General features: G+C 31.9%; 9 protein-coding genes and 2 pseudogenes across 16 annotated transcripts; 6 read left to right on the top strand and 5 right to left on the bottom strand.

Moving 5' to 3' along the window:
• Positions 1–1,034: 1,034 nt before the first annotated feature.
• LOC148173836 (brachyurin-like) lies at positions 1,035–2,082 on the top strand. Its single transcript, XM_088035661.1, has 6 exons — positions 1,035–1,113; positions 1,164–1,311; positions 1,360–1,526; positions 1,581–1,667; positions 1,718–1,857; positions 1,909–2,082. The coding sequence occupies exons 1-6, from the start codon at positions 1,035–1,037 to the stop codon at positions 2,080–2,082; spliced, it is 795 nt and encodes a 264-aa protein (XP_087891787.1).
• A 9,360-nt stretch (positions 2,083–11,442) lies between these two features.
• On the bottom strand, positions 11,443–12,365 carry LOC148173835 (purine nucleoside phosphorylase pseudogene; annotated as a pseudogene). The gene is made up of 2 exons (XR_015770102.1): positions 12,260–12,365; positions 11,443–12,209 (listed from the first exon to the last, which is right to left on the bottom strand). The product of XR_015770102.1 is annotated as a purine nucleoside phosphorylase pseudogene (transcript).
• A 5,302-nt stretch (positions 12,366–17,667) lies between these two features.
• LOC148173834 (uncharacterized) lies at positions 17,668–25,443 on the top strand. The gene is made up of 4 exons (XM_088036047.1): positions 17,668–17,781; positions 23,074–23,148; positions 23,207–23,281; positions 23,369–25,443. The coding sequence occupies exons 2-4, from the start codon at positions 23,083–23,085 to the stop codon at positions 25,298–25,300; spliced, it is 2,073 nt and encodes a 690-aa protein (XP_087892173.1). The 5' UTR covers positions 17,668–17,781; positions 23,074–23,082; the 3' UTR covers positions 25,301–25,443.
• A 21,825-nt stretch (positions 25,444–47,268) lies between these two features.
• On the bottom strand, positions 47,269–133,403 carry LOC148173833 (dipeptidyl peptidase 4). 5 transcript variants are annotated; one of them, XM_088036048.1, is made up of 17 exons: positions 133,150–133,403; positions 103,164–103,267; positions 85,823–86,027; positions 80,670–80,840; positions 76,930–77,070; positions 76,809–76,883; positions 68,971–69,023; positions 67,906–68,120; positions 67,437–67,630; positions 67,278–67,381; positions 64,334–64,463; positions 63,573–63,802; positions 60,248–60,422; positions 59,909–60,192; positions 56,479–56,828; positions 54,158–54,363; positions 47,269–54,105 (listed from the first exon to the last, which is right to left on the bottom strand). In XM_088036048.1, exons 3-17 carry the CDS (start codon positions 85,928–85,930, stop codon positions 53,980–53,982), a joined length of 2,562 nt encoding a protein of 853 aa, XP_087892174.1. In that variant the 5' UTR covers positions 85,931–86,027; positions 103,164–103,267; positions 133,150–133,403; the 3' UTR covers positions 47,269–53,979. The 5 variants fall into 5 exon arrangements, with proteins under 5 accessions (XP_087892174.1, XP_087892178.1, XP_087892176.1 ...); XM_088036052.1 differs by having other exon boundaries at positions 85,838–86,027; positions 133,150–133,402; XM_088036050.1 differs by lacking the exons at positions 103,164–103,267; positions 133,150–133,403 and adding an exon at positions 96,347–96,475.
• Positions 133,404–140,311: 6,908 nt separating this feature from the next.
• On the top strand, positions 140,312–156,437 carry LOC148173832 (venom dipeptidyl peptidase 4-like). The gene is made up of 14 exons (XM_088035659.1): positions 140,312–140,326; positions 140,389–140,530; positions 143,335–143,429; positions 145,419–145,490; positions 145,540–145,592; positions 145,641–145,837; positions 145,885–146,039; positions 150,034–150,485; positions 152,157–152,373; positions 155,378–155,562; positions 155,613–155,807; positions 155,855–156,015; positions 156,067–156,278; positions 156,330–156,437. The coding sequence occupies exons 1-14, from the start codon at positions 140,312–140,314 to the stop codon at positions 156,435–156,437; spliced, it is 2,259 nt and encodes a 752-aa protein (XP_087891785.1).
• Positions 156,438–159,088: 2,651 nt separating this feature from the next.
• LOC148173831 (uncharacterized) lies at positions 159,089–164,840 on the top strand. 2 transcript variants are annotated; one of them, XM_088035764.1, is made up of 7 exons: positions 159,089–159,353; positions 159,412–159,570; positions 159,621–159,780; positions 163,830–163,897; positions 163,945–164,097; positions 164,210–164,351; positions 164,403–164,840. In XM_088035764.1, exons 1-7 carry the CDS (start codon positions 159,284–159,286, stop codon positions 164,794–164,796), a joined length of 1,146 nt encoding a protein of 381 aa, XP_087891890.1. In that variant the 5' UTR covers positions 159,089–159,283; the 3' UTR covers positions 164,797–164,840. The 2 variants fall into 2 exon arrangements, with proteins under 2 accessions (XP_087891890.1, XP_087891889.1); XM_088035763.1 differs by having other exon boundaries at positions 164,397–164,840.
• Positions 164,841–165,381: 541 nt separating this feature from the next.
• On the bottom strand, positions 165,382–175,190 carry LOC148173830 (uncharacterized). The gene is made up of 4 exons (XM_088035762.1): positions 174,936–175,190; positions 170,290–171,190; positions 167,321–167,524; positions 165,382–167,177 (listed from the first exon to the last, which is right to left on the bottom strand). Exons 1-4 carry the CDS (start codon positions 175,044–175,046, stop codon positions 166,855–166,857), a joined length of 1,539 nt encoding a protein of 512 aa, XP_087891888.1. The 5' UTR covers positions 175,047–175,190; the 3' UTR covers positions 165,382–166,854.
• Positions 175,191–175,634: 444 nt separating this feature from the next.
• LOC148173829 (guanine nucleotide-exchange factor SEC12) lies at positions 175,635–179,030 on the top strand. The gene is made up of 5 exons (XM_088037366.1): positions 175,635–175,896; positions 175,946–176,339; positions 178,141–178,375; positions 178,427–178,664; positions 178,715–179,030. The coding sequence occupies exons 1-5, from the start codon at positions 175,756–175,758 to the stop codon at positions 178,955–178,957; spliced, it is 1,251 nt and encodes a 416-aa protein (XP_087893492.1). The 5' UTR covers positions 175,635–175,755; the 3' UTR covers positions 178,958–179,030.
• Positions 179,031–186,463: 7,433 nt separating this feature from the next.
• Positions 186,464–208,317, top strand: stai (stathmin). Of its 2 annotated transcripts, XM_088036661.1 has the most exons (7): positions 186,464–186,730; positions 192,623–192,700; positions 195,887–196,053; positions 196,153–196,338; positions 196,459–196,605; positions 196,701–196,841; positions 206,537–208,317. In XM_088036661.1, exons 1-7 carry the CDS (start codon positions 186,655–186,657, stop codon positions 206,606–206,608), a joined length of 867 nt encoding a protein of 288 aa, XP_087892787.1. In that variant the 5' UTR covers positions 186,464–186,654; the 3' UTR covers positions 206,609–208,317. The 2 variants fall into 2 exon arrangements, with proteins under 2 accessions (XP_087892787.1, XP_087892788.1); XM_088036662.1 differs by lacking the exon at positions 196,701–196,841 and having other exon boundaries at positions 186,465–186,730.
• A 4,112-nt stretch (positions 208,318–212,429) lies between these two features.
• On the bottom strand, positions 212,430–225,449 carry LOC148173827 (putative G protein-coupled receptor Mth-like 3). Its single transcript, XM_088037378.1, has 6 exons — positions 224,673–225,449; positions 218,109–218,573; positions 217,982–218,060; positions 217,437–217,624; positions 213,010–213,196; positions 212,430–212,959 (listed from the first exon to the last, which is right to left on the bottom strand). The coding sequence occupies exons 1-6, from the start codon at positions 225,340–225,342 to the stop codon at positions 212,668–212,670; spliced, it is 1,881 nt and encodes a 626-aa protein (XP_087893504.1). The 5' UTR covers positions 225,343–225,449; the 3' UTR covers positions 212,430–212,667.
• Positions 225,450–242,464: 17,015 nt separating this feature from the next.
• On the bottom strand, positions 242,465–243,043 carry LOC148173826 (large ribosomal subunit protein eL13 pseudogene; annotated as a pseudogene).
• Positions 243,044–245,388: the final 2,345 nt, after the last annotated feature.

Genomic DNA, 245,388 nt, shown 5'->3' with positions numbered 1-245,388 from the left:
CAGTTTTGAATCGATCATAGTTTACTTATTTTGGAAACAAAATTTCTCTTTTTTGCTCACATACAGGTGTCCGGAAAGTCGCGCACCACCTTGAAACTGTATCATCGCACAATGTCATAGATCACCGAAAAAATGTTAAAAAAATCCATGTCTTCAATTTTTCGAGGAATGATGGATTGAAGAGGCAAAGTTTGATGCGAAAATTAACGATTTCTGTGCAATAATTTTAGGTTCAACTGAATTTGTTACCTAAAGAACATTTTGCAAAGAAAATCGGAAAAATCTTGTTAAAAATGCCTGAAAACTGTTAACAAGATTTTTGAATCAACAATCTCGATCAGTGTGGCATCGTTCACATGAAACCATTGTTACATTACTCGTTCATGAGCCGACCTGACTAACAACAACAATACAACAGCAACGTTATTATAGCTTTGAATACTGGAAATTTAATTTATGGGGGGTACAGTTCTGCAATGTTGCGATTTTCCTAATTTTCTTCTGATCCTCCTGCGAAAACAGAGTCTGGAATTTATTTTTAACATTTTTTTTGGTACTCTGGGGGACCACCCAATTACCCCTTTCAAGGTGGTGCGCCACTTTCCGGACATTCTGTATTTACAAAAATAATAATAAAGCTTGTTGTGCAAATCTATTTTTTTTCAAGCTGTCTCTGAAAATTAACAAAGTGACAAAATTAATTTGGATGTAAAATACGAAAATGCAATAACATATAGGATGAAGAAAGTCGAATAAGCTCATCAAAGACCACTCTGTATATTAAAAAAGTTAAGTTATGTTTATCAGATCAGGACAGGCGTCATTTCAGAATTTCAACACTTGAATCGATCATAAATTGTAGTGATGATCGTAGCCAACATTTAACAATGAATTACTGTGACATTACTTATAAAAACTTTTTATTATCAAACAACAATAACTAACTTATTAAAAGATTATCTCTTCAGAGATTATCTGATTTCCGACAGAAATATCAAAATTTCTTTGTTAAATATACCGTCGTAAACTTGAGAATGCGTGTCGTTTTGTTATTTTTATTAGCAACATCAGTGCTAAGTGCCCCCGAGATAAAAAATGTTCCTTCGAAAAATGGTATTCTATAATTTATTTTTACATTACAAATCTATGAAAACATATTTTAGCTCGGATAATTGGCGGTACTACTGCTGACGCAAGTCAGTTCCCGTTTTCTGCAGCTCTTTACATTACAACAGCGGATGGACGCTACTTCTGCTCTGGTTCATTGCTTGATCAACAATGGATTTTAACGGCCGCCCAGTGCATTTATGAGTGAGTGATATTTTTAAAAGTTCGGTTATTAAATTTACAAAAAAATAGAGCAATTTCAGTTACGATTCATTTGGGTTCAAACTTGCTGGAAGGCGAAGACAAAAACAGAGTTATTGTTGCATCCTCAGAGCATGTCGTTCATCCAGACTTTAACCCATTGACTTTGGAAAATGACGTTGGATTAATTAAACTCAGAATGCCGGTTACTTACACGGGTAAAATTTATTTAAATTGAACGAATTATTGATTTTGATTGGACTTGTTTTTAGAACATATTCAAAGAATTTACACAGCTTATGGCAACTTAAGCGACTATACAAATCTTGTTGCAATTGGATGGGGTCAAACTAGTGATGGTAAATAAGTCAGCTTATTTTTTAAATTCGTATTCATTTGGTGATTGCAGCTGAGTCTGCTCTATCTAACCAACTTCAATACGTGTCTTTAGCCGCGGTTCCAAACGACGACTGCAGGAAGGTGTATGGTGATCAAATATCAGACCATATGGTTTGTGTAGCTGGAAATTCTAATGAAGGTACCTGTACGGTTAGTGTTTCATTTGAACAATTCTTTGAATAATTGCAATATAAACTTTAGGGTGATAGTGGTAGTGCTCTTGTACATTATGAGCGGACAACTAATATAATTCGTCATGTTGGAGTTTCCAGTTTCATTAGCGGAAATGGGTGTGAAAGTTTCGACCCATCTGGATACACGAGGACGTACAGTTTCAAACCCTGGATCACTGACGTCACTGGTATAATATCTTAGTTTGTACTTTCAGCTATGATTGCAATAAAACAACGAAGCAAATTTTATGTTCTTGTTTTGTGTTATGTTCGTGAAATAATATAGAGAATTTATTCAAAAAAAACGTCGGTTCATTGCTTATTTTCCACATATTGACAAAATCAACAAAATATTACATAAAGAAAAACATAGCGACATAATTAGTATGTAATTTACATACATTTCTTTAAAAATGGATCTACACTTCGTTTCCTGTCATTTTTTCACACTGACGCGATCAAATTTCATTTGTGTATTTCATATTTTATACAAATTTTCCCAAATATAATTTAAAATCTTCTCCGGCACTGATATTTTAAACTGTCTCTAAGGTCCATGTAAACTCGACTGAAAATTTGATTATAAAATCCGTTCTTTTATATTTTTTTTGTGAAAATTGTGTTTACTCGTTGCTTTCAAATACGCAACATTCTTTTCACAGACAACTTAAAAAATTAATTTGAAAATGACCAAAAGACTTCTTATAACGCATTTTCTGCACAGTGTCAGAATAGATATTTATGTATTAAGGGCATAATGTGGATGTTGCAAGTTGCCCGAGATACATAAACATCAAGTTATGCCCGTGGTACATACAACGTTTTATGTCTTACCAATAAATTTTGATTTTTCAAAAATAATGATTTCTCCACAAATACAAATTTCTTTTCTAGAATCTACATAAAGACTTTATAAAAAATACTTCACATGTCGTTTTGTGTTAGTTTAAAGACTTAATCATTTTAATTACTAATTTCTAAATTAATTACTAACCTCAAAAAACACGCGCACAAAAGGAAGAATTAAGAACAAAAAAACATTACAACCAGTTTATTTATTCAGTTACCTTTTGAATTTGACTGTTTGGTGATAATTAAGTTTAAATGCAATTTGAATATAGCGTGCAAAGAAAGCAAGTCGATTCGTAGCCAATCGCTGTTTGTTGTGAGGTTGCTATGACACCTTAATGCCCTAGGGCGTAATTGTACCTCTAACGTACCGCAAATCCAAGCCATAAAAAGCCAATAATTAAACGGTAAGACATAAATAACTATTTGAATACCGCATTTCAAGGTCATAATTTGTGAAAATTGTGGAGCTCTACGTCAAACTTGAGAGGATTTATGTATTAAATTGAATCACAAACGGATGTTTGAGTGTTCAAGTACTCGTTTATGTTCAATCCTATGCATAAATCGTCGCAAATTTGCCGTAGAGCTCCACAATTTTCAAAATTATGACCTTGAAATGCGGTTATCAAAATAAATAGGGAGTACTTAACTTTAACAAGTAAACGCGCGCTCATAAATTTGCTAGTTTCACTACCAAATACGAAACTCAAATCGTTCCAAAAGCAAATTATGTACAATTCCAGTAAATTTTAAATAACAATAGTTTTTTCTTTCCATCATATCAATTATTGTGATTTAAGAATCTATTTGTCACGGCTGTAAAAAAAGGTAGAAAAAAGCCCTTATTCGTGCAAGATGAACTTTTTGTTGTTATACAAACCAGAAAACCGATAAAAGATTTAGTTTTGTACCCAAAACAAAACCACCAATAGTGTCGCTGCCTGGAATTCTTTTAAAAGTTCCTTTTTGGGATTTCGGAAATGAATTTAGTTTTTTATAATATCTTTGAAATTACTAACCCCAGTGTTGAGTTCTATATTTCGTTGGAAAGCTTATTTAATAAAAAATATTTTTTTAATAATATCTCTAAGTCCGGACCTGATGGATCAAAACAGACTTCAGAATCAAAATTAGAAGGCAATGTTACGTTGAAAATGACTTCCCACTTCTCCAATTAACTAGTGTAATCACAAATTAAAGCAAAAAATAAGCCTATTATCAAGTTTCATGTCTTTTACTTAAGTAACACCACAGAAACGTTTACAGGAGAGATCTTCCATTTAAAATACTCCACGAACAATGTGAAATTTTTTATGCAAAGTGTACAACAAAAATCTTGCAGGACACTGCAATTTTAGGCCCCGAAAGTAACGCGACAACGCGGAAAACGCTTTGTTTTACTTCAATATATGTAATATATGTAAAAACAAAAATTTTTATTCTGTTATGTCATAAAGAATTTAAATTACCGAGTGTTTTCTCAAAAACTCCAAAATTGATAAATATTTTAATTCTTAGGTGTCACCACGCCAAACTAACACTGATAAAAAACTAACTTTTGCATCCGATTTTGGAACTTGATCAACCGAAGAGCGCATGCAAATTTGCAAATTTTTATCTTTTAAATTAAACACGATTTTGGGGGTGTTTATCAGTGTTGCAGAACCCAGTATAAAAATTTGCCAAACAGCGGCAATCGGTAACAGTCAAAGTAAGGTCATTAGGTTAGGTTAAACACAGGTAATAATTTCCACTAAACGGATCAACTGTAATCCTTCCTAAGAATTTCAGAATAATTTGCAGCTATTTGGAATTTTTGAAAGGACGTTTGACAAAAAATTTCAAATATACTTATTCGATCTTGACTTTTTAATAATTTCTTATTAACACTTATAAACACCCCCAAGTTCGTGTTTAATTTAGAAGATAAAAATTTGCAAATTTGCATACGTTACGGATGATCAAGCTCCAGAATCGGATGCAAAAATTTGTTTTTTACTAGTGTTAGTTTGGCGACACCTAAGAATTAGAATATTTATCGATTTTTGAGTTTTTAAGAAAACACTCGCTAATTAAAATTCTGTATGACATCTCTATTTTTATTTTAAACCTTAAATGCAAATCATGTTTAAAATTTGAGAAGAAAAAACGCTGTTTTATCAAAGTAGTTTTCAAAATCATGTTGGTACAGTAAATTTTTTATACATTTCTGAACATTATCACATTATCGTAAATGCAATTTATTCTCAAACACCAAATTTTCGATAGCAATGCTATGATTAAACTGAGTTAATTGCTTTAATGATGGTAGCATTGCTATCGAAACGCGCGTCAGCATTTTTGACGAAACTGAGTATTTGGGAATAAATTGTATTTTTGATAATTTTTGCCAACACCAAGATTTGATCCAATAATTTTGTTCTCAACATATTTAATCATATTGATCTCATGCAGTTCCAAGCGTTTTCAAATTTACCGTAAATTATTTACTTACTATAAAATTCCTTAATTCATTAATTAAGTGAAGAATACTGTTTTTTCATCTTTACAGCTCAGTTTCAATTTAAAGTCGTTTGCGACATCGCTAAGGTTGCCGTGATATGATTGGCATTGCTAAGTCGCAAACACCTTTAGCGACGTCGCTAAATAACTTGAAATTGACTTCACATTAATTTTACCCAAATTTTGGAGTTAAATCTTACTTAATTGGTTATTTGGGGTTTTCGGCGGATGCAGACGGCAAGAGTTGGTGAACATAGTAATTAAAGATGTCGATATAGGGGAATAGGGGTTCTGTTATTGTCATACAAATACCTGAAACCAAAACTGACAAAAAGCGCCTTCACTATCATAGATAAACCTGAAATAGATTGTTTTAATCTAATTAGATATCGTTATGGTCGTTGTACCGCTCAAACGATTGGAAAAAACACCTTTGGCAAGATCCCTAGTACCATTGCAAAGTATCTAGGGTTCAAAGATGCTGATAAGTATACAGGGCTTGCTTTGTTGGCGGATGCTGGTGCAAGTATGGCAACCCTAAAAACGTCATGGAGGGTGGAAAAGCACAGCCGTTGTAGAGGCATACTTGGAGGATCGTATAGGGGCTATTCTGTATCGAGTCTGTTAAATTTAAAGGGTACGTTAAAATAGTCAGATTTAACGGCGCGGGGTTTAAATAGCTATTCTGTATCATAAAATAAACGTAGTATACATTTCCAAGTTGAGACTCGTTATTATGGCCCTGCAATAACGATTACCGCAAACATTAGCAGTGGTTTCGAGGGTGTAAATAAGAACCCTGTCATAAATTAGATCTTAGGTAGTCCGAGAGGTCTCAAACCAAGACCGGGCCGCAATTTTTTTTTGCTTTTCTCCTTTCATTTAATAGTATAATTTGTATATTAAAAAAAAAAACAAAAAAAAACAAACAATTGAAACAATTATCATAATCACTCACAGTCTCATCGCTATCTTCTTCTAAATTAATTACAAAAGGTCTAAAATTTGGCGACACAAAAGTATTCTCTACATCGACAATATGCCTGATACAATTTTTCCAAGTTTCTTAAATCTTACAACTTTTGAGCTTAGCGTCAGGAAAGTATTTTTTCTTCTTCCAACAATCTTTGGTAAATATTTTTGATGATTTCTTTAGCATCTGATGAAAGATGACGGCATCTGCTTCGGTTGACGTTCGAATCATCTTCACTCTCCTATCTTGGTTCAGTTCCGTATTTTCCCAAGGGCGGAACATTTTCAAAATTAATATAAACTTTGAAATCTGTTAAAACAAAATTTTTGAGTAACGAATATATATTAGAACATAATTACTTACTCAACCAAACTTAAAAGGGTGTTAAAAAAGTCTTGAAAAAGACTGTTTTAGTAAAATCACAACCGGAAAAGAAAACAAACAAACAAAACGCAACCGAACACCAAAAAAAAGCTCCTTACTGCACTGAGTACGAACGAGAAATAAACTTCTACGTGAAAATAGAAAGTTTGCTCAAGACTACCTGATTAACCCTTAAAACCTGCCCTTATTAGGATTTACCAACGGGTTGAGGGTATCATCAAATTATCTCTTAATTTTCCAACAAGACGAGTGGAGAAAGTTTTTCTAAGACTAATTGAATATGGTTTAAGCTAACTTTTGTTACCTGGCAGACGTCATTAAATTATAATCTGTACAAAATCTTTTTTTCCAAATTTTTCACCAAATGTTGCCCTTGTGTTTGGCTACCGAAATTGAGATAAACTAACTCTTGTGATAGTACAGTTTCAGATACAGAAAATTGTTGGATCAAATCTTGGTGTTGACAAAAATTTTTAAAAAATCAAAAATACAATTTACATATTTCCAAACACCAAATTTCGTCAAAAAATGTTGACGCGTGTTTTGATAGCAATCCTACCATTATCAGAGCGATGATTAAACAGTTTAATCTAATTTAAAACTAATTTTATCCTTATCCAATGTACAGCATCATTACGCTAATTAGCAAACTTTTGTCAAATTATCATTGGACACATCAACAGCATTTAAATCATGACAAAACTATTACGAACAGAGTTGTTGAGTTGAGTTGGCACCAAAAGCACTGTTGTGTCCGGTGCGGTCCTGGTCGAACCCTGGTGATGAGTTGCAACCACAATTTATGGTCTGCATTGTAGAGCCATTTAACTTTTACGCAAAAACGTACCCTCATAAAAACGAGTCTCAACTTGGAAAAGTATATAGTAAACCCAGTTGACATATACCTAGTAAATTTTATGGCCACATTATGAGAGGGCCGGACAGTACTAATCCTTGCGATTGGACACACTAAATGAGCGGCCTATTCAACCATCGGTCAACTCTCTACCTAGAACTTTGTCGGCTGCAGTTTACAACACCCAGTTTTATTTCTATGGGTGGTTTGACTTAAGCCACAAAATGTTTACTAGGTATATGTCAACTGAGGTTACTATACGTTAAAATGGAGAATTTTAACGTACGTCTGTTAATTCGATTGTGAACGAGCCCTAGTGGTATGTTTGCGCGTGCGCATTTTGTGATTTTCACTGTCATCCAAGCCCGGATTAAGAAAATTTGAGGCCCGGGGCTAAATTCCAAAAGAGGACCCATAGATAAAATTATGCAAAGAAAGCCTTACGTAGATGTGTATTTTTTTCAATTTTTATAGCAATTTTTACGTGGCAAGGGACCCCTGGGAAAGTGGGGCCCGGTGCTACAGCACCCTTAGCCCCCCCCTTAGTCCGGACTTGCTGTCATCGAGAGAAACGAAACTAATGAAAATTACAAATCGTAAATAATATTAAAAAAAATATTTGAACAATGTATAAACGTAACTGCAAACTTGAAACACATTTTTTGGTCATTTTGGTCCAACATCAATATTTAGGAATCTAGAAAATTCTGGCATACTAAAAGTTTAGGTCAAAGATAATAAAATGCAAATTTATTTATTACCAAAAAGTGCAGTTTTTTTACTTAGTTTTATTTATTACAAGTAGGTAAATTATTTGCGAACATTACTTTGTCGATATCTTTTTAAAATATTTTAATGAGTGTCTAGAATGCATTTCTGTAATTTTTAGAACATGACCAAATCGCTATCCATCGTGTAGAGCTCTTAAATAAAAATCTAATGTGAAAATGCATTTTACAATACTAATTACAACATAATATTATTATTTTAAATTGTTTATTAGAATCAAAGGGTTTTATTTGAATAATCGGAACAATTTGAATCATAAATTATTTATTTGACGAAGAAAATGGCTCGCTTGAATTGCTAATTGAAATTAAATTTCATGTTTTATCTGCATATAAAAATGTATTCAATAATAATTAAAGTAACTTCAAATTTCATCTCATACATGTGATTTCTTTGTTTCAAAGATTTATCAAATGCATCAAATTTGATGTATTGCATTTGAAGAATTCAACAAAATTCATCTTATTTCGTAACATTTATAACCTCCAAACCTACTGTCAAAGTGAATCTAAAAGCACCCTGTTAAATTTAAAGGATGGCCTCGGCTTGCCTTTAAAATAAGCAGCTTTTTAACGTACTTCGGTTAAAATTTTAACGGACTTCGGTGATACAGAATAGGAATTTCACTTGAAGGGACCTTTATAATTTTAACATACCTTTAAAAAAGATTTTCAATGTTGCAACATTTCGGCTGAAATCCAAGCAAAGTGGGCTATTAATGAATGATGTGTTTATTCTAGGCAACCAATTACACACGCAATTCTCAGGTTCATTTCGTGTGAAACGGCTGAAAACTGAATGAAAAGATTTTCTACTGTACAAAATGGTAGTTTCTTCATAAAGATCACGTTTTAAAATTATTTCACTGTATAAAAACAAAAAAAAAACAGTTTAATCATCGCTCTGATGATGTAGCATTGATGTCGAAACGCACGTCAGCATTTTTTGACGAAATTTGTAACAACTTTGTAACAAATAATTTTGTAATTAAGAAATTTGAGGAATAAACAGTAGGTGTTATTAACATTAACATTATGTTATTAACAGATCGTGGTCTTACGCAATACCAATTTTGGATAAACAGGAATGGAATTTTGGACTTTGAATAAGGTAAACAAAGTTAGAAATATGGGGACAATATTTTAAATAAATGCTAAATAATGAAAAAAAAAGACAGAAAGAACTGCAAAAGGAAGACAAAAATTCCAAGAAGATAAGAAATAGACGAAATGAGGAATCTCAAACAATGATAAAACAAATTAACAGTGGAATAACTAAAGAAAACTTGAAATATGTACAGGATAAACTAAAAATAGACATCTTCTCGACATTTTTTGTGTTAAGCTGAAATTGATGGGAACCACGAATTAAATTTATTACCGATGAAAAACAGTCTCGTTGAGTGGGAAATTATTTCTTATTGTTAGATTCCAATAACCTTTTTACTTGAAAAATTATTAAGGACATTGAAATCAATATCAGATATCATTTATGCGTGTATCGAAATTCCAATTATTAAAGAATTCATATCGTCTTAATTGTTGGTCATGGAAAGATATTTGGCCAGAAAGACAACGCACTTGTTTAACAATGGAGTACAACTGTAAAACAACAATGAAAGGTAAATTCTTTTAAGTTTACACAATAATTTAATTAAAATTAATTTGACGATTGCTGACATTTGATTAACAGTAAAACAATCACATGTCTCTTTAACATAATGTTTAGTATTTAATCGAAGTTAAAGATTTACGCTTCTGTCAGTCGCCCCTATATGTATGTATTAAATAATTTTTATTTTCAGATGATTATTTGAAAATTGTCAAATTCTTCGTTTCGGATTTATTCAAATTTAAAGTAACTATTATTTCGATGTTGTTCACATTACTGGTGCATAGTGCATCAAGTTTTATTACAGCTTATTATATGATCTATGAATTGAGCAGTGATGAAATTTTGAGATACAGTCCCGTTTTTTTCGGCACTTTTCAAGTACGTCTTCAATTCCACTAATAAAATTACTTAATTTATGGTTTATTTGTAGCCGCTGATGGTACTTCTAGTTAAACTGGTAAAAGGTTCTTATATTGACACTATGGAAAGTGAATATCCAATTTGGACAATTGACAGTGCTGGTAAAAAAATACAATCGAAAATTCAGAATGACATTATATGGATTACGACATACGTCTTGGGTACCATTTTAATAGTATCAATAGGAAGTTATTTTTTTGTTATGAACTATAGTCAAGAACATCGAATATTTTTTATAATGTTGTTTTGTAAAAAACATTTTCCTACATTCGCAGTTGTGTACAAGATGACTCTTCCGGTGCTCGGTTACTTACTAGTCGTTTTAATCTTTGAACTCATTTACTACACTCAACATTTGAAGTTTCAGTTGATGATGTTTCGCGAGTATATAAGAAACATTGCAAAACCGACCGAGCCAATAGATGAAAAGAAAATGTTTTATAACAAAATGTATCAAAATGAAGTTCAAAGAAGATTATTTTTCTGTATCATTAGACACAACGAGTTTATAGAGTAACTATTTTTGCTCGACATTTTTGAATCTTTATAAAAAAAATTTTAGGATGTATTCAGCAAAACTAAAAACAATACAAAATTTAATTAGTGTCTTTGTACTTACTAGTTGGCCAGTGGCAATCGGTATTGGATTTTACCTAGTTCATTTCGTAAGTAATTTCAAAAAAATTCAAATTCAAGTCACTTTTACTTGTAGGATAATATAATTACTCCTGAGTATTATCCCCGTATGTTCTGCATAACACTTGGAACTTGCGTAATATTTTGTGGTACCATTTGGGCCGGTCAGTCAATGGAGATACAGTCCACAGTTCGGATATAATTATAGTTTTCGATTCTTAAAAACTGTTAATTAATTTTCCAGGGTGCAGAAATGCTCGTAGTTGTCATTGATATCGCATGGTACAACTTCGACAAACAGAACCGAGAGATATTTTTTATGTTTTCAGAAAGTTTGCTGAAAGATCGTAAAATTGGGTTTATGGTAAAATATGCAGTCAACTACGAAACTGGACTTGCAGTAAGTAGATTAATAAGCGAAATTGATAATAATGTCGTTTTGTAGTTTTTGAAAGGAATTTATTCGATTATTTCTGTCTTGGCAAAAGTAAATGGAAACATTTTCTAATGGCCACGATTACTTATCTATAAAGCACTTCGATGTAAATTAAGTTTTATTGACGTTACATAACGGTACAATATCACGTACACGTGTGACTCAAATTTTGGAATAGCTTCTCCACAAACCTCACAACATCCAACTCTTTCTCTTTTCCAACGGTCAAAATTTCTTCATGATCAGGAATAGTCTTATCTTCAAGCTCCAATGGACATCGGTTGGTAATCAAACTAAAAGCCAAACACTTAATTCCGCAATGCCTCGCTGAAATCACCTCATGAACAGTCGACATCCCCACCGCATCAGATCCTAAGATATTTAAAAATTTCAATTCGGTCACTGTTTCGAAACTTGGCCCTCCAACACAAGCGTAAACTCCTTCATGCACTCCGCTCATCTCCAGTTGTTTAGCCGTAGCTTTGGCGATTTTTAACAGTTCTTTATCGTAAGCATCGTTGATGGCAACAAATCGTGGCCCGAATTTCTCTTCATTGGTACCACGAAAATGATCTTTGATTAACATTATATCGCCGATTTTGTACGATCGGTTGATTCCTCCAGCGGCATTGGAAAGAATCAGGGTGGACACTCCTAGGAGTTTCATGATACGAACTGGAAGGACGCATTTCCACAGAGGATAACCTTCGAAGTAGTGGAAACGACCTTGCATACAGACAACGGGGATGGAGCCGATGTAGCCGAAGTGGAGTTTTCCATCATGGCCTTGAACTGTGCTGACGGGAAAGCCTGGAATTTCGGAGTACGGGATGGAGACGCTGTTGCGAAGAAGTGTTGTGATAGTCCCTTTGAATGTGTGAAGAAGAATTACTTGACTGACAATGTTTAAAAGTTACCTAGTCCTGTTCCGCAGAAGACGCCGATTTGCGGTTTGAGCTCCACTTTCGATTGCAAATAACTTGCAATTTCATTTACCTTGTCGTAAGAGTAACTGTAAGTCAAGAATTATAATTTGGTAAACATTGTTGATATAAAATTAAACTCTTTAACTGAAATATCGTTTCTAGTTTAATGTAAATTATCTAATCTTAGTCATTGTAAATATAACAGCTAAAAGAAATACCTTGTTATCAAGGCAATTGAAGTGTTTGAGTATAGGTAAAAAAGGCTGAGATTTTCTCCAAAACTTCACTAAAGTGGTTGCGCAACTGACCGTGATTGAGATTTTGCTTATCTGTTTTATTTTTTTGGTTTGAAACAAATTACATTTATTTTGCCTGACATTGATCTGTAGTCTGCGGGGTGTAAAAAAATCTAAACAAACCCTGAATTATCAATATATCATAGTTTTAGTCCTCGGCAAAACAAAAATTTCTTATCTAACTCATATTACAATTATGATGTTTTTCAGATTGTTTACATATTTGCATTGTCGTGCGTCACAACTAGGTACTACACTAATCAACAAATTTTGAACGAAATTGTAGTGGAGCAGTGGAAAGTTATTTCTAAAATAGAATTGCTTCCCGATTCTCTATAATTACATCACAGAAAATTCATAATTAAATAAGATTCCTAACGACCTATAGATGGGGCCATCAGAAAAACTGATGAAAATCCGAAACTCCTAAATTGGTACTTTGATTTTTTATTGAAATAAGTCATTATAAGTATGAGATCTTTGCTTTCTAATTACACAATAGAAGTTACATGACAAGGAATAACAAGTGATTTTTAGAAAAAAAATGTTTTCTTACCTCTCGAAGGTTTTATAAAAATTTTGATTTAAATACTTACCTTTGCGAGTTTTATAGGTCATTGGAAAGCTTATTGAATTGGCGATCTAAAACACTGTCGAGCAATAACATAATTTTGAGACCGTTTAAGAAAAACTGAAGTAAATAAATTTTGGTACAGTAGAACCCAAAAAAAACATTTTTTAAGAATATCTCTGAATCCGGACCTGCTGGAGCAAAACGGTCCTCACATCCAGAATCAGCAGGTTATTAGGTTATTCCGGTACAATTTTTTCTCTTTGTTAATTACAGTGTTTTTCTTTTGGTTTTCTTCTTTTGTCAAATGCTTTTCACCATTTCTCAAAACTATTTCCCCCTTTTGTCACATTGACATTACATGGCAAATAGATTCACTTTTTGTCAAAACCATTTCACCTTGTTTGAAATGCTTTTCCATCAATCTTACAAAACAAAAGTACAATTTTTTTAACTATTTTTATTGAAAAAAAAACAAGAGGAAGAACAGCACAAGAGCAAGAAACACACACTTAGTTAAAAATTTCATTCCAGTAGACTATAAAATGTTACTTCTGGACCAGGGCATTTGGCGTGTTAAAAAACAGGACAGAATCCTACAAATTTAGCTGTTTGCTCAAAAGTCAACAACCAAAAAAGGCAAAAAACCTCTCAAACAGCATTAATTTTTATCCACTCCAAAAGTACCCAAATATCTGTAGACCACCAAAAATTGGGCTCACGAAAAAACGGGGTAGAATTCTACAAATTTAGTGTTTTTCCAAAAGTAAACAACCGAAAAAGATCTAAAAAACTTAGAAAATGCCTTGTTTTTAAACACCCCAAAATGGTTTTCTATTTTTGGACCAGGGCATTTGGCGTCTTAAAAAACAAGGCAGAATCCTACAAATTTAGCTGTTTTCTCAAAAGTCAACAACCAAAAAAAGGCAAAAAAAACCTCTCAAAAAGCATTAATTTTTATCCACCCCAAAAGTACCCAAATATCAGTAGACCACTAAAAATTGGGCACACGAAAAAACCGTTAAAATCTCCCAAAATCATGCAAAATTATCTCAAGAGCACTCTGAAAAACTTTCCAAATCCGTTGTTTTTAAACATTCCAAATGGCTTTGTATTTCTGGACCAGACCAATTGGCGCATGCAAAAAAAAGTAAAAACATTACCAAATCAAAGAGGTATATTTGGCGCCTTACAAAACAAGGCAGGATCCTAAAAATTTATGTTTTCCCAAAAGTTAACAACCGAAAAAGACATAAAATCCTTCAAAAATTAATGTGAGCAAAAAATACTCTAAAGTTTCTTTTCTTGTAAATCAATAGTCCATCAGAAATTGGACATATGAGAAAACTGTTGTAAATCATCCAAAATCAAACCTAATTATGTTAAAAGCACCCAAAAAAAACCTTACCAGAATTCCTTGTTTTGAGTCACCCCAAAATGTATTTACTTCTAGACCAATACATTGGCGCATGCGAAAAATTCACCGGTCGGAATGGCGACTGGTAAAAATATTAGACAAATAAGAGCTCTTGTTGTTTTTAAATACCTCAAAATAGATTTTATTTTCTGAACCAAGTATTACGCTTCCCATCTACGATTATGCACATTGTTAATATTAGTTAATAAAAATCTGCCATCTAGCAGAGAAAAAGAGAATAAAGTCTTCCTGTCTGCGACTCACAGATCGTTAAACCTAGCTTAATTGTCTATGTTGTGACTAAACATAAGGCCCTTTAAAATTTTTTGGAATTTTTTGATTCGTTTTGAAATTCAGGCGAAGCCCTCATGAGCGTCCACACAGTGGACTAGTGCGTAGCATGCGGAGCGAATTTTTTATTTTACAACTAGAAATTTTTATTTTAGAATATATTCTATCGCTATGAAAAAGATTTTGCGCTTTATCAAGATTTGAACACGCAACAAATGAGCGCACATGTTTAAAGTGCGACGCTTAAACTTCTGGGCTAACACGGTTCTGTTTTATCAGCACGCCTATAATGGATTTTATACAAACGGTTTCGGATTGAATGTATTACGTTTATGCTAATTTTCTTATTAATTAAAAAAATTAAATTTGCTTCGCATGCTACGCACTAGTCCATTGTGTGGACGCTCATGAGGTCTTTGTCCAAATTTAATTATAGCAAATTATAACAATTGTATCTAAATTTATTTATTACGCTCGATCGTCCAGCGTTTAAATTTAATAACGAATAACGCATTTTGACTTTTGAGCGTTTTCATTAAACAGAAGACGGCCGATGCTCGAGCGTTGGTATGGTCTATAAACATCCCTCAAAAATACGCTAAAACTCGTTTTTCCCGTTATAGAAATTGTTTGTTGTATTCAACGGTAGGCAACCAATAATGTCATTATTGTTTCGTAGTAACGGTGTGAACGTTATAAGTATAATTGGTTTTTGTTACACAACTTACTAAATTTGAGGTTTTTTTATTTTGTGATTACACATTTTTATAATAAAAACGATAATATGGTTAGCGCCATCTAGACCAGGATGGCGCGCGACGCTCTTTCGGTCGATAATTCAGTTTTGTCCGTTCCGCTGCGTTCTCTGCGTTGACAGATGATTGACAGTTTCAGTCGTTTCAGTGTTGGTTTGGTGTAAATTGTTAAAGCTGCTGGTAAGTAATAAAATGTCTTGTTATTTATTAATAGTATTATAAGTTTATAAGTTAAATATAAGTCGTCTGCTTTTCGGTAATTTTTAACGGTTGTGTCGAAAATTAAAATAAATGAAACATCTGAACAGCCACGTGGTATAGTGTATCGTTTTCCAATGTCGTAAAAGAAGAAACGTTGTTTTCACGCCCAAAACATGATAGCAATTAATAGAATAATTAAACGTTTATTATTTGACTTCGCACTTGTCATCCAGTAATTTCTCACAAGATTTTCCCAAAAAGAACGTACGTACCTACCTACAGCAACTTACATCCAAGAATTTTCAGAATTTACATTAGGGAATGTTTGGATAGAAATGACACTGGCTAGGTAGGTTTAGGTTATAATTATCACAGCCACGCAAAACATACTCACAACATACACTTTCTACTTGCCATTTCTGAATATATTTTCAGTTTGACAGAGACCCGCGACCAATCACGAGGGGTCAACCAACAATCATATGCTATTTCAAAATCTAGACTTGATGGAGAAAAACTGAGCACAGATTTGAATTCAGCGTGTCAAAATACATTAAAAATGATCCTTACATCTGCAGTCCAAAAATTTTTGTAAATTTTTGTAAACCTGTGTTATCAAAAGATGAGTTATCTGTTTACGTTGTCATCATCGATTAAATTATCATGAAAACATGTCTTTCCCACACTTAGATTTATGCGGACTAAAAAACATGACAATCTCTCTTAATTTCAGATTATCGTTTCAATTTGCTTTATCTGATTCTCTTTATGGAGTGATTTTTCTATATTCAAATAAAAGTCTTTAGTGTATTCCAAATATGAATAAAATATTTCTTCCAAAGTAATATTATAGTATTCTCTAATTACTTGAGCTGTTTTTGTATTTGTATTTAATAATTTTTATATAATTAGGGATTTACGAACACCCAATAAAATCCTTATTGTTTTTTTTAAATTATTTGGTGAAACCTATACATATAATATCTTTTGTTATTATTTTTTTTATAATATGATAATTCATTTTTAATATTATCATAATTTATTATTTGGTATTGTATTTTATAATTTCCTAAAATTTTCTTTAAATCTTAATATCGTGTAAATTCAGTGGGAGATAGCTATCCTCCACTGAAATTCCATATTGTATAAAGCATAAAAGATCATTTGTTATTATTATATTTTTCTTTTGAATAACGGAAACCATAGATCGGTAAACCACGTACTCAAATTAATTTTATAGGACTAGTTATTTGTATTTATAAACTCAAACTGGTTTAATATTTTATATTGCTTTAAAAGATTATATTCGTTACCGTAATTTTCCTATTTATCTACCAACTCTTTTAATTAAAATAATATTTCATAACTTTTTTTGCCTTATTGTTATGCAACATCATTATTAATTCTTTAAAATTTTTAATCATTTTGTATACAGGGTGTTCAAAAAATGGCGGACCAACTATTCACTACGTGAATCTTCAGATAATAACTAGTAGCTAAATTAAGTTTTTTCAATTATTAAGTGCTTCGTTGGAAATCTACAGCCACTTAAAGGGGCGCTAATTATGGCACAAATTTTTCCGTATAATGAACTCAAGGTTTACAAAATTCTACTAGAGTTCATGTTTTGGGTGATATTTACATACCTAAATGCCTTAAATGCCTTAAATGTTGATGCAAAACGTTATTTTGCACTTTTAAAATTAAGCTCAAAAGCGCAAAATGAATCTGGCAACATTTCACTTCAAGAATTCAGTAATTAATTGTTGCCTAGTGCCCGACAATGACCTTTTTTTAGAAAAGTCAAACATTTTTTAGGTGTCACAAACTAGAGGAGTTTATTTCTCTAATGATGTATAATTTTGCTGAATATACCGACACGTGATGGAAACAGTCGAGAAGCAGTAAGGGGCAGTAAGGCTTGTGAATTTCCTAACTGGCAAATTCCCTCCAAGAATACTTTTCAACGAGTTTATCAACAGGTACGTGAGACGGGCCGATTGGAACCAAATTTATCAGGATCATGGAGGACCCAGGACTATTCGCACACCAAGAAGAGAACAAATGGTTCTTGATCTGCTTTGTGACTTTTACTGGTCAAGTGTTATCAAAATTAATTGCAAACCATAGTAACCAATTACATGATTTATTAATAATTGTAACTACCAAAGTGTTGCTCTGGTCTCAAAATTATACTCCTAATAATTACCGAAAGAATTGAACACTGTTGCCGTTTTTCGCAATATTTAAAGTTATTTTGCTCCCTTACAAAGCTTCAAATAAAAATTTTAAACAGCATTTCCAATTCACAGCGTCTTAGAGTTTGACGTTCTTATCAGTTGGTCCGCTATTTTTTGAACACCCTGTATATTCATTCATTCCATCTACTCTATTTCTTCACATGTAATTTCGTTATCTTTTGAAAAATTCTTAAAATCGCGTCCTTTATCTCTCTCGTGTAACCCAATATTACAACAAATAATAGTATTATTAATGACAATCATTTAATTTATTTTAAATTACTGACAGTGTTGTCAACCGTGGGAATTTTTTATTGAAAATCATCTTTAAACGAATATATTTTGTATGAAATTCAGCTAAATAAGCCAAAAAAATTCCCACGGTTGGCAACACTGTCAGTTACTGAGTAATTATATTTAAAGTAACCCAAAAGCTATAAGGCTATATTGCACTAATAAAAATTTTGACCGTCAATTATCATTTCTTTTGTACCCTTATCGGCAAGCGCGTGTCCCAACAATAAATCATGGTTTGCCTGAACTTACCAGAACCGGCTTAAAATATTTTAGTAATCATAAAATTAGGATTTATCTGCGGTGCTAAATTTACCATTTATTACATTCTTTAAGAAAAACAATAGAAATGTGGGTAATCTGCGATTAATAATAATCTCTTTGTCCAAGTTTGATGTAATTCATGCACATGTTTCTGTAATTTTTAAATATTATTAAGCCGGGACTGGTCGAAGTGACCAAAGTAAGCGCTGCGGTACAACCAGATGGTTTACAACTCTGGGATGTTTTCTATTGTAGACAAGTTAACTTTTACACAATGGGATAATTTTACTGCTGCTATATAGCCTTATACCTTTTGGGTTACTTTATCTTCCTGTGTTATAGCTGTTTCAAAATAATTACTACGCTTCATATACCAATCCCATGTATAATAAATCTCTCAGTTTTAAATTATGGTTTTTCAAATGCTCCAATTCAAATTTTTATGTTTGCCATGCTTTCTTATTATATATCTTTATTATCTTATAATAAAATTAATGTTACCGTGTTTAGTTACGAAGAACAAATATTTTATCCTTTGTATCATAATAATAAGCAAATATATGAAATGAATATCGACTTACTATACTTTGGAAATAAAGACAAAAATCATTATTGTTGGATCAAGAATTTGAGTCGATTGTTGAATGATCAGTTGGAAGTAAATAGAAACAAAAAACATTTCTGTAGAAGATGTTTAAACTACTCCGCTAGAACTGAAGATGCTTTAAAGAAACATCAAAATGTGTGCTTTAGTAATGAACCATGTGTTCCGAACATGCCTGAAGATAATATATTAAAATTTAAAAATATTCAAAGAATGTTAAGACATCCGTATGTAATTTATTCTGATTTTGAATCTATTCTGAAACCTATTCATACATGCGAACCAAATCCTGAATCATCATATACTCATAAAACACAATTTCATATTCCCTGTGGTTATGGATTATACATTAAGAGTGCTTATAATAATATTGGTAACCCATTGGAAATTTACAGAGGAGAGGAAAGTGATAAATGTTTTATAAAAAGAATAACTGAATATGCCAGAACAATATACAAGTTATTAAAAGAAAATAAACCCATAAAAGATATCGAACTAGAAGAATATAAAAAAACAAAAATTTGTTATCTTTTTTCTATAGAAAACCCAAAAGTAAGAGATCATGATCACTACACTGGAAAATATAGAGGAGCTGCTTGTAGAAAATGCAATTTGAAATATAGACAACCATTGTTTATTCCAATTTTGTTTCATAATTTAAGCGCTTACGATTGTCATTTGTTTATAAAAAATCTAGGAGAAGATAAAAGTCAATTCTAGGAGAATTGTAATCTAGGAGAAGATAAAAGTCAATTGAAATTAATACCTAATAACGAAGAGAAATATATTTCTTTCAGTAAAATTTTAAGAATGGATGATAATGGATATATCGAACTGAGATTTATCGATTCATTTAGATTTTTAGCAAGTAGCCTAGACAATTTGTCATCTAATCTGGAATCAAGTCAGTTGAGAGAAATAATTAAATACTTTTCAAATCATGAATTAGATGTGTTATTTAGGAAAGAAAAAAGCAATATAATTAGAAAAGGAATACATGGATTCTTTTGAGAAATTTTCTGAAACAAAACTTCCATCAATAGATAAATTTTATTCTTCGCTCAAAAAAGAAGGAATTTCTCAAGAAGAATTCAAACATGCAGTGAAAGTATGGAAATATTTTAAAATTGAAAACTTGGGTGAATGGCATGATTTATACTTAAAACTAGATGTTTTGCTATTAACTGATGTATTTGAAAATTTTAGAGATTTATGTTTAGAAAAGAGTTATGGACTGGATCCTGTTTGGTATTATACAACTCCGGGGTTAGCTTGGGACTGTATGCTCAAATATACTTCAGTGAAGTTGGAATTATTAACTGATTATGAAATGTATTTGTTTTTTGAAAACGGAATTAGAGGAGGTATTTCACAGTGTAGTAACAGGTATTCGCAGGCAGATGAAAATACTCAGATTATCTATATAGATGCTAATAATCTATATGGATGGGCTTTATCTCAGAGATTACCAGAAAAAAACTTTAAATGGTTGACTTGTGATGAAATTAAAAATGTTGATGGTATACTGTTATCAGATAGTGATACCGGTTATGTTTTAGAAGTTGATTTAGTATTCCTGTAGACTTGGCTATTCATAACAAATTCAATGACTTGCTTTTGGCTCCGGAAAATAGAATTCCCCCGGACGGAAAAGTAGAAAAACTACTTTGTCATTTCTATGATAAGAAAAATTATATAATTCATTACAAAACATTAAAACTTTACAAAAGTTTAGGTATTAGAATAACAAAGGTTCACAGAGGTATAAAATTTACTCAGTCAAATTTCATAGCACCATATGTAAAATTTAATACTGAACAAAGACAGAAGGCGAAAAATGATTTTGAAAAAGATTTCTGGAAACTAATGGTTAATGCACCATATGGTAAGTCTATGCAATCTGTTAGAAACCAACAAAATATTAAATTATATTGTGATAAAGAAAAATTACAAAAAGCGATAAACAAACCTAATTTTAAACACAGAACTATATTTAGCAAACACTTGGCAGCAGTTCACAATTATAAAACCAAAGTATTGTTTAATAAACCAATTTACATTGGGCAAGCCGTATTAGATTTATCGAAATTATTAATGTATAACTTCCATTACAATGTAATTAAAAAAGAATTTAATGAAAAAATAAAACTTTATGGAGATACCGACAGTTTCATATATGAGATTAAAATGGCTGATTTCTATGAATTTATGAAAAACAAACCCGACTATTTTGATACATCTGATTATCCAAAGGACCATCCATTATATTCTAATAAAAATAAGAAAGTAATAGGGAAATTCAAAGATGAATTGAATGGTATTAAGATATTAGAATACATAGGTTTAAGGTCAAAAATGTACAGTTACAGAACTGAAACGTGTGTTTCAAAAAAATTAAAAGGTATCACGAAAGCAGTATTGAAGAAAGAAATAAGTTTTGAAGATTACAAAAATTGCTTATTCAATCAAACTGAATACTTCCATAGACAGAGAGTGATTAGGAGTCATAAACATGATATTTTTACTGAAGAAGTAAAGAAAAAGTCTCTAAGTTGGAAAGATGATAAAAGATATCTTTTACCTAATTCTACAGATACATTAGCTTATGGACACGTATTAGTATCATCATAGGTACGTTCATGGACACTGTTGAACTATTTTTTATTAGCGTTGAAGTAATAAATTAAGAAAACAATAATAACAATTACGATAATAAACGCAAGAATAAAAATAATAATTTTTAATTTATTAACTTGTTGAATAAGACTTTTTTCTGAATTCTGGATATTCTTCATTGAATATATTTAAATTCTTGTACTTTCCATTTAATTTACAATTTTTGAGTTTTTTCATTTATTGCTCTCATATTTTTAGTATGTCTTTCAAATATTTTGAGAGTTCTTTTCTTTACATCATCGATGTTTGATGGTATTACTACTGTTTTGTTTCTTAATTCTGCTAATTTCTTAGGATCATAATTATTGTAGTTGTCTAATTTATATTCCAATTCATCGATTTTATTATTAGCGGATTCTAGTTCACAGTCTGTCATAATTAATTGTTCAAGGAATAAATTAGCTGTTTTTCTTGCAATATATTTATCTACTACTTCTTGTTTGAAACCGACTATTTTTGCTCCATCTTCTAATCTGTCTATTTCAGTAATAATAGGTTTTAAATCTTTTTTCCATTTTTCTTTCTCATCGTTGGGAATGTATGAAACTAGTTTGTCCATTTATGATTGAAAAGTTTCTAAAGATTTACTAATTAATTTATGTGCTTCTTCATCTAAACTTATATTTTTACGACTACCTGCTTTATGTTCTACATTATCGAATATTTTTTTATTTTTTATTTTATTTTTTCTCTCTTTTGTTCCCAATTGTTCCGATTTGTTCTCTTTTGTCCCGGATTGTTCCCGTTTGTTCTCATTTGTTCTCGTTTTACATGCAATCTTAATTCCAACTGAATTTAGTCCCATATTTAGGGAATTTCTAGAAATATTTTTAGATTTGCAAAATTCTGTCTTTGTTAGTTTTTTATTTACAGTCGAATTGAGATATTCAATGGCAAAATTACGATTTCTCATTTGAGTTACTTCATTGATATTTTTTGGTATATTTATTTTTTTATCTTGGGTAAAAGATTTGTAACTGTTTTTAAATTGTTGGAGTTCAGATGGTTGTCTTGTTTTTAATGGTGTATAATATTCTGCTACAATTTTGTTCTCTTTAGTATTGGTCATTTTTTTATTTATTGTAAAAAATTTATTTTGAATCTTTTTAAATCATTTTGAACGGAACTTTGTTAATATTTTTTTACTCATACAGATTACAGATAAAAAAATTCGTTGAATATAAAATTTTTTTCAGGTAGATCTGATGGAGGGCTCCTCATCCTCATCAAAGCGCAAAAATGTCGAAAGTAAACCTGTCTATTCAGACCAAGTAAGACCAGACATATTATTGTATCACACGGTAACATGGTATTACACTTTTGTTATAGGAATTACTTGGATTAAATTTACTGGATGATGTAACATCTTTGGACACTTGCGGAGGCTCAAATGAAAGTGAATACGTAAGTAACTTGCTTCGAACAAATGTACAATTTGTTTTATGTTCAAATAGGAATTCATGGAAATTACAATTTGTTATGTCTTTTCAGGATCCTGACTTGGTTTTTGAAGTTCTTCGTTGGACATCGACTTTTGTGGACAAGTCTATGTTTATTAAATGCGTTATGAAGGATGCACATAGAATACTTCTCACTGCGCCGCCCAGATTTGGCAAGACTATGGCTTGCAAAATGCTGGAGAAGTTTTTTGAAATTGTCAGCAGTAAACAACAAAAGTTGGAGAAATATAAACTTTTCCAGGATCTCAGAATTTACAAATGCACTGAAGAATGCATAGAGAATCATGATTGTGAAAGTAAAAGATTTTTTCGCAATCATTGCGGACAGCATCCAGTAATTTTTCTTGATTTTGCACAATTAACAGTAACGTCATATAGCGAATTTTTGGAGAGTCTTAGAGATATGATAATGAAGCAGTTTAGAAAATATAAAACATGTTTAATTCACGAAGATGGTGAAAAATTCAGCTGGTCAAGTAACAATATGGGAAGACTGGATATTGAACGTTTCTTGCGCTATTTGAAATATGCCGATGATGATGATCATTGGAACAAGGCAATAGATCGTAACACAGCAGAACTATACATAATGGTGGCTTTTAAATATTTGATCGAGGTTTTGTCGGTCCACTATCAAACAAAACAAACCCATAAGAACATTATTATATTGATTGACGAGTTCGACGCACCTTTTATGAATATGTTATTTAGTGAAAACTCAGACCAACAGATCATAGGTTTAATACAACAACTAATGCGTCTTTTATGTAAAGATGAGATATCAGCACAATTTGTTCAACGAGTAATAATTTTTTCTGTCACTGCATCAGGCGGTATGATTTCATTAGGAGCTAACAATGTGAAACGTAGAACATTCTTGGACAATGATTATGGTTATTATAAATACTTTGGATTTACTAGGGAAGAAGTAAACGCTTTAGTTAACAACTGTGTCACAGAAAGTCAACGACAAAAAGCTCTTGATGAAATTGCTATGTGGTACAACAATTACACTGTAGTGGGAGACAAAGATACAACTATTTCTAATCCTGTGTCTATTACCAATTATTTACCGAATCTCGTACGAAAAAGTTATTGGATTGAATCGGTTGGAACCAAATATATCTGCCAACTATTTAAATTCGAAAAAATGCGGGAGAAGGTGTTTCCTGCCGTTAGAGACAATGAGAAAATTTCCATCGAGACAAAAACTATACAGTTGAACGATATTTATAATCTGAAATCATTATGTGAATCAATTGTGAATTGTATCGAACTGGAGCAGGTAGACTTAGCTCTTCAGTTCCTCACAGAATGTGGGTACTTTAACGTTATTGACAAGAATGATGGGAATTGGACATTACAAATTCCGAATCTAGAATTGAAACAAGTATTTACAGACAAACTTCAGGATGCTTTGGTAGAATTTAAAACTAACCTGTTTACTGTAGAACAACAAGAGTCATTTGTGAATGCATTAATGTCTTTAGGAAGTGGAGAGAAGCATGAACCTATGAAATATGTTGCGTTTAAAAAATCTGTGGAAAATTTGTATACCGACCGAGAATTACCAAAAGCTCATTTTCACTTTCACTGTGACCTTTGGATGTTAATTTCTAGTTGTGGGAAGTTGGATTGCTTTTCAGAATTTGCAATCAAAAAGGGATGCTCACCCAAGCTTGATTTAATTATTATTTCAAAATGTGCAGTAATTATAATTGAACTAAAGCGGCATAAACAAGATTCTGCAAAGAAGGCCCTAAAACAGTGTCTACGGAAAAAATACTATGAAGCATTTGAATTTGAAGGAAATGAAAGAAAGGGTTTAAAGAAAACTTTAATTGGTCTTCATCTCTCTGATGATCGTAAAGTTAGCATCAGGTATTTAGAAAATTTTGAGAAAAAAACACTGCAAGATGAACCAAACATAGAAACAATTGTAGAGGATAGCTATGAATGTTAAAATCATTCTCTCTGTTAGTTATGTACCCTGTTTTATTTTATGTGCATTTCGCTGATTTTAAGGTAGTTTGAGAATCTGTAAATTGTAATGGAAAATAATCTCATTTTTTTGCCCTTAATCTTTGATTAAATTATACATTTCTACTTGAGTATTTTTTAATATTTCATTAAACCGGACGACTTTATGTTAGTTGGTACATAATATTTGATATGGTAAGAAAACCGCATATTTCGATGCAAAACGACGATTTCTCGCCGATTTTCGTTGTTTTCTGGCTTGAATTCGCAAAGAAGAGCACGAAATCTACAAAATCATGACTTTTTACCAAGATTCAACGGCTGAATTGCAAGAAAACAGCAGAATTCTGCAGGAAATCATCAAAATTCTTAGAGAAAACTGCATATTTCGATGCAAAACAACGATTTCTCGCCGATTTTCGTTGTTTTCTATATTGAATTCGCCAAGAAGAGCACGAAATCTACAAAATCATGACTTTTTACCAAGATTCAACGGCTGAATTGCAAGAAAACAGCAGAATTCTGCACGAAATCGTCAAAATTCTTAGAGAAAACCGCATATTTCGATGCAAAACGACGATTACGATTTCTCGCCGATTTTCGTTGTTTTCTGGCTTGAATTCGCAAAGAAGAGCACGAAATCAACAAAATCATCACTTTTTACCAAGATTCAACGGCTGAATTGCAAGAAGACAGCAGAATTCTGCACGAAATCATCAAAATTCTTAGAGAAAACCGCATATTTCGATGCAAAACGACGATTTCTCGCCGATTTTCGATGTTTTCTGGCTTGAATTCGCAAAGAAGAGCACGAAATCTACAAAATCATCACTTTTTACCAAGATTCTACGGCAGAATTGCAAGAAAACAGCAAAATTCTGCACGAAATCATCAAAATTCTTACAGAAAACCGCATATTTCGATGCAAAACAACGATTTCTCGCCGATTTTCGTTGTTTTCTGGCTTGAATTCGCAAAGAAGAGCACGAAATCTACAAAATCATCACTTTTTACCAAGATTCTACGGCTGAATTGCAAGAAAACAGCAGAATTCTGCACGAAATCATCAAAATTCTTACAGAAAACCGCATATTTCGATGCAAAACGACGATTTCTCGCCGATTTTCGTTGTTTTCTGGCTTGAATTCGCAAAGAAGAGCACGAAATCTACAAAATCATGACTTTTTACCAAGATTCAACGGCTGAATTGCAAGAAAACAGCAGAATTCTGCACGAAATCATCAAAATTCTTAGAGAAAACTGCATATTTCGATGCAAAACAACGATTTCTCGCCGATTTTCGTTGTTTTCTATCTTGAATTCGCCAAGAAGAGCACGAAATCTACAAAATCATGACTTTTTACTAAGATTCAACGGCTGAATTGCAAGAAAACAGCAGAATTCTGCACGAAATCGTCAAAATTCTTAGAGAAAACCGCATATTTCGATGCAAAACGACGATTTCTCGCCGATTTTCGTTGTTTTCTGGCTTGAATTTGCAAAGAAGAGCACGAAATCTACAAAATCATCACTTTTTACCAAGATTCAACGGCTGAATTGCAAGAAAACAGCAGAATTCTGCACGAAATCATCAAAATCCTTAGAGAAAACCGCATATTTCGATGCAAAACGACGATTTCTCGCCGATTTTCGTGGTTTTCTGGCTTGAATTCGCAAAGAAGAGCACGAAATCTACAAAATCATGACTTTTTACCAAGATTCAACGGCTGAATTGCAAGAAAACAGCAGAATTCTGCACGAAATCATCAAAATCCTTAGAGAAAACCGCATATTTCGATGCAAAACGACGATTTCTCGCCGATTTTCGTGGTTTTCTGGCTTGAATTCGCAAAGAAGAGCACGAAATCTACAAAATCATGACTTTTTACCAAGATTCAACGGCTGAATTGCAAGAAAACAGCAGAATTCTGCACGAAATCGTCAAAATTCTTAGAGAAAACCGCATATTTCGATGCAAAACGACGATTTCTCGCCGATTTTCGTTGTTTTCTGGCTTGAATTTGCAAAGAAGAGCACGAAATCTACAAAATCATCACTTTTTACCAAGATTCAACGGCTGAATTGCAAGAAAACAGCAGAATTCTGCACGAAATCAAAAAACAAACTGAAAAAAAAACAAACTATTATTATTTATATGTTCAATGAAAATTATAACTAAATATAAACAATTCTCTTAATTACAACAAAGTAAGATAAGAAAATCTGTACCTTTTTAATATCACAAAATAAGAAAATCAATTTTAGTTAGTAGTTGTGTTACAAAAACAAATTATATAATTATAAAGCAAACAAACTAATTTTACGTTCGTGTCGTTACTTTGGTGTAATAATAATTTATTTTTTCTACTCCCATAGTAGTAAGTAACTAGGCAAGAACCCTGTCGTTTGTTGATTAGTAACTATGACACTATGAAACATGCATGTAATATGTAGATATATGTATGTATTTTCATTATACGGGACTAAGGGTGGGATTTTGGTTCTACTACGATACGAAGACGATACGATGTTTCTATGGCAACACCAAAAATATCGTAATCGGTATTTTGGTTCTCGATTTTATCGTGGCTCAACGATACGAGCCACGATGTGAGCTACGAGTTTTTATCGTGTGCATTGCAGATGTCGAATTTCGCGGGCGCGCGAAATGTTTGGGGTTTTTAACCCCCATCTTGACAGAGCGCGGTCTTTTTAGCGTCGTTTGTGCATTGTGGGAGTTTCATCAACCAGTTTTGCCGCCACTTCGCCCACACAAAGACCCATCAAGGTAATTGTAATTAAAAACAAATATAGGTAAAAATCGTATAAAATTACAACATATCAACAATTCTACAATGTTTGTAATGTTAATTTAGATGGAAAAAGGTAAAGGAAAACAACGTGCCGGAAAGCCACTGCCTCAGCAAAAGAGCCTGATGGTAGATTTCATGCTTAAACATCTAGCTTTCGCTCGCCATCAGGACTCTGACCCCGTCAGAGTGTTCAACCTTTGGGAAGAACTCACCCAAAGCCTGAATGCGTCTGGCGGGGTCCGGAAGGACAAAAAGCAGTGGCAACGGGTTAGTATGGTCACCTCTTAAATCCATAATAATTTTGTATGAATTTTAGTGCTGGGGGGACTGGAAATCTTCAACAAAAGCAAAAGCCATGGCGTTGAGGAAAAAGCAGGGGCAAACAGGAGGTGCTGGCCCCAGTGAAGATCCAGATTTAGTCTTGCTAAATCAACTTGATCTGAAGATTTTGCAAATCCTGGGGCCAGACTATGCTGGCGATGAGACGGTAGAGCTTGGTTCTCAGGTAAGTCTTCACATGAAAGTTCCATTCTTGCAAACTCTACAAATGGACCAATTAACTATTATTCTATTTCAGTTTAAATAACATTTTAGGTTACTTAAATAGATTCATGTAATAATTAAGATGAGTTTAATTTTTGTTCACATTTACCTATGTATTATAGAACATCCTTGTTGAACCTGCCTCTGAACACTGTGCCCCCGCCCTTCCAAGTTGTGCCATCGAACATCCTACTGTAATAATTGTTTTATAGGAAATATTCCTTCCATCAATAACATTCGTGTCTTGTAGATTCCTCCAGAGCCGCTTCCAAACCCTCTCCCTCAATTACCTTCCACTAGTAGGGCAAGTCCTGAGGCCAGGAGAGCCCCCAAACGAAGACGGTCCCAAAAGTCCGAAGACACCGTGGGTGAAAAGCTGCTAAAAGCAGAAGATGAGGCGAACCGTCTTCGCAGCCTCCTGGTCAAAATAGGGGAGCGCCAAGCCGAAGCACTTGAAAGATTAGCGAATACTAGTGAAAAGTTTTTAGATATATTTACAAAATTTGTTGAAAAATAAAAACTTACCAACAATTTCGTTTTATTTCAACAAGCAACCTCACACGTGATGGATGGAATAATGATTTTTTATTGCGCTTGTGCAAGTTGCGAGAAATTGTATTAGTCTGAAGAAAGCAACCAACAATTCTTTTTTTGTACTGTATTTTTTAATGTTTTAATGTCATTTAAACTTAAATTCTGTTCAAAGAAATGCTTGCTTTTATAAGCAAAAAAAAGCAATTGAAAGTGATCTGATAAACCTTGAATTATTCAACATAATTCTATGTTCATCTGCAACACAAAAGACACACGAATGTTACGTGACGTCTGTGCTCTTTTTAAAAATCTGCATTTGCGCACAAAGTAAACGACATAATGAAAAATGGTAGAAATTGGTTGTGTGCATATGGTGATTGACGAAGGGGAAATCAGTAGTAGTGTTGCAGAAGTGAAATACAGTAGAGAAAATACGAACAGGTAAATAAGGAAGCGATATTAATTAAAATAATTGTTTATTATTCTGGCACGGGTTTGAAGTGCCAAATCGAGGTTCTCCACGCCGTCGTCGTTCAATTCTTCTTCATTTTCATCAGGATCTATCAATTGTTGAATTTGATCTTCATGTGGCAAGGGCAAATTGTGGCGGATCATAACATTATGCAATATGGCACAGGCATTGATAATCGTCCCAGCCTTTTCTGGGGAATACATCAGAATCCGTTCCCGTTGCAGACAACGAAAACGAGCCTTCAGGATTCCAATGCACCGCTCCACGGTGCATCTGGCTCTGCGATGCGCTACGTTGAACCTGCTCTCCGGAGAATTATCCGCTGGATTCCTTACCGGAGTTATTAAATACGGCATGAGCGGATATCCAGAATCACCTGTGAAAAATGGTTACAAGTGATATTTTTGGTAATGTCTACTTATTTTATACCCAGAAGCCAAGAAGTCGTGTCTCCTTCTTGAAATCGCTCTCTCAGGATTTCGCCGACATTGCTTGCGCGCCACACGAAAGCATCGTGACTGGCTCCACCAAATGCAGCATTGAGGGACAAAATGCGATAATCGCTATCACAAATCTATAGGATAATGTAAGTTACAAAAGAAGATATGTAATCTCATAATGGGTCTTACTATTTGTATATTCTTCGAAAAGAACCCTTTTCTGTTATAAAACTGATGGGCCCTTTCAGTTCCAGGGTTGTGAACTGCAATATGTGTTCCATCTACAAACCCAACCACCCCAGGAATGCGGAACAACTGCATGTGTCTACAAAATAAAAGTCAAAATTAAAAAAAAAAACGTAATGAGAACTCCTTAACAACTGTACCGATGTTTTAAGTCAAGATACTCCTCAGGCTCGGGAAAACTAACATAATGTCCAAGGTGTCTCACAATGCAGGTTGACACCTCGCTAATTGCCTCTGACATTTTTGCCTGTGAGAGATTAACAAAAACATCTTGTCCTACACATCTCTGGTAACTGCCACATGCAAAAAATCGGATAACTGCTAGGATTCGCAGCTTTGGGCTCACACCGTGACGTCGACTGGGTGCGGGCATATGAGGCTCAAGAACATTTATAATGTGTGCCATCACGTCCTTATTCAGGCGAAACATCTCAACAAAACTACAAAAAGTATTTATGAATTCATAAATTCAACTTTGTAAAATATTTTTAGGATTTATAATTACCGGATATCAGGCAACAAAAACGGATCATTTTCTTCTCTTTGCCATCTTTTTATTTCTCTCAGGTATTGACCATCACCTGCTTGTAAATATGGGAAAAAACGAGCCATTTTTCAACACTACAAATTTTCCAACGGTATTTTTTTAAATTCTTCTGTCAATCGTACGTCAAACATTAGAATTAAGTTAGCCACTTTCGGAGAAAAATAGGTGGCAACAGCGCATAATTTATCGTGGCTGGATGTAGTGTCATTCGTCACATCGTATCTGTTACGGCAGAGAAACAAAATACCGAATACGATAACGAACTACGAAATTATATCGTGCCACGATATATTTCGTAGGTAGAAACAAAATCCCACCCTAACTCACGTGACTTTAGTAACGTCGTTGAAGTTAGCGTCATTTTATCGGATTCATTTTCATAAATTAAACGCCGCAGTACTTCGCCTTAAATGACGCATGCATGCCGGTCGCACTTTTCACATGCGAATTTCCACCGATCGTCGTCTTTTTTTCACACAATTTTTGACCAAATGACACCGTAATGACCTTCTGCCCCATCTTCAATCAAAATTCTCCTTCTACATGAGAACAAAGTGGTAAAACTCAACCCTTAACCTAACTAGAAAATTATTATTCATTTCAACCTTCAATAGTAATGTAGCTTCATAAATACGACATCGAAAAATTACAAATAAATCATTTAGTAATCCCCCATATCACAAATACGCCCACCACCCGTCAGAGGGTGGCAATCTCAACCCCTCAAACACCACCTCCGATTATTTTGAAAAATCCGCAATGTAGCCCTATGAATTTGACATGGAAAAATTACAAATAAATCACTTAGTAATCCCCCATATCGCAAATACGCCCACCACCCGTCAGAGGGTGGCAATCTCAACCCCTCAAACACCACCTCCGACTATTTTGAAAAATCCGCAATGTAGCCCTATGAATTTGACATGGAAAAATTACAAATAAATCACTTAGTAATCCCCCATATCGCAAATACGCCCACCACCCGTCAGAGGGTGGCAATCTCAACCCCTCAAACACCACCTCCGATTATTTTGAAAAATCCGCAATGTAGCCCTATGAATTTGACATGGAAAAATTGCAAATAAATCATTTAGTAATCCCCCATATCGCAAATACGCCCACCACCCGTCAGAGGGTGGCAATCTCAACCCCTCAAACACCACCTCCGATTATTTTGAAAAATCCGCAATGTAGCCCTATGAATTTGACATGGAAAAATTACAAATAAATCACTTAGTAATCCCCCATATCGCAAATACGCCCACCACCCGTCAGAGGGTGGCAATCTCAACCCCTCAAACACCACCTCCGATTATTTTGAAAAATCCGCAATGTAGCCCTATGAATTTGACATGGAAAAATTGCAAATAAATCATTTAGTAATCCCCCATATCGCAAATACGCCCACCACCCGTCAGAGGGTGGCAATCTCAACCCCTCAAACACCACCTCCGATTATTTTGAAAAATCCGCAATGTAGCCCTATGAATTTGACATGGAAAAATTACAAATAAATCACTTAGTAATCCCCCATATCGCAAATACGCCCACCACCCGTCAGAGGGTGGCAATCTCAACCCCTCAAACACCACCTCCGATTATTTTGAAAAATCCGCAATGTAGCCCTATGAATTTGACATGGAAAAATTACAAATAAATCATTTAGTAATCCCCCATATCGCATATACGCCCACCACCCGTCAGAGGGTGGCAATCTCAACCCCTCAAACACCACCGCCGATTATTTTGAAAAATCCGCAATGTAGCCCTATGAATTTGACATGGAAAAATTACAAATAAATCACTTAGTAATCCCCCATATCGCAAATACGCCCACCACCCGTCAGAGGGTGGCAATCTCAACCCCTCAAACACCACCTCCGATTATTTTGAAAAATCCGCAATGTAGCCCTATGAATTTGACATGGAAAAATTACAAATAAATCATTTAGTAATCCCCCATATCGCAAATACGCCCACCACCCGTCAGAGGGTGGCAATCTCAACCCCTCAAACACCACCTCCGATTATTTTGAAAAATCCGCAATGTAGCCCTATGAATTTGACATGGAAAAATTGCAAATAAATCATTTAGTAATCCCCCATATCGCAAATACGCCCACCACCCGTCAGAGGGTGGCAATCTCAACCCCTCAAACACCACCTCCGATTATTTTGAAAAATCCGCAATGTAGCCCTATGAATTTGACATGGAAAAATTACAAATAAATCACTTAGTAATCCCCCATATCGCAAATACGCCCACCACCCGTCAGAGGGTGGCAATCTCAACCCCTCAAACACCACCTCCGACTATTTTGAAAAATCCGCAATGTAGCCCTATGAATTTGACATGGAAAAATTACAAATAAATCACTTAGTAATCCCCCATATCGCAAATACGCCCACCACCCGTCAGAGGGTGGCAATCTCAACCCCTCAAACACCACCTCCGATTATTTTGAAAAATCCGCAATGTAGCCCTATGAATTTGACATGGAAAAATTGCAAATAAATCATTTAGTAATCCCCCATATCGCAAATACGCCCACCACCCGTCAGAGGGTGGCAATCTCAACCCCTCAAACACCACCTCCGATTATTTTGAAAAATCCGCAATGTAGCCCTATGAATTTGACATGGAAAAATTACAAATAAATCACTTAGTAATCCCCCATATCGCAAATACGCCCACCACCCGTCAGAGGGTGGCAATCTCAACCCCTCAAACACCACCTCCGATTATTTTGAAAAATCCGCAATGTAGCCCTATGAATTTGACATGGAAAAATTGCAAATAAATCATTTAGTAATCCCCCATATCGCAAATACGCCCACCACCCGTCAGAGGGTGGCAATCTCAACCCCTCAAACACCACCTCCGATTATTTTGAAAAATCCGCAATGTAGCCCTATGAATTTGACATGGAAAAATTACAAATAAATCACTTAGTAATCCCCCATATCGCAAATACGCCCACCACCCGTCAGAGGGTGGCAATCTCAACCCCTCAAACACCACCTCCGATTATTTTGAAAAATCCGCAATGTAGCCCTATGAATTTGACATGGAAAAATTACAAATAAATCATTTAGTAATCCCCCATATCGCATATACGCCCACCACCCGTCAGAGGGTGGCAATCTCAACCCCTCAAACACCACCGCCGATTATTTTGAAAAATCCGCAATGTAGCCCTATGAATTTGACATGGAAAAATTACAAATAAATCACTTAGTAATCCCCCATATCGCAAATACGCCCACCACCCGTCAGAGGGTGGCAATCTCAACCCCTCAAACACCACCTCCGATTATTTTGAAAAATCCGCAATGTAGCCCTATGAATTTGACATGGAAAAATTACAAATAAATCATTTAGTAATCCCCCATATCGCAAATACGCCCACCACTCGTCAGAGGGTGGCAATCTCAACCCCTCAAACACCACCTCCGATTATTTTGAAAAATCCGCAATGTAGCCCTATGAATTTGACATGGAAAAATTACAAATAAATCACTTAGTAATCCCCCATATCGCAAATACGCCCACCACCCGTCAGAGGGTGGCAATCTCAACCCCTCAAACACCACCTCCGATTATTTTGAAAAATCCGCAATGTAGCCCTATGAATTTGACATGGAAAAATTACAAATAAATCATTTAGTAATCCCCCATATCGCAAATACGCCCACCACCCGTCAGAGGGTGGCAATCTCAACCCCTCAAACACCACCTCCGATTATTTTGAAAAATCCGCAATGTAGCCCTATGAATTTGACATGGAAAAATTGCAAATAAATCATTTAGTAATCCCCCATATCGCAAATACGCCCACCACCCGTCAGAGGGTGGCAATCTCAACCCCTCAAACACCACCTCCGATTATTTTGAAAAATCCGCAATGTAGCCCTATGAATTTGACATGGAAAAATTACAAATAAATCACTTAGTAATCCCCCATATCGCAAATACGCCCACCACCCGTCAGAGGGTGGCAATCTCAACCCCTCAAACACCACCTCCGATTATTTTGAAAAATCCGCAATGTAGCCCTATGAATTTGACATGGAAAAATTACAAATAAATCATTTAGTAATCCCCCATATCGCATATACGCCCACCACCCGTCAGAGGGTGGCAATCTCAACCCCTCAAACACCACCGCCGATTATTTTGAAAAATCCGCAATGTAGCCCTATGAATTTGACATGGAAAAATTACAAATAAATCACTTAGTAATCCCCCATATCGCAAATACGCCCACCACCCGTCAGAGGGTGGCAATCTCAACCCCTCAAACACCACCTCCGATTATTTTGAAAAATCCGCAATGTAGCCCTATGAATTTGACATGGAAAAATTACAAATAAATCATTTAGTAATCCCCCATATCGCAAATACGCCCACCACTCGTCAGAGGGTGGCAATCTCAACCCCTCAAACACCACCTCCGATTATTTTGAAAAATCCGCAATGTAGCCCTATGAATTTGACATGGAAAAATTACAAATAAATCACTTAGTAATCCCCCATATCGCAAATACGCCCACCACCCGTCAGAGGGTGGCAATCTCAACCCCTCAAACACCACCTCCGATTATTTTGAAAAATCCGCAATGTAGCCCTATGAATTTGACATGGAAAAATTACAAATAAATCATTTAGTAATCCCCCATATCGCAAATACGCCCACCACCCGTCAGAGGGTGGCAATCTCAACCCCTCAAACACCACCTCCGATTATTTTGAAAAATCCGCAATGTAGCCCTATGAATTTGACATGGAAAAATTGCAAATAAATCATTTAGTAATCCCCCATATCGCAAATACGCCCACCACCCGTCAGAGGGTGGCAATCTCAACCCCTCAAACACCACCTCCGATTATTTTGAAAAATCCGCAATGTAGCCCTATGAATTTGACATGGAAAAATTACAAATAAATCACTTAGTAATCCCCCATATCGCAAATACGCCCACCACCCGTCAGAGGGTGGCAATCTCAACCCCTCAAACACCACCTCCGATTATTTTGAAAAATCCGCAATGTAGCCCTATGAATTTGACATGGAAAAATTACAAATAAATCATTTAGTAATCCCCCATATCGCAAATACGCCCACCACCCGTCAGAGGGTGGCAATCTCAACCCCTCAAACACCACCTCCGATTATTTTGAAAAATCCGCAATGTAGCCCTATGAATTTGACATGGAAAAATTACAAATAAATCACTTAGTAATCCCCCATATCGCAAATACGCCCACCACCCGTCAGAGGGTGGCAATCTCAACCCCTCAAACACCACCTCCGATTATTTTGAAAAATCCGCAATGTAGCCCTATGAATTTGACATGGAAAAATTACAAATAAATCATTTAGTAATCCCCCATATCGCAAATACGCCCACCACCCGTCAGAGGGTGGCAATCTCAACCCCTCAAACACCACCTCCGATTATTTTGAAAAATCCGCAATGTAGCCCTATGAATTTGACATGGAAAAATTACAAATAAATCATTTAGTAATCCCCCATATCGCATATACGCCCACCACCCGTCAGAGGGTGGCAATCTCAACCCCTCAAACACCACCGCCGATTATTTTGAAAAATCCGCAATGTAGCCCTATGAATTTGACATGGAAAAATTACAAATAAATCACTTAGTAATCCCCCATATCGCAAATACGCCCACCACCCGTCAGAGGGTGGCAATCTCAACCCCTCAAACACCACCTCCGATTATTTTGAAAAATCCGCAATGTAGCCCTATGAATTTGACATGGAAAAATTACAAATAAATCATTTAGTAATCCCCCATATCGCAAATACGCCCACCACTCGTCAGAGGGTGGCAATCTCAACCCCTCAAACACCACCTCCGATTATTTTGAAAAATCCGCAATGTAGCCCTATGAATTTGACATGGAAAAATTACAAATAAATCACTTAGTAATCCCCCATATCGCAAATACGCCCACCACCCGTCAGAGGGTGGCAATCTCAACCCCTCAAACACCACCTCCGATTATTTTGAAAAATCCGCAATGTAGCCCTATGAATTTGACATGGAAAAATTACAAATAAATCATTTAGTAATCCCCCATATCGCAAATACGCCCACCACCCGTCAGAGGGTGGCAATCTCAACCCCTCAAACACCACCTCCGATTATTTTGAAAAATCCGCAATGTAGCCCTATGAATTTGACATGGAAAAATTGCAAATAAATCATTTAGTAATCCTCCATATCGCAAATACGCCCACCACCCGTCAGAGGGTGGCAATCTCAACCCCTCAAACACCACCTCCGATTATTTTGAAAAATCCGCAATGTAGCCCTATGAATTTGACATGGAAAAATTACAAATAAATCACTTAGTAATCCCCCATATCGCAAATACGCCCACCACCCGTCAGAGGGTGGCAATCTCAACCCCTCAAACACCACCTCCGATTATTTTGAAAAATCCGCAATGTAGCCCTATGAATTTGACATGGAAAAATTACAAATAAATCACTTAGTAATCCCCCATATCGCAAATACGCCCACCACCCGTCAGAGGGTGGCAATCTCAACCCCTCAAACACCACCTCCGATTATTTTGAAAAATCCGCAATGTAGCCCTATGAATTTGACATGGAAAAATTACAAATAAATCATTTAGTAATCCCCCATATCGCATATACGCCCACCACCCGTCAGAGGGTGGCAATCTCAACCCCTCAAACACCACCGCCGATTATTTTGAAAAATCCGCAATGTAGCCCTATGAATTTGACATGGAAAAATTACAAATAAATCACTTAGTAATCCCCCATATCGCAAATACGCCCACCACCCGTCAGAGGGTGGCAATCTCAACCCCTCAAACACCACCTCCGATTATTTTGAAAAATCCGCAATGTAGCCCTATGAATTTGACATGGAAAAATTACAAATAAATCATTTAGTAATCCCCCATATCGCAAATACGCCCACCACTCGTCAGAGGGTGGCAATCTCAACCCCTCAAACACCACCTCCGATTATTTTGAAAAATCCGCAATGTAGCCCTATGAATTTGACATGGAAAAATTACAAATAAATCACTTAGTAATCCCCCATATCGCAAATACGCCCACCACCCGTCAGAGGGTGGCAATCTCAACCCCTCAAACACCACCTCCGATTATTTTGAAAAATCCGCAATGTAGCCCTATGAATTTGACATGGAAAAATTACAAATAAATCACTTAGTAATCCCCCATATCGCATATACGCCCACCACCCGTCAGAGGGTGGCAATCTCAACCCCTCAAACACCACCTCCGACTATTTTGAAAAATCCGCAATGTAGCCCTATGAATTTGACATGGAAAAATTACAAATAAATCACTTAGTAATCCCCCATATCGCAAATACGCCCACCACCCGTCAGAGGGTGGCAATCTCAACCCCTCAAACACCACCTCCGATTATTTTGAAAAATCCGCAATGTAGCCCTATGAATTTGACATGGAAAAATTACAAATAAATCACTTAGTAATCCCCCATATCGCAAATACGCCCACCACCCGTCAGAGGGTGGCAATCTCAACCCCTCAAACACCACCTCCGATTATTTTGAAAAATCCGCAATGTAGCCCTATGAATTTGACATGGAAAAATTACAAATAAATCACTTAGGAATCTCCCATATCGCAAATACGCCCACCACCCGTCAGAGGGTGGCAATCTCAACCCCTCAAACACCACCTCCGATTATTTTGAAAAATCCGCAATGTAGCCCTATGAATTTGACATGGAAAAATTACAAATAAATCACTTAGTAATCCCCCATATCGCAAATACGCCCACCACCCGTCAGAGGGTGGCAATCTCAACCCCTCAAACACCACCTCCGATTATTTTGAAAAATCCGCAATGTAGCCCTATGAATTTGACATGGAAAAATTACAAATAAATCACTTAGTAATCCCCCATATCGCAAATACGCCCACCACCCGTCAGAGGGTGGCAATCTCAACCCCTCAAACACCACCTCCGATTATTTTGAAAAATCCGCAATGTAGCCCTATGAATTTGACATGGAAAAATTACAAATAAATCACTTAGTAATCCCTTATATCGCATATACGCCCACCACCCGTCAGAGGGTGGCAATCTCAACCCCTCAAACACCACCTCCGACTATTTTGAAAAATCCGCAATGTAGCCCTATGAATTTGACATGGAAAAATTACAAATAAATCACTTAGTAATCCCCCATATCGCAAATACGCCCACCACCCGTCAGAGGGTGGCAATCTCAACCCCTCAAACACCACCTCCGATTATTTTGAAAAATCCGCAATGTAGCCCTATGAATTTGACATGGAAAAATTACAAATAAATCACTTAGTACTCCCCCATATCGCAAATACGCCCACCACCCGTCAGAGGGTGGCAATCTCAACCCCTCAAACACCACCTCCGATTATTTTGAAAAATCCGCAATGTAGCCCTATGAATTTGACATGGAAAAATTACAAATAAATCACTTAGGAATCTCCCATATCGCAAATACGCCCACCACCCGTCAGAGGGTGGCAATCTCAACCCATCAAACACCACCTCCGATTATTTTGAAAAATCCGCAATGTAGCCCTATGAATTTGACATGGAAAAATTACAAATAAATCACTTAGTAATCCCCCATATCGCATATACGCCCACCACCCGTCAGAGGGTGGCAATCTCAACCCCTCAAACACCACCTCCGACTATTTTGAAAAATCCGCAATGTAGCCCTATGAATTTGGCATGGAAAAATTACAAATAAATCACTTAGTAATCCCCCATATCGCAAATACGCCCACCACCCGTCAGAGGGTGGCAATCTCAACCCCTCAAACACCACCTCCGATTATTTTGAAAAATCCGCAATGTAGCCCTATGAATTTGACATGGAAAAATTACAAATAAATCACTTAGTAATCCCCCATATCGCAAATACGCCCACCACCCGTCAGAGGGTGGCAATCTCAACCCCTCAAACACCACCTCCGATTATTTTGAAAAATCCGCAATGTAGCCCTATGAATTTGACATGGAAAAATTACAAATAAATCACTTAGGAATCTCCCATATCGCAAATACGCCCACCACCCGTCAGAGGGTGGCAATCTCAACCCCTCAAACACCACCTCCGATTATTTTGAAAAATCCGCAATGTAGCCCTATGAATTTGACATGGAAAAATTACAAATAAATCACTTAGTAATCCCCCATATCGCAAATACGCCCACCACCCGTCAGAGGGTGGCAATCTCAACCCCTCAAACACCACCTCCGATTATTTTGAAAAATCCGCAATGTAGCCCTATGAATTTGACATGGAAAAATTACAAATAAATCACTTAGGAATCTCCCATATCACAAATACGCCCACCACCCGTCAGAGGGTGGCAATCTCAACCCCTCAAACACCACCTCCGATTATTTTGAAAAATCCGCAATGTAGCCCTATGAATTTGACATGGAAAAATTACAAATAAATCACTTAGGAATCCCCCATATCGCAAATACGCCCACCACCCGTCAGAGGGTGGCAATCTCAACCCCTCAAACACCACCTCCGATTATTTTGAAAAATCCGCAATGTAGCCCTATGAATTTGACATGGAAAAATTACAAATAAATCATTTAGTAATACCCCATATCGCAAATACGCCCACCACTCGTCAGAGGGTGGCAATCTTAACCCCTCAAACACCACCTCCGACTATTTTGAAAAATCCGCAATGTAGCCCTATGAATTTGACATGGAAAAATTACAAATAAATCACTTAGGAATCCCCCATATCGCAAATACGCCCACCACCCGTCAGAGGGTGGCAATCTCAACCCCTCAAACACCACCTCCGATTATTTTGAAAAATCCGCAATGTAGCCCTATGAATTTGACATGGAAAAATTACAAATAAATCACTTAGGAATCTCCCATATCGCAAATACGCCCACCACCCGTCAGAGGGTGGCAATCTCAACCCCTCAAACACCACCTCCGATTATTTTGAAAAATCCGCAATGTAGCCCTATGAATTTGACATGGAAAAATTACAAATAAATCACTTAGGAATCCCCCATATCGCAAATACGCCCACCACCCGTCAGAGGGTGGCAATCTCAACCCCTCAAACACCACCTCCGACTATTTTGAAAAATCCGCAATGTAGCCTTATGAATTTGAACTCGAAAAATTACAAATAAATCACTTAGTAATCCCCCTTATCGCAAATACGCCCACCACCCGTTAGAGGGTGGCAATCTCAACCCCTTTCCACAACTTTCAACTTTTTTCAAAAAACTTTTATTTAGTCCGATGACATTGCTAATTTCTTATATCCGGTTTACACCCTCCAACTGTTAGAGGGTAAAGGTGTAATTGTTTAAACAAAATATAACCTTTTTGTCTGGCAACTCAGAATGCACCTTGTAAAATTGTAGGTTGCATTCTAATTTTTTTTATTGAATTTACGGCCATTGTGTTTTTGACTATGCACCAGAATTTTTTTGAAGTAATTACTGAACATGGAATTTTTTACGAGAATACGTTAAAATCGATATTTTATCTGAAAATTAAAACTGCCCGTTTTTGCCGTTTAATCTTACGCAAAATGTCTCGAGGTTTTCATTAAATTTTCCTTTTAGTTTCTTTAAACTTTAGATACAAAAATAGAGGTTTTATAGATTATAGATTACCAAGCAGGTTTGCTTGACTTTTTTGTTATTTAATGGAAATAGCTATCTGTTATGTCCTCTTCCGCTGTCTCTTTAAAAAATAGCTGCAACAGGTTTTCGTAACACATTTGAAATTTCAATTTTGCATGGACTTTGGATTTTTATTTTAACTAAATTTACTTTTTATTTATAAGGTAAATAAATACAAATAATTTTGAGAAAATCAATGCATATACTATGTAGGTGTCTCAGAATTTCTGAACGACTCGATAACCTCAGGTTCTGCCTAATTATTGCAAATGAAATTGAAATAGCTCCTTAAAAACAACAAAGTAAAAAAGGCCCAAAAACTCATGTGTCAGGTAAGAGGTTTGGTTAAAAAAAATTAAATGCGTTTTTCTCAAATAAAAATAATAAAATAATAAGTAATTTTAAACTTTCCCCGGCGACCAGTGAGGAAAAATTTCGGACCACATTTACGAAAATTACATTTTTCAATTAAAAAACATTCTGCCCTTACGTACTATGGAAACTGGAAATTTGCGGATTTTATACATACATTTTCCATTAATTGAAAAAAAAAAATTACGCCCGTAAAATTTTTACCTACTAGAACCAGAAATTTCACGGGCTCAAAACGCAGAGAAACTCAAATCCTGATATTTAAACTCATCTTTGGTCCATCACGAATTTATTGTTCCAACCGCTGGGTTTCTTAGGAAATGTGCAGGTCAAGCGACCGTTTCCATAAAGTTTATGATTCCCTCATTACCAAATCCTCGGTAATCCCTTTTGGCAGCTGTCAATCAAAGGTGTTGTTAAAGTTGCATACTTTTCAAACAGAAATTTTCGGGCAGGCTCGTAGACCCTTAAGCCTCATTTCCACGGTCCGTTCTAGAGAGAACAGAAATTTACGATGGAATTTGAGTTATTGCACCATATTTTGCGGTCCGAAAATTTGCAAATCCTATTGCACCCTTGGTTTACAAGCCTCTGTTCCGATTCGGGCGGACAAGCTGGTTGAAACGCCGAACCAACACACGGACTGCTACGTTTGGTGACAACTAAACAGTTTTAATTACTCCAATTCTTTTAATTTGAACACTAATTTTTTATCATATGTTAATATAAGGTAAATAACACGTATAAATGTGGATTAATTTTAATAAAGATGGCGATAAATGCAGATATTTATTTTCTGCATTGTAATTTACAGAATCATTGCATGAAAAAAGGTGGATAAATACAGGTAGGTTTCTTATCTATGTAAGTGGATTAACCCTTTTGAAATAATTGACAGGCCTCTGTATTCTTATGGATTTAGTTAGGTTTATTACCTGGAGAGTTAAATTTTTTATATGATCCTGTAAATTAAATCTGCTAAATAAATTTTAGGAGAATTTACTTACACAACGTATCTGCGAAATAAGAAACTTGAAGGATCAATGAAGTTAAATAAATTCTGTACTGGTTCAACTCAACGAATCATCTTGTCTGTTCGACATCGGTTCGACGGACATTTCAACACAAAACCAAGACAGAACGGACAGAACCAACTTGTTCGTCCGAGTGTTATAATTTTTAGGAGAAATAAATAGCTACTTATCAAATAAGCTAAGTTCGATATTTGAGAATGACCTTAAATCTTATGATTTGAACTTTTTTTTGGCCATTTCATAAGTAATAATCTGAAAACTGCAGCTACTATTTGATGTTAAATAACTTTCATTTTTACCAATCAATTGTCAGCAATCATGAAGTGCAATTAAAAAAAAATTAATTAGGTTCTCTACGTTTCGTCTCGGTTCTCTGCCGAACTGTCCGGTGCGTTCTGTCTTGGTTGTGTGTTGAAATGTCCGCCGAATCGATGTCGAACAGACAAGATGGTTCGTTCGTTCAGTTGAACTAGTACAGAATGTTCTTAAATTTGTTTCATTTTATTTATACTTCAAGTTACTTATTACGTGGATATGTCAGCTATGGTAATTTTGACTAATATTCAGAAAATTTAATTCATAGAACAAAATTAAAAATTTAAATCTTCAGGTAATATCTCTGACCAAAATCCAAAAGATTCAATTCATAGAACGCAGACCAAGCATACAAAAATCCCTGTTTTTCGAACGTACAAAATAAAGTACACTTTGTATTGTAGGTAAATTCTCATATAAACCGTCGTAAGTCAGAAAGATTCAATTTATAGAACGAAATTAAAAATTCAAATCTTTAGGTAATAAGTCGGACCAAATCCACAAAAATACTACCTGTCGGTTTCTTCAAAAGGGTAAATCCACTCACAGAGATAAGAAACCTACATACCTGTATCCATTCACGCCTGTTTTCATACAATAATTTTGTATATTTCATTGCAATATTTAGCTTGATGTTAAAATAACTTCTCCACCAGTAAAATAATGTCAGGAATAATCAATTGAAATACAGTAACATTTTTTTATTCCTATTTAACGAGATTAATTATACAAAAAGTCTGAAATGCATTGTTTATTGAAAGTTTTCTCCAAAGGAGCGGCTAATTTCAATTATTCTGTGCGTTCTGTGTTGAACTGTCCGGTGCGTTCTGTCTTGGTTCTGCGTTGAAATGTCCGTCGAACAGACAAGATGGTTCGTGCATTTGAACCAGTACAGAATGTTCATAAATTTATTTTATTTTATTTATATTTCAAGTTACTTAGTTCGTGGATATGTCTGGAATGTTAACTTTCACTAATATTCAGAAAATTTAATTCATAGAACAAAATTAAAAATTCAAATCCTCAGGTAATAACTGACCAAATCCACAAAAATACAGACCTGTCGGTTATTTCAAAAGGGTAAATCCACTCACAGAGATAAGAAACGTACCTACCTGCATTCATTCGCGCCTGTTTTCATACAATGATTCTGTACATTTCAATGCAGGAAATAAGTATGTTCATCTACATTTATCAGCATATTTATTAAAATTAGTCCACATTTATATGTGTTATTTACCTTATTAACATTATGATAAAAAATTAGTGTTCAAATTAAAAGAATTGGAGTAATTAAAACTGTTTGGTTACGATCAAATGTAGCAGTCCGTGTATTGGTTCGGCGTTTCAACCAGCTTGTCCGCCCGAATCGGAACAGAGGATTGTAAACCAAGGGTGCAATAGGATTTGCAACTTTTCGGACCGCAAAATATGGTGCAATAACTCAAATTCCATCGTAAATCAAATTCTGTTCTCTCTAGAACGGACCGTGGAAACGAGGCTTTAAGGTGAAACGATCTTTCTGAGGATGCTATCTAAATTGGATGCCCAGTTCACAGAGAAAAATTACCAAGAGATGGATGGCATAGAGCGCTTATTATGCCATCACAAGAGAGAGAATTATGCGCGCGAGTTTAATAAAGAAGAAAAAATTGTAAAAGGGAAATGTATCACATTTAACATCAACCACATTTCATGTGTTTTTCATAGCAATTTGGGCTCTAGAAATCTTAAGGCTGTTCTACCCCTCAACTAAAATTCGTGTTTTGAAAAATATGCAACCCAACATACTATCCATTTGACACATGCCAATCATCCATAAGGGTGAAAATCGTCTGTAAAATTAGCATATTTTCTACAACAGTTCAGCAATAAACCAGGCAGATGAATTTGCCTTGCTTTGGAGTTTGTTTCGAACGTTTTCCCGATTTCGAAATATTATGTCTCTCGAAAATAATAAATGAAAAATAAAGAGAAATAATAAATGATGGCATGATCTAATAAACTTTATATTTCAAGTAAAAAATGTTTCGTTAAAAATGTGTACCATCACAATTTTATTTTCAAAATTACACTGTGCGACAAATTCAAATTAATTTTGAATGTGTTATGTAATCTAAACAAAGTACATACCCAAAGGACATCCTTACCTCAAAACCTTCACATTCTTTTTGTTACGACAATTTTTAACATAAGTAGTTAAAAAAAAACATAGAAAAGAGATTCTTTTTCTATTTTACTTATGATTTTAATGTGTGGAATGGTTATCAATATTTAAATACATATAAAAGACTAAAATTAAAAAAAAATTATTTGCAAATCATAACTTGTTTAGCCGCCAACTTTGATACGATTTTTTTACTCTTTATTACAAAATTCGATTTTATTACAGTACGTAATTTGAAATTGATTCTATTTGACAATGTAAACGCTTTTATTTTGGTAACAAAAATGTTTAAAACTTACAAAGTCATAAAATTTTATTTTTAAAATGAAATATAAAATTAGGTGGTGACTTGCGGTTAACGGCATATGTTTTATCAAAAGGTGGGCTACCTTTAGAACATAACAGTTTTTTGGCTATTAAATAAATTAGATTTAGATGTTAGTGCATCTTGTCATTTCTTGTGTTTCAACGAATCCGCGGGTATTTAATAAAATCAATTCTACCAAATTTTAGAACGGGTATTTGGATACTTCCCAATAACACAAAATATTACAGGTAGGTAAAGAATATGTTCTAGAGCTACAATTTTTTTTTATAAAATTGAAAAAACACTCGATCACGATTTTTTTTCCATAAATCGCTTATGCCATAAGTATATTTTTTCCATAGCAACATAGGCGGTGGTGTGCGGTTGGGTCTTAATAATCTAAAAATTAGATGTAGACGTTGTTTTTAATCGCAGAAAATGCAAGATTGTAGAAAAAATATTGTGTGTATTTTGAGCGTAAATTCAAATTGCCGTTTTCGAGAGGTTGCTGCGCAACTTTAGACTTTTTGTCTCTTTCAATCGGCAATGTAAATTTGTACGCTCTTAAGGGGATATCTAACAAACTGTAACGGTAAATTCTGCTTCAAAATTCTGCGTAAAGAAAAAATTATATGAAACATTTTAAGCATCCAAACCATTTAACAGACTCGATACAGAATAGCCCCTTATGTGCTCAAAAAATAAAATATTAAAACTTTCTGAAGTCGGAGAGTGTTCTACATCCATAAGACCGAAGAACTTTGATGTTTGCGTTACTAATTCCAATGTAATAACGAATGCAAACATTGGAAGAACTTTAACATCGGCAAGTATAACTTTCACACGAACATTCAATAACTGCACATTTGTTACCAATGAAAGACAATAAATGTTTCTCCTATATTGTAATTTTTGACGAAAGAGTAAAAACACAATAAAATTATATTTAACAGTGTATGTTTCTTTATTTTTGCAACAAACATTTGTTAGAAGAAAAGACTTAATAAAACCAAAAGGTCAAACTTCAAAATAAGCTTTAATGCCTCGCTGGTACACTCTTATGTTAATTAACAGATATCGTTCGATGGTACAGACGAAGTGCTAAGATTTAAGGGAAACTCGCCCTAAACTCGTGAGAAACTTCAAATTAGTCTCGTGATTGGCCAAAGTGTCTTTATTTTATTGCACTTTATATTATGTCATTGCAAAGAACATTGAAGAAAAATCTAAAGCAGGTCGAAATACAATGGTGAGTTTTTACCAAGATCCAAAGGTTAATTATCGAGAAATCGACACAAATGTGCCTAAATGCCTAAATAAACAGGATCTCCGAAACATGTTGGGAACATTTCGAGACTTTCTTTAAACAGATTTGTAAGATACTTCTTGAAGATTAAAGGTTCATTAACAAATAATACTAATGTTACTTATAACGATTTATTGTAAACATGTTGAATTATTTTTTAAATATAGTAATACAAAAACGAAACATTTAACATTCCATTATCTACACTGCTGTCTAATAAAATTTAAATTTATTGGTGTTCTCCACATTATTTTTTCATTTACAACACTGATGTGTACATCAATTTATTAGGCAACATTTTGCAACAAACAATTAGTATTGCTACAAAAAGAAACACATCGAGAATCAGTGTCTAAAAAGCCATAATAGAATAAAAGAAAAATTTGTAACAAACTCGAAATCATACAAGAAACAATATTTGTAAGATTTTATTAAACATTCTGACATTTAAAGAACAAAATCGTGGTAACAAAAAAACTGTCCGTATATAAAGATTGTCCTCGCTGTGACACAGACACAGCTCTACCAATAAATCTAAGAGGAATTTACACTACATAGTATATTTTGTTAAATCGAAAGTTATTTTTTATGTTTCACAACCATTTTATTGATTAATTGTAAATATCGAAGCTCCAGTTTTAAGTCGTTTATTTTAATTTATATTTATATTTCAATATTTAAAATCATTTTCTATAGTAATTGACACTGTCACTGAACATGCGCTTGCGTACACAGCTGTCCCGATAAAAATGGCGGCTTTACAAACGACTTTTTCTAGAGATTCTATATCGCGATGATAAAAGGGATAAAAGAGTTGTCATTCAAGCTAATTTCAAATTTCTAGATTCGCTATAAGAAAGTTATAGATTGCAACATACAGTCTTTTTGGAATATTTATGGAACGAGTTTAAATACCAAATATGTATTTACTAGTTTTGAAGAAGAAACGTGCTTAAATTTATTGCGAACTTTTGGGAGTCAGAAGAAAACACGCTAGAGCAGAGAAATTGTTAAAATTCTGTCAGTATATCGAGTGATCAAATAAAAACAGCTATCAATTATCTTTTCGAATCTCATAGCGGTTCTTAATTGTTTTATAGCAACTGACAATTTTGAGCTTATTAGTCTTATTAAATAGGAACCGTCTTCAAAAATAAAAAATTAAAAGTAACACAAAATCACAAAATTCTCAGTTTGACAACGTCAAATTACTTGACAGAAACAAAAGGCTGCTTTTTTCAATATCACAGACATGACTTCAAAGCCAACTGGAAATGAGTTTTTTTCATCTCAGGAATGTAAAATTTGTTATTTTGTGTTTTTATTTTGGTAACACTTGAAATGGTGTTTCGTTAAACATCAATACAAGCACATTTCTTCGTTAATTAAAAGGAAGAATTCTGAATTCTATTAGAGCGATAGAATTCTTTAAATAACGAATGATCAAAAAGTTTTCAGATTAAAGTAGGCTATGGAACAATTTCTCCCGTCTGTAATTAAGTCATACTAATAATGTTTAACTCAATGACAATGTCTAAACTTTCAAAAATGTAATGGAATTTGGCAGTTTTACAATTAAATCTAATACAGGCAAAAAAAATTATCCCATTATCCCACCCTAATCATAAAAAAAATTTTGCAAATCTTAAGTTATTAAAAAAAAATGCTTGCAATTAAACTTTAGACCGTATCAAATAAAAAATTAGATTTGTAGTTTTCGGTTCTTACAAAAATAAAAATTTACAAAATCAGTCGCTTTTGCTCTATAATTTTGAAATTAGGCACAGTTAGTAACTAAGTCCAAATTAGTAACCTCGCGAAATTTCATTGCTGTGGCATTAAATTAACTAAAGTTACAAGCTATCAAACTTTTTTTGTAAATTCTTCAGAATAAAAAATTTCAAAAAATTTTCTGCTTTACCAACAATTTTGCAATTTGATGCAAGTTATAAGTACTATAACTGAGTCTAAATTAGTAACCTTCCCAAATTTCATAGCTATAGCATTGAAGTAACTAAAGTTACAGGCCATCAAACTTTTTTTGGAAATTTACAGTCAATTTTCAGAATAAAATTTTTAAAAAAATTTCTGTTTGACTTACACTTTTGTAATTTGGAACAAATAATAAGCAACTTTATATTACTAACCTCTCTAAATTTAGTAGCTTTGGTGTTAGAATTACTAAAGTTACAACCCTTAGTTAATTTTTTCCGTAATTTTTGGTTCCTACTAAAAATAAAAATAAAAATCAGGCGCTTTTGTTTTATACTTTTAACATTTAGTACAGTTAGTAACTAAGTCCAAGTTAGTAACATCGCCAAATTTCATTGCTGTAGCATTAAATTAACTACAGTTACAAGCTATCAAACTTTTTTGTAAATTATCTTAAGTACAATTGCTGACAAAAGTTTTTGAACATCAATATTCACTTGTCATAAAGTCTAAGTCCACTTTTAGGTTCTCAGAACCTCACTTCTTGTGTGACAATCATCAAAAATTTTCGCTTTGATAATAATAATTCATAAGTTAATTTAAAACGTCATTCAAAATGACAATCGTATGACCATAAAGCTAGATTGCCTGATTATAATTAACAGAAATTTAGTAACCAAGAAAATTTGTCAGCTTTCAAAATTTCAAGTCATTGAATACTACTAATACTACTAATGTAGTTGCATCTTGAGATAAAGTTAAGATCTTACATTTGACAGTTAATAAACTGATAAAACTTTTTTTCTTTAAAGACATGCCAACATTAATGTATTTACCCGCGTTGTTTTTACAAATTCTTTCTTTAGAAATTATACGTTTTTCTATTTGCTTATTGTGAGTCGACACCAATTTCTCCAACACGTCAAATTTTTGAGAAAATGATTTGGAAAAATCTTTCTTAAAATAAACGATAACGCAATAAGTGTTTTTTCTTTAAGTTTTTCTTGCATTTAGTTATGAGACTTTCAAGTAACCAAAACAAATACTATTCAGCAAGAATTTTGCAATGGAAATTGTTTTTTTCTGATTCGGTGCTTTAAGAGTTAAACTATAAAGCACTGTTTTTCGATTTTTTGCGATGCTTTAAAAAACTCCATCTATTTAGCTAAATATGAATTTTGCTCTATCTTCATCATTAATAGCACCAAATTTGAAGAAACTATAATAAGAAGTATAAAAAATCGTGTAGGAATTGGCCTAACAATAAGAGTGTTTAAGAATAGAAAACATTTTGAATATTTTGGGCTTGTTTTTTCTTCATGATTTCTTAAAAATCATTCGTGATGGAAACACTATAAAATTATTTTTAGATATAATATCTAAAAGTGTAAAAAAAAACTAATAATTTCTTTATTTTTATTAATTCTTTCTTACAACCAATTCAGAAACTTGAAACCTTTTTTTAAAACGATAGTTTTTTTACGGAATTAAAAGATTGTTTTTAAAAATTCTCTAGCTTCGCCATTTAAATTAGGACATCTGCGCACAAAATAAAACAGTGGAACAACAGTTAAAATAATAATATAAAAAATACGAATATCAAATGACAAATAAATTTATTTTGTAAACAGTAATTAATGTCATCTTTTGACAAACATAACAGGTAATTCGATTTACAAAAGACCACTTGGATTTTTGCAAAATTCAAAATTGAATTAATAAATGAATCGGATTGGCCGATTTTAACCCTTGTATCTTTTATAATAAAACGAAAAAAAATAATGACGGATTCTAAATAGACACTAAATCCGTGCAAGATGAGCTAAAGAAAAAATTGTTGCAAATTTGCAACACCTTTAGTTTAGGCAACAAACATAATTCGCATTTGCAGCCACCTAAGTATTTCTTTCTTGAAAAATCGACTATAATATCAATTTTTTTATTACTTTTAGTATTAGGTAGGTGCAAAATATGTCATGATGTTTTCTGCTTTCGAACTGTGAAATTAAATTTCTCTGATACAAGTATCAATAATAACGTTATAGGGTCAGGCGTAAAACTTGCACTAGCGCCCTCACACGGCGGCTCTGACATTTTTAGTGAGGAACCATCTCATCAATTTACCATCACAATGCGTTTTAGCCTCTTTTGAAGATAAAACAGCAAAGTTTGAATGAATAAACAATATTGAGAAGATACTCACCTGATTCCAAGAGCAATAAAAGCAAGCAAATGCTTAACTTTAATAATAATAAACGCGCCCTCATAAATTCGCTAACATAAATTCGGATAACAAATTTTGTAAAATTTGTACAGTTTGCAAAAACAATTTGTTCCCAGCATATCAATTTATTGTGGTATAGAAATATACAGGGTGATTTTGAAATAGGAGCGAAAAAAAATCACAGCTGTACGGAAATACGTAGAAAATATTTTCGGTGATTTTTATTAATTTTAAGATAAAGGTAAAAATTCCTAAATCTAGATCTTACTCGTCGCCACTGATATGCACAAAATAACATTAACAACAACGTAGAGGTATATTTTGTTCGTTAATAAGTAAGACATTTTACTGACATTTCCGGAAATTGTAAAAATTTATGTTTGTTTCATGACGATTTTCAAAATAGCAAAATTTTCATAATTAAAATCATTAAAGAATTATAATACTATTGAAATATTATTCATGTAGCATTCAACATTATGCGCGTTTAACCGATTCATATGCAAAATACAGAACGCAATTTCCTCATACAGTTTTTGTGTAATCCTGTTTACAAGAATATATTGAATTTGCTCTTAATATGCATAACAATTTTATTTATTTTAAGAATAAGAATTTGAATCTTTTCATATAAAGTGCAGCTCATTGCTATCAGTCCACTCTCCTGTGCAAATTTTCGAAAATTTTCGGGTGTAAATCAGGCTTTCAATTCTTTAGGGAGAAAATTAGGAGAAAATTGAATGTGGCGATTTTTGAGGTTAACACGTTGTCAAAGTTGAATGTATTAATCAAAAATTTGTTGCAAAAGAATGATTTTAATAGCGATTTAACAAGTTTTGTGAAAGACAATTAACTTCCAGCATGCCACAGTTGCGTCAAGGTCAAACACTTTCGCTGCCAATTGTTACCGATTAAAATCACTAAGGGCTGCTGCCAACTTAACTTTTTAATGAGTGGACTGATAGCAATGAGCTCTGGTATACCAACCTGATTGTAAGTTGCAAAGTCAGCTAACTGCGATTTTTTTAATTGAGCCATTTCCCCATATTTTCGTTCGCATTGGAAATAGTTTTTCAAAACAGTTGCATAAAATCCAATTTTAGACCTTTGTACCGAAATATTCACTTCAAAATTCACATTTCGATTTTTTAAATCTTCAAAATTTCAAATATGATCAAAAGTTTATGGTTATTATTTTGTTTATTTTTGATTGAAATAACTCTTGGCATTGTTATTAATTAGTTGTTAATAATTATGACATTCCAAATGTTCTTTCTGTCATTGTTTTGCATTAATGAGTGTTGCATTTTTAGTAAAAAAAATTTCAAAAAATGTTTCCAAAAAAATGTCAAAATATTTGTAGGTACAAAAAGCCGTTTTTACCTCGAGCATAGTAGCGTACTTGAAACAGTACCGTGAGAATTTTTGAGTGACAATCCTTTAGATAATAATGAAAAAAATTTAACCAATTTGTGATCGATCCAACTTACACAATAAAATTACAAATTTTGAAAGTGGTTAAAGTTACATGATGTACCAACTTTCTGTAGTCGCCATGATACGAATGGTATATTTTTTAAAGAACTACAAGTTGTTTATAAATGTTTCTAGCATCAACGGTGGCTCTGGAATTCCTGCCATGCACTATTTTGCCGCTTTGTTTTCATAGTGAATATAACTATCTTGAAACTTATTTGTCACTTACGTCAACGACGTTTCAGTTGCAGATTTGTGTCCAAATTTATCATTTTCAGGTTTCAAATCACAACTAGAACAGTTTTTTTTCTTCAAAACTTACTTTGCTACATGATTCAGGTTAACTACAAATGTCAGTTATAAAATCTAAACCCACATTTGTAATGAGCGGCAAATTTCTTTGACATTTCACAGCCACCCTTGATGCTTGAGACATTTATAAACACTTTGTATAACAATACTGTGAACGGTATTGTCTTATTTTTATAACAATCTAATGTCACATATGATTTGCTATTTTGACGTGGCGAGATATGTATAAATTGACATTGATGTTTATCTACCACCTGAAAAATCAATTTTGACGTACCATAATTTGACTTTACATTTAATATCCGTTCACGAAACATAAAAATCAAGTTATCTTAGATACCTCTCAATGCAAAAATTATGAACTTTTGCTTTTGTTTGGCAGATAGTAAAATTCGCAATTTGTCAACATTTCATTTAGTTACCAAGTTTATGTAAATAGATATTACATTTTTTAATTATCATTATTTAATGACATTGAAAACAAATGAAAGTTTTTAAATAAACGGGATCCAAGGGTCGGAACTAAAGCGTTCACGTTTTCAATATAGAATGACATTAATTCCTTTTCACAATAACACTCTATTAGCGCGCGTTGCAAAATAAAATTCTATATTCTTTCATAAAATGTGATATTAGACCAATTGTTTAACAAGAAATCGCAGAAAATCCCACCAACTTATCTGATCTACACCAAAAGTTCACTAAATTTAGCTACGATATAATCAATTTGATGATTGATTGAATTGACCTGTTGCGACTAGCATTTCTTGTAGGTATCCTTGTTCTAATTTATAGCACGTGTAATATCTGTCGATGGTTCTACCAGAGTGCAGCAAATCGAAGGCTGTTACGTGGTAGTAACAAAGAAAATGAGAACCCAACCTTTAGGTATCATCATCATTCTTTCTATCGTCTAAGTCTAGGCTAAGGCACTCTTCGAAAAAGCTTTGCATCGAGCTGTAAACATGTTCCAGTACATTTTGAAGTTCGTGACCTTCGTCGGCGTAACTCTGCAATGCATTCACGGGTTAAAAAAGTGTTGAAAAAAACTCATTTATTTACCTGATAACGAAATAAAACATTGGCTTCTGTCATTGCACGTGCTAAGGCAATCCCGTGTTGATAAGGTGCCGTCAGATCTGCTAAACCGTGCAAGAGAAAGAAGGATTTCGGGGGAATATTGCGCGCTCGCTGAGTCGCGTCTGCTTTTACATAACCCTTGTAGTTTTCAGTCGGAAGACCAAGAATTTTCTCCGTAAACGCTGAATCTGTAAACAGAAATTCAACTTGGTTAAGTAAAACTGCACGTACATCATATTTTTAATTTATTTTTGTCTATATTCTCTGTAAATTGCGCTTTTAATTGCTTTCTAGATATTTTTGTCTGCTGTAATTTTGTTTTAATTTTTATAGAATTCTACCAAAATTTTCCTCGATTCTCTTTGGATCCTATAGATTTTTGCCAGATGGTCTACAATACGTATCCCGTGTGATGAATACAAGCCACAGAGTTGTTTATGCTTTTCTTGATGAGTGTTTTCAGCCCATAAGAGACACGAATGTAATACAAAATTCTATCCACAAGCTCGCTGCAGCTTAAAAAAACACCAATTTTTATCAAGATTCAACGGTTGAATTTCAAGAAAACAGCAGAAATCTGCACGAAATCATCAAAACTCTTAGAGAAATCCGCTTATTTTGATGTTAAACCACGATTTATCGCTGATTCTCGCCGTTTTCTGGCTTGGATTTGCAAAAAGCTCGAAATCTACAAAACCACTAATTTTTATCAAGATTCAACGGCTGAATTGTTAGAAAACAGCTGAAATCTGCACAAAATCATCAAAAATCTTAGAGAAATTCGCTTATATTGATGCTAAACAACGATTTTTCGTTGAGAAAGCCGTTTTCTGGCTTGAATTTGCAAAGAAGAGCTCGAAATCTACAAAACCACCAATTTTTATCAAGATTCAACAGCTGAATAGCGAGAAAACAGCAGAAATCTGCACAAAATTATCAAAATCCTTAGAGCAATCCGCTTATTTCGATGCTAAACGACATTTCTCGCTGATTCTCGCCGTTTTCTGGCTTGGATTCGCAAAGAAGAGCTCGAAATCTACAAAACCGTCAATTTTTATCAAGATTCAACGGCTGAATCGCGAGAAAACAGATGAAATCTGCACGAAATCATCAAAATTCTTAGAGAAATCCGCTTATTTCAATGCTAAACAACGATTTGTCGCTGATTCTCGCCGTTTTCTGGCTTGGATTCGCAAATAAGAGCTTGAAATCAACAAAACCACCAATTTTTATCAAGATTCAACCGCTGAATCGCGAGAAAACAGCAGAAATCTGCACGAAATCATCAGAATTCTTGGAGAAATCCGCTTATTTTGATGCTAAACGACGATTTCTCGCTGATTCTCACCGTTTTCTGGCTTGGATTCGCAAAGAAGAGCTCGAAATCTACAAAACCACCAATTTTTATCAAGATTCAACCGCTGAATCGCGAGAAAACAGCAGAAATCTGCACGAAATCATCAAAATTCTTGGAGAAATCCGCTTATTTTGATGCTAAACGACGATTTCTCGCTGATTCTCACCGTTTTCTGGCTTGGATTCGCAAAGAAGAGCTCGAAATCTACAAAACCGTCAATTTTTATCAAGATTCAACGGCTGAATCGCGAGAAAACAGATGAAATCTGCACGAAATCATCAAAATTCTTAGAGAAATCCGCTTATTTCAATGCTAAACAACGATTTGTCGCTGATTCTCGCCGTTTTCTGGCTTGGATTCGCAAAGAAGAGCTCGAAATCAACAAAACCACCAATTTTTATCAAGATTCAACCGCTGAATCGCGAGAAAACAGCAGAAATCTGCACGAAATCATCAAAATTCTTGGAGAAATCCGCTTATTTTGATGCTAAACGACGATTTCTCGCTGATTCTCGCCGTTTTCTGGCTTGGATTCGCAAAGAAGAGCTTGAAATCAACAAAACCACCAATTTTTATCAAGATTCAACCGCTGAATCGCGAGAAAACAGATGAAATCTGGACGAAATCATCAAAATTCTTAGAGAAATCCGCTTATTTTGATGCTAAACGACGATTTCTCGCTGATTCTTGTCGTTTTCTGGCTTGGATTTGCAAAGAAGAGCTCGAAATCTACAAAACCATCAATTTTTATCAAGACTTAAAAATGACTCTATTAATGAGTTGAAAACAGTGTTAATTTTTAACTCTTATTGAGTTGACAAGCTGCAGTTGTTGCAGGAAATAATTAGTTTGTGGCTTAACATGTTAAGATCGTCAAATTAAAACCCCCTCGTTGAGGTCTTATGTTTAATTAAAGACAAATCATAATAACATATTAACTACTTACTATAGTATAACCAGTCAGCGATTGGACTAACGGCGATGCCACATTTATACACTTTTTGTTGATTACCCAATCCGAGTACCATCGAAGTAACATAACCACCGTATCCCCAACCCCATATTCCTATTCGAGTTTTATCCAAATATTTCAACGTCGTGAGAAGATATTCCAAAACTCTCACTTGATCTTGTACTTCAATACCACCCAACTGGCGATATAAAGCTCGATCAGAGAGTCCTCGGGCTCCTCTAACATCGAGTTTCACATATACGACGTCGCAGTGACTTGACATGTATGTACCCCAATCCACTCGAAATTCTTCGGAGACTGTTTTACTGCCAGGCCTGCCATTACTAGAAAAAAAATAGAAATAGTTATTTACAATACAAGTGGGTTACAGCAATCATAACTACGAGTTTAGAATATTTGTCACAACTATGTAGTACATGTGGTAATTTCACGAGTACTGGGCTATAACCTGCGTACATTATTTTATCAAAGACATAAAATAACTACAACTGCTAAAATCGCAAAATTTTTACAACCTGACAGGTTCAACACATGCTTACAAACGTGTCATCATTGGTTTTGACGAAATGTCGTTATATTAAGAGAAAAAAAAAATTTCAAAAATTTCTGTTTTCGCGGTTTTCCTCACAGCGACTTAAAAAAAGGGCACAAGATGACAAAGTAAATGATCTACGAATCTATTTTTCTACGTAGGGGAGTGTTATATAACAATTAAATAAGTGAAACTCAAAATAATTTTAGCGACGAAATTTTGGCAAGCCTATAATATCTATTTCGGCATTAAAATCTCCAAATCGGCTAGGTCAAGAGTTTAATTTTTTTTATAGAAATTGCCCTTCGAGTCTAAAAGGATGGTATCTGTGAGTCTTTGAAGTCAATTTTTTGAAAAAAAACTAAGAGATTTGAACAATTATAAAAGGGAAAATGTAGAAAATAGGAGAGAGAATTTAAAGAAGCTGATGAATTCAGGAAAGCATTTGATGATATCTGAAGGAGTTTATCCATTAGAAGGAAGATCTACTGAATTTAAGAGATAATTTGAAGAATATCAGAAACAATATGAAGAATTTGTGGATTTTGAGTCAAAAAACATTTGAAGCAAAAAATCTGATGAAAAAGCTAGAGAATTCAAGAAACAACTAGGGAAAGAAGCTGAAGAATTCTGGACAGAATCTGCAAAATAGAAAAAATTGGAAAAATATTTGAAGCAATCTGAAGAATTTGGAGGCAGAAATCTGACAAAGCGGAATGAAAAAAAAAAGAAACTGAAAAATTTCAGCAATTATAAAGAAAAATATAATAATTAGAAAGAGAATTTATAGAAGCTGATGAATTCGGGAAAGCATTTAAAGAATTCTGAAAGAGTATATTAGAAGGAAGATCTAAAGAAATCGAGAAATAATTTGAAGAAGATCACAAATAATATATTCTATAGAACCTGTAGATTTTGGGTAAAGAAGAATTCGAAAAGAAGAATGTGATGAAAAAGCTATAGAATCCAAGAAAGAACGGGAAAAAAGTTAAAGAATTCAGGACAGAATCTGAAGAATTGAGAAAATTGGAAAAAGATTTGAATACGAGACACAATATACAAAATCGTTAGAATTTGGGTGAAGAATTTGTACAAAAATGTGATTTACCAATAAAGAATCTGCAAAGTTCAGGTAAGAATTTAATGAATTTGAAGAAAAAAAAATTAATGAAAAAGCTAAACAATTCAAGAGAGAACCCCGGAAGGAAGATGAAGAAGGCGAAGGCAGAAATCGGACAAATTAAAACGAAAAAAAGGAAACTAAAAGATTTCAACAATTATAAAGGAAAATGGTAGAAAATTAGACAGAGAATTTAAAGAAACTGGAGAATTGGGGAAAACATTTGAAAAATTTTGAAAGAGTATATTATTTAGAAGAATGGTCTACATAATTCGAGAAATAATTTGAAGAAGATTAGAAACAATAAGAAGAACTGTAGATTTTTGGTAAAGAAAAATTTGAAGAAAAGAATCTGATGAAAAGTTAGAGAATCCAAAAAAGAATTGGACAAATAAGCTAAAGAATTCAGGACAGAATCTGCAGAATAGAAATAATTAGAAAAAGATCTAAATATGAAAAGCAATATACAAAATCTTTAGAATTTGGTTAAAGAATTTGTACAAAAATGGAAAAAAACGATGAAGAATCTGAGAACTTTAAGTAAATATTCAACCAATTTAGATAAGAAAGAAATAAAGAAAAATTTGATCAAAAAGCTAAATAAGTTAAAGAAAGCGAAGGCAGAAATCTGACAAGTTGGAATGAAAAAAACTAAGAGATTTGAACAATTATAAAAGGGAGAATGTAGAAAATAAGAGAGAGAATTTAAAGAAGCTGATGAATTTAGCAAAGCATTTTATGATATCTGAAAGAGTTTATCAATTAGAAGGAAGATCTACTGAATTTGGGAAATAATTTGAAGAATATCAAAAACAATATGAAGAGTTTGTAGATTTTGAGTAAAAAAGCATTTAAATAAAAGAATCTGATGAAAAAGCTAGAGAATTCAAGAAACAACTAGGGAAAGAAGCTGAAAAATTTAGGACAGAATCTGCAAAATAGAGAAAATTGGAAAAATATTTGAAACAATCTGAAGAATTTGGAGGCAGAAATCTGACAAATTGGATGAAAAAAAAAAGTTGAATGCGAGCATGAACATGTCTAGCAGTGCTGCTGCAACAACATCAAAAAGCACATCAAACTTAGATAATATGCACAACTTGTGAAGATACACATGTCGAAATTGCAAATGTAAATTAAAAAAAATATAAATTTTTCTGTAGGATCGAAAGTTAACAAAATATGATTTTTTTTCTAAAAAGAACTCCATATTCTTTGTCATGTAACTTCTGAATGGCAAGAGATAATAAGTTGTCTAACACCTCTTTAGAGATCTCAATCTTAACAATGACGTATTACAATAAAAAATCAAAGTACCATTTTAGGAGTTCTATGCATAAAAGTGTCAACATGTTTTTAAAAAGTTCGTTTATTAAAATTTACATTAGTTTTTCTCAAATATCTTTGCAAAAATTAACTCACTCGGCGACTTTTATAGTTTATTTATTTACCTTTGCGATGATAATACCTATATTATAGAGTTTCATAATTTTGCAAGTTGTTAATCGACCGAATCAGGAAGAGATTCTATGTCAGAATTGATTTTACATTGTTCCAGTATAAATTTCGTCCAAAATTTGTTGACTAGCGTAATTTTTATTATACTGGATGTTATAAGCTTTTAAAGAAACCCCAAATAATGAAATTGAGTGACGTAAGGTAGCTAGTTCAGTCACATTACGAGTTAAGTAATGAGTGCATTACAGACCGCATTTTTCATTACACGAATCAAAAACGAATATTCTACTTACACTTCAACGAGAACAGGGTAGGCAGCATCTCGCAGCTCCTCCCTCCAACTAGGAGGTAGAAGAAGTTGAACTTCAGCCCTAACACCGTGGGTCAAAGGCACCTCGAAAGACTTTTGCTTAGGCAACGCCAATTTCTCAAGCATTCGCATTTTCTGCGGCCTTGTATCATAGAGAATTTTTAAAAGTTTGTGCGTTGTTGCATTATGCATGCCTGCTAATGGAAGACCAGGTCCTTCACACTGGAGGACGTAATATGAATTGGAAAACTCTGCTTCGGGACTTATCTACAACATGCCGTGGTTTCAATTAAAACTCTGGAATTGCTAAAAGTCGTCTTACCAAAGCATTAAAATGTGTACAATTTCCATAAAGATAACGGCTACTCCAGAGAAACTTTCCAATTTCGCATGTTATACAGCTAGATTCCAAACGACGCGGGTCATCGGTGGTTGGATCGCGGACTACATATAGATGTCTTTGACCGGGTTTGTGTTCCGCAGTGGCCAAATAATATCTGATGGAAAACGTGAAAACAAATTAGAAAAAAAGGTACACAATATACACTTATACCATACGATTCAAAAAGATTTAGATCTGAAAAAACAAATTAAACCAAATTAATGAAAACGTAGAGCTTAGTTAGAATTAGCCAGTTTGACAGTTTTTGTCAGTTGGATAAAACATAACTCACTTACAGCGATGAAAGATGGGTTTGTATTTATAGATGCATTCAAATGCAGTTTCCTACAAAAGATACCTTCACGTATTTTGAATAATTTGTAAAGACGCAATGATAATGGTGATACGTGGCCATTAGCTTTTGCGAGCTTTGACGAGTTTCGACGGCCTATTTTCATTGCTTTTGTTTTTTAGAGATAACTAAATCTGAAATTTTTTGAATCATATGAAACATACAAACTGATTCACGAAGACCATTCGATTTGGAGGTTAACACAATTTTCTGACCGGCCGAAATATCGCTCAAATAATTACACCGTTTAGAGTATTACAAAAAAATGGAAATAATTTTCAAAATTGAATGCAGAAGACGAAAGAACAAAGTTTTATTTCAAATTATTGACATTTCTTTGATTCTTTAGATTGTTACAATTATTTATCCTAACTATAGAAGTTAGTCAGTTCCTATAAATTGTTCAGAATCATTTCAATTTCTTAGATCCACAGATTATGTCTTTAATTTTTCAGATTTTTTCCGAATGTTGGATTCTTTAGATTTGTAACCAAATTGTTTTGATTTTTTCTTAAATTTTTCAGATTCTACAGCGGTTTTTTTTACATTTTTGTCCAAACTATTTACCCACATTCTAAAGATTTTGCATATTTATTGTTTCTCGTATACATATTTGTTTTGCAATTTTCTCCATTCTACAGATTCTGCCCTGAATTCTTTAGCTTGTTTCCCCAATTCTTTCATAGATAATATAGTTTTTTTCATCAGACTATTTTCTTCAAACTCTTCTTCACCCAAAATCTGTAGATTTCCCATCTTCAAATTATTTCTCGGATTCTGCAGATCTTTCTTCTAATTAATATGTATATTCCCTTTCAGAATTCTTCGGCTTCTTTAAATTCTCTCTCCAATTTTCAAGATTTCTCTTTCGCTTTAAACTTTTTATTTTCATTTCAATTTGTCAGATTTCTGCCTCCAAATTCTTCAGATTGCTTCAAATATTTTTCCAATTTTCACTATTTTGCAGATTCTGTCCTTCAACTTCTTTCCCCAGTTGTTTCTTGAATTCTCTAGATTTTTCATCAGATTCTTTTCTTCAAATGTTTTTTGACTCAAAATCTACAAATTCTTCATATTGTTTCTGATATTCTTCATATTATCTCTCAAATTCTCAAGATCTACTATCTTCCTTCTAATTGATAAATTCTTTCAGATATCATCAAATGCTTTCCTAAATTCATCAGCTTCTTTAAATTCTCGCTCTAATTTTCTTCAATCTCCTTTTTATAATTGTTCAAATCTCTTAGTTTTTTTTCATTCCAACTTGTCAGATTTCTGCCTTCGCATTCTTTAGCTTGTTTAGCTTTTTGATCAAAATTTTTTTTCCTTCTTATTTAACTTTTTTGAATTTTTACTTACATTTTTTAGGTTCTTCATCGCTTTTTTACATTTTTGTACAAATTCTTTAACCAAATTCTAAAGATTTTGTATATTGTTGTTCATATTTAGATATTTTTCCAATTATTTCAATTCTTCAGATTCTGTCCTGAATTCTTCAGCTTATTTGTCCAGTTCTTTCTTGGATTCTCTAGTTTTTTCATTAGATTCTTTTCTTCAAATATTTCTTTACCAAAAATCTACAGTTTTTCTTATTGTTTCTGAACTTCTTCAAATTATTTCTCGAATTATGTTAGATCATTATTCTAAATAATATACTCTTTCAAAATTTTTCAAATGCTTTGACGAATTCTTCAGCTCCTTTAAATTCTCTGTCTAATTTTCTACTATTTTTCTTTATAATTGTTAAAATCGCTTAGTTTCCTTTTTTTCGTTTTAATTTGTCCGATTTCTGCCTTCCCATTCTTTATCTTCCTTCCGGGGTTCCCTCTTGAATTGTTTAGCTTTTTCATCAAATTTTTCTTTTTTTCGTCAAATTCTTTAAATTCTCACCTGAATTTTTCAGATTCTTCATCGGTGTTTTCACATTTTTGTACAAATTCTTCACCCAAATTCTAACGATTTTGTATATTGTGCCTCGTATTCAAATCTTTTTCCAATTTTCTCAATTCTTCAGATTCTGTCCTGAATTCTTTAATTGTTGAAATCTTTCAGGTTATTTTTTTTTCATTTCAATTTGTCAGATTTCTGCCTCCAAATTCTTCAGATTGCTTCAAATATTTTTCCTATTTTCTCTATTTTGCAGATTCTGTCTTGAGCTCTTCAGCTTCTTTCCCCAGTTGTTTCTTGAATTCTCTAAATTTTTCATCATATTCTTTCCTTCAAATGCTTTTTGACTAAAAATCTACAATTTCTTCATATTGTTTCTGATATTCTTCATATTATTTCTCAAATTCAGTAGATCTTCCTTCTAATTGATAAACTCTTTCAGATATCATCAAATGTTGTCCTGAATTCATCAGCTTCTTTAAATTCTCTCTTTAATTTTCTACATTCTCCCTTTTATAATTGTTCAAATCTCTTAGTTTTTTTCCATTCCAACTTGTCAGCCTTCGCTTTGTTTAGCATGTTTAGTTTTTTGGCCAGATTTGTCTTTCTTTTTTATTTAATTAATTATTTCTCGATTTTTTTAGATCTTCCTTCTAATATACTCTTTCAGAATTCTTTAAATGCTTTACAGAATTCATCAGCTTCTTTGGCTTCTTTAATTTTTTTCATTCCAATTTATCAGATTTCTGCTTCCGGGTTTTTCTAATTGCTTCCCGATTTCTTCCTTGAATTGTTTAGCTTTTTTATGAGATTATTCTTACTTTAATTTTGTGCTTGATATAGCGTTACCAATATTGAACCATTGAACCTTATTACAAAAAATTATCTAGATATAGAAATATCGAACCTATGAATGCGCAATTGGATTGCAGCCAATATGCCCTAAATTTCAATCAAATTCGTGAATCACTCTGTATATTTGAAACAATTTATATAATAAATTTCACATCGCACGAATCTACTTACACAAGATGCCGAATGTTGTCCCAACTTAAGATCCGGTCAACTTCATGCCGACCGTGACTAAGAACGGCGATGTGCTGTTGAGTGACACTGACGTGTTTAATATGAGTGAAAGTCTCTTTATTTCCCTCTTGGACGGCAGCGAGCATTAGAAAGCTATCTCCATCCGACGAGAACACCGGATGCTCGTGAAATTCCAGCCAGGATTCTTCAGCGGCACGTTCAGCGTGAGTCTAAAGAAAAAGAAAAGAAAACAGAGTAAGTATAGCCCGACCAAGTCTGATTTACAACGGGTACTTTAACTCTCGAAGAATTGTATACCAGAGCTCATTACTATCAGTCTACTCATTAAAAAGTTAAGTTGGCAACAGCCCCTAGCGATTTTTATCAATAATAGTTGGCAGCAATAGCGTTTGACCTTGATCCAACTGTGGCATGCGTGGAAGCTAATCGTCTTGCGCAAGATTGCCAGATCTCTATTGAAATCTTTCTTTTGTAGCAAATTGTTAATTAAACATTGATTAATGCAATCAACTTTGACAACGTGTTAACCTCAAAAATCGCTACATTCAACTTTCCCATAAGTTTCTCCCTAAAGAATTGAAAGCCTGATTTACACCCAAGAATTTTTGAAAATTTACACAGGAGAGTGAGACTGATAGCAATGAGCCGCACTTTAGTTAGTTACGACCGGATAATTTTTACTGCAATGCCATTAAAACCAATTGATGTGAAAAAGTATACATGTTTGAACTTATACGAACCTCTATACAGGTCCAATTGGGGGCTAAACAGGCCGAAATGATGCTGAGGTTTTGCGCTCGATTCATCCAAACCACGGATATTTGCGTGTTGTTTTGTCCTATCCAACCAGCCGAAGTTAAATAATAATCTCTGAAAACCACCAGATTAAACTACTTACATGTGCGGTTTTGACATAAGCCAAACAGACTAATTTTTCATACTCGTGTAGTCTGTTTGTAAATTAAAAGAAGGATGCATTGATGAGAAAAATATTGTGTTTAAATGAGTATGAGCTACACTGTATTGGGCAGAGATACAGGGTGATTTTTTTAAAACGGCAGGCGTTGTAGAATTTTTATTTATGATCCGATTTCAAAAATTTAAAAAACTAATTAAATGGTTTTTAATTTACTATAAACTGATGATTTTAAAAATTTTCTAAATGTCTTAGTATCTTTTGGGCGATACTCAACTTTCTTATTTTAAATTGGAACCCATATTTTTTTTTTCATAATTTGGAATATTAATTTTCTTAATTCAGAAATGTGCAATATGTTCTACTTCTACCAATATTATTTTTAAAAAAATTATCAAAATTGAAAAAAAAGTAAGCAAAAAAAGTTAATAAAATGTATTGCATGGTGTCAAATAAAAGAATGCCGTTATTGTAATGTCAAAAAGCAGCAAATAACAGAAAGGATCGGCATTTTTTTTGAAATTATTAATAACAAAAGACAATAATAATTACAAATCAGAAAAAACAACTACCTAATTTAATTAAAATACTGTTAAAACGCCATCACGTTTTTTTCATTGCACAATTAACACCACGAGAAATGCATTGTGCATTGTGCATTGGTGTAGCCCCATTTTGTTGAAAGAAAACTTGTTTTTTCTGTTATTTGCTGCTTTTTGACATTACAATAACGATATTGTGTTATTTGACAGCACGCACCTAGATTTTATTAACTTTTATTGCCTAAATTTTTTCATTTTTGATATTTTTTTTTAAATATTTTTTGTAAAAGTAGAACATATTACACATTTCTGAATCAAGAAAATTAATATCTTCTAAATTATGAAAAAAAATATGGGTGTCAATTTAAAATCAGAAAGTTGAGTATCGCCCAAAAGATACTAAGACATTTAGAAAAATTTTAAAATCATCAGTTTATAGTAAATTAAAAACCATTTAATTTGCTTTTTTAAATTTTTGAAATCGGTTCATAAATAAAAATTCTACAACGCCTGCCGTTTTAAAAAAATCACCGTGTATAAAAATTAGCCGAACTTATCCAAAGTTAGCAAAGAAAATTGGCTGAATACAGAAAATACAGGAAATTAAAGTATAATTCGGTACCTCAGAAGCATAAGGGTTTGTCACCATAATTATAGTTTCGAGAAAATTAACAAAACAGGTATTCTAAAAAATCACGGTGGTGTTATTAATCTCTTTTCAAATATGCAATTTAAGAGCGAATTGCAAGTTATTGATGACTATTTATTTTAAATCGTGCGTAATAGTCGTAACCTTTCATCCAAAAATAATTTTTTGGGCATATTTTTACACTTGCTTCCTTAAGCTTCTAAGAAAAATTAGAATATCTGGACATAGAAGAAACTTTCAAAAAAATTACCAATGTTTTTACAAAAAAAAGGTAATAAGTTATTAGAAATAATTGCTAACAAAGATATATTAAAATTAATCCAAATTCAGCCACTTCTATAGACTATTTAACCTTAAAAAACTCCCACAAATTTCGTTCTTGTGACACCAAAAATGTCGAAATTAAAGCGCATTCAATTTTTCTTGTTTTGTTTTTTAGCTGCTAGAAATAAAAATGTCAACAAATTCTCCTTTTCGCTCTAAATTTTTGTAAATCGGCACTGTAAATAAGACAGTCAAGAGTGATAATCTCCAGAAATTTTGTTAAAATCACATAAAAAAAAGGAAATTACAGAATCTTCAAAAAATTGGTGGCATTTTTTGGTCTTAAAACGAAAATTTCTAAAAATTCGACTTTTTGATCTAAATTTTTGCAAATTAGTGATATTTCTAAAACAAACAAAAGAAACAACATGCATAAATTTCGTTCCCGTCGCACTAAAATTAAGGAAATTACAGTGTTGAAAAAAGTGAAATTTTCACAGTTGTCCAAATAAAAATTTCTAAATATTCTTCTTTTCGCCCTAAATTTTTCTAAATCGGTACTCTGAATAAGACAGTCAAGACTTACAAACTCAACAAATTTCGTTATAGTGGCATTAAAAATAAAGAATTTACAGGTTGTTAAATATTTTTGGTTACATTTTTTTTTGGTCAAAAAACAAAAAATTTTCTTTGCTCCTCGAAATCAAAATTTCTAAAAATTCTCTTTTTCGGTCTAAATTTTGCTACATCGACACTCTTAATAAGGCAGTCGAGAGTGATAATCTCGTTAAAATCACATAAAAAATAAAGAAATAACAGGATCTTAAAAAAAAATGGTGGCATTTTTTTGATCTTGACACGAAAATTTCTAAAAATTCGACTTTTTGATCTAAATTTTTGCAAATTAGTGATGATGAATAAAATTACAGTGTTAAAAAAATGTACATTTTCACAGTTGTCCAAATAAATTTTTTTAAACATTCTCCATTTTGGTCTAAATTTTTCTAAATCGGTACTCTTAATAAGACAGTCAAGTTTTATAAACTCAACAAATTTGGTAATAGTGGCCTTAAAAATGAATAACAGGTCGTTAAAAATTTTTGATCAAAAAACAAAAATTTTTCTTTGCTCCTCAAGATCAAAATTTCTAAAAATTCTCTTTTTTGGTCTAAATTTTTCTAAATTGACACTCTTAATAAGGCAGTCGAGAGTGATAATCTTCACAAATGTGGTTTAAATCGCATAAAAAATTAAAAAATTTCAGGATCTTAAAAATACCCTTATGCTTCTGAGGTACCGAATTAAACACTTACTGCCCTAACAAAGCTTTTGGAGGCTTGACCAAATGACTCTGTAAATCGGTAAGATTTGATATATCCAACACCCACAATTGGACTGTAGGATTACTTGAACCAGGCTGAAAACCATTACAATGTTTCAACAATTTTTAATGGGTGCTTATCTCACCATACCGTGGGATATCGAACGGTTCTGGAGGAAGGAAAGGAGGGCGTCCTGTTCGCCGCTTTATTGGCAGCTAATCCGGACTCCATTTTAAACCAGGGAAAATTTAAAATTCCTACTTCAGTGTCATTGAATGTTGCGTACAAAAGGTGAGTGCCGTCGTAGGAGCTCCATAGGGCGTCTGGGTTTTTTAAGACGTCCTCTAAGAAAGATTGTAATAATAAAGATAAAAATTATGATTACAATAATATCTTCTACGATTCTACATTTTTGCGGCCATAACGTACTACTTTATAATACTAGTTCAATAAAGTTAACTTTATTGTATATAGTTCATGTAATTTGTCCACAATCGTTCGTTTCTCGCTTATCCATTAACTAGGGTAGTTCAATAAAGCCCATGATTATGGACTTATTACATAAATGGTTGTTATTATTAAAGAATTTTTTTTTAACACTCAGAACATTTCAATTTACCTTGATAAAGCCAATCTGGAATTCCATTGTAAATCACTTCAGGTCGCCCTGAAAATGTAAGTCGCGTATCTGTTTCGTCCGTTGGAGCCTGGCGTAGATATATGTCGTTCTTATATACCATTAGAAGAGAATTTGTGTCTCCCATCCACCTCGCGTACTGTAGTGTATCACGTCCTATTTTTAAGGATGATTCTAACCGTACAGGTATGTGGTGACTGAAAAAGAAATACTCCTATTTATTAATTATAAAATTTAGAGAAATCAATTAATAAAAAAAAATTGGAACGTGTGTCTGAACTTGACATTTAAAAGTCAAACAATTGACAAATTATGTTGGGTTAAGGAATTTTAATCAGAATTTTACAAAATGTCAATTTTCATGTGTCGTGTAATTCGTCGGACAGCACAGGTGGCGCTGTAATGGCGGATGAGTTAAGGTCACTAGATCAAAATTTTATAAAACAGAAATTTTGATCTAGTGACCTTAGGATGAGTGATAGACAATCGCAAAATATGCTAGATTTCAAAATTTTGTTGTTTAAAAAAGGACAAAATACCGTAAGATAGCTCGTTTATAATTCATTTAATGCATACCGGAGAAATGCTTATTAGACTTGCATCATAATATACTATTCTGTTGCTGCGGCAAATGCTTTAAGTTTATGAGAGAATAAGAACAAGAAACAAGAGAATGTAAATGTATTCAGAACCTAAATCCAGTTCAGTACTGCAAAGACACTACCCTATTTAATCAAAATCAAGGCGTTCCAATTTTAATTTATACATAATTAAGCATTCTGCGCAAGTTGTCAGCAACCCTATGCTGTTTTACTGCATTATATTTAGAATGCACGCGATTTCTTGTTTCCATTAATTTACAGAGATACCTGAAATACCTACATGTTACTCGATGAAATAAAACCGGTAAAACCGGTTTGTTAAGACGTTAATTTTAACAAACACTAATCAGTTTAAAAAACAAGTCAAAAGATTTGCCATTAATTGAATGATCTTGTTTGTTTAACTTTATGTAAAATGCTACATAAATCGGAAGGACATACTTACTCTTTACTGACGTCGTAGATCGTGTACTGCGCCGTAAAGGATTGTCTGAATACCTGAAACACGAAATAGCGCTGTTAAATTCATAATAAGCTGATAACGGAATATGTGGGCTTGCAATTTATAGCTTCTCGATTTATTAAAACTTAAATTATTAGAAATTGTTTCCACCCGTTCAACTAAAGATGATAAATATTATCCGAGAGTGTTTTATACGTTTTAGGTTTTATAGACCGTTTTACAGAATTATTTAGTTAAGTAAATAAAAAAAACTTAAAAATATAAATTTACAAAACTAATCAGTCTTATTTAATTTCTTATTATTGTACTAACCAAGAATATTAGTATGTATATTAAAACACCGAGTTTCATAAGGCAAATTTTAAGGCACGAATCCAAGTTTATAAAACGAGCGGCAAAACCGCGAGTTTTATAATGGATGAGTGCCTTAATGGCCTTATGAACGAGGTTTTTATACTATTTTTCCTAATTTGTTTTTGTAACAAAGCTATTTTTACTATTTTTGTACAAAGTGTTTATAAATGTTTCTAGCATCAAAGGTGGCTATGAAATGTCAAAGAAATTTGCCGCTCCTTATAAATGTGGGTTTAGATTTTTCAACTGACATTAGAAGTTAACCTCAATCATAGAGCAAAGTGAGTTTTGAGAAGAAAACTGTTCTAGTTGTGTTTTGAAACCTAAAAATCAAAAATTTTGACACAAAACCAAAACAGAAACGTCGTTGACGTAAGTAACATTATAAATAATTTTCAAAATAGTTATATTCACAATGAAAACAAAGCGGCAAAGTAGTGCCCGACAGGAATTCCAGAGCCACCCTTGATGCTAGAAACATTTATAAACACCTTGTATTTGTTTTCAGTGCTTGATATCCATTTATTCCATTTCGATACGGAATGTTAGAATAGCTTTGTTTCGATAGCAACTTAGGAATGTTTAAAAAACAAATTAGGAAAAATATTTTTTCTACTTTGCGTTAACAATACTTTCATTGTGAAACGCAAACGCAATTGTTTTTATTACAGCACGTAAAACAGTATTTTTTTTTGGTTATGTTGGCTATGTTATTATGCCGACACTTAAACGTTGAATCATAACCTCAATGATGATCATCATCATGATCACGAAAATGTGAATTTAGGAATAATGAATCAGAAGAAAAGCAAACGTTGTAATACCTAATTTTGCAAAATTAAACAGAAAACGTCAGTAATTTTTTGAATTGAAATTTTGTTAGACAAATGTCATTACCTCTTTTGTCACCAACCTAACTTGTCAAAAATCCCTAATCGAAAATAATTTCTTTCAAATGTGATTTTTAAATTTATTAATAATGCAAAGTAGAAAAAATAGTATATTACACTCATTTCATAAGACGACTTGTAGCACTTCGCACCTCGCTGCGCTCGTCGTGGTCAAAACTCATTCGTGCTACAATACTCGCCTTATGAAATACGTGTAAACATGTACTATTTTTTCGGATTGGCCGCTTTAATAGGTCCATTAGAGTACTCAATTTGGAGACGTTTATAGGTATCTATAAAAGAACTGAAAGTAGGAAATTTTGTTTTTTATGGATTGGCAGAACTAATTAGTCTGGCTGTCACCTGTTTCCTGTCAAGTTCTTGGTCAATTTAGATTTTACGATTCGTGTTTAATAAATTGCTGCGTGAATAAAAAATGTATCAATATAATTGAATTGTTCTTTGCGGCCAATAATAATTGTACCTAAATATAATAGATGTGAATACTGGCTGTGAAGTTAGGTTACGTTAAGTCAAAATTCAGTGATAGTGAAACTCAATAAATGTCAAATTTTAAATTGAATTTGGAAATCAAGTGGCAAGTCGTGGTTACAAAACCATTACCAATCGTGTAACACGAAAACTTTTAGAATTGGAAAATTTAAGTTTTTTATTAAAAAAGGTGTGCAAATTCGAAAAAATAGTATAAAGGACTTGTTTTATAATGGCATTGGTGCAATCGTCCCATACAAACTCGGCTCGTTTTGTACACCGGGTACTCGTGCACCAAATTGGCCATTATAAAACACGTTCTTTAATATACTATTAAAGTTTGCAGTTTGTGAAGTTCCAGAAGATAGTACATATTATTATATATTATAACTTTGGGTTTAATAGCCTCTTAAGACAAGTGTCATACAAAAAGCAATGTCAGGTCTTTATAACACGGCAGAAAAAAGGAGCGTTAAATTAGTATATTAAAACACCGAGTTTCATAAGGCAAATTTTACGGCGAAGCCGCGAGTTTTTTAATAAATGAGTGCTTTAATGGCCTTATGAACGAGGTTTTTATGCTATTTTTTCTAATTTGTTCTTGTAACCGAGTTATTTTTGCCATTTCCTCATTCGTTTTCAGTGCTATAATATCGTATTTTGATACGCGATGCTATAATAGCTCTGTTTCCATAGGAACTTGGGAATCTTTAAAATACATTTTAGGAAGTAGCTATTTGTGTACCAAGGCCAAAAAGTGTTTCTTTTTTGGTCGTTTTGGTCGAGCCTTTTTTTAATGAAAGAAAGAAGGCGAAGACAAAATGGCGCTTTTTGGCCGTGATGCACACAAGATTTTTTAGGCAACATCTTTAAATTTACGAGTTAATTAATTTTTATTGATGATTTATTGATTTAATCGTTCATAACAACTGAATAATTGTAAATATTTATGAATCCTTCAGAAAAGTTTATTTTTTTCTTTATTTACATTTGCAGTTTCGGCATGTGTAGCTTCACAATTTGTATGAATTAGGTTTGATGTGATTTTTGATGTTTTTGCAGCAGCACTGCTAGACATGTTCATTTTCATTAATTCAACAGGTCTTTGTTGCATTTTACAGCAGTTTGTCGATTTGATTTTACCCAAATAATTATAAAATTGAGGGTAATATCGGTATCTTGATGTAATATGCAAAACTATAGATAGATGGCGCCACCATAGATCGGCCGAAAATGTTTGCGGCCAGAAAAGAGTTACTTTAGGGCCGTTCTTGAGACCTAAAAATTCCATTTTCAGTTTAAGTCGCCTAAAAAAATAATTATTATAACTTATTTAACTTTTATCGACCTGACTTTTATCGATGACATATGGAAATAAATCAACAAATTTTGGTAAAAAAATGTACTGAAGCAGTCGTTTTTAAAGCGCAATGGCTTTCTGATTTCGAATCTAAATTCCGTTTTGCTCCATAAGGTCCGGATTCAGAAATATTGTTGAAAAAATTTGTTTAGATTCTACTTATCAAAAATACAGTTTATTCCCAAACGCGAAATTTCGACAAAAAATGCTGACGCGCGTTTCGATAGCAATGTACCATCATCAGAGCGATGATTAAACTTGTTTAGATTCTGCTGCACAAAAATCTGTTTTTTACTGTTTCTTGAAAACTTGAAAACAGCTCGACAATGTTTTGGAACGTTAATTTAATCAGCTAAGCTAATCCCTGATTTCATGTTAAAAAACTGCTGTTTTAGCGCAATTTTGCAAAAACTTAACTCAAAAATTATTATTTCGATTCTTTTATTGTAATTTAATTCCAAATCACCAGAGATAATGACTTGTTTAAAGCCGCGTTAGAAAGCACAGGTCTCCCAAATTTTATAATAAATTATAAAAAAATACAATAAAAAATAAAGTAATAATTTAGGAGTTCTATGCAAAAAGTTTTTTAAAACCGTTTGTTTTTAGAAATTTTCATCAGTTTTTCTCAAACATTTTGACAAAAAACTAACTCTTTCTCTCTATTATCAAAACTAAAAAAAACAGAAGTGAATGCGAGATACTTAAAAAAACCTCATTTTACAAATATCAGTCCTGAACTGATTCGGATTTAGAACCAGAAGGCAATTTTACTTTAGAAATAACTTTCCACTGCACCAATACAAAATTCGTCCAAACTTTGTTCACTATTGTGTTTATTTAAAAATCAATTTTTTAAGATTCATTGTAGCTTCTTTAAAATTGACGTAAGACTATTTTAAGTTTAATGATAGATAAGAAATAACCGGATGTTAAATTTCAAGGTGAAACAGTGACAAATCTGCGTGCTTTCTCAAAGTTCGATCCGGTTTGTGAAGCAGTTTTTGGGTCATCAAGGCAGGATAAGAAAACAAGAATAGGATCGGTCTACATGCGTGACTGCAAGTTGTTTATTTGAGGTGTTTTAACAGATCGAACGCACGAAAACTCTTCAAACCAGATTTAAATTTTACGATAATATACCCTTCCTTGCCGCTATCTTAACAACATCATGTAGTTTGCTCGCTAGGTTCTGCTTTTTTACGTAAATTTACTTATGCACAAAGTTACAAACTTACTTAATTTACATAATTACATAATGTATGTATTTATTATACATCTAGTTCTATAAAGTAAGTTGTACAGTGCCGGACATAAAATCTTAATAATGTGTTTAAAACCTAAATGATTCCAAACAGGCAGGCGTCCCAGACCGCTGGCACTTTTTTAATGGGAAATTCTACATTAAAATCTTAAATTTATAGTACTGAAGTTACAAGCCTTTTTTTGACCAACCACAGCGTATCTGCATGCAATATAAACAAAGTATATCATCAATTTTGACTGACAGTTGGTTTGATGTGAATTTGGGATTATTTTGGGTGAATCTAACAAGGTGTATATTTAATTAGTGAAAAACCTCTAGCTTAAACATTGTGTTGCTTCTTATGCCAAAATCGTTGAAGTAAATTTGAAGAAAATTGAACAAATTATCGTTTTTTCTTAACGCTTAAATTTATGAAATGGATTTATTGAGTTTTGAAAAATAATTCCTCACTTATGGTCGGTCACCCCCAAAATCGTATTTAAGTTCAAAGATAAAAATTTGTAATTTTGCATAGCTTATGGTTGATCAAGCTCTACAATCTGAGAAACGTAAATTTTAGCGAGTTTTGAATTTTTGCGAATATACAGAGTGATTCTGATTAATATTGATCACAGACGGCTTTGCATATTTTGATGTATGGCGTAGTGCAATTTGCTACTAGTTGAACGTGTTACACATAAGCGTAGAATAGACTGGGGTTAGAGTGCATGTATTAATTAATTATTTTTCGGCAATATTGAACAATGAACTACTGCTACTTGTTATGCACCATTAATGCACTGAAATGATGCAAATCTAGTGTAGTCAAAGCACATTTTAGACAATTAAAATTAGGTGGCCCTCGGAATTCTATAGATCTCGTTTTTTTTGTGGACCTCGCCTTTACATGACGTTGCCTGCACGAATAATCAAAAACACGGATAATCGAGTTGCTAAATAAACATACGATTTAAGGCAACATAATTATTTGAAACTTTTTTTTTAATTCAAAATATATAAAAACTAACAAAATGTATCAACATCTTGACAACAACAATTTTAAATTCTGAAAGAAATTAGAATCTGGTACTTTCATTTATTTCTTCTCTGCTCCCAAAATTTTCTCTCCTACTTGAATTTTCAGTTTCCATCATTATGAAGGTTTTCATTGCAAAAGAATTTATTTTAAGCATTTTTCTTAATGTTTGCAAACACTACTATTCTAAGACAAAAGTTTTCACTCATAATTTTGTTTTTAGCTCTTTACACTGACATAATCTCATTAAAATACACCAACTGTAACTCGTGAAATTCCAAATTTTAAGTTTTCTAACGTTGGAAGTAAAAGTTCGAAGTTGTTGGTCTTCGATTTATGTGTTTTTAGTAATGCACGGATAATCGAGGCACGGATAATCGAACGAACACCCTTGCACGGATAATCCGCATCCGAATAATCGATGTTCTACTGTACTGTTAAATGAAGAACGCCTCGGAAAAGCTAAGTCTACAAAAAAGCAAGTTCTACAGAATATTAAGAGCCATCTAGTTAATTGTATTTTGTCATTTAACATTTAACGAAGAAAGTTTTGAGATAACTTCACATTTTGTGTTTTTTTGATTTTTGAAACTCGGATACAAATAATTACACATGGCAAAAAGTAGATTTTCCTGAAAAATTTAGAATAAAAAAAAGAATTAAAAGTTTAAAAGAGTCAGCAAGAAAACAAGATATAACAGAATCATGCGAATTTATAAAAATTGGTGAGTTTCTAGGAATAAATTCGTTAATTCGCAAATAAACATTGCATTTCAATATCCTCGATTATTAAAATTATTATACATACAGGGTGTTTGGGAATTTTGCTGTCATATTTAAAATGGCCGAGTCAAAAAACTTATAACATTTTGAGATTTGAGCAATACTTATAAATGAGCTACAATAATTGTTTTGTAGTAAAAATCAATTAAAATTAATAATCTGGCATAATGAATACCGAATGTTTCTCTCCGATACAAAGTACGCTAAATCCCTAATATTGGATATTTTGGTGCCTTCAATATTCCATATCCAATATTAAGTAACCATGTAATTGAATGTTGAAAGGTGTTTATAAATGTTTCTAGCATCGAGGGTGGCTATAAAATGTCAAAGAAAATTTGCCGCTCATTATAAATGTGGGTTTAGATTTTTCAACTGACTATTGTAGTTAACCTCAATTATAAAGCAAAGTAAGTTTTGAGAAGAAAACTGTTCTAGTTGTGGTTTGAAACTTAGAGATTTGCCCCATTCGCTAAGATCTGCACGAAATCATCAAAATTCTTAGAGAAATCCGCTTATTTTGATGCTAAACGACGATTTCTTGCTGATTTTCGTCGTTTTCTGGCTTGCAAAGAAAAGCTCGAAATTTACAAAATCACCAATTTTAATCAAGATTCAACGGCTAAATTCCAAGAAAAGAGCAAAAATCTGCACAAAATCATCAAAATTATTGGAGAAATCCGCTTATTTCGATGCTAAACGACGATTTCTCGCTAATTCTTGCCGTTTTCTAGCTTGAATTCGCAAAGAAAAGCTCGAAATCTACAAAACCAACAAATTTTTATCAAGATTCAACGGCTGAATTGCAAGAAAGCAGCTGAAATCTGCACAAAATCATCAAAATTCTTAGAGAAATTCGCTTATTTCGATGCTAAACGACGATTTCTCGCAGATTTTTTCCGTTTTCTGGCTTGAATTCGCAAAGAAGAGCTCAAAATCTACAAAATTACCAATTTTTATCAAGATTCAACGGCTGAATGGGAAGAAAACAGCAAAAATCTGCACGAAATCATCAAAATTCTTAGAGGAATCTGCTTAGTTCGATGCTAAACGACAATTTCTTGCTGATTCTCGCCGTTTTCTGGTTTGGATTCGCAAAGTAGAGCTCGAAATCTACAAAATTACCAATTTTTATCAAGATTCAACGGCTAAATTACAAGAAAACAGTTGAAATATACACGAAATCATCAAAATTCTAAAAATCTACAGCTATGTCTGATATTGTGGTTAAAATGTTTGCACTTTATTCGGATTCACCCCGTATTTTATAAAAATCTAGGCCACTTTTTGCACGTAAGTGTTTTGGTCAATTTTTGGTTATTTTAATTTTAACCTATACAAAAATTTACATTTTACGTTTTTGATACATACATACATATTTTGGGCCTTTTCTGTGGATTACTCGAAAAAAAAGTGTGTTATTTATGTAGAATGTCTAATGAACTGCTAATTTGCTAATTTTTCGTGAGTAATTTTTTCATTATTTATTCTAATGAAAATTACAGTTAGATACACGAATGGTTTGTAATGCCAGATGATTGTTTTCTTATTTTATAATTACATAGCCTCTAACTTTAGCTACTAAAACAACTTGAACGAATTTCTGGTCGAAGAAATAACTGGAATCCCAAAAACAATTAACACTTAAAGTGAACTTACTTGTTTAAGGTCGTGTTGGAAGAGCACATAACGAAGGTCCTTTGAGCATTGATACCCCTTGACGTTCAGTTGCCTCTGCAACGGACGATTCAGATTATACTTTTAATTTTCAAAAACTTACCAAAGTGTGATTAGTAACTAGAACAGTAACGGTGAAATTATGACTAGTGTCGAGTATAGCAAGACTTCCGTCGTCAGTTTGATAAACAAAGTGTGAATGTGAAATCCAGGAAGAAGGTAATCGTCTCGGAGTCAGCTCACCCTGAAATTGGGACAAATGTATTCCAAATCAACAGGTAACAAAAGATATGGCGGAACATAGCTAGCTGAAGGGCAATCAGAAAGAACTATTTGTACTATTATCTAATTGAACCTACTCTAGTATTTGCCTAATAAAAATATCTAAGAAATAAGTAACACGTTCTCCATTATTCTGTAGCTACAGTCTAATTACCACTATTACGTAAAAAAATACTATTTCGATTTGTTGTTCACCTCTTAAGAAGAGGTGTGCTGTCTTGTAAGATATTTCTTTTACGCTTGCTATTCCTAATCAACAATTTAGACTAACTCTTAGACTGTTTTCTAACTTATAAATATTTTACATTTCTACTCTAAACTCATGATCAATCTCTAACAATAAGTATCGTCTAATGACTTATCCTAGTTCTTATCTGTTCTCACATTCTTTCGTCATATTTTCTTGCGTTGTTGTCATACTATGTTTTGTGCTCTTGGTGAAGAACTTGAGATCTTTCTTCTGTTTATTAAAACTTGAAAGTAAAATCTTGGAAACTACATTTGTAGCACTTATTAAATTAAAAAGGTACAATAGCTGTGTTACCTATCGTTCTTTGTCGGTGCAATATAAGTAATTTTTAGATTTTTGGTGTTAGCAAGAAGATTTTTATTCAAAATTTGAGGGCACATAATCATCCCCCGTTTTCAGTGCTCATAGGTCAACGGACATATTCCCTAAAAAAATATTTCTGTTTTATTTTTTCCGCCAGAAAATGCTAATTTAATGAACTATTAAGGAAAAAGAAATAATTAAAACTCAAATTTCACTGGTGAATACTACGCGGTAATTTTCCTGCAGAGAATTTACCAATTTACAAAAGAGTAATATTAGATATCAAAGATAAATACATGTCAATTTTTTTGATTAATCGATGACTCCACATCCAAATCACAAGTCCAGTCAAGTTTATTAATAATATTCACAAAATATAATGATAAAAAACATAAAGTTATAATAAAATACCTGCTAATCTGGCACTGAAAATAAAAACAATAAAAACAACAAGACGAAACAAAACAAAACAAGAAATGTGACAGATCTTGTTTGCCATTCTGCAGGAATTCAATTCAAGATTTAAACTAAACTATAGAACACATCGTACAAATTTACATGCAGGGTGTTAGGTAACATTACGGCCACAGCAAAAGGGGTGATGGAGGCAGCCCTGAAAAGTAATGTTTCAAAGTTTTGTTAGGGTGTAATTTTAGAGCCAGAAACTAAAATTTTAGGAATTTTCATTTTCAGGCGAACCAAAATTTTGAACTGTTTTGGTTAAAAAATTTCATAACTTTGACAGTTTTTGCTCTCAGACAGTAAAATTTAGAAGTTTTACTACTTTTGACTTGCCTATCAATTGTGCCAAGCTTCAAAATTTTAGAGCAAGAAACTAAATTTTTAGGAAATTTTGATTTTTTGGTGAAGCAAAAGTTTCTACCGTTTTAGATAAAATTATGTAACTTTAGCAATTTAAGGCTTTAGATAGAAAAATTTGGAAGCTTTACTACCTTTGACTTATCTATCAATTGTGCCAAATTACTAAATTTTAGAGCCAGAAACTAAAATTTTAGGAATTTTAATTTTTAAGCGAACCAAAATTTTCAACTGTTTTGGAGAAAAATTTCTTAACTTTAGCAGTTTTAGCTCTTAGACAGTAAAATTTGGAAGTTTTACTACTTTTGACTGTCAATTGCGTCAGATTACAAAATTTTGGAGCCAGAAACTAAAATTTTAGGAATTTTCATTTTCAGGCGAACCAAAATTTTGAATTGTTTGGGATAAAAAGTTTCATAACTTTGACAGTTTTAGCTCTCAGGCAGTAAAATTTGGAAGTTTTACTACTTTTGACTTGCCTATCAATTGTACCAAGCTACAAAAATTTAGAGCAAAAAACTAAATTTTTAGAAAATTTTATTTTTCGGTGAAGCAAAAGTTTCCACCGTTTTAGACAAACTTTTGTAACTTTGGCAATTTAAGGCTTTAGATAGTAAAATTTGGAAGCTTTACTACCTTCAACTTATTTGTCAATTGTGCCAAATTACTAAATTTTAGAGGCAGAAACTAAAATTTTAGGAATTTTAATTTTTAAGCGAGCCAAAATTTTCAACTGTTTTCGATAATATTTCGCAACTTCAGCAGTTTTAGCCGTCAGACAGTAAAATTTGAAACTTTAACTGTTTTTGACTTGGTAATTAACTGTGCCATGTTACAAAAATTTAGAGCAAAAAACTGAATTTTTACAAATTTTTGTTTTCAAACGAACCAAAATTTTCTGTTTTTGATAAAATTTAATTTTGGCAGATTTACTCGTAGGATAGTAAAATTACGAACCTTAACTGATTTTAACTTGCTGATCAATTGTATCAAAATCCAATATTTTTGAGCATAAAACAGAAAAGTTAGAAAGTTTCACTTTTAGACGAAAAAATTTCTAAAGTCGTTTTAGATAAAAGTCCGTAACTTTGGCAGTTTTAGTATTCAGACAGTGAAATTTGGAGACTTCACTACTTTTGACTATATTATTACTGTGTTAAATTTCACGACTATTTTTCAATTCCTCGGAATGTTTTAATTGAAATCTTTCGAATTATTTAATATATGTATTTTTTAAGATTATGAAGCATATTAATTATTTTGATTAAGATTCTTCAGAATTATGAATTCGTTTTAGGAATTATTTATAAATCTTCGATTCTTTAGAACTTCTTCGGACTTTTCAAAGTTTATCAGGATTCTACAGAACTAGTTAGTTCGTTCTCTTAGAACCTCTGCGATTCTTCAGAATTTCTTAATTAGATTCATTGAGGTTCTTTAGCAATCTTTTAAAAACATTAATCCTGTTTAATAATTGTCAAAATATATCAAATGTTACAATTAACGTCATTCAGTCAAAATAGTTCTGTTAATTTTTGTACCATAATAAATATATTTCAGTTTCAATAATTATTATGGTAGCAATTTAAGGTCGTAGAAAAAGTATAGTATGTAACACGTTTATAAACTACTCTAGACACTCGTTACTTTAAACACTCGCTCCGCTCGCCTCGTTTATAAACTCGTGTCTAAAGAGACGTTTATTAAACTTGTTGCATAATATACCATTAAGCTCTTCCAAAATGATCAACTTGATTTCATTGAAGTGGACGCTTGTTTTCAGTTTTTGAAACAACTGTTTTAATGTTCTTATCAAATTATTTGGAATTAAATGCTACTGCAACAAAGTGCAATGATTTACTAATACTTAAAGATTTTCCTATGTAATTTATTTATTCGTTTAACCTATGTATCAGATGTGACTTCAAAATGTGAGTCTTAATGGCCGAAAAAAAAATACACAGATTAGTGTTAATTTATAAATGTATACCTTCACCGTCGCTGTTTAGATTAAGAAAATGTATTAATAGAGCAACAAAAATAAAGAACTCTGCTAAACGCTTGAACAGTCATAATTTGGTCCATTGAAATGACAGATTTGTAAATTTGTGTTTTTTAAAAAAACCGCAGTATTATCTTAATTCATTTTATTTTAAAGAAGAATAAGCATAAAAATATAAAAACCATACCTGTAGATATTCATCAAGTTGCATCCTCGTTCCATGCCAATAAAGAAGTTCATCAACATAACCCACGAAGAAAATAGCGGCCACTATGCCGGAGATGACGAGACCAATAACGAGCAAAGAAAATATAATCGACCACCAGTTATGTCCCTCGTCTTCTTGCAACGCTAGCTCCTAAACATCAAATTTTAATTAGAGAGTAATTTCAAACACATTGTTTGAGTTACTACTGCATTCATAGAAATGAGAGATAATTAAAAAGTGTATACAGAAAACAGTCAAAAAATGTTGGTCGATTGACGTTGACGACCAACATTTTTTGCCCGCGACTGTATGAACTGTCCGGGTTCGACAAACGTGTGAATTTCTGTAAACTGCAACTAAAATAGTATTTATAGAAGGAACAGGAATATTCCGCGGTTACTTTAATAGTTTTATGTAGTAAGAGACAAGTACTTCACAAATTCCTTCATGAGACGCACGACAGTGTTTATAACTAAATTTTTTGATTGCACTAGATCTTGATAAACTTGTTCTTTTAGTAACATTTCCAACAGTCTCAATGCCGGCATTCAATAATTCCAACATTTCACTATCACTGTCTCTTGTGCTGTTTTTCTCCGTAGGCTCATGTTTGGCGTCCATACTGATGCGAAAACGCGTCAGGAACTATCCAACTAACATGTGTGGCTATTCATATTTCGGGCTTGTTTGAATCACTGATTTGTATAAACAAAGAAAATTTGCTATTTTCGTAACTAATGCGTTAGTGCAGGATTTTTCTAATTAGTGGATTCATTGTTAAATTCATTGTTTAAGGTGTGCGAATCACCAGACATGAATGACTGTTTTTCTCTATTGGAAACTCTACAACCTATATTTCATGTAATAAGATAAATTGACATTTATATACTTATAAATACCTTAGCTTTATTAGGTCACGAGTCATTCATTTCATTATAATAACTATAAAAATATATAATAAATATAAAACAAATATACTTAATACCAATTCAGGTGTGAAAAGGTGTGCAGCAACGACTACTAAAAAGACAACTTTTTAGACCTTAACCTAGGTCAGTTCAGGCAAACAAACAGAAATAATAAGGTTTTAAAAACAATCTAGAAAAAATACAGACAGAATCAATCAGAACCAAAGAAAATAAAAAAGAATGTAAAAAACCGAATGTTAGAAGAACCTATAAAGTAAATCTGAGACTTACATGTATTTTTATTTTCGATGTAAATATCATTAAAAAATCGATAATTGCGGTTTCGATGTATGTATTTTATTTTACACTCTTGATTTTGGTGATATTTATAAAAAAGACTGGAATTTAATTTAAGGGAGTTATATTTTAAAATTTTGTTTATTCTTATTAATCTCGAATTTGTTATTTTTTTATAATTTATTTACTTATTATGTATTTTGTTTATTAATTAAGGATTTTATTTATTTTTGTTTTTCTCGTAATTGTTTATTATTTTATTGCTTTATTAAGAATTTTATTTATTTTTGTTTTTCACAATAAACTATGCTATATTGACTTTTTATTTACTATTTTTCAAAATCGATGTTTTCTCCGATGTATTGGAGATCGATGTAAATTTTTTACTCGATGTTCCCAGATTTACTATAAAGTTACTGAAAATGTAAAAACTTGATCTAAGAGAAAACTAAAAAAAGCTTTAAAAAGGCAATTTAAAAAGTATTTAGAGGGAATTTGGGCGATTCAAGAAACAATCTAAAGAGGATAAAAATCAAAGAAATTAATAACATCAAAAGAAAACCTAGAAAATTTTTAGAGAATAGATACTTTTAGAGTAATTCAAAGATAATTTGAAAATAAATTCAAAACAAACTAGAGATTCTAACAAAAATCTATCGAGAAAGCACTTAGAAAACCCATAAAGTCTAAGGAAAATAAGCAATAAGAAATTTACAAATTTGCTCTTAACATAAAAAAATTCAAAGAAAATAAATGCACAATCAAGAGAGAATAAACAAAATTCTAAAATATACGTTGACAACCAACCAAACGAAATATCATCAAAATCAAGAGTGTAAAATAAATTACATACATCGAAACCGCAATCATCGATTTTTAATGATACATCGAAAATAAAAAAAATGTTTTTAAAATCGATGTTTTTTGGCAAAATCGATATTAATAAAAAATCTATGTAAAAGCCCCAGATTTAGTTGTTAGGACTTTTACACGACTTGAAGGAAACACTGGGTAAAGAACTGAAAATTTTTGTAATCTGTCTTGAAAAGCAGTGGCATTACAATGTAGTTCTTCTCTCCATTGCTTGCACAAAATCTACATATAAAATTGTTCAAGATTGTTGGTTTTTACCAGACTTTTTACAAGGGAAAGGCTTGACATGGAAAACTCAAATTCGCGTGATTATTTTTTTGCAATCTTCTTTGAATTTTATTATAATAGACACCGTGTCGCGTGTCTACGATTAAAAAAGATGAGGAATCATGTCATCAAATTTTAAAATTTGTGCAATGAACATAGTTCACTAAATGGTTACTTTTTAAACCAAAATCATTCTATTCTTTGCACAATCGTAGATAATAGCTATTTTTGCGACAAACTGTAGTACCATTTTACGTATCAGACGTAGTTTGGACAATACGTCGTGTGCGTAAACGTCCATTTTGCACGAGTAGCAAACAAGATTTTTTCTACGATTGCAAAATTTCAAGATAAGTTGTTCAAATCACAGTTTTAACAATTATTTTAAGATACAACCACGTCAATTACGTTATCAAATCTCTTTTCGGATTTTTTATCACTGCTATTAGATGAACAATGCGAAACATTGGATAAAACGTTACATGGAAGTAGTGGATTATTTAATATTGTCCACTTGAGAAATTATAACTTGTCAAGCCCTGTAGATTAACTATACCTCGCATAAGCAAGTAATATCTGATATTATCTACTTGTATGTACCATAAATAAATATTAACTGTACCTAGTGGCATAAAAAAATTAAAATTTAGTAATTCGTTGCCACTTGAGACTTGGAAAATCGTACTTAATAGTGCTAATTAAAATTGCCATTTTTCAAAATTTTTTCTTAAAAATAGAAATCCCACCAGAAAAAAAACGCGTATAAAATTCAAAGCAGACTGCATAAAAAATAATAAATAATCACGCAATTTTGAGTTTTCCATGCAATTCCAACTTATTTCAAAATTATTCCAAAAATAAAACTAACGTCGGAATTTTGTAATTTTGTTTTAACTCCACCTACCTTTTGGGCTAATAGCGTTTTAGTTGAAAGCCTGATACACTTTGCAACAATGACAAGTGATGATTTTTCTATTGTGTTTATATTAATTTGTCAGAAATGAGACTAAAAATGTGCACAGATTAGAAAACGAGTCAGTAAATTTGAGAGGATTAATGTATTGAACTAAATCACGAATGGGGCCTTTGGATGTTAAAGTACTCGTTTATGTTCAATCCAATGCATAAATCCTTTTAAATTTGCCGTAAATTTCATTTAAATTTTCACACATTATGACTTTGAAATGTGGTATTCAAAATAAATGAGTAGTACTGGGGGGCTGAGCATTTAAAATTTTTTGTACAACCACGTACTAGGAACGTTCCTGGAATTTTCTGAAATTGTTGGAATTTTTGGCGGCATTGTTGGATTTATTTTGTGATTTAATAGAATTTGATGGAATTAGTTTTACTTTTTACTTAAATTTTGACAGATGTAGTTGTCGCTTCAATCATTTACTTTGTGTCCACTTGATGATAAATTCAGTTGATACTTTCTACTTTGTAGGAATTTATTCCTATGTAATTGAAAGAATAACTCTCATAAATTTTAAATTAAAGCCAAAATTATTTTGACGTATTATGTTCAAAATTGAAATTTAAAATAAATTGCAAGTGCAGTTGCAATTAAACAAACGACTCCAAGATCTCACCAAATATCACAGCCAGATTTACGACAAACAATTTTTTCACCATTTTAGTTTTATTTTTTCCCTTCTTTATTTGTCAAAGATGGAAAAGATTGTTTTACGCATGTGCAATGTGGTGAAATTATTTGTACTTCTTGTAAATTTTTAGGAAATAGAAGTTTTTGTACACAAGATCCTGAAGTACACAACCTCTCAGTTAACAATCATTCATTAAAAAGTACCCACTTTTAAGTTATGTTTGACAAATTTTGAAAAAACTTAAAATTATTCAACTGAAAATGTAAACCCTATTCGTCCAATAACATGTACATACCTAAATTATAATAATAAATTAAGTTACTGAGTAGAAAATTGCCTAACGTTGGAAAAGTTTCGTTGATTTTTTGCCCAAAAAGTTTTAACCAGACACACTCTGCATAAATATTAATTTTATTCTAGTAATATTCTAAAGAATTAGAACAAACTACAGTTGACAAAAAAGTTTGATCTTGATATTGACATACTATAGATATACAGGGTCCGCCAACACTAGTGTCCCGGCCCAAAATCGCTATTAATTATGAAGCTATAAAAATAATTTTTTTTGTACATGAAGAGGAAACGGAGCGTTACAAACTGATGTGATCAGTTTTACTCTTGTGTTAACCATATGTGAAACAAACGCAAAAAACTACGTTTTTCAAAAATCAAAATGAAGAAAACGGTGAAGCACCCGTTTGGTTTGTCTTGTTCCATTTTTCACTACAAGGATGAAAATGATGTTAAAATGTGAATTAAAATGTGTGGTACCGAGATATTAAATGATACAACCGACTGATCAAACGACAATCAAATCGAAATTCTTTGTTCCCGACTATATACAATTTCTTTGCAGTTTACAGAATTTAAAGAACCCACATGCAAGTAAAATTTTCAAGGTGCATTTATAGTTTTATATAGAAAGGATTTTCATCAGCCAGTCAAACAAGAAGAACATCAAATTAATTTACTACAAAACTATATCTAAATATGAAGAAACTTTTTCAAAAGGACATAATAGACGAACCAAGAAACGCTCTTCCCGAGCTCCAAGCAATTTTTTAATTCTAGATCTAAAGCATTCTCAGTGAATCAAAAATCTATAGATTTGAAATTTTCTACACCTTAAGAAGAATGCTGATAATTTAAAAATTTTGACGGTTCTTCTTGAACTACTAACCTCTTCATCACCTACCTCGGCCTTTTTGGCCTTTGGATCGGCGACTTGTAAAGTCTCATCAGGAGGCAGTCGCCACTCGTTTCGATCTGCGTGCACATTAGCGTGCATACCGTTATCCACCCCGTGTTCTCACTTTCCTGTGGCGCCACTGTCCCTATTGTTGCGTCACCTCCGGGCCAGAAATTGTAGGTTCAACAGCTTGGATCTGAAAAGCAAAATAAATTTTTTAATGAAGTGGAGTTTTAAAACTGATTTCTTTTGCTCTCACTTTCACATATTTACTATGAATGCGAATGTGAATTTAAGTGCAGAATTAAGGTTCCATCAAGATTTAATTGTAATTGAAATGTTGCCAAGAATATTAAGACATATGTTAGGAAACTATTGTTGGAGGAGGAAAAAAGAAACTAATGGAAATGCAGAAAGGCTACAAGACAAACCACTTTTGCTTTCCGTTTATTAAACAATGATCACATTTTATACTGCACAGAATTTGTTTCTGCTACAGCTGTTGAAATTCTACTATAGGTATTTATTTTATAATGTAAAACTTTGGAGAAATCTTTTAGTAAACAAACTAGGTGGCCCACGGAATTCTGTAGATCTCGCTTTTTTTGTAGACCTCGCTTTTCATGGTGTTGGAAATTAATTTGGGATTGTTTATTTGTTATATTATGAAACAAAAAAAACAAGTTTAATTGTATTTTGTCATTTAACATTTAGCAAAGAAAGTTTTAAGATAACTTCATATTTTGTATTTTTCGATTTTTAAAACTTTGAATGAAAAACAGACTTAAAGGTTTAAAAGAAAATAAATTCGCGACGTGAGAATTATAAGGTTCCAAGTAATTATTTGTAAAAATTTAAATTGTCTGTTTTGCGATTTTATTTAACATTTTCTATCATGTATAAAAAAGAAGTGAGTTAATATTTTAACAAGCTAAAATTTAAAAAAGCTGCCATTTAAAAAAAAATGCTTAATAAATTAAAGAGATATCACTGATAACGTGAACACTGATCAATTTAATGCAAATGTTAGTTAAAACCTATAGTTCAGGTCGCGAATTAGAGATCCAACGGGCTTCGCTATTAAAAATTTAACAGTACTGCGCAGAAAATTCATAAATCAGCCAGGCTGCGCCTTTCATGGTTTCTGAGCCTATTGCAAATTCTATTACAATGAAAGAAGAAATATAAGTCATAGCAAGAAAAATAGTATATTACGCAACGTGTGGGGTAAGAAGCCAATTACGCACGAGGGGAAAAATTGTGCGCGAGGCGAAGCCGAGCGCTATAATTCCACGAGAGCGTAATTGGCCTTACCCCCGAGTTGCGTACTATACTTTTTCTACGACTTGCTTTCCCACAGCCGTGAAATTTTTTTCGATTATTTTTGATAAATTACAACTAAAGTTGAATTTTACATGATTTTTATTAAGACATTGTTAATTCAAACATTATTATAACGAACAACTCAACAAGAACAAAGAACCATTTTCACAAATTATGAACAATTTCACAATGTTTTTCAACTCCTGTTATAGTAAACTATGAATTACTTGAATCCATCCGATTGTCTCATCAAGTATCCCCGTAATTTCTCGTAATTTGCAGTAGTAACGACGTGTTTGAAAGTTAACGTAGTCTCAACATTGAATAAAAAGCCCATAGGGACGAAGCAGGTTTGAAATCTTATTTTAACTTGCCAAAATACGCTAGTAAAACACTCTTGGAGAAGGACTGCACTCCGCCGCCCGCACGTCAGGTCATGAACTTGCTATACACCGACTCAAACCGCTCTTTTGACATTTTCGACATAAGATTATCAGTTGCACTAACTGCTTGTGCCGCAATTTTGAGGGTGTAGCTTGTAGTTCACACTCGGAGTCACTGATCATGATGAAACACACCAATACAAATTGCAAATGTCAATTTTGACAAATTTTTATGACATCCACAGCAACTGCTATTCCTCTGTACTATTATGTAATTATATATATTACCCACTGGTCATTACATTGCAGTGTGTGTAACCATGGATTTACTTTGAAGGACAACCGTTTGTAATTTGTAGATTACTATAACAGGAGTAGAAAAAATATGTAACAGAATCTCGCGAATTTATCTAAATTGGTGAGTTTTTAGGAATAAATTCGTTTACTTGCAAATAAACATTGCATTTCCGTATCCTCGACAATTAGAATTATTATACATACCGGGTGTTTGGGATTTTCGCTGCCATATTTAAAACGAACATACAGAAAAATGGTTGAGTCAAAAAACTTATAACATTTTGAGATTTGAGCTATGATTATAAATGAGTTACAATAATTTAAATTTTGGGGCCTATGTTTGGGAAAATTGGTATTAAGCAGGTGTTAATGCTTCTCAAAAATGGTACACACTTAACTTCCTTTTATTTTCTCGCTAATTTTCCCTGATTTTCTTTTGATTTCGTCTAACTTTCCCTGGTTTCCTATTGATTGCCCCTGATGCCTTAATGATTTTCCAGTGATTTCGTCCAAGTTTCTTTGATTTTTTTTATTTTGTATAAGTTTCCCTGATTTCCTAACCTAACCCTGATTCATAGTGATTTCCTAAAACTGATACACTGATTTTACAGGAAAGTTAATCGAAAAAGTTTTTTTTTTTTCAAAAATGGCATACACCAAACTTCCCTTGATTTGATTTGCTTGTATTTTCGCCTAACTTCATCGGATTTTCTTGTGGTTTCTTCCAAATTCCCCTGATTTTCTATTGATTAGCCACTGATGTTCTAATGATTTCCCCTTATAAGTCTATAACGTCGCGTCTTTCTGTGCAAACTTGTACTTGTAAATAGGAGGGCACGTAGCACAAACCGCTATCTGGGTCTAAACAGACAGGACAAAAGTCAGCGAAAATGTCTCTTTTTCGGGGTGCCGCTCGACAAATAGTGAGCTCTACCACTTTAATTTATTTTCAATTTTCAACAAAATACCAATACTTGTTAGATTAAGAATCATATAATTTGAGATACAGGGTGTTTACACGACCACACAAAACACGGTAACTGGTGAAGACAAGTAGAATCAATTAACAGAAAATATTGTAGATAAAAGTCTTTTCGTTTTCGAGATAAAATTAATCGAATATTTGGTCAAAATTTCCAGTTCGCCACTTGATTAAAGAATGCTTAGCAACAATCCAAGGTTTTAAATCGAGGCGAGGAAGGCGACTTTCAAATTTTTAAACCTACTTCAAGTTGGTTTTGTCCTATAAATGTCATTATTGTCATCATGTTTGCTTATTAATAGAATTTTGCTGAACATTTTTGCTGCTTTTTTTGAGTTCTTGTTGTTTTTGTTGTTGAGTTAAGTTATTAGGTGTTGTTTTCTCGTTTTTGTTCTGCTTGTTTCTACGTTACTTTTGATCACTAAGTTTTAGATTTTCACTTTTAAAATGATTAGAAAGTGTTTCATTTGTGGACATCTATAGAAGCCACTTTTTGAGTTACCGGCTAACGAAATTGTTCGAAGCAAATGGTTTGAAATGCTCGCAGATTTTTGGTAGTTTTGTACCTTTCTTATTTTTCTTATTTTAAATAATGTCTAAATTATTTTAGATTTATCTAAAATTTCCGACCGTTCCGTTATAATGCTCCAAACACTTCTGCGAGGAATGTTTGATATAGTATATCTGGTGAGGCGGTGAGAGATTGGAAGATTTTGACAGTTGACATATACGTTGGCAGCAAATTATGTTACAAAATACACTAAAAACACTAAGTTCCTACACGATTGGATTGACAGGATTGACAGTGGGCTTATTTTGTTATTTTAAATTTCGCGCGTATTGTAACTTTTTATCGCGTAGATTTAGTGACTTTTCTGTCATTCAATCTCTCACTGTACGAACTATAGCAACGTCGAAGAAAACATGCCAGTAAAAATGCTGTTCCATACGTAGGTAAAACACATTTTTTTCGAACAAATCTTAACTTCTTTTCTTCCTCTAGGATCCTTCTCCTACTTCTACTGTTGATGTAAATTCTGAAGAAGATAATTCTACCTGTTCCACCCCAATCATCAGCACTGAATCGCCGAAAGATACAGAAATTAAGGATCTTCAGAGTAAAGTTTTGAAACAACAGTTAAAAGAAAGAACCAAATGCAAGTATTCTTAGTGCTCATCAAAAATGAAAGATTTAAGAGAAAAATTACGCCACTTCGAAACATTCAAATTAAACAAAATTATAGAAGATGCAAACAATTCTGACGAAAGATTAATATTTCTTCTAGATCTAATTAGAAATCATTATAAAAAAATAACGATTCGATGGTCAGAAATTTCAATCCGATTGTGTACTGTATGGAGTTTCTGTTCTCCAAAAAACTAAATTTTTGTCATCAGAATTTGCTAAAATTACCGTCAAAAACGACAATTTGTAGATATCTGGGTGAATTTCAAGGTCGCAAAAAATTAACAAAGCATCGTTTATCTATGAAAATATCTCAGTTAAAGAAACCGATCGACAGAATTTGCTCAGTAATAGGGTAGGTCGTATACAGGGTCCGGCAACATTTGTGTCCACCCCCAAAAACGTCTTTACTTTTAAAGTTAAAGCAATTTTGAAAATTTGCATACGTTCATAGTTGACAATGCTCTAGAAGCTGACGCAAAAATTTGTTTTTTATCACTGATAGTTTTGGCGTCGCGACGCCTTAAAAATGTAATTTTTGGTTAATTGTGAGGGTTTGTGATATCAACCCCTAATTTAATGTTTTTTTCAATATAAATGTGTTAAAAATTTCTCAGATGTCATTTTAGATTCAGTGCAAATTGTCTTCAAAATATGAGAAAAAAATGCTGTTTTATCAAATTGGAAACTACGTTTACACCCATCTGTCAACATCTTGTGTCACAAATGACATCTATCCTTTGGTTCGCTTTAGATTGTAACAAAAGTCTTACTTGGTGAAATTGTCGCTTTGTCGATGTTAATTAACGATTTCTGGTGTCCATAAAGTGCAACATGCCCGAGTTAATCAAAATTGACCTTCATACGGGGGAATGAAGTGACTTGTGAAATTTTGGTGTAAACGTAGTTTGCCACTGCGCCGTCATAATTTTGAAAACTAACTTGATAAAACAGGTTTTTTTTTCGCAAATTTTAAACACAATTTGCATTAGATTTAAAATAAAAACTCAGATATTTGTATCACAAACTTGTAACTTTTTAAAAAATTTGTTCCCAGACAGGGTGACTATATCGAATGTTCACTGTATTATTTTATTTAAGTATGTTCCACTTTTCAATGCACATGTTTGAGATTAATCAATAGTCAAAATGTCAATTGGGAAAAACCATTTTTTTGAGCTTTTTTTGCCTTCCGGTTTATAGAGACCTCCAAATTATTGGGACAAAATACATGTGCCCGATGTGTCCCAATTAGGCAGAGTCGACTCTATCATTTTTAGATTTTTTTATTCAGAATTCAAATAGGACATAACCATGGCCTGCATCATTGGTACATACTGGCCTGTGCATTCGGCATTTGCAACTGATTCGAGAGAAAAAACTAACTTCAAATAGTTTGTCCTTGTCAGTTTCTCAGATTTTTCGTGTGTGTAAAATCACACATAAGTTAAAATTTGCACTTATACAATGTGTTCAGATTAAAAATGTCAAAAGTGACAGCACAAGTGACAGCATCAACTGACGTTACCATAGCAACCCCTCGACTTGAGCGCCCAAGTGGCAGAGATCAGCGTTTCTCAACAATTTGGTCACATGACCATGTTTAAAAGTCGAATACCTAAAAGTATGAGCAAAATTTATAAAAAAAATTACACCTTGTCAGTGCCAATGAACATGGCTAAACATTTATAGACCATGTAAACTGAATCTACTATTTTCGTACCTCATAAAACTTTATGGACTTATTTCACAAGAGAGTCAGTACTGCTACTTAACCGCAAACTTCCCTAAATATAATTTATGATGGGAATAGAAATGAATTTCTTTAGGAATTCAATTCTAGGATCACTTAATCTCGTTAAGTTGCACAGTTTCCCTCACCAAATAGTGATTTTATGACTTAATTTACTTTACACAAGAGAACTAACCACCACAGTACTTGATTCTTAAATTTTGTTATTTATGACAGGATACGGATTCTGACTCTGATCCTAAAAGGTAATAAACTTTTTAGCTCAATTAAAACTAAACTGTGAATAAACCGCTTGATTTTTATTTCAACTCACACAAATAATTTTTCCAGTTTTCTGGTGTCATTTGTGCCAAAGATTAGCCCACATGGATAAATCGCCTCTTTATTATACTCATTCGTCCTAGTACGTTTATCAAAATGGTGTTTTGTCTGACTCCATACCATTTCGATGGAATTAAACTGACAATGATAAGGAGTCAGACGAAGAAACATTGTTCCCTTTTTTTCAGCCATTTCATCTATAAAATATTTTTGTTTTTTTTTTTTTGTTTCTGGCAATGGCTAATAATTCCTCTTTGGTTCCTTCAAAGATAGAAGCATTTCTTCAAATCATTTTTTAAAGTCAGATAATCAAAATAGGGGAAAACCGGGTAAGTGGAACCACTTTATTTTAAAATTTTGTATTTCGGACAATTTTGGGAATAGAGACTTAATTTTTTTTTTTTAATTGAAAGTTATAGTTTTATAAACACAAAAAATTTTTTTTTAATATAAATATGTTTTAAATATCTCAGTTGTTATTTCAGATTCAATGCAAATTGTCTTCAAAATTTGAGGAAAAAATGCTGTTTTATCAAGTTAGTTTCCAATTTCCTTATGTCAAAATTGGGAACTACGTTTACACCCATCTGTCAACATCTTGTGTCACAAATGACATCTATTCTTTGGCTCGCTTTAGATTGTAACAAAAGTCTTACTTGCTGAAATTGTCGCTTTGTCGATGTTAATTAACGATTTGTGGTGTCCATAAAGTGCAACATGCCCGTGTTAATCCAAATTAGCCTTTATAAAAGTGAATGAAGTGACTTGTGAAATTTTGGTGTAAACGTAGTTTGCCACTACGCCGCCATAATTTTGAAAACTAACTTGATAAAGCAGCGTTTTTTACGCAAATTTTAAACACAATTTGTATTTGATTTACAACAAAAATTCAAATATTTTTGTTACAGTTATGTCGAAAAAAATTTGAATTCGCGAATATTTCCGCAAAAACTCAAAAATCGCTAAAAATTAGACTTCTTGGGCGTCGCGACGCTAAACAAACCGTGATAAAAAACAATTTTTTTGTCAGCGTCTAGAGCTTCGTCAACTGTGAGCGTATGCAAATTTTCAAAATTTTGTCTTTAAAATTAAAGAAGATTTTGGGAGTGGACACAAGTGTTGCCGGACCCTGTATATAAAAGTTTAAAGTACACAAAAAATAATTTTTTTTGGGGGCTTAGTTCCAGACGTATGTATAGATGATTCGTCCACATTATAGATATTGTCTAGTCGGATTTTGTACTTTTCCATGACTGTTTTTAATTTTTTTAAAAATAGCTTAACTTGAGGACGATTGAACCCAGCAACTCGAGCAATACTTGTTGGTTCTGGTTCTAGTAAACTTAGTTCGTTTTTATGTTTTTTCAAAAAAAGTCTCCCGCTTTTCCGTTTTGAAACGGATGTGTTAAATTATTATTCTCGGCAAATTGGAAAGCTAACTCACATAAATCTTCTTTTGTTAGTCTATAAAATGGTTGATCAAGTTATATAGTTAACAAGTTCTCGACCAATATCTGCCGAAAAAACTGGTCTAAAGCGCCCTAATATTTTTGAAGACAAACCTTTTTGATAATGTTTTCTAAGAGTGAGATATGGAATATAAAATGTTTCTGCTGCTTTTCTAATACTCAGTTTTCCTTGAGATATTAATTGTTTAGCACGAGCCATTGCCTCTTCTGACCAACCAGTAGCCCGATTTGTTTTTCTTTTATAATTAAAAACCATTTATAACAAATTATAGAATGAAACAAAAGTTTTATAAAATTTTGGACAAAAGAATCCATGGTTCCTTTTGCCCGAAGATAACAGATTATTTTACGTAAAAGATTTATTTTGAAACCAAACTGTTTGGCGCGATGAGTGTTTAAGGTTATAATAGCAATTGAATCATAAAACAGACACAAGCATTGCCAACTTTGTAGAATCACAGTTGTTTTGATAATCAGCTTATAAACTAACGAATACCTAGTATTCCAACACGCTGTTCAGAAATTTTACGTAATTAATTTGAATTTTTTCGACATACCTTGGAACTTCAGGTTTCAAACGATGTTCCATCATTAGTTTAATAACTGATACTCACGCCATCTCCCCACGATATGTGGTTTTAATAAAAAAGTCGTGGTTACTTGCCCAGGTGGTTCCACTTACCCGGTCTTCCCCTAATCGCTGCTTTTGACTGATGATTGGAAAATTCGGTTTGTCGGTGTACCTTTTCGCAGGGGATGTTTGTCCTGTATCTGGAATGCTTTTGATTGAACGGCAACACCACAATACTTTTAAAGGTGCCTTAATTTTTAATTTTGAAATGTTTCCCCAGGAACTTCGTTTGTAGGTTTACTATGGTAGATTTGTCACATAACACTCCCCAAGAACTTCGTTTGTAGGTTTACTATGTGAGATTTGTCACATAACACCGTACGATTGGAAATCTTTTTAAACTTAAATCCAATTTTGAGTCGATATAAACTACTACGACTAATTTCAAAAATTTGTCTGGTTTTAATTTCGGCCAGTAAAGTATCCAAACATACGAATTCTCGGTTCGAACACATAATAGTTATTTGTGTACCAAGACCAAAAAGTGTTCCTTTTTTGGCCGAGCCTGTTTTTAAAACAGGAAAAAAGCAAGGGCAAAATGGCACTTTTTGGCCGTGATACACACAAGATTTTTTAGACGACATCATTAAATTTAGTTAATTAATTTTATTTTTGATTTAATCATTTATAGCAACTCAATAATTGTAAACATTTATAAATCCTTCAGAAAAGTTCATATTTTGATTATTTACATTTGCAGATTCGGCATGTGTAGCTTCTCAATTTGTATGAATTAGGTTTGATGTGCTTTTTGATGTTGTTGCAACAGCACTGATAGACATGTTCATTTTCAATAATTCAACACGTCTTTTTTGCACTTTACAGCACTTTGTCGATTTGATTTTACCCAAATAATTATAAAATTAAGAGTATTATCGGTATCTTGATGTAATATGCAAAACTATGGATAGATGGCGCCACCATAAATCGGCCAAAAATGTTTGCGGCCAGAAAAGAGTTACTTTAGGGCCGTTCTTGAGGCCCAAAAATTCCATTTTCAGTTTAAGTCGCCTAAAAAATGTATTGGGTCTCGAATTTAAAACTTCATGTTTTTGGCGCGTTCTTTTCCTCGGTGATGATTGATGATCAGAGTTGAAATTTGAACATCTTCACTTGCGCTAGCATTATTTGGATCTTTGTGACGTTTTAATATTCGCCTGATGGTTCTTTCGTGAAACCCTGCTGCCATTGCTGTTCTTTTTTGAACAGCCAATAATGATTCAAAAACTCTCTTGTTCTCTTTTTCTTGTTGAAAGTAATTAAAAACTTTGTCTACTGTGTTTTCAAGTCGTTTCTTGCTGTTAGAACTCTTCTTCAAGCAAACTGAATAACCACTGTGGGAGTTTTATCAACACAAGCAATAAGTCAAGTGGCAAAAATTTGAGAATGTTTCTTTTCATAATAGCTGGATAATTGGATATAACTAGAGCCAATCTTTATGTTGATTGGTTTGGAAGGTGACTTTTCCCGATTCGCTTTGTGAATCAAACTGCAATTTTAATCAGAAATGAAATAATGAAAAAGTCACCTGAAGTACTTACGAAACATGCCCTCCATTGGACCATCCAATTCAGTTTCATCCATAATTTTTCAAAATAAAAGTAATTCAACCTAAGATGATTTTAAATTTGACTTTTTTTTAAAAAGAGGATGCCCTAGAACACATTGTTGGTTTTAGTATTCATGAGCAATTTTTTTCGAGTAAAATTCTCTTCCGCCGAACTGTGGACACTAAGCAAGTATCTTTACTGTAAACAAATTTTCTGCTGCATTTTAAATTTGATCAGTTAGATCAGTTTGGATGAAAAGTTACAAAAAATGAGCACTACATGTTCTAAAATAAAACAGTAAACTAATGATAATAACTGAACATTACTAACTTCTGTTAATATTTTTAGTAATTTAATCGCAAAACATTACCTGTGTTCTAAAAGCAGTTTTCTTACACAACACTTAATCATACCACTCTAAGTATTTTACTTATTGGTTTTAGAGATAATGAAACTGTTTCGAATCCCAGGAACAATTAATTCTATATTAAAATCAGTAACATCAGTTGGCACGCGTAAATATGTCGTGATAACCTTTACTGCATTAAGTATGAATAGAAATATTTTTAACTTTCCACATTTTATATTTAGATTAGAACCGCAAGTGTCACGAAACTCACATTATACCGCATTAGAAACAATTTTGAAAGATCTTCTATCTGTAGGGTATCTAAAAACTTTTTCACTTGAGAAATCTTTGTAATAAACATAAAATGAAACCGAAAACATATGGCGACACTTACTCAAGTGAGTATAACCACGCAAAGTCCAAAAATAGGATACCCATAACAACAGAAAAGGAACACTTTTATTAGGTTTTGCGGTTAGTCATAGTGTTAATTAACAATGAACTTATGTGTATGTATATATATATACAGGGTGTCTTAAAACAACAAACTATGTTTCATGCAGTAGAGGAAAGCATCCTAAATCACAGAAAAATGTTGAAAAAATTCGATTTTAAATATTTTTGAGTTATGAGTGTTTGAAAATGTCACTTAAGTCAATTGAATAAATATCTGACCTAACTTGTAGATATTATTGCTAAAAACAAGATTCCATAATAAAAAGTCTGGTTTTTAGAAATTAACAAACTTACTGGGGTGCGAATCTCGAAATGTGCTGATTTGATTTAGTGCTCTAAATATCCATATTTAGTGTGAAAATTGAAAAACAGTATTTTCGACGTTCTGTGAACACCTAGTGTACTGAAGTTTCAGTATGAAATTATTAGTGTGGTCGATAGTAGACTAAATTGCATGCTAATTTATTTAGATTGGCAAAATTTTTGATAAAGCAATGAAATTAGAAGAAGATCTTAACTTAGATGTAATAGCAGCAAATTTACATAAAACCAAAATATATAGAAAATTCCTTAAAAATATGGGATATAAAAAACTCGGTAAAACTTTTCGATTTACTGAAGACACATTTAATTTCAAGACCCTGCAAATCCGACTCCAAAAATTGCAGTGGTTTTATAGTGTTTTTGCACGACAAAACAATTTTGCTTAGTTACCGCGCCTGCTGTTGGAACAGTAAGTTGAGTTTACTGGTTACCAAGATAAACAAAACGGTAAGTACAAAATTTAAAAATAGTCATTAAAAAAGAAGGATTTATATTCTTTCTCAGACCGAAATTTTGACTTTTCAGGAATTATTGACGAACAATTAATGTCAATTATTTGTAACATTTTTAGTTTTATAAAAATAATCGAAATTTGTCTATCGTGCAAAAAATATTATAAGCACCACGAACGTTAAGGACTATACCGATCTCAGACAATCATTGGAGTCGTCGCTGCGCTCCTCCTCCAAACAATTGTCTTCGATCGGTAAAGTGTCCTTACCGTTCTTAATACTTAATATACTATATCATGATATTCTTCTTCTGCAACACCCCTGATTGGAAAAATACTATTTCTTTAAAATCTAACGCATTCTGTTTGACTGGATCATTTTGTTCTGTTGTCTGTTGGTGTTTAATTATACCATATTTTAAATTTTGAGCTAAGTTTTGCCACGCCTGATGTCTTTTTATGTTTTTTTCCTTTTTGCAAAGTTATTGGGCATTTTTTCATAAAAAGATAGACATAAACTTGTCTTGTACAAAAACCAAAAGTTGTTCAGAAAGTTTAGATAATTTGTTTTGCTTCTCAATAAGACGCAAGTTATACTTTTTACCCTGCGCTAAAGATTTGGATCCACGATATTCTCATGAGATTATGGTTTCACGAGTCAAAAATCGTATCAAAAAGTAGCAAAAACTATAAAATTCTTTCATTTTGTTATGATTTCTTGTGGGAGACCTTAATGCTGCATTTATTTTTGTTAAACATTTGACTGGAAAATAAATAGTGTTATGCAACAAAGATCCAGGCAGTGTCGTCTACAAACGGAGATCATGGCCATTCAAACTTTAATTTGATCGATTTTGTAGCACTGATATAGCCACTCAGTTGAGCAATTAGCTTGAGAATTTTAGGTCAGTAAGAGGCTTAATAGTCGGTGAAAAGTTTTGAGGGTTAAAATATTAGTAGTTGAACAAATAATTCATGGTCTTTAGAACTTACTTTAGAAACCTAGCAACGTAAAATGTACATAAAGCCGCGTGCAGTTGAGCTTCTGGGATTTTTGGGATTTGATACACATTACACCAAAAAAAAAATGCATTTTTGATTTCTTGTTTGCTGTCGGCACCTTGCTCTAGTAGACGTAGCATACAAAATAGTGACAAGAATCATCAGAAGCAAACTGAGAAGATATGAAGCACAAATAATTTGAGAATAGCAAAGAGGCTTCAGAGCAGGAAGATAACAACAGACCAAATATTAACACTCAAGACCATCTATAATAATAGTTCAACAAAATCTGAGTTTGCAGATGCTTTTCGTCGTCTTAAAACAAGCATATGATTCGATCATCTGCGAAAAATCCTAAAAAATCTCAAAAAAATTACTTCGGTTCGTAGAAATGACACGAATGAACACAGAAAGCAAAGTAATAACAGAAGGAAGATTTTCAGAAGAATTCACTGTTAAAAAAGAGTAAGGCAAGGTGACCCACTGTCAGCAGACCTCTTTAACTTGTTGTTGGAAGCAATCGTACGAGAAAGTAAAATACAAACAACTGGATTATTTTATCATCACAAACAACAATGTATAGCGTACGCAGATGACTTGGTAATTTTAACAAGATCAAGGAAAGAACTGGAAAACAGCTTCAAGAAATTCGAACAAGCAACATCAAAATATGGACTAAGGATGAATGAGCAAAAGACGAAATACATGGAGATGGGGACAAGCACTTCAGAGACCGAGAAGTACATCAAACTAAAAACGAAGAAGAAAGAATATAATACTAAAAAAGTAGAGAAATTTAATTTTGGAGCAAAATTAACAAGTAAAGCAGAAGAAGGAAAGGGAATTGAAAACAGCATACTAAAGGGAACTGAACGTCAAAATTATCTCAAAAATAGCTCAAAATTTTTTTTTGCGTCTAAATGTTTCTTGGAAGCATGTTACATTGTAATGTGTCTTCTACTTGCCGGTGCTTCCCCAGATTCTTTGCTAGTAAAATAATTTTAGTGTTTTTTACTGTCTTTTCCACTGCCTGGTCGGTAATTTCCCTTTTTCTGTCTAAGAATTGGGGGTTTTACATTTATATATTTCGTTGAGTTCTTGGTCATTCGTTTAGTAATAATGGTTGCAACAAGTTCAATTCGCCTAGGTGATAAAGGTGCGGAAAACATTTTATTGCAATGGCTTCAAGAATGCGACAGTGACGATGAGTTTGACAAAGAAGGTATTGCTAAATCAGATGATAGCAATGAAGAAGTAGTGCCGGAACACAACTCTGAAAGTGAATCTAATGAGGAAGCACAATTTTTATATGTAAGATTTTATTTCATATTCAAAAATTTGTTATAAAATACATATATAAAACTGCAGATCAAAAAGTAAACTTGAAGAATGGTAGCACGTCCCACAGACAACAAGAACAGGTCGGCAATCATCACGAAATATCTTACATCAAGACGGAGGACCAACAAGATGTGCAAAAAAACGTTGACACAATTGCCAGTAGTTTTTGGTTATTTTTTAGAAATGAAATAGTAAATCAAGTCGTTCGATGGACCAACGCGGAAGGTCAACTAAAATATGGGAATTCATGGACAACTTGGATGCCGGCGAGTTTTTACGTTTTGTTGGATTGTTGATATTAGCAGGAGTTTACAAATCTCATAATGAAGGAATTACAAATTTATGGAATGTAGAAGACGGACGTGCAATTTTCAACAAGACAATGAGCAGAAACAGGTTTTCCACAATCGTTCAATGTCTGCAGTTTGACAATGCGGAAGCAAGAAGAAGAAATCGAACTGCGGATAAACTATCTCCAATTAGAGCTCTTGTTGAATTATGGCTACCTACACTACAAGATGCAGACATTCCCTACGAAAATCTAACTGTTGACGAATAACTGTTTACTTTCCGTGGTAGATGTCCTTTCAAACAATACATACCTTTCAAACCAGGAAAATATGGGATTAAAATCTGGGCGGCATGTGACAGTAAAATTTCATACGTTTACAATTGCCAAATCTACAGTGGTAAAACGGGAGATCAACGCGAACGCAACCAGAGTAAGAGAGTAGTCTTAGAGATGATAAAAGGATTGGAAAAATCAGGGAGAAATGTAACCACAGACAATTTTTTTACAAGTCTTGATCTTGCAAGAGAATTGGAAAAAAAATTAACTCTTCTTGGTACAATTAGAAAAAATAAACCAGAAGTTCCTAAGGAATTGGTTACTACTAATGGGAGGAGCCTACATAGTCAGATCATAAGTTTTGTCCGAAGATTAAAGCAACACCAGATAAAGCAAAAGGAATTAAGAGTCAAAATTTTATTTAAATATGATGTCTGATAGAACTATAAATACGTTAGATTATATCTTATTCAAAATGTGCACCACGTGCCCGAACCCAAGCCTATAACCTCCGCGGCCAGTCATCTATAGCAGAACGCACCATATTCATGTCAATATTGGCTACATCGTTTACCAAACTCGCTTTAAGCTGCTCTAAATTCCTATGACTTTTAGAGCAGACTTTTTCCTCTATATGTGACCATATTTTGTAATCCAGTGGGTTCAGGTCCGGACTTGATAAAGGCCAATCTTCATGCCTAATAAAGTCAATGTTCTGGCTGCTCAACCATTCTTTCGAAGATTTCGCTTTGTGGGCTGGTGCAGAATCTTGTTGGAACACCCAATGCTGATTTTTGAACATGGTAGAGCTCAGGGGCTTTACAATGCCTTCCAAAATATCTTCTTGATACACTTTAGCCCCTGTTTTGACGCCTTTTTTACAAAAATGAATTTTTGTTACCCCCAGATAGGAAACGCCCAACCAAACCATCACAATGATGACCTCGTTGAACAACAGAAACCTTTTTGGCAGCTTACGAACTGCTGTGGGCATACACTCTATCATTTTGCTTGTTAAAATGTTCTTCAATTGTAAAAATTTTTTCATCCGAAAAATGAATTTCTCGATGCTTGTTATCTGCGTACCGACGTAAAAGTGGTTTTGCTCTTTCTTGCCTAATTCTTTTTAAACGTGCTGTAAAAAGATGCCCCTTTTTTCTAGTATAAGCATGAAGCTAAGGTCTTCATTGATAATTCATTGATAATTCGCTTCAACGATACCCTTGACAAATTCATCTGCATAGCCATCAACTTCTGCTTTCGTTTTGGATTTCGGTGAATACGAGCCTCAACGGCTTTTATGACTGCTGGTATTGAATAGTTCGAGGTCGACCCGAGCGTGACTTGTCAGCAATAGAAGAGACTTCATTGTAACGCTTGATGGTGCGATAAACAAATTTCTGAGTGATTTTCAAATTTTTCAGTAATTTGAAAATCGTTGGTGCAGGGTGCCCACACCTGTGTAATGCAATGACGGCAACACAATCTTCTTTTTTATCCCAATTCATCTTTATTCAACAATCAATCAGAAAACTATTGACACTTTCCTATTCAACAATGACAGGAAATTAAATGACATAACTTCATTTGTTTTCAACGCTTACTTAAATGTTAAAAAAAATAAATAGAATGTTGGGACAAAACTTATGACCAGACTAGGTATATTCGACAAAATTTGGTTACCAAGAAAGAATCATGTTAGCATCCTACTGTCCAAAGAAAGGCAGAAATGTTACCTTGCTTTCAACTTATGCATGACAGTGGAGAAATTTGCGAAGAAGGAAAAAAGAAGCCGGAAATTATTAACGATTACAATAAAACAAAGTCAGGTGTAGATACTATGGACAAGCTTGTTAGAACGTACACCGTCAAAAGGCAAACAAGAAGATGGCCTATGGCAATTTTTTATGACATGATTGACATTAGTGCAATGAATGCTTATATTATATGGTGTCAACTGAACAAAGATTGGCAAAGTAAAAAAAGATACAAGCGAAGACAATTTCTCATGCAACTAGCAAAAGAATGAGTTGATAATGAAAGAAATGCTTCAATTTTACTAAGAAATCCGCAACAAGTTGAACGATTAAAACGCGGTAGATCCTTTTGGACAAAAAATACACCAAAAGGTGAAGAAGTTGCAATCTATTCGTTTGTAATGACCACCACACGATTATTTGTGTTCAGTGTAAATCAAATGACTCATAAAATTGTGGTTATTAAATATTTTTCATAAAAAAATATTATTTTGTAAAATATTTCATGTTTATAATATAATCAAAATAGTTATTTACAGTCGCGTGTGGTAACTTACATTTACAGCGCGAAATCAGTTTGAAGCACGACGGCGTAGCCGGAGTGCTTTAATGATTGAGCGCTGTAAAATGGTTAACGCACAAGAGTTGTATTAAACTTTTTGGCCGAAAAATTTCAATTTAAATAATTGAATTTTTCAAAATTTATGAGAACTGTCACATCTGACATTTGTAAATTTCATCATCTGTCAATTCTGTCAATTTTGTAGTTGGTGCACAAAAAGTACACAAGATGGCGCTGTATAAAAACGTTTTAATATTACTTTAAAAATAGAAATATTGTCTTAATTGAGATAATAATTTAGGTAGATTCCACTTTGGGTGATCAATCTTCATTATGGTAAAGTGATTTTAATTTATAAACGCATGTGAAGAGCAGACGATTTGGGCAATTTTTACAGCACGGCGTGTGTAAACGTCCAGGGCGCTTGTAAATCTAGTGTTTCCGAAGATGTCAACTCAATGTTAATTTATTATTTATCTATTATTTCGTTATTTAATGAAAAGCATTGGGGTCACTATAGACCCCACTGGTAGAAAGTGTAACAAAAAAAATTTGGTATTATAAGGGTTAATATTGCCATTAAGCGGTCACCGAAAAACAAGATTAACATAGAGTAAAAAATATTACCTGTAAATAGTTCCATCTTAGAACTGCTAGGCCTCTAATGATGATTCTTTTTCTCACGTTTCATTACTCCAATAGGATTGTCAAGATTTTCAGGAAACTGTACCCTGCAAAAATAAAACAAAACATGGCATCACGACTCGCTTGATGGAAATTGAACGAAAAAATGTGCTCGTAAAATAAAACGCATTGTATTTTCTTTGGCTAATAAACGGTGTTATTAAAGGTAACTTCAATTTAATTCTTTTTTCCTTACAGATTGCGTTCTAGAACGCCAATTAGTTTCTGGATTTCATGAATCGTACTCCTAACTGAAAAATTCTGAAAAAACTGCACTAAGTCCAGGAAATCGTAGAAGAAGATCCCGAATTTTCCACTTCTTCTAAAGAAAATCCGCTCTATCCTGCAGGAACTCAAACCTAGAAAGCACCAGGACCCGGCAACATCGCCAACACGATGTTAAAACTCCTATCATATAACATAGTTGTAGCTCTATGGAACATTTGCAATGCCGCTTTGCAAAGTTGAAAGTGTGCAACAGTGATCATCATTTTGAAGCCGTCGCAACAAAATGGTAAGAAAGTTTCTTTTGCCTTGCGTCCCTGACAATATTTCTCACTCGTATTCTGTGTCTTTCATTCCTAATCGGTTTATCATACATCAAATTCAGTCAGAGGTTACGACCTACATTGTTTACATGAATAATTATGTACCTCTCCGCGCACCAATCAGATTCTGAAACTTTGCATAGAAAAATCGCTTTCCTTAGAAGTTTTTCCAAATAAAAACGCTATTAGAAACATGAATGAAATAACCATTAATCAGAAAACTCTTGGTTTTATCAGAATAATGACTTCTACTTTTACATCTGTGGGGTCTGTCAGTTTTAGATCAACATTAGGAAAATCTATTTCAAATTATTTTGTTGTTCTGCAGGTAACATATTAGCTGAATCATCGAATATTATTATCGAGCAAGGATTAGCCACGAATCAGTTGAATAACTGACTTTTTTATTGTTTTTAATGTAGGTACTTAATGGTTTCATCGACCTAATGACAATTTTTGGTTATTGACTCATCCACAATATTGCAGAAAAAGTTATTTATGTACCAAGGCCAAAAAGTGTTTCTTTTTTGGCCGTGATATACACATGATTTTTTTAGGCGTCATCATTAAATTTACAAGTTAATTAATTTTTATTTATGATTTATTCATTTAATCATTTATAACAACTGAATAATTGTAAATATTTATGAATCCTTCAAAAAACTTCATATTTTCTTTATTTACATTTGCCGTTTTGGCATGTGTAGCTTCACAATTTGTATGATTAGGTTTGATCTGCTTTTTGATGTTGTTGCAGCAGCACTGCTAGACATGTTCATCTTCAATAATTCAGCACGTCTTTGTTGCACTTTACAGCAGTTTGTCGATTTGATTTTACCCAAATATTTATAAAATTGGGGGTAAAGTCGGTATCTTGATGTAATATGTAATACTATGGATAGATGCCGCCAGCATAAATCGGCCAAAAATGTTTGCGGTCAGAAAAAGGCCGCTTTTGAGGCCTAAAAATTCCATTTTCAGTTTAAGTCGCCTGAAGAGTAAATTTTGAATCTTATGCAAACTGTGGTTGAGAAAAAAACGCTGTTTTATTAAGGAGGGAAATAGGATTAGACGGTTAAAAAAAACCTTTTTTTTTGTTTCATAAATTCTTAGAGAAACTATTGAAAAATATGTTCTCAAAATTTCAAACAAAAATTCCGACTCGTTCTGTTGTTATACTCGTAAATCAGTACTCCTCCTTCAGGTCCCCGAGCGCGCAATATGGATTTTTACTATAAACACCTTAGATAAAAATTTCTAGACGCGGCGAACTCAAAATGAAAGTTTTCAAGAAGGATTACTCTATGGTATTGGAATAACAAATTAACAAAAAAAAAGACTTGACTTTGTTTTTATGGTACTTTTTTTTAAACGCGTTTTTCTAAAATCGATTTTTTTTTAACTTGCGTACACTCTAGCTTGAAAAGTTTTTGACCAATCGTTTTGAAAATTAGCAGGTACTTTATTTATAGTATTAGAATATTATCATTGTTAATTTTTTTTTTACGAAAAAATGTTAAAAAAAATGGTAAAATCATGCATTTTTGTATTAACCTCTGTAAAAAATTAAACTTTCAATTTTTTTGATAGAATTTAGGTTCATGTAGAAGAGAGACATACAATAAAAATAAATTCTAATGCAGTTTGATTTCAATGAATATTGCGCCCTCCAGGATGTACGCAAATTGCCGAATCTGATAGGAACTGCAATATGGTGTAGCCTAATATCTTCGGTGTTTTTCAAGGAAATACTTCGAAAATTTTACAGTATATACTTGAATATATGTATAAAATATTGTCAAACTTTCAATAAATTATATTGTACTGTTATACTGTAAAAAAATCATGAAAATCAATGAGAAAACGCTGTCCTAACCCTATTTCCCCCCTTAAGTTAATTTTCAAAATCATGAATGTTGCAAACTAGGTTTACAACAAATTTTCACAAATCACTTTATTTGTAAAGTTCGTCTATATTAGATTACATTCGAGGTTGAAAATGTTTCATTATTGCGGAGGGATCATGTTGAAGGACCGAGACGCGCAGCGTCAAGATTAGTCAGATCTATTTAACTAATCTTTTAACTACTTTTTTGTCAGAAAGTTAATCAGTAATTCGTTAAAATTGTCAAATTCCATTTCCCAATAAATTTGTTCTTTATTCGTAAGAAATGAACTTTATACACCAATTTACACAGGGTGAACCCGAATAAAGTGCAAAGATTTTAACCACAATATGAATTACTGCTGTAGATATTGACTACCAAAAAAATTGAAAATTTGAATGGGGCCAAACCCTCCCATATTACTGTTTCCTAAGCAAAAACGTCCAAGACGTGTGTTTAATTGGCAGCTGCAAGTTTCGTGGTTAAAAGATGGAAACTGTTTTAAAATGAATGAGCATCATGAGTTGTGACCAACTTCCCATTAAAAGACGAGCCTTAGTTCTGAAATTTTTTTATTAAAATTCCCAGTTTGATAACAACCAATCTAAAACATTACTTGAAATTTCAGAAGCTGTTTTCAAAAGTATTCATTGTGAATCAATTCATCAGTCATCGTCCAGTTTTTCTTTTGCACGAGACGAAGATGTGCTCTCGTAGAAAAAGTATTGTGTAAAACTCGCATGGAATGTCCATGACAACCATTGTTGGTTGTATAATTTTATGTACTCTTTCTATGTTGTTTTCTTATCTGTAATAATTCTTATGATGTGATCTCTTGTCACTTGTCTATAAAGACAAGGTTAAACATATAAAGAAAAAAATATAAATTTAAATAGGCCTAAAGTTAAGTTGTATCAATGGTCACATCAGCCAACGACAAAACACACTCAAGACTCAAAGACAGAATATTAAATAGGTATGAAAATTTAATTATTGTAGATCGATAAACAGTAGGAAACGGCAAGTATGATAAAAGGCCAAATTCCAGACAAAGTGTGGAAAAGCAGGGAGAGTAAATCACATGTTAAAAACACCTTTCTTCAATAAAAGAACTCCCCAAGGTGATAAAACCGGAAGTATGTAGTAAAAAAGAGTGGTAAACCGAAAGACGTTACTACACAAAAACGAAAAATGAACACTATCAAACATAAAAGTAGGATAAATGCAACTGAAATGAGATTCTAAAGGATAATCGAAGGGGAAAAAAACACAACTTCGTTTAAAAAGTGCCATTGTCAGAAAAAAAAACTTTGTATGCAACCAATAATGGGTTATTCGTATGTATTTTCACTAAAAAATGGAAATTTTTGTGTAGATTTGCACATTCCACATTAAACTTAAATAACCACAATAAAAAATTTCATCGATTTCAGCTACAAAATAGAGACAGATAGACAATAATCCTTAATTCAACGAAAATGCAATAAATGAAGTACTTTATTTTATCATTGATTATTGTCTATTGGGTCAAAACGTTATTTGTTTAATTTATTTCATTTATTTTTGAAATTCAGTTACAAAACAAGTTTGTCTATAAGAAAAAAACTGAATAAGCCATTTTCTAGACAATTTATTTATTCAGAAAATGGCAAATCGTTTGTTAATTTATTATTAAATGTTCGAACATTCAGGGGGAATTTTTTGGTATTCAAAATTCAAAAACTAGTGGGTTCATTTTAGTGAATTTGTTGTGTAGCAAATCTGAGTTGAAATCAACAAGAAATGCTGCACTACAACGACGTTAATTCCTTGCAAACTCCTTAATTGTTACACTAGTCAATAAAAATTTGTACTGGAAAAAATAAAAAACAAATTGGCCTTTCTCATTTCGATGCAGAAAATTTTCAAAAATATCTATTTTGCACGAGTTGTTTACAAGATTTTTTCTGCAATCACAGAAAACGCAAAATTTTACGATAAATACTTCAAGTGACCGTTATGACAATTATTTTAAAAATTTTTGACAGAATTTCCGCATTGTTTTAGGGTGGGAATTTAATAAGCAAAACCTTTTTTCCTCAGATTCAACTGTTGGAATTTGACCAATTGGCGCAGATCTGCGTGAACTCTAAATGTCTAATCTAAATAAATGTGGATAAATCGTTATTAAATTCTTGTCAAAACAACATACTTTTACACTCTCGTTTTATCACTTTTACGCACTTGAGGTTAAAATAATTTCGAAATAATGACAAAAAAATTCGAAATAAAAAGTAAGAAAAAATTGTTTCCATTGGCTCTAAATCGTTTTAGATTGGCAAAATTCATGTCGCATGAGAAAAAAAGTGAAGTCAGTTTGTAGAAAATTGTTCAACGAATACAGGGCCGTCTCTGCTTTGATCGTACAATTTTTACTTTTCGAGATATTGACGTTCAAAATTGAGTTTTCGTCGACTTCTAAAATGTAAGCTTCGAAATTTCAGTGTTTAGAAAAAGTCTAATATTTTTTAAAATGGTCAAAGGAATTAAGGAGTTTGACATAATGGCCAAATTTTGCGTTCCGAAACGTCATCGTTTCCAAGAAAAAAATGATTAAAGTTTTCGGCAGAATTGGTGGCGCGCCACTGATGTCTTATTTTGTTATTAGGGTAGGCCAGTTCAGTGTCCAGGCTATCGAAAAGTTGGAAATAAAAACGCTAATAAACAAGTCGCAAAAATGTCTGTATTGGAGTTCCAGTCAGTTTAACATTATTTGTGGAGAGAAATGTGAAATGTGAAATGTAAAATTTTTCAAATTTGGATTATTTTGAGTTAGATTTTTCTTATTCTTTGTCAGTGGTTTTTCAGAAGTGTTTAACCTAAAGTTTCAAAAAGTGTTCTTTATAGATAAAACTGAATTGGATCATCCAATGGGGCATTTGAGCATATTTCGTAATTACTTCAGGTAACTTTTTCACTATTGCTTTTCTAATAAAAATTTCAGTTTGATCGACAAAGCGAATCGAAAAAACTCACCTTCTAAACCAATCAAAATAAAAATTGGCCCTTTTGAGGGCTGAATTTATTTCAAACAAATTGATTTTTTGCAATAGGCACTTTTGAAAATAATGTTTTTTAAACCAGTAATTAAGTAAAAGTTAAAAAAGTATAATAATAAGAGCGACTGGAAACATTTTTGGTTCGAACGGTTTTTGCAGTCTTTGGGGAACAGTTGCTGAATTTGGTGCCATAAGCGTCGAATAACGGATAATCCGAGGGGATTTTGCCCCATTCGAATTTCTATTTTTGTTTTGCATTATCTACAGCGGTGTCTGATATTGAGGATAAAATCTTTGCACTTTATTTGAGGACATCCTGTATGTAAGCCCTTGGGTTCGATCTTCTTGATGATCTGTTTCTAATTCTTTCGATCCATTGCGACTTCTCTCCAATGCTTGTACTGATTCCTAAACTTATGCTAACATAAGTTTCTCTTTGCCTCGTTCAGCTATCTTTTCCTTGAATGACCTCTTCTTCTCTTCCCACCAGTTTCTTCTTCCAGACATTTTTTTATAATATAGCCTAACCAGCTCATATTTTGTGCTCATATTTTCTGGATGATTTTTTTAAAAGACCCATGACTTCTCGATTGGTTCTTTCTCCAAATATTTTTAATAGTATTTAAAATCATAGGCGTACTTCTAATTATTACGGTAATTAATTAAAAATGCCTAGACATTTAACTGTAGGTGAAGCAAGAACCATTGCAAAAATAGAAGAAAACCGGTCGCTAAGAGCAGTTGCTGCTGATCACTAAATGTTGTATAGCTAAAAAAGATGTTAAGAGAAAAATAAAAAAGAACTCCACTGATCAAAGCCTGATTTACATTTTATAATTTAAATAAATAATAATGATTTTTTTTATGTTATCCTGCATAAATTTAGTTCTTTTTAAAGATAGAATGCAATTAAATAATTTTTTTGACGAATTTTGCGGATTTCAAACGCATTTTAAACGATTTCTTCAGAATTAACCGTTGAATCTTGATAAAACTCACTTTTTTATGCATTTCGATCTTTACTTTGCAGATACAGCCACAAAAACTACATCTTTATAAAAAAAATTAATATTTAATAAAGTAATAAATTAATAAATAAGATAGGTTCATGAAAAACTGTATTATTAACTGTATTTTGTCACTTGAATTAATTATAAATATTTAACAAAAAAAGTTCTAAGATAAATTCGTTATGGAGTTCTCAGTCATTATAATAAAAAAATAATTTGATGAGATTGAAATAATGAATGATTCTTGAAAATACAAATTACGAACTATGAAAATTAACCGGCAGATTCAAGCATCGAGTTATTATAGTTGTTCAAATACCACCTATAAACTGTTTGCACAACATCGATCGCTATCCCATCCGCACGATATTTAATCTGAAATCAATCTAATGCTTGATTTGTAAACCAACTGCAGGAACGAAATTATTTATCTCTTCGATAGAAGAAATGCGAGTATCCAATAACTCAATTATATTTATGTATTGTTCAGTTAGCGGAATCAATAGCCGAAATAATTCATCATATTTACTACACATCGAGTAATTTACTTTCATAACAGAGTCGGACCACTTTGGCCGGAAACGCATTTCACAAAAAAAGAAAAAAAAACAAGAAGTCGCATAACTTTCTAACTTCGAAGTTCGCATCCTGAAATTGCTCCATATCACCTACTTTTTCTATTTCAAATTATTTTTTTTCTTGTTCTACTGAAGCTCCAAACAAAATTCGGTTAAGAGGTTATAATGTTTTAAGAGACTCCGACTGGTATTTTTATGAATCATGTTATTCGTATTTCGGCATTATTCAATTATTCGAATAAAAAGAGATGAAATTTCAAATTTCCCGCTTGAAATTTCGAAGTTGGGGTTTTTGGGAATTGGAGAGCTGCCAATGTTTCAAGACGACAACGATTATACATGGCTGCATGTGGAATTTTTGAGACAAATAGAAGAATAAAAATCGAAAAAAAAATGTTTGTGACCTTTTAAACGCTTTGAATTGATGCACACACCAATTTCAATTTTTAATAAATTATTTAGGTTACACACAATTTCACAAATGGTCAATAGATGCAACGAATATTTTTATTTAGTTTTATTAATTTTATTTTTCATTCATCATTGCAATTTTTTTAACACACTTTCTTCTTTGATATACATAATTGCTTAATTTTAGTAATTCTCCAATGGTAGGAACTAGAAGATATTAGACAGCAGCAGTGTTCGACAACATCTTTTTGATACACATCAACACCATCTTCGTCAGTGAGTCGACTGTTTTGCGGAGTCTTGTGCATTCCGAGATGAGGACTTATCGATCCAGACGCGTAGCCTGGCAATTCTACCCGCATCTTGGGCTTTTGAACGCCAGGTATTCATGCGACCTTCGGCAGTGACTCTACAGGTTATGTTATTCGCTTGGCTTAAAAATTAGTAATTGAAAAGTTTGAGCACTGGCTGAAAAAAAAAAAATTTTTCCTGAAAAATAAGTCTGATTTGATTTAACTTTCAATGCAACCAGTAATACGTTGTTTGTCTACTTACTTTTCAGATTCCTCATCAAACCTAAATAACCTTTATAAAAGACGGTGACAAATAGACCATAATTTATAATTCCTTAAAATACCAAATTAACGCTTTCATCCATAGATTACAACTCAACGCAAAATAGCTGTTTTTGCAACTAGACGCAGAAATACTTCATTTATCACTAGACGCTGTTCAGCGAGGATAAACCTAATTTATTTAATTACTTTCAAATTATTTTTGCATATTCAGTTACAAAATAGCGTTTACTTTGTCACAAGTCATAAAAATAAGTTGGTCTAGAAAATGGTATTATTTTAATGCATTTAATTTCCTGAATAAAAAACAATTTAGTACAAAATTCGAGTCTTCGAGTCAATAGCTCGTCTAATAATAAAATGAATCACTTCTGGTGCTAATTTTATAAATACTTAGCTATTAGGAATACTCAAGAACTCGACGAAAAATAATTGTGACACAATTAAGTCAAATTATAAATAAAACACAATTAAAAGTTTCAACTTGTTATAGAAAATTGTACAAGGTGTTTATAAATGATTCTAGCATCAAGAGTGGCTATGAAATGTCAAAGAAATTTGCCGCTCATTACAAATGTGGGTTTCGATTTTTCAACTGACATTTGCAGTTTAACCTCAAACATGGAGCAATGTAAGTTTTGAGAAATAAACTGTTATAGTTGTGGTTTGAAATCTGAAAATCAAAAACTTGGACATAAAACTGTATCTGAAACGTTATTGACGTAAATAACATTATAAATAATTTTCATGATAGTTCACTATGAAAACAAAGCGGCAAAATAGTGTACGACAGGAATTCCAAAGCCACCCTTGATGCTAAAAACATTTATAAACACCTTGTATATTGAATTGCACTAGGGTCGTCAAATTTCATAAAGAGTTCTGTATAGACTAAATGATTTTCTAGACAATTATTATTTATTCAGAAAATGGGAAATCTTTTGTTAATTTATTATTATTATTAATGTTCGTTCATTCAATCAAAATTTGTTGGCGTGTCAAAATTTAAACCATTGTGCTGATTTCGAGTGAATTTGTGTTGAAAATCTAAGTTGAAATCGACAAAGTTCTTCACCGAAATTAGTTGATTTGATGAGGAATGTCCAAACTACACAAAATAGGGTATTATAATCCAAGTTGCATAATGGACTATATTCGAGCTTGTGCTGGAATTGACCTCTGCAGCGAGTTTTAGATATTATTTTCTATACAGATGTCCGGAAACTCGCGAACTACCTTGAAGTAACTAGGAACTCCACAAGAGTTCAAAAAAATGTTTAAAAAAATTACAAGTTTTGTAGAACCAAAACAAAATGAGGAGAATAGACAATATTACTCAACTGTACATCCAATAACGTTGTTGTATTGTTGCTGCACTTTTAAGAAATTTTGTACTTTTTCGATTTTTTTCCACCACGTCTTTTCCCCTAATGTCTTTTGTATCATAATTGCATTAAAATCTGAAAATATTGCACCAAAATTCTTAATTTTGTAATACGTTTTCAACTCTTTAATCCATCAAATCTTAAAAAAATAAAAGGCATAGAATTTTTTTAACATTTTTTCCTGTAACATTGACCGAGTATACAGTGTCACGATGGTGCGCGACTTTATGGACACCTGTATCCATAAGACCAGGAGTAGACAGGAGCGTAACTCGCGTGAGTTCTTGCTTTTGTGATTAGACTGTTTGCAATAAATTCTGCAAGTTTCTGTTGGGAGAGTCTGGTGAGTTCTGGCGTTTGCAATTTCTCAGAAACCAGTTTACTGGCAAAAAGAGATTTCAGTTTTACTATTTTTGAGTCGTGGATCAACTCTATCAAACTGCAAAATTGTAGAGCGAAAAACTTAAATTTTAGAAATGTTTATTTTGCAGTGCAAGCAAAAATTTCCGACATCATCCAGTAAAATTTGTAATTTTGATAATTTCAGAGCTAAATACAGCTACGAAATTTGGGAAAAGTACTGTTTTTAAGTCGCGAATTAACTCTATCAAATTTTAAAATCATAAATCTAAAGACACAAATTTTCGAAATTTTGAATAAAAATTTGCATGATTTAATTAGCTAAGAAATAGATTGATAAACAAATTTTGGACATCCAGCCAATGAATGATAAGTAGGGTGAAGTTACTTTCGAAATGGTTGCTCATTTGCGTTTTTTATAATAAAACTTCTTTGATAAAGAGAATGCCAGCCAATCGTGCAATTTTTTTTTGGTTTTAATTCGATTTCATATACTTCATTTTGTTATTAAAAAGTGTCTCTTTTGCTATATTATTAGTATTATTACATATTAAAAGTAGTAACCGTGGCAATATTATTAAAAGGAACAAATTTTACAATTTTTTTGATTTTCAAGATTTACAATAATAAAAGACACAAAAAACACAAAATGTATTCCAATAGCATGCATGCATAATCGGTGCTCTTCTACCTTACGGTGTACTTATGGTCCAATAATAAATAAAAAATAAGAAAGAATTTATAGTACCAAACAACTAATCAATAGCCAACAAAAAACCCAAAAAAAGTGTCGAAATGAGTCTATACAGCACATACTCCCTTGTCTATTCTACTAAAAAGTTTTTTGTATCAGAATTAATATATATTTTGTTTTTTTTTGTGTAACGTTCTTTAATTCGTTCCTTTCAGATTGAATTTAGATAAATGAGTACATAAAATTACTAGTAACTTAAGTAATCTTAAGTAACCCATCAAAGTTATGACTCCTTTCAATTTACTTAAAATTTTCTGTTTATTAATTGAGGCTTAGAATTTTAAACTAGTCCAAATTACGTTCGATGATCCTGACTGAGATTGCAGTTGTCATAGATCACAGAAACAATGAAAAATACTTTTATTACACTTATTTTTTACTTTTCTCTTGGACATTTTTTCGGAAAATCTCACAGTGATGAGATGAGCATGATGACAAAACTTTTGTTGTTATTTTAGCATACCAAATTAAAATAAAAACAATGTTTTTTTTCGAAATAAGATAAGTTGGGGTAATTTTTTTTTATTCATATTTTAGTGTTACCTAATAAATTGTTAACAATTTTCACATAATTATGGACAACAAAAAAAAATTAGTCAACTGTTTTTGAGACAACTAAACAAGAAAAACGTAGGTTTTTTTTCTTTTTGATATTTGTCTTCATCTGAAAGACCTTTTGAATAGAAATAAGTGATTATCTTGAGTTTTTATATATCTCAAAAACTGTGAGTTCTAGAGAATTTTCAAAGTTGCCATCGTGTCCAAGGAATCAACTTAACATACTTAAGAATATCAACTTTTTACGCCGACGACAAAAATTGTGTTGACCAGTGTCATTATTAAAAGAAGGGCCCAATTCTAATTCAATTTTGCGTTAACGCAAATCGTGGTCACCACGGATACTCCGGCATCTGTCAGACCTCTTTACTTTACCCAAATTGGACTTTCATTAAAGTTTTCACAATTCTCAGTTTGACAATATCAAATTACGCTCGTGTACTTTATAATATTTTTTGCGCGACGACCTTGCTGATCATAAAAAACTGAGCCAAGCAAAATTTTGTTAATGTAAATCAGGCTACAGAACTGTCATTAAGATGACAATGTGAAAATTTGAAAAAGTGCCAAAAGACACAATCCACGTTCTGAAAGTCAAAATGACTTCGTTAACACTAATTCAGAAAGAAATTATTGCTCAACTATTAAGAGAAGAAGTAACTATCCGAGTTATTGCTCAAGAATTAGGTGTTGCCACAAATACTAGGATTACATACAATTAGAAAATACATAACATAACCTTATTTAGCAAACGTCACCAAACGCCAATTTACGCAGCATAAATTACTAGATTTCAGATGTATGCGCGGTTTAAATTTATCTCCGGTTTTTTTGAGCAGCGATGGTACATATTTTTGTCGTTGTCAAATAAATTATCATAAAAGAAGCACGTTTGGTGTCCCAACAATCTTGGGCCTGTTACGAAATTGAACGAGATTGATTTTTACATTGATTTTGTGGTGACAGAATTAGTCCCCTAAAATGAAATTGAATCGGTAGAATCGAATACAAATAAACATTTTGCTAAGGAGTCGTGGGAAAATATCTATTTTCGTGAATGCTGCGTTCACGAAACTGACATTTATGACAAGTTTAATAAAACCTTAAGCTAATTAGAATTTAGGTAGTTTTAACTTGGTGTAGTAGCTATTTTAACAAAAAGCTCATTTAATACAAGGTGTTTATAAATATTTCTAGCATCAAGGGTGGCTATGACATGTAAAAGAAATTTGCCGCTCATTACAAATGTGGGTTTAGATTTTTCAACTGACAGTTGTAGCTAACCTCAAACATGGAGCAAAGTAAGTTTTGAGAAATAAACTGTTCTAGTTGTGGTTTAAAACCTTAAAATCAAAAACTTGGACACAAAACCGTAACTAAAACGTCATTGAAATAAGTAACATTATAAATAATTTTCAAGATAGTTATAATCACAATGAAAACAAAGCGGCAAAATACTGTACGACACGACTTCCAGAGCCACTTTTGATGCTAGAAACATTTATAAACACCTTGTACATCTGACATATTGAATTTATTGAATTGCGTGTGTAATTGGTTGCCTATAATAAACACATTAAATCATTCATTAATAGTCCACTTTAATGCATAATTTCAGTTGACACATCATGCATTAATAGTACCTAAAAACGAACGATCGCCAGAAAAGGCTATTTTTTGTTCGAGCTATGGTAAAAGTAGGCTTAGCAACTAAAAGTATTACATTTTGGCACAAGACTTAAAAAGTCACTAACATTTAGTACTAGAGTTAAAAAAAGCCAGATCTGGTTGCTTTTTAATTTGTAATAAAAACTAATAAAAAGGTTAAATCACTTAAAATTACTCTTATTTTATAAAACGGCAATAATAATTACAATAGATGTTTGCTGCAAATCAAGAAAACGAGCAAAAACGAAGCCAACATTTCCAAAAGCTGCAAAATCATCTGCGGCTATAAAATCAAGGTCCATTTTTGACATCCTTGACATCTTGCAATATGTTGTTTTTGGCATTTCTCCATTGAGGCTATTGTCTGATTACAATGTGCAACAAAGTTTTACAAAAGTCATATTTATCTCATTTTTTTGTTAATATACTTGTAATTTGGCTTTCTTTTAAAGAATGTAAATATGATTTGTGTGAGTTGTCCTCAAGAAAAATAATACATTCATTAGTTTCTCGCTTTTGAAAATTAACAATTATATTCATAAAATAGAACAAACGTGTGAAAAAAAACAATTAACTATGAAAATAAAATGCGGTTTTAGGTTAAAACTTTAAAATACAATTTTTGTTCTTTTCCTTTTTGTTAGCAGATGAAAAATAACAGCAACCAAAAATTGCAGTTAATGAATGATCTTGAAGTTCTCCAGATACTGAGATTTGTAAATGATTTCAAAGATTCACGGATACCATGCCTTTAGACTCGAGGGTCAATTTCCACAAAAAAATTTAAACCCTTGACATAGCCGATTTGGAGATTTTAATGCCGAAATAGACCTTTTCTATTTCGCGTTCATAATGAAGATATTTCGATACGCATTTGAGCGTATTTCGGTATCGTAATGGACCAATCCCGTGCCAATATTTCCAGGAACTTATATTTTTCTTAGGTTTGCAGCAGACAAACCGTCAACCTGCCGTCAACGTTGACAATTTAGATTTTGGTTTTGATAAACCATGATAAATCGATCAATTCACTATTATTTCTTGTTGTACTTGGGTTAAAAATTCAAAAGAGAAAAACTCTTTGGATGCAAGAGAATTATCATGATCATGATCAACATCTTCGCTCTCTTGGCTCCCTTGCGCTCCCTTAACCTCAAAACGTCACACGTGTCAAACTGACTGAAATTGGATTTGGCTACTTCCATTTTTCTTCCGAAAATTGTGCAAATGCCAACTACACAAAAATTCCCTAGATTTCGAAATCAAGTTTTTTCGTTTAAAATAAGGCGAAATAGAAAAAATAGCGTATGATACTTGTTCATAATGCCTTTTGCCGCACTTACTACTTTATGACGTTTTCAGAACGTGCGTGCGGCAAAATGTTCATTATGAAACGCGTTTCATAATATACTATTATACGCTTTCCAAAATTTCGTCGCCGAAAATATTTTGAGTTTCACTTATTTAATTGTTACATAACACCTCCCTAAGTACATAAATAGATCTGCTAATAATTTACCTTGCCATCTTGTGTTCATTTTTTATTTTAATTCTCAGTGAGGAAAGCAGCGAAAACAGAAATTTTTAAAAATATTTTTTTTCTCTTAATATAACGACATTTTGACAAAACCCATAACAACTTTATCAACTTTATCGACTTTATAATTTAAATACTGTCATAATAATTTGTAATTATTGACAAGTTGGTCGAGGCTTTTATGTTTTAAACGTCTCTAATGACAATGACAATTATGCACAAACTACATCCAAATTTTTGAAACGTCAGAAAAATGACGCCTAAGATATTGTGTCCGCGGTTAGACATCTACAACTGGTCTCTAACTTATTCCTTTCAAATCTTACGGGTTTTTAAATCTCAAAATAATCAAACGGTAAACCCACTTCAGGAAAAATTACGTATAGCTTAGTCATTTTAAGGACCCATTTATCCCAACTATGAATTGTGAATTACACAATTGACATTTCAGACACGTCTATTATTCTACATACTCGATAAATCTCCATGGAACAAAGCACACATTATATTATCCAGGATTAACCCATCAAAGTCGTAATGCCCATTAGGCCTAGCATAGAAAAGTTAAAATGGAGTGATGATTTCTTTTATGCAATTATCTATTGATTGATACGAAAACGTCTTCTTTAGTTCAATTATAAAAAACTAAACAACTTTTAACAGTTGCTGCATAATCAGTAAAGCACCCAAATTGAGTGCTTTTACGAATCAAACAGGTTGCATAATAGAATTCATAAAATTTTTGATACAAGGTTGGTTGTTTGGTTACATCACTCGAGAATTGAAATGTCAGTAATGTCAAACAACGTCAAAAAAAAAAAATCCAAAATCAGAAAAACGAAATAAACAGTTTCATGGAATGTGCAGTTATTATACACATTATGATAACATTGGATGTGTCTTCAGCACTTCGTTCGATTGATGCCATGTCATATTTTGTCGAATATAATTTATCGAGGGAGTCGTCTAACTGAACTGAAGTTAAAGGTTTGTACTGGTTTTTTGTTAAAAATAAGCCAATAAATTATTTTCTGAAATACCTTGCACATTACTTTCTTTGCAACTGAATTCGATTTTTTCGAATTGCTTTTTTTACGCTTTGCGAGATTTAGGTTGCAAAGTGTCTGGTAATACACGTTCTGCAATTTGCCGTATTTTAAAGAAAGTGAGATTTTCTTCATTATCTGAATCAGTTATTGTTGTAATGAAGCTTTGTTTATTAGTCACGATGCCTTAATCAAAATTGTGAAAATTCGCAAAACTTTAAATGTCACGTACAAACAACGCCACAGATTGTCATCGCAATTGGGAAAATATTTACTAGATTGTTTAAAAATGGATAACAATTGACCGAAGTAGAAATTTTATCGATTTTAAATCAATAGCGCACAAGCAGATTTATTATAATTTTTGTATCATTTTATCTCCAAAACAAAAAAACTTTAACTAAAACTTTTTTCTCTTAATAAGCTCAACTTGTAATAAGGAATTACCATACTGATTAGGTACATGCAGTTCAAAAACATCCTGTATACTTATTCGCAGTTGTTACTCAACTAGTGTTTCTGTCCAAAAATAGTAAATAAATTGGAGGTAGTCGTCTGCACAAATATGCCATGGAGTTAAATTGCCGAGAATTTATCCAGGGGATTTGAACGAATTATCACATGTTATTTGACACCATCAAGCCTTCCTACGACAGACAACCGCTTTTAAACGTTTTGAAGTGGCAAAAATAGATATCAGTCTAGAATTCTATTAACTACCTACCTAAATATAAATCAAACTAATCCAATTGTAATTTAAGTTTAATATTAACTCATTAGTAATCTCGGCGGTTAAAAAAGTCAATCAAGTAAGACTAATTTTTGACAACCTAACAAATTGTATGTATTATATCACCACTTTGATTGAACTGTTTGCGAACAGAGAAATGATACTTCCTGTGTGTAAAATAATCACTTCTTTGCCAGTTGGGATTTCTGCGGCAATAAACTCATTTCCCCAGATTTTATCGCATACACAAAATACACACCCTCTTCAGGAAGAAACATTTCCACCAATAAATATAATTGTATTGATATCATACCGAAACTGATGTGTCCTCTGACTGTTTTCAGAAGAAATAAATTTTATAACTAATATTGTGAAATAAGCATTTCAGTCACAATGTCTGTAAACATTAAGCGTTTGGTTATTTTTTTGTATCTTTCGATTTATATTAGCTAATAAAAAAAATACCAAAAGATCACACAGGAGCTCATGAAGAAAATCGTGAACGAATTTGTTTATTACTTTTTAAATAAACAAACATAATGATATTGGCTGAAAACTTCAAGATAAGGCAACAAACGTTTCCAAAATTTCCCCGTTAAAAACACTACAAAATTCAACTCAAGTGCCACCTTGCCAGGACGCCAAAAGTTGAAAATTTTGCACAAAATGGCATTTTTTCACCTTGAAATTTTCGCATCTAAAGTAAAATGATCTCCAAATTTCGAATCTAAAGTACAATTTTATCTCCATTAAAATTAAGTTTCTTTATAAAATCTTTTTCTAAAAATCACGCCACATTTTTTGTCCTGTAACTTCTTCACAGCAAGAGATAATAACTTGTTTAGCACCGCGTTAGAAAGATCTCAACCTTTATATGTATTGTGTTACGATAAAAAAAAAATTTTTTAGACGACTTAAACTGAAAATGGAATTTTTAGGCTTCAAAAGTGGCCTAAAAGTAAGTCTTTACTGGCCGCAAACATTTTTGGCGGGTTTATGGTGGCGCCATCTATCCATAGTTTTGCGTATTACATCAAAATACCGATATTACCCACAATTTTATAATTGTTTGAGTAAAATCAAATCGACAAACTGCTGTAAAGTGCAACAAAGACGCGTTGAATTATTTAAAATGAACATGTCTAGCAGTGCTACTGCACTAACAACAAAAGACACATCACCTAATTAATACAAATTGTGAAGCTACACATGCCGAAACTGCAAATGTAGATAAAGAAAATATGAACTTTTCTGAAGGTTTTATAAATAATTTTAATTATTTAGTTGTTATAAATGATTAAATGTCGCCTAAAAAATCTTGTGTGCATAACGGCCAAAAAGTGCCATTTTGCCCTAGGCTATTGCCTCGGCCATTAAAAAAAGGCTCGGCCCAAAAAGAAACACTTTTTAGCTTTGGTACACAAATAACTATTTTTTAAAACAGTTTGTTTTTCGAAACATTTCTCAGTTTTTCCTAAATATCTTGACAAAAACTAACTCATCCGACAACTTCTATAGCTCCTTAGGAAGTTTATTTAATTACCTGTTCAATGATCTAATTATGAAATTTCATAAAGTTGCAAGTTGACGTTCGAAAAATTGAAAAAATAGTAAAAAAAATTTTATTAACTTTTCACAGCTTTCGTCAAAAATTCATTCTTTAGTGTTATTATTGTAAGTACAAAAAAAGTAAACCATCTATATTTACTTTTAAGTCAGATAATACAGCAATAAAGAAAAAATATCACCACCAACTGCAGGAACATTTCCACAATTTGCACATTTACATGCAAATAGCAATGTGTTCTAAAGAAAACTGGTTAACACATTCACATTATGCCATAATTTACAACTTGGAGCTGTTGCACGACCAAAAGCACTTTTGTGACATTAAACAATTTGCTCGTGATAATGCCAGTAATGTCACTTTGAATAGCTGCTGCAAACTGCGTCCGATGGTTTTACATTTTTGTTTTTGAAAAGATTACATCATAAACCTCAATACTGGTTAGAATTAATGTTAATGTGCTTCTCGTAGAATAATTTATTATTGCAGCTCCCTACCTAAATTCGCTGTCTCTCATTTTCAACTAAACTTCAATTCTAGTTCATTCATTCAGCACTTGGCTTTGAGAGAAATGTCGAAATTAACACCATCACTTTTGAGGTACATATAAAAACCTTGAAAACTATTTGACTCAATTGTGTTTATGCAAGACGCCAACGTACGTTCAAAATTCATAGCCTGTCTAAAATGTAAATTTAATGGATCTCATTTGTTAGATCAATAGATTACACTAGTCTACAATTTTGGACGAAATTTGTATTGGGGCAATAAAAAGTAGTTTCCAAAGTAGAATTACTTATGATTTTAAATCCAAAACCTGTATTGCTTCATCAAGTCAGGACTTAAAAAACAAATTTCAATTTTGGTTTTTTCAACTTTGCTTAACGACTTTTAAATTCATGAAACTCTATAATATATTATCAGAAAGGCAATTAAATAAGCTTCCCAACGAACTAGTTAGTTAGTTTGTTAAGATATTTGACAAAAACTAATTAAATTTTCGAAAAACGAACGGATTTTAAACACTTTTTGACACTTTTTTGCATAGAACTTTTAAACTTTTATTGTAACACGTCATAAAGGTTGACATCTCTGTTTTCTAACGAGGTGTTAAACAAGTTATTATCTAGCTAATATTTTCGTTCCAAATAAAATTGATATCTTCATCGGTTACTGCGACGAGATTGTCCCGAAAAAAAAAATAAAAAAAAAAATTTTCAGTGACATTCACAAATTCAAGCCAGAAAACGACGATAATCAGCGTCGTTTAGCATCAATTTAAGCGGATTTCTCTAAGAATCTTGATGATTTCGTGCAGATTTCTGCTGTTTTCTTGCAATTCAGCCGTTGAATTTTGATAAAAATTGGTGGTTTTGTAGATTTAGAGCCCTTCTTTGCAAATACAAGCCAGAAAACGGCGAGAATCAGTGAGAAATCGTCGTTTAGCATCAAAATAAGCGGATTTCTCTAAGAATTTTGATGATTTTGTGCAGATTTCTGCTGTTGCCTTGCAGCTTAGGCATTTAATCTTAATAAAAATTGGTGGTTTTGTATATTTCGAGCTCTTCTTTGCAAATCCAAGCCAGAAAACGGCGAGAATAAGCAAGAAATCCTCGATTAGCATCAAAATAAGCGGATTTCTCGAAGAATCCACCTCCCCATTTTGTGCCACCTTTCCAACAGAGTATTTGTGTTCAATTCATTGTATTTTAAAAAAAAGATTTCCTCCCTTTATTTTTTTGGTCTGTAAGCAAACTAAGAACTCTTCATCAAGAAGATCTCTAAAATGTATTATTCTGCGCTACGTTAGCATTAAAGTCACTTTAAACTCAATATGTTATGGGTTTGGAATAACAAGATTCTAACTATTCAATTTCATGCGGATCTTTTATAAACAAATTTAGTGGCCTAACAGAAATAAAAAATTCTCAAAAATGTTTGTGGAAATATATTTTTTTGTAATGCAAATTTAATTTTTTTTTTTGAAAACTCGAGATATTTCGAAAATGATACAATTTAGGTATAGCACGGTATATAAAAAGTGATCCTTAATTTGCATATAGAATTCAAAAATGCAATAAATTATAGGGTGTTCTGTTTAAAATAAGCAAGTTGACTGCCACTTCCGGCATAACCGGAAGTGTCACGTAAATGTGAATCTATTTATTCGATTCGTCTTATTCGCTTACTTTTGTCTATAAAATTTCAAATTATTATCATTTGCATTTTATAAAACCAATAGTTCATCGCTAGTGAGGATAATTTGCTTACAGTTATTTACGAAACAATGACAAAAGTCCACTTTACATGCCAAAATTGAAAAAAATTACGTTTGCTGACGTATGTTTTACGTCTACTTTAATCTCGTTCACATCTTGTAATTGATTTCGGAACCGTGGTAACATAATTTCATTTGCATGTCACTGAAACTCATTCGTTTTGACAGTTACCAAAATCAATAATTTGTAGTTTAGAAAATTTCGTTTATGAAAGTAATAGTCCCAGAAATGAGTCAATTTCACGAACTCGATTTTCATTCTCGATTTCCGATTTTGTCTTGTGCATGCCAGTTAAAATGAGAAATTGAGTTCGTGGTGGAAGACAAATGTTAATAGTGTTTGTCGGGATAAAATACTACATTATATTACTAGTACTAGAAATTAAGCTTTTTGTATTGAATCCAGACAATCTGGATAAAATACAAAAACCGATTCTGCTGCGAATAATGCATACGATTTTTTCTTCAAGCATTTTCAATTTGAATTGGCGCCGCAAATCTTGTCGCCTCTATTTAATAAATTCTATTTGAAATACCCCTTGAAAGAGCTGTTAACACTTTTATCAATATTTATGCTTAAATTAAAACCACACTGAGTGTGGCCACATAACCTCGGCTTATTAAAAAAATATTCACCTTGGGTGGAAATTTGCAACCTTAACCAAGGGGCTTATTCTAATTCATTTCAACCAAAACGGGTTGAAATGAGATGACGTCAAAGCGACATCCTTCATAGCGATTCTAAAGTTTTCAACTACGACCACTACCAACCTAGAATCTAGGGACTTTTACTTTAACTGTGGTATTTGTTAAATTTGGAATGTTTTACAGAAGTTATGTACGTAATTTTCTTCTTTATAATGTTGCTAAAACAACTTATGGATGGATACAAACTTTGACAAAACAATGCATTTTGTGCTGATTTTGAATATTTATTTAGTTTACCCAATTCTTATTCCAAAGAAAATATGAACTAAAAACATCTTATCGAGCTGAACAATAAATGTTTTTAAAACAAATTAATAGATTTAGCTAGTAAACCTAGTTTAAAAATTATAAGAACAAAGAAAAAATGACGAATTATATTACAAAGATAAAAAAATACTGATGAATACTACCTATCTTGCCATTTCCTCATAAAATGCAAAAAGAGTTCTCGATTTAATATTGAATTATTTATTTCTTTTTAAGTAGACACTAAAACACTGATTTATGTGTATTAATGTTATTATTTTTTATATATTTTTATTATTATGTTATTAGGTGTGTTTAATCCGAATCTCTAACTATCTGAAAATAGTTAAAAAAACGCACTTTTACGCATTGACGCACTTATTCAATTTTGCCTAGTATCTTTAAAAACGTATTTGAAGTTCAAATGAAACCTCAAAATGCTTCCTGTCAAATTATTTCAAGTTGAAATCTTCATTTCGACTAGTTTGCCAGTGTCGAAATATTATTTTCGACTGTTGAAATGTTATGACGTCATATAGCAGGTTCCGCTGTTTCAGCTAGGTGGCGTCGTGTCGCATTTCAACCAAACATTTCAACATTGAAATGATTTAGATGTTGAAATGTAAATTAGAAAAGGCCCCCAAGTGCAACAATATTGTATTAGTAATATATTGTGAATATTGTTTAACTGTGAAAGAAAACCTCACAGTCTATACAAGATCTTGTACAAGGTGTTTATAAATGTTTCTAGCATCAAGAGTGGCTATAAAATATTTTAAAAATTTGCCGCTCATTACAAATGTGGGTTTAGATTTTTCAACTGACATTTGTAGTTAACCTCAATTATGGAGCAAAGTACGTTTAGAGAAAAAACTATTCTAATGGCGGTGTGAAACCTGAAAATCATAAACTTTGACACAAAACCGTAACTGAGACGTCGTTGACGTAAGTGACATTATAGATAATTTTCAAGATAGTTATATTCACTATGAAAACAAAGCGGCAAAATAGTGCATGACAGGAATTCCAGAGCCACCCTTGATGCTAGAAACATTTATAAACACCTTGTACATCATAATATGAACACTTTGTTGCACTTGAAGAAATACACAATTTATTAGTTTGAAAAAAACACTAGGCAACTCTGTTTATTAAAACAACAGTTAAACGTTAGTTAGTGAAATTGCGCCTAATTATTCATCGTGATTCTCAAAATTGCCTGTTGGAATTTTAAAGTGTCAGTTGTATCAATTTCTAATTATTCTTTTATATTTATATATATATGCGTCAGTCCAATCAATGTCAGTGTGCGAGAACAAATTTAAATTTCTTTTATGCTTGAAATAAAATACTGCAAGGGTAGTGAAACTGAGTGAAGAAGTCAAACTATCTTAACGATAAGCGAGGACAAAATATTTTATCTACCCTTGATCTCAAAATATCTTCTAATCTAGAGAAGCTTTGAGGCAAAAGCGCAACTTGGCTTTGCATTTTGAGACAAATAGAGCACACTTAAAAATAAACCTCATAAGTTAACAGAGGATTCGCCTGTATCGCCACCACCAGCAATACAAAAGTGTAAAACAATAACTTTCTTACATTTCCGAAATCAATTTCATCTATCCTGAAGATATTATTGATTTTAATTTGTTAAATGGGCAGCACCCTCTAATAATACAAATTATGATTCCGAAAATAAATATGGGGCAACTTTAACTAGCATGTGAGAAACCAGGGTGTGTTCAAATTGTATCAGATTATTATCAATGCTGCATGTATGGTATTTTAAAGAATGTTACAATTAATTAATTCGAGAAATCAAGAAAATTTCAGTCTTGGTTGACCCTAAAAAATATATAGATAGAATAATCTCTTTTTGGTTATAATTGGTTAAAAATGGTTAAAAATGGTTAAAAGACAGTTCTAGAGATCCATACCAAATTAAATTAAATTAAATTAGTTCCCATTGCGTGTTCAGTAAGTGATTTTTTCCCGTAATTGTTTTGTGGATTTTCTGCGGACGAAGCGCTAAGTAGAATGTCCGCATCCCCAGTCATATCATCAATTGTCGGGTTTCCCTTGAACGGGCACGTTTCAATCGTCCGGAAAGACATCTTCGTGCTCTTATTGCATAAATAGCCGTGGTCATACAAGGTGTTTATAAATGTTTCTAGCATCATAGCTTTGGAATTCCTGTCATGCGCTATTTTGCCGTTTTTTTTTCGTAGTGAATATAACTATGTTCACAATTATTTCAAATGTCACTTACGTCTACTACTTTTCAGTTACAGTTTTGTGTCAAAATTTTAGATTTTCAGGCTTCAAATCACAACTTGAACAGTTTGTTTTTAAAACTAACTTTGTTCAATGATTGAGTCAGTTGAAAAATCTAAGCCCACATTTGTAACGAGCGGCTAATTTATTTGACATTTCATAGTTACCCTTGATGCTAGAAACATTTATAATCACCTTGTATAAATTACTACTTCATATATTATTTAATAAAATGTATTAACAATGATGATGTAACTGGGAGTCAATAATTGAGCTATGTCTATTAAGTTAATATGTAATTAGCCTGTGCAAGTGAAGGTGCCAAATAAATGCGGTGCCTGATTGGCTCACTTCCTGTGCCCGTTCTGGATAGTTTACTTTTAGAATGTATGAGGCTGTAGAAGTATAGAAGAAAAAGACCGATTAATTAACGCGATGGACCTAATATTTCAAGATTTTATTAAATGAAGACAAACAAGAACAAGAAATGAAAAAGTGGAGACAAACTTGGACAATGAACAAGAAGACACCGAAGAACCAATAGGACAAGAAATAAGGCAATCGCAAGTGATGAAAGAGACCTGCAGAAATTCTTTACAAAGCGAAGAATTTATGCTACAACAGATTCAGCATCTTAATACTTAAAATGTGGATCACCCGTTACATGAAGATTGATCACCAAAGTGATATCTACCTAAATTATTATTTCAATTAAGACAATATTTCTATTTTTAAAGTCATATTAAAACGTTTTTAAACAGCGCCAGCTTGTGTACTTTTTGTGCACCAACTACAGAATTGACAGATGGCGAAATTTATAAATGCCAAAAACCCAATTAATTATATAAAAGTTTTTCCGCCAAAACGTTTAATACAACTCTTGTGCAATAACCATTTTACAGCGATTGTAAATAATTATAAACCCATTCCTTTTTACAATATGAAATTTTTTCAAAGGAAAAACTTGGCAATGCTGTTCAACCCTTTCTAATAAAATTTTACATTCGGCAGTCTCCGTAACCAAGCAACTAACACTAAAAACTTCACAATGTTGCAACATTGAAAAATTTTCTACAAAGCCAAGAAACTTTTTGTCTTTTTTTGATACAGAGGATTATTAACTGTTAAAAATGTGATGTCTAACAATAAAATTATTATCCAAACAAAGTTTGATCGTTTATAAAAAAAGCTTCTTTCTTAGATAAAAAAGCACAAATTTCGTTTTGGTTTTCACTTTTGGGTTTAGTAAAGAATTAGCAGCAACATAATAGGTAAAGTCCGTTTTTTTATTAAAAAACCACCAACACCGCACTCTCCCACCACTTTACAACCGGCAACGTCGTCCATGGTAACTTTTTGGTTAGTTGCCTAATTGACAATTTGATTATACAAATCGGCCTTTCAGGCTGTGCCGAGTCTTTTCACTATTAAATCCTTTGATTTGCAATCCAACAGGCTGTAAAAGAAACGTTTTTAACGGAAACACTGCCAAATTTTCAGAATTGTCAAAAATTTTGACAATTATTTTCTCACCAAAAATCTCCCTAGGCAACGTTGCCGGATGTAATGAAGGGGAAGATTGCGGTGTTGGTGGTTTTTTAAAAAAAAAACGGACTTTAGCATAGGCGTCTTTTTTCATCACTCTGTATATTAATTACAAGGTGTTTATAACTGTTTCTAGCATCAAGGGTGGCTATGAAATGTTATAGAAATTTGCCGCTCATTACAAATGTGAGTTTCAATTTTTCAACTGACATTTGCAGTTAACCTCAAACATGGAGTAAAGTAAGTTTTGAGAAATAAACTGTTCTACTTGTGGTTTAAAACCTGAAAATGAAAAACTTGGACACAAAATCGTAACTGAAACGTCATTGACGTACCTAAGTAACATTATAAAAAAATTTCAAGATAGTTATATTCACTATGAACACAAAGCGGCAAAATAGTGCATGACAGGAATTCCAGAGCCACCTTTGATGCTAGAAACATTTATAAACACCTTGTAGTTGATATTAACCCACTCTTCTCTACATTATGAGGAAAAAAGTAAAAAAATTAAAACATACATAAACTTCGAAACAGATTCTCAACAATCGAACGACAAAATTAATTCACATGTCGATGATTTTGATGAACGTTGTTTATCCTTTATTAATTTTTTATGAGGGTGCGTCGTAAAATACGTATAAACTCTACAATCTACATCATCTTTTACATAACTGAATAAATATGTCAGTCGCCTAAATGCAAGACCCGATATCTTCATCAAGCCGAAATTTGACACATCGATATAAATTCGGTAATTCTGACTAATTGGTTCTACACAAATTTTGAAAAGGTTCGTTTTTGTAATTTATAAGCTTTTTACTACAAACTGACAAAATTTGTTCCAAGATTTAAAAGTAAAAGCGCTAGTGAAGCTTTTTCTATTGCTCGAAAAATTAAGGTTGAACGCAGATCTCCGGTTTTACATTTAAATTTAAGCGACTCTACTAAACATTCAATTTATTAAAGAGGCCCTAGACGATTATTTGTACTGTCAATTCGATTCAACTAATCAGCTGCCAATTTTACAATCAATCAAGATTTTTTAAACCTCTATTTTTCCTTTTTTTTTTAATTATCCTTGACTCTTATTTAACTTTTCTTCTCTCTTTAATTTAATTTAATTTAATTTAATTAGAAAAACGTGTCTTCTATTTATTTTGTTTCTCCATATTTTAACACTCTCAAAATGGTCTCGAAATTTATTTCAGCAAAATAATTTGCTACATTTGACTACACGTGGTATACAGTCGACTCTCGATAAGTCGGACTAAAAGCTCGGTATCTTAGATAATTCGAAGAAAACTTGTTAGTTCAAACTCGTGGAGACAAAAACGTTCGATAATTCGTACAAACGTTTCACGGCTCTATAATTCGAGTAGTAAAACATTCTTGTTGTTGAATTTTATTTTTCTTGAGTCCAAACTTGTTTGAAAAATATGGTTTTAAAAGGAAACTTATACTAGTATGTAACAAGCCGTATAAAAACTACCCAAATTTAAAAAAAAAACAGACTAAGCCACATTTCATTAAAAATAAGTATACCGAAATAGTTCACTAATTTACTTTGCATTGCTGATTCCTTTTTCCACTTCTCGACGTTTCATAAGCCGAAGCTAATGGGCTAATGCAGAAGATTTATTTTGAACACTCCCTAAAGTTGCAGCAGCAGCCACAATCGAACAAGTTTTTTGAGTTATTACAAACGAGAGTTGGTAGGATCGTAGTTGGCACAATAGGAGCAGACATCTTATTGTCGAAAGCTTTTAGAAATCCTCCAATTAGCTTCACGGACAGAAATAAAATATTTGACAATTTTTTTATTAAAATGGCCCGTTTTGTTAATAGTGTATGGTCAATGAGTATCGGATTCAACTTTCCGTTTCTATTTTTTTAAATTTTTATTTGGTTTTTATTAAAAGAAAAAATACAAAAAATTTTAGACGTACTTAATGTAATGTATGTAATTTAATGGTGGTGCATTTTCGAAATAAATTATTATTTTATTTTTGTTTCTTGCAATATTTTACCTATGCAAAGGCTTTCAGGATTGACTCTCAGGTTTTCGTCCTTGTTCGAATACTATTAAACTTAGACAATTTTGGTTCTGGGCCACTCTGTATATATTTTTTTAAATCACTTTATATTCTTTGTCAAGTAACTTCTAAATGACAAGAGATGATAACTAGTTTAACACCACGTTAGAAGGCAGAAATCACAATCTTAATAATCACGTATTACAATAAAAAAATCAGAGGACCCATTTAGGAGTTCTATGCAATTATAGACGCTAATCGCACTCGATAAGCATCAGCTACCCCTTGAATACCTCACAGACATCCGTGATCTTTTGCGCTTTTTATGGAATAATCTAGATCAATAGGTCCTAGATCAGCTTATCCATGGTATAGAGCGTCGTAGTGAAACAACCCATTATTAAATATTTATAATTTTGTTTGCACTTATTGTGGCAGGATATTTGATTTTAATTTTTGTTGTTGTAATATATTTTTGAGACTTTTTTTATAATTGTTTTCAGAATAGAACTGTATATTATTTATGCCAAAGGTGAGTACAGTATGTATTGTCTTATATGAATTCTTTCAATATCACTAACTTTTTTATGTTGACTAATGTAATCTGAAGAAAACATACAGAGAGTCTAAGAAAAATCTGAAGACAATAAAAAAACGAATTAAAAAAACTGGGGATTTGAAAAAAAATATACGAAAACACAAAGAACTTCACAAAGTCCAAAGAAAATATAGGCACAAATCAAAGAAGACAGAAAATGCAAAGAAAATGTAAAAAGAATTGAGAGAATCGGAAAAATTTAGATAGACGTAAAAGGATCTAAAAATAATTACCTAAATAAATACATACAGGGTCCAGCAATACTTATGTCCACCCCCAAAATCGTCTTCAACTTTAAAGATAAAATTTTGAAAATTTGCATATGCTTAATAGTTGACAAAGCTCTAGAATCTGACGCAAAAATTTGTTTTTTATTACATTTCGTTTGGCGTCGCTACGCCTAAGAAGTATAATTTTTAGCAATTTTTGAGATTTTGCGGAAATACTCGCGAATTAATTTCTTTTAATATAACTCTAACTCAAATATCTGAGTTTTTATTTTAAATCTAATGCAAATTGTGTTTAAATTTTCCGAATAAAACTCTGTTTTATCAAGTTAGTTTTCAAAATTATGACGGCACAGTAGCAAACTACGTTTACAACAAATTTTCACAAGTCACTTCATTCTCTCGTGTTTGAGTGAAACCCTAGACGTCCAGGGTTCAAATCTCTGCCCATCCAGATTTTTTTTCAGCCAGTAATAATTTATATCCATGAATAATAATCCGTATCGATGCAGTAATGACTGGTAACATAACTGTGAGACAAATATTTGAGTTTTTATTTAAATCTAATGGAAATTGTGTTTAAAATTTGCGAAAAAAACGCTGTTTTATAAAGTTAGTTTTCAAAATTATGACGACGTAGTGGAAAACTACGTTTACACCAAAATTTCACAAGTCACTTCATTCCGTCTTATGAAGGTCAATTTTAATTAACTCGGGCATGTTGCACTTTATGGACACCAGAAATCGTTAATTAACATTGACAAAACGACAATTTCACCAAGTAAGACTTTTGTTACAATCGAAAGCGAGCCAAAGGATAGATGTCATTTGTGACACAAGATGTTGACAGACCGGTGTAAACGAACTTCCCAATTTTGACGTAATAAAATTGGAAACTAACTTGATAAAACAGCAATTTTTCCTCAAATTTTAAATAGAATTTGCATTAAATCTGAAATGATAACTGATTAATTTTTAACACATTTATATTAAAAAAAAAATAATTAGGAGTTGATTTCACAAACCCTCACAATTAGCTAAAAAATACATTTTTAAGGCGTCGCGACGCCAAAACTATAGGTGATAAAAAATAAATTTTTATTAGTGCATTTTGCATCGTTTAAATTTAAAATAAAACGAATAAAATTCACCTGTTGAAGAAAAGGGTGCCATCTGCAACGCGAAATCAATCTTTAGCTCTTCAGTTATCTTGGTTTTAAATTTTATTAAAATCTGTTCACAAATAACAAAGATATTAGGATCGAAAATTTTAGGTGAGCCACCCCTGAATAACATTTAAACTGAACCAAAAATTAAAAAAATATATGAAATTTTAAATTCGTTTAGGAAACACTAGAGACTTTAAAACGTATCTGTCTAATAAAAAACAAGAAAAAAAAATAAATTCAAGAAAAATAGTTCCATTGAGAATCTAGCAAATCCAAAAAAAAAACGTAATCCAATAATAATCTGAGAGAAATCTAAAGAAAATGGCCCAATATTTTCTCATGCGCCCCACACCTCTACTCAGACATTACATTAACGAATTACTCACTCAAATGTTTTAGTTTGTTCCTCAAACTTCATCTTTTAATTTTTCCCTGACCTGCAACAAGAAGAGATTTCTCCAAATCGAACGCCACGGTAAATTTACCGCAGGATTGCGTTCAAACACTCAATTCCCTCGTCGCGATTAAGCATTAAAAATTGAGAGCTTAGAAGTTGATGATTTGAGACGACCCCAGATCACAGGCATGATAAAAAATGGTAAATCAATATCAGTATCTCGATAAGTCCTACAATGCGACATCCTTCGAGGTAATCGTCCTCTATAATCATCCTGAAGGAAGGGTTGAGGAAAAAGTTTCCAGCGAAGCGATGTGCAAATATGCGTGTTTTAGATTACATCTTTCAACTCCAACAATTGAAGATGCCAATATGTAGAAGCACGGTTAAGGACGAATAAAAATATAAAATCGATGAATGAAATAAAAGTAAATAATAATTTGAATAGTTTGAATTTTATTTTATAAACGAAGTTTCGTTTTTATTTGATTATATTCCACTTTTTTAAACTTCTTCAAGATAATACTCCTATATTTTAATTATCTGTCAGATTGCTGTCGTTGGAAGAAGTCATAAAACTTTACGATTTTAAGGCTAGTTTCAAGATTGTGATCCTGTAGAGTATGAGATTTTATTATTTATTTTATTAAATCATCTAAATTTCAAACTCAATTGAAAACGAGATGTGCAGGACTTCTTTGAATATTGACTATACAAACATAACATGCTTTGATTTAGCAATTCCAGGAATTTATACGATTATATGACATCAATTTTAACAAAAAAAAAGAAAAAATTACCTTTCCTAAAATCCAATTAACGTTTTATAGGTGAAAAACAATCCGGTCCGGAAGCGTCAACGAAGAAAGTTCTTTCGGTAGAGATGAATGAAGAAGGACTTTAGAACTTTCAAACAATCACTACCAGGCATAACGGCGTATCGAAACAACAGCCACTAAAAGAATAGTGATGTCAACATTCACCATTGTAACACTACGCATCGCGTGCGAAATCCAGCCGAATACTGCATCAGGATCAGGGTTTGCCGGGACGCCAGAACGGCAGCGCTCCCTGCGGATATTTCAGCAAACTCCCTTATTTGTGGAAGCGAAGAAGATACTGTTAAAATAGTGGCAAATAATTTTTGCGTAATTAGTAATTATGTAGTTCTTCGGGCTTTTTTAGAGCACCATAAAATTACAAAATGGGTCATCAAAAGTATTTAAATATTTTGAGGAGGAGATAACTATTTTGTTTAACTTTAGCGAGAACTGATATGTGCGAAAGTTTTAATTAATGCCTATAAATGATATCTCGTTCAGGCTTTGTCGACACTCCGAAACCGGAAAAAGTGAATAGATATTGTTTTCGAATGTTCGGATTTAAGTTGAAAACGAAATATCTGCCAGATAACACATTTACATGTCTGCGAATAAATCAGGAACTTTTACATCGATTTTAGCGAAAAAAACATCGATTTTTAATACATATATTTTTATTTTCGATGTATGTAAAAATCGATAATTGCGGTTTCGATGTATGTATTTTATTTTACACTCTTCATTTTGGTGATATTTATAAAGAATTTAAGGGAGTTATATTTTAGAATTTTGTTTATTCTTATTAATCTCGAATTTGTTTATTTCTATAATTTTTTACTTATTAATTTGTTTAATGCTTAAGGTTTCTCTTAATTTTTGTTTTTCTCGTGTTTGCTGATTATTTTCTTGCTTTATTAAAAATTTTATTTATTTTCGTTTTTCACAATAAACTATGCTATATTGAGTTTTTTATTTACTATTTTTCAAAATCGATGTTTTCTCCGATGGAGATCGATGTAATTATGCTGTTGTTAAAATTAAGTTCAACATCGATTATTTTTACTCGATGTTCCCAGATTTATCTGCGAACGCATTTTCTATAACTTATCGGAGAGTATATAATGAGCAAATTCACGAACAACACGTTTTGAAAATATTTATTTTGATTATGAATTACATATGCAACAAATATCCAACCTCTTCGCGTTATTAAGCAGATTAAAAGTGTCACCATCTGAGCTATAATTCTTCCAGTCAATAGTTTAACTGAGGTGCTTCAACAGTATTACTGTAATTCTGCCCTATAAAATCGATAAAACTGAGGTTTGAATGGTCATTATCTCCGTGTAGCGTAACACTATTTCATTATGAGATTATAAAAAATTGAAATCGCTGGCTTAAGTCGTTAAGTTGCCAAATCCATTTTGAATTTTTTGTCGGCGATAAATAAATCTTAATTATTTTCATATTTAACGTCAAATTTAAATTTCTTATCGCCGAAATGGGAACAATAAACTTAGTTACTTAACAACTTCACCGGATGTAAATCTGGGAACATCGAGTAAAAAAAATCGATGTTGAACTGAATTTCAACAAGAGCACAATTACATCAATCTCCAATACATGGAAAAAACATCGATTTTGAAAAATAGTTAATAAAAAACTCAATATAGCATAGTTTATTGTGAAAAACAAAAATAAATAAAAACCTAGTAATAAACAAAATAATAAGCAAATAAATTATAAACAAAAACAAATTCGAGATTAATAAAAATAAACAAAATTCAAAAATATAACTCCCTTAAATTAAATTCCAGTTTTCTTTATTTAGACCGTAAAATAAAATACATAAATCGAAACCGCAATCATCGATTTTTAATTATAAATACTTTGAAAATAAAATATATGGCTTAAAAATCGATGATTTTTTGGCGAAATTGATATAAATAAAAAATCGATGTAAAAGTCCCAGATTTAACCGGATGGAATATGAACCGACAATGAGTGAACGCAACTATAAACATGAACAAAAAGTACTTTTTCTGCCTAGTCTGAAAAAATGTTACTATGTCAACGAGCGCTTTTCATTACTTGTCTTATAACAAAATTGCCTACTTTACGGTCTAAAAACGAATAAAAAAATAGTGACTTTTTGTGACGTTTAAAGAAAAAAATTGTCATTAGTAGGTATTTTTTTTCCTTTACAACTACAATTTTGTAATTTGGTGTTAATAATGTAGAAACTGAGACTAGTGAATTTAAAAAATGCATCTTTTTAACGGCGATGTTCCATCAGCATCTGCCCCTGATCTTAAATAATTAAAATAAATAATTAATTATATTCATTAACCTCAAAGCTATAAACAGCGTATGAAGGATAACAATTGGTTTACATGAAAATAAAACGTTTTAATGTATTTAAGAATATACAGAGCGCGTTTTAAAAATGGCGAATTCACTCTTCACTACGTTTTTCAGTACCTAATTTATTTAATTTATCACATTTTGGTGACATAATTGACCAAAAAAATTTTTTTTTGCTTTATTTAACAACAATATGAAAAGTTCTTTTTCGAAATACTTTGGCTAGTTTTATAATCATCGCTTAAAGGCGGCTTTAACTAAAGGTCTTTTAAAGTATTGTTATAAAATCATCATCATGGGTAAAACTCACTTTAAATATTAAAGGAACTTTAAAAAGATTATGAATCTGGCCCTCCTAGTAAAAAGTGTAGTTAATTTTTAGTTTTATTCACCTATTGATAATTATTTTTTACTGTGTTTTTACTATGACTGGGTCGAAACCTTTTAATATGCATTAGCTATACTGTCATTGAGTAGTAATTGTTTGGCGTAATTAGTGTAAAAAAAATAATAAAAATGCTTAAAAAGTATTAAACCCAGAAGGAAATGCATTTAATGAATTGCGAATAACAAAAAAAAACAAAAACTAAGAGAAATCTGTTTTCTGCAAAACTTTTAGTAAAGCCGATTTACATCCTTCAATCTAGTTGTGTGCTAACAATTTTGTTAGTTTATGTGTGTGGGATTGATTTTCTATTATTTAAGTTCAATAGTCAATAAATTTTCAAAATTGCGTTTTGATTGGGTCTAGTGTTATAAATTGTCAAACAAAAATTATTCGCAAATGCGAGCGACTGTGTTTGACCCACCAAGTGCCCAGCTTGTTGCATTTTGCAGCTAGCACAGTGTAAACGACACGAATAATCGAGTTGTTCTATAAACATACGTTTTAAGAATTATTTGAAACGAAAATATAAAAACTCGAACAAAATTTTTTAACATCTTAACAATAACAATTTTTAATATTGAAAGAAATTAACAATCAACTCTCATCAGACATATTACACAAAAGTAACTATTTTGTAGTAAAAATTTTCAGTTTTCTTACATAATTTTAAAGAATTTCATTGCAAAAAAAATTATTTCAAGCATTTTTCTTAATTTTTGCGAACACAATAAATTCCAATTTATAAACAAATTAAGATTTGAATTAAGAAGAATTTTCAAAGTTTTCAATTTTGTTATTAAAAATTCTCGAAAAAAATTAAAAAATCATTAAACCGACGTAAAATTAAATTTAGCGAAGATTTCACGTTTTCCAAAACTTCTTAGAAAATTTGGCTTTAGCACGAAAGATTTTTCAAATATTTTTTTCATGAGATGAAAGCCCACATCAAAAGCTGTCCAACGGTGTAATGTTGTTTGTATGTGCTAACTGATAAGCAAAAAACAAGCGGCGAAATTACCCGCAATTTTGTGCATCAATTGCGAGTATAAATTCATGCAATTTTAGTGAATTTAACGGTCTATAATTTTTAAACGGCTTTGTGAATAATTCTGAAATGAGGACAATATCTGGTTACCCATCTAGAACTTGCATTTTTGGCATCTGGCGATTTTTGGATTTTCGTTCAACCAGAATATTGAATTGCCCACTATACAAATTTCATGCTAAATAAAGTTTACGAAAGATATTCATATTCATATTCATATTCATATTCATATTATTCATTCATTCATATTCATTCAAAGTTATTCATGAAAATTGTATTTTTGGTTGCATTCGATAGTCGCCAGAGTCAATTAATTGAATACAAGTTTATTATTTTGATCAATTTTTTTTACAATGGAAATCAACGGAATGATGAAAATACAGTTGGAGGAGTATTGAACCGCATGAAAATAAAAAAATTAGCAACAACAAAAATAAGCAAAATAATAATCAACTTGCTGATCGAATTTGAAATAAAAAAATAAAAAACGCTAAATCTAAATTTTGAAATGAAATTTGGTCCTAAAATTAAAAATTTGATTGTTGAAAAACATTTGTTTTCCATCATTTGAAATTGTCCTCTGCCTAGCTTCACTCTGTATATAAATTAACATTCGTACTCTCTAATTTTTTGCTTTTACCGCCTGTAATTATACGGTATGATGTAAATATTCTGCTTTATTAAGCCATTAAAAAATAGGGCAAGGATAAAATCGACAAAGCGATGACGTCAACGTGTTCTAACATGAAGTTGTCTTCTAAAGAAGTTGATTGGAAGTTTTTAGTGTCAAAAGACCTAATTTAGTAGTCAGTAGTTGTCAACACCTTGAAGTTTTAAACGTGAGCAAGAACAATGACAATAATGCATAGATTTTACTAAAGTTTCTGAAGTGTCAAAGAAATAGATTTTATGTCCGATTGTATATTAATCGATGTTTTATGAGATCGTTTAGCGGCCATAAAATGACTTTTTATGGACGAGGACCGTGAAACGGCTGCTTGTCAGTGTCAAATAATTATAAATAAATTAATGTCAAAATGTAATTTCACCTCTCAAATACGTTGCCAAAAATAATTTTTGTTTACAGAATTAAAAATTAAAACATTACATAGTGACAGATCTTCATTTTGCAGTCACAAAACTTTCAAAATTTTAGTCGGGAAGTTTAAAATTTTTCATTTTTTACTTCCAATTTTTTTCTAACGCCGTAATAACATAGAACTAGTATTTTTGAATAAAGCTTTTTTCTCATATTTTGCTGTGTTAGAGATATTGAGAGAAATTATAAAAAAGTTGCTCACAAACGAATTCTAAAACTTTTTAGTAAAAGTGTTTTCCGACGACCACTATAAAATATGCCACATTTCATACAGTTTTCTCGTAGTGAAAATCAAAAATTGCAAACAATTTCAGTGCGAAGACGAACGAAGCGCATACCCGTGTGCAATGAAAAATTTGAGATCTCTGATTTTTTTTTTTTATATTGTGTGTTTTTATATTGCACACGGGTTGACGCAGATCGGGAATTATTGGTATCTAACTTTCGGCGCAACGGTATAATTATTTTGTCCGCGGCTAGGTGCTCTGCCGAAGGACATTTTAAGTTTTAACTTGCCCGTGACTCAATTCTGCAAAACTCGTGTGAAATCTTCCATTTTCAACACTTGTTATACAATATACTATATTACTACTTTTTCTCAAATGTTTTTTTTGCGAAAATCTTACTGGTGGGATTATCTTTTGTATTATTGACTAAGTCTACTAATCTTAAGCTAAAATTTGATACCAAATAATAATTGAGAAAAATTACTTACACTTGCAAAAATACAGTTTTTGTAAAAATTGGGATTGCGCATTAGCCGCTTAGATGACGAAATATTCACGGTTACATTTATTAAAGCTTTACTACAAAGAACGACGTTATTTTTGGCTGAACTTTTTTTTATTTATAATAGTTAAAACAGTCTTTTCGTGCATAAACAGTAGGCTTAAAATATGGTTCACTTCTATTTGATTTTGTTGGGCCCATTTCATTGCAATATTTAAATTTTCCTCATGTTCACGTAAGCGAGTGCTTCCACTGTTCACACTATACGGCGTTCAATATAAAAATTGTCATGTTCACACTATCGCACCGTTCATATGACAGCAAGTTCATGTTATCGAGCTTCTACTGTAATATCATGAATTAGTAAATTTCCTTTTCAAATAAATAATATTCTAGCTATTTTTGCCACTTGTTAGCGTTTTTATTCCCAACTTAATTAATGGTCTGGACTGACATTGGTATTCGAACTGGCCTATCCCAACAATTCAGTGGCGCACGGAGATTTCTGCAGAAAACTTTAATCTTTTTTTTGCAAATTTAAATGCTTCTAAGTTCAATACTATAAATGCCTGAACATAACTTGGCAGTCAACTCAGATTTTTGATAGAGAATTTCCCATTAAAAGGAAGTTTTAGTTGATTATTATCAAGTCAACTCATGTATAGTGCTATTTTACAACCTTTCTACTCTTTTTTTCTTTTACTTCAATCTCACGTAGTGTAAAAATGCTTAAAACAAGCTAGATCGGCCGACAAAAGTCAAGAGAGCGCGCAGTGTCGGGAAAAAAATGATCGCTAGTTTTTTTATGAATTCGGTTTTATTAGTTCTGTTCCACTTGAGGGTCAAAAGACAGTTAATGCTAAATAGTATGTCACCATTTGTCTCCCTCAAGTGTTCAGAACTCTTGACTTTTTAAGTAGCACCCCAGTGCAACTAGTGGGACATCCACCCTACAGTCCAGACTTGGCCCCATGTAACTTTTTTTTATTTCCAAAAATTAAAAATAAGTTAAAAGGCCGGTCGTTTCAGTGTCCTGATGATGCGCTGCAAGCATTCCAAGACGAAGTTAGCTCGCTACCCCAAAAAGCCAAGGGCTAGATGCTTTAAGGATTGGTTCAAGCGCATGCACTCTTGTATAGAAGCGCGAGGGGCCTATTTCGAAAAGCTGTAATAAACAGTTTTGATCTAACTTGTTTTGTTTTTTCTATTCTCAAAATTTTTGGAATTACCCTCGTAATTGGTTAGCAGCATTGTCGACTTGGAAAGTGTCAAAACTATCTAAATTGTCTTATAAAGTGTGAACCTAATTAGGACCTTCTAAGCGGGTATCACAGATACCATTTTTATTGAACAAAATAATACATAATCTCGTAAATGAATTTACAACACATTGATTGAATTGTACATCTTAAGCTAGGTGATAAATTTTTGTCGCTTTAAAACCTATTCTGATAAGATAAGCTTTAGTGTTTCTCACAGTGTGTGTTATATCTTGTTAGTGCACATTTCATCCACCATGGTTCTTTTTCCAGTAAGTTTTCTTCCCTCTCGCAAAATGGGAACCACAAATCTATTATAGGGGTGCATTTGTAGGTGGTGTTTCAAGTACTTCTGCTATTTTCTACAATAGAAGGGCATTATGTGCCGAAAAGTACTGAAGGTGAACCCTTTCAACTGAGTGAATTTTTCTCCGGGACATTTTCTACTAGATCACTAAATGCGTCTTGGCTTACTGGTAAAATTAAATCTATGCAGGTGTCTGGAAAGTCGCCCACTACTTTAAAAGAGAGTATAATTGGAGCTTCTTCTAGAATGAAGAATTTTGAACAAAATTTTACTACCATTGTTTTTTGGCATTACTTTTTTACTCAAAGACATATTTAGATTTTGTATTGTCTATGACATGATATAACAATACAGAATGAAGGAAGTGCGCAACTTTCCGGACAGTCTGTTTCTAGGTGTAATAAGTTGCTGATAAACTTTTTGTACAAAGGCGGCCAAAAGTAACTAATAGTGTTTGTTGTAAAATGGGGTAAAAACGATTGCTATTTATTACGGAGCTCATCCCAAAAATTGCCTATAATCATCGCATGATGGCGACTTTAAATTTATAATTGTACATACATAATATACAGAGTGTCCCAAAACGTATGATCCATAGAGTAAGAGTAGAGTTTCAAAACAAAAATTGATTAAGTTTAATAGTATTTGAGAAAGGGTAAAAAATTAACCGAATCTCAATTCCAATTCTAGAGGTGAAGTAAAAGAGTCGATTTTGAGGGGTGGATCCAAGTGTTGTCGGACCCTATATATAGTATGTCCCCGGATTGAGTTCACAAGAGAGAAAAAAACTTTATTTTTCATTTTACACAAAAATGTATCAAGCTGTGTTGTTAAAATCGAAAAAACCAAAAAATAACGAAGAACTTTTTTATTTTTAATTTTGCAAAATATGTCAAAGAAATGAAATTTATTTCTTAACTCAAATCAATTTCCACTATTTGATTGACCCATTACCTGTTTCAGCACATAGTTTAATTCTAACTCGTAATACTTTAACACTGTTTCAAATTTCCTCAATTATTGTTACGGATGCAACTGCATTTCTTATGCAATTTTTTAATACCTTCACATTATTGGGTAAATTTTTCTTTAATTTTTAACGCACTATTTGATATTGTGCATCCACAGCCTGCTATAATTTAAATACGATTACAAAATTTAATAAATAAAAATATGAAAAAATTAATTTTAAGAGTACAAACTAATATTTTTGGAATTTTAATTGCAGATTTATCCCTTTTAAAATAAGCAAAACATGTTATTTCTTTGTAATTTTTTTGTAACATAGAAAATAAACTTTTTTTCCCTCTTGTGAACCTAATCCGGGGACATACTGATTCATTCAGTTTATACTTTTTTTGTTATTGTTTATGCTCTTACCTTGTCCCACATTTCTTAATTGTTTATTATTGATTTTTCGTTTTAAAAAAAATTTTTTGTTTCGCGGATGAAACAAAAATTTCCAATTTGTGAAAATAAAAATTTGTAACTTTCGGACTTTTTACGCTGTGACAATGAAATTTACGGATGTTACTAGTTTAGACCTACTTATCAACTCCTTAAAATTAGAATGTTGTAGAGCAAGAGACACCGTTTTTAGAATTTTTTATTCCGCAAATGAACGAAAAACCTTAAATTTTTCGAAAATAAAAATTTGTAACTCTGTAAGTTTTTACGCCACGGCAATGAAATTTAAGGAGGTTACTAGTCTGGATCTGGTTAACAACTCCTCCAAATTAGAACTTTATCGAGCAAAAAACACAGTTATAAAAAAATTTATTTTTGAGATGAACTATAAATTTCCAATTTTTGAAAATAAAAAGTTTGTAACTCTGAGAGTTTTTACGCCACGACAATGAAATTCAGGGAAGTTACTAGTTTGGACCTACTTGTCAACTCCGCTAAAATTGAACATTGTAGAGCAAGAGACGCAGTTTTTAGAATTTTTTATTTCACAGATGAACTTAAAATTTCCAATTTTTGAAATGAAAAATTTGTAATTCTAGAAGTTTTTACGCCACGGCAATGAAATTTAAGGAGGTTATTAGTTTGAATCTGGTTAACAACTCCTCCAAATTACAATTTAGTAGAGCAAAAATCACAGTTATAAGAATTTTTTATTTCGCAGATGAACTTAAAATTTCCAATTTTTGAAATGAAAAATTTGTAATTCTGAAAGTTTTTACGCCACCACAATGAAATTTAGGGAGGGTAAAAGGCCATCCCAGTTTCCTAGGTAACAAGAGTGTAATGTTAACCTGACCAATAAATAGTATTTGTCCATAGTTACCGAATTTCAAATTCTGTTCAGCTTCCGGATTGGGTATCGTTTTAACTCGATTATTTTTCGAGCTTGAAAATTTATTATTTCGAAAATTCGTTTAGAATTGTTGCCTCCATAAATCTTTTTTCTCTGGGCTACGAGTTTTGGAACACCTGTATATTATTATTAATCTTTAATTTTTACCGAGATTGTAGAAAAAATCTTGTTCTCTACTCGTGTTAAATGGGTCATGAGTATTTTATTACTATCGGTCCACTTGTTAAAAAGTTAATTTGGCAGCACAAGAGTTTGTCCTGCGCAAGATTGCCAAAACTTGTAAAATCTCTATTGAAATCTCTCTTTTGCAACAATTTGTTAATTAATTATTCATTAATACACTCAACTTTAACAAACAAAACTCCCTTTACAATCAAATTTCCTCTCATTTTCTCCCTAAAGAATTAATAACCTGATTTACACCCAAGAATTTTTGAAAATTTACACAGGAGCGTGGACTGATAGCAATGAGCTGCACTTTACTTTATTATGTTGAATAATTATTACATCGCATCCGAACTATAAAAAATAAGAGTTTGTCACCCCACCCTTTGTAATTTAGAAATACAGTCGATAGCAAAAAAATTGGTCGGTAAATGGACATTTATAGACTGTTTGCATTTTTGCACGCGACTGTACTAAAATTTTTGTAGGTGATTCTTTACTTTTTATAAACCCTTCACTTGAAATCGTACTCTTCAATGCGGTGACGAAGGAATCATCCATATTTTTGGAAAGTGACGTTCTTGTAAGTGAATTTATTTTTTTTTAATAAAAATGATACAGTTTGCACATACGTGACTCACAGAGCTCTTTTGAGGGCCTCAATTATTTCAATCAAATTCGCTTCATATTTGTGAATTCTTTGAAGTTCGACTGTCTTCTGATCACAGTTCGGCGAAAAAGAATTTTATTCGAAAAAAATTGCTCATGAAAACGAAAACCAACAATCTGTTCAAAGACAACCCTTCTTCAAAAAAAGTCAAATTTAAAATTATCTTAGGTTCAATTACTTCAATTTTAAAAAAATATAAAAATTTACGTATCCCGTTTAAAATTCTAACTATAATCGACAAGAGTATGTTTGCTGTGAAAAGCATTTATGTCATGCAATTTTAAAACCAAGCCATATGGGAAAGAAATTGCAGTAACATGTCGTGACTAGTTTTATAATAATTTTGCTAATTTTAGTGCTACGGCTATAAAATTTAGGGCACATTTAGCTTTTGAGCATCAAGTAACTCTACCAAATTGCAAAACTATAGAGCAAAAGACCCAATTTTAATAAATTACAAAAAGTCTGGAACGGAAATTAGAAATTTTATGTTAAAAACGAAGCAAAAATTTCCGACATCTACCATTGATTTCGGTAATTTTATTACTTCAGCATGAACTTTGAGAAAACTACTACTTTTGAGCCGTGTAATTATACCAAATTGCAAAATTGTAGAGCAAAGAACACAATATTTGGAAATTTTTATTTTCAAAATGTTCTGACATCCACCACTAAAATTCGTAATTTTAGTAATTTTTGTGTTACAGCTATGAAAATTGAGGAATTTTCTTCGTTTTACTCAAAAATAGAAAATTATTGAGAAAAAGGCGCACATTCTAGAGATTTTAACTATACCACTCAAAATTATCGCAAAATCCGCCTATTAATTTTAAAAATGGCTTTAAAAAATTATTGGCGATTCACACCAACTTATCTTTAATTTAATAGAACATTTATAGGACAAAGAACTAAACAGTTTCAATAACTGCTTTAACCCAAATGCTTTTCTCAGCAAATATTATAGAATTTTGACCACATAACCCATGAACAATTTTAAAAATAAAAAAATGCAATTAATGAATCATAAATTTTCTAAATGTTTCAATTTAAAATTTGACTTCTTTTGAAAGAGGGGGTGTTCTAGAACACATTGTTGGTTTTCGTTTTCATGAGCAATTTTCTTCAAATCAAATTCTCTTCCGGCGAACTGTGTGACCTGCTAGTCATTATTTGGATTATTTTCTTCAAATAAAATTTCAGTACAATTTCTTGGGCACCACTAATTTAAAAGTGAACAAAAAATCGAGATGCTGGTTGCTTAAGAAAGTCATTTAGGTGCTCTTTTTGCCAGTGGTGTAGAAAGTAAGTACGTGGATTGGGGTTAATATTTTACTTGTCAATTTTTGATTTAAAAATTGTTTCTTCATACTTCATAGTTCTTCTGAAATAGCGCAGAACTGTCGTACATGCAATTAAAAAACACCTGTATATTATTTCTCTTCTTTTCACAAACAAAATTGCACTGCTGCTTTTTCCTCTTATTGGCGCCACTGATTTCATTCATATGGTTTAAATAATCTAATCGGACGACTTTAAAGACTTATAGGCAACTTTTTAAAGATTCCTTAGTCTATGACCGAAACGTTACCAAACACCCTGCATAGCCTCTAAATGACAGATATTAAAAACGACAGATTGAAACAGATGTTATGGATTTTGTGTTAAAATTTACAATTTGTGGTTTAAAAACTTCATAAAATCCTTTGAAATTCCCCAAATTTCTCTCCAATGCGAGTTCTCAAAAACAGGAATAAAAAAATTGAATTTTGACGTCTTTTTCAAATTACACGATGAAAATTTTCAGATTTATGACGTTACATTTCTGTACTGTCACGTGTGTGCATAGATACAAAAATTTATCTTTATATATTTTTATTGTTTAATATCTATTTTTTACATTAGATCCAGTATAGAGGATCACCTTTGATATCAGCCGACCACCGATACGTCATGGTTAGATACAACGTTACTTCCGTAAGCAATTAATTAAATTAATCAATTAAATTATTTATTTGTATACTAGGTATTTCGTCACTCGACTACCGCCCTTTATACCATTTATGACATTGAAAATAAGTAAACTTTTCTCGTTTGTCTATTGATGGTACTTATAATATTTTTTAGAGAGTTTTACCATGTAGCTGAACAGAACCCTATTCAATATGCCCAATTTGCCCCACACGGTCATGGTATCGTCTACGTTTACTTGAACAACATTTACTATTTAGCAGATCCTTCAGCAGTAGTAAATCCGAAACAAATCACAACCAACGGAAAAGAAGGTGTAATTTACAATGGCGTACCAGACTGGGTATACGAAGGTACGTCTTCAACGGGAGTTAAACTGGAAGTTAACCAAATATTGTAGAAGAAGTTCTGGGAACTGGTTCTGCTCTATGGTTTTCATCCAGTGGGACCCATCTTGTATTTGCATCTTTCGATGATACAGAAGTTGAACCGTTCGGGTACTTCATGTACAATGCGAATCAGTATCCACAAAGTGTGACAATTAAGTATCCAAAAGTAAGTAAATATTGTGTGATTCATTAAATTTCCATTCGCAGTTGGTTTTGAGAAAAAAATTCATGTCGTAACTAACACCATTACAGTAGTTTCGACTTAATATTTGCGAGATTTGCTAGTTATCGAAAAAGAAGTCAACGCACGTCCAAAATACACGGCCTACCTAGAATGAAAATTTAATGAATCACCCGATACATTGAATTTTTCTTACATTGTCTTTGGAGTTTCTACAAGGTGTTTATAAATGTTTCTAGCATCAAGGGTGGCTATGAAATATCAAAAAATTTTGCCGCTTATTACAAATGTGGGTTTCGATTTTTCAACTGACATTTTCAGTTAACCTCAAACATGGAACAAAGTTAATTTTGAGAAATAAACTGTTCTAGTTGTGGTTTAAAACCTGAAAATCAAAAACTTAGACACAAAACTGTAACTGAAACGTCATGAATGTAAGTTACATTATAAATAATTTTAATAATAAATGTTTATTAACTCAGAACTTATACATAAGATAAAATAATACAAATAGTAACACAAAAAACAGATTAAAATAATACAACAAGAAAATAGTACATACTAGACTAGGACAACAGAAGCGGTTTTTTTAAATTTAAATAATAATAAATAATAAATGTTTATTAACGCAGAACTTATACATGAAATAAATAATACAAATAGTAACACAAAAACAGATTAAAAATAACACAACAAGAAAATAGTACAAACTAGATTAGGACAACAGAAGCGGTTTTTTTAAATTTACCCTTTGACATACCAAAAAATTCGATTTTATCATGCCATGCGTTAACATTGTTTAACATTCGAATTAAAGGACTATTTTCATAGTAATCAGTTCTAGCGTAATTGACCATTATCAAACGATTCTATCTTACATGATACGCAGGTACCAGAAATTTTAGATCTGCCAAAATATTTGGACAATCCGAAAACCCGTTCACTAACTTAAAGAAAAAGTGAAGAGACTGATAAATCTTTCTATTTTGGAGGGTCATTATAGTAAACTCAGTTGACATATACCTAGTAAATTTTATGGCCACATTATGAGAGGGCCGGGCAGTACTAATCCTTGCGATTGGAGACCATAAATGAGCACGAAATGAGTGCGGGCCTATTCAACCATCGGTCAACTCTCTACCTAGAACTTTGTCGGCTGCAGTTTACAACACCCAGTTTTATTTCTATGGGTGGTTTGACTTAAGCCATAAAATGTTTACTAGGTATATGTCAACTGAGGTTACTATATCCCCAAATACTTCCTTACATCGTGGGTGCACTCCAGAAGTACATCGTTACTGGTCAGCAATTTGTATCGAACCAGACGCAAAAATCTCATTTTCAAGATAGTTATATTCACTATAATAACAAAGCGGCAAAATAGGGTACGGCAGGAATTTCAGAGCCACCCTTGATGTTAGAAACATTTATAAACACCTTGTAGTTCTTTTTAGATTAATTAGATTATTTCTAGTTTCTTTACATTTTAGTTTTATTTATTGATTTTTTGTCTATTCTGTCATTTTTTATTGTTTTTTTTTGGATTCCTTAAGTTTTTTTCATAAATTCTGTCTGTTTTTTTGTGATTCTTTGTATTTTCTTTAGGTTCTGTTTGAATTCTTTGTAATTTTTCGCAGATTCTCAAATTTTTCTTAAAATTCTTTTTGGTCTTGTAAAAGTATCCACAAAGTGTGACAATTTAAGTATCCGAAAGTAAGTAAATACATTAAATTTTGCTTACATTGTCTTTGGAGTTTCTAGTTCTTTTTAGATTAATTAGATTATTCCTAGTTTCTTTACATTTTAATTTTATTTATTGATTTTTTGTCCATTCTGTCAGTTTTTATTGTTTTTTCAAGATTCCTTAAGTTTTTTTCTTAAATTATGTCTGTTTTTTCATGATTCTTTGTATTTTCTTTTGGTTCTGTTTGAATTCTGTGTAATTTTTCGTAGATTGTCAAAATTTTCTTGATATCCTTTTTGGTCTTGTAAAAATATCCACAAAGTGTGACAATTAAGTATCCAAAAGTAAGTAAATACATTGAATTTTTCTTAAATTGTCTTTGGAGTTTCGAGTTCTTTTTAGATTAATTAGATTATTTCTAGTTTCTTTACATTTTAATTTTATTTATTGATTTTTTGTCCATTCTGTCAGTTTTTATTGTTTTTTTTTAGGATTCCTTAAGTTTTTTTCTTAAATTATGTCTGTTTTTTCTTGATTCTTTGTATTTTCTTTTGGTTCTGTTTGAATTGTGTGTAATTTTTCGTAGATTCTCAAAATTTTCTTGAAATTCTTTATGATCTTGTAAGAGTATCTGTAAAGTGTGACAATTAAGTATCCAAAAGTAAGTAAATACATTGAATTTTTCTTAAATTGTCTTTGGAGTTTCTAGATCTTTTAAGATTAATTAGATTATTTCTAGTTTCCTTACATTTTAATTTTATTTATTGATTTTTTTGCCATTATGTCAATTTTTATTGTTTTCTTTTCGGATTCCTTAAGTTTTTTTCTTAAATTCTGTCTGTTTTTTCTTAATTCTTTGTATTTTCTTTACGTTCTGTTTGAATTTTGTGTAATTTTTCGCAGATTCTCAAAATTTTCTTGAAATTCTTTTTGGTCATGTAAGAGTTTTAAAATTTCATAGTTATATTTTTACATCTAATATTCATGAGTTTTCTAAGACAGTTCAATGCTCAATTTTTTAGATTTTATCTATTCTTTTGGATTATTTTTCTCTATGCTTGCTTTTTAGATTTAGTTTAATAATTTTCTTTAGATTTTTAGTTTTTGCTTACTTAGTTTGCACTACAATAATGAGATGATGCAAGACGTTTATAGTACTAAATTAGTATTGATACCTTATTTTACAAATATTTCTGAATTCCGACCTAATGAAGCAAGACGGACTTTGGAATTAGAATCAGGAATTTGTTGACTAGTTTTCTCTGTAGTTTTTTTTAAGTATCGTTCTTTTTTTTTATTTGATCGATTTTTTTTTATCGAGGGTGATGAAAAAAAAGCTCCCATGAGTGGAAGTGCCATGTCATTTTCAATTAAACCATCTCAGAAATCAAAATAAAATTAACTCGAAACTTTACAAAGTTGGAGCATTGAAAAATTTTCTACAAAGCTAAAAAATGGTACTTTTAAAAGTTTAAAAAAACTTGGTTTAAACAATTTTTGTTCTTTTTTTTTGATACAGAATATCTTTACCTGAAAAAAGTGTAGTATCTATGTAACAATAAAATTATTATAAAAAGTTAATCCAAATAGAGTTTAAAAAAAAAAGCTTCAATCTTAGTTAAAAAAGCACAAATTTCTTTTGCTTTTGAATTTTTGGCTTAGGAAAGGATTAGCTGCATTATGGGCGGCTGTTTTTTCATTACCCTTTATATTCTAGGTCTGCTTCAGAATTTCATTAAATTTTGTGTAAATTTTCTAGATTACTCTCGAAGTCATTGGACTTTTAAATTCTTTAAATTCGCTGGCGATTTTACTAGCATTTCCTTTGGTCTCATTTTCATTAGTTTCTTGTTGGTCATTTTATTTGTACTCAAATTATTATCTTAATTTTTTTAGATTTTCTTCATGTTTCCCTCATATTTTCCTAAAGTTTCTAAATTTTCTTTTGATTTTATACATTTATTACTTTTTTCTTAGAATTTTCAGAATTTTTTCTTAGATTGTTCAAATTTTCTCAATTTTTTAGGTCTTCTTTATTTTTTTTTATATTTCCTTCTTTCGTTGTTTTGACTTATACTTATACTTGTTGTGATTAAAAAAAGTCAATATTGGGATTAGTGCCATTTATCGCCAGCAATGACCAAAAGTAACAAAACGAACGTGGCTTTGGATCGTTGCCGACCATCAATTTCTGCATTCAGTGCTGTGAAAAGCTCGATGAAAACCAAATATGTTAAAGTAGTCTAATTTATTTGCTAAAGTTACAGAATATATTAAACTGCATAGTTTTTCTAGGTAGGCACCCCAAATCCTGACGTACAAATATTTGTGGTGGCTTTAGAAGACGACAAAGTTGTACTCAACAAAGTTGAGGCCATTCCGGAAGAATGGTTAACAAAGAAAAATTATGTTTTGCACAATATTCTCTGGATAACAGACGAAGAATTTGCCGTTTTGTATTCAAACAGGATTCAGAACGAGGCTGAGTTAGTCAGATGTTCAAAAGAAGGAGTATGTAAATCCCCGGAAGCAAAATACCAAGAAGAGAACGGTTGGCTGGAACCAAGCATTCCTAAGTATAATAAAGCAGGCACTCAAAAACTTGAAATATTACCACAATCTCAAGAAAAAGATAAATTTGATCATTTGGTATTTACGGATGTTGAAACGAACCATGTGGAAGTGTTGACGCAAGGGAATTTTTATGTTCTTTCGATAACAGGTTGGGACGAATCCGATAATCTTATGTAAGTATTAGAGGAGTTATTTGTCAAAACTCAATAAATTTATTTCATAAATTTTGACAAAGGGTTAATTAAAACGATAATTTGCTCGAATTTACTTCAACTATTTTGGCATAAGAGGGTAACACAATGTTTTTGCAAGAGGTTTTTCACTGAATAAAAAATGCACATTGTTAGATTTACCCAAAATAATCCCAATTTTACATCAAACTCAGTGTCAGTCAAAATCGAATTTATTGAGTTTTGAAAAATAACTCTTCATTTGTTTATTTTAGTCGGGTAATAATCCCTATTACATCACAAGTTGTGTAATAAAAAACTGCGATTATGTCGGTATCTTAGAAGCATAAGGATCTACTTTCAATTTTTGTGAAAAATGAGTTAAATAATGTTTTTTATTACTTTTTACATCTTCTTTAAGACAGAGAATAATAATCCCCATTAGATGAAAAACAAACGATTTTAGGTTTCTCTAAGGAACTATATTAAGTACCACATCATGTTAGAAACATAAAAAACCAACCCTTTACAGGTCTACATTTCGAGGTGAATTTGTTACTCAACTGATCCAAACTTACTCAAATTGATGATAACCGCAAGTACATTATTTTGGGATACTAAAGAAAAAAATCTGTGTTTTGGAACATTCCATTAAAATTTTCGTTGAAAGGTCAAAAAATGCCACCAATTTTTTTTAAGATACTGTAATTTCTTTATTTTTTTATGCGATTTTAACGACATTTGTGGAGACTATCACTCTCGACTGCCTTATTAAATGTCGATTTAGAAAAGTGTCGATTTAGAAAAATTTAGACCAAAAAAGAGAATTTTTCGAAATTTTGACTTCGAGGAGCAAAGAAAAATTTGTGTTTTTGACCAAAAAAATGTGTCCAAAAATTTTTAACGACCTGTAAGTTCTTCTTTTTTAATGCCACTTTCACCAAATTTGTGGAATTTATAAGTCTTGTTTGTCGTATTAAGAGTACCGATTTAGAAAAATTTAGACCAAAAAGAAGAATATTTAGAAATTTTTATTTGAACAACGGTGAAATTTTTTTTTCAATTTCAATTTTTTTTCAACACTGTAATTTCGTTATTTTTAGTGCGTCAGGAACGAAATTTATGCATGTTGTTTCTTTTGATTGTTTTAGTAATACCACTAATTTGCAAAAATTTAGATCAAGAAGTCGAATTTTTAAAAATTTTCGTGTTAAGATCAAGAAATGCCTCCAATTTTTCTTTATTTTTTCTCCGATTTTAGCGACATTTGTGGAGATTATTACTCTCGATTGCCTTATTAAAAGTACCGATTTAGAAAAATTTAGACCAAAAAGAAGAAATTTTTATTTGGACAACGGTGAAAATGTCAATTTTTTTCAATACTGTATTTTTAGTGCGACAGGAACGAAATTTATGCGTGTTGTTTCTTTTGTTTGTTTTAGTAATATCACTAATTTGCAAAAATTTAGATCAAACAGTCGAATTTTTAGACATTTTCGTGTTAAGACCAAAAAAATATCACCATTTTTTTTAAGATCCAGTAATTTCTTTATTTTTCATGTGATTTTAACGAAATTTGTAGAGATTATCACTCTTGACTGTCTTATTTACACTGCCGATTTACAAAAATTTAGAGAGAAAAGGAAAATTTGTAGAAATTTCATACAATTTCAGCTACTACCTTCGGACTGGGGACGATACACCATCGGAACGCCAAGTTTATGTTTATAATTTGAACAGTAAAGTTTCTACATGTTTGACTTGTGATATGATGACGAGCAGAGGCCCATGCAAGTATGCGACAGCTTCTCTTAGTAAAGATTTAAGTTTTATGGCAAAAGTGTGCCAAGGACCTGGACCGTATGTCGTTGAGATACATAATTTAAAAGACGTGAGTATATCACTAGTATACAGTGGCGAGCGAAAAAAAATTATCGTCAGTGTTACTTTTTTGACATATTTGTCGTTGATTAGTCGTTAGAATGCAAAATAACGTATTCTAAAGAAGAATTACCTCCTGATTCTAAATCCAAAGTCCGTTGTGCTCCATCAGGTCATGAAACTATAATATATCATTGGAATGATAATTCAATAAGCTTCTCAACGAACTATAAAAGTCGCTGGGCGAGTTAGTTTTTGACAAGATATTTGAAGAAATCTGATGAAAGTTTAGAAAAACGAACGGTTTTTAAAAACTGTTTTTTGTCACTTTTTGTATAATTATACCGTGCTATACTTAAATTGTAAATTTTTCAAAAAAAAATAATTTAAATTTGCATTACAAAAAAAATCCACAAACATTTTTGAGAATGTTTTATTTCTATTAGACCACCAAATTTGTTTATAAAAGATCCACATAAAATTGAATTGTCACCATTCCAAAACATGCTTAAAAAATTGGAAACAAAAAAATAAAAGACTTCTTTTTTCCGTATTTTTAGTAGAAAATAGGTGTCCAATACATAAAGTTAATGCAAAATTTCATTGTACCTTTGTATTGTGCTTATTTCCCAATTATTTTGACATAGATTATAGGGTACTTATTTTCACTTCTGTTGTGCATTTTTTTTTACAAAAATCAAGATATTCCTGAAATGGTTCAATTTAAGTATATAGCACATTATACATAAGACACCCTTAATTTGGATGTAAAATCTGAAAATGCAATAATATATGGGGTGTTCCATTTTAAATAAGCAAGTTGACTACTACTTCCGGCATAACCGGCATAAGTGTCACGAATATGTGAATATTGTCATTCGATTTGTTTTATTTGCTTATTTTTGTTCCCAAAATTTGAATTTTTTGTCTTTTGTAGTTTATAAAAAAAATGTCAAAACGTATACAGAGTGTTTAGTAAGTAAAGTACCAACTCTTACCTGGAAAATCAGAGAGCTTTCAGAAAGAGGTCTGGGTAAAAATTTTCTTTCTCTTTGTTTTCTTGTAGAAGTTATAAGGTTGTAAAGTTGACCAATAAGGACTCGAAAAATAATTAAAGATCTGACTGAAATCATAGTGGTTTGCTTTTGATAAAAACGAGAGTGCTAAACAACTGTCAAATTTGACATGGTTAGTCAGTGGCGGCTCAAATGTACTTCAAACTGATATTTAATAAACATATTTAATTCGAAACATAAATCGTTTATAAAATTATAAAACCAATCAAATTGTCCTTTGTTCTAAATCCGGGAACATCGAGTAAAAAAATCGATATTGAACTCAACATCGATTTCCAATACATCGGAGAAAACATCGATTTTGAAAAATAGTAAATAGAAAACTCAATATAGCATAGTTTTTTGTGAAAAACAAAAATAAATAAAATTCCTAATAAAGCAACTAAATAATAAACAAATACGAGAAAAACAAAATAAATAAAAACCTTAAGTACCTAATAAACAAAAGAATAAGTAAATAAATTATAAAAAAAATAACAAATGTGAGATTAATAAGAATCAACAAGATTCTAAAATATACGTTGACAACCAACCAAGCGAAATCTCACCAAAATCAACAGTGTAAAATAAAAGACATACATTGAAACCGCAATCATCGATTTTTAATGATATATCGAAATTAAAAATATATGTATTAAAAATCGATGTTTTTTTTGGCAAAATCGATATTAATAAAAAATCGATGTAAAAGTCCCAGATTTAGTCTATGCGTAAAGTCCGTTTTTTTATTAAAAAACCAGCAACATCGCACTCTCCCAACACTTTACAACCGGCAACATCGTCGATGGTGACTTTTTGGTGATAAAATCAAATAGGTTAGCTGCCTAATTGACAATTTGATTACACAAAATGGCCTTTCAGGCTGTGCCGAGTCTTTTCATTATTAAATCCTTTGATTTTGCAATCCAACAGGCTGTAAAAGAAACGTTTTTAACGGAAACACTGCCTAATTTTCAGAAATGTCAAAAATTGACAACTATTTTCTCACCAAAAATCTCCCTAGGCAACGTTGCCGGTTGTAATGCAGGGGAAGGTTCCGATGTTGGCGTTTTTTTTTTTTAAAAACGGACTTTATTCTTTAATGATTGGTTCTCAATGATTTTTGTTCTTCAGATTTGTTGTACATTGTAAATATTTGTTATAAGCGTTTATTTAGAGAAAGAGTATACAGAATCTTCTTGAACTTGAATAAAAAATAGATGTAAAAGTCCCAGATTTACTTTGTTCTAACCAATATGTAAACGCCGCAACAAGGAATGATTGATTCTAATCTCAAAAGCATTGCAAAATTGTTCAGCACACGTTGACAGATACATGACAGCGTACGCCTATGTCACAAAATGTCAGATGTGCCATATGTGACATTTTGTTCCACGAAATGTTTTGAAATTTTCAAAATATCCAAACTGTGTCGTGATTGGTTACTTTTATGTCCTTCCACTGCTTACAAGAATTGTTGCAGAAAAAAAAATTCTTCGAGATTTCAATTACTACAACCTTCATAACATTGCTGTTACAGTTTGGTGCTTTACATATCAAACACCCTGTGTATACGTTTATAACAGTTAAATGGGTAAAAGGAAGTATTTATATTTTTCTCTGTATTCTCTTAACATTTTCCTAGTTTTTCCAGATTCTTATTGACTTTTTTTACGTTTTCTCTAGAATCGGTCCAATTTCGGTCGTTCTTTTATATACATTTTTTTTAGATTAGGTCTAATTCTCCTTAGATATTCTAAGTATGTTGAGATAACACTTATCTAAGAAATCTTCCCAGTTTCTACATTTTATCTCAATTTTTTCTAGACTATACAAATTTTTCATCAATGAAATTTCTACAATACTACCTGTTTATTAAACAAGAGCCAAAATCGGTTTATATTGGCTGCTACTCCACTGTTGCACCATCTTCTTCTTATACTCCTATTTGTTTTCCAGACAAGTGACATTTTTGTTTGGGAAGATAATGCACTTCTTAATGGTAGATTAAGCTCCAAAGCAATACCATTAGTTAAAAATTTAAGAGTTCCCGTCGCTAATGGTTTCGAAGCTAAAGTTCGTCTGCTCCTACCGCCAGACCTTGATGAAACGTCATCTAAAAAGTACCCAGCTGTTGTTTATGTGTAAGAATAAAAACACCTCAAATCGCACTCGGGCTAATTTCAATTTCTAGATATGCAGGACCCAACAGCAATGGAATTAATGACGCCTATTCTTCAGGTTTTCAAAACTACATTGTTACAAACCGAGGCTACATATACATTTATATTGATGGCCGAGGAAGTGGCCTCGATGGACAAGCTAAAATGTTTCAAGTATACAGAAACCTTGCAACTGCTGAAATTGAAGATCAGATCTCCGTTGTGAAGTAAACTTTGTGGGAAATGGGAATTTTAACGAAGAATTCTATTTTAGATGGTTACAAGAACAACTTCCTTATATTGACGCCAATAATACTGGGATTTGGGGATGGAGTTATGGGGGTTTTGCCACTGGATGGGCTCTGGTGCAGGACACGGAAAATGTCTTCAAATTCGGGTTATCTGTGGCGCCTGTTACAAGCTTCATTTACTACGGTGAGCATTAAAAAAATTCACTATTGAAAAAACACTACTCCGTGTCTTTAGATTCAATTTATACCGAACGGTACATGGGTCTCCCGTACCCTGAAGACAATCTGGGAGGCTACAATAACACGGATTTAACCAGAAGAGTAGAAGATTTGAGAGATAAACGCTTCTTTTTAATCCACGGTAATGCCGATGATAATGTCCACTACCAACAGGCAATGCTTCTATCAAAGGCCTTGGAACAAGCCGATATCCCCTTTAGGCAACAAGTGCGTTAAATAATTTGTGGGATCTTCTGATTACAGTTTAATAAATTCCAGAGCTATCCAGATGAAAATCACAGTTTAGGCGGCGTGTCCCGTCATTTGTACCACACTATTGATCGCTTCTGGGCTAGAAGTTTCAATTTGCCGGATCCTCCAGCTTGATGTCCAATTCTTAGGTACAAAATCATGTTTAATAAAAAATAAAAATCTGACAAATTTATGTATTCTTTCTGTATAATTGGAATTTAATTAAAAATGCATGTTTGGCACTCCTTACATTCACCAAATAAATGAAGTCACGCAAGCTGACACACTTGGAAAGAAAGATTGGACATTCCTGTCGTAGTGAAAGACATGTTTTTTAATATGAAATGATCACGAATAAGAAAAATCGAATTGCGAAGGGTAGATTTTCTGTTGCTAGTGGAACTAAAGTTCATTTTTCCTGCAGCACTTTTTTTTATGATAAACGCTCAATTGTACAGTCAGCAGCAAATGAAATGAGCTCATGGGCGGGTTGACTCGTAACGAGGTGTAGTAAACTCTAACGGGTGGTGTCGATTTGCATATTGAAAAAGTTGAATTACTTCAAAAATAAGCGAGATATCGACAGCATAAGTTTTTACTTTTTTAATATTTAAAATAATAAATTTTATCTGCGACCATCAAGTAATGACTAAATTCTTTCTACAATTAATAATTAACCTAACATCTTATTGCAGCATGTAAAGTAATATTCATTATTACATCGATACCAGTCATTACTGCATTGATACGGATCATTAATTAGTATATTTTTCACTCACATGTAATAGGCGATTATTACACTCGGATATATGGAGTGCGGGCACTACCGCCTTTTAAGTATGCAACCTCCCACTCTGGAGGATCAACAAACCGTGCCGGTCCATTTAAATACCATTGAAAGCGTTGTTTAGATGCAGTATTTAATTATTTTTGACTGTGTTTTTACTATGGTTTGGTTGAAATCTTTTAATACGTGTTAATCTATACTGCCATTGAGTAGTAATTGTTTATTTTAGGACACTTTTGGCGTAATTAGTGGTCCAAAAACGCCAACGAATGACGACTTTCCAAACTTGATATTTTAAAAATCGCAAAAAAAGTTACAGGCGTTTGTCGCTTAACGATGAAAATTGAAATAAAATTGAAATATTTGCAGATTAGACGAAAAAATAATATAGCGCTTTGTACTTTAAATGAATAAGCTTTTATCTTTCTTAATTTTAGAAGAAAGAATTTGAAAATGATTGAGTTTTTGAATAAAGTGAACTTTTCCTTGGTGTTAGGCATCTTAGATTTTTAAGAAAAGTTGCTCAGAAGACATTCCTTACATAATTTCAGCTTAAAATTCTTGTTTCGATTTCTTTTAAATATTAAAATCTTTAAATTCGATCGTTAATTATTGATAATCAAATATTATTATTTTGTTTATTTCTGCTAAATAAATGATTTTGTTTATTTTTTAGATCGCATAAAATTATACTTAATGAGAACTCAAAATTTAAAGTTAAAAGTGGTTCAAAATTGTGTAAGAGAGCATGGACAACTTTGTATGTACTAAAGAATTCATGGCTCATTTTGATTCGCCAATTCTTATTATACAATGTATTGTATTAAAGGAACTGTATGCGATAAAATAAAAATTAGAAATTTTTTGTTTAAAAACTCCAAATTTGGTATAAATAAATTTAAAATTCGATTCTAAGCAACTTTTCTTAGAATAATACCTAACTTTTAAAAATATTCCTAACGCGAAGAAAATTACAAGAAAAAATCTTAATAGATTGAATTAGCCATATCTGCTGTATTTAGTATCGTCAGGAATTTTACAAAGTTGCAACTTGCATATAAATATCCCTAAAAAAAAACTTTACAATTTTATTAAAATTTAACTAAATATGCCGAAAATTAATAGAGATACTAGCTTGTATTCTGGCTAAAATTAAACATTACTATTCACTTATCAAAATTATCATTAAGGCAATACATTTTAAGAAGTTGCAACCCAACTACAATACAAAAAATAATTAAATACTGCATCTAAACAACTCTTTCAATGGTATTTAAATGTACCGACACGGTTGTTGATCCTCCAGAGTGGGGGGTTGCATACTTTACAGGCGGTAGTGCCCGCACTCCATTACAACACTCGCTTCGCTCACTTTGTGAACTTTTCATCCTCGTGTAATAATAGCTTTCTTTACATGCTCGTTTAAGAATATACTATTAATAAATAATTCTACTTTTTCATTTCACACTTCTGGGTGTGATTGTAACATTATTATTGTTCCTTTTTTAAAATATCAAAACAGGGCAAAATTCCTACAAAAGTGTTTTGTTCTGAAGAGGCCTTACTACTACAGTAGAGTCTCGATAATTTGAAATTCAAGGGACCTGGCAAAAAGTTCAAATTATCGAGAGTTCAAAATATAGTGTGATTCAAATAATCGAGAGAAAGAGAAGAAAAAATTCAAATAAACGAGAGTTTAAAGGCAAACAAATAATAGTCAGAATAAACAAACCAATCAGAGAAGAGAGCGTTAAATCCACTAACTCCACTTTGTATTTTTATAGAAAAAATCTCTAAAAATTTGTAAGAATTTCTATAAACTTTTAACAATTTTAAGAATATATGGACTCTAATAGAAGTGATAATTACGAAAATTCAAGAAGTGGCTAGAGCTCTCCATATTCTCATTAGTTGATCCCTCAGATGCGGCTGCGTCAACCGCTGCGGCAACAGCTGCAAACCCACCTTAATATGCAGTGGCTCCATCTTGCGAATATTTCGTCTGTCCACAAAATGGCTGTCAAATGCACAAAACAGTTGCGGTTGGAAGCAGTGTTTTCATCTTTTTAATCTCTGAAAGTTTTTACCACTTCAATTTGGTCTCGTTGATTTATTACAACATGAAAAAGCAATACTTTCAAAAATCAGAAGAAATGGTGACAAGTTAAATTCGAAATTATATTATAAACTGATCATGGAAGAAGAAGAAGGGACTGTTAAACTAACCATATCAGAATACATAGAACGTTTGAGCAAAGAACTAGGTTTGTAATTTCAGTTTCCCAATTCCCGAAATTTTTTTATCACATTCCTGTTTTTCAGACATTCAGGGAACAAAAGGACTCTTTGGTAATGAGCTGGAACTCATTGCTTTGGTTAGAAACTGTCAGTTTTTATATGATAAAAGCCTTCCAGACTTCAAGAATATCCAAAAGAAAAATTTAGCATGGGAAGCAATTGCGGCTGTGTTTGGCGTGTCTAGTACGCATTAAAGAAACGTTCTTAACTTTATGATATAAATTAGTTTTTAGTTGGTGAAGTACAGCAGAGATGGAAAGGCATGAGAGACATTTTCAGCAAATACAAGAATAAATCTGAAGGAAATACGACGCCCAGCAACAAACACGTGGCGTGTCCATATTATGAATACCTCCGATTTTTAGAGCCTTATATTGTTGGGAGAAGAACAAGGTGAGAAATTGATCCTTTCCAACGTAGAATTGCTCACTGATTCGGCAATCAAGCAGTTTACGAGAGGCGGCGAAAAGACGAAAATAGTTATTTGTGTACCAAGGCCAAAAAGTGTTTCTTTTTTGGCCGAGCCTTCTTTTAATGGCCGAGGCCAGAAAGAAGGCGAGGGCAAAATGGCACTTTTTGGCTGTGATACACACAAGATTTTTTAGGCGACATCATTAAATTTACTAGTTAATTAATTTTTACTTATAATTTATTGATTTTATCATTTATAACAACTGAATAATTGGAAATGTTTATGAATCCTTTAGAAAAGTTCATTTTTTTTTTATTTACATTTGCAGTTTCGGCATGTGTAGCTTCACAATTTGTATGCAAAATGCAATTTTTTTCATCGTTTAAATAATAGTTATTTGTGTACTAAGGCCAAAAAGTGTTTCTTTTTTGGCCGAGGCGATAGCACAAAATTTTTAGGCGACATCATTAAATTTACAAGTTATTTATTTTTATTTATGATTCATTGATTTAATTATTTATAACAACTTTCAGAAAAGTTCATATTTTCCTTATTTACATTTACCGTTTCAGCATGTGTAGCTTCACAATTTATATGAATTAGGTTTGATGTGCTTTTTGATGTTGCAGCATTGCTAGACATGTTTATTTTGAATAATTCAACACGTCTTTGTTGCACTTTACAGCAGTTTGTCAATTTGATTTTCCCTAAATATTTTTAAAATTGGGGGTAATGTCGGTATCTTGATGAAATATGCAAAACTATGGATAGATGGCGCCACCATAGATGGGCCAAAAATGTTTGCGGCCAGAAAAAACTTACTGTTAGGCCGCTTTTGAGGCCTAAAAATTCCATTTTAGTTAAAGTCACCTAAAAACTTTTTTTTTTGCAAAATCGATCATTCAGTTTTGCATGTCTGACGAATTCCACGCAGCAAAAAAGCGAGAAAACGAAATATTTCTATCTGTTTTAGTTTCAAATATATTGAGCATTGAACATTTTGAAAATAAAAACTTAAATGGGATTTAAACTCGGCTATTTGTTGTCGTACGTGGATTTTGAGCACGGATTTCGAATCTGCAAATTTCTGCGTAAAATGGAGACCTAAGTTAAACTTACTTAAAAGATCAGCTAAATATCGACCAAATTATATTTACTACATGGTTTGAGTCCAGAAAATGCAAATTTTGTATTCTGGAAAATATAACAACATGCGAGATGGCAAAAACCACATCTTTCTATTTGTCATGGTTATTGAGATATTGAGCATTGAAAATTTAGGAATTAAAAACCAACCATCTGAAACTTCAATAGGCGATAACTCAATTATTTGTTGTCGTATGTAAATTTTGAGCACGAATTTGGAATCTGAATGAAATTCTGCGTTAAATGAGCACCCTATAACTGAAGTTTGCTTAAAAAATAAGCCAGACATTTTTTTTTACATTTTCTAAATTGTTTTTAGTCTATGGATATTCTTTTTTTCCCTAGATAGTTTGGGTCTGTTTAAATTTTGAAAATTTAGTTTTTGGGGAAGGTGACCTAGCAATTTTGAAAATTTTCTATTTTTGATCTAATTGTAATTATGTTAGTTTTGACATTGAAACAATTAAATTTTTCTTGACTTATCCGAATTCCTGAATAAATAAATGCAATTAACCCTTTAACTGTTGTAAACGTAAATTTGAAATTTTGAGGACTAAAGTAAGCGGATAAGACGAATCGAATAAACAGATTCACATTTACGTAACACTTCCGGTTATACCGGAAGTAGTAGTCAACTTGCTTATTTTAAATGGGACATCCCATATACAGGGTCCCAGATCTCGTGACCCAGAGAAAAAAGGCTTATGAAGGCAACAATTCTGAACCAAAATTTCGAAACAAAAATTTTCTAGATCAAAAAATAATCGAGTTAAGACAAAAAAACGGTAGCCAATCTGGAAGCTGAACAGAATTTGAAAATCGGTAACTATGGACGCAAACTATCGTCCATTGGTCAGACTCTCGTTGCTTAGGAAATTGGGAGAGCTTTTTACTCCACCTCTGGAATAAGCTTCAATTTTTGTTTTAAAATTTACCATCTGCATTGCTGCCGGCACCTTCCCTTGTTCTCTGGGTCGTGAGTTCTGGGACACCCTGTATTATTGCATTTTCCAATTCTACATTCAAATTAAGGGTTACTTTATGTATAATCAACTTGCTTATTTTAAATAGAACACCGTATATTTTGTGTCATTTTTGAATTATATATGCAAATTAATGATCATTTTCTATATACCGTGCTATACCTAAATTATATCATTTCTGAAATCTCTCGTTTTTTCAAAAAAAAAAAAATAAATTTGCATTACAAAAAAAAATATTTCCACAAACATTTTTAAGAATTTTTTATTTCTATTAAACCACCAAATTTGTTTATAAAAGATCCACATAAAATTCAATTGTCACCATTCCAAAGCATGCTTAAAAAATAGAAACAAAAAAGTAAAAACACTTTTTTTCCGTATTTTCAGTAGGAAATAAAGTTAATGCAAAATTTCATAGTACGTTTGTATTGTGCCTATTTTCTAATTAACGTGGTGATTTTGGAATAGATTATAAGATACTTATTTCGGAAAGAAAATTTCCCATCTGTTGTGCATTTTTTTTACAAAAATCAAGATATCTCTGAAATGGTTCAATTTAAGTATAGCACATTATACATAAGTCACCCTTAATTTGGATGTACAAGGTGTTTATAAATGTTTCTAGCATCAAGGGTGGCTATGAAATGTCAAAGAAATTTGCCGCTCGTTACAAATGTGGGCTTAGATTTTTCAACTGACATTTGTAGTTAACCTCAATCATAGCCCAAAGTTAATTTTGACAAAAAACTGTTCTACTTATGGTTTGAAACCTGAAAATCAAAAACTTGGACACAAAACTGCAACTGAAATGTCAAAACGTATACAGGGTCCGGCAACACTTGTGTCCACCCCCAAAATCGTCTTTAATTTTAAAGGTAAAATTTTGAAAATTTGCATACGCTCACAGTTGATAAAGCACTAGAAGCTGACGCAAAAATTTGTTTTGTATCACTGATAGTTTTGGCGTCGCGACGCCTTAAAAATGTAATTTTTAGTTAATTGTGAGAGTTTGTAAAATCAACCCCTAATTTAATTTTTTTTCAATATAAATGTGTAAACAATATCTTAGCTGTTATTTTAGATTCAATGCAAATTGTCATTAAAATTTGAGAAAAAAATGCGGTTTTATCAAGTTAGTTTCCAATTTCATTACGTCAAAATTGGGAACTACGTTTACACCCATCTGTCAACATCTTGTGTCACAAATGACATCTATCCTTTGGCTCGCTTTAGATTGTAACAAAAGTGTTAATTGGTGAAATTGTCACTTTGTCGATGTAAATTAACGATTTCTGGTGTCCATAAAGTGCAACATGCCCGTGTTAATCAAAATTAACCTTTATAAGAGTGAATGAAGTGACTTGTGAAATTTTGGTGTAAACGTAGTTTGCCGCTGCGCTGTCAGAATTTTGAAAACTAACTTGATAAAACAGCGTTTTTTTCGCAAATTTTAAACACAATTTGCATTAGATTTAAAATAAAAACTCAGATATTTGCATCACAGTTATGTTGAAAAAAAAAATGAAATCGCGAATATTTTCGCAAGAACTCAAAAATCGCTAAAAATTATACTTCTTAGGCGTCTCGACGCCAACCAAACCGTGATAAAAAACAAATTTTTGCGTCAGCTTCTAGAGCTTTGTCAACTATGAGCGTATGCAAATTTTCAAAATTGTAACTTTAAAATTAAAGACGATTTTGGGGGTGGACACAAGTGTTGCCGGACCCTGTATAACAGTTAAATGCTTAAAGATTAGAAGTTAAGTTCTACGCATGAAAATTGTATTTTGTGTTACATTTCACGATCGTAAGCTGGAATTATTGGGGCAAAACAGATTTAAGATTCAGAGTTAGGTAAATGAGCATAATGAAGAAAATAATTTAACATGTTTTTTTTTTAGACTTTCGGGAGTAAGTGCCTCTTTATCCGACCAACTAAACAGTGACGACGACAGTCTGAAGGAAAAAGGTTTCTTTATTTTCTTTATATACTTTATAATACACGTATTTTTCTAGATCCAGCTTCTCCATCATTTGATGATCTAAAAGAGTTTATTAGGCATATAAAAAGTTTGCCCATTTTGTATGAACATAAATATGCTGGAGGCACATTTGGAAAACAAAAAGTAGAGCATTGGATGCAAATATCTAAAACTTTCGGAGTGCCTGGTATGTGTACTTAAGACCTTTTATTTTAGTTGTATAATCTACTTATTACTCTACTATTACTAGCGATGTAATGGCGCTACATCTAATTACCTATTATACCCATTTTTTCTAGTGAAGGAATGCCTGGCGAGATGGAGAACCCTCAGAGAAAGATACTCAAGAGAAAGAAGATTAAAACGAGGAACAGGATCGGTAAAAAAATGGGAACTTTACGACGAACTGTCCTTCTTAGACCAACATGTGAAGCCGAGAAGGTAAGTTTCTTTAATAATTTCCAATCAAATACTAATTAGCATCAGTTCCAGAAGATACAACTACACGAAGCTGAAACCTGCGACTGAGAGTGTCTGTTATGTCCTTGCATCCCCTAATTCGTCTTCAGTTTCCTTAGATTGTACAAATTTCTTATCTAATGTGTCTTCGTCAACCAAGAAAGAGATCCCAATAGAAGATGTGGAATTTTTTGATGTTTCTAGTGATGTGACGTCATCACCGACCGCTTTATTTAGTGAAGAAAAGAATTCCGAAATTGACACTTTAGAACAAAGTGAAAATACACAAAGTTCAAGTTTGCCAGATGAAGATGATCTTTTTGGGCAAAGCATTGCAGCTGAGTTGAGAAAGGTACCTAGTGCTAGACAGAAAATTAAGTTGAAAGCAGAGATTTATAGGCTTCTTTATGAACACACCTGTGAATAATTTCTGTATTTCTACTTCTGTAAATATATCTTTAGACCTTCTTATTCTGGGTTTTTGTAAACTTTTATTATCATAAATAACAAGAATATGTATTTACAGAGCTACAGTCGCGAGCAAAAAATGTTTGGCACCAATCTCGCTAGTTTGACGTTTTGATTGGTTGTTTGTACACAACATAAGCCACAAATCGGGACCCCAGAACCATAAATTAGTTTCGAGAAAATTAATAAAACAGGTATTCTAAAAAATCACGGTGGTGTTAATAATCTCTTTTCAAATATGCAATTTAAGACCGAATTGCGAGTTATTGATGACTATTTATTGCAAATCGTGCGCAATAGTCGTATCTTTGATCCAAAAATAATTTTTTGGGCATATTTTTACACTTGGTTCCTTATGCTTCTAAGAAAAATTAAATTATCTGGACTTAAGTCCCACTTATTAATAGAAACTTTCAAAACAATTAATAAAGTTTTTACAAAAAAAGGTAATAAGTTATTAGAAATAATTGCTAACAAAGATATATTAAAATTAACCCAAATTCAGCAACTTCTATAGACTATTTAACCTTTTAAATTTAACTCCCACAAATTTCGTTCTTGAGTCACCAAAAATGTCGAAATTAAAGCGTGTTCAAGTTTTTTTTGCAATTTTTTTTAGCCGCTCAAAATAAATTTTTTTACAAATTCTCCTTTTCGCTCTAAATTTTTGTAAATCGGCACTATAAATAAGACAGTCAAGAGTCATAATCTCCACAAATTTCGTTAAAATCACATAAAAAATAAAGAAATTATAGGATCTTAAAAAAAATGGTGGCATTTTTTTGGTCTTAAAACAAAAATTTCTAAAAATTCGACTTTTTGATCTAAATTTTTGCAAATTAGTGATATTACTAAAACAAACAAAAGAAACAACATGCATAAATTTCGTTCCTGTCGCACTAAAAATAACGAAATTACAGTGTTGAAAAAATTGACATTTTCACAGTTGTCCAGATAAAAATTTCTAAATATTTTCCTTTTTGGTCTAAATTTTTCTAAATCGGTACTCTTAATAAGACAGTCAAGACTTATAAATTCCACAAATTTGGTTATAGTGGCATTAAAAATGAAGAACTTTACAGATCGTTACAAATTTTTGGACACATTTTTTTTGGTCAAATCAAAATTTCTAAAAATTCTCTTTTTCGGTCTAAATTTTTCTAAATCGACAGTCTTAATAAGGCAGTTGAGAGTGATAATCTCCACAAATGTCTTTAAAATCGCATAAAAAATAAAGAAATTACAGGATCTTAAAAAAAATGGCATTTTTTTGGTCTTACAACGAAAATTTTAATGGAATTTTTCAATACACGGATTTTTTTTCTTTCGTACCCCCAAATAATATACAAGGTGTTTATAAATGTTTCTGGCATCAAGGGTAACTACGAAATGTCATAGCAATTTGCCGCTCATTACAAATGTAGGTTTAGATTTTTCAACTGACATTTGTTGTTAACCTCAAATCATAGCGCAAAGTTAATTTTGACAAATAAACTGTTCTACTTATGGTTTGAAACCTGAAAACCAAAGACTTGGACACAAAATCGTAACTGAAACGTTGACGTGAGTGATATTTTAAGTGTAGTTAACATAGTTATATTCACTATGAAAACAAAGTGGCAAAATAGTACATGGCAGGAATCTCAGAGCCGCCCTTGCTCCTAGAAACATTTATAAACACCTTGTACTTGCGTTTATCATCAATTTGAGTAAGTTTAGATCAGTTTAGAAGTTTGTTCTTTATGCTTCCAACGTGATGTGGTACTTAGTTCCTTAGAGAAACCTAAAATCGTTTGTTTTTCATCTAATGGGGATTATTTCTGTCTTAAAGTAGATGTAAAGAGTAATAAAAACGATTATTTAACTCATTTTTCCCAATAATTGCAGATAGACCTTTATGCTTCTGAGGTACCGAAATGTCAATTTGCGACTAAAATTTGTTGCTTGCGACTGTATTTTCTATCAACTGAAATCTATTATAAATACTGTCAGTAACAGGTAAGATGGAGGGCATAGATTAGCTCTCCTCCATTCCTTTAAATGTATGAATTTTGGTATGTCTATTGAGATCATTAGCCCTTGAGTACTTTTTATCACATACATTACATGTAAAAGGTTTCTCTCCCGTATGAGTCAGTAAGTGTTCTTTAAGATCTGCGTTGGTCACAAACGATTTATCACAAGAAGTACACGAAAAGTTCTTTTCGCCGTTGTGTCGCTTCATGTGCACTGCTAAACAACTGGATTGTGCGAAACCTTTACTACAAATGCAGCACACATAGGGACGTTCACCTGTATGAGATCGTCTGTGGACAATCAACGTACTTGAGCCATTAAAACCTGCAAAAACGAATGTTAATTATAGAATTATTTTGTACAGTGACTGACAAAAAAATGTGGACTGGGAGTTGAGGTCAATTGATTTCAATTTCTCCCGATTATCCAATTTTTTTGTTGGCCACTGTAGATTAGGTACTGCCAACCTTTGTGACAAATATCACAAATATGCGACTTCTCTCCTGTGTGGGTTCTCATATGCTTTGTCAGCTCATTTGACTGACAAAAGGCCTTCTGACATACACAACAAACGTACGGACGCTCTCCTGTGTGGGTACGAATATGGGCAATCAAGTTAGAGCTGGTGGAAAATGCGCGAGTGCACAAGTTGCATTTGTGGGGTCTTTCACCTAGAATCAAAGTCGCTTTTTAACATACAGTGCGTTTTTGAAGGGATTCCATGTCAAATTTTGTTAGAATGTAGATTTAATGTAGTTTAGAACTTCTTCAAATGCAGCAAAAGATATATTATAGAGTTATGGCGATTTTGAGTTATCTACAGGTTATTTTTCCTGCATAAAATTTGACAAAGAAAGAAGCAATTTTCAACATTAGCAGGGTTTGGAAGTGATAAGTTAGATATCTCTGCAGGAAAAAAAATAACAATTTTCTTATCTCATATTCAACATTTTGCATGAAATTCTATAATTGCGGTAGTTTTAACGCTAAAACAATGAAATTTGGGCGATTTATTACTAATTATTAGTATTTAATACTTATTCACAATTTCTTACAATTTCTCCAGTGCAATTAAAAACAATATTCTCCAAATTTTGAAAAAAATATGTAGGTACTAGAAAAATAAGGTCATTTTTAAAGTGGAAAAGCCGCCTGATTTTTAATAGATCTTTGATAGAATTTAATAGAACCTTTTTTCTTTAAATTCACTATATTCGCTTTTATTTTTGATTCTTTTTTAAATTACTAAATTGTCTATGGGGGTATTCTATACCAAATCGACCACTTTTGACCCCGACTGATTTGGCTGTAAGTTTTTTATCTTTTTCTACCCTATGAATTCTCAGAATTTTGTCAAATTTTTGTTCTCAACCCAAAAAAAGTTATGAATTTTTTTTATAAAATGGCTTTTACATTTTCAAATAGCCATCACTTTTTCAAAAATTAACTTATTGGGACGTCTTTTTTTCAAAATGTTTGTTTTGAAATGTACTCAGAAAAAAATTAAAAAAAAAATTAATATGTTCCTTTTTTCCCTTTTTTTAAAAAATCGTTATTTTCTCGAAGTTCGCCATTTTTCATTGTGTCAAAAAAACTTTAATTAATTCTGCGATTATTCCCGCATATCGGAAAGTAGGCCGTTTTTTTTCTATTTTTTTATTAATTAAATTTATTAATTAAAAAAATATGATTTTTTTTATTTTTTTATTAATTAAATTTTCAAAAAATATTGCAATTAAACTTCTCTTAAATTATTATTTTTGGAGTAGCTGCAGTTTCCTAGATTCTCTTCGTGTTTAATTCAGATTACCTTACATTTTCCACGTTTTTTTTTATACAGGGTAATTTTTAAATAGAGGCGGGAAAAAATCCATTACAGCTTATTGTAGATGAAGAAAGTTGTCAGGTTTCGTTTTTAAAATTGCTCTGTTTTAAGAAAAAAATAAAAGAAATTGAGTTCAATTTTCGTGCTACGCCAATGATTACTAAGGTTACTAATGCCCTGCGTTGTTGTTAAGGTTATTTTATGCATCTCAGTGGCGTCGAGTAAGGTCAGGATTTTGGAATTTAATTAATTATTGGAATTAATAAATCTCACCGAAAACGGCTTCTACGTATTTTCGTAAAGCCGCGATTTTTTTACCGCTTCTATTTCAAAATATTTGTAATATATAATATATTTACCTGTATTTGCATTTTTTTACATTGTTTTTAGAATTTCCAGTTCTTTTTGTATTAATTACATTCTTTTCAGTTTTTCTACATTCCAATTTCATTTAAGTATAAATTGTCCATTGCCAATTTATATTGATTTTTCGCAACCTTTAAATTCTATTTGATTTTCTAGATTCTCTGTATTTTCTTTCAATTCTATTTAAATTCTGTCTTCTGTTCTCGAAGTTTTCTTTAGATTCTTTTTGGTCTTTCAAAGCTTTGAATTTTCAATTATTTTTACATTTTATATTTATGGGTACTTCAAGTTTGTTCAATTTTCTAATTTTTAGATTTTAGAGTCCAACAATTCTCTTTAACAGGCCCAAATTACAAAATTTGAGAGCACAAGAGAACGTTCAGAATTTATAATTGTTAAGAGAAACCGGAAATTTTCGCTTTGCTCTTCTAATTCTGGCAGTTTTGACACCACTTCTACTAAATTTTGTGGAAATTACATTTTCTTAACTTATTAATTAATTAGTTTTAAATTCCACTAGTCAATAAAATAAAAAAAAAATGTGCTGGAGAAGTGAAATGACCTCCTAAAACTAAACATGTCCCAAAAAAAACCTGTTTCTAGTGATTTTTTCATAAGTAATTTTGCATATAACTCAAGAATTATATACAGGTGTCCCAGAACTCGCGCCCCATAGAGCAAGGGAAGGTGCCGACAGCAATACAGATGGTAAATTTCAAAAGTTTAATATTATTCAAGAACTGATAAAAAGTTAACAACCAATCCCGAAAGCTTATTCGAGAAGTGGAGTAAAAGGCCAACCCAATTTCCTAGGCAACAAAAGTCTAATGTTCATCTGACCAATGGATGATAGTATGTGTCCATAGTTACCAATTTTCAAATTCTGTTCAGCTTCAGGATTGGCTACAGTTTTTTTTGTCTTATTTAGGTTATTTTTTGAGTTAAAAAATTATGGTTTCGAAATTTTGGTTCAGAATTGTTGCCTCCATAAGCCCTTTCTCTCTGGGGCGCGAGTTCTGGGACACCCTGTATAACTCAATTTTTTATGGTAATGCATCATTGAAAAGATTGAGATCTTGCCTTTTGACGCGCTGACAAATGCACAGTGCATTGGTATTGCCTAATAACAATATTTAAATATTTACTTTTAAATTATAATGTGTAAAAATCTCAAGTTTGAATCTTCAAACAAAAGTTAAAGTGATAAAAAATTAAACATGAAAAAGTAAAAAAAATATTATTTACCTGTGTGGGTCCTCATGTGCTTTTCCAAATCTTGCGCCTGTCGACACCCTTTTCCGCACACCGTGCATGTGAACGGCCTTTCGTCAGTGTGCATCCTCAAATGGATTTTGTAGTTTCCACTATGAGAAAACGCCTTACTGCACACCTTGCATTTATAAGGCATATCAGTGGAGTGCGTTTTCATATGCCTGCTCAATTTGGTGGATGTAGTGAAGATTTTATTGCAAGTAACACACTGTTTATTCGTGTCGTTAATTTTCCCATCTTTTTTCGTTTTTCCGTTCTTCTTCATTTTGTCTCTCTCCACTTCCACGGGCTGTGAGACCGGCTGCTGTTGCATAATAGGCTGTAAAAGAGGTAGTTGCTGTTGATGCTGAATCTGCATTGTCGGCGTGATAACCGGATTATGCAGTATATTCGTCGGTTGCATAGTTTGCAGCGGCATGGTGTAAGTACCATTATAAACTTGCACTTGGCTTACACTCTGCAAATTGTAACTATTCAGTGGTAAATGATTCTGTGATTGCACGTTGTAGTTTATCTGTGTTAGCGAAGGATGCGAAGGTTGCGATACTGGCACAAAAACGGGATCGAATTTTTGCTCCGGTTGGATTTCCAAAATCGGAGCGCATTCTATGTAAACGCAGTTATTTTGATTCATTTGTTGATTCATGTCTAATTCATCTAACTTGGACATTGGTTGTTGTGGTTGTGCAACTTGTTGAACTTGCTGATGCTCTAATTGTTGGGGCTGTTGCAAATTCTCCTGTGCCATTGTTGATACGTACTGTCGAAGTTTTGCATCAGATTTCTCACACTGCTTTTTGAATTGGAAAGAGATGTGCAGTTTTGCCGAGCATTTGTTGCATATTTGTGAAGGCAGACCGTCGTTCTGCCAAACCTGTAATTGAAATTAGTGATTTGGTGATTTGGAAAGTTAATTAAATAAAAAACGATGTTTTAGTGACTTTCATGTACAATTTGGCATATGCATAACTTACTTAAGGGCCCGATTTCATTTTGGCTTGCGGCATTGCAAATCAGAGTTGCGTCTTACAACCCCAATTAAACTGATCCTACCTTAGCAACTGCGTCAAATTGAAATCAGGCCCTAAGTATCTCACCAATCTGTTAGAAAATGGCTAAGGGCCTAAGGGGTCAATTCTAATTCAGTGCCGCAAATCGGTTACGCAGCGGCAAAGTTGCCGCACTGTCAAATGCAAAATAAAATGATGCAAAAGAAGCTAAAGCGTTGTCGAGCGTCAATATTTTTTCAAACATGAGGTAGACAAGTAGTTGAGGAAACGACTTGCATCATCTCATGCTTGTAGTGCTAACTAATTAAGCAAGATTCAACTCCAAAATTTGGGTAAAATGAAGCCGAATGACAGATGCCGCAATATCCATGGTAACCACGGTTTGCGTTAACGCAAAATCGAATTAGAATTATAGTACATATCACTCAAAAATAATTTTTTGTAACTTCACTTAAATTTTTTTTCCCGGAAAATCTGGTGGCAGTATTTTATCTGCGGTAAAAACATTATCTAGAATAACGAAAACAACTTCAAATTTATTCAAATTATAAAAATGCGACCACCAACTTTTTGACAGTTGCTGCATATTTTTCATATATTCCATTCTGACAAGTGAAATAATTTAGAAATGCGAGATTTATCAAAAAACTAGAATTTTGTAGATATTCAACTTAATTTTTTACAAAATCAGAGAAAGTCATGTGTACGTCACTTTTCCTGCAGAGAATTTACCGATTTACAAAGGAACAATTTTAAAAATCAGTTGGATTTTCAAAGGATAAGTTTGATACATAATGTAGTGAATACATGTCAATTTTGTTTAATAGATGGCTTCACAAGCAAATGTCAAGTTTTTTACTCTTAATAACAAAATATAAAAGAGTGAACATTCGATATAGTCACCTTCGATATAAGAAACATTTGATATAGTCAACTAATTTAGTTTCTGTCATTCGATATAATCACATCAACTGTCAGTCGCTAAAATAACCGTGTTAAAAATGCAAAAACAGAGAGACAATATTTATCGTTCTAAAGGATGTTTTTGCTATTTTCTTCCTATTTTTTTTACATGTTCTTTCCTTTTCTTGTTTTATCTTACTGTTTGTTCTTGCTCTTGACAATTGGTATTCTTCGTAGTTTTCTATATTTGTACTTGCAAAGTATTTCTTTAATTTTTGTTTCTTGTCTTTTATTGTAAATTTTTCGTTGTTTGTCTACTAGCACTAATAATATTTTTTTACTATTTTTCCTCTCTTTGCTTATATAGATTCTGATTGAGGTACCGTCAGAAATTGTCTTTAATTTGTGATTCTTTTGGTTTATACCTCTTTCGTTATTGTTTATGCTCTTTACCTTGACCCACATTTCTTAATTGTTTATTATTGATTTTTCGTTTCAAAAAAAATGTTTGTTTGGCGGATGAAATAAAAATTTCCAATTTGTGAAAATAAAAATTTTTAACTCTAGGAGTTTTTACAATTTGACATTTGACAATGAAATTTACGGATGTTACTTGTGGACCTACTTATGAACTCCTTAAAATTAGAACGTTGTAGAACAAAAGGCACAGTTTTTAGAATTTTTTATTTCGCAAATGAACTAAAAACTTTCAATTTTTAGAAAATAAAAAATTGTAACTCTGTAAGTTTTTACGCCATGGCAATGAAATTTAAGGAAGTTACTAGGCTGGATCTGGTTAACAACTCCTTCAAATTAGAACTTTGTAGAGCAAAAAACACAGTTATAAGAATTTTTGATTTTGAAGATGAACTAAAAATTTCCAACTTTTGAAAATAAAAAGTTTGTAACTCTGAGAGTTTTTGCGTCACGACAATAAAATTCAGGAAAGTTACTAGTTTGGACCTACTTGTCAACTCCTCTAAAATTGAACGTTGTAGAGCAAAAGACGCAGTTTTTAGAATTTTTTATTTCGCAGATGAACTTAAAATTTCCAATTTTTGAAATGAAAAATTTGTAATTCTGGAAGTTTTTACGCCACGGCAATGAAATTTAGGGAGGTTACTAATTTGGATCTACTTATCAACTCCCCCAAATCTGAACGTTGTAGAGCAAAAGACACAGTTTTTAGAATTTTTTATTTAAATGAACTAAAAATTTCCAATTTTTGAAAATAAAAAGTTTGTAACTCTGAGAGTTTTTATTTTTATTTTAATTTTTTTAAAAATATTTTTGGTTAAAAGTAGAACATATTACACATTTCTGAATCAAGAAAATTAATATCTTCCAAATTATAAAAAAAAATATATGGGTTCCAATTTAAAATAAGAAAGTTGAGTATCGCCCAAAAGATACTAAGACATTTAGAAAAATTTTAAAATCATCAGTTTATAGTAAATTAAAAACCATTTAATTTGTTTTTAAAATTTTTAAAATCGGTTCATAAATAAAAATTCTACAACGCCTGCCGTTTTAAAAAAATCACCCTGTATATCCATTTAATCAACATTTTTGATAAAAGTAACTTTTTAAGAAATTGTTTCCTGACAGGGTGACTATATCGAATGTTCACTGTAATAAGAAAACAAAAAGTTCAACAATCCAATACTTGCAAATCTGCACTAAAAATGACAAAAACAAGTTTACTGCTAATGCTCTTACAATTTGGTGACAATCTGACAAACGTAACAGTTCTTGCTCAACAATCCGCAGGAACTGGAGGTGTTTAAAAAATCAGTTTTATGTAACGCGCTCTGCTAAACGACCAATCACACGGCCGCATTTTAAATTTGGCGCCTACAAAAAATTATCTGCAGGAAAAATAGCCCTTTTAGTAGAATTTTTGTTTTTAACATAATAAAATTACGAATGTGTGAATAAAAAGAAATTTGTTGTAACAAATAACCCCTGATTCAATTATGTATTAATTAATTAATTATTAATTTTATTATTTTTTTATTATATCCTAAATTGTTATAGTAACAATATGTCTTTCGCAACATCTTTCGTTATCAGGTTTTACATTACAGAAGACTCAATTATCAGAGTCCCGGTTATTCCAGTTTCCGGTCAACAAAGAAGTTTGGAATTTTTGTTAATTGAACAACAAATAAAAACAATTATAAGTTGATTTTTCGTGTAACATTTTTAATTAAAACAGTCTTTGCATTATCCGAGTTTTTTCTTATCCGAGTCTGCATTAGTCGGGTAATCAGGAGTCTTGGGAATTTCAAACATATTCCTTTATAATGTAAAAACCCTAATAACGTTACTTGCTTTGTAAATAATGTCTATTACGACCATTAAATAATTATTTTAATACTCAATAAGTACGACAAACGTGAGTGGTCAAGTTGGCTATGAGATATTGTTTGTCATGTCTGAGAGTTTATGATATGATTGTAATGACAGTTTTCTCAAAACGAAACTTTTCTGCTAAAGTGTAAACCCATATTTACACCTAAAAGACTCCAGAAGTTGTAATGAGAAACTACAAATAAGAATGTTTATTCCGATAATCGGAGAGGACAAAGTTGGAAGTTCCTAACCTCAAAATTCTAATAAAGAAAAGACACACGTCAATTTCGGTCAAAGCTGGCTAGACCACAAATCAAAAGACATAATTATAATAAAACTTCAATTGTTTACCTGCACAGAAGCACATGCCATCATTTTCTTCGAAACGTTGACTTTAAAAATTGACATCATTATTCCTTCGTTTAAACAAACTCTGCAGATTTTTGTAAAGTCCAATTCCATTCTTCTGCTAAGAATAAATAACTAACAGAGGTAGAGTTTCCGTGGTTCGATAATATAACCTCTTATAATTGCGAGAAACACATAAATCGGCAAGTCAAGTCGGTATCGAAGAAAACAAATCGCACCACCAAGCTCCAAAGACGCGAGTTTGCGCAGTATCAAAGACCTTGAACTGAGCAGAGAATTTTTTTGAGGCACCAAAAGTGAGAAATGGTTACCAACCAATTATACGTCATAATTGTGTAATTTTAGCTAAAATAACTAGAAACTGAATAGTTAGAGAGAATTTTAATTAGTTACATAAATTTCAGTACTGTACGACTTAAAAACAAAAATGCCAAATAAAACCAGTGGAAATATGATTTATAAGAATTATTGGTGATACCATGGTATTTAGATAATTTTTCTTTTACGAGTAAAATTTTCAAATTGGGTTTTGCGGATACACTCGTAAGAACTACTATTAAGTGTTATTTTATTTTAACAGTGTGATTTACAGTAGAACAAAGCTATAAAAGTTTTATTTTGAATTTTCCCCCCACTTTAAATCAATAAAGCCGATTATCGCAAATCACGTTGCCTACGCAACACAAGCCCCCTGGCGGTGAAATGTCATTCACAACCTGACAAAAGTGCAACTTGATGTGTTTATAATTTTGTAGGTTATCTACGTGGAACTTCAAAAAGATCTTGAATAAAATTTTACGAAATGGCCCCACCACGTAAATATATCGACAATATATTGGCTCGGTTAAATTTTCCTCTTTATACCATTCAAATGTTGACAAACAGACACGTAATTGTTGGTGGCGGTGGAGGTTCTGCAAAAACTGGAGTGGCAAACGGATTTGTAAGTAAAATGAGTGTTTAAATATGTTTTTCTAACAGAACAATTTCAGGAAATATTCGAGTTAGCTCATGACGGCTCAAAGTTTGTCGCTGAAGAAATCACAAGACATGAAACTGGACTAAGTGTTGTAATGAATAGTTCCACATACAGTGATAATAAGCATTCTTATTTGGTAGCGGGACAAGAGAGTCATTGTCAGTTGTATAACGTTGAAAGCGTTCTAGTCAGTGATGAAGAATTCATTGAATCAATTGGACATAATCACAGCAATGAAGTTAGACAAAGGAAGCCTAGAGTTAGAGAAAAGATTGACAACAACAAGAATTCAAAAAGTTTGAAATTTGTGATAAAACCCATGGATAGCGTGCAAACTGATTTTCAAGGTTCAGAACCTTTGTTGAGGGTGTCAAGGATTCACCCTAAAGGCAGGATTTTGGCGACAGGTGAGAAGAAACTAGAAATTGTTTAGGCAATCAAGTTAAAAAAAGCAGAGGCAAGTTGATGGTTTTGTTTAATTAAACGCCCGTTTTATGAGATTTAAAAGACCAGCAGAATTATTTGCTTACTTTTTATTGTATGGGCTATAAAAAAAGGCTCGTAAATCATTAGAATAATGGTAGTAATCACGAATTTAATTGTCCGGGTTATAGCGACGCTATTCACGATAAGGATCCAGATAATGAGAATATAATTGCCAGTAAAAAATGTCATAGTAGTAATAAATGGACGGTTCAGAACGAAATTGGAGCAAATTCATATATTAAAATTTTTGCGTTTCTAATATGTGCATCAAACAAAAGTTTATTTGGTCTTTAGATGTGTTATACAAGGTGTTTATAAATGTTTCTAGCTGTTCTAGTTGTTAGAACTTTCGGTTTCCTATTTAACTGTGCTAAATTACAAAAGCTAGAAGATTGTAAAACAGTTTATTACATCCCTCTTAGCTTGATGGACAGCTGTCAAAAACCAAATTGAACCGGTTCGATATAAAACAGATATTTAGGTTTAGCTTTGATCATTAATTTTGAGTTGGGATTGATTTCGACATATGTATTTTGTGTAATCAAGAAATTTTGACCAATAAAGCAAAGTTTTAAAATAGCTATTTGTCTACCAAGGCGAAAAAGAGTTTCTTTTTTGGTCGAGCCTTTTTTTAATGAAAGAAAGAAGGCGAGGGCAAAATGGCACTTTTTGGCCGTGATACATACAAGATTTTTTAGGCGACATTATTAAATTTACAAGTTAATTAATTTTTATTTATGCTTTATTGATTTAATCATTTATAACAACTGCGTATTTGTAAATATTTATGAATCCTTCAGAAAAGTTCATATTTTCTCTATTTAAATTTGCTGTTTTGGCTGACTAGCTTCACAATTTGTATGAATTAGGTTTGATGTGCTTTTTGATGTTGTTGCAACAGCACTGCTAGACATGTTTATTTTCAATAATTCAACACGTTTGTTACTCTTTACAGCAGTTTGTCGATTTGATTTTACCCAAATAATTATAAAATTGGAGGTAATGTCGGTATCTTGATGTAATATGCAAAACTATGGATAGATGGCGCCACCATAGATCGGCCAGAAAAGACTTACTTTGAGGCCTAAAATAGATATTTACATAACAAGTACGGAAAGTGACCAATTTCGCACGAGTGTAAAAGTAGATATTACTCGAGTGCAATAAAGACACTTTCCGACGAGTTATGTACACTATTTTTCCTACGACCTTTCATTATCAGGGAGAAACCATAAGTTTCGACAATAGTTTATTTATTATCTATTCTAAATGTCATTTTTTTACAACCTCATAAAAAAGTGACGTATTCCACATATCTAGATGGTTCATGTTTTTGTACATCCATTTCCGAAAGTAAAAGTCACTAGTGTGATATGAATATATCCGCACAGACCTATCAAAACTGATTTGTCAAAAACGACCTAACCAATTCATTTTTGTCATTATGCATGTTGTTTTACAGTGAATCGTCTAGATATTTGAGACAAAAATTCAGGAGTTACATTTGTATTTGAAAATAACTGTCAATTTTGACAGGTCTGTGCGGATATATTCATATCACACTAGTGACTTTTACTTTCGGAAATGGATGTACGAAAACATCAACTTTCGGAGTCATTTAACGTGTAGAAAATGTCACTTTCATATGGGGTCGTAGGAAAATTCTGTTTTCAGTTTAAGTTGCATAAAAACATTATTAATATTTAAAAAATGGTGTTTCAGGTGGCACCGATGGGATCGTGAGACTATGGAAATTCCCGGCCCTCCAGCCTGCCCATGTCCTCAAAGCCCATACAAAAGAGATCGACGATTTAGATTTTAGCTTTCACGAAAATTTCTTGATTTCAATTGCGAAAGATGGCATCGCCGTTCTTTGGGATTGTTCAAAGGGTAAAGAAATTCGACGCTTGACTTGGGAGCAGCCAGAAGGTTCCAAATACTCGTACAAGCGCGCTCGGTTTGTATATTTGGTTAAAATGTCTTTCCAAAACTAATCAATTAATTGAAGTTTTGGCGCTATAGAAGGTGAAGATAAAAAATGCGCATTGTACATGTTGAGTAATCCAAAACAAGCGAAGCAAAAGTCATATCTGCAGCAGTGGTTGCCCGAGCAAGGTGTTCTAAAAAAGTCAGCGGATGTAGATGAAAGTCTTGCAGCATTGGCCGTGAGAAATGACGGGAGATTTGTGGCTGTCGGGACGATGTTCACTGGATCTGTTTCCATTTATATTGCTTTTAGTCTTCAGGTGAGCAGTGAGTCTTTGCCTACAATGTCAATTAATATTTTTTTCTTCAGAGGGTACTTAATATACCTGGAGCACATTCCATGTTTGTCACTGGATTAGAATTTTTGCCTGTGTTGGAAAATCATACTGTGACCAGTGTGGCGGAGGCAGCTGTGTTATCCATTTCAGTTGATAATCACGTTTGCATACACACTTTACCTTACAGACGTACAATGCCGGCCTTTGTGGGAATTTTGATATTGATTTTAACGTTATTTTTTACTTTTGTGTTTTGTTCCTATATAGGTCTATGAAAACAATTTATAACTGTTTTTAGGGTTTTTGTACAAAGGTGGTTTCTAAAATAAAAGAACTTTATAAAGAGGATATTAAGGGTTCTCATTTCTACCAACAAATTTATTTGTCTTCTAGGACGCATTACCTGCACCAAAATACAAAATTCTAGAGCACAAGTGACAAATTTTGGAAATTTTGAATTTATTTTTCTAATATGGTTGAATTTCGACTTTAGACTATTTAAATATATGGAGGTTTTTATCCTTAACATAATTTTTAAATGTGCAAAATTATAAACCAAAATTGACTATAACTAATTACATATTTATGACTTAAATACAGTTAGTTTTGACATTAAAGTCAAATTTGTGGAGATTACTCTTCTTAACTAACTCCTTTATTGTCGAAAATTACAAATTATTATTGTGGTTAACTTACTTATTAACTGAGTTATGTTTCTATTTTTTTGCATTTTTTTGCAAACTTTCAGAGTTATAGGATTGCTCAACTTTTTTTAAAAGCTAATTTAATGAAGCTTTCCAACGTCCTAAAAAACTCATCGTTGGAGAGGTAAGTGCTACATGTACATTTTTGAAATATGTATTGATTTCATTCTAAAAAAACGCTGTTTTTAGTGATTTTCATATACAATTTTGCAAATAACTATTATATCGATTTTTTATTATAATGCATCATTGAAAAAACTAAAAGGACGCTCTGACAAATAGAAGGTGTTTATAAATGTTTCTAGCATCAAGGGTGGCTCTGGAATTCCAGCCATGCACTATTTTGCCGCTTTATTTCCATAGTGAATATAACTATCTTGAAAATTATTTATGTCACTTATGTCAACGACGTTTCAGTTGCAGATTTGTGTCCAAATTTATCATTTTCAGGTTTCAAATCACAACTAGAACACTTTTTTTTCAAAACTTACGTTGCTGTATGATTGAGGTTAACTACAAATGTCAGTTGAAAAATCTAAACCCACATTTGTAATGAGCGGCAAATTTCTTTGACATTTCATGGCCACCCTTGATGCTAGAAACAGTTATAAACACCTTGTAATTAATATACAGGGTGATGATAAAAGATGCCCATACTACCTATTATGTTGCTGCTTTGTACACTTTGTACATATATTGATATCTCCATCATTTAGAAGTTACAGAACAAAAAACATTTTCAAAAAATTAAGATTTTTTTGCCGTTTTTATAAAAAAAAACAATACCACTCCTTCAAATATCTTAATTTCTAGACACATATTGAGTTTTTAAATGACTTTAATGCCCAGATAAAACATTTTAGAAAACTTCTTGATGATAAATTGTTCTTAGTTTGCTTATAGACCAAAAAAATTCCAGACAGAAAATCTTTGAAATGATTTCTTCAGATTGTTTGCATCTCCAGTTGAACTTTTTTCCGAACAATCTGGTGGCAGTACCTAACCAATTAATTTTACGAAAATGTCTGAGGCAATAAAATTTCTAGATCGATACGAAAACGTCTTCAAATTCATTTAAATTAAAAAACCATTATCTATTACCTACAATATTTAAACTGCAATTTTTAGGCTATTCAAATTAAAATGCTTACAAAATTTTTAAAAGTTAATAAAACATGCTTTTTTCTAAAAATCATTCCATATTTTTTGTCTTGTAACTTCTAAATGGCAAGAGATAATAACTTATTTAACACGGCGTTAGAAAACCTTTATAGTGACACAATAAAAAATCAAAGCACCAATTTAGGAGTTCTATGCAATAAAGTGCCTAAAAGTTTTGAAAACCCGCTTGTTTTTCGGATTTTTCATCAGTTTTTCCCAATATTTTGACAAGTCTTATTGTCTTATAGTTCGTTGAAAAGTTTATTTAAGTACTTTTTCAATGATATATGTATTATAGAGTTGTACGGTTTTTTGCTAGTTTGAAAAAAAAAGGTAAACGCGGCGACTTTTAGGAGATTTATTATTCTTAATTTACTTTGGGTCAAATTTTTCCACTTCTTTGGATTTTCTAAACAGTTTATTATTAATTTTCTTGAGATTCTGTAAATTTTCTTTAAATTCGACTTGAATCTTGGTTTTCTATAATTTCCTTTTGGCTGTTTTTAAATTGTTTTTAGAACCTCTTGTTCTTTTTACATAATTATAATACCTTTAAATTTTCTCGAATTGCTTTAGCTCTTATGGATTCACTTTAAATTCGGTCCAGTTTGTCTTAGATGCTCTAAATTTTCTTCAGGTTTTGTTTAAATTTTTTAGACTTTAGATTAAAATTCCTCTTTGTATTCTTCTTAGATCCTTTCTTTTATTGTCAGGTAATTATTGAAGAACTTTATCCGACCAATGTTGTACTTTAAACGCCTTCATAGACGGATTTTACACATAATTAGCTATTTCAAATATCTGGAGTAAAACTTGGCTCCAAAATTGTCTGCGGTGCTTAAAATGATATGATAAATACACGCCAGTTAAAATTTTTCTGATGTTTCAAAACACTGAAGTCTAATTAACTGTTAAAAACAAAGATCTACAAAGGCTATAAACCAAAAGTTTATATGGAAAGATAATGACCTGATTTGTTATTATTTATTGAATTGCCCATTTTAAGAGTTACCTGAGACTGTCATTTAATTTTTCTGACAAGTTGGTGACAGTTTATCGATTCAATAATTCAGTAAATTTGTTAATACGTAACTTTCTTAGTGACTGATCATGATATTTCAGATGAACCAAACCGATTCGAGCATGTCTACAATGGTTGTTGATATGGAAGAGACCTCTTCGCCTGGTGGTAAGTGAAAATTTTCTTATTTTTGAGTGGTCTTCATTTTTTCAACTTCATGAGAGAGTAGGTACTTTAATAAAGCAAAAGAGCGACGCCTTTTTTAATTTGCAATTTCAGGTATCTTTAACAAACTACCGAATCACTTTTTTAACTAAACCCTTTTTTTTGGAAGTACAAAGAAATACTCATAAATATCTTTAGCATCTCTGCCTATTAATTATTAAGCGTAGGTGGGTACTGTGGTCACTTTTTGAAATCTCTGTCTTTTGACATTGAATCATGCTTGGTAGTGGATAGTTACTTTTCATTTTGTAGAAGAAACTTTTATATTCTAATTCTAAACTTGAATAGAGCTATAAACACAGCACCTATTAAGAAGAGGATTAAGGTCAGTTGGGTGTTGGGTTTCATATCATGCACTATATCTTAAGTTTCTTTATACTTAAATCATTTTAGACTCTCTTCATGCATTCTCACTACTATTTTGATTTTATTTAGATTTTTTTCATCATCTTCTGAACCTCGAGGTGGAATCTATTTGTATTTTTTCGATTTTTCAGATTCTCCTAATATTCACTAAAGATTCTCTTTTAGAACTTCCTTTATTCATCTACAGTATGCCCCCGGATCGAGTTCACAAGAGAAAAAAAAACGTTATTTTTCATTTTACAGAAAAATGACAAAGGAATAATATTTTTTGCTTAATTTAAAATAAATAAATCTTTAATTAAAACTTTAATATTATCAAGCTGTTCTGGAAATCGAAAATAACAAAAAATAACGAAAAACTTTTTTATTTTAAATTATCAAAAAATGTCAAAGGAATGAAATTTGTTCCTTAATTCAAACCAATTTCTACTATTTGATTGACCCATTACCTGTTTTAGCACCTAGTTCAATTCTAACTCGTAATTCTTTCGACTGTTTCGAATTTTCTCAATTATTTCTCGTTATTAAGGATGCAATTGCATTTTTTTCCAATTTTTTAATACTTACACATTATTGGATAAATTTTTCTTTAATCTTTAACGCACTATTTGATTGTGTAAAGCCACAGCCTGCTATTATTTGAATACGATTACAAAATTTAATAAATAAAAATAATGAAAAAATTAATATTAAGAGTACAAACTAATAATTTTGAAATTTTATTTGCAGATTTATCTGTTTTGAAATAAGCAAAAAATGTTATTCCTTTGTTATTTTTTTGTAAAATGGAAAATAAACTTTTTTTTCCCTCTTGTGAACTCAATCCGGGGACATACTGTATAGTTTTATTTAGATTTTTATTATATTATGTTTAGAGTCTCTAGTTAGAGTAATTTTAAGTTCTTAAGGTATTTTACTATTTTTCTGACGGACATAAACTCTTCCTAATTTTTCTTTGGTTTATGTGGATTTACTTTGGATTCTGTCTGGTTTCTCTAGATTCTTCAAATTCTCTTTGTTTTGTTTAGACTTTATTTAAATTTTATCCATACTAGTCAACAAATTTAAGTTGAAATTTGTACTGGAGCACTGTAGAGAGGCATTTCTAAAGTAGAATTGCTCCATCATGTATAGACTATCATGAAACTTTATACCTATATCATTCGAAAGGTAGTTAATTAAGTTGCTCAATGTATTATAGAAGTCGCCGTGAGAGTTAGTTTTTACCAAAATATTTTAGAAAATTGATGAAAATTTTGAAAAACGAACGGTTTTTAAACACTTTCTGGCACTTCTTTGCTTGGAATCCTAAATTAGTACTTTCTTTTTTTTGGATGTTTCTGCTATTTTCTTCTTAAATTTTTTCCATGTTCTTTCCTTTTCTTGTTTTATCTTACTGTTTGTTCTTGCTCTTGACAATTGGTACTGTTCGTAGTTTTCTATATTTGTATTTGCAAAGTATTTCTTTAATATTTGTTTTTTGTTTTTTATTGTTAATTTTTCGGTGTTTGTCTACTAACACTAATAATAATTTTTTACTATTGTTCCTCTCTTTGTTTTTATAGATTCTGATTGAAGTACCGTCAGAAATTGTCTTTAATTTGTGATTCTTTCGGTTTATACTTCTTTCGTTATTGTTTATGCTCTTTACCTTGTCCCACATTTCTTAAATGTTTATTATCGATTTTTCGTTTAAAAAAAAAATTTTGTTTCGCGGATGAAATAAAAATTTTCAATTTGTGAAAATAAAAATTTCTAACTCTAGGAGCTTTTACGCTCTGACAATGAAATTTGCGGATGATACTAGTTTGGACCTACATATCAACTCCCTGAAATTCGAAGGTTGTAGAGCAAAAGACACAGTTTTTAGAATTTTTTATTTCGCAAATGAACTAAAAACTTTCAATTTTTCGTAAATAAAAATTTGTAACTCTGTAAATTTTTACGCCACGGCAATCAAATTTAAGAAGGTTACTAGTCTGGATCTGGTTAACAACTCCTTCAAATTAGAACTTTGTAGAGCAAAAAACACAGTTATAAGAATTTTTCATTTTGGAGATGAACTAACAATTTCCAATTTTTGAAAATAAAAAGTTTGTAACTCTGCGAGTTTTTACGCCACGGCAATGAAATTCAGGGAAGTTACTAGTTTGGACCTACTTGTCAACTCCTCTAAAATTGAACTTTGTAGAGCAAAAGACGCAGTTTTTAGAATTTTTTATTTCGGAGATGAACTTAAAATTTTTGAAATGAAAAATTTGTAATTCTGTAAGTTTTTACGCCACGGCAATGAAATTTAGGGAGGTTACTAGATTGGATCTACTTATTATCAATGCCCCTAAATTTGAACGTTGTAGAGCAAAAGACACAGTTTTTAGAATTTTTTATTTAAATAAACTAAAATTTTCCAATTTTTGAAAATAAAAATTTGTAACTGGAAGTTTTTATGCCACCGAAATGAAATTTAGGAAGTAGTTTGGATCTGCTTGTCAAATCCCCCAAAATTGAAGGTTGTAGAGCAAAAGACGCAGTTTTTAGAATTTTTTATTTGGCAGATGAACTTAAAATTTCCAATTTTTGAAATGAAAAATTTGTAACTCTTGAAGTTTTTACACCACGACAATGAAATTTAGGAAGGTTACTAATTTGGATACACTTATCAACTCTGCCAAATTTGAACGTTGTAGAGCGATAGACGCAGTCTTTAGAATTTTTTGTTTAAATGATCTAAAATTTTCCAATTTTTGAAAATAAAAATTTGTAACTCTGGAAGTTTTTATGCCACCGAAATGAAATTTAGGAAGGTTACTAGTTTGGATTTATTTATCAACTCATCCAAATTTGAACATTGTATTATAAAACAACGATATAATATGTATATGTATATCCATTTCGATAAAATCAACATTTTTGATAAAAGCAAGTTTTAAAAAAAAAAATGTTTCCAGACATTTGCAATATATCGAATGTTTACTGTACTTTCGTTTTTTTATTATCCGTCATTATAATAATTATAGATGAACCTTTATCTTTTAACAACCTTTCAATAATTACCAAAAAATATTCGAAAAACGGTCAATTTGGTAGAAGGATCTGTGAGTTTTAAAGTCTTTTTTTAGGTTAATTTTAGATTGCCTCTAATTTCTATAGATTCTTCAGATTTTGTCCATTTCTTTTTGTTGCTTTAGATTTTCCTTCAATCTCTTCTATTTTTTTTATTCTCCTTGGACTGGACATTGATCCTAAAGGTTGTGCATAAGTTCTCTTGAAAATTTTCTTAGATCTACTTCTTTAGATTGTCTAAACTATAAAATTGTTTCTTCTATTTCGTTTGGTCTCTGATTTTTTTTATTTCTTTTATATTCTGTTTATAGTCTCTATAATTTCTTTTTTATATTCCCTTTTTTGTAGATTTTCTTTTCAGGTAAGATTTTTCTTTGATCCTCTTCATTTTCCTTGAAAATCATATTCTGTTTTCCTGAGATTTTATTATATTCTCCAAGTTCTCAATGTTGCTTAGAATCTCTAAATTAAAACTCTCTTTAGATTCTCTTTAAATTTTTTCTACATTTTCGTTAGTTACAGTTTTGAATTACAAAATGGTGTAATTAAAAATAGTGTAAAGTTAGGGTTATCAAGGAAATGATAAAATTTAAACACCAAATATGATTATGATAAAAAGTAACCTCACACAAAGAGCTTAAAATTGTGTTTTTTGATTCAAAAATGACTCATTCTTTGTCATCGAGAATATCGGAAATTCTCACCAAAGGAAATGTGATCTGTCATTTGAATTTGAGCTAAAAGTGGGAATCAATATGGTCGCTATAGTAGAGGATCAAACGATACTGTACGTCTGTCATCACATTACAAAGTGGAAGAAAAATTTATCTTTTAGGTCTAATTCTTGAAAACCTCTATATTTTTCTTTGATATTTTAGCCAATTCTTCGTAGATTCTCCAGATTTTGTTTGAATTTTCTTATATTAACTCTAGATTCCTTTAAAATTCTTCTTTTTCTAGTTCCTAGATTATCCTATTTTTTGTTAAATTTCGAATGTTTCGAATTTCGATGTTTGTGATAAGCACATTGTTGCTGCCAGATATTAGCCAAGACGGTGACGCCAACCCCCAACCCCCAACTCTCATAAATCGCTAAAGTCTACACCCTGAGTGTCTGGCAACAGCGGAAACTCCGATATATGTCATTGAGACTGTTGGTCACCGAGAAATTCACGCACACATATAAGAAAGAATTGGCGTCTCATCGACGGCGGCAGCGACGCCACCCCATATCGACCGGAACAACCCCAGTACGGCGTCGCAAAACCAGCGCCACCACCGCACCTGTTCTTCCGTCTTACACACATTGCGTCTGACTTTCATTTCGGAAACACCGAAATTTTGCCACGAATCGCGTTGACGGTAAAGTTGTGAATACGTTGCCGTCGTCGTCACGCCGTCTTAGTGAAGGAATTAGCAAAAAGTAGTCGAAATGTTGATTGGACTCGTTAGAGAGTCAGTTTTGCAGTGCTTCTGCCATACATGCCGGGCGCCAATTCCAGCTGCTGGTGAGTATTGCTGGTAATTTTGATAGGGAGATCGAGATATTGATTCCACTATTATGGAATTGGTACCTCCTGCCGCAACAAAGAAGTCAGTTTGTTGGTTTATTGTGTCATCAGGTCTCGCATGGTTTACTGATTAATGCTATCGGAGATCTGTCAAAAGCGGTTCAATTTCTTAGACTAACATCAAAACCAACTCGTCGGAAACACTTTTGGTAGACTGCTGTCTTCCCAAAGGTGAGGGTTCATTGGTCGATTATTATATTCGGAAGCCCCGGAATTCCCCGGACTGCATTGCATGATTCATCATTCTCCCACTGTTGCTGGGGAGAAAGCGAAACGAGAGAATCTGCTAGTGGTGCGCTATCGTCGGGAGGGGTCATGAAGGAATCAACGAGAAAGATGCAAAATTTTTCTCTGCTGACACACGCCCGACGCGACAGATTGTCTGATGCGTGTATTCGGTTGAAATAAGAATCAATTAATTCAATTTCTGATATCATAAAATCTGCTTTTTTTAAAAATGATCGCTTCAATTTTAGCATCCTTTTGGTCAGTTCAAAAAGTAAGTTTCTACCATACACTTTTTATCAATTGCCAATGCAGAAGCACTTAATAATAAGAAATTCTTCATCAAAATTTGGGATGACACATTCTATGTTACACTAAAGTTTGGACGAAATTTATAGTAGAGCTGTAGAAAATCATTTCTAAAGTAAAATTGTCTCCTGATTCTAAATCCGAAGTTCATTTTACTCCATCATGTCAGGACATGTCAGATATTTGTAAAATAGGTTTAACTTCCATTTAAGTGCGGGCGTTTTTTGACACTCTCTGTATATCCGGACCTGATGAAGCAAAACGGACTTTAGATTCGGAATCAAGAGACCATTTCACTTTAGAAATTACTTTTTGGCCTCATGAATTGTAAACGTCAAATTAACATTCAATTGACATCTTTGGAAACATTATATTTACAAGTGCCCTGGACGTTTACACACGCCGTGCGGTAAAAATTGCCCAAATCGTCTGCTCTTCAGATGCGTTTATAAATTAAAATCACTTTACCATAATAAAGATTGATCACCAAAGTGGAATCTACCTAAATTAATATCTCAATTAAGACAATATTTCTATTTTTAAAGTATTATTAAAACGTTTTTTATACAGCGCCATCTTGTGTACTTTTTGTGTACCAACTACAAAATTGACAGAATTGACAGATGATGAAATTTATAAATGTCAGATGTGACAGATCCCATGAATTTTAAAAAATGCAATTATTTATATTAAAGTTTTTCGGCCAAAAAGTTTAATACAACTCTTGTGCGTTAACCATTTTACCACACGCGGCTGTAAATAACTCTTTCACTTCTCCGGTGCAATTTTTTAACAACCTTTGTTGACTGACTTGTGGACCAGAGAAACCTTTAAAAATTATTTACCTAGTTTTTTTTACTTTAGAGCTTTAAGAGCTTAATTAAATTATTGTTTTTCAGTTGCTTCCGATGCTTCCAAGCAGTTGGTATTCCTATTAATTGTCAAAACTATGAAATCGATCCAGAAATAAAAGTCATTTGTTGACCGTTGACCCTTGGAGAAAAATATTTGCAAATGAAAACTTCCACTTTTTGCTATAAAACGTTTCAAATAGTGGCTGTTTCACGTTACTTTACGATCCTGACGATGCAACCCAAAATATCATGAAATCCTTGAAAATGTATTGAATATTTTTGTCTCGTTTTGGAAACTCATTGATGAAATCGTTGATTTGGCGTTGATTTATGGGACATTTGTGTTGTATCATGGTCTATTTGTTCCAATTCTTTCTTAAATAAAATCAATGATATTCTTAACTGAGATTATTCGAATTTGATAAAGGATGTCTAAACTACACAAAAATTACAGTCGGTTTAGGTTGTAAGTGTCCACTTTGATAGTTGTTTTTTACTTAAGGTTGTAATCTTGATAAATCAACTTTGGAAATTTTAAGATTGCAATGTTGACATCATTGCTCCTCCGGAATTTGATATTTGTCAATGTTGACATGAAAACTGCTGTACATGAAGTGCAAACATGTTTCAAGTGAAATGAAATGTTCCTCAGATGCGATTAATGTTTTAAAATTATTGAATAAATTACATTATTTACGTTATGAAAATTTGCAAATCTGTAACCTTGGGTGGATATTTGCAACCTAAACCAACTGTATGAATGTTTTTTGAATCAAGTTACAGTTGAATGACGTATTACTGGTTGAATTTGAAGTCCATAAAAATGCTATACAGTAGACTCTCGATAATTTGAAATTCAAGGTACCTGGCAAAAAGTCCAAATTGTCGAGAGATCTAAATATAGTGTGATTCAAATAATCAAGAGAAAGAGAAGAAAAAATTCAAATAAACGAGAGTTTAAAGGCAAACAGACAATAGCCAGAATAAACAAACCAATCAGAAAAGAGAGCGTTAAATCCACTAACTCCACTTTGAAAAAATATGATAAAACTTATGTTTTGTAAGCTATGAATTCTTTAAGTGAAACAGATTTATGTTACGACGAAACTTCTAAGTCAAAAAAATGTAAAATCTGATTTTAATGCTGCAATGGAATTTTTAGAAATGGTTTGTTTGGAAGTTTGTTTTATTTCTTGTACGCCCACGCGAGGGGCTTCAAATTAACGAGAGTTCGAGAGGGAAAAATTCAAATATAGAGTGTTGGCACGAAAAAAGTTCTTAACGAGGGGACCAAAATACATTGAAATTGTTTAATTTATTGAAACCGGAAAAAAACTTCAAATTATCGAGAAATTATCGAGAATCTACTGTATCTTATATGTGGATACAATTTAAGACATCAATAATATAGGTATAACAGATTTAGGGCTGGTTTACAGAAGCTATGTTAAATCTTTAATTTCGATTAAATGTTAAAGTGACATGTGATTATTTTTACGCCAATCAAATGTCACCAATCGTCGAATTTGCTGCGAGATTAACTTAATTTCAATTAAATTATTGTGTAAATTGGCGTTTAGTCTTATTGTTAGTCTGAACACATTTTATTCTGGTTTGAAACAACACGTACTTAACTAATATTACATAAATTCGTTGACCCTGAGCAATACTTTTGCGTGACAATATCAGAGTCCATAAATTAATTAGTATTTTATTGATTTTGATCTTTTCGTTTACTAACGTTTTGTTAAATGTAATTTTGTATTCTTCTGTTATTATCATTAGTATGAAGTATTTATTAATTCTGTTTATTTATTACTGCTTTAATATAAAACAGATGGCCCAAAATTGCTTTGCTGTAAAACGAAGTGATTTTAATGTATGTTATCGATTTAGTGCACAAAACTAACAATTTTGACGGGAATAAATTTTGTTATCATTTGTAAATATGTAACCATTTAAAAAAACTTTTCCGGCGATTGTTTGTTTTTAGGTACTATTAATGCATGATTTGTCGGCTGAAATCATGCATTAAAATTGGCAAGTTTTGGAAACAAAGAAAATAATCGAAAAAAAAAACGCAAAAAGACAATAATACAAAGTCAACAAATGGAAAACAGTTGTGCCGGAGAAGTGAAAAATCAGTTCTAAAGTGGAATTGCATCCTGATTTCGAATTTGAAATCCGTTTTGCTTCATCAGATTAAAAGATATTGTTAATTTTTTTTGTGTTCTAATGCACAAAAATTTATTGTCTTCATTTTTTCTTGAAAACTTGCGAAGTTATGGGAACGCTCGATAGTGTTTTGGAAAGCTTATTTAATAAACCTGTAATACTCATTGGTTGAATAAGTATTTTCCATGAGAATTTTGAAAATATCTTGTTTCAAAAAACGCAGTTTTTAGTGATTTTTTTATGTAGTTTTGAGATCTTGCCTTTTTGACGCACTAACAAATGCATTGTTATGTCTTATTATTTAGAAGTTACAGGAGAAAAAACATTGAGAAGTTTTTCAAAAAATTGCATTTTTTTGGCGATTTCATATACAAATTAATGCCATTGCTTAAAAAAATCCTAATTTCTAGACACATATTGAATTTTAATAATATTATTTGAGAATAATACAGTTTAGAAAAGTTATACTTGATGAAGGGTTCTTAGTTTTCCTACCAACCAAAAAAATTAGAGAGTGAAAATCTTTGAAAAGAATTATTTAGATTTTTTGGAAAACACTACTAAACAAAAAAGTCGTTAATCTATTGGAAAGTTGGCATAAAATGGGAAAGTAGATGGCACTGAAAATTTATTTTTTGTATCTTTATTTAAACTATTTTGCGGACAATTTTATGGCTGTAGCCGATAAAAATCATCATCAATTTTACGAAAATTTTGTGTGGAGCGTAAAAATGATCTAGATTGATACGAAAACGTCTTTAAATTAACTCAAATTATCATAAAAAGCTCAATTAACAACTTTTTTACAGGTTTTTTTTTCTGAAATTACATTGAATTATTTTTCCTGTAGGTAACTTCTAAATGACAAGAAAAAATATACAGGGTCATTTTGAAATAGAGGCAGAAAAACAATCCATTACAGCTTATTGTAAATGAAGGAAGTTGGCAGGTTTCGTTTTATAAATTGCTATCTCAATTTCAAGTAAAAAATAAATTAAATTGATTTCAATTTTCATGCTACGCCAATGATTACTAAGGTTACTAAGGTTACTATCCATTATTAACGAACAAAATGCTCTGCGTTGTTGTCAAGGTTATTTTGTGCATATCAGTGGCGCCGAGTAGGTCCGGATTTTGAAATTTTTACCTTTACCTTAAAATTAATAAAAATCACCGAAAACGTCTTCTGCCCAATTCCGTGAAACCGTGATTTTTTTTTCGCCCCTATTTCAAAATCACCTGTATAACTTGTTTAGCACCGTGTTGGAAAAAAAAGATCTCAACCTTTATAATGAGGATTACAATAAATCTCAAAGTGCCAATTTAGGAGTTCTTTTCAAAAAAGTGTCAAAAAGATTCTAAAAACTGTTCGTTTTTCAAATTTTTATCAGTTTTTCTCAAACATCTTGGCAACGAACTATAGAAGTTGTGAATAAGTTGATTTAATTACCTTTCCGATGATATATTATAGAGTTTCATGATTTTGCAAGTTAAAGTAAAACTCAAAAAAAAGTAAACTAAAAATTTTATTTTATAAATATCTCTAAAGTCTCACCTGATAGAGCAAAACGCGTTTCGGATTAGAATTAGGAGACAATTCTACTTTCGAAATGACGTTCCACTGCACCAGTAGGTACAAATTTCGTACAAAATAAGTGTAATAGAAGAAAATTCCAAGATGGGATCACTTTTATTCTCTTCATTTTATTATTTTTTGAACGTGTTATTTCTCGAAACTCTAAATGCGATTGATTTGAAAGTCATTTATAGCATTTTTGCTTAACTTCGTACAATCTATAATGGGAATGTCGTTTAGATTATTTGGTTGTTCTATAATAAAAGAAATACAGAGCAGTGGGTCACCAACACGCGCAAATTATATTAGTCAAATTTTATTCATTTATAAATTCTATTGATCACATGAAAGGATTGATTAGTTGATCTTGAAGGGGACCGTATAGACGTATATTGTCAGACTGACAATCTTTCATGGATTGATGGAATTATAAATGGCACTGATGAATCATTAGAATGTTATGGAATACCACATGTATTCTTTTGTCAAACTGAATTAGCTCGCTTAGCTCGCTGCAGATTAATTCGCGCTGCTTCTCTGCAATCGTGACTAATTTTTGCGTTTATTATAAAACTATTTCCTGCTCTCGGAAATTCAATTTTCAGATGACTTTCGGGACTTTGTAAATAAGCCAAATGAGACCTCATGACATTGCTGACAAACATATTATAGGGCAGACGATTTTTTCAGTACATAGCGGACAACTGCCAATTACAAAAGTTAAAGCAAAACCAAGAACTAACCAACCAAGAAGAGTACAGTTTGTGAGTAAGTATGAAAGAACAGTTTTTACGCATGTATTTTATTTTTGTTTATAACTGCACTAGATTTCTACATTAAAGTTTTTGAAACTATTGTGTAACTTTTTTCCGAAAATAATTATGTATTATAACACTTCCCCACTAATTTACGGTAAAGACTTTACGTCACTGAGAGTTAACTTGTCAAATTTGCATATCAGATTTACAAAAATGTTTTTTTTTTGCTATTTTTTCCAATTTGATTATTAAATTTATTTTTTTACAAAATTTGTCAAAGCTGCTACTATTAACGCATCCAGTGCGGAAACACTCTGTTAACACACTCAAAACGGAAATAGAGTCAATCTGACAGATTCCCAAACGTCTCACATTCTTCCTTCCACTTTTTTTCTATTTCAATATTTCTTATAATATATTTGGCCACTTGTTCAACTTCAACTAATATATATGTAATATAAATATGTAATAATGATCCTTATATTGCCCGAATGCAACCAACAATACAAATTTCTTTCGTTTTTGAATCCTGGCTTTCAGCTGAAACGGCTAAAACTAAACTAAACAATTGATGACGGTGTGGACGGCTGGTTGCCTAGGTCTTATCGATCTCTGTCAGCAACGGCGCCCGAAAGTCTGTCTTGACGCCGCCACCGCCATGCACACACAGTCACCCCTCAAACAGATGTTGTCGACGTCTCGTCGCTTACGTCACTAGTAGATAATGTGAAAGAGAAAGGATTCGTTGCCATCATGCGCATTTCCTTCTAACCGGCATGGGGTCATTGGGGGTGCAAAGTTTCAGATTAATTTTGCGGTTTGTCATTCTTTGAAAATGTTGGAAATAAGAAAGAGGAACTAAAAGAATGGAATAATATTTATCTACGCCCATGTTATAGTGGAACATTTGTATAACTCATTTTGGTTGCCTTATGAGTTATGCTATATTATCTAGGAGTATTTGTTATGTAGTAAAACTAAGCGTTGAATAATATACTCATTATACAACAAGAGATATATTGTGGCTATATTACATCACTCATCTTGGTGACAAACCCGTAAAGTTGTAACAAAATTTAGTATTTTTGTAGTTGTGAGTGGCCGTAGATAAAATAGTGTGCCAACACTAGTTGCGATTTATGATGGGTAATCCTTTTATCCTGGCCCAATCCTGGTAATCTCTTAGGTATACTTGAACGCTTCTTGTCTCAAGATGGGTAAAAATATTGCAATTGTCACAAATTAATAAAATTATTTTTCAGAATTATTAAATATCTCGTTACCACATGTTTTAATTCACATTTTTATATAGGTATCTTAGAAGCATAAGGGTCTATCTAAAATTTTTGTGAAAAATGAGTGAAATAATGTTTTTTATTACTCTTTACATCTTCTTGCTCCTGCAAAGAAACATTTTTGTTTTTTGATCAAAAAAAAATGTGACCAAAAATTTTTAACGACCTGTAAGTTCTTCATTTTTAATGCTACTATAACTTTTGTTGATTTTCTCGAAACTTAACCCTTATGCTTCTGAGGTACCGATATCATTTTCATACTTTTGGCGATAAAAGGAACATAATAGGTTAAGTTTGCCACCGATTTCCTAATTTTGATTATTGAAAAACGTAGTTTTTTGCGTTTATATCACATATGGTTAGAACTAGATTAAAACTGATTATATCAACTTGAAGCGTTGCGTTTCCTTTACATGTACAAAAAAACAGGAGTAATTTTTATAGCTTCATAATTAATAGCGATTTTGGACCGGGACACTAGTGTTGGCGGACCCTGTATATCTTACTTGACCAAAATACCTTTTAGATTTTCCTCATATTCTTTAGATCATCTCTTGGTTCTATTAAATTTTTTTAGATTTTCTATTCATTTCCTTGACTGCTTTGAATTCTTTTGTTTTTTTGAATTTTCTTAGATTTTTCTTTAGTTGGTCAAAATTATCTTTAGACTGTTTTTAGGTTTTATAGATTTTCTTAATATAATTTAATTCTCTTTTATATTTATTTATATTCTTTTATACAGGGTCCGGCAACACTTGTGTCCACCCCCAAAATCGTCATTAATTTTAAAGTTTCAATTTTGAAAATTTGGATACGTTCATAGTTGACAAAGCTCTAGAAGCTGACGCAAAAATTTGTTTTTTATCACCGATAGTTTTGGCGTCGCGACGCCTAAGAAGTATAATTTTTAGCGATTTTTGAGTTTTTGCGGAAATATTCGCAAATTCAATTTTTTTTCAACATAACTGTGATACAAATATCTGAGTTTTTATTTTAAACCTAATGCAAATTGTGTTTAAAATTTGCGAAAAAAACGTTGTTTTATCAAGTTAGTTTTTTAAATTATGACAGCGCAGCGGCAAACTACGTTTACACCAAAATTTCAGAAGTCACTTCATTCACTCTTACAAAAGTTAATTTTCATTAACACGGGCATGTTGCACTTTATGGACACCAGAAATCGTTAATTAACGTCGACAAAACGACAATTTCACCAAGTAAAACTTTTGTTACAATCTAAAGCGAGCCAAAGGATAGATGTCATTTGTGACACAAAATGTTGACAGATGGGTGTAAACGTGGTTCCCAATTTTGACGTAATAAAATTGGAAACTAACTTGATAAAACAGCATTTTTTTCCCAAATTTTGAAGACAATTTGCATTAAATGTAAAATAACAACTGAGATATTTTTAACACATTTATATTAAAAAAAAAATAAAATAGGGGTTGATATCATAAAACCTCACAATTACCTAAAAATTAGATTTATAAGGCGTCGCGACGCCAAAACTATCAGTGATAAAAAACAAATTTTTGCGTCAGCTTCTAGAGCTTTGTCAACTGTGAGCGTATGCAAATTTTCAAAATTTTCTCTTTAAAATTAAAGACGATTTTGGGGGTGGACACAAGTGTTGCCGGACCCTGTATATCTTGAAGTTCTACTCGGGTTTTCATTAGATTCTCTAAATTATTCATGCATTTCTCTGAAATTCTTTTGATTCTCTACTAGATTTTGTCTATACAAAATGTCCTAGAACGCTCGCCCTTCCTTTTAATGGGAAATTCTTTGTCAAAATCTGAGTTAATTGTCGTATCGCACAATGTTTCAGGCGTTTATAATTTTCAAGTTATAACCATTTAATAGTAGACCAATGATTAACAATAATTTAACGATTTTAGCGACTGAAGTTCGTTGCCAGGAAAAAACCAGGGGCGGACTCCGTTATGAAGTCATTCTTAGCGAACCTGAAGTCAAAGCCACCCCTCCAAAAAAAGTCATTTCACCAAAAAGCAAGTCCGTCCAGGACATTGAAGATAAGCTGAAGGCAGCAGAGGAACGTAGACAGGCAAGTTATTGTTTTATTGAAGCCTTTATCTAGGTAGCTAACTATTTACTAACTGATTTACTTTTAATAATGCCATTTTGATTGAATGAATGCTTATAGCAATTAGAATCTAATAAAATCGCAACACTAGCCGCGAAGATGCAAAAGATCGAAGAGGCTTCGCGGAAGAAGGATGAACAAACCAGTCAATTTATCACAGCCACTCGAGATGCTCTTGAACAAAAAATGGAAAATCACACAGAAAAACGCGAAGCATACATAACTGATTTAAAGACCAAGCTTAAGGTAATTTTATAAAAAATAGTTTCATTGGTCCAAAACCAAAAATGTTTTACCTGCGACTATAGAAGTTTTAGATAAAATATTGTATTACTTTCAAGTATCCATGTGCATTTATTTCCTCAGGATCACATTGAGAATGTAGAGAAAACCAGACTATCAATTGAACAACAAACCGACGAGGTGCGATCGGCGATTGAAGAGAAACTGAAAACGGCATCAGTTCAACGTGACGAAAATATCAAGAAGATGTTAGAACGTCTAAAGGAACACGTAAGTAATAAGATGATTGGGTAATATTAGTGCACTTTCATTATCATTTTTCTCATCATTCACGAAATGCTTGCATGTTTATGTGCGTCATTTAGGAAGAACAAGTACAAAAGGTCCGTGGAGGCAATTCTTTAAAATTCCAACAATTAGAAGCTGCTATTCAGGACAAATTAGAACATGCACGATCGAGACGTTCGCTCATTGAGCAGGAACAGAAAGAGAAATTGCGTAATTATGTAAGTAATCTTTGCTAGAAATTAATGTTATGTAACTTGTTCCGAACTATACTTTTTCTATGATCTTTTTGTTTTTGTCATGTCTTCCATTTCCGAGGCAAAAGATTATATTAATACTTGTTTTATTTCTTTCAAAGAGTAACTTAACTTTATGTTGTTTATTTTACAGAGAATAGGTATAAAATTACTCGTACCTAATTTTAAAATAGATGTTTATAAAAAGTCAGAACTTTTATGATTTGAACTGTTTAAAGTTAAAAAAATAACAAATTCAAAAATGTCATGAAGTAAGTATTGTCGGAAAATACATATACTGGGAACATCGAGTAAAAAAAATCGATGTTGAACTCAATTACATCGAGCACAGTTACACTGATCTCCAATACATCGGAGAAAACATCGATTTTGAAAAATAGTAAATAAAAAACTCAATATCGCATAGTTTATTGTGAAAAACAAAAATAAATAAAAACCTAGTAATAAACAAAATAATAAGTAAATAAATTATAAAAAAATAACAAATTCGAGATTAATAAGAATAAACAAAATTCAAAAATATTACTCCCTTAAATTAATTTCCAGTCTTCTTTATTTAGACCGCAGCACAAGTAAATCCCGCCTTGCCTTGGTTCTATACGTTGACAACCCACCAAACGAAATATGTATTACCAAAATCAAGAGTGTTTATATATGTTTAAAATCGATGTTTTTTTAGCAAAATCGATATTAATAAAAAATCGATGTAAAAGTCCCAGATTTACCCTATAGGTTGTAATAGTTGAATGTATTAACATCTTACATCGATTAAGAATTAATTAAGATTTATTCCAAAAGAGGAATTTAAATGAGAATTTAACAAGTTTTGAGAAACTTGTACAAATCAAAAATTCCTGTCAAAGTCCAATGTTTTTGCTGCCAACTGTTACCGATACAAATTTCTAGGAGTTGCTGGCAAATTTACTTTTTAATGAGTGGCCAATAGTAGTAGACTCTAGTAGGTAGTGTTTTTCCCTTATTCTAATAGTTTAAACGGGTTTTGTAGGTCAAAATGACATTAAAAATAAGAGTGACAAATCCAAATGCACATCCCATTTTTTAATTATTATTATTATTATTATTTATTTTAATTATTAAATTGTAAATCAGGCTTTGATCAGTGGAGCTCTTTTTTAATTTTCTCTGAACATTTTTTTTTAGCTATACTATATTTGGTAATCAGCAGCAACTGCTCTTAGTGACTGGTTTTCTTCTAATTTTGCAATAGCTTTTGCTTTTTCGTCTACAGTTAAATGTTTAGGCATTTTTAATTAATTACTGTAATAATTAGAAGTACGCCTATGATTTAAAATACTACTAAAAATATTTGGAGGAAGAACCAACCAAAAAGTCATGGGTCTTTTCAAAAAATCAGCCAGAAAATATGAACATAAAATATAAGAATCACAGTCATAAAAAATGATTATTGAAAATAAAAATATGGATATGTATTAAAAATCGATGTTTTTTTGGCGAAATCGATATTAATAAAAAATCGATGTAAAAGTCCCAGATTTAATACAACATAATAGAGGCTTTAAAGAAAATATAGAGACATTACAAAGAGAATTCGTTATTTAGTCCTAATAAAACCAAACGATTATCTAGATAATAATATAATAGTATATTATGAAACGCGTTTCATAATGAACAATTTGCCACACGCACGTTTTTAGGACACGACGAGCGCAGCGAGGAGTGTCATAACTCATAAAGTAGTAAGTGCGGCAAAATGCATTATGAACAAGTTTCATACGCTATTTTTTCTATTTCGCCCTATTTTAAACAAAAAAACTTGATTTCGAAATCTAGGGAATTTTAGGGTAAATGGCATTTGCAAAATGTTCGGGAAAAAATTCGAAGTAGCCAAATCCAATGTCAGCCAGTTTGACAGGTGTGACGTTTTGAGGTTACCGGAGCCCAAGGGAGCCAAGAGAGCAAAGATGTTGATTATGATCATGATGGTTCTCTTGCATCCAAAGAGTTTTTCTCCGATGAATTATTAAGCCAGGTACAACAAGAAATAATAGTGTATTGATCGATTTATCATGGTTTATCAAAATCAAAATCTAAATTGTCAACGTTGACGGCAGGCTGACGGTTTGTCTGCTGCAAACCTAAGAAAAATATAAGTTCCTGGAAATTTTGGCACGGGATTGGTCCATTAGGGTACCGAAATACGCTCAAACGCGTATCGAAATATCTTCATTATGAACGCGAAATAGAAAAAAAAATATAACAAAACTTCTAACAGTTAAACTTAAAAACAACTTGAGGTGGATGTCAGTGAAAATTTATTTTTTGCTTCTTCACTTGAACTTTTTTTCCGGAGACAATCTAGTGGTAGTAACCAATGAAGATATCAATTTTACAAAAAATTTATTTATGACAAAAATTATCTAATTTTAATTTTATTTTTCTAACTTCAAATTTTTTCTGGACCAACAACTTTTTAACAGTTGCTGCATATTTTTCAAATTATTGAAATTTGCCTTATTTACAAAAGAACATGTAATTAATAAACGCACGTCTGTTATTAAACCATACCATCGCATATCACATTTGGCAGAGTAGTTTAATTTTTTTAGTTTGTTGTAAATCATAATCCTTAAAACCACATTTTTTATTCATTTAACACAAAACTTTTGAGAACTGTTAATTTCATTATGTTTACTAAAAAATATGCTTAGGTGTTCAAAATTATTAACTAACACTAGGTGGCCCTCGGAATTCTGTAGATCTCGCTTTTTTCGTGAATTTCGCTTTTCCGTGGCGTTGGATTTTAATTTGAGATTGTTTACTTGATATACTATGAAACAAAGAAGAAGTTAGGTTGACAAAAAAAACCGGGTTCTACAGAATTCCGACAGCCACCTAGTTAATTGTATTTTGTCATTTAACATTTAGCAAAGAAAGTTTTAAGATAACTTTATATTTTGTGGTTTTCGTTGTTTGAAACTCTGATACAAATAATAACGCATGGCAAAATGTAGATTTTCCTGAAAATTTTAGAATAAAAAAAAGAAAAAAGGCTTAAAGAACCAACCGGCTTCGCTATTAAAAATTTAACTGTACTACGCAGAAACTTCATAAATCAGACAGGCTGCCCCTTTCATGGTTTCTGAACTCATTGCAAATTCTATTAAAATGAAAGAAAAAAAAGACACACGGCGTTTGGGCACCACGACATAGCAAGAAAAAAAGATACAACAGAATCTCGCGAATTTCTATAAATTGGTGAGTTTCTATGAATACAGGCGATTTCTGAGTTGGTGGCCATAAAATGGGGTTGTAATAATCAGTAATAATCACCTCCTAATTATCCAACTTACGATTTTCCCTTGTGAATGTGGTACGGGTACGACCCTCGACTAAGTGCCATCTTTCTTCACAACATTTGATAACAGGGGTTGGAAAAGGAAAACAACAAACCATCGATAATAGAGCAGCAGTTACAAAACTGGTCCAAAAAATATTATGAAGAATAAAAGGGTTCGCTCTCTTACTAAATTTTTATTTAATGGAAGGAATAAAAAAATAATAAACAAATATAATGTTGACGTAGCGATGATGTTAACGGGGATGATTGAAGTTAAAAAGTTTGTCTAAACAACTATTTTATGACTTAGCGGATACCAACTCAGAAATCGCCTGTAAATTCGTTAATTCGCAAATAAACATTGCATTTCAATATCCTCGATAATAAGAATTATTATACACACAGGGTTTTCGGTTTTCGCTGCCATATTTATACAGAAAAATGGCCGAGTCAAAAATTTTGTGATTTTAGCAATAATTATAAATGGGCTACAATAATTTATATTTGGGGACCCATTGTTTGGAAACAACCTGTTTGTTTAAGTTTATTCATTCATAAATTGGTATTGGCCAGGGGCTGAGTTCACCTGATTTTGTCGCTGATTGTCTTGTGATTTTGTCTATCTTTCCCTGATTTCTGTGTGATTTCGTCAAACTTCCTCTGATTTTTTTTGATGTCGCGTGCAACTCCTGATTTTCAAGTAATATTATCTGATTTCCTATTGATATCTTAATGATTTTCCCTTATTGTCTGTCTAATGATTTCTTTCTGATAACATGACTTGTCAGAAGTTAATACTTGTCAAAAATGGCACACACATAACTTCCTTTTTTTTCTCGCTAATTTCCCCTGATTTCCGTTTGATTTCGCATAACTTCCCCCGATTCCTTATAATTTAGTTTGACATTCCCTGGTTCGTCTAACTTTCTTTGTTTTTTTTTTTGTATTTTGTCAGTTTCCCTGATTTCGTAATGAATTCCTCTGATTCATAGTAGTAATTTCCTAAGACTTAGGAAGGTTAATCCCAGAAGTTCAATATTTTCCAAAACAGTATCCGACAAACTTTCCTAGAATTCCTTGTGTTTGCGATTAACTTTCTCGGATTTTCTTGTAATTTCGTCCAAATTCTTCCGATTTTCTTGGAATTTCGTCTAATTTACCCTGATTTGCTAGTGATTTCCTCTGATTGGCCCTTGATGTTCAAATATTTTCTCCTGATTTTTAGTGATTTCGTCTAACTGCCCCTGATTTTCTGGTGATTAAAAAAGGTTTATTTGCGCTTTTTCTTCAACTCATGCAATCACACAATAGATTCTCAGTTTATGAAGAAAAAATGCTGTTGATAATTTTTCATGGAATTCCCCACTTACCTTTCGAAACATTCTGTTTTTACCGAAATAGGGACCTAAAGAACTCATTTAGCACACTCAAAGCAAATACTTGTATCCGAAACATGCGGGAAAAATCGTATTTTTTTGTAAATTGAGCGTACGGTTCCGTCATTAATTCATGTCAGTTTATGTTTTCTTCTGCTCGGACTGATTTCAATAAGTGCCGTTTATCTCGAGGAAAACTATACTTTATGTATTTAAACATTGCTTAATTATAGACGTACTTTTTGCGGTATTCAAGGTTCTGATTTTTTATTTTGTTAAGCTACAATAAAACGACCATCAGTATGTCCGGTCCCATTCTTCAGAGATTTCGCATTTTTTATTTTTTGTAAATTTATTGTTCTCTTCGAATTCATATTTATTTATCGGTTCATTTGTAGTGAACATTAACATATTTATCCAATTCTCATAAACCTCCTTCTTATCTCCGCTTGAACAGTTGTCGGCATGACTTTAAAACTCACTACACAATAGTACCAATTTACCGAATAGCAGATTTTGTTATTGATGAAAAACATCGGTAAAATGTGCCACCCGACAATCCCTGTCTGATGGTCGTTTTTTTTTCTGGTGACAAAGGGTGTGGAGTGGATGTCGGTACTTATAAATACTCATAAATAACAAAACTAACTCAGATGGTGTACTCCTTTTGTGTAAAAAGTATCTTATTAAGTCATACACTCTTGCACTTTTAGTCTCGTCTAATATCTATTTTCTGCTTTAGAACGATTATAAGTCGGCCGAGTCGTAAATGGTACTTACGTTTTGGGGTATTTATGATGAACGGTTCGTTTTTCTTTTTTGTTAAACTACAATAAAACGACCATCAGGACTTCTTAATCCCTTGTTAATTTATTGTTTTCGTCCAGTTCATATTTGTTTATCGCGACTATCGCTGTGTGATGGTCGTTGTTTTAGTTGTGTGAAGAGAAATGCAGTGATGTCGATTTTATTTATATCGTCAGAACAGAATAAGTTAGGATTTATTTGTAGATATGTTTTTTTTTGTAACTTCTCCCCGTACCAAAATCACACGCTTGGAATAAAATTTCCATCGGTAACTGTTTCGAGAAATATCCCAATATGCGAAAAATTAATGAAAAATGATACGCTACGGTTTCGAGAGATAATAAAGTACGACTTTGTTGAAGTAGGTCGGGAATGGATTAAAATTTAAAAAAACGAAATTGATTACACGTTCATTTCTTTGATTATGCTTTAAGTAATAAAGTCTTCGTCACCCGAAAGCGGCGGTCCAGTTTGTTTACCACTTCAGATCCCAAGAAAAGAGGTAAAAAATACAGTAGTATTTGAAGCTTCGCTGTCAAGTTACAGCAGGTACCAAATAGTGATTTTATGGCTTAATTGCAGTACTCACTATACTAAAGCATTAAACCAGTAAATTAGCAGATTCTGAAATTTTCTTATTTTTTACTCCTTTTGTGTAAAGATTTCCCGCATTTTTAGTCTCTCTAATGTAATAAAATTCGATAATCGTCACGTTCATTTCATTTATCTGTTGTACTTTCGCATAATACTTGGTATTTATGCAAATTTTTTATACAGAGTATCAAGAAATGTTTGTCCATCAAATGATAATAATCTGTGATTAAACAATGAATTCGCGCTTGAAAACAATGAATTCGCGCTTGAAAAAAGGAGTTTCGAAACATGCTTAAAGATTTTCAAGTGTAAGTTACGCATACATACCCAAAACACACCTTGATGGTCAAAGAGATCCTGTATTAAAAGTAAGTCGAATTCGATTAATAAATCAATCTCCGCTAAGGTTTCCTTCGTTGCTCGAACCGATTGAAATAAGTGCCGAGAAAAAAAGCCGCTACCGTACATGTTGTGTGTACAAAAAATCAGACCCTTTTCTGAAATGTTTACTGCATCTTTATAGTCTCTCTTCACTTAATGGTTATGGTTTTGTCCCCACGAACATTAAAGCATTTTGAAACATCTACCACGTCAGCAAAGGCGGACGAACGAAAACGACTTTCAAAAGTCTCTCACGCGAAAAGCAAAAATCGGAAAAGGACCAAACCACAACCACCGGAATCTCGGGAAAGTGTACGTTTGGGAAAGCTCGGCGAAAGTGTCGAGAAAAAATCGGTGAAAGAAGGTACTCGCGCAAAACTACGTAACTCGTTCGCCGGTATTCTCGTTTTATTAGAGGCGTTCCGCCTGTACACGTTTTATATATATAGTAATGGTTAGTTACGACACGATATTTTTTTACATGACGATTTCTCGCTGATTTTCGCTGTTTTCTGGCTTGAATTCGCAAAGAAGAGCTCAAAATCTACAAAATCACCAATTTTTATCAAGATTCAACGGCTGAATTGCAAGAAAACAGCAAAAATTTGCACGAAATCATCAAAATTCTTAGAGAAATCCGCTTATTTCGATGCTAAATGACGATTTCTCGCTGATTCTCGCCGTTTTTTGGCAATTACAAATAGAAATTTAATGGCCACCCGCCTAAGATTTTAGTCTGTTAGTTTTAAGAGTCAAACAGTAAACATATACAAAAATTGAATTTATTTAAATTCTAGTTCTTCGTCAAATCCAACAGAAGGCCAGCGACATTGTGGTCTATTCGAATCGGATTTAATACCAATTTCAAATGCGCAAAAACAGTCAATGTTGCAACATTGAAAAAATTTGTACAAAGCCAAGAAAAACTACTTTTAAAAATTTAAGAAACTTGGTTTAAAGCACTTTTGGTCTGTTGTTTTAATACAGAATATCATTAACTGTAAAAAATGTGATGTCTAAAACAATGAAATCGTAATAAAAAATTTATTTAAACAGAGTTTGATCGTTCATAAAAAAAGCATCTATCTTAGTTAAAAAAGCACAAATTTCGTTTTGGTTTTCGATTTTGGGCTCAGGAATGAATTAGTTGCAACATGGTAGGTAGCATGTTTCCATATTTTGGGACCTGAGAACTATAAGGTTCTTACAAACATTTGCATTAAATTAAAAAGAGTGTTTAGGTTATCAGTGATATTTATTTAATTTATGAAGTATTTATTTAAAAAAAATGATAGGATCTATTAATATCACTTGTAAAAGTATTAATATTAATTAATATTTAATTAATAATATTAATTTACTTCTGTTTTACAGCAGTTCCACACGAACTGAACCTGACACATTAAAAACTAAAACATCTTTAAGAAACATAATTTTGTTAAAAATCGAATATATAAATCTTAAATTAACCAAAACCATGAATGGTTGGATTGTTTGCTTCTTGATACTTTAAATAACCACCTTCTTTTAACTACACTTTCGTTCATCTATTTTAATTAAATTTTTCGCTTAACTTCACTTTTTTTCACTCAAAATATAAATTCCAAGAATTTAAAATTAGTGGACAAATCAGTTTGAACTCTTTACTTAACACATCAGATACTGAATACATAAAAAAGTAATTTCATAATTTGTTTTTGAATTAAAACTTTGTTAAGAAAATTTGTCACACCCGTGACAATATTTTAACAAAAGTTGGCAAAACTGATTGAAATCTGTGGAGTTAAAAATTGATAATTTGTACACAAAGTAACAAATTGATAATGCAGTTTTTGCACTAATTAAAGTTAAAAGATTTATTAGAGAAATACTGAAAATAAATGTAACGGGTGTGACAACTGTTAGATCGGACTTTCCAAATTTGATGATTTAAGGCTTGAACATGTACTCACAGTTGGTTTTAACAACTCCTATTAAAATGCTCACATGTTAAAGAAATGGATGGTATGGAAGGCACAATAAACGTATCGTTCACAGAAAGGTAAACAACAATTCTGCTAAGAATTTCTTCTTGAAAGCAAAAAATCAATTAATAATATAAATATTTTGTATACTGGTGAATTCAAAGTCAAAATATCTGAATCTACTAAGTAAAAATATTCAAGCAATCAATACCAAATATCCAACAATATCTCATATTTTGTCCAAATAAAGAAGTTAGTTTAGGGTGGATGTAGGTATGTCTAGCGGATATAAGTACACTCGACCAATTTGTGAAACCGAAACTGGGGGCTGTGGGCGCCTTCGCCTGTGTAAAATATAACTTACTTTGTTCAAAATGTTACAAGCATTAATAAAATTAGTCTTTCTGCTACATTATTTGTTTTGCTTTGTCACGCCCGTTACAGTTTTCTAAAAAATACAGTGCACAATTGAATTGGTTATTCTAATTGCAAAGAGGCTTAAAATGTGTGCCTATAGTTCATATATTTGTGTACTAAAGGAGAAGGAATCTGACTTTTGTGATTCGCAGAAATATAGAAAAATGTTATTAAAAACAATAAATTTAATTTGTACGCGTCACACCCGTGACACCACAAATTAATTTCCTTAATTTTATTAATATAATTTGCAGCACTTTAATCTACCTGATAACAGTGCACTTCTGCTAGAAAAAGCTCTTAGCCGTAAATAAATTAAAAACATGTTGTCATTTTGTCACACCCGCGACATATGAAATTGCTGTTTATCCTTGTTTAAAAAAATCGCATAACAAATAATTTAAGTTCTCACAAAAAATCTGTTATTAGAGCCTTATAATTCTCACATCGCAATTTATTGTATACAAGCAACTAATCAAACGACAAACAAAAATTTTTTGCTCACTACTGTACTCCGATAGAGTAAAATAATTTACTCGATGCTCTTATTTCATATTAAGTCATAAAATGACTATTAGAGATGAAGCTGTTATGGCCTCGACATTTTTTATAAAATGACCCATCGCAACAAAAATGGACATCAAAACAGGCATGTAATAGGTACTTCAAGTTTCACTGCATTTAAGACGACTTGCTAGATAATGTCAGGGTCCTCTGAACGGAGTCTAGCAGATCGTTTTTTACAAAATCAATCGTAATCAATCGTAATTATGTACTAATGACTCATTCGATGTTTTTCAGGAAAAGCGGGCAGAAACGGTGCGTCAGAACAAAGCGAATCTCCAGTCCCAGGGAATTCCCTCTTCTGGTTAAATATCAAGAAACGTAGTTCGAATTTATATCCATATTATCCGCTTGATGAATAACTTGAGTTTTTTTGCCTCAAGATTAATAACTTATTATTACGAGAAGATTATCAGTTGTTCTTCTCAAGCATTGCTTTTAGACTGAATCACTTGTGATTGTGTTACAGTGTTAGATTTTCCCCTGTTTTTAGGAATTACATTGAATTGCCTATTTTTTATAATTGGAGTTTTATTTTTCTTTGTATTTTAAATTTGAGATTGTAGGAACGTTTTCGTTTCTCAGAATGTCCAATTCTGAACGGGTGGAGCCACAACGGCTTGGTTACTATAGCAGTTTTATTAGCAGACTAGGCCGAGAAAGTTGCCATTATTACTAAGTGTGCTCACTCGGCGTTCGACCGAACGCTATCGCTAACATTATTCGTATAGACCTCGTGATGTAATGTACGACTTTATTCATATTCGATTTAACTTAGTGTAGTAAGATATTTAACTTGTACAAACTGGTAGCATTATATTGATGACAATACAAATTTGTCCAAGCAAGCTATAAAGGCTGTTCTGGGTCCAGCCGCTTCAGCTTACCTCTTATGATGATCTTTATGTAGTTTCCAAGATTTTGTTATAAAGTAATGAGTGCAACGAAAACTTTCTTACAAAAGTAATAAAATAAATAATTGTATTGAAATGACCAGCTAGCTTAGCCACTTGTGAAGCTTTAAAACGTGTTTGTGCACTTTTTCAGTTTTTTGTAGATAAGTGTTGTAAAGTACACAGCCCGTGCTAACAGATTTTTTGCACGACTGAGCTAGAAGCAAAGCCTACAGTTGCAAAGTGCAAAAAATTGATGCTTTAGCATGTATACATGTCTGGGTATAATTTTTCGCGCCAAAATGTAAAATTAAAAAAACACTTTTGTACAACTTGCATATCCTTTACGGGCATGAGGAGGATAGCACTCTCGCTTAAAAAGCTTTTAAAAAATTGAAAATATTATTTTTATGTAAAAATATTTTTGGACTGTTTTCGAGTGGGACATTTATCATAGGAAGTTCTTAGAAGCGGTGCCACTCGGAAATCTGAATCAATTTTGATTCTAGAATTAAGGATTTGCTCATTATTTAAAAAGTATTCATAAACGCTTACTGTTTAATGGGTAATTTTTAAACTTTGTAATGAGAGAATGAGTTTTGGTTTATACGTTTATATGTACTATAACAACCGCCTAGTGCTGCCTTGTATATGAACGACCGGAGTGATTGAAATTCCAGATTGTGCTTACTGCTGTGGTTATTTTAGTTTACTTTTGTTCAAATATCTCATGCGATAAAAAAATCGTCAGTTTTTATTTAATCGCTCTATATTTGAACGAATTAAACGAAAATTTTACCACTAGCTTCTGTGATGAGTTGTTTTTTCAAATATAAATTTATAGCAGAGAAACGATATTTAGCTAAAATGTAACTGTAGCATTTGTGTAGTGTTTAGTAGTCACCAATTTATAATAATATTTCAAACGCTTTTGACATGTATAAACTCAAAGATTGTTTAAATCATTCATATATCTATGGGTTATGGTTATCAGTTATGAGAAACTTGCATCTAAGTGGTCGTCATATGTTAATCCATTGTTTGCAATAATTTTCAAGTGTTTTTGTTATTTTTTTAATACTTTTTATTTGGACAAATGTTGCTTAATAAAAATTATTAACACTACATTGTTTTGTTATTGTACAAGGTGTTTATAAATGTTTCTAGCATCAAGGATGGCTCTGGAATTCCTGTCATGCACTATTTTGCCGCTTTGTTTCCACAGTGATTATAACTATCTCAAAAATTATTGATAGTGTCATTTGCGTCAACGACTTTTAAGTTACGGTTTTGTGTTTAAGTTTATAATTTTCAGGTTTTAAACCACAATTAGAACAGTTTTTTTTTAAACTTACTTTGCTACATGATTAAGATTAACTACAAATGTCAGTTGAAAATTTTAAACCCGCATTTGTAATAAGCAGCAAATTTCTTTGACATTTCATAGCCACCCTTGATGCTAGAAACATTTATAAACATCTTGTAGTTGCAAATGTTTTTTTAGGTCGCTCTGAAAAACTAAAGACAATGGAACTTAGTCGAAGTTAATGGAAAATTCGTCCAGAATTCTGCGTCTTTTTCTTCGGTTGTGGTTTTCTTCTTTCTTGGTTTCTTCTTCGGTGACTTTAGTTCGGTAATTTTCTTTTTTCATTCTTCTTTGATGCTTCGTGCTTTTACGATTTGGGCCCTTTTCTTCTTCTTCTTTTTTCTATCCTTCTTCATCGCAGGCCTCTTGAACTTTCTTTCATTTAGGTTGGCGAGTGCCGATGTGTGTCTTCTGGGATGATTTTTTTCTTCGATTTTTTCTAAAATTCTTCTTTGGATGACTCCTTTAGCTCAGACTGATTGGCTGGATTCTTGCTTCCTTCCATGTTTCCGAGAATTTCCGGAGGCCTAAAATTGCATTGAATATTTCTTCACTTTTCTTTCCCAGTGCTCTTGGCATTCTCCATTGTGGTTGATCATCTTTGTTAAATTCTTTCAGTTTTCTTTCGCGCTTTCGATTTTCTTCTTCCCTGAAAATTCGGAGTTTGTGCCTCCATCTGTCCTGCAGTGCAAGGGTTCTCTGAAACACTGTTTTAGCGTTTCTTTTTTGAATTTAAATATATCCGTACAGATTTGCAAACATTGACTTATTATAATCTACAAGGTCCGGCAACACTTCCGTCCACCCTAAAATCGTCTTTAATTTTAAAGATAAAATTTTAGAAATTTGCATTTGCTGATAGTTGACAAAGCTCTAGAAGCTGACGCAGAAATTTAGTTTTTATTACGGTTTGGTTGGCGTCGCCATGCCTAAGAAGAATTTTTAGCGATTTTTGAGTGTTTGTTTGTTTTTTTTCAACATAACTGTGATACAAATATTTAAGTTTTTATTTTAAATCTAATGCAAATTGTGTTTAAAATTTGCGAAAAAACCGCTGTTTTATCAAGTTAGTTTTCAAAATTATGACAGCGCAGTGGCAAACTACGTTTACACCAAAATTGCACAAGTCACTTCATTCACTCTTATAAAGCTTAATTTTGATTAACACGGGCAAGTTGCACTTTATGGACACCAGAAATCGTTAATTAACATCGACAAAGCGGCAATTTCACCAAGACTTTTGTTACAATCTAAAGCAAACCAATGACTAGATGTCATTTGTGACACAAGATGTGTGTAAACGTAGTTCCCAATTTTGACGTAATGAAATTGGAAACTAACTTGATAAAACAGCATTCTTTCCTCAAATTTTGAATACAATTTGCATTAAATCTAAAATGACAACTGAAATATTTTTAACACTTTTATATTGAAAAAAAATTAAATTAGGGGTTGATTTCACAAACTTTCACAATTAGCTAAAAATACATTTTTAAGGGTTGCGACGCCAAAACTATAAGTGATAAAAAATAAATTTTTACGTCGGCTTTTAGAGCTTTGTCAACTATTGAGCGTATGCCAATTTTCAAAATTTTGTCTTTAAAATTAAAGACGATTTTGGGGATGATTAAAGTGATACTTTATTCGGGTTCACCTGTATTTGAATTTTGTAGTTTCTCTTTCTTTTCTGTGTAAAATGTTGTTTCTGAGATTTTTGCAATAATCTTTTAGTTCTGTTTAAATTTGTTAGATTCGAATTAGATGTTTTATTAATTTTCCCTCGATTGTGGATATTATCTTTGAATAATTTTTAGATCCTTTTGAGTGAGTTTTTTAGAACATTTTTGTATTTTCTTTGTTTTTTTTTCTCAATGTCTTTACCATCTGTTTAGTTTCTATTTTTACGTTTGTCTTAATTTTTAAATTCCGCCCATATTTTCGTTAGATTCGCTCGATTTCCTCTGGGTTCTCTTTAACCCTTTAACTGTTGTAAACGTATACTATATGACTATTTGACATTTATCTCATAAACTACGACGAATAAAAATTTGAAATTTCGGGAATCAAATTAGGCACATAAAACAAATCGAACGACAATATTCACATATGTGTGACACTTCCGGTTATGCCGGAAGAAGTAGTAGACTTGCTTATTTTAAATGGAACACCCCATATATTATTGCATTTTCAGATTCTACATTAAATTATGGGTTACTAATCACAATTTTTTTAAGCATGCTTTAGAATGGTAACAATTTAATTTTTTGTAGACTTTTTATAAACAAATTTGGTGATCTATTGGAGTTAAAAAATTTTGGAAAATTGTTATGTAAAAATTTTTTTGCAATGGAAATTTAATTTTTTTTTTTAGAAAAATCAAGATATCTCTAAAATGGTTCAATTTAAGTAAATTTAGCAATTTATTCATAAAGTGACCTCTAATTAAACGCAGAATCTGAAAACGCAGTAATATATGGGGTGTTCCATAAGCAAGTTGACTACTACTTCCGGTATAACTGGAAGTGTCACAAGCATGTGAATACTGTCATTTCATTGCTTAATTCATTTACTTTTCTTCCCAAAATTTCAAATTCTTATCTTACTTAGTTTATGAGAAAAATATGAAAATATCGTCCTAGAACTCGTGACCCAGAGAAAAAAAGGCTTATGAAGGCAACTATTCTGAACCAAAATTTGAAAACAAAAATTTTTTAGCTCAAAAAAATAATCGAGTTAAGATAAAAAACGGTAGCCAATCCTGAAGCTGAACAGAATTTGAAAATTGGTAACTATGGACACATACTATCGTCCATTGGTCAGACTCTCGTTGCCTAGGAAATTGGGATGGCCTTTTACTCCACCTCTAGAATAAGGTTTCGGAATTGGTTGATAATTTTTTATCCTTTCTTGATTACTATTAAACTTAATCAATTTTTGTTTTGAAATTTACCATCCCTGTTGCTATCGGCACCCTTCCTTCCTCTCTGGGTCATGAGTTCTGGGACACCCTGTATGTACAGTATGTCCCCGGATTGAGTTCACAAGAGGAAAAAAAAGTTTATTTTTCATTTTACAAAAAAAGTACAAAGAAATAACATTTTTTGCTTATTTCAAAACACATAAATCTGCAATTAAAATTTCAAAATTATTAGTTTGTACTCTTAAAATTATTTTTTTCATTATTTTTATTTATTTAATTTTGTAATCGTATTTAAATAATAGCAGGCTGTGGATTCACAATATCAAATAGTGCGTTAAAGATTAAAAGAAAATTTACCCAATAATGTGTAAGTATTAAAAAATTAGAAAAAAATTGCAATTGCATCCTTAACAATAATCGAACAAATTCGAAACAGTCTTAAAGAATTACGAGTTAGAATTGAACTATGTGCTAAAACGGGTAAAAGGTCAATCAAATAGTGGAAATTGGTTTGAGTTTAAAAATTAAAAATTAAAAAGTTCTTGGTTATTTTTTCTTTTTTTCGATTTTAAGAACACAGCTTCATAATATTAAAGTTTTAATTAAAGATTTATTTATTTTAAATTAAGCAAAAAATATTATTCCTTTGTCATTTTTTTGTAAAATAAAAAATAACGTTTTTTTTTCCTCTTGTGAACTCAATCCGGGGACATACTGTACATTTACAAGAGTTATAAAAGGGTTAAATAGTTGAGATTCTGGTTGCATTTTAGAGATTTTCTGGAATTCTTTCTAAATCCGCTCATTCTAAATTTAATTCTAAGTTTATGCTACCATCAAAGCTAAAGGTAAAAACCCAAGTCCGTTACTAAGGATATCAAGGAAGATAGATGCAATGACAGAATAAAAAGTTGAAAAAAATAGTGGCAAAAAAGTGTGATTACTGGGACTTTGGTATGAAAGAGATTTTATTTTCTGTGTATTTATATTACGTTACATAGTTATTACTTTTCATCCTTATTTATATTCGTTCCACTACATTACAAAAGACAGGAAGAATGGTCTGACGTATTTTTTTCCATTTCTTCTAATGATGTCATTTGCGGCTCTTCTTCATTTGGTGTGTTGTCCTTAAATCCCGACAATGTGAAGGTCGTACTTAATTTGGCACGTTAAAAATGTATGCACACTACGTGGCTTTATTAATATTTGGAATGGACGTCATGTGCGTCATTTCGGAAGATACTAAAGAAATTTTCCTCAACTTTTTTAAACAAACTCTTGCCTTCACCTTATTTAAGATCCTTTTCTTTAAAATGAAAATTACAAAAATGAAAGTACCCTGCAAACAGTTAAATGTATCCCATATTATTTCGATGATCGCTGTGGTTTTATTGTTCTTAAAATCGTAAAAAGTCGAAACTACTTCGAAGATATACGAAATTCCCATTATAAAGAATAGTTTTGTCAACAGTTCAAACCTGCAATAAGAAATTAGTGAAGTTCGTCTAGATATTTTAGATAATCTCACCTATCGCGGATGTTGTTGAATTTTTGTTTTCTTTCTCCTTTCATTCGATGGTTGTCGTTCATTTTATTAATTTCTTTTTTGACTTGCCAACAGTACATTACTGTTTTAATGAATAGAATTATATTGCAAATTTGTAAAACTGTCAAAGGAATCATCAAAAATAAAAAGACTGCGTAGTTGCCATCACCTAAAAGGGTACAAGGTAAACAATGATAATAAAAGGAAAACAAAATGACACTTTGAGTGTTGACTTAATGGAGCTAAACGGGGTTCATTTTCAGGATTAGGAAGCAATTCTACTTTATAAATACTTTTCACTTATCTAGTACAAATTTTTCAAAAAATTAGGTAGAAAAATTCTTTAGGATTCTACCTTTGAGATGTTGCAAACTTTAACCAAACGATGATCATGCGCAATTATTGTCATAATTAGATATTAGTGTGAGGAATTTTTTGAAGGATAGAGTAATGAACTAATTAGAGATAATTCCAAGACGCGTGACCCAATCTTAACGCAATAAGCGAAAAATCACTAATGAGGGAATTCTTAGTTACCAAACAATGATAGAATTCTTATTTATAGTATGAGTGAATAAATACGAATTTCATCCACAAAATAGTTATTTATTCATTAAGGGAATAAACCTTCATTTTAATCCCTACTTTGGTAGGCGCTAAATTTAAAATGCTCTGTGATTAGTTCCTTCAATGCCTGCGAAATTTTAAAAATAACTGCCACATGTGTTGAATTGTCACCAATTTTTTCATTATAGGAGTCAAAATTATAATTTTGCAATTACTAAAAAACTTGTCAGTTGCTTGTGGAGCCATGTTTTAATTAAAATTGATGTGTCCAATACAGGTATCTAACTTAATCTCTTTTAAATCCTGCTGACTTTTAAAATTGTTCCACTGTAAAAATATTGGAAAAAAATTATACTGGAGAAGTAAGTCAAATAGCCTCTTTATTCCAAATCTGAAGTTCATAGTTTTGCTCCATTAAATCCAGATTCAAAAATACTTTTTTCGGCGATTTAAACTAAAAATGGATTTTTTAAGCCTCAAAAGCGGCCTAAAAGTAAGTCTTTTCTGGCCGCAATCATTCTTGGCCGATCTATAGTGGCGCCATCTATCTATAGTTTTGCTTATTACATCAAGATACCAACATTACCCCCAATTTTTGATTTTTTGGGTAAAATCAAATCGACAAACTGTTGTAAAGTGCAACAAAGACGTGTTGAATTATTGAAAATAAACATGTCTAGCAGTGCTGCTGCAACAACATCAAAAAGCACATCAAACCTAATTCATACAAATTGTGAAGCTACACATGCCGAAACTGTAAATGTAAATAAAGAAAATATGAACTTTTCTGAAGAATTCATAAATATTTAGAATTATTCAGTTGTTATAAATGATTAAATCAATAAACCTTAAATAAAAATTAATTAACTTGTAAATTTAATGATGTCGCCTAAAAAATCTTGTGTGTATCACGACCAAAAAGTGCCATTTTCCCCTCGCCTTCTTTCTGGCCTCGGCTATCGCCTCAGCCATTAAAAAGGGCTCGGCCAAAAAAGAAACACTTTTGGCCTTGGTACACAAATAACTATTTTAGAATGTATTGTGTACAATAATTTATTTCATTTTTTTAAACTTAGAAGTTAAGAAAATAATCGACACAGTTTTGAAAAGCTAATTTAATAAGTTATAAACCTATAAAACCTATAAAAAAATAGTACTTTCTTTAATATTATTGTAAAACTAATTTTATGTCCCAAAAAAGTGCTGTAAAACGTTCTAGTCACATATTGAATTTTAAAATGCCTTTAATCGTAACGCAGCCCAGAATAATGAAGAGTTCTTAGTTTGTATACAGGTGTCTCAGAACTCGTGACCCAGAGAAAAAAGGCTTATTAAGGCAACAATTCTAAACCAAAATTTTCTAGCTCAAAAAATAATCGAGTTAAGACAAAAAAACGGTAGCCAATCCGAAAGCTGAATAGAATTTGAAAATCGGTAACTATGGACACATACTATCGTCCATTGGTCAAGTGAACATTACATTCTCGTTGCCTAGGAAATTTTACTCCATCTCTAGAATAAGCCTTCGGGATTGGTTGTTAAATTTTTATCATTTCTTGAATACTATTAAACTTAAGCAATTTTTGTTTTAAAATTTACCATCTGTATTGCTTTTGGCACCCTCCCTTGCTCTCTGGGTCATGAGTTCTGGGACACCTGTATAGACCAAAAAAATTAGAGAGTGAAAATCAATCACACAATGAGTTAACTATTATACACAAAAAATACTCGGCAACCAGCTAAAAAATGTTTTTCTATATTCACTTGAACTTTTTTGGGACAATCTGCCACTAGATGAAAACATAATTAATTTTACGAAAATTTTATCTGGTGCAAAAAAATTGTCTAGATTAATACGAAAACGTCTTCAAATTTATCTTAAAGTATAAAAAACTCGACCAACAACTTTTGCTCCATAATTTTTATTTATAATCTTTCATTCTAAAAAGTTAAATCATTTAGAAACTCGCAGTTTTCGAAAAAACTACAATTTTGTAAACATTCAAATTGAAATGACTTATAGAGTTTCATGATTTTGCAAGTTGTTAAGCAAATCTAAAAAAAAACAAAAGTGAACTCGAAGTACTAAAAAAAAACTTATTTTACAAATATCTCAAAGTCCCGCTGACCTGATGGGGCAAAACGGGCTTCGGATTTAGAAACAAGACACGATTCTGCTTTAAAAATGACTCTACCACAAATTTCGTCCACAGTTTAAATTTAGTTAAGTAGCAATAAAATCACTAATTTACTTGTGTAATGACTAATGACTTCTAATTACATCACTCATTGCGTAATAAAATCATGCCACATAATAATAATCCATATAACTCTAATCTAGCCAAACACCTTTTAACACTTATTCGAATTAAAAATTAATGTAGTTAATATAAATTCTGGGGGGAAACTTTGTCCAAAATTTGTTGACTAGTGTAATTAACCTGACAAATTATAATTGAATCACTCATCAGCATCTCGCCGTGTTATTACATACATGTCGTGCGTTATTTCGTAATTTGCTAAACCACTAAAAAAAGAGGAAATAGAAAAACGATACATGTACAAAACAAACAAACAACACCGGTCGAACCAAAGAAGTGAAAAGTCATTTCTAAAATTGAATTGCCTCCTGATTCCGTATCTAAAGTCCGGTTTGTCTATCAGGTGAGGAGGTGTTCTTGTAAAAATATTTTGACAGTCATTTTTGATTGATTGACATATTTATTAAATATACAAATTTACTAAATTATCGACCAATTTAAAAAAATTTAAAAAAAAATTGAAAATTTTACAATATTTATTATTCTAATTCAGTTCGTTTTGACACCAGAAGAATTTATGTCGATTACTCTTTTCAACTAACAGTAATTGCAAAAATAAGCACCTATTTTTAAGACGGACCAATTAATTTTAGAAATTATATTTTTCATTCAATTCTGCAATTTTTGCTAGTGCAACTAGTGGAGTGATTAAATAACTGTGCTAAGTTTCAAAATTTTAGCCTGATAGTCTCATTCATTAAGTTTTTTCGATTTTCTAAATCTGTCTTTCACGTCATTTCAATTCACTTCAGATTTTTCTTAGATTTTCCAAATATAAGTTCTTTTTAGAACACCAAGCGTTCCACAGATTGCTAAACATAAAGAAATTAAATTTTATTTTTTTCCTGCTTTCCGGAACCCCCAAAGTTAATTCGGTTAATCGTGGATTACGTTTTAAGTTGTTCTTAATTCGACAGACATTTTTAGAATTCAATGTTATTGCGGCATTATTTAAAATCTGATCAAATTTCCCACTCGAAATTTCCAAGTTGGTATTACTGAAAATTATTTGTAGTAAAAATGTTAGTTTAGGCACAAAGCAACGTTACAGATCTTCATTTAGCAGTCACACAACTTTCGAAAGTTTGAGTGGGAAATTTGAAATTTTACATTTTTTTAGTTTTATTTTTTAATAATGCCATAATAACATTGAATTTTAAAAATATCTCTCAGAATAAGAATTCTTTAGAGCATAATCCGCCATTAACCAAATTTTATTTAAAGGTTCTGGAAAACAACTCATTTTATTTCTCTGTTTAGCAAATCCGCGAGACACCCGGTACATAGATTTTATTTATATTAATTGTTTTTTCTTTGAATTCTCAAAATTTCGATCGTGATTTTGTCGTTGAGTTGGCTACAGTTTCTTTTCGGCAATGTTTATATGTATAAAAAACTCTTTATACTTATAGTGTATATTTTTGTTTCGTCAGATTTGAAGCATTGTTTAGACCGTATAAATTATGTGATGTTATTAAATGAATGACTAAACAAAATGATTTTGATTATATTCACACCTACCTTTGTATAACGAACATTTTTCTTTGATAATCATAATTTGCAGCTCAAAAGGTAAAACATCCACAAAATACAAGACCAGTGGAATCACGGTCAAAACAAGTGGAGTTCCCCAACCGTGCAAACTGTACAAGATGAATCTCTTTAGTTCCTCTTTTTTAGATGAATGATACGAGAAGGAATTCGATGACCTAGAAAAAACCCATTAATCATCTGTGACGCTGCAACTGTAGCAAATTTCAGTTAGTCCAAACAATGCGTGCTAAAAATATTAGAAAAATATACTTCAGCTCAGGATTTTTATTTATTAATTTTGAAATTATTCTCTGTTCAGTCTCAAACACATCATCGGATGGATAAACATATTCACATATTTATAATGCTCTCATTTGCGATTTTTTAAATAGCGCCCTTTTTCAATATTTAGCTTTGCGTCAATAATAATGTTGCTCAAAATATAAAATTCACAATTCGGAAATTTCGAAAGACAAAAATTTGAATTTTGAGTTGAAATTTGGAACATTTTTTAGATTTCAGTCTTCGCTTACCCGAAAGTGCAGTAAATGTCAATACACATTACATTCATCCAAGTCATGACTGCCAAAGTGAGGTACAAAATCCAAAAAGCTGAAAATTATAAAGTAGCAATTTAAAAAAAAGTTTTCTAAAACTTACCAAGAACAACACAAGTTCTCGTTACTTTTTCAGGCCGCTGAATATCAAAACTAAAATAACAAAAAATAAGAAGAGCAGTAAACAGTGCAGAACAGTAGCTAATTAGCAATTTTCCAAACAAAGTCTTCTTCTCATTTGAGATGCAGTAGTACAGAATAGTCAGCATAAGAAAAATTGACGATATAGCTATAGCGACCCCAGTGCAGATAAATTTAAGCGATAGCTGTTCAGAAGGATATCCCCTGAAGAAAATGTAGTTTAAGTTTCTGGACTTTTTGACTGCGTGTTCGACACAGTAGGCTTTCTCGTCCACATTGTAGTACTTTGTTACATTAATGTTTCCAAGACTTTTATCAGTTTCTGTTGCACTGAAAATTCCATGTGCGTCTAAATGAAAGTGGAAACGTTGGGGCGACAGTGCATAAATGGGAGGAACAAATCCATCGTGTATGACAGCAAAATTATCTGAAAATTAAAAACATTCATTAATTTGATTCCGAATCAGATTTGCTGCATCAGGTCCGGATTCAGAGTTATTTTTGAAAAAATAATTTTTTAGGTTCTAATGAACAAAATAGTACATTATGTCATTAAAGGTAAAAGTGAAGCTTTATGTGCACAAAAAGCCATTTTTGCTCTTAAATATAATATGAGGTTATTATAAACTTGTATTTGATTCTGATTATACACCAAGTTATGCCAAACGATTGCCATTCATTTAAGATAAAGTTTTTTATTTTTCCTTTAATTTTATTAAAATTTAGCCATTTTCTAAAGAAAACAACAATAAAATTGAACTTGAAGTACTAAAATAGAGGAGTCTTTGTAATGTCAACACCATATTATTTAATTATTTTCTACAATAGAGAAATTTATAAGCTGTCACTATAATAAATAATTATAGGAGTAATTACTATGAGAATCGTGTTTTAATGACCATTTGCAATAATTTATCACCAACCAACATCATTTAGGTGCACCTAAATTAAATGATTATATAATTATTATACTCGCTTTGATCGTACATTAATGTTTATTCACGCTATGCCATCACGTCATAAAAAATTCATATATGCAACTTTGGAGTCGATTAATTTTCCATGTGCGCAGAGCCCCATCTTTAGGCTTTTTTATGACTTAATTTGAAACAATAAATCGACGCCTAAACGCAAATACCGCAGTCTCAATTTTTACAAAGTCATACGGGAACGCAAAAAACCTGTTTTTTTGACAGTGTAAGTAATTTTTTTCATAGAAAAAATATAGTAAAAAAAAATTATGCACATTGTAGAGAAATTCAAAAGAAAAAAAATTTTTTGCACGATAGAACAATTTTGCTTAGTTACCGCGCCTGCTGTTGGAACAGTAAGTTGAGTTTACTGGTTACCAAGATAAACAAAACGGTAAGTACAAAATTTAAAAATAGTCATTAAAAAAGAAGGATTTATATCCATTTTCAGACCGAAATTTTGACTTTTCAGGAATTATTGAAGAACAATTAATGTCAATTATTTGTAAGATTTTTAGTTTTATAAAAATAATCGAAATTTGTCTATCGTGCAAAAAATATTATAAGCACCACGAACGTTAAGGACTATACCGATCTCAGACAATAATTGAAGTCGTCGCTGCGCTCCTCCTCCAAACAATTGTCTTCGATCGGTAAAGTGTCCTTACCGTTCTTAATACTTAATATACTATAAAGCTGATTCCAAGAAGAATTAAAAAAAAACTGAAGCGAATAAATCGCGAGCTGATAATTATAAGGTTCTAACTAACATTTTCACTAAATTTGATTTAATCTAGTAGCGAACATCTCCTTAGTAAGCATCAACAAACAAATAAAAATAGTTTCCTGAATCTGTCATAATTATAAAGATATGCAAAAAACTTTTTAGTTTCAAGTACTTAGAATCTCTAAAAAAAAACTCATTTCTACAAGGTTTTAAGTGCAATTTGAAAATTTATTTGGCAAGTTCATAGAAGTGTAAATAATACTGACAGACGCTAGTGATAATAACATTTCCGAAAAGAAGGAAAACAAGCACAAAAGCTTCTCTTATACCGCAATATTTTTAATTATGAATATAATTTTGAATTTTTAATTCCAAAAAGTGATCGATGTCATTTTTGTAAAAAACACAATCTTGTACTTCAAGAAAAAACCATAACGTCTTGTTTAGAAAATAATTATCAGCAGCATCGATTTAAAGTTACATCAATGCGGTTGGAAAAAGATAAAGACGAATTGAACACTAACCCAAACTGTGCAATAGTTTGTTTTGATCTGGAAAATCAGAAGATTCTGTTTTACTTCATAATCAAAAATTAAATATTTATAATTTAACTGCTTGGTATAAAGAACAAAACCTAAAGAGAATATAAGAAAAGTCGAAAAAAGATTCTAAAACGAATCTGATGGCTTTAATAAAAATCCGGAATTAATCTAAAAATGTAAAAATAAATCGTTCGAATTGAAAGGAAATTTAAGAAAAAAACTCAAAAAATGGAAAAAAATTAAGAATATGTGAAGAAAAGGTAGAGAAAATGTAAAATTGGTCTCTAAATCTTTTCGTTCCCGACTTGTTTGTTCGCAGTTAATTTGTCCCCCAGTCAATTCATCCCCCCCTTATTTCATCCTGTTAAAATTAGCCTTCAACAAATTGCTCCCTGAAAACTTTGTTTGCATGAACTGTTCCAAATTATTTGCGAAAACATAATTAGATTAGTTTTTCATAATCTGTGTACTGTTTACTTATCGCTTCAGTCCAAAATTAGTAGATTCTTGTTGTTAGTACACTGGATTTCAATAAATTTGCGTACACCACTTTTTAGCTAGATTGAGTTTGCCTTCATTTTGACACTGACAAATTAAAAAATTATTCAAAATCCCAAGAATGATTGTGACAGCATTTGTCAGTTTGACATAACTTAATCTAGGAAAATCCACAAACACATAGTCAAAAAAGTATCAAAATTCTGCTACTTGATATTTTAAGTGTACGCAAATTTATTGCAATCTAGTGTAGGTTAAAATTTATGGCAATTGTTGGAACTTAGGAAGACATGTGCTTTTGTTCGATCATCAAAAATTATTCAGAAATATTTTCGAATAATAATACACTAGTCAACAAATTTTTAACAAAATTTATACAGGAGCAGTGAAAAGAAGAATTGTTTCCTGATTCTAAATCCGAAGTCCGTTTTTTTCTATCAGTTCAGAAAACAATGTTTTGTTAACTTTTAAAGGCTTTGTTGAACTGTTGAAAAGTTGTTAATTAATGTTTTTATAATTTAAGTAAATTTCAAGACGTTTTCGTATCAATCAATAAAATTTTCGTAAAATTGACTATAATTTTCATTGGTTACTGCCACCAGATTGTTTGGAAACAAAGTTCAAGTGAAGAAACAATTAATTTGTAGCGACATCCACCTCCTCATTTTGTGCAAAATTTACAACAGTTTGGTGAATATTATTTGTATTTATTAGTTACTCAGCGTGTTTTCCGAAAAATTTGAACAATTCATTTCAAACTTTTCCACCCTCCAATTTCTTTGGTCTATAAATAAACTAAGAATGTGTCTAGAAATTAAGACTTTTGAGCATTGATGTTTTATTAAATCGATAGAAATTAAAAAACAGTTTTAATTTTTTGAAAAACTTTTCAATGTTTTTTATTTTAAAACTTCTAAACGATAAGAGAGCAATACATTTATTTGTCAGCGCGTCAAAAAGGCAAAATCTCAATCAATGATGCATTATAATAAAAAAAATCTATTTAACAATACTTGAGTTATATGCAAAAATGCGTAATTATGAAAATCAATAAAAACATCGTTTTTTCAAAAATATCATGGACAGTACTTACCCTAGCAATGAGTTTTATAGATCGTTGGAAAACTTATTAAATTAGCTTTCCAAAACACTGTCCAACAATCCTAAAACTTTGCAAGTTTTCAAGAATATCTCTGAACCCGGACCTGATCTAGCAAAACGGATTTCAGATTCGGAATTAAGAGGCCACTTTATAAATGACGTTCCACGTTTCAAATACAAATGTTTTCAAAAATTTGTTTAGTGTATTTTTTTTAGATCTTCTTGAGTCTCATTATATGTTTTCTTGAGTCTCTAAACTCTTTTTAAATTCTTTTGATTTTGCCTTTGTTTTTCTATTTTCCTTAGATTCTGTTTAGTCTCTATATTTGTATTTGAACATAATTTTAGATTCTCATTGGGTTTTAGAGATTTTCTGGAATTCCTTTTAAATTCTTTGATTCTTTTTGAATTTTTCTTAGATTGTTTAAATGTTTATAAAATTATCTAGATTCTTCGTTTGGAAATAAGTATCTATTGTATCTAAGTAAAGTATCTAAGTTTTTGCAACTGTCGCAAGATAGTGATTTCGATAACAGCATAATGTCTTATACACGTTAATATCTATCAAATATGAATTCAGATAAAACATCATTTCAATGAAAAGCTGACTTGCGTTACCAATATCAATTTTTATTTAAAAATTCTGATTTGATGTAACTTCGATGAAATTTTACTGTTATTTGCAATCAAATTTGTGGAGATTTCTATTTTTTGGTCATTTATTAACTCTGCTGAATTGCTCAATTAGGTATAGAGCAAAAATTAAGAATTTGAGAAATTTTTCTTTTCAAGTTGAACCAAAAATATCCGACATTTTTGACTAAAATTCGTAACTCGGGCAATTTTATTGTTACAGGTATCAAATTTGGAGAGATTGTTATTCTTTAGACGTTCATTAACTCTGACAAATCGCTAAATTATGGAGCAAAAAATACAAATTTCAAAATTTTTTCGTTTGAACTGCAAAACAAAATTCTGACATTTTGACTAAAATTGGTAACTTTGACAATTTTGATATTCTAACAATCAAATTTGGGGAGATTGTTAAATTTAAGTCGTTTATAAACCTCAGCAAATCGCTAAATTATAGAGCAAAAAAATCGAGTTTGGGAAATATTCCTTTTCAAGCTGAACCAAAAATTTCTAACATTTTTGATAAAAATTCGTAACTCTGGCAATTTTAATGTTACAGGCATCAAATTTAGGGAAAGTGTTATTTTTTAGTCGTTTAGTCACTAAGATGGCTGAGTTATAGAGCAAAAAATACGAAATTGAGAATTTTTTCGTTTGAACTGCAGAAAAAAATTTCGACATTTTTTACTAAGATTTGTTGCTTTTACAATTTTGATGTTACAGCTATCAAATTTGTGAAGATTGTTATTTTTTAGTTTTTTACTAACCTCAGCAAATCGCTAAATTATAGAGCAAAACAATCAAATTTGAGAAATTTGCAAAAAAAAAATTCCGACATTTTTGACTAAAATTAATAACTCTGGCAATTTTAATGTTAGAGCTATCAAATTTGAGGAAATTGTTATTTTTTAGTCGTTTAGTTACCCCAGCAAATCGCTAAATTATAGAGCAAAAAATACAAATTTGAGAAATTTTTATTTTGAACTGCAGAAAAAAAACGACATTTTTGGCTAAAATTCATAACTCTGGCAATTTTAATGTTACAGCTATCAAATTTGGGGAAATTGTTATTTTTTAGTCGTTTAATTACCCCAGAAAATCGCTAAATTATAGAGCAAAGAATACAAATTTGAGAAATTTTATTTTGGACTGCAGAAAATAATTCCGACATTTTTGACTAAAATTCATAACTCTGGCAATTTTAATGTTACAGCTATCAAATGTAGGGCAATTGTTATTTTTTAGTCGTTTAGTCACCCCAGCAAATCGTTAAATTATAGAGCAAAAAATATGAACTGCAGAAAAAAAACACGACATTTTTGACTAAAATTCATAACTCTGACAATTTTAATGTTACAGCTATCAAATTTGGGGAAATTGTTATTTTTTAGTCGTTTAGTTACCCCAGAAAACCGCTAAATTATAGAGCAAAAAATACAAATTTGAGAAATTTTATTTTGAACTGCAGAAAATAATTCCGACATTTTTGACTAAAATTCATAACTGGCAATTTTAATGTTACAGCTGTCAAATTTGGGGAGATTGTTATTTTTTAGTCATTTAGTTACCCCAGCAAATCGCGAAATTATAGAGCAAAAAATACAAATTTGAGAAATTTGCAAAATGCAAAAAGTTTTGCAAACTGTGACGAACGGCTCGTATTCGGAAGGGATTTAAAGATAAATAAAAAAGGATTTTGCAGGAAATATACAAAATATCGAACCATGGAGAAAATGAGTAGAGAATAAAAAAAATAAAAATCTAATCTAAATAAAATTTTTAGGAAATTTAAACCTAGTTTTTTCATTATTTTCATTGTGCAAAACGTAGACGTTATGCTAAAATAAAGCAGTATATTTATAAAGTAACAAGATCTAAGAAGTACTAACAATGCAGCGTGTGAAAATTTATTTGTACTAACAAATTACCGAGAAATTTTTGAACTAGTAAAATAATATCGACATCAGCGCCTATTTATAGATCATTGTGGATTTTCACATTGAATTAAATCTCCCATTTTAATGGTAATAAAGATAAATAATAATTGCGTTTACCGGTATAATTGTCCATAAAATTTGCAAACGCAGAAAACTCCAATCCGTGAATAAACGTGTTGTGACAGAAGGACCCATTAATAAAACTTTGTCCATCAGGACAACATTTGCGAACACATTTGATCCTGTTGCACACTTCGTCATAGTTATTCCTACAAATCCTGACAACAAGCAAATCATTTTGATCTTTGTCTACACAATATTCTGTCTGCGGGCCGATTTTTTCCAACTGCTGCACATCTGTCTTAATATCCTCAATGATCTTGCAGTCTGGAAGTCCAACCTTGACGAAACTCCCTTCAAAAAAACTCTCTTGCTTTTGCTCGGATTTAACACAGCCATGTGTGGTGCTGTTGTAGAAATAATTCAACGGACAACATTTCGGGTAAAAAGTCACATCCAAGTCTTTCACTTTGGACAAAGTTTGATTTTCACTCTCAAAAATTTTAACGGTACGAGAATTTTCAACATCCACACAAAGTCCGTCTTCGCCACTTTCCACAAAATTTGTGCTATTTATAACAATCTGAATCCGTTTGTTGAAATCCAATACACACTCGTAACTAGAATCATTTTTTTCTACAATGCTGTCACTACCACAGCACTTAGGATACTGCAAATCGGCACTTACACAATTTGTGATTGAAAACAAGACAAATAAAAGAAGCATTGTTAACAGTTAGATCAGTGTGATGGCATGATGTTGCTTTGTGAAAATTCCCGACAAAACTAATCACACGGTCGTGCGACGTCACAGCTTCATTCGCTTGCTATACATATAATTAATTGTGTACCTAATGTTATGCTTGAAATGAATGTTTTGAGTTCCGTCAAGGTAATCTTCTCAAACTCAAATGAGCGAATGTTAAAAACGTGTTTGATGGTAAGAAGAAAACTGTAAAACGTAAACATTTTGTTCAAACTAAGATATTCCGTTCAGGTAATATATAGGTGTATCTAATTACTTCCTGCAGGTAAATTAAATAAAACAAATAAATAAATATTCTGTTCACATGCTCGTTTGCGGTATTCGTGTTACTTTTGTTTTATTTCAATTTTCCATGGGTTTTTCAATAGCGGATGTATCAATTTTTAATATTTTTTTCAGAACTCAGGATTTGGAAAGGATGAGTTTACACTTCTCTTAAAATAATAAAATAAAAATCTTGAAAATTTTTGGCTTATTTCCAAATTAAGAAATTGATGTTTCTTATTTTAAAATTGTGTAATTTTGTACAATTGTGCAATTGGCTTATCCAAACTAGTATCTTTTTCAAATTTTCTAATCTTACTATTAAAATTGAGAGAATTATGGAATTTCAGAAAAAAAAATGTAAATTTGGAGTTCGTCTCAAAGAAAAATTAAAAATTGTTTCCTAATAAACAATAGTAGATTACATACCGAGGTGGGAAGTTCATGATTCCTCTCGAGAGAAAAAGTTTGTCACCGAGGCGTCAGCCGAGGTGGACAATTTCTCGAGAGATAGGAATCGAACTTCTACCGAGGTTTGTATACTATTTTATTCACAATCATATTAAAAAAAAATAATAAAGAAAGTTAAAAGTCCAATATTGTTAAACGTTTATTAGCTACCAAAAACTGTTTCCAAATTACTTTCGCCCATGCTCTACATTGGAAATGACTCATCTGGAGTGGATATATCTACTCTTCATTTATTTTGAATACCGCATTTCAAGATCATAATTTGTAAAAACTGTGGAGCTCTACGGCAAATTTGAGAGGATTTGTGTATTGAATTGAATCACAAACGGGTATTTTAGTGTTCAAGTACTCGTTGATGCTCAATCTAATGCATAAAACTTTTCAAATTTGCCGTAGAGCTCTACAATTTTCACAAATTATGATCTTGAAATGCGGTATACAAAATAAATAAGGTATAGACAACCACTTTTTCACACGGCATCAAGAGAATACTCCTCATTTATTTTGAATACCGCATTTCAAAGTCACAATTTGTGACAGTTGTGGAGCTTTACGACAAATTTAAGAGGATTTATGTATTGAAAACAATCACGAACAGGTCTTTGGGTGTTCCAGTACTCGTTTATGTTCAATTCAATGGATAAATCTTCTCAAATTTATCGTAGAGCTCCACAATTTTCACAAATTATGACCTTGAAATGCGGTATTCAAAATAAATGAGGAGTAAGTAAAGTCCGTTTTTTTTTTTAAAAAAAAACACCAAGACTGCATTACAACCGCCAACGTTGCCTAGGGAGATTTTTGGTAAGAAAATAGTTGTCAAATTTTTGACATTTCTGAAAATTAGGCAGTGTTTCCGTTAAAAACGTTTCTTTTACAGTCTGTTGGATTGCAAATCAAAGGATTTAATAGTGAAAAGACTCGCCACAGCCTAAAAGGCCGTTTTGTGTAATCAAATTGTCAATTAGGCAACTAACCTATTTGATTTTATCACCAAAAAGTCACCATCGACGACGTTGCCGGTTGTAAAGTGGTGGGAGAGTGCGGTGTTGGTGGTTTTTTAATAAAAAAACGGACTTTAGTTTAACTTGATTCAACCTCCTACCAAAGTCGCTACTGTCAATTCATGAAGTTTTAGGTTAAGAATTTTTGATTTCAATAGGTACAACTTTATTAATATAAATATCTTGAATAGTAAGATGAACAATATATTTAACAAACGAAACTTAAAACTCACAAGTTAAATTATATTAGAGGAAACACCGTTAATGTTGAATGTGAACGAAGAGTGATCATAACCTGCAACATACAGTGTCAGACCTTGTTTCAGTTGTTAACTTGAAAAGGTAAACTCCTGCAGTCAGACGAGACGCGGTTGTTTCTCCTCTTAAAATGTTGACATTCTTCTCATTTTTTGTAAAATTCTCCGGAAAATGTACCAGTTTTAAACGGTATAGAAGCTTCAGCATCCATTTCACACAATTTTTGAAATCAACTTCGACGCCAAATAACAAGATAGAAATGTCAAATTCAGTAACGCGGCCTACTTCATTTATCAAAATCTAGTTATCTGGCATTTGGAGGTCGGGAAATGGTCATTTCCCAGCGAGTTGGGAAGTGAATTACCGTAGTAACAGCTCACTTTCCACCTTACGAAAAGTTAGAAAATGAACAATTGTTGACTGATTGTGAATAAAATAATAAACACTGTTGCTAGAAGTGGTAAATCTAAAATTTTGTGGCTTTACCATCAAACTTGACAGAGGTAAAATTTTTTTAAGAAAATGTGTTATTTCTAAATTAGAAATTTGTAAAACTGTGCTGTCATTAAAATTTTGTAATTTTGCATTTTTTATAGAAGTGTCTCAAGCGAGTACATATTTCATTTACAAAATTTTCAAGTGTTACAATTAAAATTCAGAGAATTATAGAGTTTGAAGAAATTTTTTTGGAAATTTCGAGTTATTTAAAAAGAAATATTATTTCTTTATGTTTTGTAGTACAGAATATTGTAATTTTGTACAACTGGTAGGCGTGTGAGTAGTAAAACCATTTTTGGTTCATCTCGAAAATAAAAATTCTTAAGATTTTTCTTTCTGGGTGCTAAATTTGGTAATTCTGTATAGTTGATAGGCAGGCACTTTAGAAGTTGGATGATTTTACCATTAAAATTAAGGCAGATATAGAATCTTTGAAAAGTTTTTGAAAACTGTCGGTTTATTCCCAAATTATTTTAATTTTAAATTGTTCATTCTTGGTTAATATTTTGCAATTTATGACCGTTGGTGGACTTGTATCAAATAATATTTTTTTAAATGTTCGGTTTATCTCTAAATTAAAAAATTCTAAAATTGTTTTTACAGTTGGTAGACATAATAAAATATGTGTAGTAGCAGATTTTTTTAATTTTATTGTTGTACCCTTAAAATCGCCAAATAAGGGTAAAATTAAAAAGAATCGATTCATTTTCAAATTAAAATTTTCTAAAACTGTGTTTTTTGTTTCAAAATTTTGTAATTTTTGTCCTCTCCAAAGTCACTAGGATTGAGAGAATTATGAAAATTAAAAAAAAAGTGCAAATTTTATTTCCAGTGCAGGGTAACAGGTATTTTTTATTATTATATTTTGCGATTACTGACAAATTTTCGGTTGTTTGTGGCGCCATCTATTAATCAAAATTTGAAGCAAAACTTGAAGAAAACCGGTCGCTAAGACTGACTGCTGATTAGCAAAAGTTAAATAGCTAAGATAAAATGTTTAAAGAAAAATAAAAAAACGCCATTGCTTAAAGCCTGATTTACATTATGGAAACTAAAATAAAAATCTTGAAAATGTTTGGCTTATTTCCAAATTAAGAAATTGCGGTTTCTTATTTTAAAATTTTGTAATTTTGTACAATTGCTAGGCTTATCCAAACTAGTATCTTTTCTAAATTTTCTAATCTTACTATTAAAATTGGGAGAATCAAGAAATTGCAGAAAAAAAATTGTAAATTTGGAGTTAGGCCAAAAAAAATTGTTTCCTAATGGTGGAATTGTAAAAAATAGTAAAAGCACATTTTTTTTATTAAATAAAATTTAATTTCAAAAATGCTCTTTTTCGGTCCAGAATTTTGTAATGGTAGACTGTTGCTTGAAATAGCAAATCTTCAAAATTTTGTGGCTTTACCATCAAAATTGACGGAGTTAAAGAATTTTTAAGAAAATGTTTTATTTCTAAATTTGAAATTTCTAAAACTGTGCTGTCCTTAATTAAAATTTTGTAATTTTGCATTTTTGAGAAAAGTGTCTTAAGTATGCACATATTTCATTTACAAAATTTTTAAAATTTAGAGAATTATAGAGTTTGAAGAAACATTTTTGGAAATTCCGAGTTATTTGAAAAGAAATATTATTTCTTTGTCTTGTAGTAATAAATATTGTATTTTTGCACAATTATGAATTATGGAAATTAAAAAAAAAATGCAAATTTTATTTCCAGTGCAGGGTGACAGGTATATTTTATCATTATATTTTGCGATTACTGTCAATTTTTCAGTTGTTTGTGGCGACATCTATTAATCAAAATTTGAAGCAAAACTTGAAAAAAACCGGTCGCTGACTGTGACTGCTGATTTTAGTTTAGAGAAAAATAAAAAAAAACGCCATTGCTCAAAGCCTGATTTACATTATGAAAATAGCAAAAAAATACATACGGTGTCGCTAAGTATGTGCAATCACGAGCGTAGCAAATTATTAGACATAAACATAAAGTTGGCGATTGGTAATTTTTGCTTTGTTAACGGAAATCCCAAAACTTTGCGTTTTACTTACCTTTAATGAATGTAATATTATGTAGTTAGTATGTAGTTAGTGCGCTCTCTGCTTACTACACTAAATTCAATCCTCAGAAGCTCAGAAGTGAGCACAGTGGTGTATTATAAGTTGCCTAACAGTGAAGTTCATAATTATACATATTATAATAAATATTGGCTGTAAATCAGCCAGGTTGTTTTTATAGATTTTTGTTTATTAATTTGAAATCAAGGTGAGATTTCAAAAATTATAACCATAATTCTAATTTTAAAAAGCATGATGATTTGGTACAAAAAAAGAAATTGTAGAGTAATGAGCAAAATGTGCATTGAATTTTCGTCATGTTATATGAATAACTCTATATTATTGTCAAAAATTTCATATACGACTTTATTAAAATTAAGTTAATCTCGCAACAAATTTAACGATTGCTGAAATTTGAAAAAATTAATGGTGACATTAAAAAATTAATTTAGCTTCTTTAAACCGGCTCATAAAGAACGTTTTTTCCAATTTCATCAAAAGCTACAAAATTATTAAGATTAAAACAAGTGGTCAGCTCACTAGATTTTTCCTTTATCTTGCTTTGGTATGAAAGCTCCTTAACATTTGTACTTAAATCTATCTGATCGAAAAAGATTTGCTCACCCAATTGAATTTTGATTTGTTAAAAGTAAAATAATCTGTAAGCATGTAATTTTGATGCTTTCAAACAAAAATAAAAAAATACGTGCTGGAATAGTGAGTGTTTTTTGTAAGTAACGACTGGTATGATTACTTTGTAGAGGCCTATCGCTCAAGTTACTTAGTGGTCAGACAAAACAGAGATTTATGAAGGTAGATTTTTGTCTACTTCTTGGTGCATATTCAATAAAAGACCTTCAAGTGTTTAGTTACCTCCATGTTCATAGTTACACATACAGGGTATTTGAAAGCTCATAAAGGACCCGTTAATCACATATTCCGTCTTGGTTTCTGAAAGTGAATTTGCAAAAAAAAAAGATTTCTAAACGGATCAGATTTAAGCAAGACAAAGTACAGCAATCACAAATGTTTTATTAATTTATTTTCAAAAATACAATGTTATACAGAGTGTTAGGTAAAGTAATTTTTAAAAGTCACGCTGACAAAAATAAAACGCACTCAGTCAGAAAGAAAAGTCACACTGCCAGGAAAAAACATTAAACGCTACTAGTAATGCATTATTTTTATTAAGGAATGTAAAATCTCCATATCTCATTAAACCAAAATAATCTTTAGAAAAAAGCAATAAATACATACCAAATTAACGCTTTCATCCATAGATTACAATTTAACCCGACATAACTATTTTTTCAACTAGACGCAGAAATGCTTTATTTTATTTTTATTTTTATAAACTTGGATTTGTGCCTTAAAATTTGCCTTATGAAACTCTTGGTGTTTTAATATTCTTATTTCCAAACGCAGTTACAAAATGACACCATTTTAAACAACGCCAGCGTTCCATTAAAATAAAAATAAAAATGACGTTTATTTTGTCACTAGTCTTAATAATAATCTCGTCGGTAAAATAGTGTATCAACAAACTGTCAAAATAATGACATAAGAAAATTTTTATTTTAATGCATTTTATTTAGTGGATATATATTTAGGCAATATCTCGTCTAGTGATAAAATGAATCGCTTCAGCCTCTAAGTTTATAAAGACTTAATAGTTTTTAGAAGTCCACCGTGTTTCAAAAAGATTTTCGTCTAGTCGCCTATGATTTTTCGTACAAATTAAATGCCGCTTTACAAAGATAATGATTGGAATGTTTGTTGCATAACTACAAAATATTTTTCAAAAATTATTAGGACAACTAGATCGTTGGTAGAATAAAATTGACTCAACATAGATTTGAAAAATAGTAAATAAAAAACTCAAAATAGCATAGTTTATTGTGAAAAACAGAAATAAATAAAATTCTTAATGAAGCAACAAAATAATAAACAAATAAGAAAAACAAAAATAAATAAAAACCTATAATAAACAAAATAATAAGTAAATAAATTATATAAAAAAAATAACAAATTCGAAATAAATAAGAATAAACAAAATTCTAAAATATAACTCCCTTAAATTAAATTCCTCTTCTTTATTTAGACCGCAGCACAAGTAAATCCCGCTTTCCTTTGGTTCTATACGTTGACAACCCACCAAACGAAATATCACCAATATCAAGAGTGTAAAATAGGTAAATGATACATTGAAAATAAAAATATATGTATTAAAAATCGATGATTTTTTGGCGAAATCGATATTAATAAAAAAATCGATGTAAAAGTCCCAGATTTACCTCAAACATTTTATAATAAAGAAATAAAAAAAAAGTAAAAAGTTTTTTAGACGCTAGTTTATATTTGACTGATCGGTTTATATTTGACTGACCCTCGTATATTATTATACGAGCATGTTACGAGCCCTATCTTTTACAAAGTTGAGTTTTCAACACGAGCGAGCTTGCGAGCGAGTGGAGTAAATCAACCGAGTGAATAAGGCCATGACATTCGGGTGAAATACTATGCTTTATCTACGACCACAAAAAAGTAGACACACATATGTACAGTCATTCTATGCCGGAACATAGAAATTCACTTTTTATATCAAGTTTAAGATCAATAATGTATTGCTGGTTGCATTTAACGCTGGTTTTTCTGGCAATAACGTTGTAAAGAATCTTATTTATATTTTAATGAACAATTTTAAAAAGCAAGATATAGCAATACTTTTGATTTTTTTTGTTCTGAAGCAAAATACAAAAACCACAGTTTCGTCGCAGAATCAACTCATGAGAACCCATCAAAGTTGATCATTATGACACGAGTGGTCATTCGTAAAAAAAATCACCCTTGGTTGCTAACACGCATATCACCACAGGAGTCCAAACCAGCATATTTCACTCGTCCAGAGGGGGTTGAAATATTACTACTGCTGAAGCTGTACCATCGATTATAGTCCTTAAAACCAGCCCGATTAAAGAACACTAATTGAATATCCCGGCACCCTAATAAGTATAATAGACAAAACACTATAAATGATTCACTTTGTTTCTCGAGTGCCATAAACAATGAGTAACACTAAACCACTGTTTAGTATAATGTGCAATAAATAAAAGACGCTTTAGTCCGTGGGAATTGAATTCAACTGATATCGTCGTCTGATCACTTAACTGTGGCGCTTTTATTAGCTCGATTGGAAGCACCTTAAATGCTAGAAAAATGTTTAATATTTTTATCGCACTTATTTTGTAATATTTAAAGTCCTTGAACTGATTTAGACGTGCGAACATTCTGGTACATCCGGTATAAATACGGAATACGGGCAATTTTATCTCAAAAGTAATTAATTTCAGTTAAGTTTTCGTATAAAAATGTCACATCTCCCTCTAGACTACAATTTATGTAAATTAAACATCTCATAATTTTTGTATTTTTTATGCGATTTTAACGACATGTGGAGATTATCACTCTCGACTGCCTTATTAAGAGTGCCGATTTAGAAAAGTTTAGACCGAAAAAAAGAGTTTTTAAAAATTTTGATTTTGAGGAGCAAAGAAAAATTTTAGTTTTTTGACCAAAAAAATATGTAACCAAAATTTTTTAACCAATTTTTTAATTTGTGAAGTTTATAAGTCTTGACTGTCTTATTAAGAGTACCGATTTAGAAAAATTTAGACCAAAAAGGAGAATATTTAGAAATTTTTATTTAGACAACTGAAAATGTCAATTTTTTCAACACTGTAATTTCGTTATTTTTAGTGCGACAGGAACGAAATTTATGCATGTTGTTTCTTTTGTGTGTTTAAGTAATATCACTAATTTGCAAAAACTTAGATCAAAAAGTCGAATTTTTAGAAATTTTCGTTTTAAGACCAAAAAAATGCCACCAATTTTTTTTAAGAGCCTGTAATTTTTTTTATTTTTTATGCGATTTTAACGACATTTGTGGAGATTATCACTTTTGACTGCCTTATTAAGAGTGTCGATTTAAAAAAATTAGATCAAAAAAGACAATTTTTAAAAATTTTGATTTCGAGAAGCAAAGAAAAATTTTTGTTTATTGACCAAAAAAAATATGTAACCAAAAATTTTTAGCGACCTGTTAGTTCTTCATTTTTAATGCCACTATAACCAAATTTGTGGAATTTATAAGTCTTGACTGTCTTATTAAGAGTACCGATTTAGAAAAATTTAGACCAAAAAGGAGAATATTTAGAAATTTTTGTTTGGACAACTATGAAAATGTCAATTTTTTTCAACACTGTAATTTATTTATTTTTAGTACGACAGGAACGAAATTTATGCATGTTGTTTCTTTTGTTTGTTTTAGTAATAATATCACTAATTTGCAAAAATTTAGAACAAAAAGTCGAATTTTTAGAAATTTTCGATTTAAGACCAAAAAATGCCACCAATTTTTTTTAAGATCCTGTAATTTCTTTATTTTTTATGTGATTTTAACGAAATTTCTGTCTTATTTACAGTTCAAGCACTTCAGGCATTACAAAAGAAGTGCGATTAAAACATTAAATATTTAATAAAAAAATAAGTGCTTGAACTGATTTTGACGTGCGAACATTCTGGTACATCCGGCGTAAATACGGAATACGGGCTATTTTATCTAAAAAGTAATTAATTTCAGTGAAGTTTTCGTATAAAAATGTCACATCTCCCTCCAGACTACAATTTATGTAAATTAAAAATCTCATAAACCGACCCCAATATTTTCAAATGGGACTTTTTTGACGTATAATAAATAGTCTCTTGCTCATATTCTTTTGAAAATAGGGTGGTGACGCTCTCGGTGCGGTTTAAAACATTATAATACAGACAATACAATAATTCCGACAGACACATAACTAATTTTTATTCATGGAACATAATCGCAGCTGCGATACAATAAAATTACAAAATACAATCGTATAAACCACTTAGCATTGTTCCTACTGTCTAACCGCATTGCCCCACAACGACCGTTTGAAAGACACAAAAATAACCACCTCTCCTGTAGTGCTCTTCAAACACAAGTAGCCTTTAGAATATCTATATGAAAATTGGGACAAATTTATTGTATTTGCGGGAACCTTTCAATGGCCCTTAGCTATCACACATTGATCGCATTAAAGTCAGTTTTATGGTGGGTAGGTAAACTAACTTAACAAAAGATGGAGATCTCGAAAAATGATAAAGTCATGGTTTACAAGAGGTTTTTGTTCCCGGCAATTGCACTTTCAGGTCCCTTCGACTATTAGGAAAGAAAATCAGTAACCGAAATTTTTCGCAATTTGCGCTCAGCTTGACTGTTTTTAAAGTGTCATCTACAATATGTGCACATTTCAAACCTAAAATATCAGAATTATTTGGTTTATGACGTCTCACTCTGGAGGAACTCTTTCAATGATAATAACAAGAACAAAACTAGAATCTAAAAAAGTATAAAAACGAAGTCCGGAAAATCAAATGTGACGCGAGATTAAATTCAAAAATTTATAAAAAAAATTGTGGAATATTCAATTGCCACCCGCTTAAGATTTTAGTTAGTTAGTTTTAAGAGTTCTCTGTTTACCATTGAAGAGTAAACATGTACCAAAAAATCGAATTGATTTTCAATTCTGGTCCTTCGTTTAATTCAACAAAAGCAACTCACATTTTCGCCCATTCGAATCAGATTTAGTAGAACTTCAAATCCGCGAATACAGCCACCACATTTTGGTCCTTCGAGCCGGATTTAGTAAAACATCAAATCCGCGAATATAACAGTCTCAAAATTAGAAAATTCCGAATTCAGAATGCAATATTATTTAAATTTAATTTTTTTAAAATTTAGCGGTATGACAGATTTTGACAAAATTCATTGTTGCCTGCATCCATAATTACAGAATATTTTTAGCCACGTTGCCGTTCCGTTTTTAAAAAAAAATTACAAAAATTTCAGATTTTTTTACTGCAAATTTAAGCAAATTCTTCAAGAAATTGTTTAACATTATTATAATCACAACCATCTACACTATAAATAACAATAAATTTGTACTGAAATTTTTGGCCTGCATTTAAAGCAATTCAAGTTCAAACGATATTTTGTGCAAAGGCATGATGCAAAAAAAATCGAAAAAATCTTGCAAAAAATGGCTAAAAAGTGTTAACAAAATTTTTGAATCAATAATGTCGATCAGTGTGGCATCATTCACATGAAACCATAGTTGCATTACTCGTCTATAGACTATTTAACCTTAAAAAATTCCCCCAAATTTTGTCGAAATGTCGAAATTAAAGGGCGTCCAAGTTTTTTTTGTATTTGTTGTAAATTTTTGTTAATCGGCACTGTAAATAAGACAGTCAAGCGTGATAATCTCCACAAATGTCGTTAAAATCACATAAAATATAAAGAAATTACACGATCTTAAAAAAAATTGGTGGCATTTTTTTTGGTCTTACAACGAAAATTTCTAAAAATTCGACTTTTTGATCTAAATTTTTGCAAATTAGTGATATTACTTAAACAAACAAAAAATAAAACATGCATAAATTTCGTTCCTGTCGCACTAAAAATAACGAAATTACAGTGTTGAAAAAAATTGACATTTTCACAGTTGTTCATATAATAATTTCTAAATATTCTCCTTTTTGGTCAAAATTTTTCTAAATCGGTACACTTAATAAGACAGTCAAGACTTATAAATTCCACAAATTTGGTTACAGTGGCATTAAAAATGACGAACTTACAGGTCGTTAAAAATATTTGGTCACATATTTGTTTTGGTCAAAAAACAAAAATTTTTCTTTGCTCCTAGAAATCAAAATTTCTAAAAATTCTCTTTTTTGGTCTAAATTTTTCTAAATCGACACTCTTAATAAGGCAGTCGAGAGTGCTAATCTCCACAAATGTCGTTAAAATCGCATAAAAAAATAAAAAACAGAATTGGAGCTATAAATATAAAATTTTCTTCACTTCAAAATTTCCGTAGTATTACTAGGTACAAAAATTAATTCTAAAATTTAAACAAAGAAGAAAATCTAAAACATCTAATCTAAGCAAAGTACCGTTATATTTTTCTCAGATGTTCTCGATAAGTTAATTTGAATTTTCTAGATTTTCTTTAATAGAACCAATAATTTTAATGTATTTATAAATCCTAAAATGCATAAAATGTTTCTATATAAAATTTAGCAGAAAGCGATATAAAATCAGTAGTTTCTCACAGAAACAAAACCAATAACAAGCTAACCCCCAAATCACGTAACCAAAAGTGGAGTCCCGTTGAGATGATGGCAGATAAGGACATAAAGGCCATCTCGTTCACACGCAATTGAGCCACCATATGATCGGCATTTCAACTTACCAATCACAACAGTTTTTTTTACCTCATGCAGCAATGAAACAGTTTTTGACATAACAATAATAACTAATTATTATTATTTACTGTTATCTTGAACCACTACTTAATATTTAAATGTTAAATTTATCATTTTCTTATTAGAGAGCAACATATCAAAAAAAATTAGTTTGAAACGCCGCAGAAGCCAATTCTCGAATGTCCGAGAACCCTTGTCGCATTTATTTACTTTTGAGAATATAGTGAATGAGCAAAAAAAGAGCTAATGGAAAAACGTCAAGTAGACACCTTGCAGCAGTCGATACCCACTTTTACCTTTATTGCTCAATATCTTTGAAATTATGACAGATCGAAAAAATGGTTTTTGTCATCGTTTTTCTCGTGATTTTTTGGTTACTAAACCGTTGTTGGATTTTTCAAAAGTCGAAAGTAGGAGTTTTTCACGAAAATTCGTGACTAGAACTATAGCAATGTTCTGATTTCGATTTCTCGATTGTTTTTTGAAGGAAACTTGAGTTATGTACATCAGTGTACGCAGCATTTTACGCAGATTCTAAATCTGGGCTTGAAATTCAAATCCGACTACAAATAACTGAATTATGGCAGATCAAAGTTTGGATAGTTGATTTTCATTTTTCCTAATTTTTCCTAATTTTCAAAGTTAAATATCTCGGAAACTATTAGAGATGTTGAGATGCGGTTTGCGCCCTTCTTTTTCTTGGCTCATTTTACGTTAGAAAATGTTTTCAAAAGCCCAAAATTCGATAGTCAATTTTTTGCGAAAAGAAATTCCAACGTTGAAAAATTTTCAATTTTTTTATTTTTGGCCATAACTCGTAAACTATTTGTCCGATCGATCTCAAATTTGTCCAGTTGATAGATTTTGAGCTCCTCTTTTGATTGATGTAACACAAAAATGTTAAACGTCGTTTTCACCATGAAAACAGTGTTTGAAATTGACCCCAAAATGACCTCTTCAAAACAGTTTTTGGCCAATGCCTCGTTTATTTATTAAGCAAACTTCACAAAATTATTATAAATAAATTAACTTTTTTCTATTTTCCTTATCGAACCATCAAGTGGTTAGATCAGTATCTTAATATCTGAAAGAGTGCTTATGGTGGTAATTATTTAACTAACACTCACCCGATGTGAATTTAAAGATTTTTAAAGATGATAATGATAATACATTGGTAAACGTATTGTTATAGCTCAATAGTGGTGTTAACGGGGTAGGCTTATCCTCTGCCAAATCTGTAAAGTTTAATTGAGTTCTATTTCAGTGCGGGTTGGAGTAACGTAACATTTGCGAACTATGAATTATTATGAGTATCAATTATTGACTTTGTTGTAAAAATAGTTATTTATTGTACAAGATGTTTATAAATGTTTCTAGTATCAAGCGTGGCTTCGGAATTCCTGTTGTACACTATTTTGCCGCTTTGTTTTCATAGTGATTATAACTATCTTGAAAATTATTTATACTGTTACTTTTTTAATGACGTTTTAGTTACGGTTTTGTGTCCAAATTTTTGATTTTCACTTTGTTAAACAGTTTATTTCTCAAAACTTACGTTGCTTCATGTTTGAGGTTAACAGCAAATGTCAGTTGACAAATCGAAACCCACATTTGTAATGAGCGGCATATTTCTTTGACATTTCATAACCACTCTTGATGCTAGAAACATTTGTAAACACGTTGTATGAGTGTTTTAGCGAATGTTGAAACACAAGAACGTTTTTCAAGTGAATTCAGTGGATAAAACCTAACTAAAAAAAGATGCAATATGTATAACGTTTTGTATTAAATTTTATCCAAAATTCCAAACACAAATTTATTCGAAAAAAATAAATAGGCTTTATGTTCAATTGTAATGAAAACTATTTTTTTCAAAAGAATGAGATTTCGCATCGAAACTTGTCATCAAAGTATTGACAAGTTGTCAATTAAGAATTATCATGACTGCAGTATTTAAGCCCGATAAAATTAGAACAGTTTCTTTAATACGGAGCGTTATGATTAACAGTCACCTGGCAATATTGGAAATACCGAAAAATTAATCTAAAGTGCGGCTCATTGCATCAGTCCACTCTCCTGTGTAAATTTTTGAAAATTCTTGGGTGTAAATCAAGCTTTCAAATCTTTATGGAGAAAATTGGGAAAAAGTCTTTGATGAGGTCAACACGTTGTCAAAGTTGAGTTTATTAATCCATATAGTTAATTAAAAATTTGTTGCAAAAAAATATTTCAGAAGAGATTTTAACAAGTTTTGGCAATCCTGCTTAAAACGATTAGCTTCTACGCATGCCACAGTTGCGTCAAGGTCAAACGCTTTTGCTGCCAACTGTTACGCATAAATATCGCTAGGGACTGTTCCCAATTTAACGTTTTAATTAATGGATCGATAGAAATGAGCTTCGGTTATTTTTTATATTTAAACTGTCAAATTTAATACTGCAAAAAAGTAAGGTTACAAATTCTAAGTGGGGTTTTACACTAAGCGACAATTAGATGAGATTGACGTATAATTAATTTTTTTCTCTCCGGCTGTAACTGTCTATACCTCATTTATTTTAAATGCCATATTTTAAGGTCATAATTTAAAAAATTGTGGAGTTCTACGGCAAATTTGAGAGGATTTATGTATTAAATTGAATCATGAACGGTTTTTTAGGTGATAAAGTCCTCATTTATGTTCAATCTAATGCATAAATCTTGCATAAAATTGCCGTAGAGTTCCACAATTATCACGAATCATGACCTTGAAATGTGGTATTCAAAATAAATGAAGAGTATAACACTTGTAAAAATTGGTATGTATTTTCCATTCACATAACATACCTAAATATCAAATTACCTTAGATTTTCGGTAAATAAGAGTTGCCACTTGGCATCTGCATAAATCGAATTCTTTTTGAGACTGCACTTTAAAATTTCTTGTTAATGTCAGATCTATTTGTTTTATTTTAGATCAACTAAGTGAAGTGTTAAGAATCCAGCTAATACCTTTCAATGTATAAATTATGAATTTCTTTTTTTCCCGCACAAAGTAAAATTCTAGTCTTTTGGCTCATGAGTTAATCCACCTTACTTAAAATAAAAATTCAACTTACCATACATGTTGAGTAATTAACTACTCCCTCCGTTCGGAAGTAAGTGTCCACTTTTAAAAAATATGTATTTTTGTTACAATTAACAACTCAACAAATTATACTAAAGTTCAGCTCATTACTAACAGTCCACTCTCCTGTGTAAATTTTCGAAAATTCTTGGGTGTAAATCTGGCTTTCAATTCTTTAGGGAGAAAATTAGAGGAAAATTGAAGATGGCGATTTTTGAGGTTAACACGTTGTCAAAGTTAAGTGTATTAATCAATAATTAATTCAAAATTTGTTGCAAAAGAAAGGTTTCAATAGAGATTTAACAAGTTTCGGCAATGTTGTGCAAGACGATTAGCTTCTACGCATGCCACAGATCCGTCAAGGTCAAACGCTTTCGCTGTCAACTGTTACGGATAAAAATCCCTAGGGGCTGCTGCCAACTTAACTTTTTAATGAGTGGACCGATAGTAATGAGCTCTGGTAAACTTATAAACACTTCTTACTGCTAATAGAAAATCATTCAATTGAATTGAAAGGACTGATATAACCTGTTATAGACTTTTTGGTTGTGTTTAGGCAAATTAGTCTTTTTTTGTCAAATTTCTTAAATTTCCGTTTGCAGTTTCCATATTTTCTTTAAACCGGTGCCGGTGTTTTAATCTTTTAGTTCAAATGATGAATATAGTTATTTGTGTAAGAAGGCCAAAAAGTGTTTGTTTTTTGGCCGAGTTTTTTTTTATGGCCGTGGCGATAGCCGAAGCCAGAAAGAAGGCGAGGGCAAAATGCTACTTTTTGGCCGTGATACACACAAGATTTTTTAGGCGACATCATTAAATTTACAAGTTAATTAATTTTTATTAATGGTTTATTGATTTAATCATTTATAACGACTGAATAATTGTAAATATTTATGAATACTTCAGAAAAGTTCATAATTTCTTTATTTACAGTTGCAGTTTCGGCATGTGTAGCTTCAAAATTTGTATGAATTATAGTTCGTACAGTGAGAGTTTAAATGACAGAAAAGTCACTAAATCTACGCAATAAAAAGTGTGCCATGGGCGCGAAATTTAAAATAACAAAATAACCCCAGTTACTGGCAACCCTGTCAACCTATTTTGCGTAGGAATTTAGTGTTTTTAGTGTATTTTGTAGCATAATTTGCTGCCAACCTATATGTCAACTGTCGAAATCTCCCAATCTCTCACCGGATATACTATAGGTTTGATGTGCTATTTAATGTTGTTGCAGCAGCACTGCTAGACATGTTCATTTTCAATAATTCAACACGTCTTTGTTGCACTTTACTGCAGTTTGTCGATTTGATTTTACCCAAATAATTATAAAATTGGGGATAATGTCGGTATCTTGATGTAATATGCAAAACTATGGATAGATGGCGCCACTATAGATCGGCCAAAAATGTTTGCACCAGAAAAGACTTACTTTTAGGCCGCTTTGAGGCCTAAAAGGTTCATTTTCAGTTTAAGTCGCCTAAAAAATGAATTATTGAAATACACAACAACTGGCAAAATTGTACGTATTGTCACATTGAATAAGGATGTAGCTGTCAGTGATAGTTGTTTTCAAATTTTCGTCTTTATTTAAAAGAAAAACAAAAATCGGCCACTTATTTGCAGAGAGCGTATTATTTAACAGCAATTCGGTAAAGCAAGACGATTCTAAAGATCTTCGTCACTGATATCTCCAATAGCACTGACATTCTTAACGATATTTTTTTATCAAGACTTTGGATAATTATGTCCATCAATCCAAAATAAAAGAATTTAGATAAGAAAAGGTGGCAAGAAAGGGCGAGAATGTGTAAGAAACGTGTGATAAGGGGCAATTATTGCAGGATAGTTCAATTCGGACTAATTGTGGATAGAGTAACTTACTTATCGGTAAGCGATAAGGCTGACCGTTTAGCAGGAAATAGATGGGGGCCGTCATTTATGAAGAGGATCCTCCACATACTGTTATAAAAGCATAGAGCGGAACAAGACATTTTATTGTATCAACGTTCTAATTGGTACAAACAAAAGTAACAACACTAAATTTACCAATAAATTCATAAATTGAAGTAATTTTCGCACTTTAAGGGCCCCCACATTTTGGAAGCTTTCTTTTGATTCTAACCCCTGCGTATTTAGCATCACATCGAGCCTTACGTAAAGTAACAAAAGCTTCAAACTTTCTTTCTTCTTCCAAGACCTTTCGAGCTTTAATCTTCTCATTCGCTCCTTCAATTTTATTCAGAAATTTTCCGTCATCGCTTTTAATAACACCTCCTTCTTTACGCGAGAATACAATCAATCTTTCCTGATATTTCTTCAATCTCGCAACATTGAAGGACATGAATTCTAGGGAGCGATTTTTACGCCTGTGGTCCACCGAAATCCCAATAGTGATGGCACGCTTTTTGTTAATGCCCGTTTGTTTTAGTTCTTCGAAAGTGAATCCTCGCCCAACTCGAAGTTTCCTATTGTAGCGAACTGACGGACACCGGACTGCTGGTCTGAGAGCTTTAGCGGGTTTTGGAGCTAACATCTTTTGCTTCTTGGTGCGAAGAGCTTGTCGTCGTGTCTTTTTCATGGGTTGATTGAACCATAGTTTGACTCGACTTTGCCATTTTTTGTGAAAGTGGGCATTTGGGATCATGTTGTTCCGGGCCATGTTGACACTGGGAAGAACTTAACCTCAAAGTTGGGGGAATGATGTGGAGATGAAGACTTACCGCGATCTATTTGGTTTTAACCTGCAATTTTCGGTAACGATCTAATTGAACAAGGTAACGAATGCAACTGGAGGAAACTACAAATTACAAATTGCTAAAGTGAGTTTGACAACTAACAGTTTAAACGTTATCACTTGATTTCTAGTTTTCGAAAGAAATAGAATAGATTCAGGTTGCGTATGCCCACTCAAGGTCACCAATTTCAAAGTTTTCATATTGTCGACGTTAATTTTTATTTAAAATGAGTTTTTAGTTATATTAGTTATATTTCGGTACCTCAGAAGCATAAAAGTTTATCTCCAATTTTTGTGAAAAATGAGTTAAATAATGTTTTTTATTACTCTTTACATCTTCTTTAAGACAGAGAGAAATACAGTGGAACTTCTCTAAGTCGAACTTCCGTAACTCGAATTATTCTCTAACTCGAATTTTTATCTTACACAGTAACATTTCATTCAATATGTAATGTATTTTTGTCCCTCTAAGTCGAATTTCTATAACTCGAATATTTCTGTAACTCGAACTAAAGTTTTGCCCGAATATTTCTACAACTCGAATTTCTCGGGGAAAAACCTAAATACCTACAACAGAAATTATTCTTTGTCTTAGTTGCAGTGTAGTCGAGCACTTGCATAGGTTAAGTCGATTTCTCCGTGGTATAAAGTGCTATGAAATGGCGAAACGTACCTTAAAAATCTTAACACTTGAAGAGAAGATTTCATTAATTAATGAAATAGAAAAAAGTGGCAAGAAGAAAAAGGACATTGCTGCCAAGTTCGGTATTCCCGCCAGTACGTTATCTACCATCTTAAAAAACAAAGATACAATCTTAAAGAAAGCCAGCGAGTTTGATGACGCAGGTAAACGGAAAAGACTAAAAACTTGTGTCTACGACGATATAGACGAAGCTATGATTCAATGGGTGACTGCGGCACGGGCTAAAAACTTACCCCTTTCGGGAACAATAATTAGAGAAAAAGCTAAAGAATTCGCAGAGGCTTTGGGACATGAAGCTTTTGTATCTAGCGTGGGATGGTTAGATAAGTTTAAAAAAAGGCATAATATTGTGCATAAAGTGTTATGTGGAGAAAGTGCAGCAGTAAACTTGCAAACTCGTGATGATTGCCTTGACAATGCATTACCTAATCTAATAAGACAATATCATAAAAATGATATTTTTAATGCTGACGAGACAGGGCTTTTTTTTAAGTGTTTACCGACCAAAACACTAACTTTTAAAAATAAAAAATGTTTTGGCGGCAAAAACAGCAAAGAAAGAATAACTGTGATGGTTGCTTGTAATATGACGGGGACCGATAAATTAAAACTGCTTGTTATTGGCAAATCAAGAAATCCACGTTGTTTCAAAGGAATCAAATCACTAGACGTGGATTATGAACATAACAAAAAAGCATGGATGACAAGTGAAATTTACAAGCAATGGTTGCTAAAGCTAGATAAGAAGTTTTCGTCTCAAAAAAGAAACATTCTACTTTTTGTTGACAACTGTCCTGCACACCCAAAGGACATCGAAAATCAACTGAAAAATATTAAACTTGCGTATTTCCCACCAAACATGAATGACTTCAGGTGCTACAGCCCATGGACCAGGGTATAATAAAAAATTTAAAGCAACTATACCGGAAAAGGATTGTGCAAAAAGTTTTGACGAATATGGAGAAAGAAACCCCTACTATTATAACATTGATCGACGCGATAAGAGACCTTAGTAAAACGTGGAGTATTGATGTAAAAGAGCAAACAATTGTTAATTGTTTCCGGAAAGCAGGATTTACCAAAGACGAATTGCCACAAGATTGCGATGGAGACTGGGATGACGAAGACCTTTTGCCACTGTCCGATTTAAATGTTTTTTGGTCTTCATATAGTACTGCTATCAAAATGGACGTAACATTTGAAGATTATGTCAACGTAGATAATGATGTATCTACCATGGAATATCCAACAGACGAAGATATATTAGCCAGCGTCTTAGATAGTCGTATTCCTACTGCAGACGGTAATAATTTAGACACGTTGAGTCATCTTAGATTATTTTTACAAAGGCTTTTTAGAATCCGATGATGATAGTGACGAAGGCGAAATATACCAATCTATTGCCATGCCCACGCTCGACCAAGTTAATGCATCTCTTCAGAAGTTCCGTACTTTTATGGAATTTAGAGAACATGTTCCAGACTCTGTACATAATTCCTTAAATTTACTCGAAGATTTTGTAGAGAAGGAAAAATGGTGTAACACAACTCAAAAAAAAATTACTGAA

Source organism: Gnatocerus cornutus, chromosome 5, assembly GCF_029298725.1.
Source record: "Gnatocerus cornutus isolate USDA-ARS CGAHR chromosome 5, icGnaCorn1.1, whole genome shotgun sequence".
In the NCBI taxonomy this organism is placed as follows: Eukaryota; Metazoa; Arthropoda; class Insecta; order Coleoptera; family Tenebrionidae; genus Gnatocerus; species Gnatocerus cornutus.
The sequence above is the reverse complement of the archived record's forward strand: the minus strand, read 5'-3'. Positions and strand labels throughout refer to the sequence as shown.

Coding starts and splice junctions, on each gene's coding strand:
- LOC148173836 (XM_088035661.1), top strand. CDS start 1,035: ATGCGTGTCGTTTTGTTATTTTTATTAGCAACATCAGTGCTAAGTGCC. Junction 1,114..1,163: donor AAATGTTCCTTCGAAAAATG/GTATTCTATAAT, acceptor AACATATTTTAG/CTCGGATAATTGGCGGTACT. Junction 1,858..1,908: donor CTAATGAAGGTACCTGTACG/GTTAGTGTTTCA, acceptor TATAAACTTTAG/GGTGATAGTGGTAGTGCTCT.
- LOC148173834 (XM_088036047.1), top strand. CDS start 23,083: ATGGAGGGCTCCTCATCCTCATCAAAGCGCAAAAATGTCGAAAGTAAA. Junction 23,149..23,206: donor AACCTGTCTATTCAGACCAA/GTAAGACCAGAC, acceptor CTTTTGTTATAG/GAATTACTTGGATTAAATTT. Junction 23,282..23,368: donor GCTCAAATGAAAGTGAATAC/GTAAGTAACTTG, acceptor ATGTCTTTTCAG/GATCCTGACTTGGTTTTTGA.
- LOC148173833 (XM_088036048.1), bottom strand. CDS start 85,930: ATGCACGCTAATGTGCACGCAGATCGAAACGAGTGGCGACTGCCTCCT. Junction 77,071..80,669: donor AACTTGATGAATATCTACAG/GTATGGTTTTTA, acceptor TCCCAATTTCAG/GGTGAGCTGACTCCGAGACG. Junction 54,106..54,157: donor ATGTTTTATTTCGTTATCAG/GTAAATAAATGA, acceptor AATGCATTGCAG/AGTTACGCCGACGAAGGTCA.
- LOC148173832 (XM_088035659.1), top strand. Junction 146,040..150,033: donor TGACAATTAAGTATCCAAAA/GTAAGTAAATAT, acceptor TAGTTTTTCTAG/GTAGGCACCCCAAATCCTGA. Junction 152,374..155,377: donor AGATACATAATTTAAAAGAC/GTGAGTATATCA, acceptor TTTGTTTTCCAG/ACAAGTGACATTTTTGTTTG.
- LOC148173831 (XM_088035763.1), top strand. CDS start 159,284: ATGGAAGAAGAAGAAGGGACTGTTAAACTAACCATATCAGAATACATA. Junction 159,571..159,620: donor GGCTGTGTTTGGCGTGTCTA/GTACGCATTAAA, acceptor ATTAGTTTTTAG/TTGGTGAAGTACAGCAGAGA. Junction 164,098..164,209: donor TAAAACTTTCGGAGTGCCTG/GTATGTGTACTT, acceptor CATTTTTTCTAG/TGAAGGAATGCCTGGCGAGA.
- LOC148173830 (XM_088035762.1), bottom strand. CDS start 175,046: ATGGAATTGGACTTTACAAAAATCTGCAGAGTTTGTTTAAACGAAGGA. Junction 171,191..174,935: donor TGGCATGTGCTTCTGTGCAG/GTAAACAATTGA, acceptor TTTCAATTACAG/GTTTGGCAGAACGACGGTCT. Junction 167,178..167,320: donor TTGTGATATTTGTCACAAAG/GTTGGCAGTACC, acceptor TCGTTTTTGCAG/GTTTTAATGGCTCAAGTACG.
- LOC148173829 (XM_088037366.1), top strand. CDS start 175,756: ATGGCCCCACCACGTAAATATATCGACAATATATTGGCTCGGTTAAAT. Junction 175,897..175,945: donor CTGGAGTGGCAAACGGATTT/GTAAGTAAAATG, acceptor GAACAATTTCAG/GAAATATTCGAGTTAGCTCA. Junction 178,665..178,714: donor ATATTGCTTTTAGTCTTCAG/GTGAGCAGTGAG, acceptor TTTTTTCTTCAG/AGGGTACTTAATATACCTGG.
- stai (XM_088036661.1), top strand. CDS start 186,655: ATGTTGATTGGACTCGTTAGAGAGTCAGTTTTGCAGTGCTTCTGCCAT. Junction 192,701..195,886: donor AAGAAGAGTACAGTTTGTGA/GTAAGTATGAAA, acceptor TAACGATTTTAG/CGACTGAAGTTCGTTGCCAG. Junction 196,606..196,700: donor TAGAACGTCTAAAGGAACAC/GTAAGTAATAAG, acceptor TGCGTCATTTAG/GAAGAACAAGTACAAAAGGT.
- LOC148173827 (XM_088037378.1), bottom strand. CDS start 225,342: ATGCTTCTTTTATTTGTCTTGTTTTCAATCACAAATTGTGTAAGTGCC. Junction 218,061..218,108: donor GAGAACTTGTGTTGTTCTTG/GTAAGTTTTAGA, acceptor TATAATTTTCAG/CTTTTTGGATTTTGTACCTC. Junction 217,625..217,981: donor GACATTTACTGCACTTTCGG/GTAAGCGAAGAC, acceptor GGTTTTTTCTAG/GTCATCGAATTCCTTCTCGT.